The following is a 252,492-nucleotide window of genomic DNA, read 5'->3' as shown; positions in this document are numbered from 1 at the left end:
CAGGCCTTGGCAGAAATTTAAAATATATGTGTATAAGTATCTATATTCTTCTCTTGGATAAGTATATTTGCAAAATGTTTTAGTCTATGCGAGCATCTCTACCTATGAATACAAGGTCATAGAATTATAGAATAGTTTGGGTTGGAAGTGACCTTTAAATGTCATCTAGTCCAACCCCTGTGCAACGAGCAGGGACATCTTCAACAAGGTCGGTCAACCTGCCCCTGAATGTTTCCAGGGATGGGTCATCTACCACCTCTCTGGGTAACCTGTTCCAGTGCTTTGCCACCCTCATTGTAAAAAATTTCTTCTTTATATCCAGTCTGAATCTGCCCTCCTTTAGTTTAAAACCATCACCTGTTGTCCTGTTGCAACAGCACCTGCTAAGAAGTCTCTTCCCATCTTCCTTATAAACTCACTTCGAAGTATTGAAAGGCTACAGTAACTTCTCTCTGGAACCTTCTCCAAGCTGAACAACCCCAACTTTCTCATCCTTTCTTCATAGGAGAGGTGTTCCAACCCTCATCATCTTTGTGGCCCTTCTTTGGACCCACTTCAACAGGTCTATGTTTTTCCTGTGATGAGGACTCCAGAGCTGGATGTGTCACTCCAGGTGGGGTCTCACCAGAGCGGAGTAAAAGGGGAGAATCACCTCCCTCAACCTGCTGGTCACATGTCCTTTCAATTCATTCAGTACCAGGGTTCTTCTATAAATCTGTACCAGATAGTTGAGAAACTGAGAGTCCGTTATTAAGCCTGACTTAGCTACAAGTGCAGTCTGCGTGTTTGACCTTGGGAGTGGGAACAAACGGCCACAATGCCTTGTGCAGGAGGCTCAGTAGTGTGTCTGTCTCTTCATTGCTTAGGCCCTCTCTTATGTGGTTGGTACTGCCATGCTGCTCTGAAAGTCCTGGGTTCTCATCTCATAAAGACAAGTTTGTAACTTTTCCACATAGGAATTCTTTCATCTTTTTAAATGACATTTTACCCTGTCTGGTCCTCTCACCAGAGGTTGATGAGACAATCACTGGCAAGCCATCAGTTTGGTATCCTCCTGGAACTACAAGCTCTCTGTCCACAGTTTTATAAATAGTGTACTTTCCTGTATTCCCCGTAGTTTCCAATGTGGCACCCTGTTGACAGTTCCGAGATAAAGAAGACATGGAAAATATCACCATTTGCAGGGATGAGGAAGAAACAAGATGTCAAGAACTGACTGTAAAGGCTGACTGTAAAGAACCACTGTGAAACAGGTGATACCTGGCCCTTTATGTGTGTAAAAAGCACTCCAAGGTGTGGCATAAATTGCATACTGACAGCTTTCTGCTGCTACCTGTGTGCTTGCTGTATACTGAAAGTCTTAATGGGGTGCAGCCCACTCACTGAGCTGAGGCTCTTGCATCCTATTAGCAGGTGAAACATATTTTGTGCACTTACAGAATGCATCTTCCAGTTTGGTATCATTGGAAAGGTGTCTTGAAAAGGCATGTGAAGTTTGTGTGCAGTAAGATTGCACCATGAAGAGAATTAAAGCACAGTAAGTGGGTATAATAGATTTGCCTTCACAACATGCTGTTGTTATGAACTATAATGCTGTAGCAGACATATCCATAGTTAACTTGGATGCTGACATGTTAATTGATACTAAAAGTCTCTTACAATTTGGTTACACTTGTTTGTAATAAACCAGCGTCGTACACAGAAATATCCATTATGTTATTTAAAATTATACTGACATATATTCCTAGCTTTACCTATATAATGAGTGAAAATAATCCAGTATAAAAGAAAGTAATCATTCTTCAGTATTTGATACAATAAATGTAAAAATACTGGATAGGCATATGTTAAGCCACATTGTATCTTAAACATAGATTTGTTTGGTTACCATGCAAAATCTGAGATTATACTAGCCACTGAGAATCCACTTTTCCTAGTCTCTGTCCCTAATCCTGGAAGACATTGCTCTGATGACTGAATTCAAGGTTTATAATTGTTTAACCAGAGTTAGGACAGACATTTAAGCAATTTCTTTAGAAACCATTTTGCTCCAACTTTCTAATGCCAGGGAATGGAGCCAGATTGATGACTTTTGTAGGTGTGGCAATGCCATAGGTTCCTGAGTCTACGCACTGGCTTGTGTACAGACACTGAAGAAGGTGTTTAGCTGTGTGGCCACACATAAGGCTTTAAAATTTCTCTCTTATGCTCAAAGTCCATGGCAGGAAAGTCTGTGGGTTGGATGGAATTATCCCCCTTGTTCTGTTCTGATTACATGAATCTATTCCAGAGTACTGACAAAGGATGAAATAATTTATTGTCACTTTCTGCACTCTGGTGTCCTGCAGAGTTAATGCAATCCCCTGTCTTCACCGTATTGTGGCTGGACTTTGTAACTGCTGTGAAGAGCAAGAGAGCATTGACCTTTCTAGGAAAAAAATTCAGATGGCTGAAGTAGTAAATGAATGTTTTTTGGGAATGCAACACACAGTACTTTTTGTGAGAACTGTACTACCTCCTCCATGAGTGGGTAGTTTTGCAGATGAATTTTAAAAATCTGATAGCTTCTCTAATACAATATCCGCCCTGAAAAACATATGCCTAGTAGATCTTCATTTAAATTCAGCATACAATTATAAACCAAATCATCCACTTGTTTACATAGGTTTGACTTTGTTGAAGTTAAATGGGAGTACTTCATTACTGGGCTGGGCTAGCAGACCAGTCTAGGGTCTTTTGGCAGGCTTGGCATTTACAAACAACAGCCTTTGTTTGTGATATAACATTTTGTATATCAAGTCTGTTAGCCAAACACATACAATATGATAAAAAAACAAATTTGCAGTGGGAGTTGTACTATGCAATCAAGGGCATTATGGCCTTCTTTTTGAATAAATATGTACGGGTTTTCATGACACTTTTTCACCCTGTTGCAGTGAGCCTAGAGAAAACATTTATCCAAAATTCTTGTGTGTATTTTCATTTCTTTCCTTATTTGTACAATAAAATCTATTGAACTCAAAACCTTTTACATGCTAAAGCTTAAAAATCTGTTGCTATTTTGAGATTTACTTTTTGGTAGCATCCAAAATTACAAGCATGTAAAAAGCCTTAAAAGTGCATTGCCTCTTCCACACAGACAGAGCCCCATTTACTTGACAGAGGCTCTGTGGCATTCCTTAGTATATTTTCACTGTCTTACAATACTTCTCCTGGAGGCTAGCTTCTCAGAGCTAGCGCAACTGCCTTGTGTCTAAACCACAGGCTTGTAAGCTGCCTTGCAAACACTTAACAACATTATAATGTTTTGTAACATTACAACGTTACAAGAGCTAGCTTGACACGGGTGTGGCTTTGAGTGCAGCGGTGTTTGTGGGAGCCCATGTTTCTCCTTGCTAGCTCTGGGCTGCACCCCAGCAAGCCAGGCGTGGGTTTGTTTGTGGAGGTGGGGAGCAGGGGAAGATGCTGGCTGTGCCCATTGCTGGGGGGTGCAGGGCTATGAAATGAAAGCAGACCTGTCTGTCCCAGCAAAAGTGGTCAAGCAAGGTGGGCTCTGACTGCTCAAAAGGGCTGTCCCAGGAAGTTGGCTGATGGACTTTGGCTGCTTGTTTAAAGCAGGAGGAGACAGAAAGAAGTAGTATTTACAAGTCAGTGATATCTAGGGCAAGTGCGCCTGCTGCCGGCAGCCTGCTCCATAACTTTGGCTCATCACCTTAGCTCATCACCCTTAGTTCATCACGCCCAGCTGGACGCACAAATGTGTCCAGTCATGTTTGAGTATTTTCAGGGATGGAGATTTACAGCTTCTCTGAGCAACCTGTTCCAGTGTTCAACCACACTCTCAGTAAAAAACAGTTTCTTCTTATTTTTAAATGCAATTTTGTGTATTTTGATGTGTGCCCACTGTTGCTTCTCCTGTCTTTGGGGACCACTGAGAGAGTCTGGGTCTATCTTCTTTACTCTACCCATCAAATACTTAGTTCAATAAGATCTCTTTGAGACTTCTCCAGGTTAAAATCTCCCAGCTTTCTCAGCCTTTCCTTGTATGAGAGATATTCAAGGCCCGCCTGGACAAGTTCCTGTGTGATGTACTGTAGGTTACCCTGCTCTTGCGGGGGGGGTTGGACTAGATGATCTTTTGAGGTCCCTTCCAACCCTTGGGATTCTGTGATTCTGTGATTCTGTGATTCAATCTCTTTGTGATCTTTGTGGCCCACTGCTAGATTTGCTCCAGTATGTCTATGTCTGTCTTGCACTGGAAAGCCCAAAGGGGTGTGTACAGTACTCCAGATGTCTCTCACCAGGGCTGAGCAGAGAGGAAGGAGGACATCCTCCCCCATCCCCCCGACAAACCCCCCCCCCCCCCCCCACTTGCTTGCAACACTCTTCCAGTTGTGTTGATCTCTAACTTGATCTCCTCTTCCACGGAGGACAAGTATTCTTTGCCCTGTTCTTTCCTGCTGGTCTTGGTGACCTGAGATTGCTTCACCCTAAGGACTGAAGTGAAGAAAGCATTGTTCACCTTGGCTTTTCCGATGTCCCTGACTTCTATTTTCTGTTGTCTTTCTGCCTAAGTACCTGTATAAGCTTTCTTTTACTTTCCATGTCCCTCATCAGGGTCAACTTTGCTAACCCTTCGTAAACACTTTTCCTGACATTAGGGTCTGCCCACTAACCCTTACCCATCAGCTCCCAGCCACCTCATCATTAGTCCCAAGGCAGAGATTGATGCATCCCCATTGCCCTCTCACATAAAAGATTATGTCCGCTCCTCACCTTTACAGCCTGTACTTCCTGCAGAGCCTGCATCTGTGCACTGCAGTACTCCAGTAAAAACAACTATGCTATTCCAGCGTTCTTTCTCATCACTGATTCTTGTTTAAGGTCTTACATTTATTGGTACTTTTGTGCATTAAGTAGCTGGCACTGTTAAGATGGCTGAGGTATTAGCCTTTGTGAATCACAGAAATACTATTGCACTTAAGAACTTGGGCAATTTTTCACAAGATATTAAACGCAATATGTGTGATAAGAATGCAGTCTTACTTTCCAGCATTGTTGAGAAAAAAAGGGTATAATTTCTGAATTTAGACATCCCTTCTACAGAATTTCATATAAAGTTTTAAAAGAACACATTTTAAAATGACCATGATTAAGTGGATGTATCATAAATTAGAAGTTATTTCAAGTAACCGTAGCATGTTTTATCTTTATTTTTGGCAAGATGTAGGGGGAACAGTAAGATCTAGATTGTGCAAGTTGCTCAGTGCCAAATTCAGTGTCTATTCAAATAGAAAGGAAAACAAACAGTTTTTTGATGACAGGAGAATAGAAGCATGAGGAAGTGTAAGGATTTTTTCCAGGACCACACACTGAGCCAACAGAAGATCAAACAAATTTGGATCCTCATATTCTGCACCTTGGTAAGAAAATTTGACTTCACCCGTAACTGGATAATTTTAACACAAGTTTATATGACACTACTTGAAAGCAGAAATTTCATGGTAAAGTTACTCTCTGAGCTTCTTAATATCAAGTATGAGGCACTGTTACTATCTCTATGCCCATTCACAGGATACAACCTGCAAGCTGTGTTCAGTGGCTGCAGAGACAAGAAGCAATTTTAGCGTGCAGTCAGAAAACCTTCAGCTTTTGCAAGTGTATTCATTCATAGTCTCACTGTGGAGAAGGGAAGGAATTTGGCTGAAACTGTGGGTAGCTCTTGTCCAGGCACTGGAAAAGGAATCATAGTGGAAGGAAAGACATTTTCAGATCCACACAGGAAAATAAATGTTGCAAAAGCAACTACCTAACAAAAGCAGAAGCTAGGGTCCTATGTTGTTTATTGGGTGGTGTCCAGGCAGCTCACGGGAAGATTTAGTAGTCACAGGAGGGATTCACTGTCCTTCCTGAGCCGTGCAGCTCTCAGTGTATGCACAGCTCACAGTGTTGTGCACTTGAGACTTTCATCCTGGTAAAGTGACAACATAGAAAAGTAGAGCCATGAGGCCCTTGACCGATTCCTTTTGCTCACTGTTACTCACTGGGTGTTTGAGAGCAAAATCTTGGGAAGGGGAGAAAAAGCAGCATGAAGACACCAGTGTTTGCAAATCAGAATGAAAAGGCTTTTAAGAGGAGAGAGAGAATATGTCCTAAATCAAAGCCTAAAAACAGATGAGAAGAAAAAGTCTCAGCAGCAGCAGGTCTTATGCTTTTCAATGGTGAGCATCTTTGGCAGTCAATTTTGTAGCAGGTATAACTTCAAGGACAGTAAAAATTAAATATGAAAGTTTATTACACAAAACAAGTTTTTTAGCTATTGTAGTTTGTTACCCTTTGCCTCTTGGTGCGTGATACTTCTTTGCTGTGTGTTACCCTTAGTTGCAGGATGCTGACATTGCATGTTGCTGTTGATGTGAACAGCAAAGACACTATGGTGATTATAAGTGACAGGTGTGGGGGTGACCCTCTATACCTAACCCCACTTATTGTGTGTAAAGATTTCGGCATAATAGATGAGCTTCTGAAGCAGCTGTAGGTTTAAAATTAAGGTTTGATTCTGGTATTTTTGAAATTCTAAACATAGCTGCACAAATTTAATATTCTTTCAGCCTAGGTGTTAGGAATGTCAGAAGAATAAGCATTAGTGTTAATTCTGTTGTCATGTATATTCATAGACAATTAGGCTCTCTCTGCCTTTTAGAACATTCACATATGATTATAGGCACTTCCCTGTTTGCAAACTTACATATCCAGGAGGATGCTTCCAGAAAAATTTAGTTTACATGTTTGCGTAGTTCCTCAGATGTTCAGAGAAATATTTAATAATAGGATTCTAGAATTTAATAACTGTAAAAGTACACATTAACTTTATTATGTACTATTATGTTATATTATTAATTCTATTATGTATTATAATGTTATAAATGTAAGGTATCATGTTTTCAATACTAAAATGTGTTCTCACACAGTAATGCTTCGTTTATAATGACTTTGCATTTTTTCCCCTCCTTTTTTTTTTTTTTCCCCCTTCTTTTTTTGGGGGGAATCCTTTGGAGATGTCAGGATTATTCCTCTTCAGCCAATTTCAGTGGATTTTTTTATTTTTTCACATTTTCTATTTTTAAATGTTAATATATGATGCAAAATCAATGTTATTCTATTGGATTCTTCCCTCAATATATATTGTATTTTCCTTGTCTAGGTTCAAATAGGTTTAATCAAAATGTAAAAAGTAATTTCTCTGGTGTCGGCCCTTTTGATTGAGTCTCTAGGCTTCATTCTTAGAAAATCTATGAAGTTATTAGTTTATGGAGCCCTATAGTTAATTTCAAAGTACGATTGTTTAACTGTACAGCAAATAAAATAGTAGGTTTTACTAATAATTAAAGTACAATGCTACCTGAAAAATGACTATGTAATAAGTCACCTTTGTTATTAGACAAGGACTCTGTGTATAAACAGGACAGATGCAGCATGAACCCTGGAGATCTCATGAGCAGTATAAGAGACAGGGGAAGAACTAAATGAGAGAGAAGATAAAACCAGCCTTCACAGGTGTATGTGAGCAGTGTAGGAATTCCCATCCTTTTACTGGGACTGTTGCTCTGAAAGAGAAAAATATTAAAGGGAAAGCCTGAGGTTTTGCAGTGTTTGTTTGTTTTTATGCTTCAAGAGGAAGCAAAAGGTAGCTTGCCAGGCATTGAATTTCTCCAGTGCTCCTTGGCTTTCTGTTCTTATTGGCATGTGTTTATGCTGCTTAGGAAATATTTTGGCAATGGCAACTAAAGCATGGGTGACTACAGTGATAGGAAGGCAGAGCCTGAGTAGCATCTAAGAGCTATCAGAATTAATTAAAAGCAGAAGGGGAAAGTATCTGTGTGATACTGCAGGGTTGAGTAGCTGCATTATGGATGGTACCATGCTGCTACCATTGCAAACAGCAGTATTAGAAGGGGCACCATTCTGTTAGCCCCCCATTACCCTAGTAAGTCCACCTGACAGTGCCTGAGAATAAAATGTTTGCATTGAAATTCTGAACGCATAATGCTGCAAGTAGCCTGAATATTCTCTTTCTGTAAGGTGTGTTTGTGTGAGTAAATCTTTACAGTGACTGCAATCTGGCACACAAGTCCTTCTCTAATCAGCAGTTGTAGGAATAGTAAATGGAGAACAGGGAAGCCAGCTCAGCACTTTCAGGAAGCCTCCCCAGGGGACTCTGATATTGTCTCAAAGTCATTCTGAGATCTGAGAGTGGATTTTCAAATATGAGAAAATTGGAATTCTTAGACCAGTCCAAAGCAAACTAAGCATGAAACTGTCAAGCCTTCTACACCAATCCTCCATAGCATGTGAAGCTTTAATAAGGGAAAACTGCCCTTAAGGGCATAGGTGGTTTCTGCCAGTCCTGCCTCTCTGTTGTTTCTGTAATGTTGAAAAGCCTTTTTTTTTTTTTTTTTTTTCTCCCCTGTGAAAGCTCATATTGTAACTTCTTTGTGCAGGATAAGAAGGAAATAATGCATCTAATTTTCTGTTATTTTAAAACACATATATGTATACCTAAACTAGCATGTATCCTTAATATAAAAGCATTAAGGAAATGGCAGTATTGAACACCAGCTACTACCAAAACCGGAGGGAGGGTGAAAGGAAGTGTTTTGAGTTGTCATAGTTGCAGTTTTTCCAAGGTGTCAGTTTCATGCAAAAAGCTACTGGGGAAGTATATGAGATGTAATCAACGCGCATTTTATGGCTGGACAAAAAAATACTGCCACAGTATCCAGCATCAGCACCATCAAATGAGAGAGTAGGGAACAAATCAAAACAAGTAGGTTGCTAATGGCTCTTTTAACCTCCAAAAATGGATGTAAAGATTCTACTGTGTCCCCTGCCGGGAAGAACTGTGGGAAACGCAATCCTGACCCTTCTCATTTGGCAAGGCCAGCAGTCATGAGGCACCAGCTGCCTAGCGAGTCAGTGTTTATACAGCCCGCCAGCCCCCTGTTTGCCCCTGATAACAGCATTTGTAGGAGCTAGACTCAAAAAATTATGTCAGCCTTGTGAGGTGAAAATAACTGGTGGCAGGGTGTTCAAGAGACTTCTAGCAAAACTATGTAGGAAACTAAGCTTCTGTAGTCCTTGTGTTGCTAGAACAATTTTATCTATTTTTACTTTTGGAAAGCTAATGTAGGAAGAAATATTTAGCAACATGAAGGTGTATCATCATGTTTTTCTTAACAGGTTAACCAGCCAGAAGGCGTCTGCTACAGGAGAACATGAATTTAGTAGTAATATTTCCACTTTCACAGGAGTAAGAGGATGTCACAAACTGCAGGAAGAAAGTGAAATGAAAGAAACAGATTATAAGAAAACCCTTTTTTTTCCCCCTCAGATCTTTTACATGCTGTTTGTCCCTATAATGGCATTCATGATTGCTGATTTGAAAAAAATAATGTTGCCAGCAGAGCCAAGTGAAGATAGCTAGTCAGCACCCCCAAAAAAGACTGGGTTTGAAATCTTTAAGGTTTTTAAAGAGACTATACTTGTGCAGTTTCAGTTTACCTTTGCAACTATTCTTTCTGACCCTGATACTTCCTAAAATGAACAAATTTTTAAAGTACAAAATACAGCCTTAAATATGTGTGAGATACTTCCTGTTGTTGCTGAAGAACAAGTTTTTAATCCCCAGCTTTTTCAAGACATAAGAGCTGCCTTTCCATCCTCCTAAATAGGATTAGTCTCTTGCAACATTTTACCTGGTCTTGACTCTTAATAACTTTGCAGTCTTCTTTGTGCTCCTGTATCTCATTTACTCACCTCTTTTCTCCTTAGGCTCCCAGTGTACATGTACATCTCTTTTTTGCTCTTCACACTTCCTATCTCTTAGCAGCGTTTCACAGTGCCCTATTCATATCCTCTGTCTTTCCCTATGCACAGAATGCAGCCAGTCCTGGTAATTATGGTCTTCATCTCATTAAAAAAAACCTGCAGCAAGCATCTTAAGATCAACTTAACTTCTAAGAATGCCTGTTTACTGCAGATTTAACTCTGCACTAATTTGGCACTTGTTAAGTGTCCTTACAAAAATTTTCTGGCTCAGGGCAAGCAATGCTTTGCATGTAAGCTACCAGAGCAATATCAGGACATCAAAGCTCAAAGGCTGCTTGTGTTATGCAGCAACTGGAGTTGGAATAGTTTTCAGTTCACTTTGTACATGTAACCTGCGTGCTGTTTTCAGTCTGAAATTTCACCTACACTGGACTATCTTACATGACAATCAGAAAACAAGCACCAGTTTTAAAGAAATGTGTAGTGAAAGTGTCCAACCAGTTAACTTCAGCTCTGCAGTCTGTAGTGGAAATGTATGGATATTTGGTGGGGAAAAAGGAAACTGCTAAGCATTATCAGTTACATTCCAAAACGTACACACCAAAGTTTGCCATTAGTGTTAAAGTAAATGAATGAACAAATGGAGCTAAAGAGCTGGGATGCCCTGGAAAAAGCTGGAGCATGTCCAGATACAAACCTTGTTCTGCTGCATCATCATCATCATTTTTTTAAATAAATTTACATTCAAGTCAAGGTGGAACTAAGAAGCATTTAACCATTTCTCTTTCAAAGGGATTATGTAAACTGACTGAGGGATGAGACAAATTAGAGCATTTATGTAGGCCTGAGGACAGCACTTAAATACTTAAAGATAGTTCAGAGCAGAAAAAAATTACAAAGCATTTCCTACATACTAAAAGACTACATAAATTTACATTGGAGGAAGCCTAGGGCTCACTAAGGTTGAAGTGGTAACCTTAGCACTTGATTTATGTCATCCATTACCAGCTGTAAGCTATAAAGGGAGTAGCTCATCAGCTGAGCCTGGCCTGAGACCTGACAGACTGCTTTGGAGTTTGCTCTTCACTCCCAACTAGCTTGAGTGTCATTAGCTACCGAAAAATTAATATTTGGAGTCACTGGAACAAAATCTACTATTATAGTAGTAGTGTATAGTAGTACTGTAGTAATGCTCAACCACGATACTTAAACCATAGCACTTAAAAGAGTCCCTTTGGCACAAAGATCCAAAAAAGCCAAGTCATGACCAAAAGAGGAGAGGAAAAGTAGGCAAAGCAAAACCATGTAACAGTGTGAATACTGTCATTTTATTACCCTTCCAATACACGAATTAATTAGATATTTATTTCTACTTAAATTAAGCATGTTTATTTTAATCATTCTCTGGCCATGGAGGAGGTAGTGGTATGAAATGACTGAAGGAGCGAAAGGTGGAGAGAGGTAGAAAAGATTTTAGTACAGCCAGCAAAATTCAGCATGTTAGAATTAAGTAAATTATGAGGTTTCTCACAGGTCTTTCAGTTTTTACACAAGGGACTCTGGCAAAGGCGTGGGAGAACATGGGGGGAGGCAGCAGATGAAGGTATAATTTACAGCCTTCGTTATCTGTCTGTGCTGGCACTGAATGAGCAAAAGGAGCTGAGAAGCTTCCAAGGGATAGTGAAAACCCTACCTGCAAGCAGCTCTTGCTGTTTCCTATGGGTGCTGTTAAACAGGAGACCTCCAGCCCTGGTGCTCTTGGCTGGTCCCTGCAGCCTGGTCTGATAATTTCCAATTACTTTTCTGTTACAGTTAATATTGAATTTATTGTGCTAGGAAACTTTCTGGCCACAGATATGAAATTACTAATGACATAATCAACAGAGACATGATATCTTTTCCTTCACAGTATTAAAATGAACATTAGTTCAGTATTCAGGAGTAAAGGCTATGATTTCATATTAAAATGGAGTGGTAAACTAGCTGAATTAAGCATTAGCTGTCACCGGATTAGGGAGCCGGACCTCTGCAGTCTTATATGGAGACGTGTGAGCTAGCTGGCATCACACCTGGTGAGCTCATGTGGCAGAAGAGCTTCATGACGAAACAGTCATTAATCCTGCAAAACCTCAGACATGCATATTTTAAAAACTAAGAATGCTAAGCAACTAAACTAGTGGAATGATTGTTGTGTTTTAAGTAAAAACCAAACTAAACCTAACTAAAATAAAATAAAATTCACAGCTGCAGAATTGAGTCTGAAAATCTTTTCAGTTGTATGATTGTTTCTTTAGTGAAAATGAGACAAATGTTTAGACAGGACTGATCTAAAAATTGTTTGATTTTCCTTCCACTCTTAAAGAATGATAGAATAATTGACTGCTTTGGGTTGGAAGGGACCTTAAAGATAATCGAGTTTCAACCCCCTTGCCATGGGCAAGGACGTCTTCCACTAGACCAGGTTGTTCAAAGCCCCATCCAACCTGGGCTTGAACACTTCCAGAGATGGAGCATCCACAACTTCTCTGGGCAATGTGTTCCCTCAATGTAAAGAACTTCTTTGTAGTATCTAATCTAAATCTACTCTTTTTCAGTTTAAAACCATTGCCCATTGTCATATCACTTCACTCCTTAATAATGAATCCCTCCCCTTCTTTTCTGTAGGTGCCCTTTAGGTAGTGGAAGACTGCAATAAGGTCTCCTGAGCCTTCTCTTCTCCACTCTGAGCAGCACAACTCTCTCAGACTGTCCTTCTAAGAGAGGTGCTCCAGCTCCCCTGCCATCTTTGTGGCCTCTTCTGGACCTGCTTGAGCAGGTCCATGTCCCTCTTGTGTCAGGACTGCAGGTGGAGTCTCATGAGAGGAGGGGGGAAGAATCACCTCCCTTGACCTGCTGGTCACGCTCCTTTTGCTGCAGCCCAGCACACGGTTGGTTCCTGGGCTGCAAGTGCACACTCCGGGATCATGTTGAGCTTCTCATCAACCAACACCGCCAAGTCCTTCTCAGGACTGCTCTCAATTCACTCATTGCCCAGTCTGTATCCATGTTTGGGATTGCCTTGACCCTGTTGCAGGACCTTGCACACTTCACTTTGTTGAACTTCATGAGGTTTGCACAGGCCCACCTCTCCAGCCTGTCCAGGTCCCTCTGGATGGCATCCCTTCCCTCTAGCGTATTGGCTGCACCACACAGCTTGGTGTCATCTGTAAACTTACTGAGGGTGCATCAATCCCAGTGTCCATGTCGCCAGCAAAGATGTTGAGCAGCAGTGGTCCCAGCATGAACCCCTGAGGAACACCACTTGTCACTGTTCTCCACCCAGACATCAAGCTCTTAACCACAACTTTTTGATTGTGACCATCTAACCAGTTCCTCATCCACTGAATGGTCCATCTGTCAAATTGATGTCTCCACTTTAGAGACAAGGATGTTGTGTGGAACAGTATCAAATGCTTCGCACAAGTCCAGGTAGATGACGTCAGTCGCTCTTCCCTTATCCACCAGTGCTATAACCCCATTGTAGAAGGCTACCAGATTTGTCAGGCAAATGTTCATAATGAAGCCATGTTGGCTGCCACCAATCACCTCCTTATTTTCCATGTGTCTTAACACAGTTTCCAGGAGGATCTGCACCATGATCTTGCTGGTCACTGAGGTGAGTCTGACTAGCCTGCAGTTCCCTGGGTCTTCCTTTTTTTCCCTATTTATAAAGGGGGGTTATGTTTCCACTTTTCCTGTTACTGGAAACTTCACCAGTTTTGGTGAAGGAATATCTCCTTTAACTTTTACTAACCTTTTTGTTTTGCCTGATAGCATATTTAGCTTCCCTTAGGATTGCTGGGATTTTTTTGTAAGCCTAAATTAGTCTCAGTATTTGAGTCTCAGTCATTAAGTATACCTAATATAACTCCTTTCATTGCTGGACATCTGTAATTGATTCTAGAATTATTCTCAAAGTATTTATAGTAATCTTCAATTCTACTCTGAATGTATAGTATCATATTTATCAAAATTGTTCACAACACAGCCCACCATTAGAGCTGTTATTCCTACTTCATGCAACCATCTACAAACAAGACTAAATATGGAGTTACCTATTACAGTAACACACATTAGATACATACATGTCTGGAAAAGATACAAAGTGCAAAAATCCACAGCAGATACCTAGGCAATTCATATTTAAAAGCCAACCAAATCCTTGTGGTTTAGTTTAGCACATAAGACGCTGTAATACTTCTGAGCTTTGTTAAAAGAGACCTAAAGGTAAAGTGATAGTCTCTTGTGCAATTAAAATACTGAGACAAGTGTAATTTCTGAAGTATAGTCTATATATAGAACAAGGAATAGTTAAATCTGGCCATACTTGGAATCTGGCTGTTTTCTGGCTGTTTAGATAAAATCTATTCTGTCATTTCTGTTTATCATGTTTTATTTTCACCTCTTTGAAGAGCAGTGATGAGGATATTGAAACATCTTACACTTTTCTGATGGCTAAGTTACCAAAGATACTGTGCAGTAATTAGAGAAGCAATCTTAGAACATATTAATAGATAATAGGACTTTAAGGAATTTCCTTGGCATTTTCGCGGATGTATGTATAACAAACTGTAGTGTATAAACTGTTTTGAGAAATTAACTAACAAACAGCTTTGTCGTTAGTGCAAATTAGCCCTTAACTACATAAAAGGGTTAGCTGAAATATGCTTAGGTCTTCATGAAAATTACTGTATCACATATACCAACTGAAATAATTCAAAACTGTCACAGATCATGCTCACACTGGGTGGAGGAAATGCATATTTTTATCTTTTGCATAGGACATTTAAGATTGAGAAAATGAAGGCAAAACCACACTAGAACAATATAAATGCTGACACAAGTTAATGATTTAATTGGGAATTAAAAAAAAAAAAAAAAAAAGAATGGCTAAGGTTGGACTACATAATGCTTTCTAGGGCTTCAAGCTGAAAGATTTTTCATTAAGTGTAAACATTGCTTTCCCCTTGCCATAATTTTATTTTTTATTTACATTTTATGTCATGATCTCCCAATGGATAGATTCAGAATAAAAACATTCAATAAAGCTTGGAACTCTTCCCTTTACCTTAAGTAGTAGTAATAGTAGCAATAGTAGTAGTACTAGTAGTAGCACTTTTGTTATAAAGTGGGATATAAATAAATTAGGCTTCCATATTAATGCAGTTAACCTAGCCAACTAAAATGGAAATCTCAGGGGATTATTACCTTCTGCCCATCCTTGCTGCTCAAAAGTGTCTGATCTCAACATAAAATTTCTGCAAAGTTTTTCAGTATGAGGGTTACAGATTTTTATGTTATATTCCTATTATTCCTAAACTCACAGAAAAGGAAGGCAGATCAGTCATGGTATTAAGCAATATTACTCTTCATTCAGATATTTATAATCATGAAACAGAAGCATTTACATATTTAAAACTGACTTTTGGCAAGGCAGCAGTTCTATGACGGAGACTTGGCTATTGAATAATAATGAATAAAGAGCTCCACATATTCCGCCATCTGCTTTTTCAATTGTTAAAATAAAAACTCTGAATGCGAATAAAAATGTTATTTTATACAGCAATGGTCCTTGCAACATAAATTTTTAATTAAATTAAAATTTTTCTATCTGAAATCTTCCTCAGTGCTGATTCCATTCTGCACTTTATTCTTTTGAGATTGGTCTTGAATAATAGATGGCCTGTCTGACAGAAGCTTAACTAAGTCCTGTGCCTTTGTACTACCAGAGCATAACAGGTGACTGGGACATGTACCCCAAACACCCTGATGTCAGCTGGTGAGCTGTGATGCCAGGTCTAGTTTCTTCCTGGAAGAAGAAGAGAGAGAGGTGCAGAAAAATACCCTCTGTGTTTTTCTTCTAGATTGCTGACAGTCTTTGGATCAATAGCTGCAAGGATATTACTGTACGATACTCAGTTCATAGGGGTACACTTAACCAATAGCCAAGCAACATCTGGAAAAGAAAAAAAGTTTTGCTTACAGACTGGTAGTGTAAACTAAATAACCAACTAAACAAACTCAAGGTGGTGAGCCAGTAGCCTCGAAGAGCAGCCTTGATCAGTAACCTTGGCTTCTGGAGACTTTTCTAGTAACTACTAGTTTGATCGAGGTTAAAGGTGAAACAGAAGCCACTTCTCAAAACTATGCAACTCTTGGTATATCCAGCAGAAGGAAAAAAACCCAAGTTTTATCTCCTGGGCTGGAAGGAATGATCAGCTGTGTAACTGCTGGTCTTGATGCTTAGTGAAATTAGTGCTGGCTAGAGACCCTTCTTTGAAAGAAGCAGGTGCACCACCCCTGAGGCATGCATAAGAGGAGCCAAAGCCTGGTATGATTAAAAGAGGCAGCAAAGGCAATCTAAAAGCAGTGCTCAGTAGCTGTGACAATGTACATGGAACTGTAGCTCAGGGGTGTAAATTTTCCTTTCACTGAGGCCAGCTATAGGAAAAAATAAGAAAGCCACATGGTTTTCATTGTTGTTCCTACCTTCTAATCTTAAGAAGGTGCAAGTTTGAGGCTGGGGGGTGTAGTACCTGAAAGTGTTGCAGTGACGCACTTGCATCACAGAACCTATGGGCTCATGCTGTCTGCTGTGCTTTTCAGTTTTGTCCTGCAGTGACTAGCACAGGCATCTTCTTTTTCCTCTGCCCTGTGGAATGCTGCACACTATTGTTCATTCCAGCAAAACAAATGGAAGGTGACTTTCCCAAGGCCAAGCAGATGAATGGCTGAATGGCTCTCTGAGGACAGGTATATCTACCTGGCACCTCCGCTACTGAGCACTGCAGTGCCTTACTGCTCAAAGCTGCTTTCAAGCACCACCTGATGTCACATGGATGTATATGCCAGGTCCTCATTAAAAGTGTCTTTCTTGATTGCTTTGGAAGTGACACAATGAGAAAGGTATCAGAAGACTTGAGCCCAAGTGAACTGTACATCTAAGCAGTTCAGTGAAGTCAAGTAGCATTCTGTGCATATTTTTTGCTCACAATAGCCAAAACCTAAACACTTCTTTGTATTTTGCCCTTTCCATGGAACAGTAAAAAATCTTCAGAGATTTTGACTGGCTAAGTTTATACAGCATATTCAGGTAGACATGCATGTGATAATCAGCCTTTCTGAGTTTTTTAGGCATATTGGAGGAAAGATCAGAAATTGGGATACTGGAGAAGGCCATATGGAGATGTATAAAATCAGAAGATAACGTATGTTCTATATGCCTTGTAAATACTCAGAGGAACTGATTTTACTGTGATACACATGACTCCCATGGCAGGATCAGCATTTAACTATAACCAAAATTACTAATTTTAATATATAAGTTTTGGGGTGTGGTGTGCCTTGTGAAAAATACTGAGCTGTAGTCATTCAGCCACAATCAAGCTTAAGATGGCAGTCAGTGAAGCTTCCTTGGAATGTTTATTCAAGGCCTCAGAAATAAAGCAGACGTGAAATAAAATGAAATGTCTTCATATGAAATAGACTGTTCAGACATGTGCCATAGATTCTTGTCATGATTATTTTGCACTTTGTATGGGTGATTCTCAGAGTTATTCATACCTCATGTATTCTTTCCATTAATCAGCTTCATGAATCTCCCTTTTAAATAAAGACAATAAATTGATCACAGCCCTTTTATACATGATGTACAACTCCAAGTTGAGAGACGAAGTGGAAGTACTCTTAGTAATAAATAGATGATCTGCATATTTATTTCACCAGAACAATAAGGAAAGAAAAAAACTGTCAGGCTGATTGTCATCTGCAAAGATGTACTTCATGTATCTCAGCACTGAAGATGATGAAAATAGACATATTTACATTAGCACCACCTTCAGTCCAAGCATGAATAATAGGGCGCTTTACTGTTGCGTACAAGATGCTCTGTAGCTAGCATATTGCTTCAGAATGGTACCATTCCTCATGACTAAAAAAAAAAAAGAAAAAGAGGAATAAACAGCCTGTGATGACAAACACTGTCAGTTCTGTGTTTCATCTTCTCTTGCCTTGTGCACTTTGGTAACATGATGTAAAAGCTGCATTCTTGCATGTTCATGTTTTGTTCGAGGACCATCTGCCAGGGAGAGGGACAAGCTAGCTAAGTGTCTGAAAATGCAGCTTCTGCAGAGAAACCTCTGTCAGGTGCCGGAAAAGCAGCTCCACCTACTGACATTTCTGTCAGTCTGCTCTTTAAAGGGTGGAAGAATTACTCAGAAGTGGCATCTGGTCTCATTTCCCAGTGGAAATGCTGTTCCCAGAAACTCTGAGAAGGTATTCCCAAGCTTTAATGCTACAGGCCTGTATTAGAGTGCATTTTCTGTCTTAGATGTGTCAGTTGTTCTGTAGATTCACAGTTTCTTAAAACATTACTTTTTGATAATATATGTACCAAACCCAGTACCCTAGTGCATTTAAAATGATCTATTAGTTTGATTTTAACCATGCTCTGCTCTGTCCTGAAAGCAGCGTAAGTCTATCTGTTCACTTTTGATCAAGTCATGGTTTTCTGTGTTGCAAGTGCTCAAATATTTATCTTTGTAGCCTAGAGCGTATTGTGTCTTTCAAAGGATTATCTCAGAAACTGCAAAAAATTGTCATGTTTGTTTCCAATGTGACGTTATCATGTTTGCTCCAGAAAGGTTGCTTTTTGGGGTTTGGTGTTGGGTTTTTTTGAGGTAATACCTAATACATGCTCAAACCTGCTGAGGCAAGTTACAGCCTACTTGGGTGGAATCAGGATTTGGATGTGGATGACACAACTTCTGAGCAAAACTTGGTCCATGACCTCACAAAGAATGCTTCTCTCTGTTGTAGTGCAAGTCAGAGGAACTGAAAGCGCACCTTTTAAGTGGCCAAATGTGGAAAGGATGAGAAAATCTGTTGTGCCATGAAAATCCTAGACTAACTGCTGTAATAAGATGTTTGGGTGGAAATGAGAGTTAACTGAGCTTGATCTGAATGCTAATGTAGCTGTAAGTGGGCTTGACCTGATTTCTGCTGACTAAGTGGATAGGAAATGCACTTATACAACTTACCTGATTCTTTAAAAAAAGGAAGAAATTAATTCTTAAACTTCTATATGATACACTTATCATGTCCCCAGATATCACAGGATTTTGAATAGTTTGACTTAAATCACTCACTTTGAAAAAGTTAACTTCTAAGTCACAACTTGCCTTGTTGATTCTTGTTCTCTGTGAACTCCTTTTCATTAATTCAGTCTTTCTTTCCAGAGTCTGATTCACACTTACAAAAGTGAAAATTAGTTTATCCAGCATTAGTGACAAAGTCTACATTGGTCTGTCCCATATCATGTTGAGTAAATGGCTCAATTCACCTGAAAGAGGTAATTAGTTGTTACATGTTCATCACAACTTGCCAGAGGTATAATATTGCTTGCTACAATGAAGAACTACAAAGGCAGAAACAAGAGAGTACCCTAATGCCAAACATGGTGATGTATTAGCTGGAAAAATGGTGCTTCCTGACAGGTCATAAAACACCTGGAGCTGTGAGCGTGTTTTCCACAAGGATAATGCCCAGTTCCATGCAGAAACAAAGTTCTCAGACTGAATCTATATATAAAGATGAAAATCACAAACTGTGCTTTAGATTAAGGGCAGGTAACTGAGAGCTTCACTGGCAGCGGGAGATCTTACTGCAGGAACACCTTCAGCCAGTATCTGAGAAATAGCAGGGCAGCACATCTGTAACAGGGAATGTCTGAAGTTTACAGTTACTGGAAGTTGCAGCATTTCAGAGGGAGACAGAAAATGGTGCTCCCACTCAGAGCTGAGAAGAGGTTGGGGAAAAAGAAGGGATAAGGAGAAATAAAACAATGGGAAGCTAGATTTAGGGAACTAATCTAGCCTTTACAGATTTAGAGCAACTATGAGTGAGCCCAGGGAAACAGATTAAAGGTAGTAACTCACTAAACAGAAATAAAACTGTTTTAAGAGATCAAGTTACAGCAGACAATCCAGTGGGAATCTCTGTTGATTACAAATGCACATGAGGAAGGGGGTCTTCCATCATTTTGACCAACAAAGCTGCTGCTGACCTGAACCAGTAAGCAGAGGGAATGCCACCTGACAAAGCTGGCTCAAGACTGCCACTGCTACCAGCACAACCAAAGTTTGTCATCCCAAGGACAGCATGACAAGGCCCTGCCTGCTCCCACTGTGGGAGAGGGAGAGAGGAGAAGGGCAACAACGGAAGAGCAAGGCAGATGCTGGATGAGCAGGCAGGATCTGGGGGGCTGTTTCTGGCTGTCTCACCCTTCTGCTAACAGTTGTGGTCATACGGACCCAGCCCTGCGAGAGTAGCACTGCAGCTTTACACATCACTTTCACAAGCCAAGGCACTGCCACTGCCTGTTTTGGCTACATTTACTGTTTCAGTGGTAGTTGAAGAAGTACTTATTTTAACACTAAAGAGGTAATGTGCCAGCAGTTTTACCAAAGTAGCACTGCTGTTGTCAGGTTAGCATGCAAATGGTCCAAACATGCTGTCATTGAAAGCAAGGTTTGGAAGATACCTCCTGTTTCTGTGCCTCAGAGACATAGGATTCCCATTTACTAGACTGACGTTTGCTGAGTAGCTTTACGTCCATTAGTTCATCATGATGCTGGAATGCAACTTGCCCAGTGCTCAGTACAATGGGAATTCATTGTGGTCCAACATCAGAAGTGCTATGACAATGGAAAATTAATGCTCAGTACTCCTGTGTTGTGATTTGTTATGCAGATGTGGTTCCATCTCTTTTCTAGAACATAGATTACACATCCTATAAGTGTTAAGCATTGGGAGATACAGATGGTTGGTTCCAAAGGCAAAACAATTTTGTCCACTTTTGTCAGGTGTTCAAACACAACCATATTGAAAATCCTCTGTATCAAAGTTATGTCACTGTGCAATAAATGCATTCAATTGATAACTGACAACTTAAAGCCTTCATTTGCAAAGGGATAAGAAAGCACTGGCTTTTTTTCCATTTTTTCATAGCAGTTTCACAAAATCAAGTCTTATGTTCAGAATAAATTCAGAATGGATCCAAGTCCAGAAACAAGGGATTAAATGTGAATACTAGAAATGAAGAAAAAGCTTGATGATAGAAAAGCAGATTATGTAAAATGATATCAAAACATGCAGCTAGAGGTAAAAAAAAAAAAAAAAAAAAATTCAATTACTTTTCCCTAGAGTGACTCCTCTGATGTGTGAAGTCTGCTAAAGCCACTGCTCAAAAAAATTGGATTTTCACATGTTTTATTACTATTTTTTACCAAGGCTTAACAAATTGTGTCACTAGGTTTTGATCAAAATAGGAAATTTTCCTTCTGATCTCTAAAAATTTCCTGTTATGTGAATAAAGGATATAAATATTAGCAAATGTTTTCTGAGGCACACTAATTTTAGAAAATTCAGATGTAATGAGTGCCCTCATCTTTCTTTCTCATTCAGTTTCTGCTTCATCTCTCTTCCATTCTTTATTCCTTTTTTCTCTTGTGAAGCCTTATTATTTCCATTTCTGTCATAGTAAGGGTTAAGAACTGGAATTTTGCTGCTGCAGTATATTCTGTTATTAGTAAGTCGTAGTATGAGACAACTGTAATTACTGTAGGTCCACTGAGCCCCAGAAGATACTGCTCCAGAAGAAAGTGGGGACCCCTTGCTAGGGACTGTAATGAAAATGAGAACAGGAGTCTATGGTCCACAACAGTTTGATTTAAAATCTTCAGAAAGGCTCAGAAAAGCACACCACTTCATCATTAGCTGTTAAACAGTTCCTAGGGTTGGTGGCAATTTGGTGCAGAGAAGAAAAGAAGACTGTAACTCTAAAGAAAGTTTAACCTTCTCTGGGTCATTTTTTGACATGTCAAGAAAATGAAGGTGTAAGAATTAGTTCTGCTTAGGTTTGTAAAAATCCAATTTTTCTGTCTTTTCCTACTGTCACCCCCCAAAAGGATGTAACATTTTATGATTTTATTTTATACTCCAATTTTTCCAGGCCTCAATTTCACGAGAATCTTTATACTATGAACAACATAAAAATTGCTTGTTTTTAATCTGAAATCTTATTTGAAATATGTGACAAAGAATCACACTCTAAATTGTGTACACACTTGTGTAAATTCTCTTTTGATTTTCTGTTTTGTTTCCCTGTTTTGGGTTGTAGGGTTTTTTTCCACTTTTGCATATGAGATTGTTGGTTGTTGCCATGGTAATTCTAATTGATTTCTTTTTGCTGTTTTGCAGCCTTTCAGAAGACAAGCCCTTCTTTATACCCATTTTAATTATGGTAGAACAAATGCTCCTACTGACTGCTATTCAGGTCTATAATGTGGCACCATCTTCAACACAGTGTTTTGTCCACATACCCGAATTTTTGTTACAACTAACTCTTGTATATACTTCCTGAATAATATCTAAGGAAAGACCTTTCTTATGTATCCACACAGGTAAGAAATGTCTTTCAGGGCTTAGAGCCAGCTTCATTTTCAACTGTAATTATGTCAACACCTTTTCTGTCTGAGCACAGCAAACGTTGTTTCCAATAATATCTTTTCAGTGTGCTAAAGCAAACATACTTCTACTAACTTGCAGTTGTAATCACCTAACTGTGCCTTGCCATGCTCTGGAAATTTCTCTTTCTTTCACTATAAAATACTGATTTTAATTTTTATGCCTCCTGCCAGTCTTACCCCTATGTTTTCTTTCTTAATCCTCAGGAACTGAGCTCCTTCCCCAAATCTGCCCATAGGAGTAGCCTTTGTTGTCTGTTGTTTATACACACAAATAAACACTTCCATATACTTCCTTTTGCTCCAAAAGAACTTTCAGTAAACATCTAAGGCTAAAGTTCATTGCAAATGTAATGATAAAACTAAGGACATCTTCAAAAACCTCTGCAGAGTTGTCCTTTGTGATTCATAGTTTTAAAAATGCAATTAAACATGAATATTGTTATTTTAGTATTATTTCAGGCATCGAATAACAGAAGGGAAACAGAAAACCTCATGTTGTGCTGCCATCCACACTTTGCAATCTATTGTGTTTAAATGAATGTAAAGCACAAGCATTGTAGCTTTGGTACACACACACACACATATATATCTACTAATAAATATGTATATAAGTATATATCTACAATATATGTATTTATTTTGTGTAAGTTCTAATCTAAGTATACACTTTTTTTTTTTTTTAATCTAAGAGGGGAAAAATGATCATTTTCTCACTCGTTTTTGTAAACACATGAAAAACAGAGCAGGATTCCTAAACAGAAGAGCCTAGGAGTTCTTGAGAAGAAGTGGTAATTACAGTAGTGTAATAGCACCAGAAGGTGTGCAGATGGCCTTGACAATAGGCAGCATTTTTTTCTTTGTCATTGTCTCAGAATAGTGAGATAAAACCAGGGGAGTCTCAAGACAGCTCTGAAGACTCAAAATCAAATAAGGACAGAAACCAGTTCTCTGTCTCTTTGCTAAGCTGCACGCTTTGCTTGCCTCCAAACCCACTAACAAAGGTGTACATTTGCAGACTGTATACCTGGCTTTCATTCTCAGCTCTTACCCTGAATTAGCATTACCGCTCCTGTGACACAGCCGCAAAATGGTAGCTTGTGAGCAGCCCGTGAGGAGAAGTGTCATTAACTTCCTTGTGCATATTAGCTCATTGAGAAAATTCAGGGCTCCCTCATCACTTCTCACTCAGTGCACAGAGCACGACAAATCTGGTTTTGTGGCATATTGTAGTTTTGCTGCACTATGACTGCCCTAGTCTTTTTATCTTCTGTTTGTGCTGGAGAAACACTCTGTGGCCAGTTATTGTGTGTGCTGGTTTAGAATAGGGAATGATGAAGCTTTAACACCATTAGTCACATTATTGTTCAATATGTGAGGATAATACTTTTTAGATTCACAAAAGTGAAAAGGCTTTGCTAAATAGAGCTTGAATGTCTTAAAAATAAATCTGAGGCTTTAATGCTCTGTAATTATCTTGTCTATTATCTCATCTGCCGCTTAATCTTTCATGCTTTCTCCTGATCTTTTAACTATATGTGGGGATTTGCCATTTTGGAAAAACATAATTCTTCAAATTTGGGGCTTTTTTTTTTTTTTTTTGAGGGTTTTTGTTTTGTTTTGCTTTGGGGGGGTTGGGGGTGTCCTCTTTTGAAGCTGCATAAAATTCACTTGAAGGAAATTGGTTTTGAGTCTTCACACAGAAAAGAATACCAGCTGTTTTAAACTTGAAAATAGTACCTAATCACGCTATTGCATAAGAGTTCTTGAATGTAAGGCAAAAATATTTTTCAGCTTGCCTAAAGCGTAAAATAGTAACTGTATTACTTTCCTAGGTTCAGTTGTATACGCAGTTTTTCTGCCAAGACATAGCTTTATTAAACTGACTTCGGAAGGTAGTTGTGTGGGGATTCTAGAATTGTCTGAGTAAGGACATGAACTGGTGCTAAGTCCCACATAGATGCACTGAATCAGCAACGTTGGCTCAGAGACCTCCCTGCACCTGCTGACAGCTCTACCCCTAGGCACCTGCAGGACACTTCAGGCTTTTGGCCCCCAGGGCACACTGCTGGCGTGTGTTGCATTTTTGTGTCCCCCAGGACCTCTAGATGGATCACCTGCAGAAGCATTGTGCAGGGCCTTGCAGGCTGCAGGGGGTCTCTGCCAGCATGGCTGGGAGGGTCTTTGTGGGATGTGGGACAAGGAAGTGTGGGGCTACCCAAGCGTTATGTGAGAATGTGGTTGAGCATCTTGTGGGATTGTGTAAGGCTGGTGCTGGTGTGTCTGGGGAAAGGTTTAAAAGCAGGTGACTAGGATGTATCCAGCAAGAAGTGTGGGGAAGCAGCGCATTTCAGCTTATGGCACAGATGTGCTTTGCTTGAATGACGGTCTGCTTCCGGATTGCTCCTGGAAGCCCAGCATGCTTGAAGTCTAGAGCTTTGCTGTCCTGACAGAGGCCAAGCCCAGGTGTGCAGATCACTGAATGAGCCTCATTCCCCTGCAGTCTTTTGTGACACAGGCAGCCAGAAGAGAAGAGAGACCCACTCCTGCCCCCAGCCATGGCCACAGGGTTTGGGGCTGGGGTGGTCGGGTTGCTGTTGTAGAGAATTGTCAGAGAAAGGCTCACAGGGCTGTGATGGGAGGATAACAGGGGCCATTTGACTGTGAAGTCTACAGTAGGGAGGACCCTGTCCGTGGCCTGTGGCTTTGCCTCATGACAGGCAGTCCTTCAAGTGTGGTTAACTTCCTTGCGCAAATTTCTCACTGAGAAAATTCAGGAGCTTTTCAGGCACCAGCAGTGGAACAGCAAAGAAATCCCCAGAAAGCGGTGAGAGAGGGGAGGTAGTGCCCCCTGAAGGGTCTCCTAGCAGGCTGGAAAGTGGCCAGCTAGCCCCATGGACAGCATAGCCTTGTGCCTGCCTCCCTCATCAATTAGGTGCAGGGTTTGGCATTTATTCTTGCTAAACTGCGCAAGGTTGTGTTGTCCATTTCTTCAGCCATTTGATTTAAATTGCTAAAACAATTGTTTTGGAAAATGCAAGTGATGAGGGAATAGTAAGAATGTCTAAAAAAAGGTACAAGAAGTCAGGTAAATATTACCTTTTTCTTCAAAGGATACCAAAGTAAAGGTCAACTAGAATGTAGAATTCATTTTTCATTCTTTTCATAGTCACATTGGAGGGGTTTGGGGTTCAGCCATACTGTATGCAGGATGGAACAAAGCAATTGTACTAGAATTTCACTGCTTTCTTTAACATCTCTCTGGACTTTGAGAGGCTTCTTCCACCTCACATTTGTCTTTCGGAACATACAGACATCACTAAAGTAGGTACTGGACCCCTGTTTAAATGTGTTCCTTAGACCTCTCCTTTTTTCTTATGTTGACCTGAAACAGGAGAACACTGACCTAGACGGTCTTTTGTTACAGGATACCAGAAACTCACTCCTACCCTGTTTTGGAAAAAACAAGCAGGGATGTGATCAGTCAGCTGCAACATGTGTCACACCAGCTGCTGCTCCTAATTCTAACACCTGCAGTTTAGGCGACACTGGTTTTAAACCCAGTAATACCAATCTTTTCAGAAAACAAGACCCAGTTTAGCTCTGGGTCCTGTACCTACGAGCTATAAATCCAGACAGACAGCAGTTAATGTGTCCTGCAGTGAGGATCACCCTGTCCAAATCCAAGCTAATGCACAGAGAAATGGCAGTGTGTAGGAAAGCAGTGAACAGCGAAGACAGACAGAAATATTTCAGCTTTCTGAGTGCAATCTGTCACCTCTTGTAACAGTAACTATCAACTGATAAATCTTACATATAAATAAATATAGATTAAATGTGAGTGGTGATAGAACTCCAGGTATCTCACAGCACAACAGGAGCTTAGTGAATGTTGATAGTCAGGATAATTAAAAAAAAAAAATCTAAAATCTTTATGACAGAAACTCGGGATGAGGGAATTCTAACCAAAAAACTAATTAAAAAAAAAGAGATTTGCAAAAAGGAAGGAAAAGAAAGGAAAGAAGACAAAGATCTTTTTTCCAGATAAATTTTAATTTTTAATCAAAATCTGTAATCTGGGGTTTGGGAGTGGGTGGGCTGTTTTCTGATTTTTGTTTGTTTGTTTGTTTTCCTTAAAGCTAATGTTAATTTTTCATTAATGGAGATTTTTGACAGGGAGCAGAATTTCCCGCTGGTTCAAATAGGTTTAGCCCTATCCATCAGATGTACCTTTAGGCTTCAGATCCTCCCATTCTATTATCACAGCATGATCCTTTTACAGTCACATTTTATGCAAATTAATACTGCTAAATACAAGGTACATCAGCGACTGTGGTAGATTACACCTGTAGCACCTGAGTCATTCTGCAGTCTGCAGCCTGGAATGAATTCTTGAACTGGGCTTACAATCTACCATACATTTTGAGGTTTAAAATTCATGAAAACAAACCTGAATGATAGCAACTGAGGGAAAAAGCAAACCTTTTTATCATTATACATGCTGAAAGACTTGTGCAGGCTTACGGTTTAATGCAGATCTTTTTCTAAATAATGAACATCTATCTGGAACATTGTTCTGCATCCCTGGAATCTTCTTGGTTCAGAAAAAAAAGAAAAAAGAATACCTTCAAATTTCAAAGTTGATTTCTGAAAACCATTTAGATGACGTAGTTCTGACTTAGAATTTGGCATTCATCGCAGGAAAACACATATTTGACAACTTCTCTCTACGGGTATGTAACAACAATGTCCCAGAGGGCTACATGACCATTTATTACCTGTATTCCAACAACATCGCAAGTGAATATTAAGGTGACTTTTGCATGAGCAATGGCCTTGTAGTAGGAAGCCATATCACTTGGCACATGCAGATGTAGATCACTTTGGAACGTCTTACAGGTGACTTTTCTGTTTTTTCTTGAAGCTGCAAGCAGAATGTTGCAGCTGACAATGGAATTTTGTCTGTATAAAAATAAATAATTAACCTCACCTTATCAAGGTATCTCAAAATCTGCTAAGTTGCATTGGTTGTCTGTCTTATCAAAAACTTCTTGTCACTTAGGCAGTATGTAAAAATGTCCGGATACATTAAGATGGATATGCGAGAGAGCTAAGTTTAAAAAGAGGGGGGATAAGGGGAAAAAACAGGAAGTATTTTTGGGTACTACAAGCAGGTGCTGAAACACATCACTGATTCTTGTAGTTTTGCAAATACTACGTACTCTGTTCAAAGTTCCATAAATCAACTGGGGAAACTAAAAGCAATAATGAGGGAAGAAAGGTAATAAAATAAAAAAATAAATCACAATAATGAAAAAGAGTCTTTCTCGCTTAGCTGGTTTACAGGATATTCAACGATACCAAAATGCACTAAAAATTGGAATTAATTATAATTTGTATTGAAACTTCTAAAATGTTTGAAAACTAGTTTGTAACAGTAGAGTGTATTGGCAGTAAACACATTCCTGCAGGGGATTTCAGCTCAAATGCCACAATATTGTATTACCACATGTGAGACAGCATGTTAAAATGAATAGAGAGAAAAATGAGGCTGCCCAGTCTGCAGATTTAATGAAAAAAGAAAGAGACAGCAAAAGTAGTGCAAATAAAAGGTATTTTTATCATGGAAGTTTTTACAAAGCATTTTTAAAAATACAAGTTTTAGTCTGACAGTGTCCCTTTCAGTTTGTGAGATCGCACAAAAAAACATACACCTACACATCCTTGTAAGAATCAGCAAAAGCTATGCTGCCCTGAAGGACAGCGCTTGGTAAGATTAAGTAGATTTCCATCTGCAAAAATAATGTTTTCAACACTTTCGATTCTCCAGAAGTTTCAGAAAGGGAATTGTGTTTTGATTGAAATACTAAATTTTACTTCTCTTCACCAAGTAGAGCACACTGTACAAAAAATTGAGAAGAGCAGTATTGTTCTCTTCATATAACGTGGGCTATAAAGACAAAACCTAAAACTGATCTACACTAGTTATATAGAAGTAATACAAATAACTTCTATCTTAGACAAGCTTAATTCAATAAACATACTGTCAAATTACAAGAGGAAAACTCCTTCTAGCCGTAAGAGAGGTCTAGCATCTATTCAGGGTAGGGATGCCTTATCCAGCAATCAGATAATAGAAATTCCTGTTGCTAGAACCATCAAATTGTTCCCCAGAGTAAGGAAAAATAGTGTTTGGTGTTTATGAATATCAAATACTATGTATAAATACCAAATTACAATGTCTTTGGTGTGTAAAAGAAGATTTATGTTTGGACAGCTGAAGGACACACAGTGGTTAATCAAATTTGGACAATTTATCCTGATGGAGAAAGCTTTCTTTTATGCCTGAGAGTGGCTGCAGTGTTCATTTTTGGAGTGATCTGAAATCATGGTTAATCTGAACCCCTTTGTGTCTAGGATAGAGACACAAATGTTTTATAAGGAAGTTTTGACAGAAATATGAGATTATTGTGTTCCTTACAGCTACCCTCCTTGAATTGGTACTCACCTAGGAGAAAGGTGCAAGACAAGCCTAGCTTCCTCAAGACATGTGGGAAACTATGTGCTGACACTCTTTTCCACAGTTCAACAGAGCTAGAAGGGAATGTGGTTTTGTCCTGCCATTTCAGGGAAATTCCCTTTCGCAGCTTCACTTGCATGCTTTCTCTGGAAAGGAGCTAGTGGGCAGGAGAGAAGCATTTTCCATGCTTTTCACAGCATTTACTGGAACTGCAAGTGATCCTTCATCCTTCCCAGTTCTTAACTTCCTAAACAAAATTATTAATCCCATGGCTAATTCCTTGATTTCTTTAAGATTTCTAAAACTCATGGTCAGAAATAAGTTCTTCTGACTTTGTTAGACTGGAGTCTAAAACGATAGAGGAGAGAGAGGGGTACTTTAAAACCATGTGTAAAACTCAGAATTGTCTGCAAATTTGTTATTGACATATAAAGAAATTCTTCAGTCCTTTCACTAGTTTGAATGTTATTGATAAATTATAGAACTGTTGAATAGAGTTGCTAAGTCTAAATCTTGGTGCTTTAATGCTTCCCCTTCCATATACTGGTGCAAAACCAGTCCTTCACTTCAGCTTTAGGTTAGTAGTTAATCTTATGTCTTCTGCAGATATGCCAGATTTCATTGCTAAAAGACGATGAGTGGTTGAAAAATGTCTGGTCTGTATTGTGCATCAAATACTTGAGTTTGGGACTTCTCAGAAGTGAAATATGTTGTTTACTTGTAATAAATTACTTATCTCAGATTTAAGACAGGCATAATTTTGATTTTTGTGGGTAGGTCTAGGTTAAACACTTTCTACTTTATATGTATTTCCATGATAAAATTACAGCTGCATGTAATTAATTCTCAAACTTCAGCTTTAACAAGAAAAAAAAATCAGGTTAATTTTCATTCGTATGGTTAAAAATTTCAAATGGGTATGCCTTTGTTTACTACAGCTTGTGGAGAGTAGTTTGTCAGTCAACAACCTGCATCATGCTGCCCTTTTAAAGAGGAGTTTGTATTCTGTGTTATTTTAGTCATGGTATATTTAAGGGAAAAGTCAGAGGTAAAGAATTCTGTAGCTCTACATTTCACCTAACTATTCTGCGTAGCAATGCACCAGCCTTATTTACAGTGACTGAGTCTGTTTGATGAAGGACTTCCCATCACCAACATACTGATGCAAAAGGGAGAATTTAACATAGGCTTAGCTCAGTGTATGCATAAAGAGCTAGAATGGACAGAGACAGCAGAAGCCTTCTCAGTGCCCTAAGTGTGACTGACAGTATGGGAAGTGGCTCGATTCACAAGGCTCCATGTGATTGCTGTACCATTTAAAGCCTCCCTATCCATCAGACATAAAAGAAATGGGGTATTTGCACAGTAAAACAGTTTTCATCTGATCAGTTGACCCATTTTGTGTATTAGTAGGGATGCATGAATGTAGTTAATTAGCTTTAGATCTGCCTAAGATGGCTAGTGTCTTGCACAGCTCTCAGGTTTGGTGCTAGTGCAGCTGCAGAAGAGCTGTTTCTTTGGCATGCCATAAAATAACTTTGTCTGCTTTTTATGGGAATAACTCCTCTGTGTTTTGATGATAGTGAGAGTTGATTGGGCTTTTCTTCCAAGTACATTTTATCATTTCAATGCAGTGCTTAGTTTATTCACCAGGGGTCATCAAAGGTCTGGATTTTCTTTGTCTACTGAGGAACTGAAGACATTTCACAGCTTGCTTCATTTCTTTCATTCCTGACTTGGTATTCGGGAATGTTCATGTACGCTCTTACAACCCAATTGCTCAGCCTGTGATAACTGTGCAATGCACTTTGAAGACTTATTTCAAGTATGTAAGACCACAGTCATCGTTTTGGCAGACAGCTTAGTCTGAGAGCCACTATTTGTGTAACATTATTTTTATGTTAGTGAGTTTAAATGGCTTTTGTGTGATATTTAAATAAAACTATTAGCAAATGCAGGACCTGTAACAGCTATTTGTTTCTTGCAGTTTCTTGTAAAACCAAATATGGAATAAAGTGGCCAAATTTGCATTAAGTACAAATATAGTTTCTTTTCTGAATTCTGGACTGTTCAGACAGCAGAGAAATCAGACCTTTTAGATCTTCCTACATTGTAGCCTAATACAAAGGTGTTTTAGGAAGTAGGTATTAATTTTCCTGATGAAGCATTTCTAGTAACTTTTTTTCAGCATTGGGTAAAATGCATACTGCTGGGGGTAAAATATGCCGTATCACATGAGTATAACTCACGCTATCCACAGGTTTGGGTCACTAAAACACTATAAGAAGTGCATATTGTCCTGGAAAAAAAGTTGTTGAAACTGAAATATCAGACCAAATATGCTCGTCATCAGTTTCCAAGACTTTTGGACAGAAATTGAAGACAGTTTACCTTACTTTGCAGGCACTTCAGGATCTACTTCCTAACTTGAGCCATATGACAGACAGTGAGGGTTAAGTGCTGGGTGGCAAGGGCAAAAGCAGCAGCACTGAGTCTGAGGTGCTTTTCTCTTCCAGTTTCTGGCAGTGAATGATGTCAACTACCTACCCAAGGGCTTATTGTACACAAAATTATTTCTAAAAGGCTGAGATGATGAGGTAATGTAACTAAAGGATGCATATTAGTATGTCAGGCGGATAAACCATGTTGAATATTCACCATAATAAAACCAAGACCATTGTTCAGAGGGTAATAAATGTCCTGGCATTTCTCTGTCATGGCTGAAAGTCTGAGGTAACCTATCCGCTGCTCTAAACTTCGTCACTGCTTCCCATTATAAGTGTATTCATTCACCTCTGTCACAGAACCAATAAACTGAAGCCAAACAAAATTTATCGTTCAAACTCAATTAAAGCTCCACCAATATCAGGTACAGATCCGGGATGTCACATGTCACTGCACTGCTGATTTTAAAGTTTATAGCCAGTGATCTAAATTGTGCAATCATTCCCCTAACAAGGGAGGGCTGTCAACCTTGAGGAGTTTCCTTGGATAGTGTCCCAGAACAAGGGGAGAGCCACCAACTGCAGGCTCACTTCTCTGAAGAGGATCAATTCCGAAAGGCTCTCCATCAGGGTTACCTTAATACTCTAGTCAAATCTAATCAGTGGTTAGATACGGTCATGCAGTCCCCCACTGGCTTAGCACCCCAACTTCTTTGCCTTTGTTCCTTCTGACCGCCATTATGTGAGTGTGCAAGAGCTGTGCAGGAAGTTTCCCTAGACTTTTGTCTGTGGCAGGAAGTTTTCACAGGCATTTCTCGTGTGGCAGGAGGTTGTTGCAGGCCTTCGTCAGGTCTTTGCCAGGGCTTTTTCAGGGTGGGTGTGCCTGCCACACAATCCACCCTGTGACCAGGGTCATGGTTCAGTTGGTTTCCTTGGAGTGGTGGTACAATCACCTCTTGCCTCCAAAATTAAAAGGGAGCACAGTCTTGGTGAGTCTTAGTACTCACTTTGAATCATCATTCCTCAGTTGTTTTACTGCTATCACAGCAACAGGTCATACCATCAAGCGCTTAATACAGCTCACCGTAGTGCAAACTTTGGAATGTGAATATAACAGTCATCTGTCAGCAGATTCAAAACTCCATTATACACCCTTTCTTTAGCATTGAGGCTTCCTGCCACACTTCCCACCTGCTTCATGGGGTGCAGTCATAGCGCTTGTGGGGCACAGGCCCTCCTTGAAAATGTCCAGTTCCACTCCCTGTCTTCACCTGCCAGGGGGAACGTGAAACTACGTCTTGTGTCCCACACCAACCTGGCATTTGACATGTCTGATGAGCTGGTCCTGGTGGTGCATGCAGGACACCGCTCCTGTCACCAGTAGAAGCATTATGGTGATCCACATCTCCATATACTGCTCTGTAAGGAAATAGAATTAGGCCTCCAGCCTTTGAGACAGGACTTAGAAGTCAAGGATTATCCATCAGGCACTAACACAATTGTCTTCCTGCTCCTATCTAGGGCTTCCCAGTCATATAAGCCTCTGGGTTTTTCCAGGGTCATAGGCACAATGCCACTAGAGTGCAGTTTCATCAAGACAGGTTGCTCCACTTTGGTTCTCAATGGAAATTGACCCCTTCGATTGTCTGGTATGGGGGTCTCACCTGTCAGTGGCCCAGTAGGACAGAACACTAGAGCCTCTGGATTCTGACAATTCTGACAATGAAGACAGCTTGTAGCAGTTGTACGTCCCAACTGCAGCATGAAACAGCAGTATATCTTTTAATCAGGCCATTAGTTCACTCAACTGTACTGTCGGCTTGAGGATAATCTGGAGTATCAAGCTTCCATATGATACCCTCTCCTTGTGACCACTTTTGCACTACTGTGGCTTTAAAATGTGAACCATTCTTGCAAAGCTTTGACTATCTGGTCTCTGATAGCAGTACCGACAGCTGTAGCCATAGAGAATCCCGATACTATTTCTACTTCTATGAAGATGTATTTTTTAGCATTGAGTGGCTTCAAGGGCTTTATGTAATCAGCATGCCAGGTGCTCCAGAAAGCCTTCGCTTTTTTAACATGCTGGACTGGGGCTTGATTCGGGTGGTTGGCCTTGAGCCTTATCCGACATTGTGGGCAAGCTGTGAGGATCGTTTCACAGACTTTCATAGGCACTGTCCAGCCTCAGGATCCATGTTCATAATAAAGGTCCGACTTGGCTCAATGGTGTTGCTTGATACACAACCATTCAGCTAAGTGATCCCAGTCTTCGTTTACTCAGGTTGTTACCCTGATCTGGGTTGAGGAACCTAAAGGCAAGGAGCAGATACAGATGCAAGCAAGGCTGCAGAATAAGGCTCACTGAATGTATCTTAGTGTCAGTCTCCATCAAAACCAAAGCTGTATTGCATCATTTGACAGACACATCTGTCAAACTTGTGTTATGATGTCTGGGTTCTTCTGTTGGACCTAACAAAGGTGAACTCTTTCGCACACATTCTTTCTTTCTGAAATTCCTCTTGGAATTCTTTCACATATATTGTCCCTGCCCATGGCATGGGGGTTGGAACTAGATGCTCTTTAAGGTCCTTTCCAGCCCAAGCCATTCTATGATTCTATGATATGCTGTGGAAAAATAATTTCTCAAACTCAGAAATATAATGAGTGACCAAAAAACCCTCTTTGGGTCTAGCTGCACAATATTTTTGACAGCCATTTTAAATTAAATATTCCATTTTCACCTCTCTTTATATTCAAATTCAGTGAACAATGGCAACTATCAAAACGAGTTTCTTTTATGAGACAAGAACTTCATACTACTCTTTGGAACTCTCTCTGAGACTGCTAATTTGAAACACCAGTTTGATCTCCCACCTAGGAGGGACTCAAGACAACACATCATTAATGTTTGTGTCGACATTTACAAAACATTTCAGATTTACAAACACACAAGTAATCTGAGTTTTGGGGATTGGGGGGTGGTGTTTGGTTTTGGTGTTGTGTTTCTTTTGTGTGTGTGTGTGTGTGTGTGTGTGTGTGTTTGTTTCCTGACAAGCAGGCAGTTTGTCTCTACTTGCCTTTCATTTATGAATATATAAAAAAATCAAAAGTATCACACTCATTTGCCGTCAGTGTTTCAGTTTACTTGCCTATTTCATTGTAAAAATGGGGTATGTTGAAGATAATGTGTCCTAAGTTTTGAATTTTCCACTAAATCTGGAGTGCAGTAATACTGAAGCTGACAATTTGGAGGATGAGGATGCTTTGGTTTGGGGCTTTACTATCCCATTATTTAGAAAACTGAGAGTTGAGTATCAATTATGTCATTTCACAAATGTATCTACTGGTATGGAATTCTCTGTGCGTTCCCCAGAGTAAAAAAAAAAAAATATTCTGTGCTGGAGCAGGGGAAAAAAAAAGTGGAGAGAAAACTGAATACTGAAAACTGAAGAAATGAGAAAACTGAAACACGGAATAATCCTGCTATGATAGAATGACTCTCCCTGATGGGGCAAGTGTTTCACAATACTTGCCTTGCAGAACAGCAATACTATAATTGAAACTGCGCTACAGAAAAAACAATGCTGAGACCAAAACTTGTTTGGATGCCTTTTTTTTTTCTTCTTCATTTAATAAATATGTTACAGATTTCTTAGTTGAAGGTCCATTTAGAAAGCTGTTAGTATATCGATCTTAAGGCTGCTGTTTACCTTATTGCTTTTAGAAAACTGCTGGCTTAAAATTATTCAACTTTACCTTTCATACACACAATGGCATTTGCTTGTTTGTTTGTTTTTAACTGGGGAAAACAATATAACCATAAGTACAAGGCATCAGCTAAAAGCAGACTCTGAAATTCATTGCTGCAGTTCCATGAAAAAAAAGTAAAGTAGAAAAAGATTTGGAGGGTTTTCACTGAACAAGTGTGGAAGCCCGGTTAAGCGAAAGAGTAAATTTACTTTTTAGGAGTAATTAAGTCAGAAGACTATTAGCCCTGTAAATTAATGGATTATATGAGGAACGGGCAAATATACTAAAGCCAAACATTTTGAAGTTTGGAGGACAAACCTTTTGAGAAGGAGGACAAACTACCTAAAATTACTTGTCAGAAGAAAGCAATAGCACTAGCAAGCATGATAGCAGAAGACAGTGAGCAGTCGTAATACCACTTTCCATTCACAATCTTTGCTGGCTCTTAGAGAGCTTGTTTTTTTTTTTTTCTTGTGGGTTATTTTGGGTGGGTTTTTTTTTCCTTTTTCTTTTTTTCCTATGTTATTTGTAGAAAAATTTATAAGGTTTTTGTACTATTTGTGAAATCTGTTCATTTTATGCAGTAAGAACTCATAACTTTTGTCTGAAAGTTTCTTCTGAAGTTTTAAAGGGGTAAATCTGGGTTCTGACATCTATCTTTTGCATGTGCTTTACTTGAAGTGCCATGTAATTCCCCTCATTAAGTGCTATACAGTACTGAAATTCCCTCAGCTGACTGCTAATACCTGGCAAACACTCAATGGCACATTTTCACATGCATCAGATATCATTGCCTTTCTTGCCAGATATTTGAATACAAGGTGTTGTACTCTGACAAATCTTCGTTTCTTATAATGTGTTTTAAAGTAATTTTCTGAGGCATTTGCTTTCAAAAGCATTTAGGCACCTATCTGCTTCTTGAGATGACTTCCAAGGCAGAAATGCATTTAGAATTGAAGATTAATAGTTAATTCAGTAAGTTCTAATTTAAGATAGTGCGGCTGGTACCTTTCCAACTTGTGCTGTTGTTCTCTCCCAAATGTCCTCTTTGCCTGATTCTTTACTGTTAAGGTATGGCAATATTTCTTTGCTTTTAAGTAGTGCTTCAGTTAGAATCTGCTGCAGTTTCCATTAGGTTTTTGATTCTTTTTTTCACAAGCAGTTATTAGTTCTGCTGTTTGCAGCATCACAAAGTCCTTTGTTATTTGCTTACTAGCTGACAGTCATTATCCTAAAACACAAGCCGGAAACTCAAAATGTCTTTCCTAATTTTCTGTTATTATGCCAAATGCTGTTTGTGGTAACTTTATCTAAGCAAGTTTTTTATAACAAACCCAATGGCAAAGTGAAAAGTAAGAGACTGGAAGTTTGATTCCAAACACCACACTGAAGCTCATTGTGTTCACTTTAAAAGTACTTGCTGTAGCTGTATGTAAAGCCTTGACATTGTTAGTTGGTTTTCCTGCATGTACTATCATTTCAAGTTGTTCCAAGGATATGATGTTCAGAAATCTGATAAAGGCTCTCAATAGCTTTCTTCAAACTCAAATTCTAAGTTGAGAGATTCTTGCTATTCAGTGCTCCCTGTTACTTACATTGCTATGATGAAGATGTTCTGCATCAAAAAACTAGCCTGCTCTCCATCTCAGCTTCTTCATTTATTCTGCTCTATAGAGTTTTCCTGGTGCTATACTAATAAGTAATGAGTGATCTCCCTGTTCTTCCTGTTGTCAAAAACTCTGAACAATTCCTTAATCTTGATCTTCAGCTACCCCAGATTTTGATTTTCTATTTATTTCCATTTTTACTTCCTTGTAACTTGAAACAATGCAGCAGTTTGTTCTGGATGTTTAAATTCTTTTACAGAAGGATCACAGGGTGTTAGGGTGGTTTATTTGTTTTGGTTTTTTTTTTTTTTTTTGTTATTTTTTATTTTACATTGGCATTTAGTATCACTTGAAATATGTTTGTTGCTTTCTTGTTTAAGCTCTTTCCAGACTTCCCTATTGCAGTAGATAGTGCAAGCTTTCCCATTAAAAACTTTCTAAGTAAGATTTTACAACTTCACAGCCACAATTTTCAGTAATCTCTTCAATGCTATGGGAATATGATTCTCTGATCTCTGATACATAAATGTGCCTCCAGGAGATTTTCTGTTCAGTGAAAAAAGAGAAGAGTAAAATGTAGTTACGAAAAAAATAAAAGAAGCTTCACCCATTGATACAATGAGGAAAAATGTGATAAAATTGAGCTTTTGGAGAACTAGATTAAAGATGAACACTTTGTAGCTGCAGTCATAGAATCACAGAATAGTTAGGGTTAGAAAGGACCTTAAAATCACCTAGTTCCAACCCCCTGCCATGGGGCACTGGAGTCACCAGCTCACAATCAGGAGTCAAGCTTGTAAAGTTGTTCAGTGGGAGGAAGCTGTCTGCTTACCTGAAAAATGTCAGCCAGTTTTATTTTATGGAGGGGAAAAGAGCATCACAAGATGCTGAGTTTAATTCACAGGAAACAGGTCTTGGCACCCTTATCATGGTGCGCTAGCCACATTGTTTGCTTCTCCATCCAGAAGAAATTGTACCGGTGTTTTCTATCACTGCTTCCTGCTTCAGGCTTACCCAGCCAGCAAAGTCTCCACTTTGATGTCTGTTTCTGATTGCACTGGATTTATCCTGCCTTCTTTTGAAAGTGGTCTGAAGTCCAGATACCTCTCAAATCCAGTAACGGTTTTATTCCATATCTTACTAACACTGCATTTTTAGGATACAGAATTGTAATTAATAGTTCTGAATGCTGATGCAGCTTGAATATGATCTGACTAGTGGGTCCTGACAAAATCTGTCTGCCACAGGTTGTTCATTTCAGGGATTGTCCACAGAAGACCTTGAGATGTATGTGCCTGCCACTGGTCACCTCATATCCTGGGGTTTACAAGTGGGCCCCACACAGAGTTTCAGTGACAGCAAATTGGTCCATCCTGAACTCTCTCTGAGGGAGATTTTATAAGGCCACTCTCTGAGGTGGTGTACAATAGCTGGAAGAACGCATTAGCAGGAGGCAGCATGTTTGGAAGGCTATTCTGACCTATTATAGTTAGAATGATATTAAAGCTGAGCTATACCAAGTGAGCTGGTGGTTTCTTTTATTTTATAAAGAAAAAAAATTGGACATTTTTCACTTCAACAAAATGGTAGAAACACCTCCAGCCTACACAGCTTTAAGGAAGCTTACATTCCTTCTGAAGCTCTTCAGACACCAAACTGGTCTGCACCAGTGTGTTTTAGCATCTTAACCATAGATCAAACCATAGCGCATTGCCACTCTGCAAGGCATAAAATCTTAGTAGAAAAACACTTCGAAAAAACTATGAATAAATGTCTCACATGAAAAAAATGAAGTTTATCACTTTCTTATGTTTTTCTTTGTGTAAAGTCAACTTCCAACAAACAGTGCTAGTACATCGATTAGTAAATATCCTTTTCAGTAACCATTGACGTGCTGTAATCTTCTGCCATGAGGAAGAAGAAGTACAAATCAAAGGCTGGAGAGAATTTTTATTTAACATTTGGATGTACTCCAGTAGTAAATTTTTTAGGGATTTTCAATCTCAACATTAACCATTTTTGGTTTTTTTTCTGTTGGTTTGTTGTTTGGAGGTTTGTTTGTTAGGGCTTTTTTCCTCTCTATGTTTCCTCAAAAGTTGTGGAATTTGTTGCTTTTAAAAATCGCTTTATTTTCTTTCCCAAATAAAAATATCCTCTTCTCACAATGAAATCGAACAGTCTGGTAGAATAATGCCAGATCACGAAGAGCAGGTGCTAAAACATTTAAGAGAAGAGTGAAAGAGCAGAGTATAAAAGTTTGATCCAAAGACCTGTTATTACACAAACTCTCATGATTTCAACAGTCTCGTTCCTCTGCTGGAATTGTAAATATGGGAAGGGATTAAGATTTGGTGTTTGCACCAAGAAAAATTAGTTAAGAAAAAAAGTGAACTGATGTAATTACATTCAAGTGGTTTAAATGACAAAACATGAAAAGAATCATAAATAGTGTAGGAAAGCAATTATCATTAGGGAAAGGCCATTGCAATTAAACTAGACCAAGTTTAGGTTAGGGTTTAGTCTTGGGGCTTAGTCAGCAGGTAGTAGAGTACTTCAGAAGTGTCTGTGAGTCTTTTACCAATGAAAAATACAAATCTTTCATTACAACTCAAATGATATCCTGCATGGTTGTGAAAAATATATTGAGTGCTTGGTCAACATTTGTCAAAAATGTGTAAGAATTAATAGATACAGCTGTTCAAAAACTACAACAGAGAAGAAAAAAAACAGAGACTGTGTTGTTTCGAGATAATAGGATAAAATAAAAATCCAGCATTTCTTGGAAGTTTTGGAGTTGGTTGAGAATGCATAATGAAAGAACTGTGAAATCTAGACCCAGCTTTACTACAGCTGATCGTAACTCAAAACAACTAGAAATTTCAGGAAAAAAACATAATTTTCCCATCATTTGTCATACTGGAGATTTTTATCTTTGCATTCTCTTTCAATTGCAGTCATCTTACAAATATATACAGCTAGTTTGTACTGCTTTACTGTACAAAGTGTAAAAGAATATGCCTGGAATTAAAACAGCTCTTAGAAAAAATGATTGTGTTAAATACTGCTTCAAAATGCATGACTTGAATATTCATCAGCATCTCTGGCTCTTTCTAAATCTCTCTTACACAGATTTTGGCACAAGAACTCATCAGATTTGACATCTGCATTTTCAAATCCTTTTAGTTTACAGTTAATGGGTAGTAGAAAAAGATGAAAGGTGCCCAGTGCAAATAGTTTCCTCAAGCATTTCCAAAAGAATTAGTTAGACATAACATTATTACCATAAAGTGATCAAAAAAAAAAAAAAAAAAAAGGGATTAATGATTAACCATGAAGTATGAGTCATGAAGCTTTATTCTAGTGCTTACTTCAGAGACTCTTTTCATGGAACACAGAACACATAGGAGAAAATGTAAGTTAAAGAATATATACCTAAGGATTTAATATATATATTAAAAAAAGGCCAGTAGGAGAGGTCTTTGTCTCCAAGAAGAAAAGACTAGCAGTTCTACTATGTGCTCTCTTCCTCAGCTGAATTTAGGAACAGATAATCACATTAGTCCAGAATTCACTGTAGTTTCACTGTGGGAACGAGCCCATTTTATCGCCACTTCATCTCACTTTGACTGCTAGGCAATAAAATCCTCACTTCATTCACTTTTAGGTCACCTTACACTGCCATGTGTTCCTGCAGCCCGTTTGCTTTTGAAAAATCAAGAACATGACATTGGTGACAAATTCATATGCATCTGCTTGCAGATAGTTTGAAATTCTTGATACCCTCTCTATCTCATTATCTTGTTTTCCGTAACATCACAGACCAGATTCTCAGAGCAAACTATAACTGCTACAAGCCATCTTAAAGACCAAAGTTAATCTAAGTACTTTTACAGTAGAAATAGTGTTACAGAATCATAGAATAGTTCGGGTTGGAAAGGACCTTAAGATCATCTAGTTCCAACCCCCCTGCCGTGGGCAAGGACACCTCACACCAGACCATGGCTCCCAAGACTGTCCAACCTGGCCTTGAATACTGCCAGGAATGGAGCATTTACCACTTTGGGTGCTGAATCCCTACAGTCAGTGAGGGACTGGATATGCATACACTTTCCAGCACAGTTTACCTAGTGAGGATGAACACCTGATTCTGGCTGTGCTGGTACTGATTTATGTCAGCCTAGTTCCATGGACTTCAGAGAAACTGCTGTGGGGTAACTGTCCAGCTTAACATGGAAAGGAGGAAAAATCCTGTGAGCTCATTTTAAATTGTCTCCTAAAGTTTGACAGTACTTTTCCTTGTACTGCTCCAATCTATTTTCATTTCTAGGGAAGAAGAAAACATCTTTCAGTGTATCAGTACATATAGACACCATATTAATTTTCCAAATCTATTTATCAGTGCAACCTTTCAAACACCAATAAAAGCACACAGCACATTTCTAATAAACATGAGCAGTCTGTGTCTTCTCAGTGTAAGCACAGAATTGCTTCCATGAAAACAGAGTGAAACCACTTAAAAATTAAGGCAACTTAGCTCAAAACCGGGACCATCAAACAGAGAGGAAGCCAGCAAACAAAATTGGCATTTCTGAGCAGTACTCAGGACTGAGAAGGTCAGCAAATTTAGAAAGATCGCATACCTATTAAATGAGGCACATCAACAGTTTCAGGAGTGATGGTCTGGATTCCTGTAACTCAGCAAGGTTATTTGGGTTAGCATAAAATTGGATTTTTTAAAGAGTTTGTATATTGTTACATGTCATGTGCAACTGCCATATTACTAGATCTGTTGCTCTGAAACAGATAGGTGCCTTGTCCCATTTTGTTGGTGTGTGCATCTGTTCTCTTGTTTTTATGTAAAGTAATAAAATCCCTTGAATGGTAGAACAAACAAATGCAGTTGATCTGCTGCTGGAAACGTGCCTGTTGCTAATTTCACTTTTTGTTGTCAGCACAGTACTGAAGTAACTTAGTGGCCAGTATCTGCTCAGAAGGGGCTTTTGTTCTCTTTGTAGTGAATGTCTTTTAAGTGGTTTTACAGAACGAAGAGTCCCTGGAGTTAAAAAAAGGCATGAAGAGACTTTTCCTGACGTTTCTGAGAATATTCTAGAAACCCATGACCACAAGAGAAAAGGCAGATATGGGGCCTGAATCTCCCTAGCAAATGCAAAGCCTGGGCAGGACCTGCTGTTTCAACCTGATGATCCCCTCTTGCTGCAGCCAGATGGAGGGAATAAAGCCTCAAGGTTGTTTCACTCAACTCCTGCAGTTTAGACATCAGGTCTTATTGTTTCAGCATGCTATTCCATAACAGAATTCATTTAGCTTCACTGAAGAGAAGTTGATATACTCACCAATATTCCTCAGTTTTCCACTGCTTCTCACCTTGTAATACATAAGTAGCTCATAAAATACGGTTTTGTTATTTTTAGGGTCGCTTGATGGTAAAGGCATATAAATACACCAAGTCCAGAAGATAATCTGGGAAATGTGTCTTTCCACATCATCTTCACTTAGTAAATGCAGACTCAGCTTTGCTCTGAATGGGTTCCGGAGCATGACTTGATTCTGCTTTTCAATTATTTTTTTTCAAGCTGTAACATAAATATACTTTCAGGGGCCATCACTTTTAGCTATGCAAAGAATTCATTAAGAACATTACTGCTGGGAGAAGTCTGGTCTGGTGTCTTTTCTCACCCTGTTTCTAGTGTCCTTGCACCCTATTACATTTTGTCACTGTGCAAAGACGCATGTTTGGAATTTGCAGGTACAATCTCACGACTAATTACTGCAGAGTGTAAGGAGACTCAGCTAAGCAAAAAACCTCCTGATCCTTGTATGTAAAATACAACTGTGAAGTAACAGGGCTTTACACACTTGCTCAGGTTAAACAGCATACAAACAGGTGATACACTTCTAACACACTTAATAGCTGCCATTTTTCATCAAGTGCTTCATTTAATTTGCTGAGAAATAAAAGCCTATTTCAGGAGCTCACAAAATGTTGCCCAGAAAGCTTATGTTAACCTAGACGTCTGGGTGAATTATTAACATGGCATCATGTCAGGTGCTCTTTGTCCCCTTTTTCTCTCACTCGCTTCTAATAATTAGTTGAAACTTGGCATTCTAGAATGCTGCCTTTGTTAAATGCCTGCAGGATGAGGTAAGGATATAGGATTAGTTCCAGCACATGTATAGAAGTTCCTACACACAGTCTAGAAGGGAGGAGTCTTGAGAGGCAAAAAAGTAATTACTCACTTTTTCTCTCCTTTCCATCCAAACCCAAGTAGATGAAATTTAGGTGAGACTTACTGTGGCACTTACAAGGGTTGGTATTCATGCTCATGACATGCTCGCTCTACTAGATTTTAGAAGAATCACTCCTCATTCATTTCAGTGTCTTGTGGAATCAGGGCCTCAATCAAAGTTAACATTTCTATGTCACTCTCTTATACACTTATATTATCCCCCACTCCAGCAAAAAACCTGGAAGAGATGTTCTTCCTGATTTTGCAATGAGATTTTCCCTGTTTCCTATGTACAGTGTGCTTTAACATTGAATGTCAGTGTATACATTAACACCGGGGAAGACTGCATAGCTGGTATCAGCTCTTTCTCAAAAAATGTTAGAAAAAGAATAGAGGAATAAAAGAATAGGAACCAGTGAATGAAAAATGCTCTTTGCAGTAGAGTTCGTGCAGTCAGTTATGTCAGGGAAGAGTGGATGTATAACTCTGCCCTGCCAAAATTATAGTACTTTGTGACCATGGCAACTTGCTATTAACAATTACATATTGTACAGTACTATTGAGACTCTGCTCAAGGGCTTATGCAGAATTGGAACAAGGCTCTCAAGTGCTGTGAGCATAAAATCAAGCTAAGACAAATGTAGACGGCAACAAACCACCACTGGAAGGCCTTCCAGATTATAAGCAACCTACATCTTCCAGTAAGTAGTACTTTCTGGTTTTGATGATGTTTGCAATGGCTTGAACTTAACTGAAAGTATGTAATTGATAGTCTTTAAAATGTTACTGGCAACTACAACTCCAAATTAAGGTTAATGATGTATTCTCCTCTTGTTTTAGGAAAAAACCTTGTGAGCTTTGAAAAGAAAAAGCATTTATAAATTCCTGCATGTCCCTCCTGTGTCTCTGTACATATGTAGTTTATAAGCGTATTGTACTGTGACTGTTTTTATTCTTTCCTTCACCATGTTTTCCTGAAAAATTAATGCTCATAAGCCTCCTGAATCAACGCTTAAAATCAGTTTCAATTGCCTGGGATCATCTCCCTGCTATTGCTAGCTTGCTATAATGATACTTCAGCTTGCATTGAAAACCAGCTTATTAGAACTATTTCATTGCAGGCTAAATGTTTCTTACTGTTATCAAGTGGAAACTAGATTATATATCTATCATCTTCTTTGCCTTTAAATTCTTTAAAGACCTTTGTGTTTACAACCCATTTCATGCTCACCAGAGCAATGATGCCTCCTATGTCAGAGCAGGCCATACTTCACATACTAAGCAATTAATGACATGTAGTTTTTCTATTCTCAGGACCACTGTTTCCCAATGGATTTTGGGAAGAGCAGCGTAACGCTACTCATTATGCCTAGGGTTTTCTAACAGCACTCTGAGCTTGCTTCCAGAATTAGCTTAAACTGCATAAAGTAATTAAGTTGAAATTCCATGTCTGTCTTCAGGTGATTTAGCTGTGGTAAGTTTTGAGCAATTTGAGAAAAAGTACCTGTCAGTGATTTCTTTGTGCTTTTTGGTTAAACCCAAACTTCAATTCAAATTTAGACTTGAGTATGATTCTCAAGCAGGAAATACAACTTCAGGCAACATCAGTTATCTTGCTTACCTTTTTCTTCAAGCAAAGAGGGGCAAATTTACTCTCATTCACATTTGTGCAGCCCCAAAATGAGTAAAATATTTAATGTGCTTTGTCAGGAAAATTTTCTGAACAACAAGAGAAAAGATACTGTAACAAAAGCTTTTGTTACCTCTCCTTTTTTTTAGTATTGACTTTAGCATAAAATAATATCCTAAAGCCATTAAGCATAAGGAAACAGCAGTAATGATAATAAATTAGACCGCCCAGTGGGAATTCATCTGGTGCAATCTGTCGCATTTATAGCAACAGATACTAGGCTTCTTCAGTTTTTCCGAATACAGGTCATCAGAATTACATGCAGCAGCTTTGGCCTCCCTCAAGAACCATGGTGATCCTCAGTCCAGAGTTAAACTCCGCATTTCAGCTACCTGAGCATGCTTTTTGTGGTGGCAGACGGCAACCAAAGCCATTGATCTCTGCAGAGAGCATTTTTGGGAAAGGCACAGACTGCAGTCAGCCCAGTTCCACACTGGTGTCCAGTTGCTTCAGAAAACCTTTTGCCACCAGAGCACTCCATTTTGCATAACTAGCAGGCCCAGCACCAGCAATTCCTTGGTTCAAAGGAGCATGCAGATCACTTTCAGTCATAATTTCCCTTCAGGCCTTTGTTTCTCTGTTAACAGTCTTCACTATGTGTGATGACTTGAACAATGGCCTTGCATAAGGCCATAATTCATACAGTGAAAGTAAGTCCATCAGTAAACCATGAAAAACTTCTCAGAACAAGTAGTTTTCCTGCAGCTTGTTCCTGGATATTAAATGTCTTGTTGGAGGTCACACAGCGATGTGAAAGTTAAATAAGGACCAGTGAAATTAGCAAGCTCAATTCCTTTTGTCCTTTGAGCCACTGAGCACAGCCTCTTTGACACTCATGTTGGGATTAGGGATCAAAGGAGAAAGTATACAGTAAATGCAGCAAAGCCACTATTATTTGAGTCCCTTTTAACTAAAACCAAACAACTGCTCCCACCTTTATTTGAAGCAGATTCGCTCATCAATGTATATAGCGTGTGGTTTCCATGAAGAAGGCCCATCAAGCTGAAAAGCCCAGCTGCCAGCCCAAATTCTGCAGCTACCTGTCTCTACAGTGAAACAGGGCAATAAAGTAACTGAGACACACAACTGCAAGCTGTAGCAAAAGCATAGCAACAAGTAAGACTACCACAGTGGATTTGAGTGCCACTCTTTTTTCTTTCCGGTTCAGCCTTTAAGCAGTGTTTCCATTAGTTAGGTAATCTCACATTACTGGAAATGTTGGTTCAGCTTTTGTTTGAGTAATTTTGATAGAAATTACTTGTTGACTGTATTTCAGCAGGTTCCCTAAAATTAATGATTTAAATACAATTTCTATTTAGTATGTATCTAGATCACAACACTGCTACCATACTTAATGCTTTTGTGGACTGTCTTAACAAAGCCACAAAAGAGAAAATTGACACTGAAGCTAGATAACTTTTACCCAGCTTTCTTTGGCTTCTAAAGGATTATTTATTATGTTATTTTTTTAAAAGCTGTATGATAAAATGCAGCTTCCACAGATTTAAAATTTCAAGGTAAAACATTTCCATGTTATAAAAATGCTTTGATTCCTCGTTGGACAAGGGTCCAACTGATCGTGAACAAAGGCTTAGTGCAGTAATGGTACCATTTAACACTATTCCCACTTCCTTGATGAATAAGCTGATCCTGTATTACTGCTTTAACTTTTGCCTAGCATGTTCACTCCATTTAACTTCCATTAAAACAAAGTATCTTCTGCTAAGCCACTGGCCATCATATTTGAAAAATCATGGCAGTCAGGTGAAGTTCCCAACAACTGGAAAAAGGGAAATATAACCCCCACTTTCAAGAAGGGGAAAATGGAAGACCCGGGGAATTACAGACCAGTCAGTCTCACCCCTGTGCCTGGCAAAATCTTGGAGCACATTCTCCTGGAAGGCATGCTAAGGCACATGAAAAACAACAAGGTGCTTGGTGACAGCCAGCATGGCTTCACTAAGGGGAAATCCTGCCTGACCAATTTGGTGGCCTTCTATGATGGGGCTACGGAACTGATGGACAGGGGTACAGCAGCTGAGGTCATCTACCTGGACTTGTGCAAAGCGTTTGACACTGTCCCACATGACATCCTTCTCTCTAAATTGGAGAGACATCAATTTGATGGATGGACCACTCGGTGGATAAAGAACTGGCTGGATGGCCACACACAAGGAGTTGTGGTGAATGGCTCGATGTCAGGCTGGAGACAGGTAATGAGTTGTGTCCCTCAAGGATCGGTGTTGGGACCGGTCTTGTTTAACATCTTCGTCGCTGACATGGACAGTGGGATTGAGTGCGCCCTCAGCAAGTTTGCCGATGACACCAAGCTGTGTGGTCCGGTTGATAACGCTGGAGGGAAGGGATGCCATCCAGAGGGACCTTGACATGCTTGTGGGGTGGGCTGATGCCAACCTTATGAAGTTCAACCACAAGTGCAAGGTCCTACACCTGGGTCGGAGCAATCCCAGGCACAGCTACAGGTTGGGCAAAGAAGAGATTCAGAGCAGCCCTGCAGAGAAGGACGTGGGGGTGCTGGTTGATGAGAAAATGAACATGAGCCGGCAGTGTGCGCTCGCAGCCCAGAAAGCCAACCGTATCCTGGGCTGCATCAAAAGGAGCGTGACCAGCAGGTCAAAGGAGGTGATCCTGCCCCTCTACTCTGCTCTTGTGAGACCTCACCTGGAGTATTGTGTGCAGTTCTGGTGTCCTCAACATAAAAAGGACATGGAACTGCTGGAACAAGTCCAGAGGAGGGCCACGAGGATGATCAGGGGACTGGAGCACCTCCTGTATGAAGACAGGCTGAGGAAGTTGGGGCTGTTCAGCCTGGAGAAGAGAAGGCTGCGTGGGGACCTAATAGCAGCCTTCCAGTACCTGAAGGGGGCCTATAGGGATGCTGGGGAGGGGCTCTTCGTCAGGGACTGTAGTGACAGGACAAGGGGTAATGGGTTAAAACTTAAACAGGGGAAGTTTAGATTGGATATAAGGAGGAAATTCTTTCCTGGTAGGGTGGTGAGGCACTGGAATGGGTTGCCCAGGGAGGCTGTGAATGCTCCATCCCTGGCAGTGTTCAAGGCCAGGTTGGATGAAGCCCTGGGTGGGATGGTTTAGTGTGAGGTGTCCCTGCCCATGGCAGGGGGGTTGGAACTTGATGATCTTGAGGTCCTTTCCAACCCGAACTATTCTATGATTCCTCTTCGTCCAACTGGAGATAGATACAGCATAATTACAGTTGTGTGCTATGCAAAACAGTGGGCTAACGAGTGAAATCACAATGCTGTCTGTCTTGTTATTGTGATTGTAAATATGTCAGCCACAGTTTCAGCAGCAACTTCTGTGTTTTTCCCAACAAATTTATGCTGGAGTTTTCAGAGAATAAGGAGGAAATGTCACCCTGGTTTTCATGAGCTTAATCAACCTTGATGTGTCCATTTCTGGAATAGCTGAAGATAGATGATTTACATGTGTAGCCAAGCCTGCAGTGTGCCCATTGATCTGCAGGTTCAAGTAATTTTTTGGTCAAAAGGGAAAAATGCATGATATGGAGGAAATAGATATATTTTCTTCTGCCTACCTAGATGAACTTGTAATGCTTTATCCCATGCATCTAGTTTCAAGCGATGCATGAAGTTTGCATTTTCTAGTTTTAACAAAGGTATGTTGAAACTTTTAACTAGCCACCTAGAAAGGCTTTCTTTGTTACAGTTCATTGAACTAGTCCATCTCATCTGTGAATCATTAATGATACTGGCTGCTTGGTAAATTTACTTTGGTTGTAAATCTATAAATGCCATGGGAAGATATGGTAGAATGATTTTTCATGCTTAGATTTTAAATGAGAAAATTATGGTTTCAAGGAAGATAGAGGTAAACTATAAATCAACAGTTTGGAAGGAGATACAGGAACCTTAAAAAGCTAGCATTTTTTATTCTGTAGTCAAATTTTGCCGTTGTCATGAACAAGTTGTCCCCTTTGATACTGTCCATTAGGGGAGAAGTTTTTTAAAGCTGCTTCTTGACAAGGCTTATTTACAGTGGTTTAAAGACAGAGTTTAAAAATCAACTAGTTCAAAATGCATTTGATAATACTATTTAGGGTAATAAAGTGATCCAAAGTAGGAAACAGCAAGCCTGAACATGAAGAAACATTTTCCTGAGGATAACGGCCTAGGAAAATTGACAGTTATGTTTTCATACAAACATAGTCACTCTAACTTCAAATACAAGGTATCTTGTAATGAGATAAAGTAAATGCAAACAAATTCATATTCAGAATGGAAGGACACTGTTTGGGGTTTTTTTCTCTTATTGAAGGAAACAGCTGTATGGCAAACAGCCTTACTGAACTGTTTTCTATTAGAGCACAGTTGGTATAAATTCAGGAATACACTGTGGCTTTGGCAAAGGTGCATGGGAGAACTCCTGTAACTACATACAAGTGATGAAATAATAATTCCCCACCCCAAAATTTCCATCTTGTGAAAAATTACGATCTTCAAAATCAGGTTTTGTTCTGAAACAGGGAAAAAAAACCCCACCAAATATCAACCCTTTATAGAATAAAAAGTTCAGGCAACTTTCACTCAGAAATTAAGTTCTCTGTAGGAATATAACTGTCACATAAGTTCTTTACTACACTTTTACTATTTTGCTATAGAAAGATTTGCAGGAGATCATGAAAAACTGAACAAGCTCAGGCACCCAGAGAAAAGCATAGAGCTTTGAGGTATTTCAAGACATGTTACTCCCTATTGCATAGTGAACTTGTATACTTCTCCATCAAAAAGAAAAATTGTGTTCTGAAACACTTTAATTCAGCAGCTTTCAGGTCGTCATGGTAGTCTGCAGGATTCACTAACTATGTTTATTAAAACCATAGGCAAGTTTCCTACTTTAAATTAAGATGCAGTGTAAATAACAGCACACTGGGCAAAGTTCATTTTTAGTAAAAGCTCTACAAAGCTCACATGCATACCTGTCATGAATTTGGGCTTACTAGTTTTTGTTCTGCTTATGGCTGACTCAGAGCCAACCGTGCTAGTAATTTCATAGCAAAATAAGTTTGGAGCATTATTTTCAAAGGTCTTTTTGCAAACCTATAACAGGATTTTTTTTGCACTTCTTAATAAATTTATAGTTTCTATTTTGTCCTTAGATGTCCAGTTCAATTTATGGGTGTGGTAAAAAGTAACTTCGTATTTCCTAAGCATGGTGGATTCTTTGCATGTGTTTTGGACAATATGACATTAGCATGTATCAACTTCTGTCTCTATCTTTTGATAGCATTTTGCCTAGTACACAGTAAAACTAAATGCTCTTTTCTTTTGCTTAAATGCTCTGAAATAACTTAATTGCTTGAGTGTGTTAGAAACAAAAACCAGACAGAAAAGCAAAATCCCATTACATCTTGTATTATAGAGCCACATGAACAAAGAAACCAATAAAAATCATCACAGCACAAAAATGTAATTACATGTTGTTTTTTTATTTGTGTCTCCACCCAGGGTGTAAACACACACACTGAGGCATTAATTATCTGTACAAATCTCTAGCCTCAATATAACAATTATTAAATCCAGACTTAAAACTCTGAAGTGTGTTTTAGAAGAAATCTCTGAGATTCTTTTTTATTTTTCTATTTCTGTTTCTAATTATACTAATTCATACAAACACTAGTAGTTTTACGGTGAAGGACAATGTCTGGAGCAGTCTTCTTTAAAGGCATCTCACAATAAGACATTCCACCAGTCATGTCATTGAGTTACAATTATCCAGTTTTATTTTGTACCACACACGTACACCTTTCAATTTTACCTTTTACATAAAAAAGAATTTTATGAAACAGGAGAAATATAACTTATGATTATATGAAAAATAACTGTAACAAATCACAGAATCACACATACTAGTAGAGAAAAAAGGTGTACCTAATCCTTTCAAAATATTTTCATGGTATGCAACAGATGTCTTTAGAGCAAGTATCAGCCAGATATACAGAATGGCAAATGGAGCTCATATGTGTATATGTTAGCATGTATAAATATGTAGAATACTCTGTAAGGTTTAGGAAAAACATACTCCCACTTTCTCTCCTCACCAAAGTGCTTTGTGTAAAAAAAAATTACACAAGATGCTGCTTTCTGTGCAGAATAAAGGGATTTTTTTCTTAAATAAACCCTCACTCAGCTAATTTTAAATTGTGGTCTTTTTTTTTTTTTTTTTTTTTTTTTGCTTTATCTGTTCCTAGGAAATATATATGTATCTATAAAAAAACGCCCAACAAAGTTTCACAAAAACAACAAAAAAAGTGCTGTTTAAAAAAATCTACTAGGAAATTACACAGGTAAAACAGGGACTAAACAGTTCAAATGTAATTTTTGTACTCATTCACACCTCTTTAAAGAAAGTTGAAAACAAAATACAATGTGACAGAATGGCCTTAGCACTGCAATACTTCCACATTTGATATTAGTGAACCATAACGCCATGTATGTGTATGTGTATATATACATGTATATATATACATAGAAAGGGAGACCTAAATACACACATGCACTCTTCTGATACACTCACACATGGACACAAGCACTTTGAAGCTATATTTTAAACTCCAGTGTAGATAAATTTCTAATGTAGATATAAATAGACTATGAGTCTGAAAACAAGAGAATTGTATAGAAGAATGATTGTGAAAAATTTCGTTAGAATATTGTTTCATGTCCAAAGTCTAAAATAATTTCATCTCTTAGATATGATTCCTTTTAGAAAGTTAACAATCCAGCCAGTACAGTAACAACACAAAAATCACTGAGGCAAAAGTATTTAAGTCAATAACTGCCATTATGCTATGTATTTTGACAAGCACCATTTTTCATTGTAACCTGTGACAAAAAAAAAATCCCTATTTTAAGATCCAAAATACACAAGAAAATTTCTGTGAGAAAATGTTTATTTTTACACAACTGCCCTCAGTGATATAAACTGATGCTTCAAGATCAGTCTAACTCTGAAGAGAATAATCATGAAGAATCCCCTTTGTCTTTGATTAAGAAGTAAACAAAAGGCGTACCTTAACAGACCACTCTCACACAATTTGACTGTAATCTAGCTCTTTTTTTTTAAGATAAGGCTCACAGAAAGCTGTAAAGATACACACACACACACACATATATATAAATTAAAGAAAGCATGAATGTCTTGCAAAAGTTTCTTTTTTAAAATGCAGCTGATGAATCCCCCTTTTTGAATTCTCTATTCCCACTTTTGCTTTGGTCAGGATCTTTCATGATGCATAAACTCCCTCTTGACGGAGGGAGACTGGAATGTACGAGAATGTACAAGTATGGGAATGTACTTGTACATTCATTTACAAGAAAAAGTATTTCAAAAGATTCAAAAGTCAAGGTGGTACAGATCACAAAATCATAGAATATCAGGTTGGAAGGGACCTCAAGGGTCACCTGTCCCAACCTTTCTAGGCCAAGCATGACCTAAACTAGATGTCCTAGCACGCAGACCAGCCAAATCATAAGTGTTCCAAGTCAGCAGCAGTATTTCAGCTCTGTGCACAGCAACTGACAAATCCTTGACAACCCTGTGGTTAAAAGAACCTTGAAGGTTTTACATATACAAAAGAACAAAACACAGTCCTACACATTTGAAATTGTTCAGTCTGCCTAATTACTCCTGCTGAACCAAGTTATGCATGTGCAGTGAACACAGAATGGGCTTTAAGATAGTAGAAAATTAAAGCTTTGTTTAAAAGCAAAACATTAATTCAATAAGACTGTCTTTTTGCCTGTGTATTTACAGATGTCTAGGGAAGCCTGACGTCATTTAACCTAATGCTAACCACATACAGTAACAACTAGCACTACTATTGCTAGCTAAAGCACAAGGACTCGTTAATATGTGATTTGAGAAGCAGAATAGGAGGGGAAGAATTTAGTACAGAATTATTTTATTTAAACAGTATTAGTTCTTATTGTATATCACTTATGTGCATGGTTTACTCATATATCCTTTGCTTTTATTGGATGAAAATATCTCCATTAAATATATAAGCACATATACATGTTTATAAGATTATACTTCATGAATATAAACCTCAAAAGGTTGACAGTGTTTATAAACATCTGGACATAAATCCATCTATGGAACATAATGGCAAATTAAATTACAAATTTGACTCAAACAGCATTCAACTCTCAAAAGCTTCTCAGGATAAAAAAAAATGTTTTACAAACTTTTTTCATAATTCATCTTTCTAGATGATTATTTTAAGAAGCATTGTTATGGTCTAGCCTGTAAGAATGAACTTTGGACTTTTGTCCTTCTTATTAAATCAAGTTATATGAATATTACAATGAACACTACACAGTAGGAAGTCCACAAAATGGATGGACAGGAATTAACAACCTAAAACCTCAGTTTTGTAAGAGTTGCTCCCAAGGTATATAGGATTACAGTGATGACACATGTCCACTGCAAAATACTATTTTAAACTCATCCCTTTTTACTTTTCACAAAGGGCAAACTCATTAGCTTGCATTCTGGACTAAATTTGAGGACCAGAGCCTGACACTGAATAGGAAAATCAGAACCACCAGACCAGTTCATTTTTACATTTCCAAATAAGCAAAAGGATCATAGCAAACTTAAAAGTAGCTCTTCTTCCTGAAAATGTGTTCTGAAAATGAAAAATGCTAGGGCAACAAAAATTTAATTGAATCAGTACAGATTGCTTTTAAAAAAATCTGTGGAATTTAAGGAATAATCTTTTCTACAGGCTATTTTAAGCCTTTTTATAGAGTACTATAGCATATACAGCAATAAAGCTCTGCAATATAATTAAAAATCAACAGAAAGTTAAAACATACTTTTTCTTATCTAGCAGCTGTGCTAAATATGGACAAAGTCCATGTACCTTCTCATGTAGTGCATTTAATCCTTCTTTTTCACTGCATAAAGCACTGAGTCAGAAGGAATATTTGAAAAATAGCAATGGCCATATTGTATGGGTTAAAATGCAGAAGGAAGGAAAAGACACCTAAACTGAGGCCTGTAAGAAATCCAGTACTAATGATCTTTGGCTCCAAACAGAAGCCGCACCAAAGCCTCCAAAGGGTACTGCCAAGATGTATGTCTAATTTCTCTCCCTTTTTGATGCTGGTATGTTTTTAACTTTGGAAGCATCACATGCGAACAGGTTGTGCAAAAATCTGTGTGCCTTTGAAATGTTTGCAGCATGCTCTGGTTTACTTATTTTCTTTAAAAAAAAAAAATTAAAAAAGGAAAAAAAGGAATTTTCTAAAGCTGTGTTCTTCAGAAGTCCACCCATTCAGCTTGAAAGGACTACAGCCAACCAGCAGTTTTCTTATTCAGTTTGTGAATTCCCTTTGAGAAATTAAGAAATTAAAAAGAAGAAAGAACAAAAAAAGTAGAGTTGCTGTGCCACAGATGAAAAGAAACAGTTGCTAAGTTTTTGGCAAAGCTTGCATTCTTCAAATATACTCCTTCTCAGCTGACTGCTTGATTGCATGATGAATGCTTGGTGACTGGTTTTTCCTCTCCAATTTGTATGTATATCAATCCATATCCCCATACATACATGGCAGTTTCATGGAGAGAAAAATTTTGTAGAGAAATATCAGAAGAGCAAGACGAAATGCAATCAAGTTCTTGTAACTAGATGATTGATATTACTTTAGCCTTCAGTGTAGACAGAAGAAAGCTGGCTAGAACAATGATCCACTGCATTTACTTGTAGGAAACTGCTGTCCTCTGGCATGCTGTGAGCTGAATCACCAAAGATACCTACCGACCCTGCTGGAAAGTCATAAACTGGAAAAAATACAAAAATAATTAATTAACTAGGATAACTATGTAATGGAGAGTGTCCTAATACTTATGCAGAGAAGTCAAAATGGCTTTAAACCAAATAGACAAACAAGCCAATACAGGTATGAATTTAATAATTATACAACTTACTACGTACCAAGGGAGGAATTTCAGTTCTGCCAGAATGAAGAATGAAGTACAGCAGTTTCCATCTAACACTTGCCCATTCGGGTTCTAAAATTTAGCACCTACTGGGTGCTAAAATTGTGATAATTTTTAAAATAAACTTCATGCATGTTCATTGAATTTTATCATACCCAACATAAGAGGCAATAAAATACTCTGGAGCTTATTTGCTGTAAAGTAGAACTTGGCACAGAAATTACTATCTTCTACAAGCAATAGTGGCAAGCAATAGAGTAACTGCAGAAAAACTCTCTTATTTTGGATTACTTCTTTACATACTGTGAGATGGTTCTTTGAAGTTACATGTGCATTGGCTTTTTAATGCACTAATGAAAGACCACAACATAAGAGGTGTTTCAAAGCACAGTAAATATTAAGTGAAATCATCCTGTGTGGAAAGACAGTAAAGCACTTGGGCATCAATGGTACTTAGGTCCTGATTAGGCCTACTATACTGTGGTGATCCTCTATACATAGGTTAACTTTCATCTTTCCAGACTATCGAGTAAGCTCCTTACATGCTTTTCAGGTAGGTGGAGATTGTGAAGTGTGCACAGAAAAGTTTTCACCCAGGCAGTTCTTGCCATGGAAATGTAAATGAAATTCAAGACTGAGAAAAATCAAACATGAAAAGAATTAGAGATTTGAATCATCTCAGGTCTCTGCTACAATACTTACAGCGATGAGGAGTGGCTGCACACATATCATACAGGGCTCAGTGGGCTTTATTTCAAATGCATGAACTAGTGACTGACTCCCGTAGGTTAGACTCTTGAGAAGCCCTCAACAATGTGCTGTCTGCACAGAGGTCAGATGTTACTGTGACCCACTGTGATTGGGTCCCAATGCAAACCACACCAGAGGTCTGAAAACTATCTCCTCTTTCTGAAGAGTCAAGTCTGTCATGACAGGTCCTAGCTACATACATAGGTCAAGCAGATCTGTGGGAGTCCACAAACAGTACACAACCACCCACAAAATGCCCAGCAGTCATTTACCTGCAATACCAGAGTGCGTTGAAAAAGTCTGATGGAAAGTGTCAACTTCTGCCTGGTCCATTGATGTGGGAACTAAGCAGTCTTCAAAAGGAAGAACCGTATTGCAAGAAACGCTATCTTGTACATTCTTCTGAGTGTCAGCATAATGTGGAGGGCAGAAAGTCTGAAGCTGCCCATATAACCCTACAACAAGGGGAAGAAAGTAGTCAATAAAAGACCTGGACCGAGACACAGGGGATAGCATGTGTAACCATGGCCATAAGAATGATAAAAACCTCAATATCAGTAGCTCCAGTACTCAACTATTTTCCACCAATAAAGCAGCTTTGATATGAAGCTCCTTAAGATTTTCTCCAGCTGCTACTAATTCCGAACACAATCCACTTCATGGACGTCCTGACATCCATGACTTGTGAGAAGCACTGACGGGCTAGAAGCTGAAATTTTTCAGGGAATTTCTGCCTTTACTCTGCAGTTCTGCTGTCTGAACTAGTACTCTCCAGATTTCACACTGCGCTGATGCTTGAAGTATCTAAGAGAATGCTTAATTCAGAATAAAGGAAGATAACTCAAGTAAGGCCTGCATAAAATCTGAGCGTCTGTCACTAATGCCAAGACAGATGGCCAATAGTGGGGCATGCATATAAGATCAGAAAGGCTGACTGCTGACGATCCATAAGGCCTGTTGTTTTTTGGTACATGCTGAGAGTCTAACCCACTCATCAGTAGAAATAAGTCCACATGGAAGAAAATCAAGATCATTGTGTTACATGCCATGAAAGATCCTCACCAGGGTTTTTGTTCTTGAAATTGTTTTTTTTTCTTTAAGTGATTATTAGAGATGTCTAAGCACTGAGTAAATTCACATTGAGGTTCATGAGAAAATATGTATTTATATAACCCAAACCACACTTCTTTATAAAACAGGGACATGTATGCAATCTAAGAGGCAGAGACAGATGTTCTGCAGTAGGCTGGCCTGAAGATTTTTCTCATGGAAGCAAGGTCTTTTCTCCCCTTAAAATTATGACTGACATGACTATTTTTCTGTGCTGAATGTATTTTCAGAATATATTATAGAAAACTGACAAAAAACCCCAAACACACCTCATTATTTTACCTATAAAAGCCATCCTACAGACTCCTGAGCAAAATGTCTAAAGCTTAGACTTAGTAGCAATTTTTTAATTTACAGAGTTTACTATTGTCTTGATGTGCTGTTGTCTTGATGAGGAATATGTTGTGCAAAACCCCAACCCAAACAAACCTGCCTACTTCAGATACCTTTACAGTGTACGCTTATATACATGTATACAGTCTATGCTTAGAAATATGTTAGGAACATAAGAAAAAATTTTTCTGGATTGTGGCTAGGAACCAGCTGTGTTTCCATTAACTTTCCTATGAAAGTGTGCATATGGGACTGCTGTTTGTTGAAGATGTGCTGAGTGTTTACGTACAGATAATGCATTTCATAGATAGTAGGGACGGGGGAAGGAGGATGCAGTGAAGAACAGGCTGCATCACTTTTTCATTGAAGTAGGAGGAATGATGCATAATTTAGGAGTTTTATGATCCTTTTTTCCTTTGGGACTAAAAAACTACACAAATGCTGGCATGCATAAGATGTGCTTGAACTGAAACAGAAAACTCAGTATTTAAAAGCATCAGAATATGCCAGGACTATGGACAAACAAGACAGTCTGAACCTGCACCCAGAACTCAGAAGAGACCTTATGGGAAGGTCTCTGTAATAATGGTGAGGGAAACACAATCTTTGTATTTTATTCAGTAGCATCAAAAGACACTTCTGTGTACACAAAATGAGATAAATACCTGATTTACACAAAGGTAACAATTGTTTAGATGGGGCAAATAGTTACATGAAAGAACAGTGAAACAATTGTCAGTGTAGTGTTGTGTCTGAAAACCTGCATGAAGAAAAAGAGTATCTTGACTTCGCATAAAAGAAGGAAATTAAAAAAAACCTAAGAAAAACAGAGAAAGAAAAATATCATAAGCAGAATCACAGTTCCTCTTCCACAGCAGGCACAATTTGCAGAATTTGTGCTCACTCTGGAAAGGCTGAACACTCATAGATTTCATTGTCTTGCAGAGGCTGTGGGAACTCGGCAGCACTAGCTGTAAGATAATGGTTTCAATAATTTTTTTCTTTTTAAAGTCTGACTGCAACAAAACTGAGTCAGATTGCAAAGCATGTTAAGAATTTACAACTGTCAATCCTTCAATGTTCAGTCCTGACATTTAAGAATCAACTCTAGTAAAATAAAGCAAAATGAAAGAAAAGAAGGTTGCTTTCCAAAACTTGACTTAGAAGCTGCATCGCTATTGACAGGTTCTGCCTCCTTTAAAAATGCTTTTAAAACTAATAGGACACACTGTGCAAGTTTACTGTTGAGTCAGACTAGTTACCAGAAACAACCATTTCAGTCTATAGTTGTCTTAGCCAGCTGGCAAGACCCTTCAAAACACATGCTGAAATGTCCTTTCACATAGCTCTGTGCTCATTCTCTAGTTGTGCCTTTCTCACAGCATCCTGTTCCCAGTGCAGAGCAATCTGGCAGTAACCTTGACTACCACTAGCTGAAGTCTGGCAGAAAAACTGCTTACCTTGGGGTTGAGCTATTGCGAGTCACATCCCCTGTGTTTGCTCATTCCCTACTTGAGCTAAAGAATATTGTCTAGCAAAGTCTTACAAGCTTTGATCCAGTGGTACATTAACCTCTATATTGCAGAAAGAACCAGGGAACAACACAAAGCACTTTCATTAACTGATAAACCCCCCAAATACTTTTGTAAGATAGAAAGAGAGAAAAGAGAAATAATTCAGCTTTTACATTTGGTTTTTTTTTTCACGATTCCGGGTCAGAAATACCCATCTTATAAAATACAGATCCGTAAACAGGAAGGAGCAGAACAGCGCATACATTGTTCTCTACCCCTCAGTTATTTAGCACTTTGTCCATGTCTGCAGTGCATCAGGTCACAATGTAGAGGTCTTTGAACTGGAGCCCAAACATGATACAGCAAAATGTCCTAATTTGGTATCAGGAGCTATTCTCTTTATTCATGTGTTGCCATGCCCAAGATAATTAACACTATTGCTGAAGTCAGGATGACGTGAAAACATATGTAATTCAGGCCCTATACCCAAACTATAGTTGGACCCTTGTTTGAGATATCTTAGAGAGCTACATGTAGCTTCAGTTTTCTGTGCTTTCATGCAGTACTGGAAAAATAAAAAAGGCAAACAGGTTGGCTAATGAAGTTCTAGCAACCAAACAGTTCTCAGGACTGCAACCTGGACTGTATTACTTGCTGTCTTGTTCAGCTATTCAAAACACACACATGCACAAGATTATGTCAATTGTGTTTCTTGGAGTCAGTGCACTACAGCCAAGATCCATGATGTCAAGATACAGAATATATAGCTTAAACAGCTATTTTTCTGTCATGATAGAATTATTTCATGAGGAAAGTGAAATATTTTTAAGTATGATAAAATAGCTGTATACTGCAAGAATCTCTTCTAAAAATAAAAAGCTCTTGTTCTTTATCACTTACAGAGCTTTGTTCTGAGAGATGCTAAGCATCAGAAAATCCCAGGTACACAGCCATCTCAAATTCCCAGCTGAAACTGTGGTCTACATAAGTTTGTGATAAGGTCCTGATTCCATTGAACTGATGTGGACAAATAGTTCATTACAGATATGTAATGAACGATTGCCAGTTATAATTTCCATAAGGTAGGAGGTTTCCGATGAACATCTATTTCCTTCTCAGTCAGTTCTCTGCCTGGCACCACAAAGAAAGCATATTTTCTCAAGAAAATAATTGTAAATGCTATTAAGAAATATACATCATGGGTGAGTAGCCTTTACTGCTACGGTATGTAAAATTTCCAGCTGTCTTTGGCTTGAACTACTTCAAAATAGTGTTCCTCTGCAGTACATTTCTACAGTGTCCACTAGGTAAATTTCGCAAACAGGTTATAATTTGGTACCATTTGAGTGTGAAGAACAGAATGAAAAGTAAGTCATAGATATGAGTCACAAATTGCACTGCAAGACTGGCTTGCAAAGGTGAAAAACTGACAAAATTTTGTTTATTTAAATCTGGTTATTTGTAATTAAAAGATGGCTGTCGCTAGTAGAGCTGCCTGTATAGATACACTAGTATAGCTAACTCATATCAGCTAACATTTTTTTCAAATGGCAACTTTCTTCTTTTCCTGAAAATTTTTCATGATGTTTTTATTTCTTCCATTACTTAGTCAGCACTGGTCATCAGCTTACCCCACAGAAACATATGCCATGAGTTACAGGCATGATTTTGAAGGACAGTCAGACTCCTAGTGCAAAAATGTTTGTAGTATCAGAAGCATCCCAAATCAAGCTAGCTGTGTCCATGCCCAAAGGACCTTTACCTTACTCTGTACTATAAACACGAGAAGCTTGAACACTGTGGAGGATTTTTCTATTGCTCTTCTTTTCTACCTCACACATCTCTTCTGACTTGTCTCAAAGCAATCCCTTATTTTCATAGTTGCCTGCATGCTGCAGATGCCTTTGTCTTCAGGTACCTGTGCTGAGATCCCTGTAGTTATTCCAGGCTGAAAAGAGTGACCAGTACAATACAAATTCTGGGCCAGTTGTTTCAGATTTCCAGGACCTGAACTGACTTCTAGTCTGTTTGTAAACACATAGTACAATGGCATATACAGTAGCATCAAGCTGGGAAGTCATCACTCCAGTTTCCAGTTTCAGATTTACTGCTTATGGTAATCCAATGAAAGTCTACTGAAAGGAAAAGAAAAGCTTAATTTCTGCAGCTCAGTGAGTTCTGAATATTCCACACAGCAAAGAAAAACATGAATTTCACAAGAGGAAGAAAAGGGAATATTTAGTCTATTACATAATATTAACCAAAGCAATGAAAAACCCTCTCTGACATTACTGTATATCTGATGCTGAAAATCACTCAGAACAAATACTGAAATTTGAACTGTAGATAGTGTTCTTCCAAGAAGAAGCAGCTTCACAATGCAAGTAGCTATTAGATATAAAAGGCTTGTCAGTCTTGCACCTCCTACATAATTTATCTCCAAAGGAGAGTGTTCTGAGATCTCCATGAGCTTTTAAGATGCTTAGGCTTTCAGTAAAGCAGCCTGTTGAGAACTTGCTGTCTTGGGCAATGAAACTCTTTCTTCCTTAGTACAGCCAATTTAAATGGAGTTTACAAGCTTACATATTGAGACAAAAATGTCACCATTGTTTGGTAGCAGACTGAGCTGAAGTGGCTACAGCTACAGCACTTTAAATCTTGAAAAGGCAAGTTACGAACTGCAGGAGACAGAAACTAACAGAGCTTCCCACAGATGCTCCTTATATACCAAATAGTTTAGACTGGTGAGACAACTTTATGGTATTTTTTCTACATTATACTGATGTGACCAAGGAAGATGTCAATCTTTGTATTGCTGGGAAAATCTGACCATGAACTCTCGAAATATTTCCTTTTGTGAGAGATAGTTTAGCTAAGCCTTTCAGGCATGCAGGACCAACAAAGCTTTCAGTGTAGCACAGAGGAATGAGGCAACTATGCTTAAGCTGGAGGGAGTACATTCTGACAAAATACCTCTTAGAGTGACAATAGGTTACTTAATCTTTGAAAGAGCATTTAATATCCAAATGTGGCTTTTGTATTGCAACATACTATATATTTTACAAAATAGAATTCAGCCCACATTGTCTTCCTACCATTTTTAAACACAGAGATCTTAACATCTGCAACTTTCAGTTGCTAACTGTATGCATACAATTCCTGTCACCAATGTCTATTTTCAGCATAGGTTTTCCTAGGACATGGAGGCAAACACAGAGAAGCTAACAAGGGACTACGGTATGGGTTTAAGATCCAAGCCCTTGAGGTTATCCAATCTTTTGATCCATTCAGAAGATTGTATTAAGCTTTACCTTAAATTTGGATGTGACATGGGTCTTTAGTCCGTATTTGACAGTTGCCCGGGTCTCTACTGTTCTTATAATGGTGTTCATGAGACATGTATTTTGTCCTTCCAAATCCTCTTTGGGCTGCAGGAAGGGGAGGTGGGAACACAGTAACATTGCTCTGGCTTGCTCTAATGAGATGATGCCCCAAGCAGATACGGAGCTGGATTCCCCAGCCAGTGAAAGTCCTGTGTGGAGCAGCAACTAAGTGATTTGTGAGCTTCTGGGAAGCAGGATTCCTCAGAAACTGTTCAACTTCAGAGCAACTGATTGTGATCGCAGTTTCTACAATGCTTCTTCCGTGACCATGAGAGGAAGAAGGTGGTAAAGCCATCTATGCAGTCAAAGATAACTTTTGTTCCAAGTAGAAAGACAGACCTTAATGTCTGGATGCGTTTCTGGAAGATGAGTTCTTCCCAAATATTCAGCAAACAAAGAAAAAAAAGGGAATTAAGTAAAATGTATAGTACTGTGGAAATAGGAAGGCTAACCTGATCCCTTCCTAGCCCCATATGCTAGGAATTTATTGTTTCTGCTCTGGCATGTCTCCACACATGTCATATGACAACAGCTCTGAAAATGTATCTGAAGAAAAACCTGTAACTCTGTATTAAGATAAATGACAATTATCTAAGCTAAGAATTTTAAAGCAGTACAAAGACAGGTTCCTGAAGGCTACTTCCTAGAGTTTTTCAAAAAGCAAGGTGCCTTAAAAATAACAGCACCATCCCTTGAAGAGCTTACTTTGAAGCTTCAAAACAGTGACAAACAACCAACATGAGCGATGAGGATTCTTCTTTCTTACCTTGGTTGTGGAGGCTATTTGGTTGAAAAGAAGGGGTTGTTGCTGGCTGGTATGTCTTTAGAGACATTCCTGCAGGCTGTGGAAGGTGGGGAGGTTGTGGCGTCTGTCTCTGCATCATGTGGTGTGGAACTGAAATTCCCTGGGTGCTGACGTGGTGAGGAGAAGGAGCTGGAGCAACAAACCTAGGAGTTCAGAATCACAGAACTGTAAAATACCCAATAGATAAGAGCTAAAGAATGTTCCTACTTTACTTGCATCACTATAATGTTTAGCAGTTTGCATAGATAGAGACTTCCAAAAGAAAAGGGTGCAGCCCAGATGCAGAGAAGACACATCTTCAACTTTGACAACGGGGAAGTTAAAAGCCTGAAATGCACCCTTATCATAGAAAACTCATTTTATCTTCTGTGGGTGGGTTTAAGTCTTAATAGGAGGAAACACCTCACAGGGAACCTGATTTTTGAGGCATTGCCAACTGTCGCATTGTAAGGCTTTATATCAACTGTATCTGTCAATCAATAGCTGTCCTTCCACTCTGTGAGGGGTCAGTTCTGGTCATTGGACACTAATGAGTTAGGTAATAGTTTCAGGCCCAGGTTCAGGTTTCAAGTTCTAGAATTTTTTGTATGCTACAGAGAGCTATTTGAAAATAAACAATCTGAAGTCAATATAATCTAAATAAAGGCCAGTGTTAAATTGATTCCAATGGGGAAGAGTCTGACTACATCAAATGTTGATCTGACCTCAAAGTATAACATTACAAGCCTGGCAGAAGAGGAGAACCATTCAGACCAAAGCTGGTGGTGCAGCTGCCACAGAGGTTCATCACATCAGTGGTGTGTTTTGCACACCTCTGTCTGTACTGGCACTACAAGGTTACACACTACTTTGAGAATTTCACAGACTTTGTAAGTTTCACATTTCTCTACAGTTCCTTAAAATTGCATACTACAAAGCACATTACAAATAGGTGCAACAGTAATTTTTGCAGATGAGACTATAAGAGACCTGGTCTATGCCCCAGTGGCCAAACTACACACTGGACTGATGCGATCTGATTAGGGAACAAAAGCTCATCCTGGGCTCAGGAATGGCTGAAGGTCACTTTCTCATCCATAGCAGAAGATTTAGGAAGGCTGGCAAAACAAAGCCAGGCTATTTCTGCAAGACCATGAGTGAAATCTGATGTGGTATTCCTGTCACAAACCTGCCTCTTTCCCCAGTCCTGAAGGCAAGCCGGAAGCCTGTGCTGAACAAGACTACCTACCTACCCTTGTCTGCGGTGGGTGTGCTCAGTAGCTGCTGGTAGGAGGGACCAGTGCTTGCAGTTAACACTGGCAGGATCCTAAAACTGATCCCTGTTGTTCTCAGGCTGGAACCTCAATTCACGGGATTACTTTCTTTTTAACCCGATAATAAAGAATGCTTTTCCTGCAGAGCTCTAAGGAAACTGTAATCTTAATCCAAACACAACAGAAGGTGCAACTGTGGTAGTCACACTGTAGAACAATCTCTGGACTGGGTCATTATACACGGTGTAGCTGTGCCTCAGGACACACGAGATCTTTTCTGCTGCAGCTCAGAATCAGTATCTGCCACGCATTATCAGAATCACCACCCTCGACTTGCTGTGATTATCTGTGTGATTATGAATTCATTTGAAACCTATTCACTATGTTTCTGGAAGATCCATAACTTACATTTGGAGTACAGCCAAGTTTCAAAATGAACTTTGAATTCTTTACTGCCTATTTAGTTTTGAGAATTGCATTCTTAGGCATATTAGATAGGATTTGAATGGTCTTTGTGCTGTTTGATATTAACTTCATAAACACATATATTATTGAAGGAAATAAAGATGTCACTACTGAGACACTGAGTCTTTAATATGTCAAATATGCCATTGTTCCAGATAACTGATACAGTGTAGACTTAAAGACATAGTAGGGAGGAACAGGATGAAGTATGTGTGTTTCATAATAATATAGGGAATATGAAAAAAATACTACACAAGTAAGTAGCTATATTGCGATAAGAATATCAGAGGTTTTTAAAGACATGCTGTAACTAGCCGAATAGGGACTGGAGTTAGTTTTTTGTATAGCATTTGTGTGGAAAGACTGTCACTTACTGCCAGAGATTAAAAGCAACACACAGGTGGTTTTTACGACTATCATTACTTAAAAAATCATGGGATATCATCCTCTGTGTTTCCAAAAGTCATTTGTGAAAATTAATTTCTGAAAAATGGTTTTAACCAGCAGCCAGTGACAGGGAAAAATCCTTTTCAAAACTCAAATAAGAAAAGTTTTACACATAACAGAATCACAGAATGGTTTGAGTTTGAAGGGACCTTAAAAATCATCATCTTGTACAATGCCCCTCTATAGATTTCCTGTAGGCCCCTTTAGGTAGTGGAAGGCTGCTATCAGATCTCCTGAAGCCTTCTCTTCTCCAGCCTGAACAAGCCCGACGCGCTCATCCTGTTGCCATAGGAGAGGTGCTTGAGCCCTCTGATCGTCTTCATAGCCTCCTCTGGACTCACCCGAGCAGGTCCATGTCTTCCTTGTGTTGGAGATGCCAGAGCTGGATGCAGCACTGCAGTGGAGTCTCATGAGAGCAGAGTAGAGGGGCAGGATCACCTCCTTTGACCTGCTCAGGTCACGATCCTTTTGATGCAGCGCAGCACATGATTGGCTCTTTGGGTTGCAAAATTTCACATTTGGTTTAACACCCAAAAAATCCTTCCAAAAATGACAGCGCACTATTTTATGTAGCCAGACAGGACTCCTTTATAGTAGACTTTAGTTGTCTTTGTAATGATTTATGAATCATTTCACGAATACCTGACTTACTTATATGGGTGACTGAAGTGGTCTACTTTTACTTCCTTTCTGCCTACAAAAAGAGAAACTTAATCTGGTCTCAGTCCAGATTTGTCCCTGAAAAAATAGCAGTGTGTTACTGGAGGAACTGTCAATTTACTTCTTTTTCCGGAAACAATCAGGACCAGTTTGTAATTGCTTGGAAACTGTCAACCTGCTTCCACTGCACAGAGCACTCACAGTAGCCAAGTAGCAGATCCCCTTCCTAAAGGGAAGAAGGAGAGCAGGAAATGTGGTCCAAGACTAATATTTTTCAACTTTGCACTGAGAAGGAAAGCATGTGCCATCATTTAGACAGAATCAATCCTTACGGTTGTTTTTAGTATGCTTCCAAAATGGAAGTGGAATATTAAAGCTGAAAACTTTTTGTTTGGTTTTGTGCTGTCGTTTTTTTGTTTGGTTGGTTTTTTGATTTGTTTTTTAATTAGGAGGACATAGTTTTCTTTGAACAATTTCTAACAAATTTGAACAATTTATGGGTTGGTGATCCATTAACTGGCTGAGTTCTAATCCTTTTTATTGAGCTGCAACAGTTTGGAACATATCCAGATGTTATGTAGCTGACACAGCCAGGAGATCAGGCTTTCATCTTACTACAGTTGAAGTTTTGGCTGGACAGAGGAGAAAACTGTAAGCTCCCTGTAGCAAGTTGCTCTCTCTAAAGTGTCCTGTACAGTGCTGCACTTTCTGACAATGTTAAGTGAGGAACACTCTATGCCCAATCCCTCTTGATTGCCTTTGTATTTCTAGGCAAATCCAGAAAGTCTGGGGTTATGTCTCTATTCTCTGCTTTAAACAGCCTTATTACTCTGCTGTGATCTCATATTTTAGTTTGGCTCCATACTTTATGCTGTGTGCTACTGCCTTTGCAGCTCCTCAATGTCAATGAGGAAAACATTCTGTTGTAATACAGTATTTTGTAACCTAACATATTGCACTGTAAATTAGTCCAGCTAGCTATCAATGACAATCAAATAAACATGATTTAAAAGCACTTGTAAGTAAGGCATAGCTTTTGCCAAGCACAATTTTGAAAAAGTAGATGTTTTGCCCAAAAGTCACGAATTCTTTCATTTTGGTAAAAATAACAAAACCCTAAACTTTTTACCAACCTGTGATACAACATGTTTCTCTCCAATGATTATTATGTTGCAAGTTATATTTTTAAAAAACGAAGCAAATCTTCTCCCTTAACAAAAATATTCTGGCCAGCACAAAACGAAATCTTCATCCATCATTTTGTTCAGCCACCAAATTTAAGCTTGTCAAGCTCTGGTTCACACCCTGCACAGAAATGATCCCACAGCAGCTTTCTATCCCCATGGTGTCTCAGTAGAGTAGATTGCATGTGCCAGAAGACTTTAATTCTATATCCTTCTTTTCTGTAATCAATAAGCACCTAAAATCCTTTTTATGCTTAAGCTTTAGGAACACAGGAACTGCTTTTTCAGATAAAACCAGTGAACCAGTTAGCCCAAAGAAGGGATGGCAGGAAGAAAGAACAGTCCCTCTGATTGGCTTCATGAGCAATTTGGTGAGAATAAGGAGAATTTAAGTGGAATTTAAAGTGGAATTTAAGGAAGGAAGCTGTGAGTGGCCACCTCAATATACAGATTCCCTGAAGACAGATACAGAACTTTAAAATCTCTCTCATCATTCCCTGTGGCTGTGTTGAATTAGAGAACTGAATTTCTTACAGATTCAAAGGAAAGGAAAAAAGTGCCTTTGGAAAAAAGTGTAGAAACAGGCTAGAGAAAAACTGGTGTCCTGAGTTTAGCAGTAGCTACTGCTAAACCCAGGACAACTGGTTTTGAAAGGAGGTTGTTGCGAGGTGGGTGTTGGTCTCTTTGTCCAAGTAAATAAGAGATAAGACAAGAAGAAATGCCTTGAGTTTTGCCAGAAGAAGTTTGGATTAGACATTAGGAAAAATTTCTTCACCAGAAGAACAGGCTGCCCAGGGAAGAGTTCACCCACCATCCCTGGATGTATTTAAAAGACATGTAAATGTGACACTTAGGGTCTTGGTTTAGTGGTGGACTTTGCAGTGTTAGGTTTACGATTTCACTCAATGATATTAAAAGTCTTTTCCAACTTAAATGATTATATGATTCCATGGCTTGGGTTCAGGTTTAGACTTGCTGACACCTCCACTTTTCAGAGTTTGTCATTTATACGTACACCACTTGTTACCCTCCAGCTGGACATTGAGCCATTGACAGCAATTCTCTGTGTGCAGCCATCCAGCCAATTCTTTATCCACCAGGTGATCCATCCATCAAGTTTGTGTCTCTCCAGAGAACATAACCGCATACTCAAATAAGCAAAAAGAAGCACTGTTGCAGAACTTTTAATTCTGCAGTAATGCTAAACTGAACAGTTCAGCCCTACATCCTTCTTTCCAGCTTTACACAATCTCTACAACTTCCTGTGAAGCTGGGATGCCTCCTGCTTCAGGGACATGACACTAGCTGTGTCTCACAGGAGGGTAAAAAATAATCTGGAACACCAAGTCCAAATGAAGAATTCTTTTCTGGTCTCACACCAGTTAACAGACTACTTCTTTCACAAAAGCAAGCCTTAAAAAGCAAAACGTATACGTTGGGGAATTCAGTAAATAATAACAAAAATTAAAAAAAAAAAAAAATTGAACACTTGACACCATCAATTTTGGGGCACTGAGCTGTACATGTTACCTAAGCCAGATAAACACAATTTGGAATTTTTATCTGGGTTTTAATTAAATTGTTTTTCCACCTTCCTCAAATGCCCTTTTATTATAAAAATACATGAAAAGCAAGCCAAGTACATATTCCCTTTTATACATATGCTTCTGGGTACTATTACCATTTGGTACTTTTATTTAACAGCTGTAGTATTTCATATTAGGGGAGCACTGAAAGTTAGCATGTAAGAGTTGGAACACACAAAATGTAAATATGCATTTTTATTACACATGTTCTCTCATTTGATAAATGAAGTTGCTTCTTGGATCTAAACTCTATACCTGACTTGGAGTCTGTGTACACTGAGTTTTGTACACAGAACGAAAGCAGTGTAAGATGTATCCCATGTTTGGTTCAATTTTTTCACATTAATAAGGCTTAATTAAGTCCGTGCTCTCTCTCCCACCACCTAGGTGGAAAAGGATGCAAAAGAAGCACTCTAATTATTTGTCTGCCTTACGGTACCTGGAGATGTTTATTTCCTTTGGCTCCTGTCACTCACAAACCTGAGTCTCCTGTCCAAAATGGAAGGATAATATGACTGGCCTCCAGACTTGCCAAAGCAGCCAGAAACTTGGTTCAGCTTCAGTCCAGTAAATGCAGGCTATCACAGAGGTGAGTGACAGTCAGCCAGACCTAGCTCTGGAATTACCCTAGACACACAGTGCATCGTGAACCCCACAGCATGGGTGGAGGGGGGACAAATTCCCAGCTTGCACCCCTAAATCCTGCAGTCCTCTCAACGAGATTGGGATAAACAGGGTGATTCACAAATTTGAAAGACTTGTGTTACAAAGTGTAGGCTTGTTCAGTTTGCATTTTCACACCTATCATCAGACCATCATGAGGTGGTGTAAATGACAGCTTATTCACAGTGCCTCTAGGTGAGTGGACTGTATTAGACTCAGGATGCAGATTCTGCAATAGTTTTTATTTTAAACATTTCCCTTAATTTGTACTGTATGATCTGTAATCCAGCCAACGTTGTTGTAATACTTTTTTTCTTTTCTGAATTTAAATTACCATTTGTCACACTACATAAATGAAGATACTGCACCCTCCTTTTCAGTCCAAAGTAGCTCCACAAACACAAATTAGCACTTAAAGCCTTTTTAGAGTGAGTGCATACTGTTAACTTGCAAGAAAGGAGTGTATTACACTAGGTTTTTACTGTTCTTCTGTAGAGGGCTGTAGGATCCTGAGGTCTGTAACACACTCAAGGACTTAATGAGTTGAGTTGTACTCTAAACATGTCTGTTCTGGTCCTACACCAGCCTCAAAAATGGGGTAATGAGAAGATTGCTGTCTTTTATCATGAAATTTACTCCTGTAATAACTATTGATCTGTCCCTGCCTGTGAACTCGTGCTTTGGCAATTGCTGGGTATGGACATTGGACAGTTCATGCATTGCAGAGAAAACTTTATTGAGAAGTGAAGCCTCTGGGTCAGGAAAGAGGTCACGGGCAGCCTCAGAGTTTACACAGAGGGCCAGATCCCTGGCAGAGGAAAAAGTTCAGGACAGTGTGGCTAGGAGTGGGGAGGAAGAACTGAACCACTGGATGAGCCTCAATGATCGTGTAAATGGCAAGTTTCATCTCAGACTGGTGTACAAAAAGCTCAACAACTTCCAGTGGCTCCAGGACTGGCTGAATTCACATGTGCAGTCTGAAACCAATTTCACCTTTTGTCAATTCGCCAAGCCATCATGCTCTTCCATCTTCCTGATACAAGGCAGAGTGAGTACTGCTTTCCTCCAAAGAAATTATGCTCTTTTATCAGTAATTGAAATCTAGTGAATGTTCTTTTCAGGTTTATAATTGGACACTTTGTGCTGTCCAAATTACTGGCATTTCTGTCTCTAAAGGAAATTAAATACTTTGAATTACAGTAATGAAATACAGCAATTTATCATTTAGAGCACTGAAAAATGGGGAGATTGGGAGATTATCAAAATAATGTTTAAGTATCCTTATACATATAGTAAGAATGCGGTATTTTGTGTGATGATGTATTTTCCTGACCTATCCACTGAAAAACTATCTGCTTAGGTTTCTTCAGTTTCACAATCTGGTAGATTTCTGGTTCAATGAACTAAGTGGAAATTTACAATACCATGTGTTATATAAATAATTTGAAAGATTGCTGAAAATAATTTAGGGAATGTCAAACATAAAAATTTAACCACTCCCAAGCAATCTGCTTTCACATCACTGAAATACCTACAATCATGGAAACAGTGAAGGTCAAAGGGTTGGTACCTACCCAACATAAAATAAATCCTGACTATAGATGAAGCTCTCAAAACCAGTGAATTAAAAACCCTTTCTTGTCTCTTGGTCTTAATAAGATGCCAAGAAAAAAGAGGCCATGTGCCTGCAGAAATACTTAGCATTGAGAGAGTAATGACAGAATATGACTCTCCTACTGCAAGAAAACAGAAACATGAATCTCAGGGCCTCCATTCTGTAAGATACGGCTAGGCTTCTCTGGAATTTAGTATCCCACCTAGTTATGACTTGCCACACTAAGGCCACTGGTGGAGATCAAGAGGGGATTTGAGGAAGTCCCTGAAGTAGAGATGGATGGAAAGCCCAGGCTGGGATAATAGAATCCCTTTCACCTCTCCTTCCCATGGTAAACCCATTACCAGAGCAATCGTTACCTGGCAGCTGCCACCAGTGACTTTTTTCATACAAACAATTCAACTTCCACCCATCCTGGCAGCTCTGGAGGCAGTCCCACCCCAGACTCAGCATGGGAAAAGTAGGGGCTGGTCTTACCTCTCTGAGTCCACAGCTGAGAGCAGAGGATGGACAGCAGTACCCTGTACGTTATGCCCTGAGGAAAGGTGGCTGCTGGGGTGGGACAAGGACAATGCCCCAGATACTGGTGCACTTCCACTTGTCTGTGTGCTGTGAAACATAGCTGCTGAAAGCAAAAGGAGAGAAATAACCCTCATCAGGCAGGTGACAGCATTGATAACAGACGAAATATTAATGGAGAACACCTCCCCTAAAGCTGTAGTGCCAATTATTAGCAACTAACTAGTTTTTCTCAAGTGCCCTTTTCTGTCTGAATGAGAAAAACCCCCGACCAAACAATCAACCAACCAACCAAAAATAATCAAATCCCCAAAACCTAAAAAACCCAAACAAACAAAAAAGCCCACAAACACCCACCCCCTCCACCCCCCCATTAAAAATAACTAAACAATCTTTGCTGCTCCCAGATTATATTTTCATAAAACCAGGCATGATATAGCTGTACTCCTTGTCTTGGGAGTTTTGTCTGAATAAGGTTTCAAATCTTCCAGAGCTCCCTGTTGTAGAAGAGGTGTGAAATACTTCCTAAGATACATATTTCTAAAGCTAGTGAACAGAATACACAATTTCATGAATTGTGAAATACTTCCTACATTTTCCCCTCAGCTGTAAAAATCCGACGTTTCTTGAATAGGTTCACCAAAATATTGCTGTTATTGCCCCCAGTCTCCCCATTAATGCATACAAAAATTTCAAACCAGCATGAACAGTTTTGTAATTTTCTGTGAGATTCCTTCTGTATACATTCCAAGTAAGGAAAGGTTACGGATGACTAAAGAAAAAGCAATACAGCATTCTGCCCAAACATCCTAATTAGTTGACCACAAGTTCTGTAACCTCACTTTCAGAAGTTCTTTAAATCAGATAGTCAGAAGCTAAGATACTCATTACCAAATCCCTCTGAAAATCCAGTTACTCAATTATTTTTACTGACATCTGAGTCAGGTAGCTTATGTTGATGCTGAATGACAGCTAAATACATGTTCTTACATATTTTATGAACCCTGAGAACAAATTAGATAGGCTCTACAACATGAAAATGATCTCCCACTGTTTGTCATATCTTCCAGTCTCTTTATAAAAAAACTGTTAGTTAGTCCTAGTTTACAGAATAAAACTGTACCTATAAAACTTCTGTTAGCGAATGTGTTGGACCTAATGATTCAAATTTAGTGATAAAATCCTGTTATTTAAATGAGTTCCTCAAAGGCCATTGTCACTGGTAGAGTATCTTCCTAGGCTAAAATGCCTGCATGGATGCTGTAGTCCTGGCAGAACAAACACTACTTTAGGAGTAACCCCACTACAGGTCCATTTTCAGGAAAAGGGTCATAATTTTGAATTAGTTTTTCACAGGTCGCAATTTTGAATGCAGCTACCACCTCATCTTCCAAGTGTTCAGCCTATTTCTGGAAAGCCTCTATTCATCCTCACAAGCCAGTCTACATTAGATAGTCACCGGGCTAAGACAGAGTTCAGGAAAGGCTCAGGAGTTTAGGTATTCTGTAGCCTCATTTTAAAGAGCAGGCTCATTTTAAACAGTGAAGCAGACCTGTCTGCCTGGACATAATTCAGCTGGTGGAGATGAAACATAGTGCAAGATGATAGATAAGAAACCACTTTGTGAATAAAAACATCTAATATAGATGTCGCAGAGATAATATTAAAGTTTAGGGAAAGTTAGTATGAGCCACACTGGTAGGCAAAGCTGCAGGAAGGGAAGCTGCCATACCACATGGCCAGGAGGACCAACAAAAAGCCTGCAGCTGCCCATAGCACTAGCTTCTACTGTTTGCTAATTCTTATATGGACCAAAGCTCCCTCAGCACAACCCAGATTGTGCACATGACAACAGCAAGCACAACACAACAACAGACATATGACAGCAGAAGGCATCTCAGTTCTTAAAAGAAGTACAGAGGATGCAGACCCCACAGGGAGAGGAGTTATCACTTACACCAGCAATGCAACTCACTAAGAAAGGACTGAAGAAGAGCTCATCCTAAGACAGGGGCAGGTAGCTTTTGTTGTTTTTTTCACTTTGCTCATGCACCCCAAATATCACTCTCTTGACACTCATTTTTCAAAACAGCATCAAAACAAATGCAGAGGGGAAAACAAAGGAGTGACCTTTTGAATTTACTACTTTATGCTTACATGCAGGGCGGAAGAGAATACTGAAAACAACCAAATGCACATTCTGGCAGAAGAAACAGAGAATATTTCACAAATCAGTACACTGCAAAAGAAAATCTTTATTATGTAAATAAATAAGAAAAAGAGACTGTTTAAATAATTCCTTGCAAAAAAAATAGGTTAGCTTGCATTTTTCTATGAAAAAAATACTAATATGTGTAAGAAAATACATTGACTTAGTTTCCCAGTACTGTGATCTTCAAGTTTAAAATAAATTTCTACAAGGCTGTGGCCTTGGCAGGGGGGCTGGACTAGACGATCTCCAGAGGTCCTTTCCAACTCTAAGGATTCTCTGATTCTGTGATCAAGAGTAAAAAGACTGGACTATGACCGCATTTCCAACGTAAGGTAACCAGAGCTATTCTTCCTTGTAATAGCTGTTGTCTGCCACAACCATAAAAGCATTTTAGGCACATTTTTTCTAAGATGTGCTTACATGTTGCTAGCTGGTCCATGATGCAGTGGTAGCACAGGTTCCCACATCACTGCCCAAGACAAGGTGACTCCATCCTTAGGAAAAAGTTACCTGCAGCCAGGCATAGGCAACCATCTGTCCTTTCTCTGAACTAGAGCAATCTAAAGCTCACTGCAATATTTATCACCATAGTACTACCTGCTACTGCAGTACCTTTCAGCTAGGTTTCCCAGCAATTCCTCTGTACTTTTCTTCTTTTTCTGATAAGAAACAGTACACAGTTTAAAGTAAGAGTTAACTCTGGCAGATCGGATATTTAAGGAAGAAAAACCATACATATTAGCAGCAAAAATACATCCTTGTACACAGTGTATGTTAAAATGATCACAGCATGACAAAAGAATGTACGTGGACTCCCACGGTGCCTTGTAATGAAGCCTCCAAAAGCAGCACCATGAACGATGGTGTAGGAGACCATATAACTCCTGCAGGCAATGCAACTCATCTTTTGTCAGTGCAGCTTCTTGCTGCATAGAGGTACTGCTGACAAAAGCACCTCTGTGGGCACCCAACAAAGTGAAACCACAATACTAGCAGCTGCTTCCCAGTGGAAATGCCACTATTAAAACCTCCCAGTGTAGACACGGCATCGGTACAAGCTACTACTTGAATTGCAAATATTAGTTGAAGGGAAACATTGTCAGCCATTGGAAGTCTACAAACTAATGGTAGTCAAAAATACTGTCACTGATAGATCATTTCCCTAGTAGAGCTAACCTTAAGAGACTGACACAAAATTTTGGACACTATTTAAGAAACTGCTAAAAAACCTTTTTATGGGAGCTGTGTGTGTGCAAGGTTTTTTTAGTGGTTTAGCTGTTACATGTGAGTTGCTTGCTCAAAATGGTGGCAGGAAATATCTACACAAAGGAATGTCTTTTCAGTGACTCATGACATTAAACACCTGATTTGAATGGTATAAAACTGAGCAAATGTCCATGGCAACCAGCAGGCTCACATATCACTCAAATATACCACCACCAGGTGGGTCCACACATGAAGATGCAGAATTGAGTCAAGGTTTTACTTAACAGAAAGGCTTTGTCCAACAAGGCTCCTCTCTCTACCAATATAAGATAAAGTAATACACTCAAATTTTTAAAAGATTCAGATATTCTTGAAGAAAAAAACACAAAACAAACAAGCAAAAAAAAACCACCACCACAAAACAAAACAAAGAATCATTGATGCTGTTCCTCTGGGTTCCTTAAAAAGCCCTAGCTATACCATGATTTGCAAGATGGCTATAACCTGTTAGGCCTGAATGTGAATCTTAGATTGCGTTACACCCATAAAATTTCAGCCAGAGAGACACAGGAGCTATGCTTTCATTTCTGGAGTCTTATCGCAAATCAATTTTATCAACACATGAAAATTTTCCACAAGAATATCTATGCAAAGGCTTCTCTAGGAGAAGCTAAATTTACATGCATTTTCATAATGCATAGGAACAAATTAGGTGGTTGGAAGAGAAAAGCTGATTCTATGAATAATGTTACTTTAAAAAAGAAGACAGAAAAGTAGCACTTCAAATGTTACAGAATCCAAAGCTTGTAAGATTTACTTTTCCTTTTTTTTTAATGGAGCTAGACCTGTAATTTCACAGAATGTTTTTTCAAGGCAGAAGAATCACCCTTCCCTTTGCAAATTACCAACAATGGTATAATTTACTATCTTGGATCTATTCCTGTCAAATCAGCACACTGTCAACCTATTTCTGCCCCCAAAATACTTCCCCTCTTACCATTGCTGGCATGAATTTGGAGCAGGGCTGACAATTCTTTCCATTGTCATTTCCATAGAGTAAGAAAGTGTGAAGGTTTAATTTTGTAGCTCAGTCAGTTAAAATTACATAAATTACATTCATTTGCAAGAGTGGTGGGCTTGGTTTTGGGTTTCTTTTTTGGGGGTTTGGTTTGGTTTGGTTTGGTTTGGGGGAGGGTTAATTACTATATTTCACCTTCTATTTCCATAGGGAATATTTATGCAGTCCTTGTGAACAAGTTTTACTAGCACACAGAAGGAAAAAGCTGAAATGATTTTTGCTCTTGAGAGCATCGCCTTCACATATTCTCCCCTCTTACCTCCTTTAGGGAGCCCATACTACAGGACTTCATGGCTAGGAATATGTGGGCACGTGTTGTTTTGGGCCAGAAGTGGTAAACCCAGCAAATGTAAAACATGCTGTGTTGCCCTGATTATACTCAGCTTCTCTGTAAGAATCCAGTGTGCATGGAACTTAAGAAGCCATCATGCATTAAGAAGCAGAGCAGAAGTCAAAATTACATTATGTAATTAATTAGCCTGTCTGCAGAGCTGTTCCTCCCATGGCATCTTTACATCACATCTCTGCCTTTCAAGACATTCTTCTCTTTCAGTGGACTGCAGTTTCTGGAGTTCTGTATTACTATGAAGAAAGGAACTAAATAGTGCTGTTGCCTTGCTGCTTACGATGTTTGTATCAATTAATTAGTAAATGTTCTCTTCTTCACAATGTCAGCCCAACCATTACACCAATATTTGGAGAACCATTAAGATGCCTCAAAATGGAAATTATATATTCAGAAATAAATCTGGTGCACAAAAGGACCAGTCTGAAGGGAAATAAACTGACCTCCTTAAAACAGGTAAGATAATAATATTAACAATTTTCAGTCCCCTGTAGTGTGTGTATGATCCTACCTGGTAATACATCATATTTAGTGTGAGCTCTGGATATGTACGCCATACTTAAATTCAGCCAAGAAGGTGACAACAGAGATCTTCTTAGTTGTTGGCTACCCAACATCACCTCCATTTGCCTTCATTCCCTATGTATCAAATACAACTCTTTTCCACTGCAATGGCCATAAATATCTTAGTTCTTCCTCCTCATTCTTTTTTTCTTTCAGTAACGAGTGACAGCTACTTCCCAAGGCTGTCAGCTTTAACAAACAGACTGCTTTTTCCTCAGACATCTCCCACACTGCCCTTGCTGCCTAATGGTTAGGGAGCTCACACAGTAGGACAATTGCTTTAATAAAGTTCTTTCATTTTTCCTATATGAGTCTTATATCCTCTACCTGTCTGTTGTATCTGCCTACTGCCCTAACATTTTCTTATATATAAACTCCTTTGGAAATTAATTTTTTCTTATTATGTGTGTAGAGCACCTAGCTCAGTACTGTTTTATTGGAACAAAAAAACATGCACAAGCAAAAGTGTTATTCAAGTAGAACACATCTTAAGTTACAGGCATTATGTAGCAGTTAGGTCAAAGGTCATAGTACTGGAGCATAAGATGTTATTTAAATAAAACTTAGAATTGCAAAACCTTCTCTAACTTCCTTGATGGAATTTTTAATTTCCAGCTTGCAAAGAAAATTATGCACTTGACAAGCCTTAGTAATATCATTTGTTTGCTCTGAAGCAGAGCAGAGTGTGACATTCAGTAACTATTTATAAATGAATGACACATTCTGGTTTGTTCTTGAATATGAAATGTTCATGTTTAACCAAACAGCACAGTAAAAATAAATTTCTCGTATACTGCAGTATTTATGATTCTTTCACCCTTACGCATTCTATACTGTACTATACAAAGTGAGTTGATACAATTTCACAGAAGAAAAAACATCATTTATATGTTTTTATCATGAATTAATTGCTCACATCTTCATCCTATGAATTAAATAAACCCCAAAGCCCATGTGTTTTTAGAAATTAAAACCTAAATGCTGCCAGAAATTTCGTACTTCAGTAGAAACAAACTTTGGATTTCTATTTTACGAAATATCATTATGCACAGCCTTAGAAGGGTATGCACGCTTGCTAAATTTTAGACCTAAAATGTAAATGTAATTTTGTGTTAGTTTTAAATAAAGAATCTGTCATGTCACCTTACTGTATTAATAAGATTATACCCAGTTCAGATTTCTTTTATAAGGCCACAAAGGCTGAAAGCTATGAAAAAAAGCTGTGCAGGCTTAACTTTAAGAAATAGATATGTAATCAAAAATCATTGATTTAAATATATCTGTGTTTGCAGATTATGTATTGTAACAGTACATTGAAATGCGGATCATTGCAGCCGTTATACTTCGTTAAGTGGAAATGAACTAGGATCTAAATGTCTACTTTTGTCATATTTTTTTGTAATAGTTTGCTTTCAAACATTTATTCTGTAGATCTCTTGGGAAAGCAGAAAACATACCTTTGCTTTAAATGTGCACAAACGATAAGAAAAGTAACCTTCAAGTGAGAAAAGTTTGATTAATGGCATTGGAAGAATGGAAATCTGTTCCTTTTTTCACTTGAAAAGTAACACAGACACATTTCAGCTAATATGCTAACAGTCCTCAGAAAAAAAACAAACAAACAAAAAAACCCAAAAAAACCAAAACAAAAAAAAAAAACAAACCCCAAAACAGTCCCCAGCAAAAATTTTATTTTTCAGAGTACTCTCAAAATTTTTCTTTATATTTAGGAAAAATGCTGTTTTCAGAGAAGTCTGAAGGGTACCTTCTCTAAGGCAGGACACATAAGCTCTCATATATTTTGCTTTTGTCTTCTCTTGGGGAATGAATAATTTTCATGTTGCCATTTCAATAAAATAATTCCCTCCCTGTTGGAGTTATCTCACATATTCACATAATATATTATTATATAGCAGCCCTGATGAGTAGTTAATGAAACAATTCATTTCAACTGTATTGGGTGGTTGTCAAAATGAAGTGACATGAATTCATCTATACCTGACATAATACCCACAGTAACTGAAGTGAACCCACACAAGTGAATAAAATGACAAGAAATTTGCCAGGTTACAGATGACTGTGAACACATGTAAGGGAAAGCAGTTTATTACTTACCAAGAAATTAATGCTGATAGAAGTATGTTGATTAATACTATAAGAATCGCTGAACTATAGGAATCAGTGCCAAGTAAGAAAAAAAAAAAGCCACTATAAATTATTGTATCAAATAATGCCTATAGCTAGTAGTGCTGTAATTGAAAGACAAAGCATGATGCTTTGATGAACGACAAAAAATAACGCCACAGTCTCAGAAGCTGTCTATTGGGCATCATGACTGCAGGCACTAGCAGCTAAGGGGTGCTTGGAACAATAGTTTTACTTGGCCTAGGATCCTGATAGTTCATGGGGCAGCCATTTGTTTGAGCTGTCTGGACTGGTTTGGACTGACCAAGTATTTGGAGTTTGAGACTTAATCATAGTCTGAAAACTACATGGGTAAAAGAGCTGAGAGCTGAACAGATTCCAGTGGAAATCTCTGAGAATGTTCTCAACTTCTGAAAACCTGGTCTTAGCTCACTGGACACACTGTCCCCACCTAGCTTCAATCTTATTGGGCAGAGAAGTGTATTTGAGCAGCCCTGCAGAAAAGGACTTGGGGGTGCTGGTCAATGAGAAACTGAACATGAGGCAGCAGTGTGCACCCACAGCCCAGAAAGCCAACTGTATCCTGGGCTGCACCAAAAGGAGCGTGACCGGCAGGTTGAAGGAGGTGATCCTGCTCCTCTACTCTGCTCTTGTGAGACCTCACTTGGAGTATTGTGTGCAGTTCTGGTGTCCTCAACATAAAAAGGACATGGAGCTGCTGAAACAAGTCCAGAGGAGGGCCACAAGGATAATCAGGGAGCTGAAGAATCTCCCATATGAAGACAGGATGAGAAGGTTGGGGCTGTTCAGCTTGAAGAAGAGAGGACTGCGTGGAGACCTCATAGCAGCCTTCCAGTATCTGAAGGGGGCCCACAAGGATGCTGGAGAGGTACTCTTCATTAGGGACTGTAGTGACAGGACAAGAGGTAATGGGTTTAAACTTAAACAGGGGAAGCTTAGGTTAGATATAAGGAAGAAGTTATTTACTTTAAGGGTGGTGAGGCACTGGAATGAGTTGCCCAAGGAAACTGTGAATTCTCCATACCTGACAGTGCTCAAGGCCAGGTTGGAGAGAGTCTTGGGTGACATGGTTTAGTGTGAGGTTGATGAGCTTAAGGTCCTTTCCAACCGTTATTATTCTATGATTCTATGATCATCACCAACTAGTGTGTAGCTCTCAATAGCCTTGACAAAACATATCATAGAATTGATAGTTTTACAACCCTCATGGTAAAATAAAGTCACTTATTAATGTGGCCACTTCATATAATGTCATTTTCAGCACTGCACAGAACATTCAGTTAATTCTTTCACTTCCTACATCTGTTTCTCAACTGAAAGTTGAACTACTAGAAGATGTATTCTGCCTGAAAATTAAAACCAGGTGTTTTTACAACTACTAAAATACTGCATTAAAAAATGGCAACATCCTACCCATCGCTGTCTTCAGTTTTGAGATATTATCACTCATAACTTACCAAATATTTCAAATTTAGCTGAAATGTAAACAATTGTACATTTAGACAGGTATGACAGTGTTATGTATCTTAATATGAAATCTAGATACTTAATTGAAACAAAAAAAAATAAGATTATCACCTTTACAGCACAAATGTGTTTATTGGTATATTTATAGCTATAATATGAGAGCTCATAATGCAATATTTAAGTTCATTAACGTAGATCTATTTGAAAACTGGTATGTGATACACGAATAAGGAAAAGAAAAAATACTCCTTCAATTTTTCAATGAAGCTTAATGAATTCAAGATGTCTATAAGGAATGGTAGAAGTGAACTGCTAGCACAAGTCCAATGCCTACAGAGCAAAAACACTGCTTTTCATTCCAGCAGGTCTTTTAATGGACAAAATATGATTTGTCCTGCCTCCGTTGAAAAAAACAGTTAAAAATCTGTTAAAAATCTATCTTTTCATATTACATTGAAGATTCTGTCCTAATGAGATAGATATTGATTTTAGAGTGCATCCGACTCTGCAAAGCCATCCCTAATCTTCAGTGAGCAATAATATAGCAGGCTGTTTATTTGTCTTTTTCTATACCTGAGTAAATATTGTGAGCAAGCCCTGGGGAGTGTCCCATAGTATTATCTGCAGCATCATGTGGCGGTGGGGCTGGCTGGAGGGGCTGGACTGCAGGGCAGTCATTCAGGATATCCAGGCCAAGCTCTGAGCTTGATTGCAACTGAAACACAGGAGATAAAAAGGGAGAAGAGGAAAAAAAAAAAGAAAAAAGAAAATAAATCACACAAATCCTTAAGACACCAAAAAATTATATTGGAGAAATGGTGAGGGGTTGAAGAAAGAAACAGAGCACAAGCAGAATTCTTCTCTTTTAAATACTGGGTAATAACCTTCCATTACAGCCGGCATTTTTTGAATCTGAAGAAAGAAACTCTTTCACATGCTTAACAATACTATACTCAGAACAAGGGCTACTTGTACAGATAAGACCTTGTTCTGTTTTGATTGCTATCACTAGTAACACGGCTTTTTCATGACATTAAGTGCATGTGAAATTAAATACCAGATATATCCAAATTCAAATTCTTATCAGTTACATTATTAATGAGCATTATGTGACTTTAAATTTCTATGGAATCTAATACAAAAAAACCTCTGCCACCTCCCTCAGTACCCTTGGGCGGATTCCATCCAGCCCCATAGACTTGTATGTGTGTTAGTGGTGGAGGAGGTCACTGTCCATTTCCCCTTGGATTATGGGGTCTGTGTTTTCCTCCCTGTCTTCCTGCTCAGGGGATTTGGTACCTGGAGAACAATCGGCCTTACTGTTAAAGACTGAGGCAAAGGCATTAAGTACCTCAGCCTTTTCTCCTCGTCCTTTGTCACTATGTTTCACCCCACATCCAATAAAGGACGGAGATTCTCATTAGTCCTCCTTTTGTTGGTAACGTATTTATAGAAACATATTTATTGCCTCTTACTGCAGTAGCCAAATTAAATTTAACTGGACTTTGGCACTTCTCATTTTCTCCCTGCCTAACCTTACAACATCCTTGTAGGCCTCTTGAGTTGGCTGCCCCTTCTTCCAAAGTAATAAAAAAGTAATAAACTCTTTTTTTTTCTCCCTGAGTTCCAGCCAAGGCTCTCTATTCAGCTAGGCTGGTCTTCTTAGCCACAAGCTCATCTTCTGGCACATGGGGACGGCCTGGTCCTGAACCTTGAAGTTTTCCTTCTTGAAGAATGTCCAGCCTTCCTGGACACCTTTGCCCTTCAGGGCTGTCTCCCAATGGACTCTGTCAATCAGGCCCCCAAAGAAAGAAGAATTCCTGCTTGCCCAAGCCCACTTTCATGCATATGCTGTGGCAGGGAAGTAAAGACACACAAATGGAGAAAATTATAGTGTCTGCTACTAAAAATGAACCTGAAGAATGTAAAACACTTCGGGCACACACTGACAGCTGTTTACAGAGTTTTGAGATGATACGGATTCTCTCTTTTTTTTTATTTTCAGTATGTAAAGGTAACGAGGGTGACTTTTCAACACATCACACTGTCAAAGCTCACAGGAGTACAAACTCAGGGCAGAAACCAAGTGCATGGAGGAGTCATGATATGAAATAGCAAATGTTAATATCAGACTGTACCAACAATCTCTTGATTATAACTGCAATAACACCCTGAAAATCATAAGGAGGGTTTTGTTGTTTCCTCCTCTACATTCACCCCTGGCAAAGCATATCCCTGATGATGAAGCTTCCAACGCCTCATGCAGCAGCTGGATGGGGGGTGGGATTTAACAAGAGTCAGTCCTCCATCGCTTTCAGGGTCTATTTTCCTGTTTCTTACTGACCACACTCAAAAGAACTGGCCATTTGTAGTCCCAAAAGTTTTCCAACAAATTGTATGATTAAATTCCTTAAACACTGCTGCCATTCCTAATCCGTTTTTGCCAACATCCCTTTCAGGAAAAATTGCTGCACATCATGGTGCCTGATTTATATTTCATTTTGAAAACAGGAAGTAAAGGGATTAAAGTTGGGGATTAAAACACTTGCTCTTTACTGCATTTTTTCTGCAGAATAGTTTCTTAGTTGCCATGGGCACTGCTCACTGACCCTTAGCCCCTGAATGCACTTCTTTTTGCATTAGTGACATCTCTTAAATGGACTCCATAAAGAACAAATGATGGAAAATATTTTTATGTTCAACTGCTCTCAAAGCAAGAAAATAGATTTGCTTCCCTTTCAATCCGTTCTCTCTTTTGCTATTTTAACAGTGAAATCTTAACAAAGAGTTTTAATAAGGGCAAGTGAAATCTGAAAGATGCAGAAGCAAACTGGGCTCATAATGCAGAACCTGGCAGTTTACTCCCCATGAGGCAGGTATTCATAAACAGAGCAATTTCTCCAGATTAATATAGTCACATAATGGACAATATCACCAGTAACTGGATTAGTGCCCGAATAACCTACTGAAATACCAATGATGTAATGCTGTAAACCTCCTTGGATTCCTCTTTCCTTAGCAATTCAACATTCTGAGTTAGAAAAAATAAAAAGAAGTTAATTTATTTCCTGTGAGTAACACATCAAGCATTGTGTTTCTGGATTCTCAAATGCTGAGAAATGAAAGGATAAAATGGAAATAAGTGTTGTGAAATTAAATAAACCAAAGATACTAGCTAAAGAAAATCACCAGACATTGTTTACTATTCATGTTCTCCACTAAATCTAAATGGTGATGTAAAATTCTGTTTATCTCAAAACCTATAAAGAAACTGTTAGCTTCATCAATTGTGCAGTAAAATCAACATGTCACAATAAAAAAGCCTGCTTCTACTGTAAAACAATATAAATAATGAATAATCAAGAAATGAGCAGCCCTATAAGGAGCAAGAGCTCTGTATTGCTTTGCTGAGGGAGTAATATATTTGCTGACATGACTCACATACAAAGGTAGACAATCTCACAAAGCTTTACAGAAAACTCCATGTTAACCTGTAATGAAAACACTTGTATGTCTTATTTTCAGAGAAATAATGTTCAATAGAGGATATTATGTCTTTAAGCATGTTTTTTTCCCATTTCTCTTAATGTTTTCATGGTAAGATGGACAGGTTTATATACGTCATACGTAACAGGGTTCTGAGACAGAAGTGGTAAACTGTCAGAAAAGGGATATAAAATGTCTAGGATTCAGGAAAATTCAGTTATTGAGATCTGCCTCTGAAGGTAAAGACTTTATATCCCCTTTTTGTCAATACAGGGGTTGCACAGTGACAGAAACCAGTATCTGCAGGATCATTTTGAGCTGTGCAAGGTGGGTTCAGTACAGCCCCTTCAGTTCATATGGGAACCGTGATCAAGGTCAGTAGAGGCCACCACTCTGCAACCCAATTCCAGGAATTCCTTTGGCCAGACAATCCATATCCTTATTTCATTATTTCTAATATGCTCCACAAATAGTGCGGACTGCTGTTCTCTACTAGGCTCTACTACAACCCAAAGTAGAACTGCCTGTCTTTTATTCCTCCTCAACCCATCTGAAAAGAGTCCATCAGATATCATAGGAACAAATCCTGGAAGAACCCATTTTTACTGGGAGAATGTTTTGACAACTCCACAAAAGCCACTGTGCAACCATCATCTTACAACTGATCAGCCTGTGTCAAAAGCAAAATTATTAGGCATAAATGAACCGAGCTGGAAGTCTGTGCACATATCCCTTGTCTCCCGAGGTCTCACTGTGCCCTTCACTCCTTAGTGATTTAGTCGATGTGCCATATACACCACAATTCAAAAAACCTCTACCAGTTTTTAGAAATATCGTTTGTACTGCCTCTCCCAAAGCCATGGCTCTATGCTACTTGCTTTCTGGCAGAGACAATACAAAAAATTGTGTCCGGGAAGAAGACAAGAAAATAGACACAAGCACAATTGTGTTAGACTAAGACTAAGTACAAATCAAATACATAAATATGGAGCAAAATATAATTAAGATTAAACACTGCATGCTTTAGCTGATCTATTCCTCTCTGTATAGTACTGAAAAATCCATTGGAGACCTAGGAGGTGTTAAGCTATCTTGTCGTCTGAATCCATGCATAGTTTCTTCCAGACCCATGTGATTCAGCTAAGATGATGTGGGTTTCCAGGAGACAGACAGCTTTCAGAGGCAATTGTCAAGTAATCATTCAATATATAAAAGCTCATCTGTATACAGGATAACCACACTTTTCCATAATCTATTTAGCTTGATGCTGACTTCTGTTCTGAAGCATGACCTTCAAGCATCAAAATATCCCTTGCAAAACCCACCTTTATTTTTTTCACTCTGTCCCATTACCCACAGAAATACCCGGTTCTCTTTGAATCCTGCTTGGCTCTTACCACATGGTAACTGTTCAACTTACAAGAAATCTTCTAAGTTTGTTATTCTTTCAAAACTAAAAGGAGGAGATGAATAATAAGAAGACAGATTTCAAAAGATATTGTAGCCTAGTGTCATGTTGTGCACTAGTATTCCTCTTAGCATCACTTTATGCCCTCATTTTGGGTGAGGCTTACTTTTCGATCACTGAGCTCCCTGCTTAGAAGGAGATTCACCCATATTGCTGAAGAGATGTTGAAATCCAGGCACAGACATAATTTTTTACTTTTTAAAATAAAATAGGAAGTACTGCTTTTTATCACACAAAATTATCTTAAAATACATCCTGAATATTGTGATGCATAGAGATTATGCCTAAAATGTTTTGCTAGACATTTTCAGCATCTGTTCCCAGGTGAGTGGTATTTGTGTACATATTTTCCCTTGTGTTTAAGAAGAATTTCACAAATGATGATTAATGCAGGCATAGCTCTCCTTATTGTCCTCCTTTCCTCTGAAATGTAAATGAAATTTTATTGTACTATCCACTAAATTGCTTGCGTTAAATATATTTGTTCCATCACCTTCTTGGTTTATAGGATTTTTATCTCATTACCTGGAGCAATTCCCAATTATTTGGTGGATGCCCAGAGGCTGGAGTTTGGGAGGAGAAGGGGAACACCAGCTGCCATAGAAGATTTAGAGAAAAGGCATTTTTGTCTCACGTGGTAAGCCATAAAGAAAAGTTGCTTAAAAAATTTGGAGATGGAACTTTATCTATATCACATTGCATCTGGCCCCAATTTAGAGGGCCAAGGAAATCTTTGAAGACAGATCTAGAAAATCTGGGCTGAAGATTCAATGTAAAGTTCAGCACAGCAAGTAGTTAATTCCACTGTTATGAATATACTTCATCCTGCTATTTTAAGTCTGCGCAACATAAAAGACTCGTTTGCAGGTACAGTCTTGGAGAGCCAGAAACTTAAGACACCACAATAATGTCACTTGGTGTGTTGGGGGAGGTTAAAAGGAGGATTAAAAGCAGTCAGGCATGATATATTAAATGAATCCATGACTAACAGGGTGTGACAGCAAAGGGTTTTATTCTTTTCAACAGAATAGATCCCCAGGGCTGGAAGTATTACTCCACTGTGCCTTTATCACCTTGGAATTTTTATGGTTATTTTTGATGAATTCACGTTTTTGTAAAGACTCTTTTGACATTAAGCCAATTTTCACTTTTAATTAAAACCATAAATAACTTTAATTCTGTATTAAAAGGTTTGTTGTTTCTTACTTATTATTACTACCAGGAAATATTTCAAATACCAAAGCATGATGTTAGTTAGCAATTAAAAGTTCTTAAAGGTTCAGTAAGGGTACCTTGTAAACATTGTTCATTGCAAACTTTATCCACGCTTTAAGTATCTGGCTTGATAGAAGCCACATTCTTTTCTTTTTGTGGTGGTTTGGTTTATTTTCCCTTCCATATATCAACGTATCATAGAATCACAGGTGATCAATGCACATAAATAAATCCTTATCAAACAGGGATGAGAAACAAGCAATTTTAAGTTTAGAATGTGCCCACAGAGAGTCAAGCAACAAGTAAAAAGAGCCAGGTCTAGCGCATAAGGAATGGAAAATAAGCAAAGTGAAATAGCGAATAAAATGCAGGAAGGAAAATCCCATAGAGTATTGCAATCTGGCATAATGATAGAAGGGAGATAACACGTTATTTCACTTTTAAAGACATTAATGTTACAGTGCAGTTGAATAGCTATATTCAGGTCCATTTGTGTCAGCTTTAGCTGACACATCACACACAAATTTTTCAGAATACAAAGTCTTGATTGGCATTTACTCTACACGCGTGTAAAGGACAAGTGTCTGGGTAGCTGAGTTGCCCTCCTCAGATATGCAGGACAGAGCTCGCAGACCTCCTTTGGTAGTCCTGCCTGTCGGAAGTGTGCACAGAAGCAAGGGAGCCAAAGCACTGCTTATAAGGTGAAAATTGATGCTCAGTTACCTCGTCTCTGATACAGAAGTGGGCACTCATGAGCTTCGAAGAAATTCCTCAAGATTACTACAGTGCATTTCCTCGGAGGCAGACATGGAGTCTCTGCTGCCATGTCCTGCTTCAACAAACCACTGAATCAAAATGTACTCTTTCAATTTGTATATTGCAGCCTTAAAAACTGCCAAATAGTGCTTCCAATGCTGCACAAAACAGTTTTTCGCAACTTTCTACAAATGGTTGTGCACTTAATTTTAAAACTTCTGAACTATAACTTGTTTTACATAGGGCTCTGTTTCAAAGTTTTGTCTATCCTTAAATCAGTTCATGCATGTTCCCCTTTTATCAGGACCAATTTCCTTTAAAATGAAAGCTTCCATTTTTATCCACAATGATCTAAATAATCTAAGGAAATATTGCCAGTGGTTAATAGGAGTTATGATGAAAAATGCTCAGGAAAAGAAATCTTTCCCTTAGGTCACAACTCAGCTCTTAAAAGATGTGCTTATACATAAACAACTGCTGACGCATGGACTTGACATCCGCAAGGAACCAGTGTTGTGAAATGTCTTGGTATTTGGAAGTGTCTGGCATATGTAAATATAATTTCCACTTTAATTTCACATACAGCCCATCTTACCCTCAGAATCCATCCTTCCATCTGAGACTGGCTACGTAAGCTGGATTTTGTATTACTGTGTATTTACAGATTAGCAGAACTCAAAAAAAAAAAAATCAAAAAATGTCTTTTAGTCACCTCATTATGTATCTTTAGTGATTAATCACCATATCAGAAAATAAAAAATATTAAAGAGCGCAGCCTCATTAAGTCAATATCATTTATATGAAACCCATATGAAACTTCCCAGTAACAGTTTTTCTAATCAACAGCCTGATGTCAGCACAGGTACTTGAAGATGCATTGAAACAGCAAACATTAGAACACTGACTTCTCCACATAAGCTTTACACCAGTCAACACAGTAGAAAATTTACCTTTTTGCTTACTTGTTGGTCTTTGGAAGAATGGGCTTTCACATGCTTTCTCAGGGAACTTGGATCTGTGTATCGTTTTGTACATCCTGGAATCTGACATGCATAAGGTTTCTAGGTCAAAAAGAAAAAGGATAAAGCAGCTGTTATATCACAAATTATTTTAATTCCAGATAACTCTTTGTGAACCTTGGGATGCTGCAAACCACATTATTACAGAACACAAATGTTGTACATTATTATAAGCAGAATGCTCAGTAATTTATTAGAAAGGAAAAGGAGGAAAGTAAGGCTTATAAGAAAGACAAAAGGAAAGCTTTCATTATGGCACCTGTTATTGTTACCTTTTTTCGGTAATCAGTACAATAAATATTGCTAGTTATACTCACAATTCTTCCACCCTCAGAGCAATCTTTGACTTAATCAGAAATGACACTCTTTAGAGAATCAGGTAAAGAAAGTGCAGTAAAGGCCCAGAGAGACTGTTTAGGATTACAGAAGAATCTGCTTCAGAAGAGAAGAACAAGAAAAAGTGTTAGTTCACTACATTACAGAAAGAGCAAGCAAAAACCAAAGCAAGCACTGAAGACTGAAGTTTCAAAAATATTACATACAAAAATACAAATTTTAATGTGAAGTACAGGACAAACTCCTTTAGCTCACATTTTCTAAAAAACCGTCATTTTAGAAAGATTCCAGGTACCTTTGTATTTTTCTTAAAGCCCAACACATCTAACTCACCAAATAAATCTAAATCTTTATAAGTATCTCCTTCTGCCTCTTCTAACCCATCTGTCTTCCCTGAAGACTTGTAGGTTCACAATACATAGCATTAAATGAGCTTCAGGTCCAATGGTTTGCTTAAATCAGCTGTTTTGCAATTTAGATGTTTATGCTTCACAAAGCATTTCCGTAAACACCTGTACAAATTATTAACTTACCAGCCACACTACTGACTATCTGAAATTGATCATTTCAGTTTTGTGGCAGCCATTTAATTCAAATGGCATTGTCCTCATTTTGTTTCTGGACTTCTGCCCTCTGGAAACTGCTTGTCTCTGACAAAACATCATCTTTGTTACAAAACAAAAGGTTTTAAACTAATCTCAGCTGGGATTCAAATTCATAAGCAACACTTTGTTGGAATGAAAATTTTTAGATTTACAAAATTATTCTTCCTCTCTTGACTTTTCTGGTACATGTCCCAGCCTCAAGTTCAACTGAGTTCTTGCCAGAGAATAGCCATTATTATCACAGATGGCTTTTGCGTCTTCTCATAGTGACTTCAGGTTCCCTAAAGACCATTCAACTGGGAGAAAGTTATTGCTTTTTGCTGAGGTAAAACCTGTGGAGCTGAGGCCTTTTTATCAACTAGTTTTGCCCATCTTCATCCATGCTTCTGAAACACCTTAAACTGCCTCACCAGACACTTCTCCCTCCTATCTCTAAGGTTATGGTCTACCTACTGACACGAAGCTGGATGAAAAGAGCACATGGTCTAATGTACAGGAGACTGCAATGTGACTTCTGCTTCCTTACAGTGTCCACGTGTGTCCTCTGGTGCTTGGCGCGGTCGCTGGAGTTGCTGAATGCTTTCTGGCAGCCAGGGTGCTGACAAAGATACGGCTTTTCACCCGTATGGCTCCTTAAGTGAATCTTGAGATTTTCTAGTCTGGAAAAGGCTTTCTTGCATCCCTCAAACTATAAAAGAGAGAGAAAAACACACTCAGCAAACTGCAACAGCAAGCACAAGAACAACAAGAACGACAGGCTGAAAGGGCTTTCAGAAACCTCTAGCCTGCTATGGCTGGATGACCCTCCAGAGCTGAGAAAACATGGGTTCTCAGCGTGGGTATTATTGCAGGGTTTGAACCATTTAGACCATAAGAATGTATTTATTCTCCCTGCACATGACTGAATGAGGAAACCACATCCCAATCCTATTTTACACATGGGACACTGAGACCCAAAGAGTCTGGTCAGCTCAGAGAGATGCACTTCTCAGTCTATCTGGGAAAAACAGCCCTAGCTGATTCACCCAGTAGCAGACAGAAAGCAAAATGGTCACTGTGAGGTTCCCAAGTCCTGCTAGCAACCCTTATCTCAGGTCTAGGCTTGAAGATTTCAGCAACTGAGCTGCATCTCTCAGGAGCAACCCAACCTACTAAGCAACAACAAAATCTTGCAGAGAAATGTCAGTCTGCTCTACCTTGCTGATGATAATTCAAAAAGCAAAATGATTTCTGAAATATTTAAATATATGTATATCTTGGAAATAGAAATAGGAAAGAAAGAATAGAAATTCTTTTCTATTTTTCATATTTTTGCCAATGTTTATATGAGCCAAAAACCTGTTCTTCATCCATTATGTTCCCATAGTACACTTTATCCTAAGGGAAAATAAAAACCATCAGTTCTATCTGACACCAGCATTTTTTATATATCTTTGATTTCAATTAGACTTGAATATTTATGAATATTAATTAGAAGTATAGGCTTTTTTTAATTCAATCAGTCAAGATCAGTTAATCCCATTAGTTTTAGCTGCTGCATATTCTACTGTGCAGCATCTAAAACATGCACTGTATAACATGTTAATTTGCAGATTTTGTATACTTGCATAAAATAATAGTGCACTAACAGAGATGTCAAACTTTTCTAATGCTAACAAAAATTTTTACACCATTTCTGTACCTATCCATTTTACTCACTGGAAAAGAAACAGGCCATTTTTCACTGATGATTGAACAATACAAATAAATTTTATTACATATTATTTAGTGCGTGTATGTTTACAAAAGCACAGATAGGAAAACACTGACAGAATTCTGATGAAAATTAACATGGCTTTCATGCAGAACTGCAACACCCTCAAAAAAGAGGAAAAAAAGGACATAAAATCTTTCATTACTTAAGTACTGTAGCTTTTCAATTAATGTAAGAGAGTTACAACTTTGAAGAATAAGGTGTAATACACACATACCTGTATGAATATATAAAGTAGCAATATTAAAATTAAGCTTAAGAAATTAAGATTGAGAAAGGGGATGAAGCACCCCCATCTATTCATAAATGCAATTTCACCTTTCACATACATCAAGTTCAGAAAATTTCTCAACCCACAAAGCATATTTATTTATATCCTATCCCTTTAACCAAAGCAAACCTACAGTGCCTTTCAGATTAACCAGTTTCAATCACTGAATACTAATTCACGCTTGTACATAGAGTGTTGCCTTTATGAAAGTTTAGTACGCAAGCAAAACATTGTTGCAAGTGTAAACATTTGTGTACTTTTAGGAACATATCATTAGAAAATATTCCAGGATAAAGAAATAAAAATTCAGACAGGCATCTCTTACAACTGCCTGTATAAAAATACCGTGTTTTATTAGGAAAAACTAAAGAGCAGAGAAAGCATAAAAAACACACGTGCTGAAAGACTGATATAACAAATGGCCTTAGGAAAAGAAAACCATTCAAGAGCAGCTATGCTAAAATAACAAAGAAACCTACTGATTAGCGCATCTTATGTGGATAAATTGTTATTTCTTATTAAATTCATAAAAGAACAACCATCCATTCTAATGACAGTAACTAGGCTGTACGCAAGTATGAAATAAATTGTAGCATCTTAACTATCAAATTGTGTATTGCAGAAAAGGTCATTCTAGCAAAACACAGAAACTGCGAGCCTGTATTATTAGAAAGACCATCATAACACAACAGTTAAGGAATGTTACATTAAAAGCCAGGCTTTTTGAAGCCTTAGGACTCTCCAATGCTTCAAACAAAATAAATGAAAAGACATTATTTTCAAAAATACAGAACACTCATTCTTTCCTGATAACCAGATTTCAATGAAATATTCTAGACAAGACATGATTACCTATGGGGGAAAAAAAGCCAGGTAGATGGTAGTTGAAATGGAATTCTTCATAGTTTTTAACTGTGGTAAAAGAGGAGAATGCAGCACCTTCATTATGGCAATCTGAAGTTTAACATTCCTAAACATACACCCAATTACACCATTTTTTTTGGAAGTATTATGTAGAATTAATTATATAATGTTTTCCTAAACGGCAATACAGAAATTATAGTTACTGAGCTTATTTTTACAGTGGCATAAAAACTGAAACTGCAAAGTAGGTCATAAAGAAAATTTCCCCTTTTCACTTCCTAAACTTGGGAGGATTTTTCCAAAACATATTCATTAGAGTGTCCACATCCATATTTACTTTTTCTTTTTATAAGAATAATTGTCAAAAATAAGAAAAAATGTATTTACAGTGAAAAGTTAAGCATCTCAATAGAAAGCAAAAGTAGTATTTTAAAACACTCATGTTTTCATGGGTGTGCTGTTCAGCTTTCTATAGTCAGAGACCATGTCCAGTGTACCGGGCAATCATCCTCTGAAATTACAATATAATTACATAAATTTATATAAAATAGTCCATGCAGCATGTAGAGCCCTGTTGGATGCACCATGCACTTCTGAGCCCTGTTGGGAATTAGACGACAACCTTGATTACGAAACATATTTAGACCCTTACGCTGTAAGAACGGCATGGTTCTGTGTCTATACTTCAATGTTAACAGAAGATCTTCATTGGTCAAGTGTTTAAGAAATTATAGTCAGTTTTCACTGAAAAAGGAACTGCTCTGAATATCTCAGTTGATCACCAGGGTAACAAAGACTGAAGACTTTGCTCTGGCAAACACCTGCCAGAGATCTGATCCATTCACAGGAAAGTATCTAATCTTCGTTTTTAAAGTCAATGACAGGACAGCACAGCTTCTTCTTAATCCAACTCTCCCCTAGCATTATCTGGTATTAAAAATCTTTACTTTTTTCTATCTGAATTCATTTTGCTTCAGCATCCAGACTATTTTCTTTTGTCTTTTTCTTCTCTATTAATGTGGTAAGTAACATAAAAGATAACTTCTAGATATTTTCTGTTATCAAGTCACTTAACTAAGTCCCAAATAATTTATACATAAAAAATTTTTTCGCTTTCTCACTATAAACACTTCTTTCTCAGATCAACTTTGAAATTTATTCTAACACCAAAACAAACAAAATTAAATACTCACAGAAATATTGACACCTTGGCAGTATTTAATATTACAGTGATGTTTAATCCAACATTATGTTACAGTCCTATTCTGATACTTTCACCTTTATGTTTTTAATATCTTTTCTTTTTTTTAATCAGTTATACACAGTGATTCTCAAATATTTTTCAGCATCAGTGCATTTTGGGGAGGATCATCTTTTTTAAGTGAAGGATAAGCATTTCTCTAGTCTGTTGCCATTTGGGGGGAGAAATTTACAGATATTATAACGAATACATTTCATTACATGCTCCCAATCTGGTCTTCCTCTAAGGTTATGGGGACAGAGATGTTTCTCCTTTTTAAATCTGACTTTGCTAAACATCAACTTTCCTATAACCATTAAATTGCAACATCTGGCTTTCTGTATATCAAGAGGTAACCTGTGTCCATGTAGATTCTTAATAACAGACCTGGATACTTCAGTGACGGAACCTCCCCTCCTCAACTTGAGGCAGTTTCCTCTTGTCCCATTACTTGTTACTTGTGGGAAGAGACCAACACCCACCTCCCCGCATCCTCCTGTCAGATAATTGCAGATATCTCCCTCCACATAAGGTTAAAAAATATCATATAGTTTAAATACGAAAAGCCTTGGAGAAACCTTGTTGTATACTCCCAAACACAGAACAGCAGGCATTTCACCAGTGGTATTTTATATTCCATTCCAGACTGATCCCCATCAACACTGGGACAAAATTCAGCACAAGACTTATAAACAGCATTATCCAACAATGATTCCACGTTTGAACTGTATCTAAGATCTATTCCTCATAAAATAATTAATAAATAATACTGGACTATTTTTAAATATTCTGTGCTTGTCAATTCCAATTTAATACTTTTTTTCAGTAAAATATAAAAACAGAAATATAGTACTATTTTTCTACTTTTTCCTTCTTCCATGCCAGAATGTAGAAGTAACAGCTTGATAAAATATGCTCCCTCAAAGAACTGATATTTATGTGAGAAGCAAATGAAACAAGTGGGACTCTGGAAAGGCAAAGGGCTCCAAGATGTTTCCATGTACGCTTCTATGCCTTCAGAAAGACAGTAAATCAATTTGATTTACCATGTGCTGAATGATACAAACTGGTATGAGTCTGCCTGCTTGAAGACAGTATAAAAAGTTGACTCTGTCTCATGCAGATGTACTATCCAGACATTGACCTGATCCCATTCGCAACAGCCAGTTACTGTCTGAGATTGCTCTGTCAAGCTATTTGACTTGCTTACTTCAGTAAGCGTAAGCTGAACATAAGCATGACAAATAAAAGTTTTAAATCTTAGACTTTGAAGAACTTATATTTTCTACATGAAAATATAAGCCATTTCTGATTTTAGGAAATATATATATGCAAATAGAGAAAAACGTATTCCTATAAAAAACCAAGGAAAAAATAAATCAGAGTAGCATATACATAAGGCCCCAAATAAAATCTTTGAATCGCCCAGTAGTCATGTATCATTTTGAAAAGGTTTACTAGCAGATAAAGGACAAGTTAATTATTTAACAATGTTTTATGCCTTCTTGTCAATTGATTTTGAATGGTGTGATATGCTGACCAGGTAGGTTCTTCTGTGTCAGTACCAAGGCAGGTGGTGTGACAAGGACAAAGTATCTTTCCCCAGCTTTGCATTTATCACAAGAACAGATTTAAATGCTGTTCTTTTTGTATGGCTTTCAAACAAGAACAATACATTGCAAACATTAACTAATAGTCTTTCTAAAAGCTTTTCCCTTCCTCAACAGCATTAGCAGGGTGCTGCTGTGTGAGAGATATAAGGGCTTTCAAAAAATTGAGAGTAAGACCTCACATGAAAACCTTTCAAATAGCTTTTTATTCCCCCAGACTCTCCTGCCTGGCAATCTTGTGAACGACACGTAATTAGTGTCAGACATCATTCAAACTGCTGACATCAGGTGCTCGCCAACAAGGAGGCTGCATGCTACAGATGAGATTTAAAAGCCCAGGTTCATTTCATGTAAAATAAGCACTCTGCTTTTAACCCTTAAAGTGTGTAAATGGGGGAAAATGTAGTATTCAGAGCAGCACTTCATTATAGAGCAAGGATTTCTATCTGAACAGAACACATTTTGAGACATTGTGACTAAATGCTTTGGTAGATTCATGGTGCTTATATAAGGCTGTATTTTTCTCAATGCTATGCAAAGGCTGTGATTTATTTTCTGATTTTATAGTTAAGCTTATGAAATGAAACAGTATCTTGGAATTCTTTGCTCCAGTAAATAATGACAGACTATGCTTATGTCTTGCGCATGATTATGGTAGATGCTTGTTTGCCCAACCATTCAAGGAAAATTTGGTCCAAAGCTGATTGAAGTCAATAAGTAATGGCGCTCTTTTAATTTTCCTCTTAAAAAAGCAGGTTCCCTCCACTATAATATCCTCACTTCCAGTCTATCTGGTAGATTCCATTAAAATTTTACAATCCAGCATTGCGTAAATATAAATGCAAACCAAAGATAATTACAGACAAAGCCTAAAGTAAATTATCTTCTTTGCACTTCCTACATCAAGCTAACAGGATTATTATTCTCAACAGATGTACAAGACAGTTTGTATTATGAGTCAGATTTAAGACTTACAGAACTACTTGGTACTTCCGGCTATTAAGCTTTTGACTAAGGAGCATGTAATGCTTTTTGTGTGTGTGTAACAATAGAACAAGATTAATAAACTATATCCTATTTGATTTCAGGTTTCCAATACATACGTCTCCTTGGGTATATTTTAAGTAAGAACAGCTACATACTGCTGCTGTAACAGAAAAATGCAATGAAATCAACAGAAAAAAAAATAAACTAATGCAGAGCAAAAGTCACATTGGCTAACATAAGAGAAATCAAATTGGGCTGCTTCTTCAGGAAGACACAGAAGACAGGCTAGTCTCCGGCACTGTCTTTGAGCAAACTCTCACTTTATCAGGAACACTGTAAACAGTGATTACTTGAGTTTATCAATAAAATTTAATTTTAATCTCCTTTCCAAGAAGATCAGTGTTTATAGTTAACAGTCTGGGGTTGATTCTGACAGGACAATCAGGAACAGTGGATTAAGGATGCTACCAAATTGCCGTAAAGGTGGAAGAAGAAAACAGGTAAGGAACTGTCCCCAGCCACAATACTCTTTTATTGTGGGAGCTCTCTTTACGGATGACTATTTTAATTTATGTGTTCTTGATAAATATAGCATGCTCATTTCTTCTTTTCATTTCAATACTCTGGAGATCATATTTCTCACATTCTTGGAATCTGTACCACACCGTATATTCTTAATTTCTAGGTAACAACATGCATAAAAACACAAATACCTCAGCTAAAATGAAGCACAATACATCGAATGTTATTTATCCTGCAAAATAGTGGTGTCAAGAGATTCATTCACCATGGAAATGCCTCTTGTTTTCATTACTTTTAGTAAGTGTGGCCATTTCAGCCTTGGAAGTTATTTCTGTTGCTGTAGAGAAGGTAAATATTATGACAAGTCCCTTCAAAAGAAACTATTACTGAACACATCAGCTGCTACTGATTAAAAAAGCATATGGTACAGAAACCATTAGTGGAAGAATGAACAATTTGGGAATTCTTTCACTGCTTCCTTTTGGAAGACAGTGCCCTTGATTCTTTTTTTTTTTTTTTTCTGTTTTTTTCACCTTTCGTTCTTTTCCTCCTTGGCTTTTCTAAAAGATTGTCTCTGATCTTCCTGTAACTGAGGCCACCAACTGCATTCTTGCAGCTTTCACTAACAAGTTGACAAAGTTCTAAAATTGTTCACTGCTGGGAATTACAGACCGGTCAGTCTCACCTCTGTGCCTGGCAAAATCTTGGAGCAGATTCTCCTGGAAGGCATGCTAAGGCACATGAAAAACAACAAGGTGCTTGGTGACAGCCAGCATGGCTTCACTAAGGGGAAATCCTGCCTGACCAATTTGGTGGCCTTCCATGATGGGGCTACGGAGCTGATGGACAGGGGCAGAGCAGTTGATGTCATCTACCTGGACTTGTGCAAAGCGTTCAACACTGTCCCACACAACATCCTTCTCTCTAAATTGGAGAGAGATCAATTTGATGGATGGACCACTCGGTGGATAAAGAACTGGCTGGATGGCCGCACACAAAGAGTTGTGGTCAACGGCTCAGTGTCCAGCTGGAGACCAGTAATGAGTGCTGTCCCTCAGAGATTGGTGTTGGGACCAGTATGGCTCAACATCTTTGTCGGTGACAGGGACAGTGGAATTGAGTGCACCCTCGGTAAGTTTGCTGATGACACCAAGATGTGTGGTTCAGTTGATATGCTGGAGGGAAGGAATGCCATCCAGAGGGACCTCGACACGCTTGTGAGGTGGGCTGATGCCAGCCTTATGAAGTTTAACCATGACAAGTGCAAGGCCCTACACCTGAATTGGAGCAATCCCAGGCACAGCTACAGGTTGGGCAGAGAAGAGATTCAGAGCAGCCCTGCAGAGAAGGACTTAGGGGTGCTGGTTGGTGAGAAAATGAACATGAGCCGGCTACAGTGTGCACTCGCAGCCCAGAAAGCCAACCGTATCCTGGGCTGCATCAAAAGGAGCGTGACCAGCAGGTCGAGGGAGGTGACCCTGACCCTCTACTCTGCTCTCGTGAGACCTCACTTGGATTAATGTGCACAGTTCTGGTGTCCTCAACATAAAAAGGAAATGGAGCTGTTGGAACAAGTCCAGAGGAGGGCCACGAGGATGATCAGGGGACTGGAGCACCTCCCATATGATAAAGTTGGGGCTGTTCAGCCTGGAGAAGAGAAGAGAAGGCTGCGTGGAGACCTCATAGCAGCCTTCCAGTATCTGAAGGGTGCCTATAAGAATTCTGGGGAGGGACTCTTCATCAGGGACTGCAGTGGTAAAACAACGACTAACAGGTTAAAACTTCAGCAGGGGAAGTTTAGATTGGATATAAAGAGGAAGTTCTTTACTGTGAGGGTGGTGAGGCACTGGAATGGGCTGTCCAAGGAAGTTGTGAATGCTCCATCCCTGGCAGTGTTCAAGGCCACATTGCACGGAACTTTGGGTGGCGTGGTTTAATGGGTGGTGTCCCTGCCCATGGCAGGGGGGTTGGGACTTGGTGATCTTGAGGTCCTTTCCAACCCTAACTATTCTATGATTCTACATTAAAGCAGCTATTGTTAATGCTAACCCCTCAGAGAAGTCGTCTAGAATTGAATACTTCTTCCTTCTAGGACACTTGCAAGAACTAGATAAACCTTTGTCAAATAAAAGGTCCTGTTGATTACTTACTTTAAAAAAAAATTATGTGGGAACACTGTCTTTCCCTCCAACACAAATGCAGCTACATCTCATTTCTGCATTCATCAGATATCTATAGGATCTCATGATTGAAATATGCTATAAATTGAGACCATAAGCTTTCAAAGATTGCGATGAGGTAGTGTAAAACACATCATCACTAAAAGATGTTGTTGTTTGGAGTATTTTGCTCTTTGAATTTCACAAAGGACTACATTTTGATCTCTATCACAATAGGGGAAAAAAAGAAATTAAAGATCAGGGAGCCTCTGAAACCATACCCCAAGTGGGAAAAAAAAGCATGAGAAATGGGAGAAAAACCATAGGTTTAGATGGTTCTTCCTCACCAAACTGTTTCCAGATTCATGATTCATTCTATTTGCTATAAATAGAAATAGCACAGAAATATCTATACATAGAAATAGTAATATTCTGTTCTGTCCCATCCTATCCTATCCCATCCATAAACGCACAAACTTGGACTAAAAAAACAAACATGCAAGCTGTTCTACAAATACTATTAAAGTATTTCTCCTTAGAGTTATTTGAAAATACATCACTTGATTGCCATTTTTCACGGATGAAATTATATTAGAGACAGAAAACCAATAATATGATCCTTTAAACTACAGTACTGGTAAACTCTCTCACTTATCGTACGTAGCTCACCACTTACACCGATAAACTTTTGGCACGGCTTTTTACGAACACATACTTTTTGATTTCAAGAGCAAAAAGTTCTTGATTCTCCCTTAAGCAACAACCACCTCATCAGCAGACAGAATTTCTTGCAGATTTCTTATAACAGAATTTATTTGACATGTTTCCATCAGGGACATAATGTTTCTTGAATGTCTCTTCTGGAATTAAGTGAAGTGATGTGAAGTTCAAGCCACTCAATCCACAGTGTATTCATGGTCTGCTCAGTTCACAATGTGGAAAAGACTCATTCTCTTACACTCTGGCAGAATCAAGACATAATAAAAAAAAAACTAGAAAAACCTCTTGGATAATAGTTATTTCTATTTTTTCCTGTATATTATTAACCATTTATAAAAGCACACCTGTGAACCAGCCAATCTCACTTAACTGGTAAATTAAAAAAAATATAACTGTAAGCATGACACAAGTCTATGAAAAACATAAGACTAAAAATAGGATTTTTAAAATTTTAAATTCTGTATTTTGACAAAAATTCTTCTCTATTTAAAGGAAATATATTATCATAGCATCAAGGCCAAAGAACAGGCTTCCCAACCTTCCTCAGATAGTTTCTTCAGAAGGATGAGAAAAACTTGATAATATACATCCTTTTCACTGGATGCAAGTCCTCTGCTTTTGTTAGAGGATTTAATTTTTTTTTCTTCATTGAGTAACTCAGGTGCTTCACTATAAAATAAAAAAAGGAATTTAGCTGAAATGTCAGATCCACAATGCTGTTTTAAGAAAAAGTCTATCACTATGTGTTTGTAACATTTCATTTCATAGAATACAAAGCAAGCGGGCTGGGGAAAAAAGCTTTCCTTTAAAATTATGTGTTCACACGCAATTTCTTTCTGTCCCAAAAGGATTGATTGTTTAGTCATAAAACAGAAGAAATTACACCTGTATTGTCAAAAGTACTCTAAATTGAGCATGGTATGTTCCAGCATAGGATCTTCAGATGTCTAATTAAGTGAAATGTATAGTTCCTTTTTTTTCAAAGTACTTATCACTTCCCTTTTAAGTAACATACAATAAATCCCTCCAACATCTGTGTGAGAAAAGAGGGAGAACATTATTCTTGTTCTACACAAAGGACCTGAGGCCAAATTTATAGTGGAATGGATATGGTCATACATGGGAATAAATATACATAATTAAGCTGAGCAGCCTCACCCCTTTTACAATAAATGTGCAACAGTGACCAAAATGTTATAGGGGTTGTAGTCCTAAGATACATCTATTTTTCATCAGTAAATATTCATCATTTTCTAACATTTCAAGTGGTTCATTTGTGTTTACAGTTGTATCACATTCCCTTAAATGGTCAGAGGCAACCAGAATACACTCTGTAATATTTAAAATCCAGCCCACATACCCCAAAACTACGCAGCTACTGACTAAAAAGAGATCATATTATAATGTTCATTTCATAAATTTCAGAACTTTTAAAAATTACTCAAAATTTTATTATTTTCAAACAAAACATGATAAAATAAACACACTTTTAAAATCTGATTAACTAGCTGATGCTTTATTAAAAAGTGTTCAGATTAGTATTTGCATAGTTAGTGAAAAATATGAAACAGAAAACTCCCCCAGAGTTACTATTCAGCAAAACTCTAAGCATGTGAAAACTGAGCAAATGTGAATTCTTAATCAACCTTAACTGTATTACTGCCATCTCTTACTATAACAGTTCTGTCATAACCAGGTCCCAATTCTGCATTCCTTGAATATGCATCACTTCCTCTGACATAAACAAAAACAAACAAAAAACCCACAAAAAAAACCAACCAAACAAACAAAAAAACCCACCCAAAACCAAAACACCAAACCTCTACAGGAAGGATTAAGTCCTGTATCTTATGGAGAAAGAACGTAAATCAGAAATTATTTTTGAATCTGGAGTATTCATCCTTTTATCTTCCACCCTGCTGGGAAGTGCAATAAGGCTAAAGGCAGAAAGGAGCTTTTTTGCTTCATTTGATTTGTTCAGCTGAAAACATGCTTTTGACTATTAGTAACTAAATTTCAAAATTCATGACAACTCAGACAATTCTCCCATATGTTGTAAGTCTGTGAGTTAAAAAGAGAACTGGGAAAGCTTACAGAAACCCACCTGGTGAGCAAGCTCTCCAGATTCAAAAGGGTAAGATGGAGTGGATATGAATGGATGTGAAGCAAGCAAGCTGTGACTGCGAGAAGACGGTGACCAGACTTTAGGTGCTGGCAATACTTCAGTGCAGTGTGGCCTCAAAAGGAAAGTAAGTTTTCAGATGATCAACAGAACTGACTAATGGGCATTATTTAATTAGGGATCATAAAACTAATGGAAGAGGCCACATGTTGGACAAGGTAAAGTCTTGGTTAATGTTTACTATTTCTTTGCAGTAGAATTGAGTGAAATAAAATTATTACGCTTTGACTGCAACATGAAAATAAAAAAAATCATGAAAAAACAAGAGGTCAAAAGAGAATGCTGAAAGCAGAAATAGGCACCACCTTCATTTTAGGATAGCAAATCACTTTGTTTCTGTGCGCCATGTCAAATTTTGAAAGACTTTTGCTGTGATGCCATGCCAATGGAAACAATGAAAACAGTGACAGGAGAAAACTCTAGAACTTGTTTTCCTCCTTTTGCTGCAATGTACCCAAGTGCAAAGAACCAGTATGTACAAATACACACAAAAGGAAAGAAACAGAGGCTGCTGTTCCTCTCTATCCTTCTCCTTCTTAACGTCAGGAAAGACACAGCAAGGAAGCAGCGTGATATTAGTATAATGGCTAGGGTTTACAGCTTTCTGACATCCCATTTAATAAAGCAATGCACAATCTGTGAGTAACAAGTATTAGCGCTGGACCTTGGTTTGGAAGCAGGCAGTACCACAGCTAAACCAAAATGTGTCTGGGTACCAGGAAATGGACCAGAAGCTCAGAGCAAAGGTTGAACACAAAGAACACAATCTGAAGGATCAGACAACACAGGGAGCCAGGCCACAGCCAGCAGAGCTGCTGGCGCATATGCACTGCTTGTAAAACTGTGGTTGGGGCACAATATTTTTTTTCTAAAGAGCTCAGCAGTCACCATCTTCTGCCTAAGGGCAATGGCCACCGCTGGTCTTTCCTTACCCAGTACAGGGCTGGTATTCCTCCTCCCACACAGACTGTACAGAAAGGTTGAAGTTCCCAAACCCAGAAGATTAAGGTAATGCAAAACCTATGTGGATCCCCTTGAAAAGCTGTATGCGTTTTTTTAAGTCACACATACACTGCTTTTGGTCCTGTCTACCAAGACGCTATCTTATGCTAACAAATCACCACAGACAAAAAATCTGTGCTGAAGGGCCCATGATGGGTTAATGCAAAAAAGTTCTCTTCAGGTAAGCCAAAAAAGCTGCTCGTCTCTGAAAACTTTAGTACAGGAAAAATTGAGATAGATAGATAGATAGATAGATAGATAGATAGATAGATAGATAGATAGATAGATAATATATATATATATATATATACAAAGATACTATGGTGTTGTTTATTTTTCATTCTCCATCTTTAATAGAAAGTTACATAATTCATACAATATTTACATTCCACAGCTAACCTTTAAATTACCAAGGACATCTACACAGCTTGATAAAGTAAGCACATACGTATTTCACATTAGGCATTGCTTAGAGATGTCCTAAGCCCTTTTCTTTTCCTGGTGCTCCTGAGAAAAGTTACATGGCAGTAATGAAGAGAGAGAACTGTTAAGTAATTTAGGAATAAAGCAGTTTCTCTGCTCTATAGCACAGATCCTCTAATGCATCTATTAATGCATTTCTTTCTCCTGAATATATAAATAGATGAGTCCCTTAGAATCTTGCACAAGAGTCATTTTCAGCAGACAACTGGGGCTTAAGCTATAATAAACCTTAAGTGATCATTATCAAGCCAGGGCAAGAAAGAGTAAATAGAGTAATTCAGTAATAAATGTAAGGTTTTAATGGAATAATCACAAGCATTGATGAACCTAATTATTTTGTTCCTATTGTACAACAGATGTAATTTTCAAGAGAAGGTTTTAGAGATCTTACAGAAGCAGAACACTTCAGTAATAAATGCAAGGGTAAGATGAGAGAAGCCAGTCCAGATTGTGCTAGGCCAGGTAGAAAAATTAGATGCATATAATAGGAACAGGAAGAAAAAAAAAGATTGGTAAGCATGGCATATTACTAAAGATAAGTACATATGCCCATTCCTCAAGTCAAGCGCTTGTTCAATTAGTGTTACAAGACCTTTGTTTATTTATGTGGTATGTCTGGCACCACAATTGGTTGGGAATACTTAAAGGATATTTTAAATTATCAGAGATTAATGACTGTACCAGATTTTTACTGCTCAAGGATGCAGCCAAAAAGGGCAAAATCCAAACCACCTGCATGTTCAGAGGCACAAGTAAGGGATGAGCTGTGCAATTTTTTGAGGGCAAGGATAAGAAACCAAATTTTACCAAAGAAAAACAAAAGGATGATTCAGTAAATAACCATCCTTAGAACATACCACCAGCGCATGACGTTAAGGGTTTTTTTTAAGGTTTTTCTTTACCTTTCCTTCATGGACACTGCATTCTTCTTAGTATGTATTTCTGCCTGGCAACCTACATTTACCTCTTTCACTGTGAATCATTACAGCATTCTGTAGTCCTTGACACTAATCTTTTCCCAGTATGAAAGGATATCTTTAAGAGAAGCTACAACAGATGTAAGAGCTATTTTTATACTGTTGGCAAAAACCATCATGCTCGGGTTTTTTAACTGATAGTAAAAACTTTATTTTCTATTTTAATGGCCTGCACCCTGAAGACAAAGCCAGATGATAGACATACATATAGATAGGTGCATGACACAAAGACTAATTGAATATGAACAGCAAATGAAGCTTACAGGAGCTAATGGAAACAGAAGACTAACTCTGAACCTGGGTTTATGTCTACCTTATAATCAAGAGCAATTCCAAAAGTGTATGTTGAAAACACAGCAAAATGGTCCTCTATTACACTTTAGCTATCTGGAGTATCTCTTTGAAAATAACTTTACATTTACACTGCTATTGGCAAGGTCAACACCTGGCTAGACAGGTGTCCAAATGAGTGGTGAGCAAATCTGGAATCTGTACTACATTTTAAGGCAGACTGGTCAATCTGATAGGTGTTTGTTATTGACAGCTTTATACAGAATCCAGATTATTTTCAGATAACAACTTCTCTGTTAGAGTGTGTGGGAAGGAGAGAATGATGAGTGAGGGGAAAACTTGCACGGCTTCAGAGACCTGGAAAAATCAAGGGAGTGAAATGAATAGGTAATCTCAGGATGGATCCTACTAGACAAAATAATTACTGGCTCTAGTCACATCAGCAGCACTGTGAAAAACATCTGTGACATCTATATTCCATTCTTCCCTTTGTACCTTACGTACCAATAAATCATTCAAACCAAAGTGGTTAACCTTTGAAGATCACCCAAGATTCATACCACAGAGGTGACTCAAGGAAGGCTCAGTGAAAGTTCGGGGTGTTGCACTGGAAACTTTTATTTCCTCTAGAAAACTGACCACTCACATTTAAAGTAAGTGTTTTGATTTTTGTAATTAGTCACAAGGGGAATCAGAGTGTGGCAATGAAGGATGATGGTAATGATGAAATTGCTCACAGGAAGATGGTACTACAGTTTAATTTTTTTCCTCCATTAGTGTTTGTTTATAAGAAAGCCCACATCTAATCACTTTTGCCAGCTGTTGTGGTTTAAATGTATTCAGTAACCCACGCAGTCTGCTCACTCACTCCCCACTTTCTCCCTCCACCCCGCCCCTGGAGGGATGGGAGGAGAATTGAAAGAATATAACTCCCATAGGCTTAGATAAGAACAGTCCAGTAACTAAGGTATAACACAAACCACTACTGCTACCACCAGTAATAATAATGATAAGGGAAATAACAAGGGAATACAACACCACCTGTTGGTACCCAGCCCGACCGAGCAGTGAACTAGCCCTTCCAGGCAACTCAGTTACATCCTAGGCATGACATGCTGTGGTATGGAATACCCCTTTGGCTAGTTTGGGTCAGGTGTGCTGTCTCTGCTTCCTCCCAGCTTCCCCTCCTCCCTGGCAGAGCATGAGGCTCAGAAACTCCTTGGTCAGACTAAACATTCAAGCAGTAACTAAAAACATCAGTGTTATCAGCATTGTTCCCAGGCTGAAAGTCAAAAACACCGCACTGCACCAGCTACTAAGAAGGAGAAAAAATGACTGCTACTGCTGAACCCAGGACACCAGCCCTGCTAGCAGTAACCTTTTGATGCTTATTAACAGCATAATCTGTAGTTCAAAAACCAACATATTTATGGGATTTTGATATTAAAGCTACACCCTATAGTGATTATAGTCTCTTTATGAAAACTATGTATAGGTCAAACATTAAACACTTTCCAATAAGCTCATGCCAGCTGTTACTCTGTTACTTGCATTACTTTATTCCTTGATTTTGTCCTACAGCCTGAAAACCCAGAGAAAAATCTGTATAAATCTTTTGCATTGAGCTAATTTAACATACAGATAGATATATATATATATATATATATATACACTTACCTGAAACATTGCAAGCCACTATTGTCAATAAAGGCCTAAAGGGCACTTCCTAAGATTTTCCTTTGATTTCTGCTTCAATTTATAGTATGAACACTGCTTAAAAGGCTCAATTGTTTCCTTCAGTATCCTGATGTCCCACCAAACAAAACTGAATTGCTTGAAATACAGCCCATTGATGCTTTTGTATCACTATAGAAGCTGATGGCAACCTTCCACCTCTTTTGCTGAATGGTGTAATTGGCCTGCCAGAGAGGATCTGGGATTTTAACATGTTCCTTGTTTGGCTGAGCTAACCAATTATTCTGCAGTTGCTATCAAGTCTGCAGACTTTTCTTCACTGGGGTCATTAAGCTTGTCAAAACTAATTTGTCACCACAACTGCTGACCCTTATTGCCTCTGACAGCAGCACAAGTGTCAAACTAAACAGGCCTTTGAATTACAAGAAAGTAAATGACTGATCACAGCGCACCAAGCATCCTGACCGTATGCCACAGTCTGGCCTTCTGACCCCATGAGAGACGGAAACAGTACCAGCTAAACGTTATGGGGTCACCAAATGACACTACTAATCATTTTGTAGAGTAAGTAAAAAAAGCCTCAGCAGCTAAAGTGAAAGAAAACTCAAAGACAGTGTGTGAGCTGCAATGATGGTAATGAAGTTTTGGGGTGTTATATTTTTAATTAAAAAAAGACAATGAAAGACACTCTAAAAACAAATTCTAGGAATGAAGTTATCAGCTGACTCAGGCTACATTTTTGGAAAGCTGCTCAGACCTAGAGGCTGGCTGTGGAGCACTTTGAGCCAAATCCAGCAGATCATTACTGTGTAATCCTCTGTGTATTCTTGACCACCCAAGTGACATCTGAATCAGGCCAGTAGGAGATTCTCCATCTAAAGTAATACTAGCCATAACGTGCTTAGTATCAGCCTATGCTTACTACAGTGGGGTAAAATTTGTCCCAGAAACGTCTGTATACACTTAGAATTTGTTTCACTGAAGGTACAGGGTATAAAGAACCTTATAATGGAGTTATTCCCTTCTAATTATCTGTGTCACTGAATTAGTCTGCTGATGATTCATAACTTGATTTTATTCTTTGCATCACTATTGTAATTATATTCAGTTTAATTATTACCATGTCTTCAGTTGCTAGAGGGTGTTTGATGGGAGAATAAACTTGCAAAAATAAGGGAAAGGTTTCAGATGACTACCTTCTCTCAGCAGATTCCTAAACATTCAAGGAACCAATTCTAAAGGGACCCTTATTCTCGGTACTCAGAGAGGTCCTAGTTTGATTAATTAAGATGACTTGTACGGCCATAAGCTCACCCCATGAATAAATCTTTGCAGTGTCAGGACCTTCGCTTATATACTACCCTGAAATAAATACAAGAAAAGATCTATAAATACTGTGAAAGCAAGAGATGATCAGTTTTCCCCACAGAAGCCTTCAAATGCCATTATCTTTTCTCAGTACTTATTGTAGAGCACTTATTTTTCTAAGCTTTTGAAAAGATGCCTCTTTAATGAAAATAGGCAGATGCAATATACCTCAGCAAACAGGATCCAGTCTTAAAAGACAATGACTGTTGTTGGCTTTTTTGTCTAGGTGAATTACACTTGTTTAAACAAGAGTGAGTGACTTAGGGTTTATCAGCAATGTAACGACTTTGAACACCACTGTTCCCATTTAAGAAACGAAAACTAAGAAGGAAAAGAGACTAAGAAGAAAGAAATTGAGAGCTGCATAAGATCCCAGGATTTTTCTTTTTTTTTTTTTTTTTTTTGGGTCCTGATGATGCCATTTGGTATTTAATCTCTGGTGACAAGAAGTGTTTTTTCCCTCTTTCAAGCAAGAAAGCAAATTCAGCATTAACAAAGGCCTGTATTTGAAGCCAAGATTGGATGTGAATCTTAAGTTGTTCCTTGCTTTCTTTATCCCTTCCCCTGGATAGAGAAAGTAGCCACAACTGAAAAAAAAAATTCTTAAAAAGCAATATTATTATTTTGAGCTTGTTTGTATTTGGGATATTTATATTTGGGATAGGGTGTTACAAAAAGGCTATTACATTCATTGGCAGAAAAATAAATAATGGCAATGGTCATTGCAGAACGAATAATTGGGGAAATGCCAAATACTTCAACTTGCCAAGCATCACAATCAAAAGCTTTTAAAAATATGCACATTCTTTGACTAGCATCTTTTGTTGTTAAAATCAGGAATGGGTGAACCAATCACAACAGAGGAGAGGGGAAGCAGAGCAGGGAAAGAAATAGGTCTTCATATTCCGTAAGTACTAATCAATTCTAGAGGGAGACACTCCTCATTTAAAGCAGATTGCATTATTTCTTAATACTTTTATTTCATGGAAGAATGTTGACATTAAGAGTTAGTATATGCAGAGAAAGAGAAAAGTGAGGGGTTTTTTCCTTTTGTTTTACTTAAAGGTTAGCATCTACAAGCAACCAGATAAACTGTTGTTCTCATGTGATGTACATTAAAATTGTACTGTCAATGTGTTTGGATAAACCAGTAAATACCCAGAAGTTTACATCCTAGTTTACATCAGTGAAGCTTAATTCTTATGTTTTTATGATTGCCCACTAGCAGCCTAAAGCATATGAAGTTCAATGCAAAAATAATGGCTAAGACCATATGAACTGTTCCACAAAGGTTCAAAGTCAAGAAAGCAACTCCTTAAGCTGTAAAGATGTTTGTTCTTTGTGGGGTATTTGCTTGGTTGATTGGTTGGTTTAGGGTTTTTTTAAGGGTTCCAATAGAAAGAAAGAGAAAAAGAAATCAGTTAGTGTAATTTTTATTCTTGGTAAAATGAAGAACTATACCCACTGAATACAAATTCTTACTAAATATAATTTACCTTATGTCATCAATATATGTCAGGGGCTGACAATAGCTGTCAGAGAGAAAGAACTGGAAAAGTTGCACCATGCAAAAGATCCACAATAAACAACTTACAGGTCAATAATCCTCTGTCATCTTCTTGTAACTTCCCTAATGCGCCCAGAACATGTAACTGCTCCAGGATCCAACAGAAGAAATCAGAATTGTTCAGAATATTGTCACAATTTTAACCAGAAATCTGGGATCTGTGACTCCTGAAGGCACAGAGAGAGAATGATAGTGGCAATGAAAATACTGCATCTTGTTACTAACTTTTCAGGACAGCCATTCATCCCAGAACTAGATTTATCAAGTTAAGTCTCAAGGTCAAATCACCATTACCTAATTAACATTCTGCAATATAGAAACACTCTTCTATTTATATGGTAATAAAGAACATTTTTCAGTTTTAAACTGATGGATTCCTATAAATCCATCCCCTTCCTTGGCATGTGGATCTGGCCACTACAGAAAATCCATGCTGTTTTAATGACAGAAGCTGTTTAAAACTTCAGAGCTGTTAAAGACAGCACAGCAGAACCTACACATAAGGACTGGGAGTAAGGCTGTAAAGTATTATTTCTAGTCAAGTTTAAATCACATCTCTATCCAGTCTGAACATTTTGGTAGTCAACATACTTTAGCGCAAAGATTTATAAAAAGCTGATTTTAGTGACAGGCAAGAGTACCCAGGGAAAATTTTTTTATCATATTCCTAAATATTCATGCTGTCTGTACAAGAATATGAATAATTGTAAGTAAAGAGGCGCAGCTTGTATACCCAGTCAGAAACATAAAAAAAGATTCAGAAAAAAGGGCTGAGTGAAAAGCTCAGGATCAGTATGTAGACATGAGTTAAAGCTGTGTCACTGCTGCTCTGTTCACTATTTCAGCATTTTGTATTCATTTTAATTAAATATAAATATCTACAAGTGTAGGAACACCAATAATCAAACCTGAACAAATATTCACTAATATTCCATATTAGAATATGTATCTGAGAATATAATGTGCTATAGAAATATGCTGTTCAATGAATGTAAAAAAAAAAATATTTGCACTTACAAGCGATTCTATGCTTCGTTCTACCTACATAAGAAAAAAACATATCCAAATCTGCGTTTTTTAGAATTATCAAAGCATTTAGTAATAACCCACACTAAAAAACAGTTAAATATCCTGGAGAAAAATCTGTCATGGAAGAGAGACTGTGTGATGGTTTGTGTTTGTACATTTGAAGGATCACAAAATAAACTTTAACTTAGTGATTTAAATATTCAAAGATTCTCACTTGATTAATATATATGGATGAATTCAGTGAGATAAGGCTCCTGATGGGTACTGGTGCCAGCTGAAGAAGTCTCCATCTGCAACTGCTCAGTGCTGCCTAATGGTTTGCTAACTGCTACAACAACACTGCTTAGGGTTGTGATGATGTTAACAGTGTTTCCTCATCCAGAGGCAAAGGTAGGCAGGTTAATTTATATCACAGAATCATAGATTCATAGAATAGTTAGGGCTAGAAAGGAGCTTAAGATCATTTAGTTCCAACCCCTCTGCTATGGGCAGGGACCCTCCACACTAGACCATGTTGCCCATGGCTCCACCCAACCCGGCCTTGAACACTGCCAGGGATAGAGCATTTACCACTTCTTTGGGCACCTGTTCCAGCACCTCACCACCCTCATAGTAAAGAACTTCTTCCTTATATCTAACCTGAACTTCCCCTGTTTAAGTTTGGACCCATTACCCCTTGTCCTATGTTCAAGCAAGACGGCTTAATACATATGCACATGATTAGGGGAAACCTACCCTATTAGATGACTCCCAAAATCAGCAAAACACAAGGAAAGTAAGTGCCAGTGAAACGCAACTACTGAGGAAAGCTTTGCTTTCTGCCATTCCACTATCTGCAAATTGTACTATGCCTGACTATGTCTTATCAGCCTGAATTTTTTTTTTTAGTAGTATTTACTTTTTTCAATTTGTTAATACTTCCTTGTATTCCCAAGGAATACAAATTCCTTCCTTCGTATACAGGCATTTTTTCCACAATTGATAAAAAAGAAAGGGAAAAAGAACTAGAATGAAAGGAGGCTCGTAACATCACCATTTTCCCACCTGTTGCAGAAAAAGCCATGAGGCAGAAAACCTCCTCCAAGGCTAGACAGGATGCTTGCAGCCACATTAATGTATTTTAGGAATAAAAAGCTTCATAACCTGGATGCTTCATAATTTCCATAAAAGTGAGTACAAGCCCGGCATTGTTGAAAACTTCATACATTGATGACACATCTCAAGAAGGTTTACAGCACCTGTGGAAGCTTAGCAGCCCTAGGAAACAAAAAACCCCACAGCTCCTCTAGGTTTAAAGCCTCCTTTTTTTGTGGCTATGGGAATCAGGAGCTGAAACATCTCACCACCACCACCACACCTCTGGCAAGGAAAAATGGCGCACAATACCAGGATGCCCTTGACTAACCTTTATGTGTTGGCTCCACATTGAGATGCTGCTGTGTAGGCAGTGGCAGCAAAGGATGCATTTGCAAACAGGTCAGCATTTGGAGAGTGTAACACAAACAGAATGGAGGCAATAACACCCCTGCTCTTTGCTGTACAATACTCAGTTATTTCTCTGTTTCACTGTGTAATTCCCCTTCCTTTCTCAGAAATTATGGCCTTCTTGTTTGTTTCATTCAAAGCCATTCAAACCTAAGGGCACAGAAATTTTGGAAAATTCACACGAACAATTGCTATTTTTTAAATTACCAAAATTACTCTCACGATAAAGACTTTGATACTTGGGAACAGTATCTGAACAAAAGTACACATACTAAATCACAGAGTTGAAGATGCAAATTCCTAGGTAATTATCATAAGTCAAATGTAAACAATACACTTGAACAACTGAAGGCTCAAAATGATAAACAACGTTACTCACAAAATATACACCAGAAGCCCAGAAAATTCAGATGCAAGGTCAGAACCAGCAAAATAATATAAATCAGATACAAATAAGAGCAAAATTTACTTAACATAAGCTCACATAATTAAACATCTCACAAATACATAAAATGTACAGATGCATTAAGAGGCACACTCTGCCATTCAAATGAAAAATAAATATTTAGGAAACACTTAAGATATCACAGACTTCTCCAGGGAATAACAGTGAATGATGAAAGACCATCCTTCATTTTTTAGGATCTTATAGGAGCTTCATACATATGAATCCGCAAGATGGAGCTAAACTGAAGTCAGTCTACTCTGTTCCTCAAGAACATCGTTACGCAAAGTTTCATCAAGGTATCAGTTACATAAGAGCTGTGCTTCCAGCACAATACATTTTTACTTGTGGCATGTATTGCATTCATTAGCCTAGGGAAATAAATAGGAACATCTTACTGAACAGCAGTTTCTCACCTCAGCCATCAGTGAAAAAGGAGGGTCAATTGTTTTAACAGGATAGAATATCTGCTATTTAGACCTGTGATCGTAACATGATTTGTACTTAGTATCAGAAAATAGAAGAATTATGTAAAAGACCGTGGGGGTGTGCGTCAGCTCAAGAAAAGATATTTCTTAACTCACGTTCTATAGTCAAGTCTATTGAAAATGGACTCATAGAAAAAGTACTACTGGATCTATCTTCTGTCTGAATAGGTACACACTGTCTGGCTCTGTTGTTCTCCTCTTTCTTGCTTGCCTTCTTTCAGAATTTTATTCTCACTTCCCTGTAACTGGCTTCCAGCAAACCAGCTAATTAAATACCACAGTGGTGACAGTGAATTTCTGAGTACTATGTGATTACTCCATGGACTCTCGCCAGCTTCCTAGCTCAGCCAACAAAAAAGTTCTGTGCTGCTCAGCTGAAGCAAGTTCATCATGTTTCTGCATATACTGCCTATTGATCCAGTAAAAGATGGATTGGCTTTATACTATATGTTCTTGTCCCTGCAAGTACTTGCAACAGAGAAAATAAACAATAAAGGAAAGATTATAGCATATAGAATGAAGAATACCACTGTTGCAAATATGTCAATATAATGATTTTCATTTAATAAAAAAGCTTCAGTAAGGGTCTAAGCTAAGAAAAGTGAAAGGAGGAGGCAAAGAATATAAAGGAATAAAAGAAGCGAAGACTGGAGGAAACTTGATATATGCAGGGCAGAAAAAAAAAACAACAGGGAAAAATCCCTGTGAACAGATGCTCTCTTTTAGCTGTTTCAGCATGTGCATCTATCAGGTGGAGGATTTGAATGCAACTTTTTCCTGGACTAGATTTGTTTAAATTGTTTTCTAAACTGGATTTGGAGAAGAGTTGTTACTTGACTTTGTGTCCCCAAAGTGGTGATATATGTCCACTGCAGGAGCTGGGTTTAGATGACAAAACTCAGGCAAAGACAACCCTGGTTGAACCCTGGTTTATTCCCAATGGTCAACACTGAGAAGACCTAGAGAAGATTTACCTGAAGACCCTGCAGCCCTCTGATATCAGATTTCCAAGTTCCAAACCCTGGGAAGTGTTCACATCCAAGGCCTTTTATTAAATATTGTCATAGATGCACCCAACCAGACATGCTGCCTACAGTTTTTAGGTGCAACTTGGTATTCAGCAATACCATTTGAAAGAACCTCTGTAAACCTTTAAAATATCAGGAAAACAGGAATTTAAGGAGATAGGATAATTATAGAAAGAAAAACAACCCACTCCTAATTTCTTGGTCAGATTCTTGGGCATATTTATAAAGCTTAAACAAGTAAACAAAACCTACTACAGTTAACAATACATTATCCTCAAGTTTCTAATAGATTGATACACAGTCTCCCAAAGTATCAATCCTAAAGTCCCATCTACGTTGTAATAGTACAAAAGCATAATACTCATAATACTTAGATACCACATATGCCAGGAATATGTGGTATCTATGTAGCAGGTGAATATGTATAAGCAGGGAATAATCTTCAAAATTCACAAGCCAAAATCCTCTCAGCCAGATCGTATACAGTGCCCTTTCCAGGGCTCCAATTTTAAAACTTAGGACTAAGGTGGAATCGGTTGCCCAGGGAGGTTGTGAGTGCTCCATCCCTAGTGGTGTTCAAGGCCAGGTTGGATGAAGCCTTGCGTGGGATGGTTTAGTGTGAGGTGTCCCTGTCCATGGCAGGGGGTTAGAACTAGATGATCTTGAGGTCCTTTCCAACCCTAACTATTCTATGATTCTATGATACCAGTCATTTTGGAGCTGAACCAATGAGCTGAACAAATGCTGTTCCTGGCATTGAACATGTCACTTACTGTGTTTCTCATAATTTTAAAACCAACTTGCTAAGTTGCAGTTTTACTTTCTTCTAGTATATTGCACATGAAAGCAACAGGTTTATTAACACTATGATGTCCAAAGTACGGAACTGCTAACACAAGCAATTTATCATGCAGACCTTATCAATTCCTAGTAATGTGTTCACTGTAAATTATCCAAAATTGGGGCTTTTTAGGATATTTGGAGAACTTGATATAAAGATAAGTGTTACTGTTATATGTCCATATCATATGGCAATACCGAGTTATTTGAGGAAAACAGTTTTGTTACTCTTTGGTCAGGATATATAGATCCCTTGAGAGGCTAAAAACATCTAGGTTCTGTAAACATGCTCAGCAAAAAGAACTTCACAGACTTGCAGTGTATTTCCTGTGTCATTAGCATGATAGGATAAGGCATTCATATATCAAGGATGCTTCTTCATTTTAACAGAATTCTGAGTATAACTGAGAATAAAAGAGAAATACTGTGGTTTCATTTATGGCATATTTATGAAACACTCATGGAAACAGAGGCTCAACGTAAACCACCTTAGGGTGCAGTCCACATGAAAGGAATACTTTCTTCATGGATGGAGAAAGACAGTGATAGAGGTCTAACTTTGATACAAACATCCTACATTTGGACGTTGTGATTTAGCAGAATCAGCCCTGGAATGATTACAAGAACAAACTCCGCATTTAGTCGTTCTCAAAATACCATGTGTGAGAACAGCTTTCCATTTGGTATCCACCAAGGACCAGCTTTTAAACATTTCAGGAGTTTTGTTCCAGTATCCTGCTGTTTTAAATCAGTGATACTGGCCTCATGTAAAAGTCTGAATATTTATTTCAACTGCAATACAACTTTGGGGGTTTTTTTTAGAGCTATTCTGAATTGTCCTCTGTGAGTTTATTACTGCTTCACAGAATAGCAGACTTTAATTCCTTTGTTTTGTTGCAGAACTATTGCATTTACTTGCTAATGCAGAGGCATAAAAGAACATGACATTCCAAAATGCACTCTTTCCCATGATTTGTTCTGCCTCTAATTGCATGTAGTAGGACTACTCTGAATTTTAATAAAACTGCATAAATAACAAAATAAGAATGTTTACTATAGTATCCTGATGGCTAAAAAAAAAAAAAAAATAAAGGGCTGGCATATGAAATACAGCTCATTTCTAGGAGAATCTCAATTTACTCTTGAAGTGAAATGTTTAAGACTTAGCAAGCTGACCTATTCTTTAACACTAATAGGTTTATTGCAGTCTTCTTTTTCAGTGTCCCTTTACAGAATAAAACCAATCTTTTGTCCCTGTGGGCCTTTCCTTCTACTCATGGTAAAAAGCTCATTCAGGGAATAATAAAAACATAAAGAATACAAAAGCTCCAAGCAGCTGAAGAATTTCTTTTATGGAGAGACTTTGTTGATGGTACATTATATGTGTAATGTTGAAGTACTGTAGGCATCAGATTTGGATTCACAATACCACTAGCATCCCAAGAATCTCTCCAGTTGCTACCCAAAGGAGAGCTAACAATGCTTTACTCCAAACACCAGTCTGCTGCAGTGCCATCAGCTGAAATGCACAGCTTTTCCTTCTAACTCCTATGCTGAGGATGCCCTTGATTCATATCTTTAATATTTTAATTTTAATTAAAAATACCAACTGCATTCTTCAGATTAATTTTGTTCATGCTACAAATATACATCTCAATATTTTATTCACCATACAAAATAAAAGAGAAAAAACTAAGTATAGTATTTCTAAAATGATGTTGCAAACTCTAGCCTCTTTGGTTAAAAAAATAAATTGGTTTGCAACTGAAAAACTTACAAATGCATAACTTTCTGCTTAAAAGTAAAAAAGTATTTCATTTGGGAAGCATGATGTATAATCTAAAGTGAATAATGCAACAAATTTCTACAGTTTGCTAACTACAGTGCTAAATATCCACTGTCATATCTCAGTCTAGAATTATAATTTTATACAATTTTATCATCATCCCGTCTTAAATTCTGTAGCTTGTATTTAGCTTACAGATCTAAGAAAAATTGTTTCATCTGAAAAGGGAATAATTCTTCATGATCTTGTAATAATTTAAGCTGGAGACATTAGAATAGCTATAGCACCATAAACAAGTGTGCAGTTTGAGCACAGGAGTATGGGATGTGGAGTGAAGATTTATTAAAAATTTATTGTCCACACAGCAGACAAGTGAAGTACTTCTGTAAATAAGTGTCCTCATCCACCAAGATGTGCCACCCGGATTTTTTTCTTTCCCAGTTTCCTCTCAGCACTCCAGGTATTATTTCATGTGCCTGTGATCACCATGCTTTCCCCTCCTACCTACATTCTCTCACCTGTTTGGCCCTTTCTACAACTCCAGCTCCTTTCCATGACCTGCTCCTCACCACTGGTGGGACAAATGGCAACTTGTGGCGCAGCAAGGTTGGAATAAAGTGCACTGACTGCACAGGGTGTCTCCACCAGATTGAATAAATACCTTATAACTTCCTTTCACTTGACAGAAGTTAGTAATTTGGGCTTCCAAGGTATCCAGTCACCAATTTTTTTCACAAGCTACAGGAACTTCAGACCACGCCCTCCTGGTCCTTCTCTGGATGATCAGAAACTGCAATAGTGAACCCTTCCTTCTACTGAAGAGTAGAAAGAATAAGGATCAGAAGCTCAGATCATGAAACTTCACTTTGTATAAGTATCAGATCTATCCATTTCTATATTTAGGGTTCATACAGCTTAAAACAATTTTGGTTACCTGCCATCTATAGATCTTTATCCTGTTTATCAAGCCCAATTATGAACTGAAACAAGCATTTCTTTTATGGAGCTATCCAACTGGTTTAAAATCACTGTATTTCTTGGAAGCTACAATGCTCACTGGTAAAATATTTAATCACATCACTTTATCCTTACAGTCACATTAATGACTCATTTAATGTTGGCTTCCATAGGTTCAGCTTACCTAAATGAGGTTCTTACTTTGTTAGCTAAATTTTGCTTGCTGAGTAATGCCAGATATTTATTCAAATGGATAGCTGCAGGATCTGATCTTACAGCATTTTAATATGCTTTCCAGATGTGTTCTTTCAGTCTCCTTTCTGTGGAAAAAAACACATTCTTTGCCTCATTTTCTCCACTGCAAGGCGTATTTTCAGAAATATGTGCAACATTTCTCAAGCATTTTCTTTCATGCCATGTTCAAGCTCTGTATCATTACAAGTGGCACATTAGATTTCTTCAGACAGCATTGGCCTGGAAAACCTACTTCAAGGACTACACCCTTTTCAGGGGGTGACGAAAAAGGTGGCAGAATTATGGAATGTGTCTATAGAGAGCAGTTAGCTCATGTCCCTATCAGAGAGCACAAACTTGCAGCTTCTGCTGAAAGTATTGCTGACTGGCATTTACATATTTTTCTCAAAAGCCTTCAGATCTACTGTTGCATAGTTTCTGCAGGCAATCTAGTCCAGAAATTCACAGAATAACTGTTTTTACTGATACTAGGTTTTCCTAACAATCTCCCTTCCCGAAAAGAAGTCTACATCAATGAGGGACAGAACAAGAAAAATTGATTGATCCTTTACAATAACATTTTATGCACTCAAAGAATTTATGCCTGCTTTCCACTCTTCTTCAGTCCTCCATGCCTAAGCTAAGGCTAACTTGCATCCAGACCTTGCATGATGTCTACGTCAAGCTTTCTAAATCTCTAATCATTCACACTGATTTCCTGGACTTGAGGGGTGACACTTTTCAACTGGCCCATGTCCACTTGAATTGCAGTGTTAAACTGTACAAGCTATTACTGGAACAAGAATAAACAAAGGATGGTATCCCACATCTTACAAACAGTACTTCTATCTGACAATCCCTGTCCCCTAAAAGTCTAATATGCATCAAAACAGCATTGTTTATTGATTCTCAGCTTGAGGGCTATTATCATATTTTCTTTTCCCTTGAAAATCTGTTACATGGCCAAACGCTACCAGGCCCTTACAATGTTCATTATTCTTGCCTAATTGCAATCCTCTATATTTATTCTTACTGAAAACCAACTGACAAAAAATAAACAAATCAAAACAAAAACAAGATATCTTTGTATTCTGGTCCTAATCCTTCAAGATAAATACAGTCTTCCAGCTTTATCTGCAAACCGAATAAACAGGTCAGACTACTGAGTAGACTAGTGACTAGATGGGACAGATCACTGTGAAACCCTACACAAGTTACGCCCCTCTCTGACACAGTCATTAGGGTCTGCTCACAGGATACCTCTGGCAGGATTACTCAGCCTCTTCAGCATTCATCCTTTAACAGTTCTGTGATTACACTTCCCCAGTGCTTACAATATGTATCATATGCAAGCAGCAAATGCTTTGATAAAGAACAGTCACAGCATCTATGAACTCATAAAAGTCCTCTCATAAGTGACATTGGGATTAGGAAAAAAATATCAAATCCAAGCACAACAACAAACTGCTCTAGCACAAGGCTGTGCTTTAAATAACAGAGCAGATATTTCAGAACAAGGATGATGTCATGGATGTGTCTTTGCTCGGTTGAGAGAATAAAAATTATTTCTTCAGTTGTCTGACTGCAATCCTTATTTGCACACACTGACTCACCAGTAAAGGAATCTGTGGAGGGAGGAATCATCTGAGTCATGCAGCCTGACTCAGCAGCATCCATAGAGCTACTCACTGTATTTTCCTGAAGTCTCAGCTCAGCTGTATTTACATGTCTGCAGTGATAACCTCTGCTGCCTCCTTGTTTGTCTAGACTCCTACCACATTATCCGTGTCATCAGGATTTTTTTCCTACCTCAACATCTAATGCCTGAGTAAACAGAGACTGACCAAGTCAAGCTCTCTAAACCCATTTTCACCTGGTGTCAAAGCATGCCTGTCCAGTGTCAAACTACTAGCCTAGTTTTGGTCCCCACATATTTTCAGCTAATTTCTTTTTATTTTTTAAGAAACAGTTTTTTAAATTAAAAACTCAGATTCTTAACACCAACTGGAAATATCAAACACTATGTACTGACACAATCACAGAAAACTTTCTGCAGACAGCAAAATGTCATTTGATTGGCCACGTAAGATTTCTATGGTAAATATGTCCATGTCTATTGTCTCTAACAGGACCTTAAAATAGGATGTGAGACTGGAATGGATGTCCCTAGTCATGCTTTAGCATAAGTGAATGAGACTGTATAGTTTTAAACCTGCATTAATTTACATATAGGGCATTTTTGTTTGCATTTGGGGCTTTTGCAGGATTTTTGGATGGGGGTTGGTTTTTTGTTTGGTGTCTGTTTGCTTGTTTGTTTGTTTATTTTAGATAAAGCTTCAAATGCACATGGACTGAAAGTGTAAAAAAAAGACCCTGTTTTTTTTCTTCCTTGTTTTTGGTCACTCCCTGGTCAAACACAGGTGTCAGGAGCAAGTATATGCCTCATATGAAGAGTGACTGCAGCTGAAGTCCAGCACTAACACCATTCAGGTTTGACTGCAAAAGGTTTAAAGCCCCATTTTGTACGCTGTAGCTGTTATATGAAGTAATATCTTGTTTCTGACTATTTTATGTGGCTAAAATTGTGGTATTAGAGGCTTGACCTAGGAGCTTTTCACGTGTTACAGCTTATTGTGAATCACACCATAATTCACAATAAAGAGATACTGAACCTGCAGTGGACTGCTGCTGAGCAGCACCTATTACAACCAACAGTTTACAGCTGAAATAAGTACATCATGATTCAGTGACATAAGGATCCACGGTGCCATAGTCGGACGTTGGTACCATAGTCAGCGCTTTTGGTATTTAGAGCATGGGACTCAATTTGGGAAGCCAGGTCTCCTGGAGGCTTGAAGAGCTGATCTGACAAAAGGCCTTGTACTTTTGGTAGGAGGCTTGCCAGGCTGATCAAGAAAGCTTTAAACTTGATGTGTTGGGGGAGGGGGACATCATTCCATCCCAACACACCCAGTCAGTTGCCAGCACCTATAATAAATTCTCGGAGCAATGTAGAGAGATTTCAGCTGCTCCAGCCAATGAGCTGGCTTTATTTGGAGCTCGGCTGAGATGCCTCTATACAAACACCCGTAGCATGGGGAACAAACAAGAGGAATTAGAGATGTGTGCACATCTACGGGGGTATGATATAATAGGCATCACAGAAACATGGTGGGATGGCTCCTATGACTGGAGTGTTGGAATGGAAGGTTACAGGCTCTTTAGAAAAGACAGGCCCGGCAGGCAGGGAGGGGGAGTTGCTGTTTATGTTAGTGATAGGCTGGAGAGTGTGGAACTCCATCTGGGGACAGGGAATCAGTTAACAGAGAGTTTGTGGATCAGGGTCAAAGGGAGAACAGAGATGGGAGACATTACTGTGGGGATCTGTTACAGACCGCCTGATCAAGAGGACTCTGTGGATGAGGCACTCTATAGACAGATAGGAACAGCCTCACACTCACAGGCTCTTGTCCTCATGGGGGACTTCAACCACCCTGATGTCTGTTGCAGGGACAGTACGGCCCAGCACAAGCAATCCAGGAGGTTCCTTGATTGTGTGGAAGACAACTTCCTTCTGCAAGTAATAGAGGAGCCGACAAGGAGAGGTGCCATGCTTGACCTTGTGCTCACCAACAGGGAAGGGCTGGTAGGAAATGTGATGCCCCAGGGCAGCCTTGGATGCAGCGATCACGAGATGGTCGAATTTGAGATCCTCAGGACAGTGAGAAGAGCGTGCAGCAAGCTCACTGCCCTGGACTTCAAAAGAGCAGACTTTGGCCTCTTCAGGAACCTGCTCAGTAGGGTTCCATGGGATATAGCCCTAGAGGGCAGGGGGGCCCAAGACTCTTGGTTGATATTCAAGGATCACCTGCTACAGGCTCAGGAGTGCTGCATCCCAACTAGAAGGAAGTGCAGCAGGAGGGCCAGGAGACCTCCTTGGATGGATAAGTAACTGCTGGGGAAACTTAGAAGGAAAAAAGAATCTTATAAAAGGTGGAAGCAAGGACAGGCGGCCTGGGAAGAATACAGGGATGTTGTCGAGGACGCTATGGACCACGTTAGGAAAGCTAAGGCTCAGTTATAATTAAACTTGGCTAGGGATGTGAAAGATAACAGGAAATGATTCTATAGGTACATTGCAAATAAAGGACAGACTAGCGACAACGTGGGCCCTCTCCAGCAGCAATCATGAGAACTGGTTACCCTGGATTTGGAGAAGGCTGAGGTTCTTAATGACTTCTTTGCCTCAGTCTTCACTGGCAAAGGCTCTGACCACACCACCCAAATGCTGGAAGGCAGATGCAGGGACTGTCAGAATGAAGACCTTGGGTCCTCTGTAGGAGAGGATCTGGTTCGAGACCATCTTAAGAGCCTGAACATGCACAAGTCCATGGGACCTGATGAAATCCATCCACGGGTCCTGAAGAAGCTGGTGAATGAAGTTGCCACACAGCTTGGTGTCATAGGCAAACTTGCTGAGGGCGCACTCAATCCCACTGCACTGACTTGTGCAAAGCATTTGATACAGTCCCGCACAACAACCTTGTCTCTAAATTGGAGAGAGATCAATTTGATGGATGGACCACTCGGTGGATAAAGAACTGGCTGGATGGCCACATGCAGAGTTGTGGTCAACGGCTCAATGTCTGGCTGGAGACCAGTAACGAGTGGTGTCCCTCAGGGATCGGTGTTGGGACTGGTCTGGTTCAACATCTTTGTCGGTGACATGGACAGTGGAATTGAGTGTGCCATCAGCAAGTTTGCCGATGACACCAAGCTGTGTGGTTCGGTTGATACACTGGAGGGAAGGAATGCCATCCAGAGGGACCTTGACACGCTTGTGAGGTGGCCTGATGCCAGCCTTATGAAGTTTAACCATGACAAGTGCAAGGTCCTACACCTGAATTGGAGCAATCCCAGGCACAGCTACAGGTTGGGCAGAGAAGAGATTCAGAGCAGCCCTGAGGAGAAGGACTTGGGGGTGCTGGTCAATGAGAAACTGAACATGAGCCGGCTGCAGTGTGCGCTCGCAGCCCAGAAAGCCAACTGTATCCTGGGCTGCATCAAAAGGAGCGTGACCAGCAGGGCGAAGGAGGTGACCCTGCCCCTCTACTCTGCTCTCGTGAGACCTCACTTGCAGTATTGTGTGCAGTTCTGGTGTCCTCAACATAAAGAGGACATGGAACTGTTGGAACAAGTCCAGAGGAGGGCCACGAGGATGATCAGGGGACTGGAGCACCTCCCGTATGAAGATAGGCTGAGAAAGTTGGGGCTGTTCAGCCTGGAGAAGAGAAGGCTGCGTGGAGACCTCATGGCAGCCTTCCAGTGTCTGAAAGGGGCCTCTAAGGATGCTGGGGAGAGACTCTTTATTGGGGACTGTAGTGATAGGACAAGGGGTAATGGGTTAAAACTTCAACATAGGCAGTTTAGATTGGATGTAAGGAGGAAGTTCTTTACTGTAAGGGAGGTGACACACTGGAATGGGTTGCCAAGGAAGTTGTGAATGCCCCATCCCTGGCGGTGTTCAAGGCCAGGTTGGACAGAGCCCTGGGTAACACGGTTTAGTGTGAGGTGTCCCTGCCCACAGCAGGGGGGCTGGAACTACATGATCTTAAGGTCCTTTCCAGTCCTAACTATTCTATCATTCTATTCTATTTATTCAACTGACCCAAACAGGTTATCTGCAAACCATGGCACATACCGCTCAGGAGACAACTCATCACCAGTATGAAAACTGAAGTCTGTATCTGCCTGTGAGGTTAAAATTAACTATTATTCATGTATTCAATTGTAAAGAGGCCTGTATACTAAACAGTAGAACCTCAAATATATTAGAAGTGTAATTCAGTGACCAAGAATTTAGGCTGTAGAGTTCTAGAGAACTAAATAATTATTTGCACCAATGTTAATTTAAGAAGAGAGCCCAAGCTCAGATATAAGATTTCTCAAAGGTCAAAGAAAAATGCTAGTGGAAACCGGAATCATAGTAGACCATATATTAAGGAACAGCAATTGAAGAAACCTGCAGATATTGAAGATGATCTTTTCAGACTATTCCAGGCTTAAATGCATACAAGTAAAAGAACTTATAGCAAATGCTAATGAAGTTAGTTTAGAAAACTGATGGGGCTAGAAGGAAGTTCATTAACAAAAAATGTTTCAAGAATGACTGAAACAGTCATTGAGCTGTAATTCTGTAATTCTTTACTAGGAAAAAAGACATTGGATACAATCAACATGAACACCAAAAAGGGAAAAAGAAAAAAAAAAACCACAAAACAAAAAGAGAACCAAAAAATCTATAATGGGCAATTGATTAATGGCTTGGCTTTGCAAGCAAAGGTTTGGGAAGGGGTTTACCCACGCTTACTACAAGCACAATGACTTAGGGCAATGTGGAATAGGCAAATTTTGTTGGAAAAAAGGCTGCTTAGGCATTCAAGATGTTTCTGAACTGGACTGTCATCTCCTGGGAGAATCTCAAGCAACCAATGTCCTGAACCGCCTGCATGCAAGGCTGGATCTGCAGCTTCCAATAATTCATAGCAAAGCTATCAGATACAGCACAATGCACAGGGATTGAAATCCCACAGACAGTACTATACTGCTGCAGGCTGTTTAACTGTGCTTTTGCAATCTTTAGAGTTTTCCTGACTTTATTATCTAAACTCCATGAGTTCTTCATACTGCTTACAAAGAAAGCTAGCCACTTCCTAGAGACTTGTCTGAAATCAGTGCTGTAATTTAGTCTCAGATATGGATTTGTCATTTTAAATTTGAGAAAATTTGATATGTATTTATATATATTTTGTTTGTGTGTGTTTCTTATATTTACCACATGGGCTGTAAGGTTAGCCCAGCAAAGAGTAATGCGCTTGTTGCCTCTTACTCAACCCTGCAAAATTTTGCCCTAAGCACCCACAGGTTTTAACGTAACACAAGTGCACACAACACAACAAGTTCGGGGTTTTCAAGCAGGTGCCCTATGGCGTATGCCACAGCAACTGGCCTGCTGCGGCATCTGGGAAGCCCAGTTGTGCCCAAAGGAAAACACACCAGCCATTCCTAGTGCTACCACTCCAGGTGTGGGGATGTAGTGATGACACTGCGGGGGGGGGGGGGGCGGGGGGGCGGGGGGGCAGGGGGGGAGATGGAGGGGGGGGCTAGCACTGGGGGGATAGCCTAGCCCTTCGGTCCCTAGCGCACTGCCTTAGCCTGTGATTACAAGCCTGCCATCTCTCTTCAGCAACCCCTCCAGCAACACAAAGGTATGATGGTTTCCCTGAAGTGAATCAAACATTCAAAATACCCAACTTCTATTTCTGTTGTCAGGGTGGTTTTGTCTCTTTCTCAAATTAAATCCCACATGAGACTGTGAAGAGCAAAGGCGTACCTGGGTCTTCTGAGATTATGAAAACCTGTAGAAGCACTTGAGGAAGCAGCACAGCTTGCTCCATCCGCTGCAGGGAGGCAGTGGCAGTGCTGCCTCCCTCAGCCTCCTCTCTGAACCATGCCTCCTGGCAGGAACCTGAATACAGGCTTCAAGCCTAGGTTGGGCAAATTTCTACTATGTGGGTGGGTGGATGAGTGACCTCTTCAGGTAACAGGCTCTAAAATATGGACTCACTATAGTCTGCTCCATTTTTGTTTAAAATAACCACTTACGGGAGAGTAGAAAAGGGTATTTCAGCAAGGATATTCTCTGTTTTGTATTGAAGCCTTGCATGCTTGGACTCTGCCTGGGCTGCAACTTTTGGATATTGCTGCTGTATCTCATGCTTCAACCAGGCTGGTCAGGAATGTTACAGGAAAAAAACCAACCCAGTTAGACAATGCCAACCAGCCAAAATAGAAACTTTTCAAAAGAAAAGCAGGTCTGACTAAATGCTTATGTGGAATACCCTTTTTTCTAGTTGAATACACACTAGTTCCCTATCCTTATACATATTTTTTCCATTTTCAGTTTGAAACTATTTACTACTGAGTTATTATACATGTAAATGGGAACAGAATAAACGTTTTAAAGTCTGAAAACATTTCTATTTACTAAATTCTAAATGTACCACCTAAGTTCTAGCTGCAGCTCTTCAGCAGAATCACATAATCTAATATAGACCACAATGGGTATTGTACTGAACTGTGTAAAAAATGTATACTTTCTAATCCACATTTCTGGGTCATACTTAATATTGGTCAGGCTGTGTAAGCTCTGTCATCTCAGCCACAAACTGTGAGTAGGCTAATCATAGCTACTGTGCTGCTGTAGGTTATGTCTGGCAGAGAACATGACTAAGAAGCCACTTCTGGCCTGGAAAGTCAACAGGAGGGATCACACAGTAGACAGGCAGCCCTGATTTAACTACAGGACCTTACCCTGATATAGGGGTGGACCAAAATATTAGTTTAACCACTGGCTATATTTAACAAAGATATGGATGTAAGAACCATGCCCAAGTCAGATCTCTCTGCTCAAATCTAGTTTCCAGGTGGAATGCTCTGGAGAGGTTACGCAGCTCTGTTGTGCCCAGACTCACAGTGTTTTTCCACCTATGCTAAGGAAAAGCAAACGACCAAGTGCCAGGCTCCCCTGGCTTGGCAGCATCGCAATGACTTAATGGATTGAAAAATAGATTAAATAATAGGTGTTGTACAAATTGCAAGCAAAGACTAAAAAAGTAAGCAAGCACAAAGTTTGCATGATGCTGATTCATCCTACACCACCAAAAAAAAAAAGCAGCTTTTAAGAAAGTGCCATCCCAATGAGGGAACAAATTCCACAGGAAAAGGAATGCACTGCTGCATGTCACTGTTACACCAGGGCTCTCTTCAATTCTGGCAAAAAAGTCTGAACCTGGAAATTTTATTACTCTATTTGTTTACTTTGTGGGCCAGAGATGTACTTGTGAGGCTTATGACACACAAAGACGTGTTAGGCTCCTGATAGACATAAGGAAATACTCAACCACTACAACCTTTGGTTCTAACATAAAGTTAAGAGTGATTTTTCATAATCCTAGACAGGATGCAAAAGATAAAATTAATGCACTATACCCAAAACTTCTACATGCGCAGGATAAGCCAACTTTTGCTTTAGATTTAAATTTTAACAGCATTCTGTATGTCAGACTTCTTAACCAGTCAATTTATTTTTATTTTAATGAATATCTCTTTTATTAAATATCTAACGTTCAACTCCATTAATACATGTAGTAAATTACTGATTTGTACTTGTAGCTAAGGTTTACAGTTCAACATATATAGGATATTGAATTAAGTTAAACAATATATGTTTTTAAAACTAACTAAAGTATAAAATAAAATCCCACCCCATGAACACCTGAATATAGCCTTCAGCTCAAGACTTACTTGCTATCTAGGTCTTGCTTTCAGCTACCCCTTCCTTCCTTATGGGGAAATCTAATATGCAGTTCCGAGAAAAGTTCTGGGATCATCCTCAGTCCTTCACTGGGAATAAGGATAATTTCACATTTAACCTAAAGGTCACAGGTGTGCCAAAGCCAAACTACAGAGTTTTGCTTAGCCAGAAGTTCACCAGCATGTGTTCTCACTATAGTGTTTACATGCAGTGGCCTCACCCCATCCTGTGGCATCCCTGTACACAGCAGGAGGCTGCAGGGGCTGGTATCTCCAGCATCTTCTTCCTTATGTCTCGATAGGAAGAACACCTACTCTCCTTCTCCGTTGCTCCACCTGGCCCATTGTTACCAGTTGCCCCAGCTCAGCCTCTCTCCTCCCTGGCCTGGGTCAATAAGGCCAGAATATGACTAAGACAGAAGTTCAGGTCTGTGTCGCTGCTTATGAGTTAAATCCTTACACAGCAAGTACTCTGTTAGCAGATCTGTGGGTAACTGTTGATCCTGAGATTTGGGGAAATAATCTTCTAATTAGCTTGACATTTTACCTTTTGCTACATATCACATGAAATGAAGATCTCTTGTTACTGCCTTTTCCTTTGTTTTTCTTAATTTCTCCTTTTTTTTTTTTTTGTGCTCAAGAGATTAGACACAGGGGAGCTGGATGACCAAGTTAAGCCCTCCTAAAGAATGGACTGTCCTTCCTGACAGTTATGTGGTTCTGTACGTACTTTAAAACTCCCACACAAGGCTGTGCTAAATCCGTCTCTCCTTATTGAGTGAAACATTCACGAATACTGCCACACACAATTTATTATCTTTCTCGAGGTTTTTGATGACTGCTGTTGTTCAAAGCCATTAAATCCTAACAGCAAATGGCAGAAGGTCACATAATACCACCACCACACAGAAATACTTAAAACACTAGAAGGATTGATTGAGGTCTCCATGGTGAATAAAGTAGCTCGGGAAATCTTCTGATATATGACTTGCAGCTACAATTTTCAACAAGCAACATTTCTATTGTTGAAGAAATAACATACACAAGCTCCTTTTACTGTCATGTTATCTAGTCTTCAGAGCTGAGAGGGATACAGACCAGAGCTTTTTCTCTCTAAGAAATGCTGTGCCATTCAAACTGCTTTTTTGAGTATTTCAAAGTCACATACACTTTTACTAAGACTATGGGTACCTCAGAGAAATACATGAGCCTAGGCAATAAAGAATCCTAATTTTGAATTATTACTATTTTTCATACATTTTACTTGCAATAATATGACCATTTGCCATAAAAACTGTAAATAAGATATGAATGCATTTATTCCAATAATCACGTAGCAGATATTCCATAGCACTTTTTTCCATAACAGAAATAGTTATTAGCTGAATCCAAACAGTTAGTCAGAGACAACATGATCAGATATTGAGAACACAGGCTGAAAGTCAGAATTTCCTCAATCCTAGCCTCACAAAAAAAAAATATTATTGGACACTGAGCAAGTTAGTACTAAATCCAACCAAAGATGTAAATACCATAACAATTTCAACATCAAGTTTTGGACTTCTGCAATGCATAGGGAAAAGAAGGAAGCCAAAGCAGCAGCTACCATCAAATTTTCTGTCAGACTCTTATACAGATACAATTGGTGTTCCCCCAAAATTCAAGCTGGGTCCCTTATGGAACAGACAGAACATCTGTTTTCTGTACTTGACTGGGAACCAAGAATGAAAAACGGAGCTATGTCAGCTCAACTCTGTCAACACCAAATACCTGCACACATCCTAAACCAAAATACAAGTGGCCATGTGACTTCAAAATCAATAGTATGTATGCCTATGGACCTGTCCAAAGCCAGGCAATAGTTTACCAAGGGATGCCAACAGGGAGACAGGGTTTCTTCTTCTAGGTCTGGGCCACTTGTGTCTCACTCTCCCTCAGTAACAGATAAAGACTTGTCCTCTAATAATGCTCTCTGCCACAGGGTAAATGCTTCATAGCTGCACTGAAGGGCAATACAGCATTTCCCACCTGTAAAGAGAAGTAGTTTCCTTCCTGCCTTTTCCTCCATTCCAGTGTTTAAGTTGACGTCAGGCTTAGGAGTTAACTCTCTAGTTACTTAATAACAGTGACAGGAAGAATTAAATCCCAGTCCTGCGAATAAAGTATTAATTATCACTGCATTAGAATTGAAGTAATGTGTAAATAAAACTTCAAACATTTTACATAGACACACACACACAACAAGTTTGAGAGGCATATAAAACCCACAAAACTTTCACATATTGCCTAGTTTACATGGACAAATGGTAAAAGACTAAATTGTGTTTCCACAAAGTGATATCAAGAACAGCACTGTTTCCCCACTTACAAGTAACAGAACTCTCAGCTATTTCCACCTGAAGTAAAAATTCCTACTTCTAAACTAATTCCTTTCCAAATCTGTGCTTCCATGCCAACCTGTTCTTTTACCTGAGCTATAAAAAAGCAGGTGGACATCAAAAAGTACATGAATATGAGCAATTACAGAAGCTGTTGAAGATAATAATAATCTTCCTCAATTTAGAGGAGAAGAAGCAATTGCACAAAATAAATTACTCATAGTTTTTAACAAAGGTTTTAGTGTTTTCATGTAGAGAATACCTTTTGCTTCTAAACTGAGTACAATGATTAAAAACTCTGTTACTGTTAACTTATGAGAAATGCACCTCCCCCCCCCAGAATGAACTTCTGGCAACCCACAAACACACACAGACAAAAAAAAGACACATACATTAAACAAGATAACACAGAAAATGGCAATTTACAACCAACCTATCACAGATTTTTCAAAAGACAAAAATTACTTATAAAATACTGATGAGACAATTGGAAACTATTAGAAAAAGATGATTTTTTTTTCCTAAATTATTCGAAGTTCTAAAAAAACCATTTGGTTTCAGCATTTATTTAATTACAAATAATCTGTCTTGGGTGTAAAAAATTTAATTTTATCTCAAACTTTTAACTTCATTACTGTAGCCTAATTTCTCTTTCAAATTAATATTTAATCTAATACCACTTCCTATTCCACATTTGAACTTCGTATTTATTGATATATTCTAGTTTTGCACATTTCTGAGACAAAAATACAGTTTAAGTCAAAAACAGTCTTGTAAAACAAGCCAAAATAAATGTTTTGTGACTCACTGCAGGTATTGATCCCCTTTCTGCACTAGAAAGGATAGGGGACTGTCAAGCCCTTACTTTAAGGAGCTGGATGTTTACTCAGTTCTGTAGGAACTCATGCCTTTTAATGAGGCAAGCCCCCATTCAGCTATCACTAAGAAGTACAAAACCAACTAGTCAGTATGGGTTGCATGTTCCCTTTGTGATCCCCTCTACAGAGTGATTGGAAATTAAAGAACTGAGCTTTGTGATGAGCTGTAAAGACTCACATTATGCTGCAGTGTTCCCTAGATCAACCCTTGTTACAAGTGATGGCAGCCCTCAGAAAAGCATAAACACTGGCCTGAGCCTTACAGAACTTTAAATCTGTTTTTCTAATTAGTATGAAATGAGTTTTACAAGTTGGCAGCAGCAGCAAATTAATAATGGCTGCATCATACCAGCAGTACATGAGGAACAAGAAAAGATGCAGAGAAAATCTGTGCCTGAGTAATTTTATCCCAGCTTGGATTGGAACTTTGTCAGAAGAAGGGTCTAGAATAAAAAAAACACATGTTAATAACTCTTTTCTCTTACTTGTTCAGTTTCCATGCAAAAACACTGAAGCATCAGCACTGAGATTAAGTAGTCACTGAATAGTCATGTGGGCAGTGTAGGAGCAGCATCCCATAGACAGTTATACTTGTATCATGCTCATACAAAGCTATGGCAAAAGCTGACCTCAAAAACCTACAGGTTTATAGCCACCAGCATCTCCTGTACCGTCCTATCTGCTGGAAGAAATCAGCATAAGCACTGCAGAAAGCTCAAGATGTCTCAACCAATGATCAGATGAATCACCCCTTCAGAAATGTCTGGTCTGCCTGTGTGCATTCTGAACTGAGTTTGGAGAGACTAGACAACTTGCTGAGGAGAGACGAACAGGCAAGAACAAATGCAGAGCTGTGTGACACAGTCCACATGCTTATGGTGGCTTTCTTCATCATGTGTGCAGTACAGGAACTGATTGCTAACAATTACAGATTTCAAGTTACAGAGGAAAATAAAAAAGATAAACAGGTTTTAAAGCATACTGATCTGCTGGGGTTGTTTCTAGGAAAGATCTATCTACTGACAGTGATCTAAAAGGGCTTTAAAAAATCATCCACCATACGTTTTACTCACTTTGGAGAAAGGCTAAAGTGCACATATTTCTGCAGCTGAGAAAGAATATCAGTATTGTTTCTATTTGCACATGATGTTGCTATTCAGAACATATTTTGAGAGGTATTATTTTAAATTTATTTAAAGTTTGCCTGATATATTGCAGATAAATTAATATTTTAAACAGTATTTAAAACTTAAAAAACAGGGAAATTTTGATATTGTAGAAGAACCTGTGTTTTAATTTTGAATAATACTGAGATAAAAATGCTACAGTCTGATGATGTTTAGTACCTTCTGAATCCTTTAGCTCTTTAAAATTCAATGTAATTTTGGTAATCTAGACTTTAATGAAAATTAAAATAGGTGACCCTGTTTTCTTGATTATTCATCACTTCAAATATACTTTAGGCAAGAACAAACTTTCTTTTTATATCAGCTGAGTGGCCCTGCTGAGAAACCGAATTTAGTACACATATCACTCGCTCTTGAGAAAAAGAAAGAGAAATCAGGTTTTCAGGCTTTTACATCCCTACTCCCAAAGGCAGTTGATTTTACAAACTTTACTGTTTCAGTTACTGCTAACAGCCCAGCACATTTCTGCTTGCACTTGAGAACAGAACAAGTTCTGATTCATTTAAAATGGAAAAACACAATGTTAATTTACCAGGAGACTAGGAAGGCACAGCACTTACTCAGACTGGTTAGCACAAAATTTTGCCCAACAGCTAAGAGGTTTCCTGCTAAATCCAATCTGCTCCCCAGTGATGCTAACTAGGTTTTATGGAGCCTGGGGAAGTGGAAGCCTTTAACTGCTAGTGCTTAGATCCCTGGCTGAAAGCAAGGGCAGCTGAAAGATCACAGTAGCTAGAGGCCTGTGGGATTCAGTAAGAGCCTTGAGAAGTATTCTAAGCTTTCCAAATCTGAAAGTGAGACTTACTAAATCATGTAGATAAAGGGATCTCTCATGATGTAGTTATGAGCAAGAGTATTTTCTTTAGAGGTGATTAACATGCAGTCATCTTCCATTCTTGATATTCCATAAATCTTATTCCTTCAGTGACTGTTTCTCTTGAAGTTCAAAAGAGACTTACACAGCTTGTTACTAAGCAATAAAGATTACTTTTGTTGACAGTCATGGAAACCTTTAATTAGATGAGTCAGTGGAGGTTTACAACTGAATAAGCAGCTAACTGGAAAAAAATTGTTACAGAAGAGATAACATCGATGAAAAGTGTCATGCCCAACCATTTATTTATGTCTTAAATGAAGCATCTATTTACAAAGGAAAAAATGATGGAATGCAAAATTTATGAGATCCTATTAGAATCAATTGTTTTGAGTACATCCATCAATGTAATAACATTGTATTATTGAACAGTCCTTACAACATCCCTTGAATTTTTTACAAACAGAATGGCATATTCTGATCAGAAAGTAAGCCCCCTTTTGCACACAGAAATCTGTATTTTGCTAATTCGTGAGCTGTTGCTTTTACTTTCATGCTGAACCACTATATTTATTTATATTTTTAGTCTCAGCCTTGAGGACCAGATTTATTTTAATGGCAGAAATAATGCAATCGATATTTCCAGGCAATTATTTGGCAGGATCTTTTTCCTCACTAAAGGAACAAAATGATAATTTATTTTATGCTAAAAAAACCTTTACAGAAACCAGAAATCCCATTATGGAAAATCAGAAGCCAAGAGTCTGAAAGATTGTCTTTTTCACAAGATTGGGTATATTCTGATGACTGATGATATTTACCATGCTTATTTTACTGTCTCTTCATACTTGAACTAGCTTCCTTTAGGACGGAAGGCCAAGAGGGTCACCTTTTTCTGGCATATTCATTTGTGTCAGCCCTGGCTGTAAAGCTGTTCCATCTGATCAACCAAGAGACTGCACTGACCCCCCTAGAGGGCTTTATGTTAGGAAAGCTCAGCTACCTTCAGTAAACCTTGCCTTGTTATTGACTGAATAATACGCATTCCTCCTTTTCAACTCCTCCTTCTTTTATTCTCATGCAGGAAAAGGAGTAAATTTCTTCTGATATAGTAAAGAGTTATAAAATTCTCAATTAAAAAAAAATATAATAAAGTACTAAATGTTGTTGGTGTGTATTATGTGCAAGACAGACTAATGTGAGCTGCAGCTGGGTTGGTTTTTTTTTTTTTGCTGCTGGGAAGCAGGGGTAATGTGCTGCACAGGAGGTCATACCTAGCCTCAGCTAGCAAAGAATGAGGTGGGAAGTCGGAAAACAGGACTAAAATCACCTGAGATATACTTCACTGTGAATAGGGGGCACAACACAGAAGTTTAGACAGGCTACAAAACACTCTAAATGGCAATTACTTTTAGTACTACTAGAATACAGCCATTTCTGTGCAGAAAATCACCCAGTACTGCCCAAAGTCACTGCTGATTTCTGGTGTCAAGTTTGAGTAATCCCAAATTATTGCTATTTTCTGGAGGCAAGAGAACAATCCTATCAAAAAGCTTCTTAAGAAACTCTAATTAGGTACTAAAAAGTCAAGGCAGCCCAAGCCATCCAGCATTACCTGTCCTTCCTACACTGCTAACAGAAGAGCAAAACACCAGAGCAGGCTGTGCAAGTACACACCAGCACACTGCAGCAACCAGAAGAGAGACCCAGATTCTTAGGTTGGGAACTAGTATGTGCTCCAGATCCTTCCTAGACTCAAATCCCAGGAAATCAAAGTGCTGGAAAGTTGGGTGGGACAGGGTGATGCAGATGGGACACCCCACCAAACTCAATGTCAAACTACTGTTCCTTGGTATGAGAGTGACACTAGCTATTGTACAGTGATTAATTTATTAGCAAAAGCTTTTCAGCCAGAAAAGTTGCTACCCAAGTATTCGTTGTATTCATGTCACTGAAACAGTTTTCAGAATCATTAATTTATTTTTTATAATGTCCTTTGCGAATACTTCTGAAGTTTACAATAAAAATAGCTAAGCAATCTTCAAAACTTGTTATAGTCTACTCTGCAAGTCCTATTTATTTGGTGGATTAATTTGTTGTACCCCATATAGCTCTACAGCAAGTTTGGTAAGTATTTTTAACATATATGTTTGTCTTTAACTACATTTTGAAAGTCTTACTCTATCTGTTAATACCTACTTAGTAAAAGAAAGCCCCACAGTCTGGGTTGATACTTTGCTCTAGTCAGAAATTTCTTTAAAAAACATTCCTATCAGTCAGTATTGACTTCATCACCCACACTGGTGCTGAGAAGCACATATACTATCCTTCTGGAAAACTAGGAGTACCTGCTGCCTGATCCAACCCAGCCTAACTTGTGCTCATTGCCTAAGAGGTCACTGTTTGAAACCTAGGTGACTTCCCTTTCTGAACCCACCATGTACATTTCCAATTTATTCAGACAAAAGGCACTCCATGATTATGATGACTTTTGGTAATGACAAGATTTTCATCTAAGCTTTTGCTGAAAACTTCCATTCCTTACTGAATTATCTGTCTTTCCTTCCACGTTGGACTAGCAGCTGTAACACCACAGTATTTGACTTTGTAAGAGGGTAGCTTGGAAGCCTTTTTGATATTATAGTGCTTTTCTGCATGTTTTTCATAAAGAAGTACAGGCCCACTCCCCTTAACGGAGAATGGGAGCCCAGGAGCAACATCCTTCCTAAAACACTTTTATGTGAGCACTGAGTAAAAACAATTTTAAACCAGCATAATAACAATGACTCTGCCAGAATTATTTTTAATTTCCATAGCTGCCAGCACAACAGGCACTGAAATGACTGAAGAAATTGGTGCAACAAAGACAGACACCACAATGTGTATTTCTGCACACACATGCTTAGCTGAATATAGGGAAATGTGAGTCATTGGCTCCTGCAATATTCCCAAACCAGTACGAGTATTTATGGCCAGTACCAAGCAGAAGCAGTAATACAGTACCAAACAGGTGGCAGAAAGCATGGCTGGATGGCTAAATATTTATCAGGGATACTGAGGTACTCCTGATTCAAGGCTAGGTTGGAAAGAGCTTTCAGCAACCTGCTCTAGCGGGAAGGCATTCGTGCAGTGGGAGGGGGGGTTGGAACTATATGATCATTAAGGTCCCTTCCAACCCAAACTATTCTGTGATTCTATTATGTCTTCACCATCATTTGTTTGCAGTAGAACTATTTTTTAGAAGACAAATAACAATTGTATTATGTGTTGTGGACACACACAGCTGCAAGGAGACAGCCGTACTTCTGATTTTCAGCAGAATAGAGTTAACTTCATCCCACCCCAAAAGGAGAAAGGAAAACTAAACAGAGAAAACAACTCAATCACCTAAACAAAGATGGTGACACTAGGCTAGAATCATCCTTGAATCTGGATGATTGCAGGTGTACAGATAGCTTGAAAACAAGTACTTTTCCCTCACAGGATACTGATGCAACAAACACTTACGCATGTGCTTCACCCACATGCCACAGCATCCTTCCTTAATAGGACTGCTTCCATGAATCTGAACCATGAACAAATACTTACCTATTTGCACATGAGTGAGCACATAGTTATTTTGTTTCTAGTTTTTTGACTCACTGCAGCAGGCCCATAAATAGCCAACAGTGCCATGGAAATTCCTTCAGTCATCTACTGCCTCTTCCCATATGTAATGGTTACACATTGTCCCACCGGTACTGATAAAAGAGAAGACACCATCTAAGATACGTAGAGAAATATAATATTTGAGTAAAAGTGAATATCTACTGTGCATATATCTATTTAGTATAAGTATATAGAATCATAGAATCATAGAATAGTTAGGGTTGGAAAGGACCTCAAGAGGAAAGGAAAGGACCTCAAAAGGAGCAATAAGGACACAATTCACCAGACTGATAAAAAGAACGATTAGGTTTTTTGATAAGACCTTTGCAATGCTTCAGCCAGTAAGACACATCAACTAAAATGATCCTTCGTTTCAGTTGATCAGCCTTTCACAGAATCACAGAATGGTTTGGGTTGGAAGGGACCTTAAAGATCATATTGTTCCAACCCCCCTGCCATGGGAAGGGACACCTTCCAAAAGACCATGTTGGTCAAAGTCTCATCCAGCCTGGCCTTGAACACTGCCAGGGATGAGAAAGAAAACCTTGATCTTTCTAGGTAAAGAAGATATTCTGCGAAATGCAATGGACCAGTGTCAGTTTTTCTTGCAAGGTCTCACTGCACTCAGTCCCCTCTCCATATTCACATTATTTTCTCCCTTTTTTTTGTTTTATTTTATTTATTTATTTATTTGGGGGGAGGGGGAGCAGGGACAGCTGAAGCCATCCAGCAAGTACCTACTCTGAATGCAGTACTGAAAATTACAGAGGCTAACTACACAAGCTGTCTGCCCTTTCTTATTTTAAGTTCCTGTTCTATGATTAAATATGAAATAAATTTCAATGTCTGTCTTCCCAAAGTTCTTACTGTCTCTCATGTCCCTCCAACATTCTCAAGCAATGAACATACTTTTGTTCTACCTTCTTGAACGTGTACTAAGACTTAAAGAGTTTGCAGAAAGCATTCCATTATCTTCAAAATTTGATTTCTAACAGGCCTCACAGAAGTCTCAAATGTCAAATTATTTGCTCATAAGCAGGAGACTGGGATGCATACTTAGCAAAGAATTACCTTTCACACCATAAGCAGTTGATTTCATTCCTACTTTGCAAAATGTAAAGGGTCAAGATAGAAGCTCCTATTTTTATGCAGCACAACCTTTAACAAAACAGATGCAGCAAAGTCCTAGCAGAGACCTAGAGGAACTGAGTCAGGAATGGACTTGCTTATTCTACTAACTCACATCAACAGCTGCCATTTCTGTACTACCAATAGCCTGACTGAACATATGCAAGTGTATACATTAAGGAACACCTGAAGATGAAAGTTTTCTGTGTGTTTTTTAAATGATAACATACCCTGTGCAAAATAACGTTGTATGAAGTCTACAGCATAAACACTATCAATGATTTATGCAACACCATCAACTTGGCCTAGCAACAAATCCCACAACAGAAGTAAAAGTATGCTTATAATTAACGCCTAATGTGTTCTCAGGGAAGTCTGGAAATTAACCAATCTGGATATACTTTTTATCTATAATTGTGCATAGTTAAGATGTGATTTGCATGGTATGTAGCAACCATTCCTACATGTAATACTGGTAAACTACGATTTTTCTAAATGAAAAGTAATTTCTAAGAACAAGCCATTATTGCCCCCTTGTTCTAGCAAAGCCAGGTAGTCTGAGAGAGTAATGACAGGGTATAAATATCTATATATAGTTCAGAAATGTCCAAGGAGAAATATCAAGCAACAGAACTATGCAGCTACATTCTGCTTTATGGTATCAGTTGTACAGAAGGAGTTTGAAATGCATAAATACTAGTCACATTACTAGGGCAGCTACTTTTGTGGTGCTTATGATGCAAATAGCATGGCAGATGCAGATAACGTAGCTGGTAAGTGGAATAGCAGTGGAGGAGAATACAACTAGAACACTACAACATGCTTCAGGGAAGTTGCCCAATGGATACAACATAAATCCTTACAAACAGAGGACGACAGATACAGGGAACATTATCAAGAAACCATAAGGTATGGACAATTAAGGTCTGTGCTGATCCAACCACCTTTCAGGCAGTCTTGCCTGGCAAGACCCTACAGAACTGAACTAACACCACTTACAGGATGTCAAGGGAAAGCAGAATAGGACTCTCTGTTTCCTTCAGACAAATCCTATCTCCTCATGTTACAGCACCAACCTTCTACAAGAACAATGAACGTCATGTTAGAGTTTTGACCATGAAAATCAACATATTTAGCTTCCCAAGTCAGAATTTTGTAATCATTTATTCTGAAATTAGTTACAAGTCTCACTAAGCCACATACCCCATATATATCTCTTACGAGAAAACTTTTTCCATCAAATACAAAACCAATGCAATATTTTCCATTTACTGCCAACAAGCAGAACAAATAAGCAACACATCCTTCAGAGAATTATATTTACTCAGTATGTCTTGACTTTGCAACAACACAACCAGTTAAATTGCACAATGATTCATTATAGTTTCAGTTACAGATATATCTACTGATCACACCTACAAAAAAGGTCCTGATATGCAAACCTTCTGTCCAAGTTTACTGTCCCAGTAAATAAGGAAGGCCACTGTACCTATATAAAGTTCTATAAAGTGACTACATAGTACACATCAGCTGAAGATTTGTATGCCACTCTGCAGTCATCATGCACCCTAAACAGAAACCACTGATGAAAGCACTTGAATGTAATCCATTACAAGGCAAGCAAGAAAACAATTTTAAAAACACCTGGTGCAACAGCAGGTATTTAATTTTTTTGCATGGTAAATACATGGCTAAATTCTTAACCTGGTGTATGCTTTTTCACAGCCATAAACATCAACCGACTTACAGAGCACGGTATCTTTAATGTAAATTAACCATCCAGACTAAGAATATCATATCAGAGCCACACATCACTGAAAGCTGTATAGCCATAACAAAACACAATGGATTTATCGTGAGCATTTACAGTTTGGTTCCATGATGTCAAAAAACTAAACAGTCAACTTCTCTTAACTCCTTTACTCTGCTCTCAAGAGACACCACCTGGAGTAATGTGTACAGTTCTGGTGTCACCAGTGAAAGACCAACATGGACCTGCTCAAGCAAGTCCAGAGGTGGGCCACAGAGATGATCAGAGGGCTGGAGCATCTCATCCAATGAAGACAGGCCGAGAGAGTCAGGCTTGTTCAGCCTGGAGAGCGCTCATAGCAAGAGAACACCTGTAACAGTGTTCCAGTACCTGAATGGAGACTACAAGAAATACAGGGAGAGACTTTTTACAAGGTCTTGTAGTGACAGGACATGGAGGTGTCGTGGTTTAAGCCCAGCCAGTAACTCAGAACCATGCAGCCCTTGCCCACTCCCCACTTTCTTCTTCCCCCTGCTCCTGAAGGGATGGGAAGGAGAATGGAAAGAATGTAACTCCTGCAGGTTAAGATAAGAACAGTCCAGTAACTAAGGTATAACACAAAAGCACTGCTGCTACCACCAGTAACAATAATGATAAGGTAAATAACAAGGGAAGAGAATACAACCACTCACCACCTGTTGACTGGCACCCAGACTGACCCGAGCAGTGATCTAGCCCTCCGTGGCAGAGCATGAGACTCAGTCCTTGGTCGGAGTAAATGTTACTGTGCAACAGCTAAAAACATCGGTGTTTTTTACCAGCATTGTCCCCAGGCTGAAAGTCAAAACCACAGCGCTGCACCAGCTACTAAGAAGGAGAAAAATACTACTGCAGAACCCGGGACAGAGGAATGGCTTTAAACTGAAAGAGGGGAGATACAGATTGGACACTGAGAGGAAATCCTTTACTATGAGGGTGGCAAGACACTGGCACAGGTTGTCCAGAGAAGCTGCGGCTGCCCCATTCCTGACTGTGTTCAAGGCCAGGTTGGATGGGGCTTGAAGCAACCTGGTCTAGTAGAAGGTGTCCCTGCCCATGGCAGGGTATTTGGAACAAGATGATCTTAAAGGTCTAAGATCCCTTCCAATCATATACGATTCAATGATCCTATATAACTGAAAGAAAAAAGCCCCCAATACTCTTTAATAACACAGTCTATGATGTCTTTGACATAGTTCATAAATATACCTCAGGATCATTTAGGTTTTTCTTGAAACATTTAAAATCCATTTTAAACATTGTTACAGAGGTCAAAGCATTTTAAAATTATCAGATTGCACCTTCACTTTTTAGGTAATGATAAAACATTGTTAAACCATGCTTAAAAAGAAGTTATTTAGATGTTACAATATTCAGAAGAATACTAATATAAATAAAGACAATCAGACATTAATATCTGAGGTGGCAGATTAAAGAAAACTCCTCCTGATTTTAACCCTCCAGATTAAAATCCCTCCTGAACGACTGGAACATTCGTTTTAATGACAGACTGCAGACCAAATGTTTGCTTTGATCAAAGCTTTTTAGTTGCCTGAAATTTTAATTTCTTCATGAAAATTATTTTTTTTACCTCTATTTGAGCATGACTGAAAAATATTCTTCAGCTACATTATACAGGTCACGATTCAGTAACACAATACAATGCTTATAGTTTGGTCTTAAGTTCTTGCAAGCATTTACCTGCTATTTAAAGTACACTTAATTTAGTACTTAGTTTGAATGATTTAGTTGAAAAGTATTAATATAATGTCCAAAAGCTGAAAGTATTAATATAACATCCATAATTTTTAACAGTAAGTTTAATTAACCATGCAAACAGGCTACCAACATAACTATTTCTGGTTTCTCTCTACTTTGAGGTACAATTGCAGATATTAATTTTAATGCTCCTGCCACTTTAAGTGAGATCTTTAGAAGCAGGTAGTTACATACACAAATCACATTAAAAAAATGTACTAAAAGTACTCAGGTTCCCAATTTATGTGTTTCTAATTTGATGTTGCAGTTTCGTTTGCATTGCAAATTTTCCAGTGCTGTCTTCTTGGGACCATGTGATTATATATGTATCTCTACTGATGTACCAATCAAAGTGTACCTTGTCTTACTCCTCACATTACTGACACAGCACTTAACGCTGTATCAGTAGAAGTAAAGAATACTATAGCAGACAGTTACAAGAAACAGGGTTTTTTTTCAACAGCTGTCAATCTGGTACTGTTGAAGATCTCTCCTACAGTAGGGAAATCCCAAGCAAGGCAACATTGCAGACCTTTCATCTTGTCACCATATCTAAAGAACCGCCTTCAAGTTGAGAAAACAGACAAAAAAACACTTCATGAGAGAAAAGATCAAAAGATGCTTGGGGATCTAGTTCATCAGCTATTCTCTTAACATGTCAGAAAACACTCCCAATATACACAGGTAAAAAAGTCATGTTAAATTACAGCATTGCTTCAGAAATAGCACAGGGTTATATGAAATGTCACCAGATGGCACTATTAACATAGTCTTCAAGTTCTTCAAGCATGTGAGCAAATTTTTAGCCTTAGAAAAAGCTTTTTGGTTTTGTTTTGGTTACCTCAACAGCAGACTTGTTACAGCCTGGAGGACAAAGCCCCCCTGAGAGAATTAAGCACTAATGAAGAGGCAGACTATGATTCCTGGGTGCAAATCCCATGCTGTTTACAGCAAATTCAAGGGAGTTGCATTTGCTAGACTTCCCTGAGCTTACTGAGAACCACAGACCTCTTTTCTGAGTCTTTCCATAGGAAAGACTGCTGTCTTCAGAGGCACGGCCAGTTGTCAAGGAACAGCTGTGACAGCTGGGTTGAACAATCCTGTATGTCAATGCAGCTGTAATGACATCGCTTTTGCCCATATGAATAAAACCTCAAATCAAGTAGAAAGAGATTTTTCTTCCCCCTGTGTCCTAGAAGAGATGGCGTTCTTTGCACTCTGAATATAAAATTCTAATAGTGACAGAGAAGAAGGTATATGGCAGAAATCTAATTCTACCCAGCTTTTGCAGTGATGTGAAATGTACAGCAAACCTTCACTTAAAGTGACATAACCTGGGGCTGCTCCTCAGTGTTCAATTCATGTAATTTAAAAATTTGGAAGAGATTCTGAATATTATATATCCTGTTCTTTGTATCACTTGCATAATAAGTCTTAAATTATTCTGCTTATGCTGATGGAAAATTATACAGCTAAACATGTTCAACTGGATGGTGTAATGACAGAATTTTAGAGAATTCATTTTTTTGTCTTAAGCAATGTTCATTCCTGTTTTAATATTTCATAACCCTGAGTCAGAAAAAAATGAAAACACCAATGACTATCCTGCAAGAACAGCCAGTTACTTGTTCTTGCCCCTAAAACACTGTTGCATAGTGGACTATTCAGAAAGTTACTCCTGAGATACTGAGTTTTGAAGACAATTTTTTAAAATCCAGCCTGCTATATACAATAATGAAGATGTTACATATCTCTGTGGAATACTAGCCACTAGTGTCCTGAAATCCATCATGCAGAAATATCAGGTTGCCACCTCTGATTGGGGGCTATTCTGTGTGCTTTGGATTTATTATAGAAATCATGAATCTTCTGACAATCCTCTCAAAGAATGTGCTGAGGGGTATAATGAATAACTCTTTGCATTAGAAAGATTCGCAGGACTTTGATCAGTGTCCCAGGAAGCATCAGGTCACACTGAACTGTACAAACTGATTAGGGTCGACCATCATCAGTCTACATGTAAGCACGCCTGTTACTGATTGCCAAATCAACCACAGCAAAATATATTCATTAATAACCATTCATATCTGAACGAACTAGGAATTCAGCTACTTAATTTGTGTTGAAGTAGTTGCGAGAGTTTTCATCTATCAGTCTCATCCCACAGAAAATGAAATCAAGCATAGTAACACGATGAAAGAGACTGTATGTTAGTGGTTTATTTCGAAACTGAAATTGAAACAGGCTTGCATGTTGGTGGTTCATTTTATTGCTGGCTTCATAGGAGAAGCTCAGAATTCATAGGTGAAAGTATCTGGAAAAATCTGAGTCAACAGCCACATGCATTTTAAAGTAAAAGACACAATATTTCTATTTTGTGATATTTATTTTCCATTCCATAATCAGCCTATAAGTTTAATTACTGATAATGAATCAAACAGATGAAGTATTAAAAAAACCTGAACCTACCCATCTTCTCCTTCTTCCTCCATTAAAATGGTCTTGTGCCTACAGCATGCTACTGTGTAGATCACACTGAGAATATATAAACCTGTGCAAACAGTCCTGAGAAATGCATGAGGCACATGTCCTGGAAAACTTCTTCTCTCTCCCTGGGCAAGGCATCTAAGAGATCGCAACCCACTGCAGCAAAACACAGTTCTCAGGCATCCTGAGAAACTGAGGCCAAGGTGAAAGCTACACTTTGTCAGAAAACTTAAAAGCCTCTCAAGAAGTTCTTTTCTATGTCAGCGCTTTATCTCTCCCAGCCAGGCAATCAATTACACAATGCCACTTGGCAATGTCTCTTTTTAAATTAGAAACAGTCCAGCCTAAATAAAATAATAAAGATACAGTTTACCACAGCTGTTGTATCCTACTAGGTCGTTGTTTGCCCTGCACCAATATTCATCCTATATTGGATAGAGATAACTGGTCCTTACTGCTCTGTTCTAGTTATTGCTTTTTAATCATTTGTCCATGGTCTGCTTAGGCTTCAGTTCTAGCCCAAATCCAAATAGCACAGGTCCCTCAGATTGCTGGTTTCAGCCACCAGATGACAGATGCTCTTGATAAGGTTTTTGAAACAGTGCATTTCTTGGTTTCCTTCATCAGGACTATAATTTAACATGATCATGATACACAACTCTACCCTTTATCATTGCCTAAATGTAGCTGCTAGAACTGACAATGTCTATTGCCAACAGAGATTTACAAGTACTTCAGTTACTTGAACTTTAGGGACAATATAAATGGTACACTTTCTTTTTCTTTTTCTTTTATTTTTAATACACTTTTCTCTTGTCTCTCTTTTACTCAAAATTGCCTGAGTTAATTCTGCTCAAATCTGAATAAACACTAAAGACTGTGAAGATAACTGAAGATAAATGACAGATGTTGCTGATGTACCTACTCTGGAATACACCAAAAAAAAAAAAAGATTCTGTTTCTTGCTGTATTCTGCTTTCCTCTGTATTCTGACATTTTTTATTAGGTCCACCTGATGTTTGTGCAGATAAGCACCACTGCAAAAGACTTTTGAAGTGCAAAATAAAGCCAGTTATATTATAGAAGCACATAGCAGTCTGATCTATAAGATATGTGGATGTCAGTTTGGTAAAACACAGAGTTTAAAAAGAAACAGAGATGACTAAAAATGGAAACTGCCTGTCACTGCAAAAGGAATTCTTATGTCGGTCACATCATCCAGCTGCAGAAAGATCTAAGACTTTGAAGTAACAACACATGCAATGGCACATGCCCTGACATAATTATAGAAGTTGTTTTCATCACATGGAGACTTCTGGGTCGAAAGAGTCCTTTCCTGAAGAGCTGTACTTTTAACCTGATGGTGGGACATTTATTTCTTTTTTTTTTTTTTTCCCTGTGGAGTGCTTAGAACTATGTAATACTTCACTGTTTGCAATGAAAAAGTCACGCTGCTTTCCTTTAGGGTACCAGGCATCTCACACTCCCCACCACCATTACACAACTTTTTAACTGGGATAACAGAGGCCTGTTTATGCCTAAATTGCTTAAAATTACACAGCTAAAAACTGCAACTTATGGTCAACCCTTAAGGTGGTTCAGTCCTATTCCAAGTCAAGGGCTTTTGAACTTCAGCTGCCATTTGCTGGAGCCAAGGAACACTGTCTTCACTCAGCATCTTAGTGCACAGAGCTAAGCATTGCATGGTATGCAGCTCAGAGACTTCAGATTGTTCATTTACCTAACTGTGAATTCCTACTCATGAGTCAGAACTGTTCAGCTTGAAAGCCACTGTAATTAAGCTGACATGCCATTCAGTGACCTTGGCATAATCCTAATGAGATCTAAGTCAAAGACAACAATTACTGGAAAAATAGAGGTATGGTTCAAGCACAGAAGAAAGTACTAACATTTTCTGCGAGCAAGACCAATGTACTTTACAGCAGAGAAACATAATAAACTCCTTTATCAGCTAAGTCTCTTTATCCACCACAAAAAAGTGGCTTGTACCTGGGTAGTACATCTGGCAATAGAATCAGGTAAACAAATTACTCTAAGAGATTAAGTGACTGCAAACTAAGGCCTTTACAGCATTTCTTTCAACAGACAAAACACAATGCAGGCATGCCTTTTAAAAAAGTCAGCAATCAATACTACTCCAGAGTTAGCTAAGTTTTCTAGCTACTATTGTACACTGGAGGGTGAGAAAAAGCGACTTATCCAAGCCACTGTCATTCTCATTGATGGTCTCCTGCACAAAAAGAGAAGTCAGTTTTGTTCTCTACTGGAATGTTTATTAGCCTCTGAAAAACAAAGGTATTTTCTCCTACTTACAAGTAACAGAAAAAAGCATGTTAATGGTTAGCATTTGATGGGTTTGTACAGCAACACTGAAAAAGCTTCCATGTTTAAGAATGTTTTTATATCACTAGTAGCAGGTTATACACTAAAAAGAGAAAATATATGTTTAATATCTTAATAAAACAAAGGGTTGTTAAGCAGATACTCTTCAGATCAGCATGAACAATTAATGACGCCATTAAGCGGGATCAGTCATTTTTATTAGGAAAAGACAAAGGACAGGACAGCGTCTGCTGTTCTGTTATTTTGGCCGTATTTAAAATACACAAATTCAATTGCCAGTTGGAACTTCAGAGCAAGTTTAGCAAGATAAGAGTCTTGTTTATAGTTCTAGCAATGTCAACTTTTAATTATTCTTAGACAGTATTGTGATACTTGGGATTTGATTTGTGTTCAAATATTTCTGAATCATCCAAGTTTCTCAAAAGAAATCTATCATTACTGTGAAAGGATTAGTGTCTTTCAGCTTAACTATCTGTAGTAGCCGAAGCCTGTGTTACTTTTCAATGCACCTCTAGCAATCTCATTCATGTTCTGCCATCCATATGCCAGATGGTATAATTCCTCAAACAGATCAGAGAAAAACTTGTTATCCTCCCCAACACATGGGTATTCTGAAACATCACCACTTAAACAAAAGGGCATCCACACTACGGCTATCCAATTTTTGTCACCACAAAACACGGCCAAGATTGAGATATTTTGTTTGCTGCTGTAACAGGCAGAAAATGGAGCCAGCTTGTTTTACAGAAGATATATTTTATGAAGAAATATTTCTAGCAAAGAAAACAAAGCTTTCTGAAGTTGCAGTTCTCAAAAATCAAAATGTTTATTTACATACACCTTACAAAGAAAAACCAATCAAAACAAGTTTTCAACAGCATCATTACTAAGAATGTGATTCATAACTAGCTCCAAATTCTAACCCATCCACACGTGTGGAAAGCCAGTGAGGCCAAACTTCACATTTTCTGGGATGGATCCCCTGTGAGATAGGTATATGGACCATGTACTATATACTAGCATGCTTACAGGATGCATCTCATTAACTCTTCTTGAATAATGGAACAATGGCATGATAAAATCCACCCGACCTGAATACCACCAATAAGTTATTCTAAGTGTTAATGACATCTCCCCAGGAAGCCATGTTCAAGGACAGTCAGGTATTCACTGTGAGGTGCCCAACACGCTATGGAAAATACAACCAAAAGCCCCTGTGTATATCTGTTGGAAGGACAGTGGTCAAGCTCTTTGCTGCTTCCCTACCCCTCCATCACATTTCTCACTTCAGACAAAAAGCTCTTACCCATGATAACAGTTGATTTACAGCAAGTTTCAGGTCTTACACCATGAGAAACAATGTAGAAATTTAAACAATTGAACTGCATTTTACAAGGTCATGATTAACTAGCAAGAAATAATACCAATTTTTAACAGCTGGGTTTTGTGTGTGGTTTGGTATTCATAGAATCATAGAATAGTTAGGGTTGGAAAGGACCACAAGATCATCTAGTTCCAACCCCCTCGCCACGGGCAGGGACACCTCACAATAAACCATCTCACCCAAGGCTTCATCCAACCTGGCCTTGAACACTGCCAGGGATGGAGCATTCACAACCTCCCTGGGCAACCGATTCCAGTGCCTCACCACCCTAACAGGAAAGAACTTCCTCCCTATATCCAATCTAAACTTACCCTGTTTAAGTTTTAACCCAGTACCCCTTGTCCTGCCACTACAGTCCCTGATGAAGAGTCCCTCCCCAGCATCCCTATAGGCCCCCTTCAGATACTGGTTTGCATTATTTGTTTGGTTTTTAATTTCTAGCAGTTACGATATGCTCCAGAATTTTCCTGGCAAAAAAAATGGGACTAATCTGAAAAAATTGCCAAACTTTTTAAAAATCAGGCTTACTGAAAACTGCCAAGGACATTTTACGATTCTGACAGATCTCTCTCATAAGCAGTCAACAGGTAACACCTGCAAGCTATTAAGATACTAACACTTCACAAGTTACTACCTATTAGTTGTGTTGTAGTATACCACAAGTATATAATTAGTCTCTTCCAAATGCAAATTAAAATGCGTGTCTGACCTCAGGAGTTGTAGTGGACTAAGTGTTCAGAAATCACAATTTATCATGGTTGTGCAGGTGGCCAGTAACATGTAAAGCTCTGGTAATATAATCATTTGAAGCTGATGCCCATATCCCTAGATCAGCTCATCTTCTGACCCTACAAAATCTCATACATATCAGCAAAGAAAACTAGAGCATTTTTCCCCAACTTAAGAAATTTCATCAGCTCTTCATATCAGCAACTCAAAGAAGCTTAGATGACCAATCACAGCTAGCAACTCTGGTATAACCAGACTGAGAAGACAGAACCTCAGAACAAAACATCTCATCTTATTCCACAGGCTAATACAGATGAAAATACTCAAAGAAAAGAAATAAATCGAGCAATCAAATAAATAAATACAACACACTATGCTTGCTTCTTACCAGGGACAGATGTGTTTCTTTTACACTTTTAGATTTTCCAAAATATATGTGCCTTACACAGGTCAAATACTTCACAACTTCCTGTGCAACTTTAAATAACACATTTCAATTACTTTATTTATCTGCATTTGTTTTAGGAGTAGTGACTGTTTGTGGTGGAGGGTTTTTTACAGAATGGACAATTATTTTTCTAGGACTCAAGTGAAACATTTTTCTTTGTAAAGTTTTTAATTAACTTACAAAGAAAAGCCTGTTATTAAATTTGACGCACAGCTCATTAAGATAAATAGCATTTTGTCTCAGCTTTCAACTTCAGAAGGAAAAACATGCAGTTTCTGGAACCTTTAATGCTCAAGCAAGCCAAAACACTGAATGAGTTAATGCAAAGAATGCCAAGTACCATTCAAAAATTGGAAGAGTTCAAGCTATTTAGTTCAGCTTACTCTTACCATACAAAGGAATCTTAAAAAGTAGTTGTTTGGTTTGTTTTCTTTAAACAAATACATTTTGATAAAAATGAAAATTCATGGAATACATAATACCACAGTGTATATACACCTAACCCACAGTAATGAGTCAGATTCTAAAACATCGACACAACATTTATTCTGTTTTCCTCAGTGTCACCCTAAAGGTAAAATAGAATAACTGAGTTGGTGATTTTTTTGACAAAAAAAAAAAAAAATTAAAAATTACCTTGTTTTTATGGCTTATGTCACTAGTCCACTGAGGGAGGCTCTAAGGATCACAAAGACTGTACATATACAGTCTTACAAAGACGGAGATGAGCTAACAGCCTAAACTCTGAGCTTGCTGGGTACATGCTAGAATAGATCAAATACCACATACCCATGATTAGTGTTGTGGACTGCTCCCTCTGCACAGAATTTTGTAAGGACTGTGAAAAGAAATCTTCACAACCAATACAAAATTGATTTAATACTGTCTATAAATGTTGAAAATTGGGAAAAAAAATGTAAATATGAACAAAAAAAAAAAAAAGAATAGTCTAAACTGGCCTACTGTCCTCATCACATATGATGCTATGTCTAGTCTAATTTTCTTCTTTTCCTTTTGAAAGCATGTCAAAGTTATATTACACACCCATGTCCTTCCTCCTCGTAGTCCAGAGAAACAAGCAGCAGGTTGTCTATGAAAACACACCACAGCATCTGTTTCCAGTCTCTGCAACCAGCACTGACTGTGACAGAAATGTTCTACATCCACATACTGCTGGGCATGTTCTCTGCATTCACACCTGAGACATGATTCGCCAGGTACATCTAAAAGAGAACTTGTAGCTGCCTCTTGCTGAACATTGCTGTAACCTTGCCTTGTGAACTGTAAGTCATTAAAGACCTCATGCTTCTCAGTTATATTACATACTAGTGAAGAAAAAAACCAGTATCTCAAGATAATGCTGAGAGACAGATGATAACCAACTAGCTTTTATTATTTTCTGGAAATACAAATAGAGCAGTTTTGTATGAACATATTTGAGCTAAAATTGCGTCAGAATTTCATGGTCATGGAAATATCCAAGTTCTGGATGAACACAATCCTCCTTCCTATAAGCAATCAATAATTCTCCTTATTCAGATCACTTCAGTCTTCTCTGTCTCCCTCAGGTTCAGAGAGTGGCAGGATATACCATTTCTTTGCGGACCAGATACCATTTTTGTTTGGTGGTAACAGAGGGTCTGTCACACCAGCACAGACAAAAAGGATACTAGTACTAGAGGGATACTAATCCTTCAGCTCGTTGTGATGGCTTCAGTGACCCATCTCCTCTTATGTAATGGAAGAAAATAAAGCACCCAGATGCTAATATGATGAAAGAAGTATAAGAACTAAAGTTAGTAAACAGAACCTGCTATGATAACTTCATTTTTGCTGTCTTCTAAGCCTTGCAAAGAATATCTGCAACATATTACCACTGTGTTTCTTGCACTGAAAACCATAAATGAAATGAAGACATTAACCCCAAAGCTTTTCATTGTGGGTGGCTGAAGGATGAGGGGAGAAAATAAGTTTCCAAAGAACGCATCACCATTTTTTCAAGATGTGTGATGATTCAGAAGCACTATTACAAGTTAGTGTTGCGTTCAGTGGCTTTTCAACAACCTGTGCCAACCAGAAGCAGAAAACCTCTTCCTTCTGAGGAAATGTCAGCTCTCACAAACACACGAAAAACTTTTGAGAACTTTATCACCGTTAAAGCAGTTCAACAATCTTGCAGACTGCTTGCTTTTAATTTGGAGCCGAACTCTCCACCGATTCACAACCCAGGCTTCACAGACACTCATTTAGCTGAGTTTAACAGTCTAACTGGTGACATGTTGTATATTTTCAGTCACTCTGCATGCAGAGCTATCAATTATAATGATTTCTACAGTGTTTGCTCAATCTGTACGTCTCTTCCTTGACATGTTATAGGATAATGGACCTACTTCACTGATGCAGATATAAAATCAGTGTCACAACCTAGTAGCTCACATTGTTAATTTACACAATGGATTCAGGCCACATTTGTCCAAGGATTCAAAAGCCAAGAGTCCTTGTGAGTCAGCCAGAGCTGGGCAGCCTTGTTTCTCAACAGTGGCTCATTTCTAAAAAAAGGACCCTCAATAATCGCAGCAGTCTCAACATAAATATTCTTTAATTCAGTTTATGTATAGCCCACTCCTTTAGACAAAGCAAACCCCATGTTCATGCAGTCTACCAGCTTCTGTAAAAGATTAACATCAAATACCTTAAACAAGGTTTGACAAGTGTGTCTGAATCACTTGGAAACTCTAAGATCACAGGACTGAAACTTTGTCATACCAATTATGTAAAGCCATTGGAAAGAAATCCATGCATTTTTGTAAGCAGGCAAAGAAGGCTTTTCATGGAACAAAAGAAGCCTTGTCTTTTTTCTATTATGTGACAACTCCTAATTAGAATCAACGATTTTTTTATTGTCAGCCCAGATAAGCTTGTGTGCATAGCTGTAAATACTTAAAACAGAAATCTGAATGTTACTAGGAAAATACATCCATGGGGATCCATTCCAGACCTTGAAGAACAGTGGTACTGCTTGGTGTTTACATCTGATTAACCATGGAGGCAATTCTGCTAAAGTTAAACAGTAAAAAATAAAGAGACAAAGCAATTTAATTTTGTTTGAACGTATTTATAGAAATGAATCAAGAGTACCCATAAAGGCACGTTGTCATCTTTTCCTTGAGCTTGTGCCAGTTGATGACCAATAGAATGCATTCAAAGAGGGAGAAAAGAGAGGGAGGGAAATTATAACAGCTCTTCGTAATGAGCACACTGCTTCATAGACAGATGAGAACCACTACTCAACATTTTATGCAGAAACTGCTCTTAAAAAAGAATTTCTTACCACAGTGACATCTCTCTAAAATGATTCACTTGTGATCTTGAAATTTGTAATGATGCGTATTAATTCTCACGAGCTGAATACTCACAGAATAAAGTTTCTATATATCCTTAAAAATTATGGTAAGAAAGTATCAAACTTAAGTCAAAACAGCCTTTAACAGACAAGAAAAACAAGCACTCCCTGTGGGTAGCAGTGATACCAGAAAACAATCACCACGTGACTAGGTTTAGCAAACCAAGATACATTGAATGGATCTAACTGGGTTCCACAGCAGTTACAGACAAACCTGTCACAGCATTCTCCCTAGAGCCTCTTCTTGAATTTCCTTCTCTCAGTTAATTCAACTTTCCACACAGACAAACTGCACCTTTCTGTTTCCATGCAGCCTTGTACAGAAAGGTTTGTTCAGCAGTTTTTCAAACCCTGTTAACACAAGATCAACAGCAACTGTATTTCTATAACAGAAGACTTCACTGCACTGGCTATTGGTAACATCCTTGTCCAAAAAGCCAATTTCAACCATTTATAGGAAGTCATGTTCTGAACAGTGCTTGATCCTACTGTCCAGGTCCTTTGGAAACCTACTCTGCAAGTATCTCTCTGTAAAAGTACACAAACTTTTACCACCTGCTAAATGCCACCCCAGTTAATTCGGACTACAGTGCCAGTAGAACAGAATTTCTTCAGGGATCAGAGTGACTCAAGCTGATTGTTGTCTTCCTCAGGCAAATTTTTAAGAGTGATTTTTTTTTTTTTTTAGTTTGTTTTTTTTTTTTTTTTAGTTATCTAGTTAGTGGTACAGCAACAAAAAAAAAATCTCAAAAATGTGCAATCAAAATCTTGCCACAGGGAAATGAACATAAAAAATATAATCTTATAAATAAAATACAATCTTTGTGCCTAACAAACACAAAGGTATTTTTGGATACTTCACAACTACGTTCTGGATTACAGTGAAACTGAAAAGATGACTGTTTGGAAAAGTTAACTAAAAATCTGTGTTAAATGTTCCAAATATCTAAGTCAAAAGACAAGAAAAGCTGGTTCAAATACTTAACAGAACAATCAAATTATTCATTAGAAGAACAAGAGTAAGGTTTCATAAATTTCGTGCTGTAATTTAAAATACAGGTTTCTGGCTACTGGTTTTCACTTCATCAGTTCTACATCTGCATGTAGAAAGGAGTTTGCTTTGCATTTTTGAATGCATGCGATGCAATGATAATAAGGGTCAGTACTTTGGATACCAAAGGGTTACTTCAGGTGCTCACTGAACTCAACTGGAAGTTGTGCATCTTGAGCAGCCACAGGAAAATCATATATCATTACATTGTGAACTACGAATGCATTAGGTATTTCATACTGAAAGAATAGTACTAAAAGAGCATTAGTACCATTGCTTAGAGATAAGATTTATTTGCTTGGGCTAGGTGCCATCTGATGTGATTGCATGAGTTTGAACTGTTTGTGGAGGCACACTCACAATTCATAATTTGTTTTTCCTTTAAACAGCTGAAACATCCTAACCAAAGCCAGCAGGTTACTAAAATTGCGCAAGTTAGGAAGTCTTGGCTTTATGGTTGCAAATTAAAACTCATCTTTTTGGTGTCTATACACCATTATACAGTCAAATTACTCATACATCACTTCCTTTTCCATGGTATTTCTGTTTTAGTTTAGTGAATTAAATATATATATATATACACATACATATATATATTTTCTACTTTTTCATAACTCCAGTGCAGTATAGGATTTGATATGTCCTTATCACCAAAAAACAGTGGCATGTACTGTACTTAAAATATATAGTACATGCTATATATAACACACCATATGAAAGCACACTGCTAAAGCCTTTAGATGAAAAAAAAATCCCAATAATTTTTACAGGATAGATTTAACGGTTTTAATCAAAATTTCATCTTGAACACCACCTTCTAAGCGCATGTTCTTCAAGTAGCATACATAGCTTCTATCTAAGTAGGCTTGCTCACCCTAAGATGTTTACTTGTGTGTCAAAAAAAGCATTATACAAGTGTGTTAAGTTTTATGGGTTTTGTTTTAACCATATCTTCTATTTTACATGTTTAGTAAGCTGTGTGTGGCAGGATAATTTTTGGTATTTAGCAGATGTTACGTGGATGTTGCTTCAAATCTCAAAGGGATACTAGCAATGTTATTGGTTTATATCACATCAAGCAGCTGTGATAAAAAGCGCAGTATGAGTACTACTATCACACACCACAAAATATTAACGGCATTGTGCTGAACCATAGCTCAAATCTCACAGAAAGCAGAAAGATTTAACTCAGTGTCAAAAGGGGAAGCATTCCTAGTGTACCTGAATGGAACTGCAAGGAGAGAGCCTGAAATTTATCTCTCACAATATGCTGTTGCTATTTACAGCAGAATAAACATATTAAGCTCAGTGACTGCACATCATGACAAGAAGACTAATTAAGTACCACTTATTGTAGCTGAACTTGAAAAGTACAGAAATACTCACTATAAAAGAAAGATTGAGTAGAAAATAACCTTATGGATTGAGCCAAAAAGAACAAAAGTTCAGCATTTGCCAATTGCTGCTGTGGAGTTTCCACAGCTACTGAAAATTCTCTTTTTTTCTAATCCAGAGGAAATCTGAGGGAACTTCAGGTATCACTGGGTGGTAGCTGCTGGCAAATGTTACAGATTTTATCTCAAACACCAGCATATTAACTGCTTGCAGTTCAACATCCATTTTTTTCAACTTTTTCTTCTTTAACTTATTCCTACAAAGTACAAGCTAATGCATAGATTAATAAATAAACACAAATCATTTGACATGCATACCTACTTCATATAAAGAATCGCAGGATCACAGAATAGTTTGGGTTGGAATGGACCTTCAAAGATCATCTAGTTTAACTCCCCAACATCTTCTAATAAGAAGTTTAGGAATAGACACTATATATATTTTACCATGTCACTAACTTTGGGTTTTTTTCAGTCTTGGAACCAGGTCACTGAAAAGAAGAATGCATTCCAGATGCAGTCAAGTTAGAACAGAAACTGAAACGTGTTTCAATGAAAAGCCAGGGAGACCAATACGTTGTAGCAGCTATTTAATGAATTCCCATTCCAAACAAGTCAAATTCAAGTGAGGACTTCTATATGCAGGTACTCTTTAATTTCACAAATTTCCATGTAATAAAGCAAAACCAAATATATTTACCTACTTTGGCTTCCATTACAAAACAAAAGGCAAGCCTCCATTAAAATAATGCTTTTTAAAAATCAAATGCCTTCTAAAAATGGGCAGGAATGAAAAATACCCCATGACTTTTCAGTACGCAGAGAAAGTATACTGGATCAAATTGCCAAAACCTAATCTGAGCATGCACCTTCATCAGAGAATTCAGTTAAAGCTGGAATAAAAAGAGCCTGATTAACAGAAGACCAACAACGTTAAACAAATCTATCAGAATCAGTATGCAATTATTTTCCACTCCACCCTCGTTTGTTTCATGCAGAGGTACAAGTATATGCTGAGATTTTGACCTTAAGAATGCTTGACTTTATGTTTGGATCTGATTATCATAATCATCACAAGTTTTTATATGCTGCTATCTGATTAATACTCACTTTACACCACTTTCATACTCTAGAACTGAAAAAGACTGATTATCCAGAACAAGAAGGAACTAATGACTAAAGCATCATTTGTAGCTGTAATATATCATTTCAAATTTTTGTTACATAGATAAATAGGAACAATTTCAGATGCGGCAAAACTACTGGTGAAGTCAAAGGAATAGTCTACTTGACTCTGATTTTAAATGCAGTCCTAGGTGTTCAAGTCTCTTCTCAAACATATGATTTCATCATCACAGAGTGGTAACAGAGAATAAAATGATTTTATAAAGTTCAGCTTGTAATTAGCTGTGCATCTGATTCTGTGTCACAGTAACACAACTTGGAAGTAACCCTCACCTTGAAATACTAAAACCTTGCAAAGCTTGCTGAACTATCACAGCAATCCACTGGGATACAGAAAACAGCGTAAGATGATACACTTTCTGCACTCATCTGCACAGAAACAAGTACTGCATGATGATTATACTGACTAGGACCCATTGCAATATATGCTTAATGAGAAGATTGTCTCTTGCAAAATGTTAAGAACTATCAACACATACAGTGACTACTGTGTGATGTCACTAATGTAACTAATGTAACTGGCTTCCTTTGATTACAGGATGTCTTAATAAGTTCCTTCCAAAGATCTATTGCTTCTGATACATAGTCTCTGTAGTAAAGCTGGTTGGCTCACATAATAGATATGACATCTTTCCTTCCCTGCTTTGTCTACTAGACTGTCTTTTATTAGTCTGTAAACTGCAGCAGACGTAAACCTTTTACTTTATAATGTTCTTAGTGAAAGAGGCATAAACAAACTATAGAAAGACTGTAGGTGGACAAATAAAGATTATGAAGTATTGTTTTGTCTTAAATGCATACATTCATACAGGTTTGCACCTGATTTCTTTTGCATATTTTTTGTTAATTACAGAAATTATACTTCATGATCATCTTGCCCAAAGTGTTTTCTTTAGTATCTCACTTTAAATCTCAGTTTAAAACCTTAAACTGAATTGATATGAATGTAAATTTCACTGCTTGGTGAAACAGGTCCAAAGTCTGGCTGAAGAACAGCTTCCTAAATATATTGAAATACTTCCAGACCATGGCTCCTGAGCATTAGAAAGTCAAATACTCTTTTCCAAATTGACACCACTTGTGAAATTATAAAGAGAGAAGAGAGCAAGCTGTTCCTCTCAAACCCTGCTAAAGAATGCTATTTCTGCATTCTGTCCCAAGAAAGGAGGTCTATGTTCCAGATTTCTACCCACATTATGAGGGTTATCATTTCACCCTATTTCCACATTTCCTTACACTTATAACATGAAAGCAAGATAAGCATGTGGCTGCTTGTTCTGATACGCAAACTTCTTGGCACTATCTAGCAATGATTCAGCAATACTTGACGAAGTTCAGTGAAATTAATCACACTTTTTAATGTTTATCCTCTCTGAAAAGCTAATACAGACACCTCTTACCTTTTTGTGACACAGCATGACATGGCACACGCTTTAGTTTAAATTTAGTTATCTTAAAAATGTTAAAAATGTTACCATATGAAGTATTCTATCCTCTTAAACATTAACATATTTATCACCAATGAATGACAATTTCTTCAAAGCTGACTCCTGCAGGAGGCCTCATAATGAGGTCATTTCCCACATACATGAGAAGGTCACTGTAAGCATCCTTTCTGAATAGGCAGGGCAGAGAGTATAGGGTGATACCAACACACTGTTTTCCCTGGTCTACTGAATCCCTCACCATAATTCTCCTACTAAAAGATGCTGGGTACCTCCCATTACTCTTTTTACAGTGCTCTGTCACCATTCCAGCTCTTTCCTCATACCGTTTTCTGCCCTCATCTGTTGACGTCTGTCTCTGTCCCTTTTCTCCAAGTGCTATTCTGTTTAAATATTACTTTCTTTACTCCTAATAATTCTTTTTTCTCCTTTTCTCTCTTACTACAAAGCTTACAAGACATCCCTGAAGAGGAACTGAAATTAATGGTAAACTCTGATGCAATATATCTGGAGAGCAGAAAAGACAGTATCGTGGAATTTTTTAAAAAGTATCCAGAAAGCCCCAGTTAAGAGTCTGGTGTGACTAAAGGGAAAGATAAAAGTCTCCCTAGTGTTATGACCCAACCTCTACCAAATCCTTTAAATTTAAGAGAGAAATCTAGGAAGATATCTTCTCTCCCTCAAGGAGATTGGCCCTTTGCTGTAACAAAAGAGAAATAAAAGAGTTTTCTCTATCTACCGCACAAGCAAACATCTACATCATGGTAAGAAAATTACTTAACTAGGCACACAAACAGAAATAGACACCAGGGCCAATGTACATTTCATAACATATAAATAAGTATGGTTTTTTTCAAGTGAATAATATTTAGCAGCTATTCCTAGAAATTATAGACTCGTTATTTTATTAGATTATGCTTAGGACTGGAAACAGCACTGGTGAGATTACTTTCAGCTAGCACGAAGTAAGCACACAGCAAAAGTAAGCTACTCAACATCCAAAACACAGACTATACGTAAGTCCCGTCAAGAATCTGATGTACAGAAATTACAGGTTATTCACTGGAATTTAAACATAGAGTGATTCTATGCTTTACTGGCTGGACTGTTATCCCATGTGATTACATATGTGTGAGACTGACTTGCAATGACCCTAAGACAAACGGCAAGAAAAACTCTGCGGGTTGACTCCTCCTTGCTAGAATCTGCAAACAGAGAAATTATGTGCTTAATTCCTAATGTATTAATGAAAACAGGGCTGTGGGTCTATTTTTTGTTAGTAATGAAACAAATAACTGCCTTAAAAAAATACCCAACTCTTCTCAGTTTTTCATGGTAACATTATGCAAGATCCTGAAAATTCCTCAAGTCTAAAAGGAGTAACATGAGGCAAGAGTAAAATTGTGCCATTTATTCTGGAGCACTTTTCCCATGTGTTTCCTTCATACAGGTACTTAAGTACAGAGGGTACCTTAAACTGTACTTTATCAAGGTCTACTAAGTCAATTTTGCAGTCTACAGTAAAAGATTATAAAATTAGAAAATAACATTTTGTCCACCCCTGTCTGTCACTGCATATCAAATTAAAGTCTACCTTTCCTTCCAATCTAGGGGGAAAGATGGAACAGTCATTCATTCACAAAGACTAGTTAAAAAAGCACACCATTAAATTGGCAAAGCAAAGGTAGAATTACAAATTCTTTGTATTTTCATGAGTAATAGAAGACCTGTTATTGGTAAGAGAGACAGAATTCAGACTTACTGTGCATTTGTTTGGCTTCTCTCCTGAGTGGACTCTCATGTGTATCAGCAGTTTATAACGGGCATTAAAGGGCTTGTACCTTCGTGGACACCCTGCCCAGAAGCAAGTAAAATCCTCTCCTTTCCTCTGGTCTATATGAATCTTCTCTATGTGCCACACAAGTTCCTCTTGCTGGTCATACAGTGCACCACAGTCTAACCAACAACAGCCATACTTGCCGTTGAAATCGCCTGATTCACTGTCTTCATCAAGCAGGCAGCCAGGGGCAGAAACAGGCACAGCCAATGGGTGAATGCAGCTGGGGAGGTTGTGTGGATGCCGGTGCTGGTGAGCATGGTATGGTGGTGGTGGCCCTTGAGAAGGAGGTGGTGGTAGCATGGGTGGAAGAGGCATGTCAACCATGTGGCTTGAGAAGTTGTCCAGCTGTCCATCTTTCAGGGTGTTCACCACCTGGTCGTCTGCAGGCAGCGTGCCCGCCTGGATCACCATGCTACTTGCAGTGCCCATCTCCAGGCTGGCTTGCTCCAGCTGCTGCATCCGCTGGTACTCACCAGCCCCATTATCAGTGTACCCTGAGAAGGTGACATTGCCGTTAGACATGAGGAGGACTTTCTGGGTAGAAGGAATAGAGCAATTTTGGGGCATACAGCTTCCTCTCACTCCCAAAAAATGTCTATAGACCTCAGGCTGTAGGGACACCAGACATTTGCTGGTGATGGCCTGAAACTATTGATGTAGGACACCTGAGAGGTTGGGGATGTATGGATGATTGTATTGAAGTCAATCCCAATGCTATCAGACAGAGGAGATAGAATGATCTTTTTTTGGAGCAGGCTGATTGAGACCAGGCTGAGGAATGTTGAGGACTAGTGTAATGGGAATGCTTTTTTCTGTGCCATATAAGTAGGATAGTAAATGAGTTAGATATGCAGTTACCTGACACGGATGTTCCAGGTGAAAAATTTAGTAAGTCCCCAAGCTCACCGCTGTTTTGAAAACCTTGGTCAGGAGGAACAGAAGGAAGTGTCTTGTACCCATGCGACCACTCTTGCTTAACACTCGAAGTGGACTGACTTTCTGACAAGCTTAATGTCATAGAGGCCAGAGATTCATGCGACAAGAGCAACCTAGAATAAAGGCACAATAAACTAAGTAAGCAGTTAGATAATTCAACAGTAGTCCTTCTATTTTCACACACACGTAAAAGTAAAGAAAGGCTACATGCAAAAAAAGTTCACTGGAATTTTAAGTACTCAAATTCAGCACTCTTAGTTAAGGTACCAGCAGGCATACATGGGCAATACATGTGTAACAAGGTCACTTAGGAAACCAACTTTAAAACTTCAAGATTTTAAAGAAAAGTTGCTGTAAATGTTCTTGATATATTACTGCAGAAATCAGTGCAAATCTGTTCATCAGCTATGGTATAAATAGGTTTGGGCTTCTGAAGCAAAAGCATTATGCTCCTGCCTTGTATGAAACTCATATTGATTTGAGTTTACTACTATTTTGCTGGCAAAGAACAGGGAGAAAACTTATTAATAAAGAATAAATAGTTAACCTGAATTTAATTGCAATGCATACCAATAGTAGTCTTTACAGAAATAACTCAAGTTTACAAATACAAATATCTAACTTTACAAACCGAACAAAATGAATAATGTAGAAGAGCTGCTTGAAGTGGTTTATTTAGTTTTGATCTGATGATGTATCAGCCACCAAGTCAGCAATCTAAATTTTCATGAAAGTGTAATCTTGTTATTGTCATTGTTTTTACAGAAATAATGTGAAACTTACTTATACTGCAAATATTCTACTGGTGGCTTAAAAAAAGAGCTCATAAGCTCTTAACAGTACTGTTTTATAAAGAAAGCTATAAAAAGGAAATACAAGAACATCAAGATCCCTTGTTCATGGCTGCTAATGCTGGGTAAAGGCCAAGTGGAATTACGTCTTTATGTTTTCAGTTCACGTGGCAGCCTTGGATCTCCTGTCAGCCAGCGGTGCTATCAGTATATAAATTTCAATTTTAAGGAGCTCTAGCAGTAGAAAGAACCAGGTATGCAGCTAGATATACCTGCAGATCTCATGGACACAGAAGCCTCTGCACCTTCCATTTTCGGATTAACTTCTGAGTTGATTATTTTCACAATAAACTTTTAAAAAAGCATTGAATTTCAATGATGGATCCAGTAAATGGGAAATTTAGTTTCTCTTCCACACCTAAATTGCACTTTTTAAGGTAGACAAGTCAATTACTACTTCTTACCGTATCACATAAAACCCAAGATCCACAATAGTTCCCCCTATCGTACAAAGACTTCAGGAGGTCAAATCAACTTTAAAAAGACAGCTCATGTGTGCTAATAGGTACCTTGAATACTAATAGGTACTTTAAATACCAGGTGTTGGAATATATTTTCTAAAAGCTCTAAATAAACAGTATATGAAATATTTACATGCAATACTCCACAGGCACTGTCATGCAGGTAAGGAATAATGTATTTACAAAGGTATTTCTGTAGTTATTTATAATTATTTTATAATTATATTTTATATTGCTACAAACCTCTATTTTTTAAAAGAGAAAAGTATGCACCATAAAGAAAATTAATACAATAAAATTTCATCTGTTTCTTGATACATGCATGGTTACAGCAAGCTTCTGAGGAGGCACTTCTACCTATTTGACTTGCTTCTTTTTTTTAATAGGGAAGCAAGTCCTCATATCCACACAGGGTAAACAATATTGCATTTGCTTCTGAGTTTCTGCAAGATTTTCTTACAGATACTGCTTCAGCAACACAGAACCATTGGACAGATCTGTTTAGGTTCATACTTGCATCATATGTCTGCACTGCAGCCCTACTGCAGTGACCACAGCTTCATTTGAGATAAACTATTCAAGTGGTGGTTGGTGGTAGGCTGAAACTGGTAATCCTATTTAAAATAGTATCAGTCAACCCAAGAGAGCAAGAACAGATCCTAACAACTGCTCTGGAGATATTCCCAGTGAATTTACCACATTTCCATGATTTTGCTTTTTATAAATTGACTTTTCACCTCTGAGATCTGTGGATTATCTTCCAATTAGACCAGCAAGGTTGAAAGAATATATGAAAACACTAGCTAAGGTCATTCAGGTGAGAGAAATGTATATAGTTTTCCATGCTCAGATCTAGCCTTAGAAGTTAAAGATGAAAAATCACAGTGTCTTTGTTATCTTATTCTGCCCATCACATGACAACACCCTGAATGATGGGATTTTTTTTCCTACTCGTTCTTATTGCAGCATTTTCAAACACTTGAGAGTCAAAGAACATGATGAAAGAAAAGTCATTTTGCAGTGACTTTTATTTAAGGGCTGGATCATGCTACAAGAACACAGTTCAGTCATTGCTGAAGAGCTGGAGGAGGGGAATTGATTGTCAGGGCACTCTGGCTGCCCCCTCAGCTCTCTTTTGTCTAGAGGGGAAGGTTGGCACAGCCTGAGGGAGAGAGAAAGCAATTTGCAGGTGCTGCATCTGTGCACTGAGATAGCTCATGAACAGTGAAAATGTAGCTCTAAATATTACCCAGCCTTGCTGTGGTGACCTACAGAGTTTATGGGTAAATGCTCCTTTGCTCAAGATACTTGCTTTGTAATGGATTGTTGATTTGCTGAACATTGTTTTGTAAAAAACACCCTGTTCAGGTAGAATGTCAGCATAGGCTACTGTTACAAAGGCTATGTTACTCCATCAGGGTTTAAATGGCACTTTCAAAACATACCACAGAAGAAAAGCACAATTAACATGCTGACTACAGTTTGCATTGAGAGAAATGAGAAAAATGGGATTGCTATAGCAGGTCAATGTGGTGCAAGATTCAGATCTAAAGGGACAATTATTTGTTTGAAAAAAAGAATATTCAGACCGTTGGGTCTATTATCAATGGATTTGCCAAAGTTCAGTTCATTATAGGGCAGCTAAATCATGTTAGTATGCTGTGACCCCTAAACAGCTCCAAAGTCTGCAACAGAGCAAGAGGAGTAAGGTTTGATTTTTCCATACTAGTATATATATATATATATATTTCTGGAAAATACAAATAGGGTTGGTTTGGGCTTTTTTGCTGGTTTATTATTTATTTTCATTTATAAGCAGGAAAAAAAATTATCAACGTAACAAATCTGGTTTTGTAATGTCAAGAATTTTAATCAGATACCTCACAGAACCAGTGTCATTCAAAAAGTTTCTAATGCATAACACAAAGGGACATACCCACCAGTGAAGCCAAAGAAAAACTGCATTTCAAAAGTCTCAGAAGAAAACAAGCAAACAAACACTTTGGCCCAGAATTTAAAGTACACAGTAAGAGCCAGATAATCTGAAGAAGCCCCAGATTAAGCCTCTCAACTCAAAAGCAATGAACATTCCAACTCCCAAAACAAAGAAAATTCCTTTAAAATCCAGCCTATACTGCGACTAAGTAGTTTTCTGGGGGAACATAGATACAGCTAATAGGTAAATGAAGGGCCAGCCATACCATTGTGCCAGATTCTCAGATGGTATTAATTGGCACGTCTACTTATTGTAATCTAAACCAGTTTAAGATCTTTTGTGAATGTTTACAAGAGATTACTTGTAATTACTTTCGCTTCTTCCTCTGTGTACAGAGGCCACAATGTCAAGTATAACCTTATACATAAACTCCTACATACACAAGACTCCTACCCATAAACATGGAAGAGTGAAAACTATGTTTTCTTATCTTTTTGCTTTGTCTTCAGTTTTACTAGGCAAAATCCTTTTGCTCTTTCCTAGGATGTTTTCTGACTTACATCAAAGTGAATCACAATACTGCATCTGGTTTCAAGCAGAATAACTGAATACTCTGAAAACGTTTTTGGGAAACTCAAAAAAGATGGGGAAGGTTTTATCCCTCATGGAATATATATCTGAAAAATGCCAACTTTTTTCTTCTATCAGCAAAAATCAAGAGAAGTCATTTTGGTTTGATTCAGTTCAGCAAGTAATTTGGTTTGGATTGAGCTGCCATTGCACAGTTCGTGATGCCTGAGAGATACAGTCCAGGGAAGGCACTCAGCCTATGAAGGATTATGGAGTCACCCTAAGCAACTGGTTTAGTCCAATGCAGTTTATTGTTGAAGCAACTTTAAAAAATAAAAAAATAAAAAATAAAAGAAAAAGTGTCTCAACAATCTGTCAATTAAAACCTAACTTTAAACTTGTTTTGCCTTATTAGAGATCATCAATTTGAGGGCAAATTGCTGAAATGGATATTCTTTGTGTGGCAAACTGATTTTATATCATCTTCATTGATATATCATTAAAAGAGACTCTAGGGACACTAGAGACTCTATTCTGCCAGAGTTTCAACTTCAGTTCACCCTTAGTAAAAGTTTCTTTAAAACAAAAACAAAAATGTATAACTCAGGGCTGACACAGGACACCCAACCACACGTTCAGATTTGAACAACAGTGTTTGGAACCATACAGGCACACCTACAACTTGTTAAGTAAGTAATAATTACTTAATGATATTTTTATATCGTCAGTTCTGTCTCAAAGGCATATCTCTGGATTTGTCATTTATCATCACCTTAGCACTGAATGTTTTTTGTTGAAACATGTATACATAATTGATCTTGTAAATTGTCCTGGGGAACTCAGCCTTTACAACTGAAGCAACAAGAAATGTCCCAAACTATCTTAAAGTAGAGCAAAGCAAAATTTTTTTCCAGTTACATAACACCAATTTTAATTATTTCAACAATGATCCTTGCCTTGTAATAAAGTGATGTAGCAAAAGGGAAACTGTCTTGAGAGTAAAGACTCTTGTGGCCTTTTGTAAATAAGAACAGTTACATTTCAACTCAGTAAGCAACTGTTCCAATGAGTCACATCTATAAAAGTGGGAATGTTTTAGCACTGAATATTTAAGCAATAGGCTAGGATATGCTTAATGTATTTGTATGGATAAATATTTTTGTTTCATTTTTGCTGACACTACTCACAGCCAAACCCTCGAAAGTTATTTAAGCATTTAAAAATTAATGAATGAATATTTATCTGTGGTTTAGTGACATAAAAAGGCAACACTTACAGGGAGAAGCCATAGTTTTCATTAAACTACCCATGAGAGCTAGAAAAATGGACAAGGTTTTAGGGACATAACAGATAAAATTAACTGCTGGCTCAGTACAGATTGGGAACAACTGATCTGATTTATTTACTTATGTAAACAATTGAACAATTTGAAAGCAAAGGTATTTGATGAGGAGGAGAGAAGGCATCTAAGGTTTTTTTAACTGACATTACTGTTACTTGACAGGAGCCAACATAGCACTTTTAGTACTATGTAAGCTTAAAACAGGTCACTGCTCCTGAAGATGCAACATGTAGACTATTTCTGCTTTCATCCTCTATAACACTTCCTGTCCTTAGTACAAGGATATAGTTAAGCGACTACAAAAAAGACCTACAAAACATAGAAAATGTGTGGACAAATTTCTAACTTTACAAATTTCACCCATGATTTTGATGATCCAAACAGTATGATTATAGCTGGTGTCAATTAAATTGCAGTGAATAAAGGGCATAACAGGGCACCATTCAGGCCATTTTAATCATCAGAAAGGTTGCATTTAAATTACAAGAGTATTAAAATACCCTCTTTTTAAAGTACAAAATATAAAAAAGTAACTCAGGACCTTGTATCTGATGGAGAAGGACTCAGGCTGGAAACATCCATAGACCTCTGTAAGCTAGGGTTGATGCTGTTGCATGCTGTTGAAACCTGATTAGCAGGAAGTGAAATGGGTCCCAGCTGTTGAACTGTCATGGGACTGCTGGTGACTATTACATTGTTGTAGCTGCCTTTTCCAATGGACTTGCACTGGGGTCCATAACCAAGACCTCCTAAAAGTAAACAAGGCAGGTTAGTATTCATCTTCCACAAACCCATGATGAGGCCGCAGAACTCACTTTGCAAAGTAGGAAAAGTGACTGGAACCAAGTATCTCCAGATAAGAATGCAACAGTGAACAACTACAAGGATTCTGCAAGTTTCTCCCAACACAAAGAGTAGTATTTTAAGGGGGAATTAACAAATTCTGCATGTTTAAAACATGTGCTGAAGTACACAAACCAAAGACCAGGCATCATGGATAAACATCTTTAAAAAGACCACTTTTGTCAAAAGAAGCGTCTGGGTAAAAGCAGTCCTCGGCTGAAGTTATCTGAAGGCGGGAAGAGAGAATCCAAGGAGAGTGAAGGAACACTGCCTTGAATCCCACCAAACACCACAACTCTAAGCCACTGCAAACCCTTCCATCATTCCTACCACTAGCCATCCAAAAAGCAAGGGACTACAGGCATGCATGCAACCCACGTAACAAGGGTGGTGTGGGGAAGCACATAGGCTGCACCAGTTTCCCTCGCAGCAGAGAGTTACAGCAGGAGCCCAGCATGCCTCAGAGGTCTGGGAAGAGGAATTAGAGCTGAATCAACCAGAGAAGCATTCTGGACTTTCTTTAAAAGGCCACAATCTGCTCTTAATTACTGCTGCCATGACTCAAAATGATGCTATTACACAGTAGCCTGAGAATATTACAAAGGCAGCCGGCAAGAGGGACATATCTGCAAAACGCACTGTGAACGTCATGTTCTGATTTAGGTTACAGATGGTGGTTTGCAGGATCCTCTGCATCAAAACAAGATGAAAAATGTAGGTTGTAATATGGAAGTTACTGGATATAGCAAAGGCTTATCACAGCTGGAAATTAATATTGAGATAATTCACATTTCTAGCTGCTTCCCCATGTTCAGAACACTCCCCAAAGAAGGATAGCAACATCAGGGGAAATAGTGAAAAGTGCTTTCAATTTCAGTCGTTTTCTAAACTGAATCTACTTTTGACTTGGTTGTAAAACTCACACAGTACTTTTTTCCAAGACAGTCAAATGGGTTGTGAAATCCACAGAGTACATTAAGGCATTTATGGTCTTCACAGTCATAGGAAGAAAATCCAAATCCTATAATCTCCTCCAGATCAAAAATGATTATTTTAAAATTTTGCAATTCATGCCAGAAATGTTAAATTGAAGCTTTCCTTAAAGAAAAAAAAGAAAGAAAAAGAAAGGGGGGGAATGTATAACTGTTTATTCCTGTTTCTGAGGCTGCTTCTGAGGTCTATGCCTTCTTTTCTAATTATTATTCTTTTTGACTAATTAGTAATATCTACATATGTGAGGAGCACATACATGGTTCTCCATCCACTATGATCCTAAGCGCTTTGTAAATTCATATACAAATATTACAAGTTGATTGCATGATTCACCACCAAAATGTACTCCTTGGGATGAAATATGGCAGCCCTGTAGGAAAAACAACTTACTCATTGCTACTGCTTCAAAACATTAGTGAAGAATATAGCATCTGGCTGAAAACTCAAGGGTAAGGAAAGAAAAAAAATATTTAATAACCTAAAATACTGAAATTTAACCAGAAGGACTGGAAATTTATGAGGACGAACGCGTAAGCAGAACTCCTTTTACTGCGTCAGCTTCACTGTGGGTACTAGAAAAAAGCCTTTCAGGATTGTAGGATTACTGTCTGCTCTCACTGAAGATGTTCAGTTAAATCAAAGGAATAGGAGAAGGTATTTTATTTTCTTTCCTGTAAAGCAGTTCATATTTTGAACTCACTAAAGCTAAATCACTTTGCTACTCAGCAGTTATTTTAATAATGTTGCAGAAAGTTAGAATGAAACCAGCCAGCAAAAATTAGGCAAAAATCCTAAATTGCCCCTGGGAATAAAATGAACGCCACTTCTCTTAGCAAAAAGCTGGGTTGGGTGAAGTTAAAAATTTATGTAACATTCACATCATATGAAATACATATAATATCTTTATGTGAATATATCTGTGTGAATATTACATATGTTTAGCCAGCTATTTTTTAGAAAACTGCCCTTGTGAGATTTTCTTTTAGGGACGACCATGTATTGGTTCAAACAACAATCTGCAACTGCTATAGTTAAATTGTGATTTACACGTGATTAACCTGATCTGCTTGAAACTTACAAGTCAGGGGAAAAAAAAAGACACAAAAGTAAAACCAGAAAAGGGAGTATTGTCAAACCAGTACTGTTAAATACAGAAGTGTCATCCTCATTATATCCTGCTTTCCCTTTTAGTTATAGGGTCTGCTTTTTATTACCTGTGCATGAACAGCACCTGAGTGAATCTGAGAACAGCTAAGAGAACTTGTTGTGTAAGGGTAAGGATGACAGCCAAAGATAATTAGTCACTTATCACCAAAAGTAAAAAATGAGAAAATGAGAGATTGTATTATTGGGATAACAGACAAACGTAATGCAAGACTCTGGTCCTGATAAACATTTGCCTGGGCATTTCTCTGAAGCAGAAGTGGAAATAGAAGGTCTTGTTCTTTTTATCATTGACAAACACTTGCTATTAAGGAGAAAAACTGCTATTATTCCACTTAAAAGGCAAGGGGGTGTGAGGGCTTGGGGAAGAGAAATTATCCAGAAAGAAACTATCATCATTAACGGTTAGACTTGATGATCTTAAAGGCCTTTTCCAACCTAGTTGATTCTGCAATGCTATGATCATCTCCCACCACTGAAAAAGACTGCAAAGTAAAAGACTACTGCTATGAAAAGCAAAGTCATAACATCTTATCCATTGTTTCGTACAGGTGTAAATGTGCCAAACCCCCATCATTAATACCTCATCTGTACCTTGCAGGCCACTGGCCATTATTAATTTTATCTGAATCAGGCATGAGCATATTAAGATATCAGAGATGTCAGAGCTCAAGATAGCAAGCTTACACTGACTGAGCCAGCTGCAGTAGTGCAGACCACATCTGATCTAGCACAAAGTTAAATGGATGCAAGATGGACATCTAACCTGGCGTGAGCCTGCTGTTGTCAGAAAGCTCTCAGAAAGTGTGTTCAGAAGCGCTGAACAAATGTGAACTGGCAGAATGACTATGTCCCACATCAGCATCTGACATCATATAGCCACAGTGCAAGAGGAGCCCTCAGTACAGGTCTGCTGTACCATTGACCCAAAGCCTGCAAATTTCAGGACAATGAAAGGACAACCAGGAGTTCCTCAATGTCTCAAATTCCCATCAGCTGAGATAAATGGGAACCTCTTTGAAGGACATCAGCGGAGTTTGAATGAGGCTGTAGAGTCTAAGAAAAATACATGGAGTTGATATTTTAAACAAGCAAGAGAAGCAATTGACCCTGGAAACCACAGGCCTGTGAGCCTGACCTCAGCACCAAGGAAGATCGCCCCAAGTCCAATTGCGCAGCGTGTGGGAAAACCAGGGGATCAGACCCAATCAGCATGGGTTCACAAAGGGCAGATCCTGCTTAAACAACCTGATATTCTTCTACTACAAGGTGACCCACCTGGTTGATGAGGGGAAGGCTGTGGACATTGTCTCTTTGGACTTACTTAAGTTCAGATAACACTGTCTCCCACCACACCCCCCTGGAGAAACTGGCTGCTCTTGGCCAGGACAGGTGTATTCTTTGCTGGGCTGGAAAGTGGCTGGATAGCAGAGCACAAAGAGCGGTGGTAAATGGTATCACATCTAGTTGGTGACCGGTCAGTAGTGGTGTCCCTCAGGGCTTGGTGTTAGAGCCAGTGTTGTTCAGTATCTTCACTGATGATCTGGACGAGGGAATTGAGTGCACCCTCAGTAAATTTGCAGACATCACCAACCTGGACAGGAGTGCTGATCTGCTGGAAAATAGGAATTCTCTGCGGAGGGATCTGGACAGGCTGGATCAATGGGTTGTGGCCAATGCTATGAGGCTCAACAAGGCAAAGTGCTGGGTCCTGCACTTGCATCACAACACCCCCATGCAATGCTCCAGGCTTGGGGAAGAGTGGCTGGAAAGCCGCCCTGAGGAAAAGGACCTCTGAGTGCTAATTGATGCCAGCTTGTGCCCAGGCAGCCAAGAAGGCCAACAGCATCCTGGCCTGTATCAGCAACAGTGTGGCCAGCAGGGCCAGGGCAGGGATCATCCCCTGTACTGGGCACTGGTGAGGCTGCACCTCAAATCCTGTGTTCAGTTCTGGGTCTCTCACTACAAAAGAGACATTGAGGTGCTGGAGTGGGTCCAGAGAAGTGCAATGAAGCTGGTGAAGGGTCTGGAGCACAAGTGTGATGAGGAGCAGCCGAGGGAACTGGGGTTGCTCAGTCTGGAGAAATGGAGGCTCATGGGAACCTTATCGCTCTCTACAATCACCTGAAAGGAGGTTGCAGTGAGGTGGGGATCGGTCTCTTCTCCCAAGTAACAAGTGATAGGACAAGAGGTAACAGCCTCAAGCTGCACCAGGGGAGGTTTAGGTGTTTTATCAGGAAAAATTTCTTCACTGAAAGCATTATGAGGGATTGGAACAGGCTGCCCAGGGAAGGATTGGAATAACCATCCCTGGAAGCGTTCACAATCCATGTAGATGAGGCCCTCAGTGACATGGTTTAGTGGTGGACTTGGCAGTGCTGGGATAACGGTTGACTTGATGATCTTAAAGGTCTTTTCCAACCTACGTGATTCTATGATTCTATATAAATCATGAGATAGTCCAATAAGTTGAGGAGGTGGAATTAGTCCTGCGTTGGCTCACAGGAAGAGCTACAATTGATTAGCATGTCATTTATTCCAAATAAACATATTACACATAAATCAAAACTTCTCTTTCATCAGTAACTAACAGGAACAATTAACAAATATAAACAGTAAAAACATTTTCTAGAAATACTTTAACCCATTCACTTCCTCATTTGTTAGCTTATTTTCCCTATTTATTGTCTACAGCTGGTTAATAGCTAAGTTTCACTCACATCTGACATGCAAAAGTATTTCACTGCAATCTTTTGAAGAACATTCAAAGAATACAGAAAAATACAATTAATTTAATTTAGGTATGCTGAATTTCAGATCAGGTTCTCTTAATTTATATCACACTCATAATTTTTGGAAGCATAATCTGATATTAAATTATTTAAATACAGGTTCTTTTATCAGATATTGATTGAAAACCAACTGATTTCTTTGTCTGCTTCTCCAAGTCAAGAGCAGTAACTTGCTAATCCTGCCAAGTAAATCAGGTTATAAAGTAAAACTGCTTCACCAAACCTTTGAAATCATAAACTACGGTTCCCATGTATAAATGAGAGAAAAAAAAACATGTAACACCAAAACAGTTTAAATTTTTTGGTGTTCTGAAACACACAACATACCAAATACATACTACAAACCAGATTAAATTCAATCATCTCTTACATCAATAGTATAAAAGAAAGCTATTAAAACTATCTGAAAAAAAAGCTATTAGAAGAAATAAAAGAATTGCAACAAAGGAAAAATAGGTAATTTCCCTGGGGGATTTTCTGTCTGTTGAAGTATAACAATTAAGGGCTTTGGAAACAGTTGGTTTCCCTAGTAAAAAAAAAAAAAAAAAAAAAAAAAAAAGGCTTCCAGTCTTGTTTGTGTGGATTCAGTATCGATCAAAATGGGGAGAAAGAAGCTTACTGTAAGACAATAAAAACAGAGAGGACAGAAACCAATTCAGTAGACAAGACTCCATCAAAGTATTTCTCATGTAGATTACATATGAGTTACCAAAGCCTTTTCAAACAAAATTTGTTCTTTCTCCACAACATGGTGAATCTTCTGGAGGTTGCAGGCTCAGCTACCACATACATCTTTGCTTTGTGTCACCATATCTGCAGGGGTTTTGGCACCCTAGTTGGAGGGGCTTCTCAGTAGCTGCTAACTGAAAATACTCAAAGGTTTGCTTGGAAGACTTGTTTCCAGATGGGAAATATCCCAACCCCTCTTGCCCTGGGACTGCCAAACCTTTCAGGTTTCCCCTCCTCCAATTTTAATCATATTATTAATGACTACTAGAGAGCCAGCATTGTCTACTTGTCCTTAAACACAATGGGCACTTTTCTATTGTTCCTACAACAACTTAAGAGGAACTATTGCATGCCAACTACGTAAACAGAGACACCAGCTACAGGGCAGTCGATATCAGACCCTTTGAAACCCTCTTTTAAGTGTGTTAAACTGTGGCTTCAAACAAGGCAGGGGTAAAAGGCAGAATTGAGTGAAGAAATTATACCCACTGTAGGAGAGGATCAGGTCCAAGATCATCTTAGGAACCTGAATGTGCACAAGCCTATGGGATCTGATGAAATTCCACAGGTCCTGAAGGAGCTGGCAAATGAAGTTGCTAAGCCATCATATTTGAAAAGTCAGGTGGTGTTCCCAACAACTGGAAAAAGGAAAATATAACCCCCATTTTCAATTTCAAATTCAAACCCCCATTTACTGTTGCAGCAAGCCCAGAGGAGGCCCACGAGGGTGATCAGGGGACTGGAGCACCTCCTGTATGAAGACAGGCTGAGAAAGTTGGGGCTGTTCAGCCTGGAGAACAGAAGCTGCATGGAGACCTCATAGCAGCCTTCCAGTACCTGAAGGGGGCCTATAGGGATGCTGGGGAGGGACTCTTCATCAGGGACTGTAGTGACAGGACAAGGGGTAACGGGTTAAAACTTTAAAAAGGGGAAGTTCTTTACTCTGAGGGTGGCGAGGCACTGGAACAGGTTGCCCAAAGAAGTGGTAAATGCTCTATCCTTGCCAGTGTTCAAGGCCAAGCTGGACAGAGCTTTGGCTAACATGGTCTATGGTGAGGCATCCCTGCCTGCAGCAGGGGGTTGTAATTTGGTGGTCTTAAGATCCTTTCCAACCCTAACCCCTCTATGATTCTATGAGCTGGAGAAGACTGGCAGTTGCCTCTATTACAGGATCAGCCAAAGTCTTTGCCTATTTGGGAATCTGAAATTCTTCACGTTGGTAACATCCCCTGAGCCCAAGTCTTTGATGTAAGACCTTGAGGCTTGCAGGTGGGCTTCACAAAAAAAAAAAAAAAAAAAAAAAAAAAAGAAAATAGGTCAAAACTACATTAGTTATGAGCAATTTTTGGACAGCATGCAATCTGGAATTTTTCAGGGTGCAAGTAAATTACTAAACTATGGCTCAATAAATATGTCAGATTATCATTTTTATCAAATATGATAGTTTCTCAACTAACCACACCACACAATAAACTACACTTTGCCTTTATTTCCTTAGAAAATACAATTTTAAAAAATCAAGGCTTTCTAGCTAGAGAAAAAATTCTGAAACTGAGATCCTAAAACCTCACTGGTTTTAACTATATTGTTACCATCTCATGATTTTCTTAACACTTAGAATTAGCAATGCCTTGTTAGTCAGAAATTTCCTCCAAAGCCTCTGGAATTGTCCACTCTGAACAGTGAGTTAGACCATTAACCTACTAGTATCAGCAATTCCCATGTCCTTAACTGTTCACAGAGACTCAATCTTTACAATCAAGAAAAATAATCTGGAGGAAATACACTAAACAGGATTATACGACCACGTTGTATTATGGGAAAATACTATGTATGCACTTTAAAATCTCTCCATGCTTTGAATCTTGGAAAGGCAGTTTTTCACTATCAGAGTGTACTCGGTAAATTAGCTAGCACTAATTTCCAGTGCTATTTGCTATTTATTCATTGTATGAAGTAATCAAGCATGTACTTTCAGCAACTCTATTGTGAGACAAAAGAGACTGACAAAGCACAATGAAAAACAATGTCTCCCTTCAAGTGGAACTAAGGTAAAAAATTATCCAGAACTGACTGGTGAAAACAATACCTCACAGGTGATTAACTTAGCTGGTTTAAAGCAGACAGCAATGAGATCACCGACTTCTATGGAACACTTTAACCACTAAATGTAAACAAATGAAATCAGTGGTCTAGTAATGACTAAACTAAGAATATATTATGAAACATCCTGGTTCAAGAAACTTCCAGGAGAAAACACACACTGTAAAACAAAGATTTTCAATTATATCTGTAGACATTTACAATATCATGTTAATTTTGAAACAGTTTTATTCATATTAGAAATGCCTCCCACTTATTAAAAAGCTACTCTGAAAGCTACTTTGTTTTCTTATTTTGCATAAAAAGAAGTTATCAGTTAACTACTGCACAGACCAGTAAATGTTTAACTGAATTAAAATATAAATGTTTTAGCTGCAATGGGTAACTCCTTATTTGTTATCAGTGACATCAGCTGACTTTGTTTTTGTCCTTGTTAGGATAATACAGAGTATTTGCTCTTCTACTGTAGAAAACATACAGCTTTTCATCTCTGGTTTATGCTACCACTACTCCACAGTCTTAGTTACTCATATGAGCTTCTGGTGAGTTTCTAACTACAAAACTTAACCTGACCATTTAGTTTGTATTTCTGAAAAAGTAATACAATGAGCAGGCTCCATATTCTTCTCAAATAACTGGCAAGAAACAAGAGAAACACTGCCAGTAATGTCATATATCACGCTATATTAACCCAATGTCAAATAATGCATAAGGCAGATGAAGAAACATACAAATACAGGCTAAGGAAGTTGGGGCTGTTCAGCGCGGAGAAGCGGAGCTGCATGGAGACCTCATAGTGGCCTTCCTGTATCTAAAGAGGGACTCTTCGTCAGGGACTGTAGTGATAGGACAAGGGGCAATGGGTTCAAACTTATAACAGGAGAAGTATATATATAACAATGAAGTTCTTTACTGTGAGGGTGGTGAGGCACTGGAACAGGTTGCCCAACGAAGTGGTAAATGGTCTATCCCTGGCAGTGTTCAAGGCCAGGTTGGACAGAGCCTTGGGCGACACAGTCTAATCTGAGGTGTCCCTCCTCATGCCAGGGGGTTGGAACTTAAGGTCCTTTCCAACCCTAACTATTCCATGATTCTATGATTCTATAATATCAGGTGGAAAAAAAAGTTTCATGTTTCAAATTTCAGTATTGGCCAGCTCCTCAAAATACTATTACAATACTGACAGAGAAAAAATTGTTATTACAGTCAAAATGGAAAAATACAGATACTTGAAAGAACAGAAAATAATTGTATTGGAATTAGAGATAAGACCTTCCATTTCCAGTGACATTGGGAAAATACTGTTTGACTAAAATGAACACAGAGCATACATCTGTATACGTGTGAGAGCACAGACTCTTATTTCAACTGACTTGCAAGTGGCATTACTTGAGGGGCAAAACAAAAAATAATATTGTTAAAACTTCCTCATACATTACGAATGGTAGGACTCAAATGAAATCTACAGGGAAACATGTTGCCCATTAAATGGTGTTGCATTCAACTGTGAAAAAAGTGTACCGATTCTGGCAGTGTTGATGGAATACTTCTTTGCTGATACCACCTGACTGCAATGCAAAACAGCAAGCAAAGGAAACACTTTAGAATAATAATTCTGTGTATTTCATAATACTTTATCTCCCACAGCTTCTAGTACTGTTCAATTTGCGCTGCACATCTATGCTTTTCTTCATGTTAGAAATACATACATGGCATTTTTTCCAGTAATTCCTACAGGTTTTTTCCCTCAATTGTAATTAAAAGATGTTCAGATCTGATAATTTCTGTTATTTCAACATCTTTAATCTTTCAGAAAATGCCACACAGAAGCTTTGTTATCTGTAACCGTAGGCACATGCAGATCCATTACTGAAAAGACTTCATGGTTCCATGTACCAAAGCAAGGCAGCACAGCAATGTACTCCCTGTTCACAGAATAATCTGTGATTTCTTGCTGTTCATTGGACTACTAACACAGGGACAGCCTTCCCTGTGCACATCTTACACTTGCTTCTCCTGTCAGCCCGGTTGCATGGGCAGTAAGTAACCTTGGGAAGAAAGATGCGGACTCTTTCCTTCATCCAGACCCCAGGCAAAGAGACGATAAGATCTTTTGTCTCCTTTACCCACCTAGACACAGGGATGCTAGCTTCATCCAACAGAGAACCAGGAGTAAGGGGACAGATTCTCAGCAGGGTTAGGTTGCCATAACTCCAATGATCTGTGACAACCCCCTGCTAGTAAAATCTGCCACCAGTTGTGCAGGAGTCCTGAGCAGAGGATAGAAGAGCAAAGAGGTTGCCTCCTACCCCCAGGATGAGCCAGGTCTCAGCCTTTGCACCATAACACATCAGTGCCAGACTGCATTGTATGTCATGATCCAGCAGGAGACACCTGTTCATCAAAAAAAAAAAACCCATGCAATAAAGGCTTTGTTCAGTGTTAAACTATAATCCCATATGAGGGTCTCTTTCTAAATCTTTACAGATAAGCCAAGGTATTTGACACCACTTTTCAGAAAAGGATCTTTCCTCCCTGAAGAAAGTCAAATGCTCAAGCATTCAGTGTTGCTTGTGCAAGCAGGAAAAAAGATTAAATGCCAACCTGTTGAATAGTGATACTAATTAAGAATAGGTGGCAAATGTTAACATGGAAAGAACTACAGAAACTGGCTCTTGCAGTATGCAAGCAGGAATGTGAGTAACTTACAATCATATTCAGTACGTTTTTGTTTCCCAGATAAAAGTCCACTGCTCAAGGATACTAAAGGGTAATTTTTACAACTGCTTTGTTCCTGAGATTCTGAGCAGTACAAACAAACAATTTTCTCTTTTTCCTTGAACTAAAACCAAAATACTGAAAATGCTTTTTCTACTGAAAGATAATATGAGTATGTTATCCTAGTTGTCAGTTTAACCAGGCAGAAATAACAAGCATAAAGCCCACATAACGTATGTATTCTAAGAGGATTTATGCTCAGTTAATTAGTTTAACTATTGCTTTCATGGTTCATTTAAAAGTTTCATGCTTCATTAAATTCCAGTATGTTTTATCACCTCAAAAAAACTTTTCAGTAAAAAACAAATGTCTTTTCAAGTTACAATCTTGTTAACTGATATATACATTTCAAGCATGTCTATCAAACACTATCAACAAATGAATTGCTACAGCAGCAGTATCTCAAAGCATTATGCAAATCTTATTCCAGACACAATGGAAAGGTTGTTGGTTTTTTGTTGGCTTGGTTTTGGTTTTTGGTTGGTTTTTTTTTTTTCCTGAAACAAAAGTCCCTTTCAAGAAAAAGAACTTGGTTTTGACACATGCTATTTTCATCATTTAAAATGTTCCCACACTGATCTCTGTTTGTTTCACCTTTACAACAATCAACTGAAACATACCTTTGATTCAGTAGCTGTGTCTGTTTTGTGAAAAGTCCTAAAGATGAGAAAGTCAGAAAGTCACATTCTTACGGAAGCATAAAGATCAATTAAACTAAGAGCTGCAAAGATATAGAGGCCAAAAGCCAAGTGCAACACATAAAACTAAACTTCTGTAGTTCAGAGAACATTTTTTCTACTATAAATGTTTACTTACTTATGCAGAGCATGCATTTTCTCAATTCAGGATAAAAGATTACCTGAGAGCACTTTAGAACACTTTCCAGATGTAGAAATTACTCCTTAAAAGTCCACCTGCATGATTACCACACATCTCTGGTAATATTTACCACTATCTTCATATGCAATCTTGTTGTATGAAACATATATAGTCAGTAAGGTGCATTGCACTAATAAAATGACAGCTGTTCTTGTTATTTAAGCTGACTTCTAGAGCAGGCTACTATCAACATTCTTCACATTATAATCTATTCAGATTTCTTAAAAGCTGAAATGTTATTACATCATGGTCCAAACAAAACCTTCCACTTGTCATTCCACCTTATTTCTTCAGGTCAATGACAGGCAAACCCTGGGAAAATGATAGAAACAACCACAAGTACTCAAAATCTGTATTGTCACTAGATGCTTCCACTCCTCTCAAGGCTTTAGATATTTTCCTTTCAACTTTTTTCTTTCATTACCCCAAGGCATGCTAATTAATTGGAATTTCCCAGGTCTTTTGTTGGTCTGACCAGAAAGAAAAGGCAAAAAAATACCCCAAAAAAACTCATTCTGTCTTGGTAAAGTGAGTCCATCTACCTTCCACAAAGACAGGGTAATAAGAGGGAGGATTAAGGCCACTTGAATAGCTTAGGCCAAGTAAAGACAACTCCAGCTCCTGCCCTTAGCCGTCATCCTTGCCAAAATTGGTTTATGGAGAATGACATTTTAACCACAGCTATTACTTTGTGAAGAAGAGGCTGCTGTGCTGGCAGGGTTTGGCATCCAAAGTTGGCTACTGAGTAAGGTCTGATGCAAAGACACAGGAAACCACACTGGCATACCAACGCAACGGTGTGTGTGCGTGTCTGCAAGGGCCGTCTGAAGGGCGGAAAGAAGAGTTCATGGACAAAGGTGTAAAAAGGGAAAACGTGTGCATGCTCTGCTGGGCTGAAATACCTTTGTTAAAGGGTGAAACCCACACAAATGTCTTGAAGGATGCTGAAATCTTTTTAAGAAGCTGGTTATCCTGTGTATCTCTCCTTTTTCCCCCTAAAAAAAAAAATAAAATCAAGTGATATCTATCTCTACATCAGTTTGACAGAGAATGTGATATACAGGTAAAAGAAAAATGTTCAAAACTGATTATGGGATTTTTGAGGACTTCACCCTATTGACTTTAAGTGAAGTTAAATTCCCAAGCACGTAAGTAATTTTTATGAAAAAAATTGGTCTTATGAGCTGTTTATGTAATTTTTCAAGCTTCTATCATATGCAGGTGTTCATGTACTCTTCTTCATACCATTTATGTGTGTTTCTTTCATATTCTGGTATGATTTTCATTAAATTGCAGGGATTCAATTCCCTGCAACTCAGGGATTGCAATTCCCTGACATTAATGTGAATTGGATATAAATCAGCATCTCTTACAGTCAGCTGTAGCTGTATTTCACTATCATCAAAACCCACACTCCATTTTACAGTTTGTAAAATTCTATGTTGAAAAAAACCATGTTTGCTTTTGAAGTACTTCTGATGTGCACTGCATGCTAAAGATACAAAACACGACACATTCCACTTCCAAAAGACTCCAGAAGATTAAAATAGCCCTCAGGAGAAGTTGAAGTGCTCGCAATTGAAGACAATAACCAGAATAATGATTATAGTATTTTTCCTCTTACATGACCAGCTCCTCTTCCTCATGCAATATTCAAGAATCAAGTCCGAACCTCCTTCTCCCCCACCCCTGTCAACAGGGGGAAGAAATAAGATGGAAAAGCTCCTCAGCCAAGATAATAACAGTTTAATAAGAAAAGCAAAAGCTGCACACAGAGGCAAAACAAAATAAGGAACGTACTCACTACTTCCCATCAGGAGACAGGTATCCAGCCACTTCCTGGACAGCAGGGCCTCAGTGTATTTAGTAGTTGCTCAGAAAGACAAATGCCAACACCACAAATGTCCCCGCATCCTCCTCCGTTCCCTCAGCGTGACTTCAAACAGCATGGAATAGCCCTTTGGGAAGTTTGTGTCTCCTCCCAGACTCTTGCTCATCCCAACCTACTGGCTTTTTTTTTTTTGTTGTGATGGTGAGGTGGTGGAAAGCCTTGACACTGTGCAAGTGGTGCTCACCAAGAGCCAAAACATTGGTGTGTTGTCATTTTTGTGTTATCAACGCCCTCTAGTAAAAAATGCTAAGCAGGGGACCACATGGGCTGCTATAAAGGTAACTCCAGCCAGCTGGACCAGAACTCTAGATGTGGAGGAAACACAAAGAAAAGTCCGGAGACTTCTCTGGGAGAGGCAAATGTGTGGGGAACCTGTTCACTGGTAGGGAGGGTAAGGGAGAGGAAGCCCTTCCCAGTGATGTCTGGACTTAGGCATCACTCCAGACTTTGAACTTACTTCTAAAAGCATCATCAGAGTCCATTTTGAAAAGAGGAATGATTCACCATTGTTTTAAAATCTTACTTTAAAAAACATGAGAAAAAGGAAAAATAAACATTTGATAGGTATTAAACATTCAGTTTCCTGTCCAAATAATGTAGTTGTAGGATTTAACAAGGCTTGCATTTTCAGGAAAGTCACTAGTTTTGTAACCTGTTTTTCAAACAACAGCAAGAACTTTGAATATGAATACTTTGAATAATTCTCTGAAGGTCAAATTCTGTTTCATTACACAACAGTTGTTGCCTTTTAAATCAGCAGGTGTTTGTTCAAAAAGATATTTCTGCCAGAGAAATCCAACCAAAGAGGAATCCCGAAGGCTCAGCCAAAATTGCAAACTGAGCTAAGTGTTGCAGGCACCACAGAGGTGATGCCATTTCCTCATGCACACCCTTTCCAGAAATTATGTTGGCTAAAGCACCACAGTTCCTTCACCTGCTCTTCTCAGGCCAATATGACTTGGTTGTACAGGAGGATTTACCTACCCAAGATGCCCTGAAAGAGACAGGCAGAGGAACAATAGCTCCTCTCTGTATAATCTGGGCAGTGGGACAAATGCAGTGGTGGCATGAAAAGCTGTGACATAAATTGCTCTTCCCCCATGACTGAGAGGAGGACACCAACCACAGCCTGCCCTTGCAGTTGCTCCAAGAGGACATCAGCTATGCACCAGGCTGTAAGGTGACAACCTATCTCATACAAGACAGGTAAAAGCTAGGAAGTGAGGGGAGAAGCCCAGAATAATAACTATCTCATAGGAATACGGATGGTCACAGAGAAATGTAAGCCAGCAAGTAAATTTTATATAAAACTTCCAACAATTGCTCAAAGACCCTCTCCTTAGGTCTGGCTTTACTTCCATATAAATGTACGAAAGTACTAGTTACATACATCAAGTAGGTATCTTTCCTTTTGTTAGCTCTTCCTGACTGGCCTCAGGATCAGAAAAGAAGCTTAGCAACCGAGACTGCCCTGTTCCTTCTGCCTAACATGCAAGACAACTCCTACCTAGTTTTCTAGGTAAAAAGTCCAAAAGCATATATCCTGAGACAGTTTCAACAGGCCTAACTGTTGGAAACACTAGAAATTTGTCAGCTAAAATGAAGCTGTAGGCTTTTTTACAATTCCATGTTACAAGTCAGGTGCTGAAATTTGAAAATCAGCAGCATTTCCTGCAATACTAAATAAAAATGTCTTAAATCCTACCCACATACTTTATATGAAGCAAAGTTTTGCTCCACTGAGTTACCTACTCAATAGACCTTTTAATTTCTGGTCCAAAATAGGTACTAGTCAGTTTCAGGTCTGATCTTTGCCTCATGTTAATAAAAGCAAAGTTTTCATAAAACTAGCTTTGAAAACAAGTTATTGGGTTGTTGTTTTAACCTCATTCCACAAGAATTGCAACACAATCATAGCCTCACATAACAAATATCTGCTATACTAACATATCTTTTTTTCTCTTTAGGTACTCTACCCGCGTACTACCAAGAATACATGTGAAACTAAATCATCACAGATAAGCATGTTTCACCACCTATTGTATACCTACATGAACAATAGTACAGCTATCCGTGTGCATTTAACTTTGCAAATTCCTAAATTAACAATTCATAAGAAGGCACCTATAAAGTCTGAAGTCTTCATTGCTACATTTTTATCTCCTTGTTTTCTACCCTTCTAATCTTGTAATGTTCTGAGTAGAGTGACACCATGTCTTTCCAAAAGGCTGCAGCCGAAGGGCAAGAAAAAACAAGTATTTCTAGAGTTTTCAATAGGCTAAAGTATGGTGTTTCATCGAACCTGCTATGCAATCTCTGTGATAGTTTGAAAGGGTACAATGTGATCAGCCAAATGGATGAATGCCCAACAGCTTGACCATGTGCAGTGAAGTAAATCTTCTGGAACAGGCTATCTCACATCAGTAAAGGTGTGTAAATTCTTAAGTAGTTATGGGACTGAACTATAGCTGTGATCAGAGCAAACCTATACAGTTTATTAACCTAAATAGCTAAATGACATTAATCTCAATAGCTACAACCAAGCTTTCTACATTAAAGAAACACAGACAGACACGCTTTGTTAGGATTGTAACTTACTCCCTGGTTTCTTGTTTGCAACCCTTACAAAATCATCTCTTTCTCCATGATTTTTCTAAAAGACAAAAAATCTTAGTCTAGCTATATCATACTAGGTAGTCACAAATGAAAAAACAGAATTATTATCACTATGTTTGAGTCTGGTTTAAAAAAGCCCTCGCAAAATTGAAAAGCATCTAATTTAAAAGACTCATTTTAGTGACCTGTGGGTGAAGAACTATTTAAACAATTCAGTTTGACTATTAATGAACTTATAGGTTAGCATATGGTGAAGGAATTCATGACAAGAGCAATCATGTGGAAAGAATCTGCTCACGAATATTTGTTCTTGTTTTGCAGAATTTTTTATTTTTTTTTAATCTAATCAATGTGGATTTGTTCTTTCTGATTTAACATACTACAAACTTTCTTAAGTGTGCACAGAGACTAAGGAATTCAGCATCTTTCTTGAACCAGAATCCCCTAACCTATAAAAAGAAACACAAAACGAAAGATTAACAGTTATTTTTTTGTTTGTTTGCACTGAATCCATGTCCTAATGTTTGATGTATGACTGCACAAAATAAGGTTAACTGCTGTAGCACTTGAGAACGTTTTTATTAGTCAAGAATGGGAATATATTTTTCTTGTAGTCTCAAACTCTCCTAATTCTGTTTCTAAACCAACACCTCTCAATAAAAGGCAATTTTTATAAACATTAAATGGGATAAAAAAAAATTGAGGATCACATTCAAAATATTCAGCACAGTAAAATATTAGGTCAAACCTGTATCTTTTCCCTGAAAATACATAGTTTCACACACATCTTTTTCTTGATGATTCTGCTGAGTTACTCATTACAGAAAGGAGTGATAGAAGGCATTGCATGCCCCAAATAGCATTAATGACTTGACATTTATTAACATTTTTCAGTCACAGAGCTGTTTATAAATGTACCCATGTACATTTTCTTTTCAAACTCAACTAAGAGGGACTGGCAAGGGTACTTTGAACTGACACTCGGTATTTGCCAGCTTACTCGGGCTCTTCCACTACTTGCTATCAAGAAGCAAAACATAAGGGGAATGTGTGAGTGGTCTTGGCGTAGTGAGCCACTTGTGTAAACAGAATGGGTCTAGACTCACCAGGGACATGCAGCCCTGGGGCACCTTACACCACTGTAGATATGCCACTGGTAAACAAAACAGGCTCAAAACTCGAGTCAAAAGAAAAACAGCTTTTTCCTTGGTTCTAGCTCTTGCAAGCAAACGTCAGCACTGTTCAGAATACTGTCTAGACTGAGAAAGCATATATGTTAAACCATCTGCAGACACTGGATAAATGTGAAACCTGCTTAAAAATGTGCTTCAGCTGCAAACCTTGTTTTGATGAGTTTATTCCTAATTACTTTACCTAAAAACTCAAAAGCTGGTATTCACAAAATCTTCTTTCCATTGTAGCTAACAATGAACTGATCGTTACACGTTTAAGAACTGAAAAAGCTGTGCAGACCTTTATACAGTTTTGCATGGTGCCAGCAATAGCAAAACAGATCATTTTGTTTCTATATACAATTATGCAAACTAATTATACGGCTAAATGTTTGCACAGTGCTTTAATGTTTTGGGGATTTTTTTTCCCCAAAAGTTGCTCATGTTTATCAGCTGTCATTGTAAGAAAACCAAGATCAGGGTGTCTCAGCTGCATTCTGCAATTGCTCTTGCAATGTTTCATTTTCTTGCCTGTTTCACTGCCTTTCCTTTACTCAGCTTCCATATAGAAACTGTCATCCCTTATCTCTGAAGGCTACAGAGGATCAGAGTGCAGTAACTCACGGCTAGAAATTTTGTTTTCAGCAGTCTGTCTTCCCCTTTCACATATGAGACCATAAGACAATCATAATTTGTATTACAGAGAAGCAAACATAAGACACAATTGGTACCCGACTACTTCAGTTATGCTCTTCTCAGTGTTTCAACCACAGGACGATAAACAGCTCAAGAAGACTGATGCCAGTGTTTGGTATAGACAAAGGCAGACAATAGTGAAGTAAAAATAAAGAAAATGAAGCACAGAAAAGAAAGCAAAGCAACACTGCATCTTCCTGGTGAAACCTGCGAACATTGAGGCACCATGCTTCCCCGTGTCTCCCTTGCGAAGTACAGCTTTGCAAAACTTCTCAAATAACCTGAATGTCATTTACACAGATTTGGGCCTTGGTGTTCCCTTTGGCGTGTAGCAGGGCAATTAGCAGAATTACATTGTGGTTTAAGTACACATGGGTACATACGCTTTGTTCTTCCTCCCGCAGGTATCCCTTCACATGCTATCAGCTCTGACATTCAAATGAATTTCAATCAGCATTGGTCTTATCAGAATTAAAAAGCAAAGTAATAAAGGAAATCTACATGAAAAAAAGCCCCACCACATATTACCTTGCTGTGCTCTCATGCAAGGACATTTTGATTATTCACAGCAGATGTTTCACACTGCAACTCTACCTGCTCTCTATCTATGTCTTTCTGTAGCTGCATGTAAAGCGTGTATTTTTAACACTAGCACTTCATTGTGAGCGCTGTCACAGTTGCTCTTCATCCCTTTACGAAGACACTGGAGACTGAGAGAGGATTTGAGCAGTGCTTTGAAAAATCTAAAAATAAAAGGCATGATGGGGAAATAACCAGACCACAATGAGGACAGGAGAATATAGACTGGAAGCAAAACCACAATCATCAAGAGACGGAAAGCAAGAGTTACACCCATCACTGCCCTCCACCATTTCATGGTACCTGTTAAAGGACCACCTTCCCAAAGGAGCTTCTGACATATGCTACCAGTTTGGAGAAATAACAACTCTTAACCTGTATCTTTACTGAGTTATTACGCCTGCCACAGGCACCAATTTAGAATGTGCTACTCTTCATCATTGCCAGGAATTCACCCTCTACATACAAGTACAGGGCTAATGCAAAGAATCATGTTGTAAAATTTTGAAGAGGGAAGAGGCTCAGCAGCATCCAGGAAATGTTTGTTAATATTTATAGACCAGGTATGTTTCAGACAAAAAGACACATACTGAAGGCGTATGACAGGTAATTGAGAAGTATGGCCGCAGACACTGTGCAGACATTAAGACACCTCTGTAATTTCAGCTGTAAATTTTCTGTACAGTAATAGCAGCAGATTTTGGCAGTGACCCAGATTAGCAGTGACTCAGAGGAATTGCTAGTGAGAAAGCAGCAAAACTGGAGATCAGGGAAAGAAATGGCAGTTTTCCACAAAAGCTAACAGACATGAATACAATACAGATATGTCTTTAACAAAAAAAAAACAACAAACTTTGGCATAATGTCCTACTGCAATACAAAAGCCAGTTCACTGTTTCTTTGCATTGGTGATGAGAGTATTACCAGAAGCAAACAGCAGAAATCACTGGCCAGTACTTTTCTGGTCACAAGTTAGACAGCTACACTATTTGATTCACTTGTACATAAGAATAAAGTAGGTTTGCATCTCATATTTTGAATTTGTGTTGCATTAGTCACGAGCATATAAATTTAGGATGTGTACATATCTATGTAAACAGATAATAAGCAGAAATACTGTAAAGAATTAGAATACTGACCAGAGAAATGGACGAAAACTGCTGAGGATCACACCCTAAATTTTATCATACTGCATTAGGAGCAGCAATTCAGTTATTTTAATGAAGTCATCTGAACTTCACATTGCAACCTTTGCAACCAAGTATTAGGTATAAACAACTGAAAATACTGATACTCATTTTTTTCTTAGAAATATATAAAACAGTATTTGAAAAATGCTTGCAGTTGGAAAAATCAGGTGTTTTGCCAGTCTTCCACATCTTTTTATTTAACAGCTTGTTTTTCCTGTTCTAAAGTAATGCAGGGTTTTAGAAAAAAGACACTCCTCAGTCCACTTTCCTACTACCATAGTTGAGTGTGCACATCTTCTACAGGATGCACACAAAGGAGTGTCCTAAGGAGTGTCCTTTCCATCTCCTGGGAGGAAGATCTGTGTATTTTGTTTTAGGTTTGAAGAGAATACTTCAGCCAATTGCCCTCAAAAAAAGAAAAGAAAACAAAACAAAACAAAAAAACAACAACAACAAAAAAAAACCACCCACCAGAAAAACGCATTCTTATTTTTTCCAATTTAAATGTCAATGCACAATGATAAGAAAATCCATAATTCTAAATAGGTCCTTCAAACTACATAATATTCAGACCCAATCTATGAAAATGGATTTACAAACCAACACAAGAACTGAGCCCAATATTAATCATATAAGTTTAGGGTTGGAAAGGACCTTAAGATCAAGTTCCAACCTCCCTGCCATGGGCAGGGACACCTCACACTAAATCATGTCACCCAAGGCTCTCTCCAACCTGGCCTTGAGCACTGCCAGGCATGGAGCATTCACAACTTCCTTGGGCAACCCATTCCAGTGCCTCAAAACCCTTAAAGAGTTTCTTCCTTATACTGGGGAAGATCAGATTGGATATAAGTTTCAACCCATTACCCCTTGTCCTGTCACTACAGTCCCTGACGAAGAGTCCCTCCCCAGCATCCTTGTAGGCCCCCTTCAGATACTGGAAGGCTGCTATTAGGTCCCCACGCAGCCTTCTCTTCTCCAGGCTGAACAGCCCCAAATTACTCAGCCTGTCTTCATACGGGAGGTGCTCCCATCCCCTGGTCATCCTCGTGGCCCTGCTCTGGACTTGTTCCAACAGCTCCTTGTCCTTTTTATGCTGAGGACACCAGAACAGCATGTGTACTTATAACGAACAAAACTGCATAAGCACTTGCTAAACTTGGACAAAGAGCAGTATCAATAACAGAATTATACCTGGACTTGAATTAAGATTCGAATTCCAAAAACAGATTAGGAGATCAAAATTCCACCAAGAGCCACCCTAACTAAAGACATTTCTGCTGAAACTGAAGTAGTACCACTTTACTATCAAACAAAAATCACTGGTAAATTTACAGCAGTCAGTAGTGAGTATTTTGTCATAATTCTATTTACATAACAAGCTTATCATGAAGGATATAAAGTAAAAAACACTCTTGGCTCTTGCAGCTCATATTACGACAGCTTAAAAGACTACAGTAAACATTTCATAGCAGTACATTTGTTGTGGCACCTTACAGTTAGTATCCCATTTAAAATTTGTTCAAGAGAGAATAATGCCTGTATTTACTTAGTCACTATAGACACTTATATCACACCCATCACTATGTATTATATTTTTATCACTGTCATTATGACTTGCATTACAATAATGCCCAGAAGCTGCAGTAGGCTGCAGATTGTGCCTGTCACTGGGTAAATATAAAATACATAAATTCTTCACCATGAACCCAAACAGAGAAGAGAGACAAATGGGAAGAATGAAAACAGGTGGAGACAGAGCTAAAATAGGACACAACAGTGCAACCAGACAGTCTAGGTTATTCCTGCTTCAGGTAAAGGCAACCCACCCGTGGGATTGCTTTTGCTCAGGGACCCAGATATACTTGGTGGGTAATGCGGGAAGATATGGGAAGTCCAATGTGTACCTCAAGGTGATTTGGTTTTAGGAGAAAACAGCCAATGAACTGAATTATATTCTATTGCCTGCTATGTAGCACTTTTATAGCCCACCAACCAGATGTCTTCATGTCACCAGTGGCTGGCCCTGACTTCCCTCCGACCATCATCCCAACAACAAATGAACTTTGACAAAACCAGATGAGCTCAGCAGTAACCAGATGAGTTCCATGTTGTCATCAGCAGGCAACAGTCCAGCACTGCACACCGTCTGTCCTGCTCTGAAAGACTGTTACAAGAGATGGAGCCCGACATCACGCACCAGATGAACTCAGCAGCTTTATAGGGACTGGTCCATGCATTAAGGAATGATATCTCTCTCTCTTTGTGTGTGTGTGTATATATATATATATATATGCATATATGTATGTACACATGAGACAAGAGTGATGGTATATTGAAAAATGTGGGATCTGACCATGACATGAATGGTATGGAATAAGAGGTGGATACTGTCCTGGGTTCAGCAGTCATTTTTCTCATTAGTAGCTGGTGCAGCGCTGTGTTTTTGACTTCCAGCCTGGGAACAGCGCTGATAACACCGATGTTTTCAGTTGTTGCTCAGTAACGTTTACTCCAACCAAGGACTTTGTGAGCCTCATGCTCTGCCAGGGAGGAGGGAAAGCCCGGAGGAAGCAGAGACAGGACACCTGGCCCAAACTAGCCAAAGAGGTATTCCATACCACAGCACATTGTGCCCAGTATATAAACTGGGGGCAGTAAACCCAGAAGGGCTAGATCGCTGCTCAGGTCAGGCTGGGTATCAATCAGTGAGTGCTCAGTGGTTGTATTCTCTTCTGTTGTTATTTCCCTTAACATTATTATTACTGATGGCAGCAGCAGTGGTTTGTGTTATACCTTATTTACTGGGCTGTTCTTACCTCAACCCGTGGGAGTTACTTTCTTTTGATTCTCCTCCCCACCCCTCCAGGAGCAGGGGGAAGAAGAAAAGGGAAGTGAGCAAGTGCCTGCACGGTTCTGAGTTACCGGCTGGTCTTTCAATAAGCTCCAGCAGCAAGTACCACAACAAAGACCAGAACAACATTCTGCCATGCTTACGTGAATACCGAGTTTTGACAGTAAAATCAATTGAGCCATGTTTTCACATCTGCATCTCTGCATTCCTTGCCCAGTGCACCTTCTGCTGCACCCAATATACACTGAGCTGGTATCTCAAGTCTGCTGTAAAGATGGCATGCACTTTTACAACTAGCCATGAAGGACATGCTCCACTAATTCTAGTATAAAGTGTGATACTTGCAAACCCTTCACTGGTCTAAGGCAAAATTTACCCTTGGAGAAATAAATGGTACAGAAACAGATACAAAAGAACATGTGCAGGCTACTTGTAATCCTGTTAGAAACAGGACAAATAGGTACATTTTAAAACAGGTTTTTGGTCCAGCTGCCATGGTTTAAGCCCAGCAGCTGAACCCAAGACACCAACCTAAGCCAAAATTCAAACACGTAAGCATGGTCTTTCAAAAAAAAATCATATGAGTTTCCCTAGCTTCCTTGAAGTCAGAGAAAACTAATTATCAAATTCAGCTTCAGAAAGATCAGCCATAAGTAGAATAGAAAAGAAAAAAAATAATTGGTGCAGACACTTCCCATTTTCGTTTATAGAGGAATTACTGAATCACAGAATCACAGCATATCTGAAGTTTGGAAGGGGCCCATAAAGATCACTGAGTCCAACTCCCTGCTCCTCACAGGACTATTCCATGTATTTATAACTGTGCAAGACCATGAAAGTAAATGAAGACCATTTTTGCCCTTTATGTATAGAGTAGATACCAGAAAAGAAGCTTTACTTCTTGTTGTCTTCTGTCTGTGAGGGGTAAGAGAGCACCTGAAACAAAGCAAGGAGTTGGTGTGCTTCCTGTTCACCATCATCAAACATGTCTGCAGCGGTGGGGACCAAATAAAAGAATGTATCACCATGGTGAATATCATGTTATAGCACTGCTAGGAAAGGCAAAATAGTTTAAGAAGAACACAGGAGTAATATGCAAAAGAGCCAAACTCATCTGCAGTTCAGTATTTGCACACATCTACACCCAACTGTGCCCTTTGGCCCCCTGTTATTTTTTGTAAAGGCACAACCAACCTATTTTCTCTCTCTAGGTACACACGTAGAAATTAATTTTGTGTTTGGTGTCAATAAACTGCACTTCAGGTGGAGATCTCAAAGCACTGTATAAACGTAAAAATGACTTATCCAAAATTTGCAAATGAAGAGAATAGAGGCAAAGCAAATTCATGACTAAATACTCAAATCTTACTTCACTCAGAAGGAGAGGTGGCTTCAATTAAGTTTTTAAGAATTTTCAGGTACAAAACATCCAGAAATTTCATATTTCAACTGGGTTCTTATCCCAAATATCCTCTATAAAAAGGGGGGTGAAACATGCACCTCTCTATATGAAAACAGATTTTGTTAGTGCCACCTCCTGGTGATGTAATAAAATTTAAAAAACCATGCACTCAAACAAAATAAAATGAAAATACAGTATTTTGGCTTGTTCTGGTTTGCTTATTTATGATGGTTTGACCCAAGGCATCAGATTTTCCTGAAGGAGGATACAAAACTCATTAGCCATTTTTAGGATGACTTTTAGGATGCATAAGCATCCTTTAATCTTTAATCCATCTGCCTTGATTTCATCCTTTGGGAATTTTGCTGGGGAAGACATTCAAAGGCATACTGAGATCTTCACCAGAGGTCGTCCATGAGGTCATGAGCTTGGTATAGCCTCCATCACCCAGCTTGTCCATGGTTTCTTTGAACCCTTCCAGCTGGAGATACTATTGACAACAACAGGCTGTCATCATGGTGAAAACAGGCATCATAAAGTTATTGGTAAATATACCCCACCACCTTCAACTGATTTGCCTCAGTCTGAAAAAATAACATTTGGTCTAAGAGAATCGTAAAATATGAGCTTTACTTAAAACTGCTCCTTTGCTATACTGTCTTTAGATGTCCTTAGATATCCTTCAGATAGCTGCAGTTCATTTTCAAGCTCACTGTCCACACCCACAAATCAGAGGATAAAGGTATGAGTCCTGGTACAAGAGAAGTTAAATTACACTCTTAGCACACAATGTTAAGTGATGGCAAAATGCCTAATACTCTTGAGGGATTTTACAGTTCCTGTGTAAAGTAGATCCCTTTTGGCATTAAGCCTAACACTATTCAGGGAATTTTTGTAAGTTGCCTGGGGCCTTTATAGTACATAGTCCAACATGTATTTTTGTATCACCAGCTATTTTTGTTCTTTTAAACATTTTGTTCTTAAACAAAATTCTGAATGCTTAAGATAAAGACTCTAAAACTACAGAGTCAAAGTCAATGTAAATCACAGCCTTCCATCATTTGTGTTCAACAGCTGAACATCATTTATGATAGACAGGAAAAAAAGCCAAAATGTTCAGACAGAGAGGGGGGAGGGGAAATAAAGAAAATAATTAAAAAAAAAAAAAAAAAAAAAAGCCACGCCACCAAACCTGAAATAAGCATTCCAAAGGAATATCTTGCAACAAGAACTTATGTACCATCTTTTACATAAAAATGAAGTAAACTTCTTGTACATTCTATGAGAAGCATAGCAAGAACCACAGTGAAACTTCTCAAACCTGACCAGGATTGCTGGTCATTCAGCCCCTAAAATTAATTGCAGAATTAAAGATGGGGAGTCTCATGTTCTCAGCTCTGCCCTTTAGGAAGTCCTAGACCAATCAGAAGAATCCACCAAGACCCATACCTACTGTCTTCAAAATGGATTTCCCCAACAAGTGCCAGAGCCACAATGATTTCCTTGCTTTGACGGATCCTGTGCTGTTTTTCAAGAATACTAAGGCCACTGAAGCATACGCAAAGCTGGAATATGTGTCATGCTGGATAAAACTAAGATCATTGTCACTTAATCGCTTTGCTGTACCTAAACATCGTCAATAACCAGGCTTTAAGACTGCTGACAATTGATTATAGAAAACAACTGAAAAAGAAATTGAGTCTTGAGTTAAACTTTCTGTGTAAGAACTGCATGGAATACTGATGAACATCTTTTTTCAGAGTGTGCCAACTGACACAGAAACCCAACAGCACTAGAGAGCAAAGTAAGTATATTAAAGAGATTTCAAGTGTGGCTCAAGTTGCTTACTGATTAACACTTCTACACATAACACCCCTCACAGACCTGTGCAGTTATTGTTCAAAAGTGAAACACGGCTCTTTTGGCAACTAGAAACAAAATGATTCTCCCTGACCGAGTTCACAGTTCTCACACAGCTTAGCAGCACTGGAGCTGCTGCTCCTCCCAGAGCCTCTGTGGAAAAAAAAAATAATAAACCTAATAAACCCCAATCCCAAGACTTAATGCCTGTCAACTACTTCCAGGATAAGGAAGAGCCTTAATGGTCTCCGACAGGAAATATGCCCATCTTACACATGAACGTTAAGTAACTGATTCATTTTACCAGAAAAAATTTACAGTCACATTTGCAAGAAAATAGGAAATAAAATGTGCAATGACTTTTCACTGCACAAGAAACAAGTTTAACACCGCAGAAAGCACTGAAATGGAAGATGACTGCTGTCTTTTCAATAACCCTGGAAAGGAGAACAAAAGGCATCCATGTCTACCTGTACAAGTTTCTGCATTTCTTGCTAACAAATGCCCAATTTGCACCTAGATATTCATTAATAAGAGCCCCATTCCAAGTATTTTCATGTCAACTCTTCACAACTGTATCATTGTCTTAGTCACGGACCCACATGTTAACTACACTGGTTTTAGTAGAGCAGTCAGGGTGGAAAAAAACACCAGACTGGTATCTCAGGCTTGAACTCACTAAGTATGCAGTCTTACCAGATGGGAAGGAGAACGGGGGATACAAGGAGATGGCTACAGCTCTCATGACTGAGAGCTGCTCACAACTTCTAGAAAGTCTTGGCACACATACCAGCTGAAAGCACGGTCACAATAAGGAACACCAAAAGCCAGGCTGACAGGCTGCCTCTCTCCTCCCCAGTGTCCCTTTTGGACCTCTCCACCAGGTTATGAGCACAGCAGCTGGAGGTGCAATAGCTACACCACCTCCACCATCAGCACCTCAGCATGGAATTTCAGTCACAGTAGAAATTCTTCATCCATCAAATCCAAGCTGCTTTAAGACTATAATATATTGTCTTACAGGACAGGTAACCCCCCTCCTAAACTTTGAATGAATTGCCATAAGCATCTTCAGATGATCAAAGAGATTCAGACCAAAGATCCAACTCCACCAGCAGTACCTACTCCCACAGCCATCTTCCACAACTACCTACACTAGAAAGTAGTTGCTTATTTGGTAGATAATTATTTATCTTTAATTCCTTTTGATGGACTTCAAAAACATGTTTTCATTCACTGAGTAAAAGACACTAGAACAGGTGTTAAACACATTAGTCCTTTCAGAAAATATGTGTAGTTTTCAGAAAGATTTAGGATTTTTATCACTACATGAGACATGAGAACACTCAGGATATGCCTGAACAGTCCAGCTCACACTCACAAGTCCATTGTCTGCACAGAGGAATAAGTAAGACAAGTGATGAGAACAGCTACTATTTTTTGTAGAAAACAAAATACTATTCAGATGTGTATAAAGTGCAGATATATTGGTAATAAATCCTTGAACACATAACTTTTGGACATCGCTACACTTAGATCACAGTTCTGATTTGAACTTACATTTAAACACCTTTTTTTTTAAATAGCTTCCCAATAGAATACTCAGTAGAAAGCTGGATTTTTAAAATTGTATTATTTTTCATTAGAAGACTCCTCACAAAAAGTCTGCATTGACGAGAGAAGTTGAAGATCAGTGCTGTCCAGGTTATGGTCTTGTCTTCCTTTACTGTTCTCACCCTCTTCCCCTTTCTGCTCATTCCTGCCCCATGTCTCTAGCTCACTTTTACCTCAGCAGATACTGTCAGTAAAACAGCAAAATGTGCTTCAGGTTTTCATCATGCACAGAAGTGCAAGAGTTTCTATTAATGTGACTTGGGTGGTACCCTTTCTAAAAATCATCTCCTTCCAAACTTTGTAACATTATACAAGATAAAAAACAGTCTTCATGCAAAGCAGCAACACCACTGTTCTCCTTTGTGCACTCTGCACCACCTCTGTAAAAAACAAAGTACACAATTGGATTGCCCCACAATATTATACTATTTCCTCCATCCCAAACTGAAACTCCTGTTTGTTGGGGGTTTTTTTTAAACTGTTTTATCCATTATTGAAAGAATGCGGGGAAACTATTCCAAAACCGCCAAGACATTTTATTGTATATCTTGCTACACCTGCTATCCAATGTTTCAAAAAAGACAAAAAAAAAAAAGACAAAACCAACTCTGAATAATGCAAACATCTGTAACTGATACTCAGACAACTGTAAAAGGAAAACTACTGCTTTCTAGAGATGAAGGTTTAACTAAATTAAGTACCTACCAAAAGACATTTCCCCCCAGGTACCCACCACTAGGAAAGGGCAAAATATGAAATCTGCACAAGCATAAACTACATGAATAGTTTTATAAAGTTTAAAGTCTTATTTGTGTACATGCATGCTTTACACAGCACAGCAAGTTAAAAATTTATCTGGATATGACCAAGTGAATGAGAGACTTAGCTATTCCATAGTAGGTATGTTCCCACATGCATAATCTTCAACTCTGTAAGTGGTCCTGCTAATAAAAACAACTTTAAAATATGATGAATTACTAATCTAAATCCACAGAAACACAAATCTCAAGTCCTGAAATCTACAGTATCTTGTCTAACCATCACTGTTTATACATAAACTTCCCTAATGTCAGCCCTTCAGCTGAATTCTCTACCACTGTCCAAAAAAATACCAGACTATCTGTGAGAGCTAAGGGCCAAGAAGGAAAGATAGAAATGACAGCAGGTAGGAACAGAACAGCCAGGCACAGAAGATCAAAAACCCCAAATCAAGGACATAAAACTTGGTGATGCTCTGTTCACCCTGTGGTAATGCTCTGCAACACATACTGCAGGTGGATTAGCTGTTATGTAGAGTGATTTCGTATATCCCAGCATGGATTCCCTGCTTTTAGACGTGTAATTTTGAAGACAGCAGGAATCAGGCTCTATCTGTAGTGAGGGATAGAAAGCTCTCATATGCTCTGAATTACACTCGCAACTACGACAGAAACAATTACCAGATGGTGATCTCAGAGGTCGCTCAATGAATATGTATATGTATTACCCCTGGTCTGACTCAGCAGAGCACTCAAGCATGCAGTTAACTTTCAACTTGTTCTAAATGATGCTGGTTTCAAGTCTGCAAGCGTTTCTGAAGAGGGAGGGACTTTGTAACAGTTTTCAAAGGTAAGTAGTGAAGAAAAACAGAAAACTGAGAGAAGCAACAGACTTGTAATAAAATGGGAAATGTCTCCCTTCCTGCACTTTCACTCGAATTATCAACCCAAGCTTTTCTTGGTATTGTAAATTATTTAGTTCTTTTCTATAAACTAAATTCTCATGTCTATGTGCATTCAGTTTCAAAAGTATTATACCAAAACTCCACCAGAAGAGTATCCCCATCTCCAGCATGACCAGAGCCAAGAAGTGCTGAAAACTTAGAAGTTCTGTATTGACTTCAAAAACCCAAGAGCACACAGTCAAGTATTTTTTTCATTTGATGCATAAGCAATTACCCACAGAGGGCAAATCTCCAAATTTTGTGAGGGTTTTGCATCATTATTTTCTACAGCATGAACAGCGGTTCCTAAACCTGGATTGCAAGTCTATGGTCAAGACATGCTCCAAAGTGCTTTACAGCTTGTCCAGCCTAAGCACACTGTAAAGCACGACTACATTGCTGCTTTCATCAGTAAGCAACTGTTAGTCACCAGTGGAAAGCTGTGTTCATGAATGCAAGAAGGAGCATTTCTGACAGCACTCACAAAATTCTGCTGCCACAGAACATAAAATGAATACCTGGTTTTGTTGAGTCAAGAGATTAGGTTAGCAAAGCAAACTACACTCCATAAGGAATCTTAGGACAGCTCAGGCATTCTGAGCAACTGCTGTGTAATATAAAGCCCCTGAGAATAACTGAACTATGAATTACTTTTATGGAAAATAGCAAAGCATTTTGTTTCAGCATCTCTTCCTTTATAGTAAAAGAGTGGTAAAGAAGAGACTGGATTCCATCTCCTAAAACCGTACACTTGGGTATATGAGAGTGGAGAAAAAATGCTATTCCTAATAGCAATAGAAGAAGGAGTCCTGCCTTCACCTGTGCATGGGGAAAATGCATTTCCAAATTCTTGCTGTTCTGGCTTTAGAGACTGTGGGGCTGGCAGTCCTGGGGGCTGTGGGACTTGTAATACAGGCTTCCTATCAGTAACCACTTGTTTCCTAGGACTTAGAGCAGGAAGGTGAATAGTACTGTCAATGATGTTGCTCTGAGGAGCTACCCCTCCTCCAAAGGGCATCTTTAAGTGTAGGCTGGCAGACAAGTTTCCAATAGTTGGGATTGGGGTGCTGCTGTTTGAAGATGGGCAGGGAGCTCCTGCATGAACTTTGATAGGGTGGAATCTGCTGTCCACTGATCATTCTAGACCTATGAGGAATACCTGTTGTCTGATGATTCATAGTGCATGACCTCCCATTCATTTTTAAGAAGTTAGTGTAATCAAAGTGGTTTTTACAGATCCACAGCTATGACTGACATCAATCCAAAGTCAGTAAGTAACCCACTGTGTATTATGCCTGTTTAAAAAAAATACATAAATGAAAAGAATGGATATTGTAGTAAATAATAAATGAAAGAGGACTGCATATGACTGTTAGCTTTGTGAAATTACTGGTTACAAGAAAAAAAATCACAAGCAGTATATGGTCTGTCAGGGAGAAAGAACAAAGCCAAGCAATGACTTAGAGCTTTATCATGGAGAAAACCTGCCTCTTCAAAAACTAAAGTTTGCAATAGGATCAGCTGCCTTCACATTAGCTAAATCAGCCATGAAATTAAGTGAATGCTGACCAAGTGAAGAAGGCAGCCAGGAGTGGAAAGACTGATAGGATGTTGCCACTAGGATGAACACAGCTATTGCCATCTCTTCAGTCTATTAATAAAATTGTGCCAAAAAAGCACAAACAGTATGCCAGCACTATGCAGATACAGACAAAACAGGGAAGAGATACCAGTTCACATTCTAAAGAATGTGCATACAGCAAAATCAAGATAAAGTCACAAAACCACAGAAATGCCTCTATGGTCCTTCATACTCTGTGGCACTCAACAATAGAAAAGTATTGCAAAAAACACAGCAGAGTAGTAACTACAAACACTAATTCAAAAGTAGATGCTTATTGTAAGCATATAGATATGCCATAATTTAAATGTAATTATAGAATAGCAAATTCTGAAGGACATCTTTCAAATCGTCCTAAGTTTTTTTGAACCTTGGCTTTTCATCATTTACATTTTCCTGTTATTAAACTCTTAGAACACACGAGTGGTAAGGGATTTGAGAGGTCAAATCAGCCACAGTGTACCCCAAGGCAGAATCAACTAGATCTATATATTTGCTAACATAAAAAAGATTTGTACACAAAAGCTGCACTTGCCAGTGTAAATCACTGGATTAAGATATTGCATAGATGGAGTAATTTCAGCCCTAACTCAGCTGAACAGCACATGCCCAGCTTTCATCACTAGGCACATATGTTTAATGTTATGCACACATTTAAGTAGCTTGTTCAATCATAGACTCAGTGACTAATTAATTTGTTCAGCAAACAAATTAAGCTGACAGAAATAAAACTGAAGTATGGCTTCAATTATGGTTTTCATTCAGTATTATGATCTTGCTGCATCAAAACACTGAACCGCAACTTTTACTGTCAGCATGTGAGATTTTCAACACTGAAACCAGTAAGATTATATATAACCAGTGTATTCATGATTGAATTACATGTAAACTCTTCATACTTGACCCTTCACTTACTATGATTCTGCAGTGTCTCAGTTTTCTCCATCCTATGAACTATGAAAAAAAAAACCAACCAAAACATCCCTATTTTGCAGAACTGCATTCCTAGCACACTCCCAGATAAGAGCAAAAGCCACCTAAATGTCTCTGTAGACATAGAATCATAGAACCATAGACATCTGTGCATAGATATTCTCACACACTCTGCAGTTAAAACTCACTAATAATGAAAGGCCTAAGCATATTGTCTTCAAAGGTAAGAGCAAAATCCCTACTGACAGTACTAAGATATAGGCCCTAACCACATTTAAATGGTCATAGAAGATTTATTTTACATACTAATTTCATGGTTATATTTTTACATTATGGAAATAAAAATTGTAAAGCACATCGGTTAAAAGCAGCATTATTTATTTTCATGCCTGCCTGAAGCATTTAGGAAGATTTACACTAAAGCACAAATCACTCTGTAATTCAGTGAAGGACAGGGAGAATTGAATGTTCTTAAACTGTCAGTGTTTGTTACAAAAGCAGGATATACCTTACCCTAACACAGGCAACTAGATCCTTAGAAAAGGACATACAAACAAGAAAGCAGGTTTTCTGTTGGCAAGGCCATATACCATGTCGCTATAAATCGGCTACAAATAAAAACCATTCTTCTTGTAATTCTTGTCTGCAATTTTGACTACGTTAGAAAGGTTCTAATATAAACAAGAAAAGATTGTGTATGACAAATTCATTAGCTTTACTCAACAACAGCATCTTTAGTTTATGATCAACAGAACAATATTTCTACATAGTTTACACAGACCTACTAGCCTTATAACATCCAGGTCAATACACAACCTGTGTTGTTAGTAGTTTGGTCTTCTTTGCTATTCTTCTTCAGTAACATTGTATCATAATGAGTACAGCAGTCTTTTATGCCATCATTATCTCAATTTTATCATTAGCTACTCCTGGGGCTTTTATACTTGAACAAAGGTCTCTGGGCCCACAATTAATTTCCTCTTGCAAGTAAGCTGTATTTTGAATCAAAAAACCTGAAAATACAAACAAAACAACCTTTTTTATGAAAGCAGAAGCAAGTTATTTCTCTACGTTTTCTTCCTCTAGTGTCCTTCCTGATTTTATTGTGAAAATATGTAACATCACATTAACATGCAGATCAGCTCGCTCTTTCTTTAAAATACTAAAGCACCTTGGAGAGTGTAACTTTTCCCATTTTAAAAAATTACTATTTGGTGGTATTTTTAATATTATTTCTATGTTTGCAAGTAGTTTTTCATTAATCAGAATTCTTTAGCATCAACTTCCATCATGATGTCAGGACTCTCTTATATCAAAGTCAGAGTGGCCAAACTGATTCAAACCAAAACAACAGATTACCTAGAAGTGCATTAAAGTGTATGTAATGCCAATTGGACAGGAAATGCATTCTAAAAGTCTAATTTCTGCATCAGCTCCCAGCTACCTGTAATAATAATAAGACGTGATAAATTTCTAACCAATTTTATCCTGGAAAATGTAGGAATACAGCACCAAAGACAACATCTTATTCAGAAATAAGTTTAGTGCTTCTGAATAAGGTCGAAGCTTAATGTGCTAAGTTAAAACACACACACACACAAACACCAGGCAGAAAAGAATACTATCCTGAGCACCCGAATAACTGTGCTGACAAATTACTTTGTTCTACCAAAGGAACACAAGCACTTGCCACCTTTTAATGAAATATTTCTGTCCATCAGTGAGTTACTGTAGTGACCTTTTCATACTCCCACAGATAGGGGACATACAATTACGTCCACTGCTTCTTGAGACTTTTTTGTAAGCTGACATTACTCAAAGCTCTGAGTCTGCATCTATCAATAACAACATGACAACATAATTACTCAAAATCCATAACAATGATTCATAAATTCACTTTCAGAAAGCCATGTAGTAAAATTTAAATTTAAGCTGAAGCCCTGGAAAACTCAAACACTAATCCTTCAGAAAGCAAAACAAAAGAAGAATTCACAATTCTGTGCCTGCAGCACAGTATGCCATATAGCCTGCTTTCACAGTGCAGTTTTGAAAAGTAATCAGAGTTGGCTTACTGCTTCACCCACTGAAGATACATTTCAACTTCAATAAAAGATGAATTACTCCACCACAGAGATCAGTTTAAGGAACTGTAATAAAACCAGCCTAGAGACACTTTCACAGAAGTAGTTACCAGACACTAGCACACTGCACATAGGGTAGCAAGGACTATCTCAAACCAAACAAGACTGAAAGACAATGCAAATAGTCCCTCTTTTCTATTCTTTATTGGAGACACCTCCACCTCACCTCTCCAACAGCTACCATAAGCCACAGAAGCAAACAAGAACTGAAAATCCCTCCCTTGATACTGTGCAATACAAGATTACGACTACTTTCCTTCATTCCCACCATGACCACAGAGAGCCAAGCCTTTCTCCATGTTCCCTCTGCAACTGAAAGTCCACCCAAAGGGGACTACCTCCCCTTTATGCTCTGCTCTCCCCTGCCAGCCCTTACCTCCTTTCATCGCCATTGTGTTTGGAGCATCACCTGTCGGCAGCACCACACTGCAATACTCAGAAGTCACTCCCTCCCTTGACATAAAGTCCTGATGAGTCAGTCTGGGTGGACTCAAGGACTGGGATGAACAGGGTAAAAGGACAGCCACCAAAAGCTATAGAGATGCCTCATCTCGACCTCACTGACCACTCAGTGTCTATAGCAGTGGCGTGTTGGAGGCTCCTGAGGTTTTTTGTGTCTCACAACTGCTTGTGACAAGGACACACCTAACACAGGTGTAAAACAACAACTTAAGAATTCATTTTCTAAAAAGCTCACACACATATAAGAAGTGCTGGTATTACAGCTTTCTTACAGTTATCTGTCTGTAGCTCACAGACTAAAGCATGACAATAAATTTTCTTGGAAAGGAAAACCACAGAGGTTTAACCAGGGGAAAAAAAAAAAAAAAAAACAAAAACAAAAACCAACAGCTGAGAGCTTGAGATTAGGCTTGGAAGAGTAAGTACATGAAGAATCACAGCTGCAATAAAGGAAGACTCAGCTTCAAAACTGAAACTACAAAATAAGCTTTCCACTCAATTTGTAGAGAATCTTTTCCCACCCTCCATGCCAGACAGCATCTCAGCAGTCATGCACCACTGAGAATAATAAATACCTCTTATTAGTATCCACTGGTTTGGTCATTTGTATCCATTTCTTGACAATTGTATTCTTGGACTACCATGGGGGACCTAATTCCAAACTACAGTACTCTGATAAAACCACATTTTTCTTAGGCCCAGGTGGTCAGACAAGGAAAACTAGAAAAGGGACACACAATCTGAAAGTTTCTATCTCTCAAACATCAGAAGAATACATCCTTGATGCAATAGCAACAAGCAAGACAAATAAAGCTAATGGAGGATGTCTACAGCACTGCGAGACAACCAACCCCCAAATATAACTTTCTCAGAGCTAGGGCAATGAAATAAACTAATTACTTATTACTTGCATCACTATAATTCCTAGGAAGATTAGTCAGAGAAAGGAATGCATTTGTGCAAGGGACTGTACAAACACAGAGTAGAGCACAATCACCAATACTGCTGCAACTGCCACCAAAAGTGCAGCTGATATCAGTGGGCAGGATGATGTAGTTTGGACCAAGCATTTTTACCATTCTGCCAGAAAAGTCTTTGCAGGTTTTTATTATGGTAATTAGGATCTCCTGAGCTTTATTTCTGGTAGTACTCTAAGTGTCAGAGCTGTGCTACTGCAAATGGTTTCTGTAACAGAACAGCAGGAGCTTCTCAGAAGCAACATTATTGTCATTAGGGCTAGCGACAAACTTCAGGCCAGCTGCTGGAAAAAAACAATACAAATCTGGCAGCACTGAGCGCCAGAGGCATGCTTTCTAGCACGCTGTGCTGTCAATAGCCATGGCAATGTTACCTAGTAATCAAAGGCTCCTGCAAATCCAGAGTCGTGCACCTTTTTACACAGACTGGCTCCCTGCTAGCTTTGCCTATAACGACTTCTGACTTTCCAGGAGTGCAACCACAATTGCTGATGTTGCAGCGTCAGCAGCAGTGACAGCTTCAGTGCAAACAGGACACGGGAAACCACCAACAGTGGCCCCGTGCGAGCTGGTGACAACGCAGTGACAGAGGCACAGGGACACCGGCACCATGCGCTGCTGCCTTCACTGTGACTACCACTTGTGTGGCAGCGCGAGTTAACCGCCAGCTGCTGCCCAGTGGATGGCCTGGGAGATAACCAGCGTCACGCTTACTACACATACGGCTCATCCCACAGACCGTGCAGCTAAAGCATTAACATCTTCAACCAGGGCCAAAAGCTAACTGAAGTCTCGGGAGAGAAGGACACAGCCGAAAGTCATGAATTTCAAGTCTATTGTTTAAGAGGCCGGAGTTAACTGGCAGCACCTAGGTTCGCAAATGAGGCAGAGCTGTCATCTCACTGGGCACGATATGTCCGGTTTTTCGCCTGCGGGGACACTGCCTGGGTGACCACAAGCCACAGGCAAGACGCTGCTCGGCGTCGGGGCCATGGGGCTCAGCGGGGCAGCCCCGCGGGCCGCGCATCGCTCCGGCCGGCGCCCCCGGCCGACCTCGGGCTCCCCTCGGGCTCCCCCCGCGCTGCCCGCCCTGCTCACGCTGCCCGCCGAGCCCTCCGCGCCGCTCCGCTCCGCTCCGCGCAGCCCCGCCGCTCTCCGCTCCGCAGCCTCCTCTCGCCACTACCTATCTCCGCTTATTCACGGCGGGATGACAAATCTCCCGGGCGGGTGTCTGTCCCGTCCTCCCAGACAGCACTGCGTCCTCATCTCCGCGGCTGGCTTGTCAGCGAGGTGAGTAACTGCCAAGTAACTTCACCACAAGAGGGTTTGTTTTGCTTTTTCTCCTCCCCCTCTCCCCTCTCTGACACAGAGGCCGGGAGCCGCCGACTCACCCTCTCCCCGCCCGGGCCGGCTGCAGGGGGCACGGGGCAGCTGGCAGGAGCGGAGGGGCCGAGCCGTTCCCTGCCCCAGGGGCAGCCTCAGCGGGGCGGGGATCCTCCGCGCACGCCCCGCGGCACTCGCGTCCCTCGCCGGCGGCAGCGTGCGGTTCCGCGCCGGGCCGGCCCGTGCCCCGCGGCTGTCATGTGCCCGCGGGCCCCGCTGTTAACCCTTGCTGCGGCAGAGAGGGTCGGCGAGCCGGGCTCCCCGCCGAGCAGCACTTACCTCGCCGCATGAGCAGAGCAGGGAGGTGCCGCCGCCGGCGTGCCCCGTCGGGTTGCCCTGCTGCGGGGGACTGGGGGTGGCTCTATACAGGCTACAGAGTGCGAAGGCTGTGGAGGGGCACTGGATGGGGTGGCTGTCTAGGGGATGGAAGGTGCGGGGAGGAGGGGAGGGGGTGGCTGCGTATGTGCTGGAGGGTGTGGGACTGAATCATTGAATCGAGTAGGTTGGAAAAGACCTTTAAGATCATCAGGTCCAACCTTTATGCCAGCACTGCCAAGTCCACCACTAAACCATGTCACTGAGGGCCTCGTCTACGTGATTTTTGAACACTTCAGGGACTGATTCCACCCCTTCCCTGGGCAGCCTGTTCCAATGCCTGATTAACCTCCCTGTGAAGAAGGTTTTTCCTAATATCCACTCTAAACCTCCCCTGGTGCAGCTTGAGGCTGTTACCTCTTGTCCTATCACTTGTTACTTGGGAGAAGAGACCAACCCCCACCTCACTGCAACCTCCTTTCAGGTGATTGTAGAGAGCGATAAGGTTCCCACTGAGCCTTTTCTCCAGACTAAACAACCCGAATTCCACGTAAGACTTACTCTCCAGACCCTTCACCAGCTTCATTGCCCTTCTCTGGACCTGCTCCAGCACCTCAGTGGAGGCACTGGGTTGCCTGAGGTGGTTGCATGTGGCACCCTATAGGGGAGGCAGGGGAGCTGTGGGGCTGAAGAAGGCATGTTCAGGGGCTCTCTAGGGGCTGCAGGCTAGCTGGAGGGGAGCCTGGGCAGCTGCTACATGGGCTTTACAGGGACTGGATGGGTGACTAAATGAAGGCTGTAGGGGGCTGTAAGGGGGTCTGCATGGGACCTGACCATGTAGTGGTGTACAGGAAACTGGTAGGGCAGAGGAGCAGGTAAACAAGGGGGACAGTACCTTAAGAGTGGAAAAAAGGATGAGGGGCTTGATGCCTGGTGGCATTTTACTGTCTTAGAAATGTGGTGTGAAAGCAAGCGCTCTTCTCTATTATAAGGTAGAGATCCCGCTTGTACACATCAGTGGACCAAAGGTGAATTTCAAAGAAACTGGAAGGAAAATAGTTGGGCAGATCTGCTGCCTCCATCCCATCACCCAGAAAGTCCCAGGGATATTTAGCCCCCAGGTTTATGATCAGCCTCTTGCAGAAACAGTTTCAGCCCAGAGGTATCCACCACAGAAAGTACTCATTGCACAGGGGAAGTCTCCTACTCATGGCGGGCATGGCCCTCTCAATTCAACATGTAATTGAAATGTGTTTGTTGGTTCAGTTTGGGTCTTTTTTATTCCCCTCTGCTGTAACTGGGGAATTGACAGCTTAAATGAAGGGAAGATAAGCAGCTGAAACGCTAGGCTTACAGGGCAGCAAACTGCCCCACTAGTCTAATGGGGATTAATATGCAGACCTCATGGCAGGACACCCTGTCAGCTGAGAAGTCTCAGAGCAGGGGAGCACGCCTGCATGCGTGGGCTCTGAAGAGTGCAGTAGGCTTAGGCCTTGGATGCAAAGCAAGATCAGCCCAGCACTTAGAAAAGATGTTAATCACAGTTCTTGAAGAATGAGAGTAGTTGCCCTGGTTGCTTCTTCCAAGAAGGGGAGCCTGTATATCTGCTGCGCTGCGAGAGTCCTTAGGTGAGTGGTTAAGGAGGGGGGCACATCAAGGTGTGCCCAGATCACTGGTTTCCTCACAGCCAGCCTTGAATAAGAGCTGAATAAGCTCTTCTGAGCTAAAGCTCCTTTGTCATTCCCTCATATTACATCAAATTTGTGTGACTGTGAAGCTGATAAGAGGTTAATATTACATGTTGTCTACCCAGAAAGCATAGTGGAGCTGTTGAGGCTTCAGGCTTTCTCATAGGTTACATTGCTTTCCTGTCTTTTTGTTTCTAAGTGTACGAATGTTTAGGCAGTGAGTTATTTTTGAATAAAATTATTATATGTAGCTTATCTAAAACAAAAGTATTTGTAAGCTTTAAAAAGCATATTAAAAGAATTGACAAGGGGTGGTCCTTACCAGGTGAAAGCACAGAATTTACTTGTGAGCCCAATGAGTTAAACACCCGTTTTGTTCTCTGTCTCTTTATTTGTACCATATGCCAGAATTTTCCATGCAATTGTATTTTAATTCTAACTTATCACTAAAAATATCAAGAATTATCCCTGCACTGATGTAGTAGCCACTGTAATGACAGTGGTAGACCCACATTGCAAATGAGTAATCCTGGCTTAGCCAATAAAAAAGGCTCATTTAAAAAATTAATTTTTCAGAAGACATATTGTAATGCAAATCTACCAAAGCAACTAAATAACAGTGAACTTCCTTTAAATAAATTGGTTTAAATAAACACTGGCAGTGTTGTCAGAAACCAAATCTGACAGCCATTAAAAAAACCTTACTCTTTATTGTCATTCTTATCTATGGGAAGCAAATTGCTTCAGTTCTTCAACTGAAAAAAGGGATGCATCCTAGCAGTGTACCATCTTGAGAAATGCACTGTCTAAAACACAATTAAAAGTAGCCTTTACACACAGGATAAGAGTTTTTTCTGTCATGGTTGAAGCCTGTTGAGAAGTATCTTGAGCAGGGAGCAAAGAGAACAGTCAAGATCTCATATTACCAAAGTCAGCATTAGGCACTATGACTCACATCTAAAGATCCTCCTTAGATTTTGGTTTGCTGAAGAAGTGAAGTTTATGCAAAATAAACCAGAGAAGACTAGTAAGTCTTATCTGGTTTTCTTAGCGGGCAACACCATTGCATGTTCATACATGTCATACACAATTGCATATTCAGACCCACCAGTATGAGCTCGTACTTATTCCACACATAAAGCATCTATCTTGATGATGAAAAGGCTATGACTTAGTTCTTCAGAAAACTACTACCGTTTATTACATTAAACTTGTTTTCCTCCATTGCAGATTTTCTCCCCTCTAGCTAAAAGCTCCCCTCTAGCTAAATGTGTCTAATAGAGACAGTGGATTCAGAAAAGGATATATTAAAGTTCACCATGTCAGAATCCACAGCAACATCCGTGAATTTATTCTGTCATCCAGCCAGCACCTGAGGGTAAAAATTTGGGGTTTTGTCACTTCAGTCCCAGTTAAATTTGCTTAGTTCAGTAAGATACTTAAGTTACCTCTCAAGTAGATGCATAGTTACATGCTATGTGAGGGTACAGTGAGCTTTTGAGTTAAGCCTGGAGTTTACAAACTGTCAAACACACAAGAACTTTTCCAGATTATTATTATAGGTAGTTTTTTTTGTTGGGTTTGGTGGTGGTGGTTTTTTTGGTTGGGTTTTTTTTTTTTTTTTGGGGGGGGGGGGGTTAGGGAAAAAAATGTACTTTCTTTCTTGTTTTTCTCTGTTCCTCCACCCTTCATACGCTGTTGGAATATACAGTCTCCAACAGTTCCACTCCAGTCTCTTTCTAGACTAATTCTGGTTGCACTGTGCTATTGTGTATGTTGTCCAAAAGAGTGTTGCTATCAGGAATGCTGCAAGAGACACCTGCTCATATAAATCCTTGTCTCTTTTGTCCTCGAGAAAGACAATCCTTCTAGGAGAGCCCTGAAAGGAGATAGTGAGTGGCTAAAGATGACTGAAAAGAGCTCGTTCAATGCAGAGAGAGAAACTATATGAAGAGGCACTCATTTATTTTGGTTAGTGGCATTTTTGGAAGGCTTTTCGAGTAAGGGAATGAGTCTCTGGGCAGTGAAGCATAATTTATGGGAAGTCAAATTATTTCCTTCAGGTGCCAGAGGAAAGCTGTTGTAGCAGGGGGAATAGGAAACAAGAAATGTGACAAGCTGAAGATACAGCTGATTTTAGTTTTCCTCATCTCTCTTTTCTGTATACCAGCAGCAGTACTGAGTGCAAAGGAGAAAAAAATAGGTAGAAAGTTTCTAAGACTTATTCTGTTGCATTTCAGGACTGAAAAAAATGGTTTGGACCCAGTACCCTGGAAATAGTGGCAGTCAGTTTAACTGGAGGACAAGATCACCTCTGAAAATAAAGAGAATCCAATAGAGTAGCTAGTATACAATGGTGCTTGGTTAGAGAAAGCGAACAGAGCTCCAAGCGTTTGCCTTTGAGTACTCAGACATACTAGAATGAACCCAAGTTTGAACATTCACTTCTCAGATGCAAACAGATATGCAGGAGCTTTTTCAACATGTTTTTGTGGTGACTGATAAAAAATGTTAACTAATCATTTTGGTCTAATCCTTTAAGTGTTTCTTTCTCAGATCTGCCACATCTGATTTCATATCCAATTTATTTTCACAGTTACTGTGTAACTGAGAACACTGCTTTCAGTTATTAAGGTGACATGACCAAAAAAGAAATCACTGAATTGCCTCTTGAATAATATAATGTATAACAGGCATCTTGTACTGGCACTAATACATCTGAATATCATAGATTTGAGTTTTCCTGGTTTAACTGCAGAAGGAGTTTGGGGGAGTTTGGTTGGTTGTGCCTTGGAAGATCTCAAACTCTGTAGTTTCTGCTCCTAATAAGAAAATTAAAGAACAAGTGAACTGCACATGTTGTGACTCTTTTTATCCAGTTTTGCCCTTGTTTAATCTGGAACAGAGTTAATTTTCTTCCTAGTATCTGGTGCAGTGCTGTGTTTTGGCTTTAGTCTAAGAACATGCTGATAACACACTGATGTTTTAGTTGTTGCTAAATAATGATTGCCCTGACCACAGACTTTTCAGTCTCTCATGCTCTTCCAGTGGGAGGAAGCAGAGACAGGACACCTGACCCAAACTAGCCAAAGGAGTATTCCATACCATCGCATGCCATGCCCAGTATATAAACTAGGGAGAGCTGGGTGGAAGGAGCCCATCACTGCCTGGGAACAAGCTGGGCATTGGTCAGTGAGTGGTGAGCAATTATATTGTGCAACACTTATTGTTTGTTTGTTTGGGGGAGGGCCATTCCTTGCTCTTTCTCTCTTTAGTGCCTATTATTATTGTTATTGTGTTATAATATTTTGTTGTATTATAACAAATATTTGTTGTGTAATATGTATTATAATATTTTACTTTTATTTTAGTTATTAAACTGTTCTTATCTCAGCCCACAGGATTTTACCTTTTTTTATATTCAAGCCCACATCCCACTCAGATGGTGGGGAGTGAGCAAGTGGCTGCATGGTACTTGGGCTTAAACCATGACAAGAACAGAGGGACTACCTTTGCCTGGGATCCTCAGTCTTCATGCCTGGACAGAATTGAAAGTCAAATTGAGTTTGATATGGACCAAATTATAGTAATCCAAACATATTTAATCTCCATTCAGAGAATGTAAGATTATCAAGAGCTGACATGACATCCATTCCATTCCCCAGTTACCTACTGATGACTGACATTGCTAGAAATAGCATTATAGGTAGGATGCTAATTGAGGGTGATGTAAGAAGCAAAGAAGGAAATTTCCCACAGTCCACCTAGAAACCCTAGAAGAAAATTCTGTGATAAACTAGAACTACTGTTTGTTTGTCCTACAGTAAGATCTTCTGATCTTAATAATGATTTCTTTTGTAGGCCCCAGCAATTTAAGATTGATCAGCTGATAACTGCAATGTTGAAACTTACTTTTCTTGTTTGAGAGAGTAAGCATTTTATTAATCACTTCTGTGGTATGCACATACCACTGCAATTTTTATCTTTTTGTTTCTGTACCAACTTACTTCAACACTGATTTTTAATGTTGAATTATACTTCATACCCTGTAAAAGATACCTACATGTATGTAGTTAGCTTTCATCAATATAATATCTTATGATTTCCACCCAAGGAACATGTAGCTCAGAAAACAATGGTGGAAAGCACATTGAAAAGTAGGTCCTTAATCAATCAGATGTTAATGATTTACCCCAAACCTGCAACACCCACACTCATGATTACTCACAGAGAGTTCTGTTGCCTCTTTCCAGGTAATAGGCTTCCTGTGGCAATACTATACATGCAACAGCAATAGCTTCAAGGATGTGCTTCCCCAAACCCTTTTTTAAATTCCTTATTATCTTTGGGAAGGGGCATGCTGACTGCTGGAGGTAGCCCCAGATCTTCGGAAATCTGCCTGCTGACAGACAGTTGGAGAAAGTTCTTATGCTCCTTTCACACTATGATACCTCCAGTCTGACTGTGCTCATGTAGCATGGATTTTGTCTCAAGCCACAGAAAGGGGAATAAGAGTGACCAGTCACTTCAGTAAGCTGATTGGAGATGACCAGTCACCTTTCCTGTGTTTAGATCCAGTAGGAGAGGAAGATACGTGCACTATGTAGGTTACTACCATTATCCTGTAGTGACATGGTATTTGTAAATGCTGTATCATCCAACTGGGTGGATGAATAATTCAAAAGTTGTAAAATTAGATTTGTTTGGGATCAGGGAGATATTATCCTCGCTATAAATAAATCTTCTTTCCAGGCTTCTCCAATTAATGCTAAAACCCAGGTGAATGATGTCTTGACTTTTACTTTCTACCATGTCTTTAAGAAAGTCACTCAGACTCCTTTGTTTTCATTGTTTAGAATGTGTCCAACATTGGAAGATGTGCAATTTAAAAGTAAGATGTGAGTAATCTGAATCTAACCATTTTTTGTAAAACTTTACATGCAACACATTCTGATAGGTTAAAAGTCTAACTTTTTCCTAGCATTAGGTATTTCACTATCAGAATATTTCTCTCATGTCTTCTGCCTCTGCACAGTTGAATAAACTTCCTGAAAGAGTATTTCCCTACTTGTAATCAGATAAGACTCCTACAGTTTTTAGTGAAGTTAAATCAGAGTCCAGATGTAGAGCTGATCACACAGTATTCTCAAAAGTTTGTGTTTAGACATGTTAGAATTAACAAAGATACCTACATTCTAGGCAAGTGTTGAAATACTGACTTTCCTGACTTTGTTCTCACAAGTAGACACTCATATTCCCAGCTCTATTAATATAAGAAGTATGTGGACATGTTTGAGGGAGTCCAGAGGAGGGTCACAAGGATGATCAAGAGGACTGGAGCACCTCTGCTATGAAGACAGGCTGAGAGTTGGGTTTGTTCTGCCTGGAGAAGTGGAGGTTCCAGGGAGAACTTAGAGCAGCCTTCTAATACCTAAACAGGGCCTACAAGAAAGCTGCAGAGGGACTTTTTACAAGGGCATGTATTACAAAATCACCGAATCACAAGGGTTGGGCAGGACCTCTGGAGATCATCTAGTCCAACCCCGCTGCCAAAGCAGGGCCACCTAGACCATGTTACACAGGAACACAGCCAGATGGGGTTTGAATGTTGCCAGAGAGGGAGACTCCATAAGCCGCCTAGGCAGCCTGTTCCAGTGCTCTGCCAACCCTCAACATAAAGAAGTTCTTCCTCATGCTGAGGTGAAATTTCTTGTGTTTCAGTTTATGGCCATTTTTCCTCATCCTGCTGCTGGACACCACTCAAGAGTCTGGCATCATTCTCCTGGCATGTGCCTTTTGGATATTGATATGCATTAATGAGATTCCCCTCTCAATCTTCTCTCTAGACTAAACAGGTCCAGCTCCTGCAATCTCTACTGACAAGAAAGATGCTTCAAACCCCTGATCATCCTTGTGGCTTCCGCTGGACCCTCTCCAGTAGTGCCTTGTATAGCTTGCTGGCTCCTAAGCCCAGAACTGGACACAGTACTCCAGATGTGGCTTATGAAGAGGGGAGATATAGATTAGACTAGGAAGAAGTTCTTTACTGTGATGGTGGTGGGACACTAGCTCAGGTTGCCCAGAGAAGCTGTGGCTGCCACATCACTGGAAGTGTTCAAGGCCAGGCTGAACCAGGCTTGCAACAACCTGGCCTAGTAGAAGGTGTCCCTGCCCACTGCAGGGGGTTGGTGACCTTTAAGGTCCCTTCCAGGGCAGACTGTCCTGTTTATAATTGTATACACATGTCTTCACATTTAATTAGCTCTATAATAATTTTCAAGTACAGGGATATAGTGGATTAGAAACTCAGATCTTGAGCCTTGTGTTGATTGTGTAAAGCAACACTAACAACTTCTCTTTTTTTGTCTATTTGTAACATAGATATAAAACCAGCCGTGGTGATCTTTATTTAATTCCATTTGAGCTTTGTGTTCTAAGCTGCAATAATGTACATTGCACAAACAACATGTAGCTGTTGCTAATTCCCTTTTATACTAGTTTGTCCTTGTTAAAAGGAGCCAAAACAGAAGAGTGAAAACAGGTCACATACTCTTGCTAGAGATACAATGTGTCTCATAAGTGATAGAATAAACCTCAAATGTGCCTAAATTTCTGAGCAAGCTATGACTTACTTAGTGCGACATCAGTAAATTTGGTGTGGTTTTAACAGCATAGTATTCTGCACTGCAGGTTTGCAGAAACATAGTTTCTAGAAAACCTTGAAATCAGACAAGTGTTGTCTTTCATAATAACTTCAAGAGTACAAGAAACTATTAGAAATTCTTTATCTCAAAATTTTACATTTTTTCCAGTCCTAAAGGCTTATACTTGATTGTGGTTCAGCGCATTTACATTACAGCAAAAGTTGCAGATTTTAGTTGCTATTTCTTTTCACTATTTCACTATTTTAGTTTCTATTTTCAGACTTCTACACTTACATTCAGGCTATAACCCTTAGAGACCATGGTGGAAAGTCCTTCCAAGACTCATAAGCAGCATTGCATGAAACCAAATGCTCATGCAATGGACTTGAAAATTTATCTTTGTCATTTCAGATTTTTACTTACTATTTCCTGTACTATGTGGAATTCTACTCTACAGCATGCCTAGTCACTAACAAGATCACTTGTGTGCCTGACAAGACAAATCGGCAAGTGTAAGTGATTTAGGTACATTTCTGTTCATTTTCTCTATATAGGTAAAAAACATACTCTTATCGTCTTATGTTGCTTTTTTACTTACTTTGTTTATTATGTAAGGATTTTAAAGCTCCCTTTTAAAATCTCGTCACTCAAAGCATGTTAGTAGTACTCCGTGCTGCGTATGTGAAAGGGCTTGCATTTCCACTAAAACCTCTGGCATTCATAGATATAAGATGGAGCTGACTTGGAAAAATTATGTAAAAAAAAAAAATCTACCATACAGGCTTAAGGGAACAAATCTGGCAAAACTTTAGCTTTATAGAATCATAGAATAGTTAGGGTTGGAAAGGACCTCAAGATCATCTAGTTCCAACCCCCCTGCCATGGGCAGGGACACCTCACACTAAACCATCTCACCCAAGGCTTCGTCTAACCTGGCCTTGAACACTGCCAGGGATGGAGCACTCACAACCTCCCTGGGCAACCCATTCCAGTGCCTCACCACCCTAATAGTAAAGAATTTCTTCATTATACCCAATCTAAACTTCCTCTGTTGAAGTTTTAACCCATTACCCCTTGTCCTGCCACTACAGTCCCTGATGAAGAGTCCCTTCCCAGCATCTCTACAGGCCCCCCTAGAGATACTGGAAGGCTGCTATGAGGTCTCCACGTAGCTTTCTCTTCTCCAGGCTGAACAGCCCCGACTTTCTCAGCCTTTCTCCGAGCTCTCTAGAGAAATGCTGTGATACTTAAAGAGATCTCCTGTCTTTCCTTTTCTAGGTTCCCAGTTACTTCTGTAGCGAAGACTGAGTCCTGACTTTGTTAAAGTCATGTAAATTATTTCTTGTGCAGCTGAATTCAGATTGCCTGTTGTTCCTGGGTTAGATGCAAAGTATATTGTGTGCTAAAATGGTTCTGTTTTTTTCCTGACAACTCTGAAAACACACATTGCATAGCCTAGGGATACATAAATTGTTGTGGAAAAGCTTGACCACAAAGAAACAGGAAAATTACACACTAATAATGTTTAAAAAACATAGTGTCACCTTTTTCTTTCCTATTAGAATCTAAGAGTTTCGGCACAAGCTTTTTTTCTTTTTGTTTTTTTAAGAGGTACCATATCTCTAGACAGAATATATGTATACACATACATATATACTCAAGAATCCAGTCAAAAATAATCATATCAATATCTAATGCAAGCCTATACCCATTAAAATAAAACAATATTTCATGCCAGTAACAACTGGAAGTACTTATGAATATTTTTGTTGCATTGCATTCCTCATATGCTCTTTTTTTTTTTTCTGGAATTTTTATAGTGCTGGATTTTACTATTACAGGAGAACTTTTCCAAGACCTGAAGAAGTAATTCAGCTCGTTTGGATTTCAATATCAAAATTTAAAAATTTTAATGTTTAGCTGTATTGCAGCAATGATTTTCCGTGCCTCCCCAGGTAGAAATGCTAGAAAAGAAAGAAAATATGATAAGAAAGAAAATACAAAAAGAAATGCAGTGTAGCTAGAAAGCATGGGTGAACTAAGGGCTTCCCTCAAGCTAATGATTTTTCAGAGCATACTCATTTGCATGCTGGCACAAATCAAAACCTGACTTCTCAAATAGGTGCTCATTAACATTCACTGCTGTGCCATGAATACATTCATAGATGCTTCTCAACTGAATGTTACGGTGGCTGGAAGTGTCTCCTCAGCCAGCCTCTCTTCTTTGGCAGGTATATTTGTGCTGGTTTGCGTTCCTCACATCATGGACTATATTTGCCGAGTCATGATTGTCCTACAGGCTGTCATATTATTGGAAAGGAAAGAAAGTAAGAAAAGGATACCCTAACAGGAGAATGAAGCGCTGGATCTTACTGAGAGCTTACCATCACTTCTTTTCACTCAGGTCTTACTGGAGCTGTTGTTCCTTCAAAGATTTCTGCCTTGGATGAGGTATTTTGGAAGGTGGCCAGCTATTAAATGGTGAATCTTCTTACATTTACAGATTAAAGCAATAAATTAGTAACATAAACCAGATTTAACAAACAATAAAAAAACCCTAAAAAAACCCCAAACAAACTCAGTCTTCAATTGCCATACTGTAATCACAGCTCCCAAGTTTACATGGCATAATAAAATCCTCAGGTTAATTCTTCGATTCCTATGATTATTCAGCTCAAGGCAGAGCAGCTGTAATAACATTGTTTCACTCATCTGCTTCTTACTATACAAGTTTTAGTGTGTGGACAACAGAAGATGCTGTTAGCTTAAATAACAGGGGTAAAATCAGTGGATTTACTTTCAGCTGATATGCAAGCATGACAGATTTTGGAATCACTTTTGTTGTTATGAAGTGGCTGTGTTCAAGAATTTGGGTTTTTTTGAGATTCTGCATTTCACTATACATTCAAGTTTTTTCTGTACTCTAAAGCAAATCAACAACCAGGAGAGTTTACTAGTTAGAATCAAGGATGGCTTTGTTAGAAGGGACCTTTAAAGATCATGCAGTCCAACCCCTCTGCCACTGGACAGATTTCACTACAGCAGATTTTCCAACCTGACCTGGACACTTCCAATGATAGGGCATCCACAACTTCACCAGGCAACCTGTTGCAGTGTATCAACACCCTAACCGTAAAAAATTTCTTCCTTATGCCCAATCTAAATCTACCCCATGGCCCCTTGTACTATTGCTACAGACCTTGGTAAAATCTCTCTTTCTGTTTTTCTTATAAGACTCCTTTATATATTGAAAGGCCACAATAAGGTCTCCTGGAGCCTTCTCCAGGCTGAACAACACCAACTCTCTCAGCCTTTCCTCATAGGAAGGGTGTTCCATCCCTCCTTTGGACCCACTCCAGCAAGTCCATGTCTTCTGTGTACTGAGGACTCCAGGGCTGGACACAGCACTCCAGCTGGGGTTTTACCAGAGCAGAGTAGAGGGACAGAATCACCTTCCTTGACCTGCTGGTCATGCTCCTTTTGACACAACCCAGCATACAATTGGCTTACTAGGCTGTGAGTGCACAGTGCAGGCTCATGTCCAATTTTTCACCAACCTCTCTCCAAGTTCTCTACAAGGCTACTCTCAATTCTTTAATTTTTCAGCCTGTACTGATACTGGGGATTGCGCCAGTCCTGGTGCAGGACCTTGCACTTGGCCTTGTTGAACTTCACAAGGTTCACACGGGTCTACTTCTCAAGCCTGCCAAGTGTCCTCTAGATGGCACCCCTTCCCTCCAATAGATAATTGTATGAGCTGGCTTCCTGACATCATCTTACCTTGTCATAGAAGGCCTGAATTTCACTTCAGACTGAGGTCTGTGGCAAGTTTAAAGGACCAGAATCCAGCAAAGTCATATCTAGAAGGAAACACAAATGTCCCAGCTCAGCTATATATTTTCTGACTATTCTTGAGCAGGTCTCTGAAATTTATGTGCCTTACATAGATTATCATAGACTATCAGAGACTCATAAAATAGTTAGGATAGGAAAGGACCTTAAGATCACCTAGTTCCAACCCCCCTGCCATGTGCAGGGACACCACAACTAAACCGTGTCACCCAAGGCTCTGCCCTGCCTGGCCTTGAACACTGCCAGGGATGGAGCATTCACAACTTCCTTGGGCAACCCATTCCAGTGCCTCACCAGCCTAATACTAAAGAACTTCCTCCTTATATCCAACCTGAACTTCCCCACTGGGAAATACATTGCTATGGCCAATTTGTCTGTCTGTCTGGACTGCAGGCTTTTTAAGGCATTACATTTTGCCACGTGTCCGGAGTTTGACCAGGATCACTCTGAGAGGTGGTGGAGCTCCAATCCCATGAACAATGCATGGGAAAACAAGAGTTAATAGTCTTCCCAAGCACTGGTTGTAGAGCCCCAGGAGAGCCAAAGCTGGGGTTTCGTTAGCTCATGAACTGGGACAGTCCTAATTCAAACACCATGAGGCCCTTATCTGGCTTTAAGCCTGTATGTGCTCCTTTAGTCTAAATTTTAAAAAGACTAATGTAGGACATAGACAAAAACATCAACTGGTCTTTTTTTCTAAAGCTTATTTCAGTGATTTAGAAACACTGTTCCTTAAATGATGTCATGCGAAAAGAAGCACCATATCTCACTTCTCCCCCTGCACTCCAACACTGCAGGTAAGCGCTTAAGTTCTCCTCTGAAAAATAAACCCATTATTAAATATAATCACACTGTTGTTAAGTGAGGGCTAACATTTGACAGAAATTTTTTCTAAAATGCAATCTTAGGTTCAGTCCTAATGTTGAAACTGTTTTTTTCAAAGGTACTGTTAGCTTTTTTTCTCATTTGAAACACCTTATTTCACCACTCTGAAGTATTACAAAACAGTAAGACTTTCACCTAACATCATAGAAAAAAATGTCTCAGACACTTTTGAAACAGATTTTTGAAGCAGATCAGCTTAAAGTAAGAGAAATCAGAAATTCGAAATTGTGGGGGTCTTGTTCTAACTTCAAGTTCAGATACCTTCTTTAAAAAGTAGAATGACATTGTGAGTGCTCCATCCCTGGCAGTGTTCAAGGCCAGGTTGGATGAAGCCTTGTGTTGGATGGTTTAGTGAGAGGTGTCCCTGTCCATGGCAGGGGGGTTGCAACTAGATGATCTTGAGGTCCTTTCCAACCCTAACCATTCTATGATTCTATGGAGGTTTGTGTTTTTTTTAGCTTGCTCAGAGAAGTTAAGTCAAAACACAGTGTTTGCAGTGTCTTGAACACAGTTATATGGAATCTGTCTATGAAGAATACATATTCATTTGTCACTGTGCAAACAAGCACAAGGTATAAATACAGTTTATAGACAGTAGATCCTTCAGCCTGCATTCAGTGCAATATCGTTCTGATGGCATTGATAAACAGCATCGCAGTTGTCTCAGAAGTGGGTTTGCAGTGACCTCTGTAGGACAGACCTGAGACAGGATCCATTCATACTTCAGACTTACGACTGGGAATTTACAATCCTGCGGGACACAGCTGCACTTTTTCAGCCTAATCATGGTGCAGATCTTCTGCCTACTCATACCAGGATAAGAAACTGCTGACCTACAGCCCATGATACCCCCAGTACCTAGCAATTCTGCTATGGTAGTGTGGTAAAGAGCTCTCCATTGGTCCCTGGAACCTTTAGACATTTAAGTACTAGTTGTGACTACACAAAGATTTCTGGAGAATAATTTCTGTGAAGCCACCTATTTTCTAGGGTATACAGCATGCAGAGATCCCCTGGTAACCAGCCTCTGGCTCACTACGACCAACTAACAACATTCAATTCAGTCTGCCTATTGGGATAATTTCTTCAGTAACTACTACAAGACAGGGGCAATTTGTGCAGGATAAAGAATATTTTGATCTCTGGCCTCTTGAGCCAGAGTAGCAGTCTGCCTGTTCCTTCATGTAAAGCTAGTTGGGAGAAAGCAAAGGTGAAGACATTGAGTTATGACTCCACAGACTACCAATCCCAGTCTCAGTTTATAAACCAAAGAGATAAAATAAATTCCAGTGAGTGTTCTTAGGCAAAATCTCTTTGACTAAGTCAGAATTTGTGTTACTCACTGATTCAGACAAACCGCAGTAAAATATTATTTTACATGACTACCCTATGCAGCAGTACAGCCTTGGGGCAAATCATCTCAGAAACAGCATTGCAGCATAGACACTGAGTCACATCTTTGGCTGTACTGGAAAGTGCACAGACAGCAGATCCAGAAGGGAAGTTGTCCTGCCCTGATATTCACTCAGCAGTTGTGAGGTAGGTCTGCTAGGACTGCTGGGTCCTGTTCTGGATCCCCCAGCAACTTAGGGAACACGTGGATATACTGGAGAAAGTTCAGCAGAGGCCCCAGCCCATTGACAACCTGGAAAAGGGATAAGAGATCTGCTTCAACTTCATAGAATCATAGAATCAGGTAACAGTTTGGGTTGGAAGGGAGCTTTAAAAGTCATCTAGTCCAACTTTTCCTGCAATGAGCCAGGGACTCTTCAGAAGTGCACATCAATAGATGAAAAGCAAAAGATGCAAGCTGGGGCATGGAAAGTTCAGACCAGAGATAAGTAAAATGGTTTTTTCACCATAAGTGTGGTCAAACACTTTGGAACAGGGAGGTTGTGCAGTCTACCTGCCTGTACTGTGAGTGTCTTGCTGCTGGGTAATGCAAACCAGCAAAAAGTAATACGTATGCAGTTCCCAACTCCAGAGTTTCAGAACAGAAATGCAGCACTGGCAAGTACTGTGTGCTTCATGGTTGTGAAATACAAAAAATTCAGCACTCAAGAATTCCAAATTACTATAAGCAGGAACTCAATTTCCATGAAGACACCTTTAATATATACTGAGCTGAGAAATACATGTTGAACTGAGACATCTTGCTTTTACTTCAAACAGTATTTCTTTTGACAGATGTCATGTCAGTGTTGAAACCCGCCCCCCGCCCCCCAGTTAATAGGTATATTTAAGTGCTTTTTACATTGAGACCACATCAATTAATGGCAAGACAGGTGGTGAAAAGGTGATCTTTATTTACAGATTAAGAACCTAGCCTGTATTTACAGACTCTAAACTTGTCTCTAAACTGGAGAGACATAAATGTGATGGATGGACCACCTGGTGAGTAAGGATGACCGTATGTAGACAGTTGTGGTCAACGGCTCAGTGTCCACCTGGAGGTGGGTAATGATGGTGTCCCTCAGGGATCAGTGTTGAGACCAACCCTATTCAACATCTTTGTCAGCAACACAGACAGAAAGCCAACAGCATACTGGGCTGCCTGAAGAGGAGCATGACCAGCAGGTCAAAGAAGGTGATCCTGCCCCTCTACTCTGCTCTCGTGAGATCCCACCTGGAGTATTGTGTGCAGTTCTCGTGTCCTCAACATAAAAAGGACATAGAACTGTCGGCGCAAGTCCAGAGGAGGGCCACGAGTATGGTCAGGGGACTGGAGCGCCTCCCGTATGAAGACAGGCTGAGAAAGTTGGGGCTGTTCAGCCTGGAGAAGAGAAGGCTGCGTGGAGACCTCATAGTGATGCAGAGGGTTGACCAATGTACAAGGGGGTTGTACAAGGGGATCGTACAAGGGGGTTGTACAAGGGGGTTGTGCAAGAGGGGATAAAGGAATTTTGCCTGTTTAACAGAAAGCATTGTTTGCAAATACCTGTCAAGCTTGCCATGCAGTACCAGGACAATAGGCTATTGATAAGGGGGAGAAAAAGACTGATAAGGGGGAGAAACAGACTGATAAGGGTGAGAAACAGTTACTTAGTTCCAGTGAAGACCAGCTTTGTGGTTTGGACTTTGACCAGACTCCTAAACAGCATGCGTGACGGCTAGAGGCGAAAAGTTCAGGCTCAAGAAAGACTCATTTATTTCATCTTGAAGACCCCTACTCACTAGAGGAAAACTCATTTACTTCATCTTGAAACCCTCACCCACGACCACGGTGGGGGGACACTGCACAGGTGCAAATGACCTTCTAGCTCATTATAACACAAAGCAGGGACAGGACATGAATAGGTATAGGTGTATTGTGCAACCTTATGAATATGTATAACTTTAGAGAATAAATGCAGAGGGAAACAACACTGAGGCATGCATGCCTTTGGAGGAGCTATCCCCCCATGCGTGACAGTGCTGAATAAAAGCATACCTACTTTACAACTTTAACGAGCTGTGGAGTCTATCTGCGTATCAAGAGCAGCCTTCCAATATCTGAAGGGGGTCTACAAAGATGTTGGAGAGGGACTCTTCATCAGGGACTGTAGCAATAAGACAAGGGGTAATGGGTTCAAACTTAAAGGGAGGAAGTTCAGGTTAGATATAAGGAAGTTCTTTATTGTGAGGGTGGTGAGGCACTGGAACAGGTTCCCAAAGAACCGGTAAATGCTCCATCTGCAGCAGTGCTCAAGGCCAGGTTGGGCAGAACTTTGGGCAACATGGTCTAATGTGAGGCATCCCAGCCCATGGCAGGGGGCTTGGAGCTACATGATCTTAAGGTCTTTTCTAGCCCTAACCATTCTATGATTCTATGACTCTCTCAGCAACCTTAAGGTCAATACTGCAGTCCTTGACTTGAGAGCAGCAGGAGCAGAAAAGGCCATTTTACTACACCAGTACTAATCTCAAGTTCACATCATCATTCTTCACAATATAGATGATGATTTCCACAGCAACTGGGTAATCATCTTGCCAAACCAGGAGCATACCAGGAAGATGGGCTTCTTGCACCACACAGGACACTAGTGCCTGACTCTTGTTACAGAAGACCACCTATCTGTTCTTGAATCAAACCCTGTCTCACCATCTCCACAGACAACCACAGTAGCACCAGCACTGCTGTTTTGTTCATCTCTAGCTTCTATATAGGTCACTATCTGGTCCCTGTCCAAGTACATCCCTATCTACCCTCCCACTAGAAGCAGAAGGTGCTACACCCATCTACACGACTGCTGAACAGGCAATAAGCTCTTCACACAGCTATTGCCCGTCTACATTGAGACCTACAGGATGGATAATAGGTCTTTTTGTCTGAATAAATTACAGGCCCATGTCTCCTCATACTTTCTCACAAGTTACAGCTCAACATGCAAGGGCTGACTGGTAGAGAGACATGCCCCAGGCTGTGTATATGAAAAAAGTGACTCAGTAACAACAAAGGGCTGTAAGTCATTGTCATGAATGCCACAAGGATTAGCAAAATAGAGGCAGGGCAATGTGCCACAATAAAAGATACCCTGTATGGTGCATAGTATTGGAATGAATAGAGTGTCATGAAACACTTTAGGGGCTTTGAATTAGAATCCCAGTTTCAGCATAAAGCGTTCTTACTTGGCTGGAAGTATGATGGTGAAAAAAATAAATGTGGACAGAAAAATATTGATCTGTCCAGGGCCTTAACCTTAGTACTTGTTACCCCACCTAACATAAATAGTGCAAGACATGGAATTCAGAAATCAAATCATTTTCACAAATAACCTTTTAGTTTGTTTGCACACCACTAATTTTTAAAAGTCACTCCTCTCAGAGCTCCTTTTTCTTTATATGAAAACAAAATATTCTCTTACCAATAAAATAAAGTTACTCAGCAGATCAGGAGCTTCTTGGAAAAATAATTTGGGTCTCTGAGCATAATTTTGTGCAGTAAAACAACACATCTGCTAATATATTATCCTACCACAGCTAATGCAAAACCACAGTCTCTAGTTTTAATTCCTTTGACATTCAAACAGCTTTGGAGAGCTGCTGTCAGGTAAAGAGTTGGTAAAGGGAGCCATACCAAGGACACTCTAACATTTTTAATGAGGATGATTAGCTGCTATTGACCCAGTGTGCTTGAAGCTTTTGTTGCAACAGTCTGTTAATTAGGCAGGGATAAGTACCCTTTTAGCTGGTGCTCAGGAAAGGCCCAGCTAAAAGATGTGCTTATATATAAGAGCACCTATATATAAGAGCCAGGCTTAGACCACAGGTTCCACAGTACAACCAGCAGGTACAGCAGTTTGCAAAGAAAGGGCCTCCGCTGAGTTTGTACCACTGCAATAGCCTCAGACATGGTACTGCATGTCAGAGAGTACTTCCCCCAGTAAGAGTTGTACTTGCTGTCCCTGCTAGGGTAGAAGCTTTAACACAGATAAGCTCTGGATGGTGGATGTATGCTTCCGAGGCTGTAGGGAATACCTGGGGGCTCTTTCTGATACCAGGTGAGATAGTTCTCTTCCTGCAGGTGGTATGCTGTTTTGGAAGATCCGCGCTGTCAAAAGGAGCAAGTGAGCAGGCTGTGCAGCATCAGGGAAGGATCTGCTCTGAAACTCAGATGCTTGAAAAGCCACCATTCCTAACTGCACTAGAGAAGCTGGCAGTGTGTGAGGAATGTGGGTGTGATTCGTGTCAGTAACTTAGAAAACTATTGAATTTATTTTTGTATTTAACTGTATTAACCAAGATAAACTTTAAACTAACACATGCTTATGCAAGGTTATAACCTCAAGCACGGACGTATAGATATGCTGATGCTAAGCCTGATGCTAACTGCAGATATCCGGTAACGTAAACAAGGCTTGACACCTATTGTGTAGAAGTCACAAAACAGGAAGATTTGAGACCTTCGATTCAGCAATCTTCAAGGAAGGAAGATAAAGACCTCTAGCAGCAGACTGGCGCAGACTCGGATCATACCATAAAAGGACACTTTACAATATGTGAAAGGACACGTATACCAGATACAAAAGAGTATAAAAAGACAGAATCTTTGGGAATAGGTGTGCGTCGTAGGTGGAGCGGAGACTCCCCGGTGCACCCAGCGCTGCTTGCTTATTGCCTCTCAATACTAATCAATTGTAAATAAAATTAATCAGACAAATTCACCTCTGTGGCAAGTTTTTATAACAAGTGTCCACCCCTACTATTAAAGTGCAACCTCTGGAGAATGGAAAGGATGGAAGCTAGTGACCTCCAGCACAAAGACAAAGGCTCCTTCATCACCTAAGGACTTGAAACTGTAAAGTAAATCCAGTGCCCTCAAAGTTGAAGAGGAGACTTATATGCCTTCATGGTCCACCTGACCCTGAACAATGCAATACCGCCAGGAAGAAACAGTGATTAATTGTAATGGGTGACTCCTTGCTGCACGGGACAGAGGCACCCATCTCTTGATCTGACATATCAACTAGAGAGTGTTGCCTCCCAGGGGCCTGGATCCAGAATATTCTGTGGGGACAAATTAAGCTTGTCTTTAACTACTACTTTAACTACTGCTCCCTACTGATCTTCCATCGGGGTAAAAATGATACTAATAGGGGCTAGCTTGAACAGTGTCAAACGTGACTACAGAGCCCTGGGGGCCATAGTCAAGGGCCTTAGGTGCAGATGATGCTCTCAGTCCTGCTGCTTAAAGGGAAATATAAGAGGAGGAAGGAACTAATGGAAACATTAGTAGCATGTTAATAATTGGATGCAGAGCAGGTGTTGGTGACAGGGTTTTATGACAATGGGACCCTGTTTGCAAGTTAGTCTTTCTTTGGGATAGATGGGATTCAAATCACTAAGCGTGGCAAAGCAATTTTTGCCAGTGATGGCTGACCTCATAAGGAAGACCTGAATATCAACAAAATGGAGCTTAAGCAGTGACACTTCCAGGATTTGTGTGTAAGCAAGGAAGGATCTACAGGGCACAATTATAGAGAAATCCCCAAAACCCTTTCTAGGAACTCAACATGCTGAGGTGCCTCTCTAAAGTGCATACTGATCCATACAGTGTGAGGAATAAACAGCAAATTAGATATAAGTGTGTATTTGCAAGGCTATGATAGTGCTGGGATCAGAGAGACATGGTGGGATAGCTCCCTTGACTGGAGTACTGCAATGAAGGTATACTGGCTCTTCAGGAAGGATGGGAAGGAAAGATGAGCAGGGAGAGTTGCCCTTTGGATGAGAGAGGAGCTGGAGTGTACAGAGTTCTGCCTGGAGATAGACAAGGAGCCAATTGAAAGCTTATGGGTAAGGATTAAAGAGAGGAAAGGTAAAGGTGATGTTACAGTGGGTGTCTGCTACACACCATTTGAATAGGAAGAACACATGGATGAGGCTCTCTACAGAGACAGACAGAGCAGAGTCACAGTTGCAGGCCCTGGTCTTCATGGGAGATTTCCACCACCCTCACATCTGCTGGAGGAACAACATAGCAGTATATAAGCAATTCTGGAGGTTCCTGAAGTATAGTGATGATAACTTTCTCCAAGTCACAGAGGAGCCAACAAGGAGATGAACCTCAGACCCACCAACTTCTTTCTGGGAATGTTAAGATCAAAGGCAGCTTTGGCTGCAGTGACCATGAGGTGGTGGAGTTCAGGATCCTGATGGGAGGGAGAAGGGTAGAAAGCAAGGTCACAACCCTGGACTTCAGAAGAGCAGAATTTGGCCTCTTAAAAGATCATCTTGGAAGAGTTCTGTGGTCCTGGAAGGAAGAGATGTAAAGAAAGCTGGTTAATATTTGTGTATCACCCCTTCCAAGCTCGAGACTGGTCCATCCCAATAAATAGTCAGTCAGGCAAAAATACCAGGCGGCCTCTGTGGACGTACAAGATGCTCCTGACCGAACTCAAGCACAAAAAGGAAGTGTACAGAGGATGCAAGCAGGAACAGGTAACCTGGGAGAAATACAGAGATGTTCCTCAGCATGCAGGGAAGAAGTTAGGAAAGCTAAAGCCCAATGAAATTGGATCTGGCTGGTGACACAAAAGAACAAGAAAGCTTCAATAGTTATATAGGTGACAAAAGGAAGAAGAGGGAAAATGAGGGCTCATTGCTCAATGAGATCGGGGATCTGGTTACATAGCATATGGAAAAGGCTGAGATACTCCATGCCTTCTTTGCCTTAGTCTTTACTAGCAAGACCACCTGTGTCTCCACCGTGTCTGTAATAACCATGGGGCTACTGTAATAGCCCGTAGTGCTCAGTTAGTGCTCACAGCTGCCTCCAGGAGGAGATGTGCCCAGATGTGTCTGTGGACACAGAGGGACAGAGCAAGCCAAAGCCCCATGCGGCCCCAGCCCATGCCTAGTGTCATCCAGAGGCAGCACCCCTTTGCTTCTGCATGGGAACCTTCGGCTGACAGGGCTGACCAAAGACCGAGGCTTTATTTCAAAGCACGACCTCACATGGAATGGAGTCGAGTCAGTTTGGCTTGGCTGTCCCAGCTCTTGCCCACCCGCACAGCCTACTCAGTGGGGGACACCCAGGCAGAAACCAAGCAAGCCTTGAGCTCTGCAGGCACAGGTCAGCACCAGAGAACGCTGGTGTATTTTCAGCACCGGCTACTCACAGATGTAACCCAGAGCACGGAGTGGGCAGCGGGGTGTATCCCTGAACTGTGAGACACCACCTCCTGCCTGGTAGGAGTTTGCTGTGTCCTGGTGGCTATCTGCCCGTGTCTGGCGTTCTCCTCCTGGCAGCTGGTCCGGGGCTCTTGCCCAAGTGCCCTCCCCCAGCCAGGCAACACTCCTGCTTCGGAAGGAGGACAGACAGGCTTGCAGGGGAGCTTCCTTTGTCCCCCAAGATGAGAAAGGCTCCTCCAAGAGCGCAGTGCACTGCCCTCGTGAGGACGGCCAGCAGCAGCAGGGACGGACGTGCAGCTGGGCCCACTCGGGTCCCCAGGAGCAGGTACGAGGCTCGTCCTGGCACCATCAGCTGGAGGGCCAGGCCCTCAGAGGCTAAAGCAGGGGCTGGGGGTGCACGATGGAGGAGCTGGGGAGCGCGGTGGGCAGCACAACAGGCCCAGGCTTGGGAAACCCGCTGTGAGTGGGGAAGAGGCTCAGCTGAAAGCCCCTCTGGCCCCTGGGGCCAAACCCCACGCTCCTGCTGGAGGGCTCTGGCTGTGGAGCTGCAGAGGCCCTGGGAGGAAGAGGGGGCTTTGGAGGAAGGCAGCTGCTCCCCTCTGCCCACAGGCCTGTCTTCTGGCCAGGGCCTTGTTGCCTTCGTTGACTTGACGACCTATCTCAGGAACGGCACGGCAACCAACCCCAGGCCACTCGGGCCATCGGCTCGCAGACACCAATGTGGTGGATGGCAAATGGCTTTTATTGACGGGTAACACAACGTTATATACCCTGAGTTTACAACGTCACTTCCGTCTGCTTATGTCACAAAACAAGTGTTACTGGCTCTAGGGAGAGGGGCCTTATCTTCTTATCTTTCCGTACAACACGACATCTTCCGACCGCCAAACCCTAACTACCACATTTCCCCCCTCCCTATGTTTAACTAAATAGGCTAAAGTATAAAAGTATAAAAACATGCATTATAATTTCATAATAACAATAAAATTGGCTAAAATCTAATAAGTTCTAAAAGAGGTATATCATTATTCACTTATCTTGAGGTATATATAAGGCATGTAGAGAAAGAGGTACCCAGGGGGCAACTAGGATCAGTGAGGTATAATTGGAGATGGCGAAAGGAGACTTCGAATAAGAACGTTTCTAAAGCAGTTGTTGGCGTTCTACCAACATAATGTCGACTCGTTCTAGCCGGCTCCTGACAAACGATATAAGCTTGTTCAGGACGCAGGGTCCAAAGATCAGTGCCATCACGATCATTGCAACTGGCCCCACCAGGGTAGATATCAGGGTGGTTAGCCATGGTGAATGGTTAAACCATGTTTCATACCACCCTTGTTGGGCTTCTCTGTTCCTTTTTCTTTTTTCTAGACCTTCTCTAAGTTTGGTCATGGTACCTCTGACAACTCCAGTGTGATCTGCATATACACAACATTCCTCTCTAAGCGCTACACACACCCCTCCTTGCTGTAAAAACATTAAATCTAATCCTCTCCGGTTTTGCAACACTACTTCGGAGAGTGATCTGACGGATTTTTCTAAAGCAGTTATTGATTGCTCAATTCTTACCGGGTCCTCGTCTACGGCCGTCCTTAGTGCGTGGAATTCTTTGCTCTGTTGTACTAGCGAGGCTACTCCTGTACCCACTCCCACACCTCCTAGAATCATTAATGTGGCTACTGTTAATGCTGTGAAGGGTTCTCATTTGGACAAGTGATGTTCTGAGGTGATCTGTGAGTGATAAACAAACTCTTCAGAATGATAGAAGATTCTGGGGACTATTGCCACTTGTATGCAATAATCTGAAGATTCATTAAAAAGTTTCAATGACAAACAAGGTGTGACTCCTATAGTGGAACAGACCCACTTGGCGTTACTAGCCGGTAGTAACCATCTTACTGGTCTTTTAGATGGTAATGGTCTCTTTTCTTTAACACACAACCGTCTTTTGTGTTCAGGAACTTTCCCTACACACATGCCTCTTCCCGTCACTTGAGTTAATGTAATTCCTTGTTTTTCTGAGCCCCATGTACACTGCGCTGGGTTAATGGCATTTGAGAGTCTGGGTTTTTTAGTGACTCCCACAGCCTCGTAAAAGGGCGGTCTTATTCCATAACACAACCAGCAATGTTCAGTAAGACTCGGGTTAGTTCTGTTCGATACCAGGTAACTGACTTGCATCAGTTTCCAAAGGGAGTTACCCCCAAGGTATTCGTTGGGGTTTTTGACAGTTTGAGTGGGGGTGGGGGTATTTGTGGTGTCGGTCGTTTCAGGAGCTGTTGTTACGTCATCCGGTGTCTCTTTGGCTAAACCCTCAGTCAGTACTAGGTTGGGGCCTACTGATAATGGATCATTTGGAACTGTTTCCTTTTTGATGAGAAATAGTCCACCTCTATCCTCTCCTGGTTCCCAATACCTAATTCCCCAAGTTCTACCTATTACCCATCCTGGGTCCTCTGGCTGTAAGATGTCAAGTCTTATATGCTGACAATTGGTGTCCCTGTTAGTACGCCGACGCCATGCCAATTGCAAGCCTTCACTAGAATCATGACTAGGTGGCTTGCATCCATCAGGTCCCCACTTGTTTTTAGGAACTTGTCTTCTGTCAAAGGAGACCATGAGGAGGCGATTGTTTCACAACCCCAATAGGCACAATAGTACTGATTTGGTTGATTGCAGTATCCTTTCCCAGGGTTGGAAGCAGGGCATATGTAGTAGCCTTTTAAGTTTAGACATAGCGGTATAGGTACTAGCTGACACAGGGTGACATTAAAACTGGGAGCCCCTGGAGTTATGATAGTTTGTATAACCTTAGCACTTTCCCATTGTTATAATGCCCATTTAAATGGCTGGTGAGCCTGGTGACTTATTTCGCCCCCTATTCGTGGCGACACCCAAAACAAAATAATCAGGATGCACCGGAAAGGGTGCAGCTTCCTTCCCTGTCCCAAGGCAACCTGGCTCGTACTTATTTTCTGTCCAAAACCTTGAGGTCGTTTCAACCGGGAGGTCCCCAAATCGTTCCGTGTCCTGGCATATTGCCCTTCTCTGGATTCTGCCGAGATGTCGTTCTTTTTTGCCAGCGGGGAGTACAGGTTACGGGGGCGGCCGATGAAGAGATCCTGCGGATAAAAACTCACAGTTTTCATTAGTTTTATTTTTGAGGTCTGGTTTGATGGACTTAAGCGGACACCACTTAACTCTGCCATCCTTTTTAACTGCAGCATACCCTCGCCCTGTGAGGACTAGCCTCCATCCTTGTTCCCATTCTCCCAGCTCATTTCTAATTATGACTGATGGACCCTCATCTAGTACTCGAGAGGCCCAGTGTTTTTAGGAGGGGCTATTTACCTCGTCCCCCCTGGGGAATTGATTTAATGCTAACAGAGCAGTCGCTAGCAGGCGCACTTGGTCTCCCGAGGGAATGGTGTTGACAAAACCTTCTATCTTTGCCAATACCTCTAACTTAGATTTCAAAGTTTGATTCGCTTGTTCAACTATGGCTTGCCCGGTGCTATTATACGGGATCCCATGTGTTAAGAGTGATACTCCATTTAGAAGCAAATGCCTGTACTGATTTGGAGACAAAATTCGGACCGTTGTCTGTTTTAATCTGACTGGGGACACCAAGCCACGCCATGGCCATCAGCCAATGTTGGATGGTCGCTTTAGAGTCAGTTCTGAGGTGTTGCGTGGCTATGATCACTCCACTATATGTATCTACAGTTACTGCCAACCACGCTCGAGGTTCCAACAGCTGACAAAGCATAAAGTCCGTCTGCCACACCTCAGAGGCCTTAAGACCTCTGGGATTAACTCCACTGGACCACAGTGGTGTTTTCTGACAGTGGGGACACGTGGCGACTATGTGCTTCGCATCAGCGACCGAAATCCCACATTTCTTTGCTAGTGCTTTGGCTCCAATACGGAGAGACTCATGTAGCTGACGGGTGTCTCTTAGCGTCCACAGTCCTTTTGCGGCAGCGTCTGCTTTGTCATTGCCGGTTTGGAAGAAACCTTTGATTGGGTCATGACTGTTAACATGGATGACCGATATGGTGCCCTTTCGGGAAAATAGTGCTTCTTCTAGCATCAAAGCTACTGTAGATGTTGACACACCAGGACCTGACATGGCCAAGCTTTGCTTGGCCACGAACATCGAGTCCGTCACTATGTTAAGGTGTTCCATTGGGAACAGTCCGCACGCCAGTGCCACTGCCCTTGCTTCTAGCTGTTGGACTGAAAGCGTGTGGTCAGTCATTTTAATGCAGTGCCATTCCCCTTCCGATTGCCATACCGCTGCTGTGGTTGAAGTCACTGAGGATGCATCTGTGAAAACTGTTGGTCCCTGTTGGGGTTGGTCCATGACCTTCCATGGGAGGTCAATGTTGACAAGTGCCAACATTTGAGTCCAGGGAGGCTTCGTAGCATACCGGACTTCTCCACCAAATCCAGCGAGGGCTATGGCCAAATACTCTGACATCGCCACTGATTGTGTTGGAAGCTGTTTGCGGAAGGGTAGAAATATCCTGGCGGGTTCGATGCCCAGGTGTCTTAGGCAAGTTTCCTGCCTTTCATGACTAAGTTACCAAGGCACTCAATTCCTGGAGAAAATGCACGAGACGGTTTTCCCACGAGTATCCATTGTATTGGGCAGGCCTGTACAGGGCGGGCCCAGGACTATCCATTGTATTGGGCGGACCTGGGCTAGTGCTCCTACTCCCCCTCCTTCCGTAAAGTGTACGTACAGATCGAGCGGTATATCCAGATTCCACCTGGTGAGCGTACTTGCCAACATCTGCTGCTTGATAAAATCGAGAGAGTTTATTGCTTCTGGCGTTCCCATGGGTTCTTCCCTTTCAGAAGGTCATGCAAGGGGTTCATGGTTTCAGGAGGGATCAGGACAATATTGCAGAGCCATTGTAAGGACCCTACTAACTGTTGTACATCATGGAGCGTCTTGATGTGCCGACGGATTTTTACTAGGGGAGGGGTTATGTAAGAACTTGTGATCCCCATTCCTAAAAAACTCACACATGGTCCTCTTTTAATTTTCGCGCTCGCAATTTCGAACCCGCTTATCTTCAAAGTCTCCGAAACCATTGGTACTAGCTGGTCCACCTGATTTCCTGACGGTGCGGCAATCAGGATATCGTCCATATATTGAATGATGGTCGCGGTCGGATCACTGCGCCGAACCGGTATCAACACCCGGTCCACTGTAATCTGGCAAATAGTGGGCGAGTTGATCATTCCTTGAGGCAACACTTTCCATTGGAAACGTAGGTTGGGGCGTTGGCTGTTTGGGAATACAACAGAAAAAGCAAACCGGTCCTTGTCTTCCTCATGCAGAGGTATCGAAAAGAAACAGTCCTTAATATCAAGGACAGCACAAGGTTGTCCTTCTGGTATCATAGAGTTCATGGGCAACAGTGTTTGGACAGGACCCATTGGCTCGATTCTTTTGTTTACTTCACGCAGATCATGAAGGAGGCGAAATCCCTTACCATTCCGCTTGCGTGTAACAAAAACCGCGGTATTCCATGGGCTGGTGGAAGGTTCTATATGACCTTGTTTTAGTTCGCTAAGTAAGGCATTTGATACTGTCTCCCACAGCATCCTCATAGATAAGCTAAGGAAGTGTGGGCTTGACGATCAAGTAGTGAGGTGGATCGAGAACTGGTTGAAAGGAAGAAGGCAGAGAGTTGTGGTCAATGGCGCAGAATCTAGCTGGAGGTCTGTGACTAGTGGAGTTCCTCAGGGGTCGGTGCTGGGACCGGTGCTGTTTAATATTTTCATCAATGACCTGGATGAGGGAACTGAGTGCACCCTCAGCAAGTTTGCTGATGACACAAAACTGGGAGGAGTGGCTGACACACCAGAGGACTGTGCTGCCATTCAGCGAGACCTGGACAGGCTGGAGAGTTGGGCGGGGAGAAACTTGATGAAATTTAACAAGGGCAAGTGTAGAGTCTTGCATCTGGGGAAGAACAACCCCATGTACCAGTACAGGTTGGGGGTTGACCTGCTGGAAAGTAGTGAAGGGGAAAGGGACCTGGGGGTCCTGGTGGATAGGAGGATGACCATGAGCCAGCAATGTGCTCTTGTGGCCAAGAAGGCAAATGGCATCTTAGGGTGCATTAGAAAGGGAGTGGTTAGTAGGTCAAGAGAGGTTCTCCTCCCCCTCTACTCAGCCTTGGTGAGGCCGCATCTGGAATATTGTGTCCAGTTCTGGGCCCCTCAATTCAAGAAGGACAGGGAATTGCTTGAAGGAGTCCAGCGCAGAGCCACAAAGATGATTAAGGGAGTGGAACATCTCCCTTATGAGGAGAGGCTGAGGGAGCTGGGTCTCTTTAGCTTGGAGAAGAGGAGACTGAGGGGTGACCTCATCAATGTTTACAAATATGTGAAGGGTAGGTGTCAGGATGATGGAGCTAGGCTTTTTTCAGTGATATCCAGTGATAGGACAAGGGGCAATGGGTGTAAACTGGAGCATAGGAAGTTCCACGTTAACATCAGGAAGAACTTCTTTACTGTAAGAGTGACAGAGCACTGGAACAGGTTGCCCAGGGGGGTTGTGGAGTCTCCTACACTGGAGATATTCAAGGCCCGCCTGGACAAGTTCCTGTGTGATGTACTGTAGGTTACCCTGCTCTTGCAGGGGGGTTGGACTAGATGATCTTTTTAGGTCCCTTCCAACCCTTGGGATTCTGTGATTCTGTGATTCTGTGATTCGCGGTCAACTAGCTCAAGAGGTTGTTCGAGGCTTAGACAGGGGCCACTGCTTGACCCACACTGGATTGGATGATTTCCATGACAGTTAATTGGTGGAAGCAGGTGTGTGGCAGTGGCCCTTACTATAAATTTGTCACCTTGGCTTTTAACAGGGCTAAAGCGTCCCTCCCCAATAGGGAAAAAGGGTAATTGTTTTCTCCGGTCCTTTTTCATCATGAAGCGTGATAGCTATCAGTTGGGCACTCTTCCGAGCTCGGGATAATCCCCCCACTCCACCCACCATAGAGGCATCTTTCAATTTCCAACACGGGGGCCAGTTCATCTCAGGGATAACGGTAACGTCTGCTCCAGTATCAATCAGGAAAGGGACACTGATGGTGGTACCAGATAAGACATTATGGAGGGAACAGACCCCCCACACCACTGGCGGGTTATCACAGTTCACGGTCAGGGCAACCCTGGGGTCCCGCTCCCAGGGGTTGGTCCTTGTTGACCCTGGGGTAGGGACAGATCTGGCTGAACCGTCAGTTGGATCATAAAGCTGGTTGCTTCTCGAGGGGGTAATGGGTTCGGGAGTGTCTCGCCCCACCTGGGGTTGGCATAGTTGGGCCGCCTCATGTCCCAAGTGGGAGAGGACTGTGCGCGGCCCAAGTGTCCTCTCCCCGCCCCGTTTCCCTGGGTTTTAGATCTACATTCCTTAGCAAAATGCCTTTTCTTTCCGCAGGCCCAACACGGTCCTCTGGGTTGGTTCCGACGTGGGGGAGGCGCTATTAGTGGCTTTTCCGACTGAGGACAGTTTGGTGCAATGTGGCCCACCCAGCCACACTTAAAACATGCCGTCATATTAGCCATTGTGGTGTGGACAGCCGCCTGGATCGGGGACAGTTGCTCTTCTTTTGCGACATGCTTCATCATGTCCGCAATGCTTGACCTCGCCGGCAACGATTGTAAAACTTCTTTGGTTGTCGAATTGCATTGCTGACGTAAGCATTCTGTGACAACTGCGCCTTTTGCTTCCGCAGGCAGGGATGAGGAGTCGACCGCTGCCTGGAGGCGGTCTACAAATTGTGTAAACCTCTCACTTTCATTTTGTTTTATTGTAGACCATGGCGATGGCTTGGCAACGACTCTAGAAGCTTCACGAATAGCTTCTCTGGCTGCACGGGTAGTTGTCATTACTTCACAGGGCCGCAGGCCCTGGGCCTGTGCCTGGGGGGTGGTCATTGCCGGATCTATACCCGTTAATCGCTGCAGGCTAGAGCCGTGTAGTGGATGATCTGCCCCGGTTACTTGGGCTAGTTGTGCTATACAGTTGTATTCCCATTCTTGTTTAAAAACAATCATCCCTGCCCCGTCAAAAATCATTCTACAGGTTTGTTTTATACCGAACGGGAGCATATCATCTCCCCCAAAAAACACCATCTATGAGGGTGGAGACCATGGCAGAATTAAGCCCTTTATCTGCGATTGCCTTAACAATCGCTTGTATATCTTTTGGATTTACTGGCGAGTAGACCCTCTGCCCCCCATCTGTCACCCGGACCGGGAACGCTAATTTGGGTGATGGGGTCCAGTCGGCGCAAGCAATCTTTGTTTTCCTCCAGTCCGTGAGGGGGAGTCCTCCCCCTTTGTCCATCTGCGTTTCCTCCTCCTCTAGGCTTGAATGGGCTGTGACCCACCTGCCCCAGCCGGTGCCTGCTTCAGAGTCAGAGCTCGACGGACTGCCCCCTGCCGGCTCCCTGTGCCACTCTGCCGGGCTCGGGCCCCGCCCGCTTTTCTTGTGGGCGGGCCGTTCCCTCCCTCTGGGTCCGCCCCGCCCTCCGCTCGGCGGGCTCGGGCCCCGCCCGCTTTTCTTGCGGGCGGCCGCTCCCCTCTCGGTCGGCCGCCCCCTCGGCGGGCTGTTTGCCGTACGAGGACATTTTCCCCGGTGCCCGCTCCGATCGCTCTCTGCCCCTCGCTCGCGCCCTCCTCCCGTTCCCGGGTGCCCCCCCGTTCTCTCCCCTCCTCGCTGCGTGCCCATGATGGTACCGGCGCTTTCTCCTTTTTCCCGCCACGGGCGTCGTCGCCCCGCCCTCCGCCTTTCTGCTCGGCGCCACCTTGGGGCGGATATGGCGGCGGTCTAGGCCAGGCTGCCTCAGACTCCGCTTTCTCCGCGGCTGTCCTGGCCTCCTCGGCTAGCCTGCCCCAGAGGGATTTATCTCGATTCTGTCCCTCCGTTAACGTATCGGGGCCCGTGTCGGGACCCGGTCGAGGGGACGAGCCGCCCTCTTGGTGATCTTTGGGCTCAATACAATCAGCATCATCTGGGGGGTGCAAAGTCTGCGTGGCCGCCCCGACTCCCAATTTCGGGGTGGCCAACAAACAGTTCTCTGCCACCTTCCAGGTCTCCTCTCTTGTACGGCCTTTTTCAGAGCCTGTACGACTTTCCCCCATGACTTAAGATTTTTCCCACAACCCGAAGACATCGTTTCTTCGGCTGACGCTTTAGTACAGTTATCCCACGCTTCGGGGTGGAGAATATCCACCGGCTGGGCAATAACCCCAGTTTGCAAAAGCCTCGCAACTGCGAGAGTAAGATCTTTGGGTTTACAATCAATACCCCACTGACTATGTAACTGCGATACGACCTCCGCAAGGGCTTCCATCCTCCTTGTTGGTCCGGGAGCGTTCCCCCCCGCCGGGCTGGTCCTGCCGCTCCGGCCGCCATTCACCCGTCCAGGCGATTCCCGAAACCCCGTTCCCGGGTTTTGGCACCACTTGTTGCCTTCGTTGACTTGACGACCTATCTCAGGAACGGCACGGCAACCAACCCCAGGCCACTCGGGCCATCGGCTCACAGACACCAATGTGGTGGACGGCAAATGGCTTTTATTGACGGGTAACACGGCGTTATATACCCTGAGTTTACAACGTCACTTCCGTCTGCTTACATGACAAACCAAGTGTTACTGGCTCTAGGGAGAGGGGCCTTATCTTCTTATCTTTCCGTACAACACGACATCTTCCCACCGCCGAACCCTAACTACCACAGGCCTTGGCTCATGCGGCAAGAAGGCGGTGCCAGACAGCGTCCTGCCTTTTCCCCTCCCACAGGTGCCCCTCTTCTCAGGAGGACCAGGGGACCAGCTGCAAAGAGCCAGCACGCTGCGACCGCACTGCTGCAGGCACAGAGTGTAAGTTCAGTGCTGCCTTTCACCCCATGCTTGCACCAGGCCTGCCTGGCTCAGCTGGGATCGAGACCCCAGAAGAGTCAGTATCATCCTGCTCCAGGAGCGGCCTGGGGCCATTTTGCCTATGTGACCATGACAGAGCTGGCCAGCGTGTCTGTGATAACCATGGGGCTACTGTCGTAACCACGAGCACCCGCACGCGGCAGAGATGTAGGGCCCAGAGCCTCATCCACAGTCCTTCCCCAGCCTTGCTGTCAGCGCCCTGCCTGCAAGGGGATCCTGCGGGGCCTCCGGCGAGAAACAAGCAATCCCCTCCAGGGCAAAAGGCTGCCCTGTCCCTGTCCCACAGGAAGGAGGTGTGCAGGACCAGCACCCACCTCCTCACAGGGGCTGGCCATAGCCCAGACAGGGCTCCTCAGGAAGTCTCCTCAGGCTTTTCTCCCATTTCTTTGCCTAGGGCTGCTATTCAGCATTGGTTACGGGGTGGCGATGGCCGCGATGTTCCTTCAGAGACGCCTCAGAATAGGCATCTCCATCCTGTGAGTGCAAGAAGTGTCTGTTATTGACATGGAGCTCGGGGGTGCCAGAGGGTCAGGGTGATCAGATGGGAAGCTGGTAGTGCTCCCCACCAGGAGAACCCCCGGCTCCCTTGCAAATTGTTGTTCAGCAGGTAGGAGAAATTCCTCTGGGCAGGGCTCTGCCTTGAGCACCGCTAACCCCAGGACTCTCTATTGCAGGAACGAGGGGCTCTTCATGATCTGCTTGATGACCCTCGCTGCTCTCGGTTAGTATTTACCCGCTGCCAGCGGAGGCTCAGAGGAGCGAGGTGCGAGCTTCAGCGTGAGGGAGAGGCGCTGAAGGCCTGTGTGGCCCATACAACATGTCGCCTTTGTGGATCTGGGAGGTCACAAGATGCTCGCTGCATGCAGATGAAATGGGGCATAGCAGCGGGGTGCCAAGCCTGGAAGCAGGGCTGTGCAGCGCCCCGAGGCCCAGGGCAAGAGTCCCTGCTTGGAGCTGCCTCCTCTCCTGCACCCCTTTGTGGTGTCCTCGGCCAACCTCTTGCCACCCCGCTGTGGGAGGAGGGATCTTTAGAAAGCGCAGTAAATTGACTCTCTCTTGGTGATGTTACAGCTGGTGCCTGGTGCGGGACCTCACTGCTCACGTGGCGGCTGCGTGGGAAGAATGCGCCACAGGTCAGTGGGACAGGAAAGTCCTGCCAGGGAGCACTGCAGGCGATGGGTGGGTGGGTGAATCGCCCAGTCCTGCGGTGCCAGGCAGTGACCCACAGCAGCGGCAGCAGCTTCTGCTGTGCCTTCCTAGAGCTGCCAGCTCGGGGAAGCCCCGGCTGCTATCGGACTCCAACAAGAGCCTTTCCCTTCCAGGGGCAGCCTGCAGCTGACCTGAGTTCACTGTGGTAAGAGCCCTCTCCTCTCCCCAGCCCTGCAGCATGTTTGGTGGGGACAGCACGGGCACATGAGCCCGTGCTATTCGCTCTCACTTGCACAGCGCCCAGAGCTCGTGTCTTCTGCACCTGACCAGGAGGCCCTGGGCTAAACCTGGAGGGGGAAGGAAGCCCTTGCAAACCAGGGAAAGAAAAGGGGCTCGAGCATCACTGTGCTGCTCCTGGGCTTGGAGGCTCCGCGCATTGCTGGGCAGTGATCTGACAAGGTGCGATTTCCTGGTGATTGCAGGAACGCACATGATGTGTGGAAAGGACGAGCTGGAGAGCTTCAGCAGCTGAGGGATGAGCTGACACATCTGGCTGCAGAAATCCGCTCCATGAAGAAGGTGACCCTGCACTCTGGAAAGAGGGCTGGGCAGGAAAAGGCCACCAGCTGGCCCGGGAAGGGCCTGGTGCAGGAGGCCCTGCTCCTCCTAGCATACGCACCCCTCCCTTGCCAGGGGCTGTGGCTTGAGCTTCTGCGCTGTAGAGCCCCTTCTCCTGGCCAGCTCTGACATGGTTGTTTCCCTGTTCGTCGGTGTCTTCTCCAGGAGGCTCAGCAAATGAGAGAGGCAATGTCTGACCCCGTGGAGGTGCCTGGCTGGGCTCTCAAAAGCACAGGTATGAGCAGCCCTTGGGTCCAGGCAGCTCTTCGTGTGCTGGGCTCGTGCTCGGCACTCCTGAAAGCAGGCAGTGCTGCAGACACTGCTCCCCCAGGTAGAGAGAGGCGGGACAAAACCACGGGGCCCACGAGCATGACTGTAGCAGTGTGGCTCCCTTAGGCTCACCCCAGCCCTGCTGCCAGAGCCCTCACTGCTGCCTCGGCCATGCCCCTGACAGCATTTCTGCCCTCTCCCGCTCCGTGGAGCTTTCGTGCAGAATGAAAGCATATGGCTGCATCACCCTCTGCTGTCCACGCAGCAGGACCCTGCTTGGGTCTGCGCTGCCCTTGCTGTGGGGGCTCACTGTTCCCCAGCACCCACAGATCCTCTCTTTGTGCGGCTGGGAGAGAGATGCCATCACCCGGCGCAGGCATCCCCTGCGTTTCCCGGGGCACCTCCGAGCATCCAGTGCTGCATGACTTAGCAGTCACCTGCAGCCACCAGGTCCTTTGCACCTGGGGCCAGTTGCAGTCAGCTGCCTTCTTCTGCCCTCAGGGACTGCCATCGACCTGCAGAGATCATCCAGCACCTCTGCATGGCTCAGAAGGGTGTTTCCGTCCCTGTTCCGTCAACCCTTTGAGGATACCTTTGTGCAGGTACAGTAGCAGAAACTGCCAGTGCTGCCTCTCTTGCCTCTCTGGATCAGGCTGGAGCCAAGCACTGGGCTGTATCCTGTCAGGCCAGGGGTCTTGCTCGGGTCCAGGGCAAGGATCTGGTGCCTGACAGCTGAGGTCCCACACAGGGCTTGGCTCCCTAGAAAAACAGGGTTGCTTCTGCCTGTTTCCCAACACCCCATGCATCTCCAGCAGAAGCACGGCCCGGGGAACAGTGCTGCCTGTGCTTCTGCAAGCAGGGGAGCGAAGCCCTCGCATTCACTTCTCTTGCCCTCTACTTTTAGCCTGATGCTTCCCCAGGGTACTGCTGGCCTATGCAACAGTCTCAGAGCGAAGTGCTAATCCGACTGCCCACAGAAGTACAACCAACGGCCATCACCTTACAGTACTGCTCCAAGATAGCCACTCCACTGGCGACTGTCAATAGCATGCCCAGGGATTTCACTGTCTCTGTAAGTGTGTGCTGGGCTCGGGGCTGGGACCTGACCACGGGTAAAGCTGTAACCAGGCCTTGCTGCTCCCTGCGCATCTGCAGAGAGGTGTGTGCTTCCAAGCACTGCCCTTCCTAGAGGGGACGTTCCACAGACTCACTCAGCACGTGTTGGCCCAGCACCTCCAGGGCCCTGAGGAGGAGACACAGTGCCATGGGTCTCCCTCTGTGCCAGACCGCGCCAGAGGCGCAGGAGTGTGGTGCAGATCACGGGCCCAGATCTGGCATGAGCATTTGCTCATGGTCAGGTTGAGCCTGACCTGCTCTCCAGTGCGTTTATCTCCAAGGGACTGGATGAGGAAGGCCAGGGCGAAACTCTGCTGGGGTCATTCCTCTACAGCCTGCAGAAAGAGACAACTCAGACTTTCCCTCTGCAGGTACAGTGGGTGCGTGTGGGCAGGAGGCCAGGGCAGAAACACCAGTTTGCCAGCAAGTCGCTTGCAGGGGGAGAGTGGACAGTCCCTGGCAGGACAGGGGCCTGAATGTTGTGGTGCCCAGAGCTGCCTGTCGGCACCTGCAGGGCAGGCGGTGGCGAGGAGGATGCTCAGCACCGTGCTCCGGCAGCAGGGCTTTCCCCTGGTCCTGCTTCCTGGCACAGGTGACCCCACAGTGTCCCCACAGCTGCCCACCACATTCTCTCTTGAGGCTGGCTGTTTGCTCTGCAAGGGCACAGGAATCCTTTGCCTCCTGGGTGGGAGAAGGGCAGGAGGGAGAAGCTACTTCCTCAGCCAGAGCAGGGGCTGGTCCCAGAGCAGGGGTCTGGCTGGCAGAGGAGGACACGTGGAGCCTGCTCTCACTCTTTGCCTCCCAGGAGTGACGCTGGTTTTTGCTGTGCTTTCTTTGCAGAATGGCATCCCCAGAGCCTTTCGGCTTCTGAAACTCGGCATACAGAACAACTGGGGTAGACCAAGGTACACCTGCATTTATCGAGTGCAGGTGCATGGGAAGATGGTGGAGACAAAGGCGACTGGAAACACTCGTGTGGAGACCTACCTTTGATAAGAATTAAAGAGGAAGATGGAGGAACACACCAGAGGGATGTGACTGTTTGTGTGGTGCAGAGCAATGTCACTTCAGTGTCCCTCTCAAAGCAGCCAACTTCTTTCTGCCTTTCGCAGGCTGAGGCCTTCCTCAGCCTTTCCTTTTTCTCTCCGCCACAGCAATGTTTCCTAACCAAAGAAAACATCCCCATGTTGGAAGCACGGGGAGACATGCTTTCACAGCCTCTCCTTGCCTATGGTCTTTGACAAAAGTCCTTTGACACAAGGACTGCCTCCCATTTTGCCCTAGGAAGGAGTTTTCCGAGCCTGGCATTGTCTGGGGGCCATGATCCCCAAAGCACAGGCCCATTCCATTCAGGGGACACCTTGGCTCTGGGGACTGGCTATAGTGGGGGTCCACAATGGGAGCAGCCATGTCTGGGACCAAAGAGGGGTTTCTGAGGTATGTGAGGCCTGAGCAGCCTGACCGCTGGCGAGGGGCATGGTGGTGGCTCAGCTCCCCTGTCTCTCCCAGACACAGCCCTCCATCCCACCAGAGACCTGGCACCCCGCACACCAGGGTCTAGGCCTTCTTGCTGCTCTCAGGTGCTCACTCTGTGGGAGGCGCTGCCCTGCTGTGATGAGCACTGGCTAAAGTCCCCCTTGGCAGTCTGTTGGTGCCACAAAAACTGTTGCTTGCACTTCCCAGACCATGCTGGTGTCCAGGCTCTCGGAACACACAGTACTTTTCGTGCTGGGCTCGCGCTTGGCGTTCCTGAAAGCAGGCAGCGCTGCAGAGGCTGCTCTGGGAGGCAGAGAGAGGTGGGACAAAACCGTGTTGCCCATGAGCATGACTGTACCAATCACCCAGTTAAGAGCTGTAAAGTAGGTATATTTATTCAGCCCTGGGGGCACGGGAGTATCCCACCAGAGTCGTGCGTGCCACAGCCGCCCGTCCTCCAAACATGTGGAGCATTGTGGTTACATATTCGTGACCTGTCCCCGTTACGTACGGTAATTAGTATTTCCATAAACTCCTCCAGCTGCGCACGGGCAGTGCTTTTCGGTAGTGGTCGTAGGGGGTCGTGGGGATGAAGGCTAGCAGCTCCCCCTGGTCATAGCAAGTAACGTGTTGGTCTTGGGCAGGCTCAGCTACTCCTTGGATGTGTCCAGACCACAAGGCTGGCTTGCACCTGTTCTCTTCTTGTGCAGGGGCTCAGCCTCCCCTTGGATTGGCTGATCTTATCCCAAAAGTTACAAATGCAGCTAACTTTTCATAGGTGTTAAGTCCCGGGCTTTGTTAACCCTTAGGTTGCACTAACAATGGGATTAGGGTATATTATCACTAATTACATCAACAATGCGAACTAATTACCCAAACAGCAACAAGTTTTAAATCTTAGGACTCCCCTGTCTCAGCTGTGTGGTTCCCTTAGGCTCACCCCAGCCCTGCTGCCAGAGCTCTCACTGCTGCCTTGGCTGTGACCCTGGCAGCATTTCTGCCCTCTCCCATTCTGTGGAGCTTTCCTGGAGGATGAAAGCATATGGCAGCCATTTTCTTCCCTTTGTCCCCCCACCCTAACAGGTCCACTCCCCGCCCCTCAACCCTCATTGCCCTGAGGACAGTATGAGGGTTTGTTCCTCCTGGGACCATCAGCTGGAGGGTCATGCCCTCAGAGGCTAAAGCAGGGGCTGGGGGGACACGATGGAGGAACTGGGGGTGCACGATGGAGGAGCTGGGGAGCGCGGTGGGCAGCACAACAGTCCCAGGCTTGGGAAACCCGCTGTGAGTGGGGAAGAGGCTCAGCTGAAAGCCCCTCTGGCCCCTGGGGCCAAACCCCACGCTCCTGCTGGAGGGCTCTGGCTGTGGCGCTGCAGAGGCCCTGGGAGGAAGAGGGGGCTTTGGAGGAGGGCAGCTGCTCCCCTCTGCCCACAGGCCTGTCTTCTGGCCAGGGCCTTGGCTCATGCGGCAAGAAGGCGGTGCCAGACAGTGTCCTGCCTTTTCCCCTCCCACAGGTGCCCCTCTTCTCAGGAGGACCAGGGGACCAGCTGCAAAGAGGCAGCACGCTGCGGCCGCACTGCTGCAGGCACAGAGTGTAAGTTCAGTGCTGCCTTTCACCCCATGCTTGCACCAGGCCTGCCTGGCTCAGCTGCATGCTCGTGCATCTTACTGAGGATGGGAGTGCACGGCAGAGTGATGGTGGCTGAGTGCCAGTGGCAGGAGTACTGCTCACAGCTGACTCCAGGAGGAGGTGTGCCCAGACAGACAACACTCCTGCACCTGAAGGAGGGCAAATGAGCTCTCAGACAGGCTTCATTTCTCACCAGCATGGTGAGGGGAATGGCTTCTACAAAAGTAGAAGGGGCTGCCCCTCCAAGGAAGAGAGCCAGCAGTGCACAGGCAAGATCTCAGGAGGCCCAGAGCACCAGGCAGCAGGGGCCTGCCCACAGCAGTGCTGCAGAAAATGAGGGTAACTCCAGTGCTGCCTTTCAACACCATGGTTGCACCAAGCCTGCCTCGCTCGCCTGGCGCTCAGGGCCCTGCGGAATCCGAGTCATCCTGCCCCAAGGGAGGCCTGAAGCCACCTCCCCTGTTGATTATTTGGAGCTGCCTACCATGTCCATGTCTTTGTCGGATACTGTAGTAACTACAGGGTACCCCACCACTCATGCCGCCCTCCTTCCCCAGGCATGCCATCTGTTCCCTGCCTGCAAGCGGATCCTGCCCAGCCCTCCGCTCCTCACTCCCAGGGTGAAACAAGCCCCGCTCCGTAAGACGTGATGTCTGCCCTGTCCCACTGGTCCTTCCAGGGAGGGAGGACCGGTTCCCACGTCCCTGCAGGGATCTGGAATTCGCTAGTATCCTCAAGAATGGTCCTCAGCCTTTTCTCCCGTTTCTTTGCCCAGGGTTGGTGTTCAGTCTGGCAGTGGCTGTGACCTCCATTCTGAGATGTCTGAGCCCAGGCACCTCCACCCTGTGAGTATAACACATAACTGCTGTGGACACGGAGCTTGGGGCTGCCATAGGGACAGGGCCATCAGATGGGGGCTGCTGGTGCTCCCCACCAGGAGACCCCCTAGGTCCCATGTAAATTACTGCTCCTTAGCTAGTAAGAGAGAATCTCCCTGTGCAGGGCTTTGCTTTGTTCAATTTAGTGTTGAATGTGAACACGAACACCAGCATGTACTGGTTCATGGGTTGTTCTCCGTTCATGTGCAAGACTTTTCGTTCCACGATGAACTAAAGCTCACCCTTTTCTCCTGCTTTCTGAAGTCCCCCTGTAGGGCAGCATGACTGCTGGTGCATCAGTTCTGTGGCGCTGGCAAACTTGCTCAGGGCATGCTCTGCTTCATCATCTAGATCATTACTGGAGATGTTAAACTTCAGGAGTGGACCTGCTACTGACCCCTGGGGTACGTCTCATCCTAAGAAGCCTTAGGGGTGTGCTTAGCTGTCTCCTGCAATGGGCCCATTGCAGCTGGCTGGGACTGGCCACGTCTGCCCACAGTGACTCCTGCAGCAGTCCCACCACAGCCAGCGCTGGGACAGGGACACGCAGTACCTCAGTACAGTGGGCAGGGGTGTGTGGAGCAGCACAGGTGCCTAGGCATGGACAGGCAACAAGACTAATCTGCGGGGCTGTGGCCCGTGGAGGAGCTGTGGCAGGGACATCTGCCGATAGGCTACCCAAGGCTTCATTCTGGCCAGGGCTTCCACACTGGGGACTCCCGCCTGCCTAAGCTGGCACAGCAGGACTCTTTTACCTCTGGTAGGTATCACAGAAACATAGAATCATAGATTGGTCAGGGTTGCAAGGGACCTTAAAGATCATCTAGTGCCAACCCCCCTGCCACAGGCAAGGACACCTTCCACTTGACCACATTGCTCAAAGCCCCATCCAGCCTGGCCTTGACCACTGCCAAGGGTGGGACAGACACAGCTTCTCTGGGCAACACGTGCCAGCGCTTCCCCACTGTTACCCATCTCCAGCTGCACATTGAGCCACTGACCACAACTGTCTTTGTGCGGCCATCCAGCAATTCCTTATCCACTGAGCAGTCCATCCATGAAATCTGTGCCTCTCTCTAAATTGGAGACGCATGGATTCACAGGAATTGGCTGGCTCATGCCACAGGAGTCGCTGGGGTGCATGGACCAGCCCATATGGAGACATTGAGGTATCCTGGGTGCTCATGCCCCTCACTGAGGATGGAAGCACGCAGCAGCCCCATTCCTGGGGCCCCTTTGCTGACTGGAGCTCCCCATGACAATGTAGAGACAAAGGGACAGAGCAAGCCAAAGCCCCATGCGGCCCCAGGCCCAGCCTGGTGTCACCCAGAGGCAGCACCCCTTTGCTTCCGCATGGGAACCTTCGGCTGACAGGGCTGACCAAAGACCGAGGCTTTATTTCAAAGCACGACCTCACATGGAATGGAGTCGAGTCAGTTTGGCTTGGCTGTCCCAGCTCTTGCCCACCCGCACAGCCTACTCAGTGGGGGACACCCAGGCAGAAACCAAGCAAGCCTTGAGCTCTGCAGGCACAGGTCAGCACCAGAGAACGCTGGTGTATTTTCAGCACCGGCTACTCACAGATGCAACCCAGAGCACTGAGTGAGCAGCGGGGTGTATCCCTGGCCCTTGCTCACCAGTGATGTCACAGTCAAGGCTGCACATCATGTGGAGCCAGGAACCTGTGACGTTAAGGTGGCTCATACAGCACTTGGGCCACCACCTCCTGCCTGGTAGGAGTTTGCTGTGTCCTGGTGGCTATCTGCCCGTGTCTGGCGTTCTCCTCCTGGCAGCTGGTCCGGGGCTCTTGCCCAAGTGCCCTCCCCCAGCCAGGCAACACTCCTGCTTCGGAAGGAGGACAGACAGGCTTGCAGGGGAGCTTCCTTTGTCCCCCAAGATGAGAAAGGCTCCTCCAAGAGCGCAGTGCACTGCCCTCGTGAGGACGGCCAGCAGCAGCAGGGACGGACGTGCAGCTGGGCCCACTCGGGTCCCCAGGGGCAGGTACGAGGCTCGTCCTGGCACCATCAGCTGGAGGGCCAGGCCCTCAGAGGCTAAAGCAGGGGCTGGGGGTGCACGATGGAGGAGCTGGGGAGCGCGGTGGGCAGCACAACAGTCCCAGGCTTGGGAAACCCGCTGTGAGTGGGGAAGAGGCTCAGCTGAAAGCCCCTCTGGCCCCTGGGGCCAAACCCCACGCTCCTGCTGGAGGGCTCTGGCTGTGGCGCTGCAGAGGCCCTGGGAGGAAGAGGGGGCTTTGGAGGAGGGCAGCTGCTCCCCTCTGCCCACAGGCCTGTCTTCTGGCCAGGGCCTTGGCTCATGCGGCAAGAAGGCGGTGCCAGACAGTGTCCTGCCTTTTCCCCTCCCACAGGTGCCCCTCTTCTCAGGAGGACCAGGGGACCAGCTGCAAAGAGCCAGCACGCTGCGGCCGCACTGCTGCAGGCACAGAGTGTAAGTTCAGTGCTGCCTTTCACCCCATGCTTGCACCAGGCCTGCCTGGCTCAGCTGGGATCGAGACCCCAGAAGAGTCAGTATCATCCTGCTCCAGGAGCGGCCTGGGGCCATTTTGCCTATGTGACCATGACAGAGCTGGCCAGCGTGTCTGTGATAACCATGGGGCTACTGTCGTAACCACGAGCACCCGCACGCGGCAGAGATGTAGGGCCCAGAGCCTCATCCACAGTCCTTCCCCAGCCTTGCTGTCAGCGCCCTGCCTGCAAGGGGATCCTGCGGGGCCTCCGGCGAGAAACAAGCAATCCCCTCCAGGGCAAAAGGCTGCCCTGTCCCTGTCCCACAGGAAGGAGATGTGCAGGACCAGCACCCACCTCCTCACAGGGGCTGGCCATAGCCTAGACAGGGCTCCTCAGGAAGTCTCCTCAGGCTTTTCTCCCATTTCTTTGCCTAGGGCTGCTATTCAGCATTGGTTACGGGGTGGCGATGGCCGCGATGTTCCTTCAGAGACGCCTCAGAATAGGCATCTCCATCCTGTGAGTGCAAGAAGTGTCTGTTACTGACATGGAGCTCAGGGGTGCCAGAGGGTCAGGGTGATCAGATGGGAAGCTGGTAGTGCTCCCCACCAGGAGAACCCCCGGCTCCCCTGCAAATTGTTGTTCAGCAGGTAGGAGAAATTCCTCTGGGCAGGGCTCTGCCTTGAGCACCGCTAACCCCAGGACTCTGTATTGCAGGAACGAGGGGCTCTTCATGATCTGCTTGATGACCCTCGCTGCTCTCGGTTAGTATTTACCCGCTGCCAGCGGAGGCTCAGAGGAGCGAGGTGCGAGCTTCAGCGTGAGGGAGAGGCGCTGAAGGCCTGTGTAGCCCATACAACATCTCACCTTTGTGGATCTGGGAGGTCGCAAGATGCTCGCTGCATGCAGATGAAATGGGGCATAGCAGCGGGGTGCCAAGCCTGGAAGCAGGGCTGTGCAGCGCCCCGAGGCCCAGGGCAAGAGTCCCTGCTTGGAGCTGCCTCCTCTCCTGCACCCCTTTGTGGTGTCCTCGGCCAACCTCTTGCCACCCCGCTGTGGGAGGAGACCGTGTCACTACAGGGATCTTTAGAAAGCGCAGTAAATTGACTCTCTCTTGGTGATGTTACAGCTGGTGCCTGGTGCGGGACCTCACTGCTCACGTGGCGGCTGCGTGGGAAGAATGCGCCACAGGTCAGTGGGACAGGAAAGTCCTGCCAGGGAGCACTGCAGGCGATGGGTGGGTGGGTGAATCGCCCGGTCCTGCGGTGCCAGGCAGTGACCCACAGCAGCGGCAGCAGCTTCTGCTGTGCCTTCCTAGAGCTGCCAGCTCGGAGAAGCCCCGGCTGCTATCGGACTCCAACAAGAGCCTTTCCCTTCCAGGGGCAGCCTGCAGCTGACCTGAGTTCACTGTGGTAAGAGCCCTCTCCTCTCCCCAGCCCTGCAGCATGTTTGGTGGGGACAACACGGGCACATGAGCCCGTGCTATTCGCTCTCACTTGCACAGCGCCCAGAGCTCGTGTCTTCTGCACCTGACCAGGAGGCCCTGGGCTAAACCTGGAGGGGGAAGGAAGCCCTTGTAAACCAGGGAAAGAAAAGGGGCTCGAGCATCACTGTGCTGCTCCTGGGCTTGGAGGCTCCGCGCATTGCTGGGCAGTGATCTGACAAGGTGCGATTTCCTGGTGATTGCAGGAACGCACATGATGTGTGGAAAGGACGAGCTGGAGAGCTTCAGCAGCTGAGGGATGAGCTGACACATCTGGCTGCAGAAATCCGCTCCATGAAGAAGGTGACCCTGCACTCTGGAAAGAGGGCTGGGCAGGAAAAGGCCACCAGCTGGCCCGGGAAGGGCCTGGTGCAGGAGGCCCTGCTCCTCCCAGCCTACGCACCCCTCCCTTGCCAGGGGCTGTGGTTTGAGCTTCTGCGCTGGAGAGCCCCTTTTCCTGGCCAGCTCTGACGTGGTTGTTTCCCTGTTCGTCGGTGTCTTCCCCAGGAGGCTCAGCAAATGAGAGAGGCAATGTCTGACCCCGTGGAGGTGCCTGGCTGGGCTCTCAAAAGCACAGGTATGGGCAGCCCTTGGGTCCAGGCAGCTCTTCGTGTGCCGGGCTCGTGCTCGGCACTCCTGAAAGCAGGCAGTGCTGCAGACACTGCTCCCCCAGGTAGAGAGAGGCGGGACAAAACCACGGGGCCCACGAGCATGACTGTAGCAGTGTGGCTCCCTTAGGCTCACCCCAGCCCTGCTGCCAGAGCCCTCACTGCTGCCTCGGCCATGCCCCTGACAGCATTTCTGCCCTCTCCCGCTCCGTGGGGCTTTCGTGCAGAATGAAAGCATATGGCTGCATCACCCTCTGCTGTCCACGCAGCAGGACCCTGCTTGGGTCTGCGCTGCCCTTGCCGTGGGGGCTCACTGTTCCCCAGCACCCACAGATCTTCCCTTTGTGCGGCTGGGAGAGAGATGCCATCACCCGGCGCAGGCATCCCCTGCGTTTCCCGGGGCACCTCCGAGCATCCAGTGCTGCATGACTTAGCAGTCACCTGCAGCCACCAGGTCCTTTGCACCTAGGGCCAGTTGCAGTCAGCTGCCTTCTTCTGCCCTCAGGGACTGCCATCGACCTGCAGAGATCATCCAGCACCTCTGCATGGCTCAGAAGGGTGTTTCCGTCCCTGTTCCGTCAACCCTTTGAGGATACCTTTGTGCAGGTACAGTAGCAGAAACTGCCAGTGCTGCCTCTCTTGCCTCTCTGGATCAGGCTGGAGCCAAGCCCTGGGCTGTATCCTGTCAGGCCAGGGGTCTTGCTCGGGTCCAGGGCAAGGATCTGGTGCCTGACAGCTGAGGTCCCACACAGGGCTTAGCTCCCTAGAAAAAGGGGGTTGCTTCTGCCTGTTTCCCAACACCCCATGCATCTCCAGCAGAAGCACGGCCCGGGGAACAGTGCTGCCTGTGCTTCTGCAAGCAGGGGAGCGAAGCCCTCGCATTCACTTCTCTTGCCCTCTACTTTTAGCCTGATGCTTCCCCAGGGTACTGCTGGCCTATGCAACAGTCTCAGAGCGAAGTGCTAATCCGACTGCCCACAGAAGTACAACCAACGGCCATCACCTTACAGTACAGCTCCAAGATAGCCACTCCACTGGCGACTGTCAATAGCATGCCCAGGGATTTCACTGTCTCTGTAAGTGTGTGCTGGGCTCGGGGCTGGGACCTGACCACGGGTAAAGCTGTAACCAGGCCTTGCTGCTCCCTGCGCATCTGCAGAGAGGTGTGTGCTTCCAAGCACTGCCCTTCCTAGAGGGGACGTTCCACAGACTCACTCAGCACGTGTTGGCCCAGCACCTCCAGGGCCCTGAGGAGGAGACACAGCGCCATGGGTCTCCCTCTGTGCCAGACCGCGCCAGAGGCGCAGGAGTGTGGTGCAGATCACGGGCCCAGATCTGGCATGAGCATTTGCTCATGGTCAGGTTGAGCCTGACCTGCTCTCCTGTGCGTTTATCTCCAAGGGACTGGATGAGGAAGGCCAGGGCGAAACTCTGCTGGGGTCATTCCTCTACAGCCTGCAGAAAGAGCCAACTCAGACCTTCCCTCTGCAGGTACAGTGGGTGCGTGTGGGCAGGAGGCCAGGGCAGAAACACCAGTTTGCCAGCAAGTCGCTTGCAGGGGGAGAGTGGACAGTCCCTGGCAGGACAGGGGCCTGAATGTTGTGGTGCCCAGAGCTGCCTGTCGGCACCTGCAGGGCAGGCGGTGGCGAGGAGGATGCTCAGCACCGTGCTCCGGCAGCAGGGCTTTCCCCTGGTCCTGCTTCCTGGCACAGGTGACCCCACAGTGTCCCCACAGCTGCCCACCACATTCTCTCTTGAGGCTGGCTGTTTGCTCTGCAAGGGCACAGGAATCCTTTGCCTCCTGGGTGGGAGAAGGGCAGGAGGGAGAAGCTGCTTCCTCAGCCAGAGCAGGGGCTGGTCCCAGAGCAGGGGTCTGGCTGGCAGAGGAGGACACGTGGAGCCTGCTCTCACTCTTTGCCTCCCAGGAGTGACGCTGCTTTTTGCTGTGCTTTCTTTGCAGAATGGCATCCCCAGAGCCTTTCGGCTTCTGAAACTCGGCATACAGAACAACTGGGGTAGACCAAGGTACACCTGCATTTATCGAGTGCAGGTGCATGGGAAGATGGTGGAGACAAAGGCGACTGGAAACACTCGTGTGGAGACCTACCTTTGATAAGAATTAAAGAGGAAAATGGAGGAACACACCAGAGGGATGTGACTGTTTGTGTGGTGCAGAGCAATGTCACTTCAGTGTCCCTCTCAAAGCAGCCAACTTCTTTCTGCCTTTCGCAGGCTGAGGCCTTCCTCAGCCTTTCCTTTTTCTCTCCGCCACAGCAATGTTTCCTAACCAAAGAAAACATCCCCATGTTGGAAGCACGGGGAGACATGCTTTCACAGCCTCTCCTTGCCTATGGTCTTTGACAAAAGTCCTTTGACACAAGGACTGCCTCCCATTTTGCCCTAGGAAGGAGTTTTCCGAGCCTGGCATTGTCTGGGGGCCATGATCCCCAAAGCACAGGCCCATTCCATTCAGGGGACACCTTGGCTCTGGGGACTGGCTATAGTGGGGGTCCACAATGGGAGCAGCCATGTCTGGGACCAAAGAGGGGTTTCTGAGGTATGTGAGGCCTGAGCAGCCTGACCGCTGGCGAGGGGCATGGTGGTGGCTCAGCTCCCCTGTCTCTCCCAGACACAGCCCTCCATCCCACCAGAGACCTGGCACCCCGCACACCAGGGTCTAGGCCTTCTTGCTGCTCTCAGGTGCTCACTCTGTGGGAGGCGCTGCCCTGCTGTGATGAGCACTGGCTAAAGTCCCCCTTGGCAGTCTGTTGGTGCCACAAAAACTGTTGCTTGCACTTCCCAGACCATCCTGGTGTCCAGGCTTTCAGAGGACAGGGCAAGCTCTGGTACTCCACCCCACTAAGGCAGCACAATTCAGTGGAGTGGTGTTTATCACCGTCCCTATGCAGCTCCTGGGCTGATGGTTCAGCCTGCTGCCCATGGGCTCCAGGACAGGGCCTTGAATTTGAACCCATCTCAGTTCTTCCCCATGTCTCTTCTATCTGGCCAGAGTGCTCTGGGCTCTCTGGTTCTCCACTGCTCTTCCCTGCTAGGAAACCTGCTGGTTCTTCCCATAGCACTTTGGTTTTATTGCCTTTGTTCTTCAATTCTTATTCCCCTGCTGTTCTTTAAGGTGCCACTGTTTCCCTGCCCTGAAACTCTTAACACTCAGCCAGCTCCTAGGTGAATGCTGAACACACAAGCATCTGTCTTTGTCATGGGGAGATTTGCCAAGTTCAGTTCTACATCTTTAACAGCCAGAATGCATGCACCTACACCCATTCGTTGTAGGCTGGTGTCAGCTCTGAATCCTTAAGCTGACGGTTTCACCATCATGCCTGTTACTCTGCTAAGTATAGCAATAGGAGGCCTGAAGACCAATGTGATGTCCCTCTCACTCCAGTGGGTGCAGCTTTGCATGTTGTCGCGATTTAAGCCCAGCCGCCAACCCAGAACCACGCAGCTGCTTGCTCACTCCTCCTCCCTCCTCCCCCTGCTCCTGGAGGGATGGTGAAAAGAATCAAAAGAATGTAACTCCCACCGGTTTAGATAAGAACAGTCCAGTAAATAAGGTATAACAGAAATCACTGTTGCTACCACCAATAATAATAATGATAAGGGAAATAACAAGGGAAGAGAACACAACCACTCACCACCCACCGATACCCAGCCCGACCAGAGCAGACCTTCTGGGTAACTAGAAGTTACCCAGAAGTTACTTCTGTGACTAGTGGAGTCCCTCAGGGGTCGGTGCTGGGACCGGTGCTGTTTAATATTTTCATCAATGACCTGGATGAGGGAACTGAGTGCACCCTCAGCAAGTTTGCTGATGACACAAAACTGGGAGGAGTGGCTGACACACCAGAGGACTGTGCTGCCATTCAGCGAGACCTGGACAGGCTGGAGAGTTGGGCGGGGAGAAACTTGATGAGATTTAACAAGGGCAAGTGTAGAGTCTTGCATCTGGGGAAGAACAACCCCATGTACCAGTACAGGTTGGGGGGTGACCTGCTGGAAAGTAGCGAAGGGGAAAGGGACCTGGGGGTCCTGGTGGATAGGAGGATGACCATGAGCCAGCAATGTGCTCTTGCGGCCAAGAAGGCAAATGGCATCTTAGGGTGCATTAGAAAGGGAGTGGTTAGTAGGTCAAGAGAGGTTCTCCTCCCCCTCTACTCAGCCTTGGTGAGGCCGCATCTGGAATATTGCGTCCAGTTCTGGGCCCCTCTGTTCAAGAAGGACAGGGAATTGCTTGAAGGAGTCCAGCGCAGAGCCACAAAGATGATTAAGGGAGTGGAACATCTCCCTTATGAGGAGAGGCTGAGGGAGCTGGGTCTCTTTAGCTTGGAGAAGAGGAGACTGAGGGGTGACCTCATCAATGTTTACAAATATGTAAAGGGTGGGTGTCAGGATGATGGAGCTAGGCTTTTTTCAGTGATATCCAGTGATAGGACAAGGGGCAATGGGTGTAAACTGGAGCATAGGAAGTTCCACGTTAACATCAGGAAGAACTTCTTTACTGTAAGAGTGACAGAGCACTGGAACAGGTTGCCCAGGGGGGTTGTGGAGTCTCCTACACTGGAGATATTCAAGGCCCGCCTGGACAAGTTCCTGTGTGATGTACTGTAGGTTACCCTGCTCTTGCAGGGGGGTTGGACTAGATGATCTTTTGAGGTCCCTTCCAACCCTTGGGATTCTGTGATTCTGTGATTCTGTAACTGTGCCCCGTTTATATACTGGGCATGACGTGCTGTGGTATGGAATACCGCTTTGGTCAGTTTGGGTCAGGTGTCCTGTCTCTGCTTCCTCCCAGCTTCCCCTCCTCCCTGGCAGAGCATGAGGCTCAGAAAGTCCTTGGTCAGAGTAAATATTACTGAGCAACAACTAAAAACATCGGTGTTACCAGCGCTGTTCCCAGGCTGAAAGTCAAAACCACAGCGCTGCACCAGCTACTAAGAAGGAGAAAAGTGACTGCTACTGCTGAAGCCAGGACACATGTAAAGCTTGAGTACCTATGCTCTCCTTCCACCTTGCTTTCCTCATTTGCCTTGGAATGTTACCTGGGAGTAGACAAGCTCAGGTGCACAGCTACATTGTCCTCAGGCTAGTTCAGAGGACAGGGCGGGTTTGAGGTTGTGGGGCTGCTGCCCCACAATTCCACTGTCCTTTGTTGGCAGGAAAATGGGATGGCATTGAAGCAAACTTCATTTCCCATGGAAGTCTCTGTCAGAAATTCTTGGAAGAAAAGTATCTGCTCAACTGTCTGCAAGAAGATGGCTATAAGCTTAGAATTACACAGTGACTGAGGTTGAAAGGGCTCTCTGCAGGCCATGCCATCCAAAGCCCTTGCTCCAGCATGATCAATTGAAGCCCATTGCTTAGCACCATGTCCAGACGGCTTTTGAGTACCTCAGTGGCAGGAGACTCTCCAGCTTCTCTGGGCAACCTCTGCCAGGGCTCAGTCACCCTCATGGTAAAAAAGTGTCTCCAGATGTTCATGGGCACCTCCTGTTTTTCAGTCTGCACCCACTGCCTCCAGTTGTCAGAAGAGAGACTGAGAAAAGCTTGTCTTTGCTGCACATTCCCTTTGGGTATGTATACATATGGAGGAGATTCCCCCTGGGCCTTCTTTACCTGAGGCTAAACTGTCCCAGATTTCTTCAGCCTTTCTCCTAGGAAAGATGCTCCTGTCCCTTCAACACCTTGCTGTCCCTTCACAGTCATATGTCCAAATCTCTCTTGTACTGAGTAGCCTAGAACTGGACACAGCAGTCCAGGTGTGGCCTCACCATTGCTGAGTAAAGGGCAAGGATCACTTCCTTCAACCTGCTGCCAGCACTTCTCCTATTGCAGTGCAGGACATGCTCACCAGTTTTGTCACAAGGGCGCATTTGCTGACTTACGTTCAGCTTGGTGTTCACCAGGACCAGAAGGTCCTTTTCAGCAAGGCTGCTTTCCAGTGGTGTGGTCCCTAGCATGTGGGTGGGCCTCGCTATCCCCAGTTGCAGGACTTTGCACTTGCTCTCCTTGATCTTCATGACATTGAGTGTGTGTGGTCTCTGTGTGTGCATGGACACACATGCCAATTAATAAATCGTTTGTGTCTTGTTCCTGAGGTTGGATACTTCTAGGAGTTAACAGGGAATTTTTATCTGTAGATCTTGTCCTGAATGCTTTTATTGGAAATTCAGCTGCATGAAGTATTCTGACTAGGTAACGTCCTGCATTGCCTGTTCTTCTCACAGTTTGCTGGCATTTTGGTGAGGTACTGTGCTCTGAGTGTAACTGCGTAAAGATCAGTTACTTGTAACTTGGGGATAAAATATTCTCCGGGTATTCTCAGATGGCCCTATCGCTGTTTACACTGTTTCCTGATAGGGTATTTTTGTTTATCCAGTGCACTGTGTTTTACAGCCTCTTTGAAAGGAGATGCAACAGAAACTCCCTTGCATCCCCACATGCATACTGACCCTTGCTGGGAAATCCTCCTAGGAACTCCTGGGATAATATGGCCCCATGTTTGTTACTTACAGTAGCAAACTCTGAGGAAGGACAAAGGAAGGACATACTGGTCAGAAGAAAATTCAGAAAAAGTTTATGAAAATGTGTAGCTTACAAAAGAGAATGGACCAGAGTCTGTCTTGAACTAGGATATACACAAGGTTAGTCTTCTACACAAAGTTTAATTTTAAAAGTCAGTTTCCCAAAAATGTAAGTGGATGATCCTGGAGAATCCATGTATTTCCCAGTCTGAAGTACCGCTGATCTTTTCCATGGGACTCCTATAAAGGGCAGTCTCCATGTTCTTTCTAACCACCCTTTAAATACTGGCACATGGTTATTATGTCTCCCCAAACCTTCCTTTCTCAAAGCTGAACAAACCCAGTTCTCTCAGCTGTTCCTCATACAGTAGGCTTCCCAGTCCTTGAATTATCATTGTGGCCCTTCTCTGAAACCTCTCCAGCCTGTGAGGTCCTCTCAATTTGCAGGGGTCAAGCTGCTGTAATAATTCACAGGCCAACTCTTCCTTCACTGATGGTGGGTCTGTGTTTGCATCAACCTGGGTTTTTGTTCCCAAGGCCTGGGGCTCAGCAGTGCTGGTAAAGACAGAGGTGAAGCAACTATTGAGAACCTCTGCCTTTTCAGCACTGTTGGTGACTAATTCCATCAGGCCACTGTTTTCCTTCTGTTTCTGTTTGATGTTTATGTACTTGAAGAAACCTTTCTTGAGGGTTTTTTTCCTACATCTCTGTCCAATTTCAATTGGAGCTGAGCTTTTGCTTTTCCAACTGCATCTCTGCAGACCCTAGCAATGATCTTGTAGTTCTCAGTGGGTATTTGTTCACTTTTCTGCATCTGGTACATTTCTCTCTTGGTTTTGAGAAGACTCAGAAGCTCACAGTTAAAACCAAGGAGGTCTTTTGCTCCACCTCCTTACTTCTTTTACTTTTAAAGGGGATGAACTGGTTTGTGCTTCCAGGAGAGAGTTCTTGAAAATCTCCTAGCACTCATAGCTTCTTTATCCTCCATGAAAGCTTCTCAGGAAACCCCTCCCAGCTGAGCTCTGATTGCTCCTCTGAATCTAAAACCTTTGTCTTAGTACTAACCTTCAGCATGCTCAGCTGGATCCCAAGCTCCACCATGTTGTGATCACAGCACCAACTCTACTACTAACCGAGATAGTACAGAGCAGGTTTTCCTGGTTTGTGAGTAGCAAGTCCAGCAGTGCCTTATTCCTGGTTGGCACATCTAACATTTGTATGAGGAAGCAGTCCTCTGTGCGTTCCAGGAACTTGATGGATGATGTGAGCTGCTCTACTGCTTTTCCAACAA

General features: G+C 40.9%; 3 protein-coding genes across 4 annotated transcripts; 2 read left to right on the top strand and 1 right to left on the bottom strand.

The window, feature by feature from the left end:
• Nucleotides 1-50,083: 50,083 nt before the first annotated feature.
• On the bottom strand, nucleotides 50,084-194,689 carry GLIS3 (GLIS family zinc finger 3). The gene is given in 13 exon segments (XM_065663099.1): nucleotides 50,084-54,499; nucleotides 55,681-55,863; nucleotides 62,515-62,696; nucleotides 70,904-71,051; nucleotides 80,558-80,699; nucleotides 87,860-87,970; nucleotides 89,396-89,557; nucleotides 157,460-158,161; nucleotides 158,164-158,273; nucleotides 158,276-158,586; nucleotides 164,175-164,382; nucleotides 194,304-194,604; nucleotides 194,606-194,689. Coding segments are annotated over 13 exon segments (2,781 nt in total). The 3' UTR covers nucleotides 50,084-54,362.
• Nucleotides 194,690-233,646: 38,957 nt separating this feature from the next.
• LOC136005976 (sperm-associated antigen 4 protein-like) lies at nucleotides 233,647-237,118 on the top strand. The gene is made up of 8 exons (XM_065663869.1): nucleotides 233,647-233,693; nucleotides 234,044-234,105; nucleotides 234,604-234,700; nucleotides 234,905-234,974; nucleotides 235,511-235,611; nucleotides 235,914-236,081; nucleotides 236,407-236,496; nucleotides 236,966-237,118. The coding sequence occupies exons 2-8, from the start codon at nucleotides 234,095-234,097 to the stop codon at nucleotides 237,116-237,118; spliced, it is 690 nt and encodes a 229-aa protein (XP_065519941.1). The 5' UTR covers nucleotides 233,647-233,693; nucleotides 234,044-234,094.
• Nucleotides 237,119-243,288: 6,170 nt separating this feature from the next.
• LOC136005356 (sperm-associated antigen 4 protein-like) lies at nucleotides 243,289-246,959 on the top strand. 2 transcript variants are annotated; one of them, XM_065662758.1, is made up of 8 exons: nucleotides 243,289-243,335; nucleotides 243,701-243,762; nucleotides 244,261-244,357; nucleotides 244,562-244,631; nucleotides 245,168-245,268; nucleotides 245,571-245,738; nucleotides 246,064-246,153; nucleotides 246,623-246,959. In XM_065662758.1, the coding sequence occupies exons 2-8, from the start codon at nucleotides 243,752-243,754 to the stop codon at nucleotides 246,773-246,775; spliced, it is 690 nt and encodes a 229-aa protein (XP_065518830.1). In that variant the 5' UTR covers nucleotides 243,289-243,335; nucleotides 243,701-243,751; the 3' UTR covers nucleotides 246,776-246,959. The 2 variants fall into 2 exon arrangements, with proteins under 2 accessions (XP_065518830.1, XP_065518829.1); XM_065662757.1 differs by lacking the exon at nucleotides 243,289-243,335 and having other exon boundaries at nucleotides 243,644-243,762.
• Nucleotides 246,960-252,492: the final 5,533 nt, after the last annotated feature.

This window comes from Lathamus discolor, chromosome Z (genome assembly GCF_037157495.1).
Source record: "Lathamus discolor isolate bLatDis1 chromosome Z, bLatDis1.hap1, whole genome shotgun sequence".
NCBI classification, from domain to species: Eukaryota; Metazoa; Chordata; class Aves; order Psittaciformes; family Psittacidae; genus Lathamus; species Lathamus discolor.
The sequence above is the reverse complement of the archived record's forward strand: the minus strand, read 5'-3'. Positions and strand labels throughout refer to the sequence as shown.

Coding starts and splice junctions, on each gene's coding strand:
- LOC136005356 (XM_065662757.1), top strand. CDS start 243,692: ATGTTACAGCTGGTGCCTGGTGCGGGACCTCACTGCTCACGTGGCGGC. Junction 244,358..244,561: donor AAATCCGCTCCATGAAGAAG/GTGACCCTGCAC, acceptor TGTCTTCCCCAG/GAGGCTCAGCAAATGAGAGA. Junction 245,269..245,570: donor TTGAGGATACCTTTGTGCAG/GTACAGTAGCAG, acceptor CTCTACTTTTAG/CCTGATGCTTCCCCAGGGTA.
- LOC136005976 (XM_065663869.1), top strand. Junction 234,975..235,510: donor CTGGGCTCTCAAAAGCACAG/GTATGAGCAGCC, acceptor TTCTGCCCTCAG/GGACTGCCATCGACCTGCAG. Junction 236,497..236,965: donor CTCAGACTTTCCCTCTGCAG/GTACAGTGGGTG, acceptor CTTTCTTTGCAG/AATGGCATCCCCAGAGCCTT.